General features: G+C 41.8%; 18 protein-coding genes, 3 long non-coding RNA genes and 5 other non-coding genes across 37 annotated transcripts in view; 14 read left to right on the top strand and 12 right to left on the bottom strand.

Annotated features, from left to right (window-relative positions):
• Positions 1 to 2,692, top strand: part of LOC125292580 — a 43,458-nt gene extending 40,766 nt beyond the window's left edge. Inside the window, exons 58-63 of the mRNA XM_048239988.1 lie at positions 1 to 45; positions 332 to 534; positions 725 to 887; positions 1,268 to 1,377; positions 1,877 to 2,005; positions 2,492 to 2,692. The exon at positions 1 to 45 is cut by the window's left edge and continues 140 nt beyond it. Of these exons, the coding sequence (XP_048095945.1) occupies positions 1 to 45; positions 332 to 534; positions 725 to 887; positions 1,268 to 1,377; positions 1,877 to 2,005; positions 2,492 to 2,644 (803 nt within the window). The 3' untranslated portion in view covers positions 2,645 to 2,692. The remainder of the gene's footprint in view (positions 46 to 331; positions 535 to 724; positions 888 to 1,267; positions 1,378 to 1,876; positions 2,006 to 2,491) is intronic.
• Positions 2,693 to 5,488: 2,796 nt separating this feature from the next.
• asip2b (agouti signaling protein, nonagouti homolog (mouse) 2b) lies at positions 5,489 to 8,512 on the bottom strand. Its single transcript, XM_048235339.1, has 3 exons — positions 7,389 to 8,512; positions 6,604 to 6,659; positions 5,489 to 6,283 (listed from the first exon to the last, which is right to left on the bottom strand). The coding sequence occupies exons 1-3, from the start codon at positions 7,519 to 7,521 to the stop codon at positions 6,032 to 6,034; spliced, it is 441 nt and encodes a 146-aa protein (XP_048091296.1). The 5' UTR covers positions 7,522 to 8,512; the 3' UTR covers positions 5,489 to 6,031.
• Positions 8,513 to 42,412: 33,900 nt separating this feature from the next.
• On the bottom strand, positions 42,413 to 58,277 carry LOC125297409 (NACHT, LRR and PYD domains-containing protein 12-like). Of its 7 annotated transcripts, none has more exons than XM_048247786.1 (13): positions 58,020 to 58,273; positions 54,495 to 54,746; positions 53,903 to 54,013; positions 53,443 to 53,556; positions 52,535 to 52,651; positions 52,274 to 52,378; positions 50,112 to 52,070; positions 49,347 to 49,520; positions 48,847 to 49,023; positions 48,568 to 48,741; positions 47,952 to 48,125; positions 45,021 to 45,067; positions 42,413 to 43,678 (listed from the first exon to the last, which is right to left on the bottom strand). In XM_048247786.1, the coding sequence occupies exons 2-13, from the start codon at positions 54,686 to 54,688 to the stop codon at positions 43,128 to 43,130; spliced, it is 3,897 nt and encodes a 1,298-aa protein (XP_048103743.1). In that variant the 5' UTR covers positions 54,689 to 54,746; positions 58,020 to 58,273; the 3' UTR covers positions 42,413 to 43,127. The 7 variants fall into 7 exon arrangements, with proteins under 7 accessions (XP_048103743.1, XP_048103751.1, XP_048103754.1 ...); XM_048247794.1 differs by lacking the exon at positions 58,020 to 58,273 and adding an exon at positions 55,912 to 56,283; XM_048247797.1 differs by lacking the exon at positions 58,020 to 58,273 and adding an exon at positions 55,194 to 55,204.
• Positions 58,278 to 58,531: 254 nt separating this feature from the next.
• LOC125297445 (sorting nexin-16-like) lies at positions 58,532 to 81,509 on the bottom strand. Of its 3 annotated transcripts, XR_007194038.1 has the most exons (10): positions 81,203 to 81,509; positions 80,530 to 80,587; positions 62,546 to 62,938; positions 62,044 to 62,130; positions 61,723 to 61,871; positions 60,706 to 60,775; positions 60,374 to 60,507; positions 59,975 to 60,115; positions 58,828 to 59,304; positions 58,532 to 58,736 (listed from the first exon to the last, which is right to left on the bottom strand). XR_007194038.1 is itself a non-coding variant. In XM_048247811.1 (9 exons), the coding sequence occupies exons 3-9, from the start codon at positions 62,855 to 62,857 to the stop codon at positions 59,205 to 59,207; spliced, it is 993 nt and encodes a 330-aa protein (XP_048103768.1). In that variant the 5' UTR covers positions 62,858 to 62,938; positions 80,530 to 80,581; positions 81,203 to 81,509; the 3' UTR covers positions 58,532 to 59,204. The 3 variants fall into 3 exon arrangements, 2 of the variants coding, with proteins under 2 accessions (XP_048103768.1, XP_048103769.1); XM_048247811.1 differs by having other exon boundaries at positions 58,532 to 59,304; positions 80,530 to 80,581; XM_048247812.1 differs by lacking the exon at positions 80,530 to 80,587 and having other exon boundaries at positions 58,532 to 59,304.
• A 6,459-nt stretch (positions 81,510 to 87,968) lies between these two features.
• On the top strand, positions 87,969 to 100,418 carry ripk2 (receptor-interacting serine-threonine kinase 2). Its single transcript, XM_048237224.1, has 11 exons — positions 87,969 to 88,857; positions 89,380 to 89,533; positions 89,649 to 89,804; positions 90,675 to 90,832; positions 93,383 to 93,432; positions 93,731 to 93,892; positions 94,527 to 94,612; positions 95,333 to 95,410; positions 95,933 to 96,038; positions 96,425 to 96,622; positions 97,412 to 100,418. The coding sequence occupies exons 1-11, from the start codon at positions 88,667 to 88,669 to the stop codon at positions 97,816 to 97,818; spliced, it is 1,746 nt and encodes a 581-aa protein (XP_048093181.1). The 5' UTR covers positions 87,969 to 88,666; the 3' UTR covers positions 97,819 to 100,418.
• Positions 100,419 to 100,994: 576 nt separating this feature from the next.
• On the top strand, positions 100,995 to 108,837 carry LOC125290660 (Y+L amino acid transporter 2). The gene is made up of 10 exons (XM_048237256.1): positions 100,995 to 101,265; positions 101,668 to 102,199; positions 104,003 to 104,128; positions 104,561 to 104,705; positions 104,979 to 105,102; positions 105,318 to 105,421; positions 105,590 to 105,686; positions 106,239 to 106,388; positions 106,837 to 107,020; positions 107,822 to 108,837. The coding sequence occupies exons 2-10, from the start codon at positions 101,686 to 101,688 to the stop codon at positions 107,914 to 107,916; spliced, it is 1,539 nt and encodes a 512-aa protein (XP_048093213.1). The 5' UTR covers positions 100,995 to 101,265; positions 101,668 to 101,685; the 3' UTR covers positions 107,917 to 108,837.
• A 72-nt stretch (positions 108,838 to 108,909) lies between these two features.
• On the top strand, positions 108,910 to 113,711 carry wu:fc46h12 (uncharacterized protein LOC568958 homolog). The gene is made up of 5 exons (XM_048237286.1): positions 108,910 to 110,623; positions 111,456 to 111,564; positions 112,424 to 112,543; positions 112,924 to 113,002; positions 113,140 to 113,711. The coding sequence occupies exons 1-5, from the start codon at positions 110,529 to 110,531 to the stop codon at positions 113,229 to 113,231; spliced, it is 495 nt and encodes a 164-aa protein (XP_048093243.1). The 5' UTR covers positions 108,910 to 110,528; the 3' UTR covers positions 113,232 to 113,711.
• Positions 113,712 to 114,699: 988 nt separating this feature from the next.
• LOC125305089 lies at positions 114,700 to 116,731 on the bottom strand. Its single transcript, XR_007195337.1, has 4 exons — positions 116,258 to 116,731; positions 116,112 to 116,174; positions 115,192 to 115,277; positions 114,700 to 115,071 (listed from the first exon to the last, which is right to left on the bottom strand). It is a non-coding gene; the product is annotated as an uncharacterized LOC125305089 (long non-coding RNA).
• A 594-nt stretch (positions 116,732 to 117,325) lies between these two features.
• Positions 117,326 to 128,240, bottom strand: ccdc39 (coiled-coil domain containing 39). Its single transcript, XM_048241232.1, has 20 exons — positions 127,944 to 128,240; positions 127,514 to 127,633; positions 127,277 to 127,423; positions 126,975 to 127,133; positions 126,757 to 126,849; positions 126,503 to 126,631; positions 125,987 to 126,178; positions 125,745 to 125,848; positions 125,413 to 125,545; positions 124,971 to 125,165; positions 124,552 to 124,716; positions 124,298 to 124,435; positions 123,448 to 123,656; positions 122,984 to 123,101; positions 122,580 to 122,739; positions 119,536 to 119,642; positions 119,122 to 119,262; positions 118,689 to 118,868; positions 118,231 to 118,319; positions 117,326 to 117,697 (listed from the first exon to the last, which is right to left on the bottom strand). Exons 1-20 carry the CDS (start codon positions 128,031 to 128,033, stop codon positions 117,523 to 117,525), a joined length of 2,844 nt encoding a protein of 947 aa, XP_048097189.1. The 5' UTR covers positions 128,034 to 128,240; the 3' UTR covers positions 117,326 to 117,522.
• Positions 128,241 to 128,368: 128 nt separating this feature from the next.
• On the bottom strand, positions 128,369 to 131,529 carry dcun1d1 (DCN1, defective in cullin neddylation 1, domain containing 1 (S. cerevisiae)). The gene is made up of 7 exons (XM_048241255.1): positions 131,444 to 131,529; positions 130,550 to 130,763; positions 130,193 to 130,361; positions 129,847 to 129,977; positions 129,680 to 129,762; positions 129,474 to 129,570; positions 128,369 to 129,317 (listed from the first exon to the last, which is right to left on the bottom strand). Exons 1-7 carry the CDS (start codon positions 131,444 to 131,446, stop codon positions 129,241 to 129,243), a joined length of 774 nt encoding a protein of 257 aa, XP_048097212.1. The 5' UTR covers positions 131,447 to 131,529; the 3' UTR covers positions 128,369 to 129,240.
• A 940-nt stretch (positions 131,530 to 132,469) lies between these two features.
• Positions 132,470 to 137,771, top strand: eif4a2 (eukaryotic translation initiation factor 4A). Its single transcript, XM_048241242.1, has 11 exons — positions 132,470 to 132,532; positions 133,614 to 133,671; positions 133,761 to 133,893; positions 134,007 to 134,146; positions 134,643 to 134,811; positions 134,893 to 135,002; positions 135,323 to 135,466; positions 135,999 to 136,136; positions 136,255 to 136,344; positions 136,882 to 136,961; positions 137,063 to 137,771. Exons 1-11 carry the CDS (start codon positions 132,504 to 132,506, stop codon positions 137,205 to 137,207), a joined length of 1,236 nt encoding a protein of 411 aa, XP_048097199.1. The 5' UTR covers positions 132,470 to 132,503; the 3' UTR covers positions 137,208 to 137,771.
• On the top strand, positions 133,290 to 133,363 carry LOC125308874. Its single transcript, XR_007196006.1, has one exon. It is a non-coding gene; the product is annotated as a small nucleolar RNA SNORD2 (small nucleolar RNA).
• LOC125308882 lies at positions 134,401 to 134,473 on the top strand. The gene has a single exon (XR_007196007.1). It is a non-coding gene; the product is annotated as a small nucleolar RNA SNORD2 (small nucleolar RNA).
• LOC125308861 lies at positions 135,043 to 135,223 on the top strand. The gene has a single exon (XR_007196000.1). It is a non-coding gene; the product is annotated as a small nucleolar RNA SNORA81 (small nucleolar RNA).
• On the top strand, positions 135,725 to 135,910 carry LOC125308857. Its single transcript, XR_007195999.1, has one exon. It is a non-coding gene; the product is annotated as a small nucleolar RNA SNORA81 (small nucleolar RNA).
• On the top strand, positions 136,479 to 136,551 carry LOC125308866. The gene has a single exon (XR_007196003.1). It is a non-coding gene; the product is annotated as a small nucleolar RNA SNORD2 (small nucleolar RNA).
• A 6,978-nt stretch (positions 137,772 to 144,749) lies between the features above and the next one.
• Positions 144,750 to 156,966, bottom strand: b3gnt5b (UDP-GlcNAc:betaGal beta-1,3-N-acetylglucosaminyltransferase 5b). Its single transcript, XM_048251715.1, has 2 exons — positions 156,881 to 156,966; positions 144,750 to 146,881 (listed from the first exon to the last, which is right to left on the bottom strand). Exon 2 carries the CDS (start codon positions 146,764 to 146,766, stop codon positions 145,624 to 145,626), a length of 1,143 nt encoding a protein of 380 aa, XP_048107672.1. The 5' UTR covers positions 146,767 to 146,881; positions 156,881 to 156,966; the 3' UTR covers positions 144,750 to 145,623.
• LOC125300132 lies at positions 151,280 to 153,772 on the top strand. The gene is made up of 4 exons (XR_007194518.1): positions 151,280 to 151,500; positions 152,425 to 152,516; positions 152,747 to 152,892; positions 153,503 to 153,772. It is a non-coding gene; the product is annotated as an uncharacterized LOC125300132 (long non-coding RNA).
• Positions 156,967 to 177,531: 20,565 nt separating the features above from the next.
• Positions 177,532 to 194,113, bottom strand: tbl1xr1b (TBL1X/Y related 1b). Of its 2 annotated transcripts, none has more exons than XM_048255612.1 (16): positions 193,837 to 194,113; positions 191,954 to 192,017; positions 188,665 to 188,765; positions 187,094 to 187,239; positions 186,436 to 186,664; positions 185,973 to 186,105; positions 185,601 to 185,742; positions 185,270 to 185,333; positions 185,072 to 185,169; positions 184,604 to 184,664; positions 183,740 to 183,861; positions 183,507 to 183,581; positions 183,267 to 183,394; positions 181,126 to 181,291; positions 180,658 to 180,759; positions 177,532 to 180,455 (listed from the first exon to the last, which is right to left on the bottom strand). In XM_048255612.1, exons 3-16 carry the CDS (start codon positions 188,720 to 188,722, stop codon positions 180,429 to 180,431), a joined length of 1,551 nt encoding a protein of 516 aa, XP_048111569.1. In that variant the 5' UTR covers positions 188,723 to 188,765; positions 191,954 to 192,017; positions 193,837 to 194,113; the 3' UTR covers positions 177,532 to 180,428. The 2 variants fall into 2 exon arrangements, with proteins under 2 accessions (XP_048111569.1, XP_048111576.1); XM_048255619.1 differs by lacking the exon at positions 193,837 to 194,113 and adding an exon at positions 193,331 to 193,514.
• A 3,347-nt stretch (positions 194,114 to 197,460) lies between these two features.
• On the bottom strand, positions 197,461 to 200,992 carry LOC125308417. Of its 2 annotated transcripts, XR_007195874.1 has the most exons (8): positions 199,999 to 200,992; positions 199,706 to 199,793; positions 199,447 to 199,599; positions 199,250 to 199,309; positions 198,595 to 198,804; positions 198,321 to 198,471; positions 198,131 to 198,210; positions 197,461 to 198,029 (listed from the first exon to the last, which is right to left on the bottom strand). It is a non-coding gene; the product is annotated as an uncharacterized LOC125308417 (long non-coding RNA). The 2 variants fall into 2 exon arrangements; XR_007195875.1 differs by lacking the exon at positions 199,706 to 199,793 and having other exon boundaries at positions 199,999 to 200,990.
• An 8,104-nt stretch (positions 200,993 to 209,096) lies between these two features.
• On the top strand, positions 209,097 to 212,869 carry kcnmb2 (potassium large conductance calcium-activated channel, subfamily M, beta member 2). Its single transcript, XM_048258592.1, has 4 exons — positions 209,097 to 209,265; positions 209,734 to 209,904; positions 211,210 to 211,405; positions 212,122 to 212,869. Exons 1-4 carry the CDS (start codon positions 209,132 to 209,134, stop codon positions 212,404 to 212,406), a joined length of 786 nt encoding a protein of 261 aa, XP_048114549.1. The 5' UTR covers positions 209,097 to 209,131; the 3' UTR covers positions 212,407 to 212,869.
• A 798-nt stretch (positions 212,870 to 213,667) lies between these two features.
• Positions 213,668 to 215,913, bottom strand: kcnmb3 (potassium calcium-activated channel subfamily M regulatory beta subunit 3). Its single transcript, XM_048255887.1, has 4 exons — positions 215,831 to 215,913; positions 215,033 to 215,227; positions 214,366 to 214,552; positions 213,668 to 214,096 (listed from the first exon to the last, which is right to left on the bottom strand). Exons 1-4 carry the CDS (start codon positions 215,911 to 215,913, stop codon positions 213,668 to 213,670), a joined length of 894 nt encoding a protein of 297 aa, XP_048111844.1.
• Positions 215,914 to 217,067: 1,154 nt separating this feature from the next.
• On the top strand, positions 217,068 to 224,877 carry mfsd8l2 (major facilitator superfamily domain containing 8-like 2). Of its 2 annotated transcripts, XM_048254036.1 has the most exons (13): positions 217,068 to 217,233; positions 217,371 to 217,726; positions 218,002 to 218,187; positions 218,406 to 218,468; positions 218,698 to 218,817; positions 219,256 to 219,335; positions 220,893 to 221,202; positions 221,425 to 221,498; positions 221,745 to 221,958; positions 222,874 to 222,996; positions 223,371 to 223,501; positions 224,129 to 224,245; positions 224,498 to 224,877. In XM_048254036.1, the coding sequence occupies exons 2-12, from the start codon at positions 217,612 to 217,614 to the stop codon at positions 224,210 to 224,212; spliced, it is 1,500 nt and encodes a 499-aa protein (XP_048109993.1). In that variant the 5' UTR covers positions 217,068 to 217,233; positions 217,371 to 217,611; the 3' UTR covers positions 224,213 to 224,245; positions 224,498 to 224,877. The 2 variants fall into 2 exon arrangements, with proteins under 2 accessions (XP_048109993.1, XP_048110002.1); XM_048254045.1 differs by lacking the exon at positions 218,406 to 218,468.
• An 11,177-nt stretch (positions 224,878 to 236,054) lies between these two features.
• Positions 236,055 to 259,300, bottom strand: ephb3a (eph receptor B3a). The gene is made up of 15 exons (XM_048249334.1): positions 258,693 to 259,300; positions 255,009 to 255,073; positions 252,642 to 253,314; positions 249,855 to 250,010; positions 248,043 to 248,372; positions 247,203 to 247,327; positions 246,055 to 246,211; positions 245,694 to 245,802; positions 244,437 to 244,489; positions 244,133 to 244,255; positions 242,962 to 243,209; positions 241,176 to 241,391; positions 240,733 to 240,882; positions 240,187 to 240,380; positions 236,055 to 238,384 (listed from the first exon to the last, which is right to left on the bottom strand). Exons 1-15 carry the CDS (start codon positions 258,754 to 258,756, stop codon positions 238,270 to 238,272), a joined length of 2,778 nt encoding a protein of 925 aa, XP_048105291.1. The 5' UTR covers positions 258,757 to 259,300; the 3' UTR covers positions 236,055 to 238,269.
• Positions 259,301 to 264,595: 5,295 nt separating this feature from the next.
• Positions 264,596 to 271,147, top strand: pcolce2a (procollagen C-endopeptidase enhancer 2a). Its single transcript, XM_048256293.1, has 9 exons — positions 264,596 to 264,666; positions 264,948 to 265,062; positions 265,205 to 265,460; positions 266,082 to 266,206; positions 266,473 to 266,609; positions 267,391 to 267,569; positions 268,148 to 268,231; positions 268,839 to 269,006; positions 270,352 to 271,147. The coding sequence occupies exons 1-9, from the start codon at positions 264,596 to 264,598 to the stop codon at positions 270,480 to 270,482; spliced, it is 1,266 nt and encodes a 421-aa protein (XP_048112250.1). The 3' UTR covers positions 270,483 to 271,147.
• Positions 271,148 to 272,987: 1,840 nt separating this feature from the next.
• pls1 (plastin 1 (I isoform)) overlaps positions 272,988 to 275,000 on the bottom strand; it is a 10,699-nt gene continuing 8,686 nt past the window's right edge. The window contains exons 14-17 of the mRNA XM_048239764.1: positions 274,814 to 274,947; positions 274,194 to 274,317; positions 273,770 to 273,894; positions 272,988 to 273,640 (exon numbers count right to left, since the gene is read on the bottom strand). Of these exons, the coding sequence (XP_048095721.1) occupies positions 273,469 to 273,640; positions 273,770 to 273,894; positions 274,194 to 274,317; positions 274,814 to 274,947 (555 nt within the window). The 3' untranslated portion in view covers positions 272,988 to 273,468. The remainder of the gene's footprint in view (positions 273,641 to 273,769; positions 273,895 to 274,193; positions 274,318 to 274,813; positions 274,948 to 275,000) is intronic.

The raw sequence follows: 275,000 nt of genomic DNA on the forward strand, positions 1-275,000 counted from the left end.
AGTTCTACCACCTGAAGAGGAGGCTAATGGACAGCCCCTTCAACTGTGAGTGTCGCCAACGGCACACCAGCTGCAAAGCTTGTTTGTGAGCCATACAAAATAGGAAAACTTTGCATTATGCTGTCTTTAGGTTAAGTTTAGTCTTTAGTCTTGTATAAGGTATATATATAAGGTTTTCTGTGTGACGGTCAGACACATGGTAGCAAGGAAACACTCATCAGTAATGCACTAATAATGCACTAATGAGATCTGACTGTGCATGCTCTATCAGTTTGCAGACTCAGGCCAGCAGGCCAGATTGCTTGCTAATATAAACTTTCCCCATTGCCAGACCAAGCTATTCTGGTAGGAGACGAGTTTATGGTGTCGTTTGATGGGCATCTCTATGAAGTGCCTGCTTCCTGTGGCCTCCTGCTGGCCATGGATGCCAGCGGAGACTCGTTCAGGGTGCTGCTCAGTCCTGGAGCGCAGTCACAGCGCACCCTACAGGTGAAGATGGGGAACACCAGTGTGGCCATTCATCCCAGTGGAGAGGTACACAGCACCCCACCTCCACTTCTTATGTAAACACATTGGAATTAAATGATAATGTTAGAGCTAGATTATGTTCTATAGGATTAGATTGATAACAATAGCATGACAGTAGCAAGATGTAGTTGTGGATTACGACAAAATGGTATTCATGTCAGACAAAGGAGAATATGGAACTGTCTATCTTTTGCAGGTGCAGTTGGACTGTCGTGTAACTCACCCACCCTATAAGCACAATGGGGTCATTATCCAGAGAGACATTAATCTTATCAAGGTGTCCGATGAGAAAGGACTGGAGGTGTCTTGTGAACCATTACAGAGGGTATGCACTGTGACCCTGGACGGGTGGTTGCATGGTAAGGTGGTTGGCTTTATCCCCATCTCTTTGCTTAACCGGCTGAATCAGGTTAGATTAGCCTAAGCAATTACTTAATCTTGACTAAGAAGTCATGTGCAATCCCATGTACCCTAGGTTTAGTGGTTGCCACAGTTGGTTACCAAAGTGGTTACCAAATTGGTTGCTGCTTGCGTGTTTTTGCTAAATGTAGAATTTCTAACCAGCCACAGACTGTCCTCTCACATTTACTCTCTATGGTAATATTTTGCAAAGCATTTAATCAGTATACCCTAGTGTGAGAATACAGGGATTTTTTCTATATCAGTGTTCCTACACATGAAACTCAAGAGTATGTCAATATCATGTTGGTGTGCTGCATGAATGTCTTCTGTCCCCCAGGTGTGTCTGCTGGACTACTGGGAACCAATGACAACGAAGCCGCTAATGACCTCACCCGTCCAGATGGCTCCCAGGCTGCAGACTTGGCCGAGTTCTCCCAAAGCTGGCAGGTGCAGAGGAACGCATATTTTATGACACCCTCATTTACCGCCTCTGCTGCATGCCAGTATCCAGAAGTGCAGCCGCAGAGAACATCCTGCTATCATAGGCCCCTCTGTGATTCTCAGTAGGGTTCTTTAAATTAATGTTTGGAACATCTGGAATATAGAACCTTTTCAAAAATCATACGTATCTAAATAAACTTGCCTGGTCTATAAGAAGAAGCCAGATAAGCCTTCTATTTATTATGCATCTGCTCTTGCCTATGTCCTCTGAGGTATAACAGGGCAGAGATCAGTGTTTCCTGTGGTTTCCTGTGAAATAATAGGCCTACAAAAGTGTTGCTGCGCTGGTTCAATGTCTATCTTCATTTATTGATAACGTGGAGCCAGAGTGTGCAAAGCTTTTTAGTTATTTCAGTTCTTCACCAGTTGTCGGCACCTCATGACAGTTTTTTGGCGTGCATTACTTTTTGATTCCTGTTTCAGCATCTCAGCGTCTGCTTTGCAGGTGGAGCCGCAGTGTCTCAACGAGGCGCCAGAGAGGGCGTGGCTCTGCCAAAACATGACCTCTGACCTCCTGGGCTGCTCAGCACTCTTCTGGAGCCCTGACTCTCCGCTCAGCTCCTGTTTTAGAGTCGTAAGTACTGCTGCTCACACACCATGCATCTCAGCAGAAACACACCATTCTCATTGTGTCTTCAGAGGACCTCCTGCACTGATGATGGTAGTTGTTCAGCTCGTAAACTAGGTCACTCCAGACAAGGCTACAGGGACAAATGCATCAAAATATGAATTACTCTAGTAATGGAGCATTTACCAAGATATTTGTTTGTGATCAACTTTCTATTGATTTTCAAAAAGGGAGGGAGGGGTAAAGGCATAACAGTTGCAGTTTTAAAGTTTTTACCGTTTTAAATATTTTTTTACAGTATATGACTGACATGGTAAGACAGAAATAAGCAGTCCATAGTTCTGGGTATAGAGGAGCAGTAAGATGTCATATACATATACATAAAAATGTATGTACAAATACAAAAATATTATATACCTATAAGCATACTTATACCAAGGTATTTTTCAAGTTCATTCAGTGTGTTAAATTCATTTTGTCTTCCTGCCATAGGTGGATCCACTGCAGTTCCTGACAGTTTGCGAGAGAAGAGTCTGTCACTCTGTGGAGCCCACCCACAGCACCTCCTGTAAGCTGGCCACGGCCTATGTCCTCCTGTGTCGGAGAAATTACGTCCCCCTTGAGCCCCCAGCACAGTGTGGATAGAGCTGTGACCTCCTCAAAAACTGGTATAATAAAACTGTTACGCATTTATTGTTGCTTTAGGTCTTGTTTATGGGTCTGCTTCCAGACTAAGTTTGACACAGGTTATGGTGCATGTTTGAGCTTGGGGAGGGACAAAAGGTACAAATAGCCCATAACTTTAATTTTCATGTTTTACACAGCAGACTGTTATTCATTATGCTTTCTACTTACCTTTTCATTGTTTAGCGGTGTCAACCTGAGGGCCGTTTCATGAAAGCAGAATTAAGAAAAAGCCAATCTTGATCTAACATTTTCCAAGAGAAAAAGCCAATCTTGATCTAACATTTTCCAAGAGAAAAAGCCAAGTTGTCTGGGTATCCTTGCTCAACACGTTTCATGAATGCCAAGGTAGAATAGATAGGACCAGGTCAAGCCAGATTGAGTAATTCAAGATACATGCCTTCATGCATGTTCACAGCTTTTCTCAAAAGAACTCATTGTTGAAAATAGCCTAAATACCAAGTGAGCAACAGTTTTAGATTGAGGCTAACGAAAAACAGAACAGCATTTTCTGTAAAACAGTGTGAGCAGGCGTGGGAAACCAACTGAATACACATGTACGTATGCACCCATGTTTGAGTGCTTCTTTACCTACCTCGTTTAGAAAAGAGTATGCCATTGTGAAGAAGCACATGTATGTCTGGGGGGCGGTATGGGGGGCAGTGGTAGTGTAGTGGTTAAGGAGCTGGGCTAGCGTGCAGTAGCCTGAAAGTTGTCGGTTCAATTCCCGGCTTCCACCGTTGTGACCTTGAGCAAGGCACTTAACCCCAAGTTGCTCCGGGGACAATGTGATCCCTTGTAATATAGCTGATATGTAAGTCACTTTGGTCAAGAAGTGTCTGCTAAATGTAATGTAATGTCAATATATGACTTTAAATTGCCTTCATCACTAATTTTGTTCATACATTTGCCCTCTATTTCCAATCAACCACTGCAGTAATTACATAAATATTGTAATTAAAACTGACAATATGTAGACTGTGGTAAAAATAAAAAATAAAGCAAATACATAGGTACATAAACCTAATCAATAATATGTGGTGGTGAGAGCATTCTGAACTATTAATTAACAGAATTAACATAGAATTAACTAAGTCTGGCTGTTATCTTGGTCAGGACTAGGCTATCTGCACAGAGTGCATCCCGATGGTAACTCATGCGCCATTGCTTTTGTGAAACCAAGGCTAAGTTTATCCAGGGTGAAAAAAATCCAAGTTTAATCCAAGGTTATCTAGTTTTTGTGAAGTAGCCCTCAGGTGGGACTGTTCTCCAAATGTAGATATAAAGACCTGAATGTAGAGGATTTCATTTATTTGTTCATTTTATCATCAGCATAACAATTTGTTTGACTTCACGTTTAATATGTGTATCATCAACATTGCAGCTGAGACCACCACTGAATATTGGTGTTTGAATCGCATAGAAGTATTGCATTGTGCTAAATGCAATAATATAATGTCATGCAGTACAGGGGTATACATTCATCTATACATTACAAACTTGTGGAGAGACCAGGATTTTGGGCTGTGAGGGAGAGGAGACGTTTTGCACCATCTCCATAAACATGGAGGAACAGCTTCCAGTCCTCTCCACACAAGCAATCTGTTTCTGATTACAACAACACACAAGAACAATTAGATTTTTCTTTGGTCTGTATTCATGTCATTAAGACTGTCAAGGACAAATGCTGTAGACATACACATACACATTGATCACATTTGAGAGTAAAATATGTCAGAACAGATGTGTTGTTTGTTTTTTTTTCCTTTTGTTGATTGGCTTGATTGATTGGTCATGTCATAGATGCCAAATTACACTAAAGTTAATAAAGTTTAACACAAATACACATTTCTCTCTCTCTCAATGCACTCTTTGCATTCAAGCCCTGCACTGTATATTTGGGAATTTCTAAGAATGTGGTAGGGCAGGGGTTCCCAAACTTTTCCACGACAAGGCCCCCCAAATACCACTAGGTTCTGGCCAAGGACCCCTTGATGTGTTATTAAACCCATCGACAATACTACGGCAAATGTAAAATTACATTAAGCTAATTCTAATAATTATTTTAGCCACAAGCACTTCGTGATTGAGCATACAGTGTGTAAAAATTGCATTTGAAGCTTTCTGCTATATGAGAGATATAACTCTGCTATTATTCCCAGTAATTATCATGGAAAATATAATGTTCAGATATGCAACAAATTATTCTAATGGCATTGTATAACAACCCTCATAGTAATAGGTATATTTAAATTTTTTCACGGCACCCCCTCGCGGCCCCCACTTTGAAAACCACTGTGGTAGGGTACTATACGAGAGCCGTTAACAAAGATTTATTGTGTCAGCCGGGGTGTTTAGCTGGTCTTGACGAGGCATATTGTTTCTCTCCACTTCAAACTCCTAAAAATGCTCTGAAGCAATCTGTCAGCCCATGTGAGATTTTGGAACAGGCTGTGCCCAAATACGCCCACCAGTCTGTCTCTATTCTGTCAGGCATACGCCTGCTCTTCATGGGCCCTATACTATGACTGATGCCTGCATATGAAGGTGAAAAAAGGGAATGCATAACTCCCATAAGCTGAACAAGGTGTTGCCAATGAAACATAATACTCCCCAGGATGACTGTAGCAAATGTACAACCTCCCTCTGTTCAGTTAGTGTCTGTGCACAGCCCTGCATGTCTCTCTTTATCACTTAGGTCAGATTAACACATGACAGCCTAAGCCTTTAGATCTGTGGAAAACAAATGGGCACTGGAACATGAGACTTGGTACAGTACATACCACACAGAGAGAGGCAGCCAAGTAGGTTATCTATCAAAATGTTTATTGTACAAAAATAACACGTGGTGCTAATTAATAACAGTGTATCCTTGGTTGAGTGGTCATAATGATCTGAGAGCAATCACCAGAAACAAATGTATCACAATTCATTAAACACATTGAGGAGGTCAGTCCAGTGAATATCATCTGAAGTAATGGAAGTAAACAGCTAAACCAAACCAAAGAAAACCCAGGTTTGGACTTGCTCAGTGATTAGCTGTACAAAGAAGGCTGACCTACATACATAGCCACTGAGCCGGACCCATGTACATCTGCCCACCCACCCAGCACCTCAGCTTGTAGGTGCAAATATGAAGCCCACTGGTAGATGCTGAATATGAAAAGTTCCAATCAAAATGTAAAATGTAACACAGTATGTGTGAACTGTGCTTCTCATTCTATATCTATAGCATAAATACATATACATTAGGATTACTAATATCTAGAACACATAATATATATGCAAACTACGAGTGCATCAGTTTTGTGTGTGTGTGTGCAGCGTGTCTGTGAGAGATGGAGAGGACTAGGTCTTTTTGGGGCAAAGGTGACTCATTCTCCAGCAGTGGCAGATAGTATTGAATAGGCGGCAGTGGCAGGTGGCACAGGGGTCGCAGCATGGCAGGTGGGGAGAGCAGGCCTCCATCAACCCTGGGCAGCGCCGCACCACAACTGGAGCAACAGGAGAGGTGACACGGGCAGGAAGAGCAGGAGGCGCTCGGGGGGGCGGGGCCGCACGGGATTCCACCGTCGCAGTCACGGTCCTGGGTCTAGGTCTCTAAAGTCCAACACACGGCCCAGCTGCCAGTTACTTGGAAGCATTACATGTTATTGATATGGCTGTTCACAAGCTTTGTATGTCTTTAGAGTGTACAGTGAAATGCTTTCAATTCAATTTGAAAGAATGAGAGGTTTACATTTACAATAGACAAATACATTATATAGTGGCATTTGGTATAGATATTTGTCATTTACAGTATGGTGTGAAATGGATGTTGCAGGAGTGTTGGAGCCTGTTTATATGCAAAGCTTAATTGTCATGATAACAACAATAAAATGGAAAGTGGCAGTAAAAAGAAACTTGCTCTGCACCAGCACCTGTAGTCTTTGCTGAAGCTCAAATCGGGTTCTGGCGAAAAGCCTTCTTGGTTTCCCTGTTGGTGTAATATTCAAAATGATGTGGGATTTATTAAAATGTATTATTATTTACTACCCATTGCTTCGGGGGTCAAAGAAAAGCATAGGTGGTTTAAAAAGTCCTTGGTATTTCTTGGTGAAATTCCATGGGTAAACCTAATGTGTGTTGTGTGGCAAACAAAGACTCCATATAGTAGGCTGTATGAAAATGATTTCCCCTATATGCTAAATTATGTGGGTTTTGCAGTCCTGAGTTTCCTCTCTGAATAAATTATCAATTGGCCAATTAAGACCACATACATAACAGATTTGATTCCTCTTTAATCATAATCATACGCGACATTGTCTTGGAAAGTGCACTGAATACATGTCAATACAACTTTTAAAATTAACTTTGATCAGGTGTATTCTCATCCTGACCAAATGCACGGAACATATCACTGATAAACTAAACGTGATATATGAAGCACACAGGCTATGACCTCTCCTGGCAATATTATATGTTATCTCAGTCACTGGTAGGCTAATTGAAAAACGTTTAATTCCGAACCCATTTCGCCGCTTCATTAAATCTTTGATCGTGCTGATGTTTTGGAGAGAGCGTTAAGATAAAGGATGCGACTATCATTTATCATAATGGTTCTTGTAATGATTTGTTCCAATGAAACGCAAAACTGGTAGCATATTGGTGGCAAATAATTTTCTGAGTGACTATCATTGCAATAGCTTGCATGTTTTTTACTTACCTAACTGAACTGATCCATCGTCGTGCAAGGCATCATTCTCATGCCTTTTACTTTTGTCTTCGCTCCCTTCCACGACCGACTCAATTGTCGAGAGAAGAAAAATGCAGATGATGAACTGGACCAATTGAGCCATGTTTGTTGGATAATAATTTCTGTTGTTTTTCTCGAGACGGTGTAATATAGACTACTGGCTCCTGCAATGACACACTGGAAGCGTTTAATCTCAAAGACGTCTCCTTCTGGATATTTTTCATTTTCTGCAGCTTTAATATCGGAAATAAACTCCACGCCCACTCCCTAAGCAGTTGGTGTAGCTAATCCATCAAATCAAAGAATACAGCAAGTAAGAAGTTGACAAGTAGATGTTCACATTGTAACTCACCGTCTCGAGAACTGGTAAGCGCGAACATGCTGACATTTTATAGGCAGAAACTATTTTCAGCAATACATTAAAACTTTAAAAATTTACGAGGACTAGTTAAAATGTAGCCTACACATGGCTTGATATTCATATGTAGATTTCATTTTCCCCATAATGTTTGGCCAATGATATTTTCTGATATTATCTTCTGATATTTTCTTATAATGGCATATCTTTACATTGCTGTGGTGGTACTTTTGGGTATTAACATTCTTGGTCAATAAATTGGATTCTGACATTCTCCTGGATCATTCCCTCATTAAAGGGATATTCTACCATTTGGGGAATTACACTCATTTTCCACTTCCCCTTGAGTTTTTGCCATTTTTACCTTTCTCCAGTTCATCCAGCCGTTCTCTAAGTCTGGCGATACCACTTTTAGCTCCAGCCTAATATAGATCATTGAATTAGATTAGACCATTAGCATCTCGCCTGCTAGCATCACGTTTAAAAATATCCGGTAATTTTCCTATTTAAAACTTGTCTGTTCTAATAAGACCAAAATTAAACGTGGTGATTTTCTAGGCTGATTTGACATGGAACTATACTCTCATTCAGGCGTAATAATCCAGTCACTTGCCAATTTGTCTGCTTGCAGCTATCATTGTGCTGCTGCGCTCATGGTGTTCCTTGATTATTACGCTGGAATGAGAGTAGGCTATAGTTCCAGCTTGCGGGGTTCCCTCCGCTGCGCGTCGGGGTCCGGTTCGCCCTGTCAGGACTTATTTTCCCAATAATGACCGGCGTTCTATACATTATCCCTTACATAATATAGGCTAATAATATTTTTTATTTATATAGCACTTTTCAATCATTGAGAACAAAAAGATTCTAGAATCTTTGGTGAAGAGTCATCTGTAATCATGGATACCTCTCAACCGTCCTGCTGGCTGCAGCACCAGGCAAGCTGTAGTCCACTTAGCATTTTGGCAGTGTTGTCAGATTTCCGCCCAATCACGCTCAAAAACCCGCCCTCTTCAGCAAAAAAACGCCCCAACAACGATTTTGTCATAGAGAATCATTCAACTCAAAATTTTATTTGCCTGCCTAAAGCTTATTTTCCCCCACCCAACAAAGTCAAAAGAAGCCCAAGGCAACACTGCATTTTGGTAGCAACATCTTCGTTTTTATGAAACAAGACTACAGTTTGTGACAAAATACCGAATAGTAAATACATTTTAACTCATCAAACTGAACACCAATGTTTTCGCTCAGACCTTATTTGAACCGTATTACCAAAAACTCATTCATTTTCCCATATAGAGATGTTTTTCTTACGAACCAGGAAGCGTTAAAATGTTGCATTAATACTCTGTGTTCTTTGTTTTTTTCTGGGGAAGTTTAGGCCACTGCTACTTGGGCACAGAGATTGTCTGTGCTGTGGCGAGTGAGACAAGGTAGCCTACTCATGTGTTGCGTGATGTCTCTGGACCCCAGTAGCAGTGCTTCGCCTGTGCTTTGCCCCAATATAGTCCCAAGTAGAGGTCTGCACTCCCGCGGGAATCAGCGCGGGATCATTGGTAAACTATGCTTGCGGTCGCGGGCGTGAATAGAGAGAGACTTATGCGGGAGCGGGAGAAGCAGATAAATATAATAAAATAAAATATAAATTGTACTAAATCAGCCGTTGATTATGATTCTGGTTAAGATGCAAGTATGAAGCAAGCAAGCAAGAAAGAAAAAACAAATCCGCCTAAATTTGGCGGATGTTAACATAACCTACCAACTGCACGCGCGTTTATTCAGGAAAACGAAAGCACCATGGAGGAGGTAGCGGGTAGCTCTGAGTCGGAGGCCAATCTGTCCATGTCTGATGTGTCACGCTCTGAAAAGTGGTAAATTTCAGACAAAGAAACTCTCAAACTTAAAATCACACATTTGGGAGTCTTTCTCCATTGTGTATGATGAGAAGGGAAACCAGTTGCCATATGCTGCATGCGACAAATGCCAACGGGTCCTGACCTACAGTGGCCACAAGTCTGGGACGTCGGGCCTGAAACGTCACGTATGTGCACTGGTGAAAGGGCAGACAAGCTTGAACTTTCGGGTTAATGCACTATCATCCAAAGTGACAACAGTTCTTAAAGCAAAAACCGTAGAAAAGTGTGTGGACTTAATCTCCATGGACCTCCGTCCATATGATAGCATCGCAGGACAAGGGTTTATTCAATTTGCCCATCACTTGATTGATACAGCAGCCAGTATTGGCAGGTTTGACGCTAAGGAAATCATGCCACATCCTACTACTGTTTCCAGAAATGTGGAAAAAAGAGCCCAGACGAGGAGAGCTGTTGTCGATGACTTATCCGAAGCAGCATTGAAGTATGGTTGTGCTGTGACAACGGACATCTGGACTGAGACTTGCCGTAAAACCTCTTTCCTGTCAGCCACTATTCTCTACGTTGATGCATCCTTCAAGCTAGTGTCAATGGTGTTATTTGCGGCTCCATTTGATGAAGACACCCCAAAGAAAGCAAAACATATCCAGGCTTTGCTGTTTCATAATTTAAGAGTATTCGGGATTGATTGCACCATCCAAGGGAAGAAAATATTCTTCGTTACAGATAGAGCAGGGGTCTCAAACTCCCGGCCCGCGGGCCAAATCCGGCCCAATTCCGGCCCGCGACCTATGTCAAAATAATAATGTAATCCGGCCTCTGAGGGTATTTTTAATTGCGACAAACAACGATACTGATTAAAATAGACGATAGATCCAAGTACGGTGACAAATCTCATTTGTACTCTCCTCCAATATTTTCTAGACATCCAGAGCTTGATTCAAACCAAAATCGCTGCACAGCGTTTTCAGGAAATACTTGTATTACACGCGAGAAACACGAAGACGTGCATTTGTAATGACGCGGAAGCGATGCAACAGTTTTGCACAAATTGAAGCAGGATAGCAGGCCTACACCAACTGTTGAAAAACGTTCACGTGTGATGAAGTCTTGGGTAGGCTATGTTATTCACCTATTCTGATTCTCAAGGAGAATATCCTGTTGGAGATTATGATCGATCGTCTATTGACAGTGATGGTCCGCGATGTGAAGGGAGGGCGTCTTTTTAGCGTATACCACGGTGTCCACTAAGCATACCATGCTTATTTCGACCCTCTGCCCAACATAGCTTGGAGGTTGCAGTGGTAATTGTGATGATAGTGTCCGTAATGGACGTGGTACAGACAGCAGGGGTTGTAGAAATAGGGCTCTGAAGAACTACAAAGTCACCCGCGATATAGGAACTGATTTGACCAGGATACTTTATTGTAGGCCTTGTGGTTATAGGCTAGTAATAGTTTACTATTGTTGGTATACATCTTAGGTGTTTTCCTGTTAATTTGTTATGTGGGTAATATGACAAAAAGTAAATCTGCTCAAATATGTTCATCCAGTATTTACTGAAAGGTGCATAATTTGCTTGCCATCCAGTGGCAAATTAGATGGGTAAATGTACAACTTTTGTTTATACTCAAAGATTTTTACATTTACAGTAGGACTTTATCTCTGACCACTTTCAAGCCATGGCCTTTTGAAATTTTGATATAAAAATCCAATGGTTGCTTTCTTAACCCTGACACCTAGTTTGCCAGGTTTAAAACAGTTGAGATGAAAATATTTTTAACACACACATAGGCCTACCTGTTTTTATGCTTTTTTGTTTGTTTTTATAATTTGTATTAATATTTATTTAATCATTATTTTATTGATAAGCTAAGGTTGCTAGCACAGGTGTCTAAAAGTAGATAAAAAGTCTTGCACTTTCTGTTTGTAGTTTTGTGTTTGAAAATACAGTATTTGAAAAAAAAACATTGCACTTTAGGAAATAGCCGTTCTTTTTTTGTATTATTCTTTAAAGGTCTCATTCACCGAGAAACCGTTTAATACTTGTTCCTTTCGAAATACTATAGCTCACTCCAAGTTGCATATGCATGCTGCACGTGAAAATGATCTTCTACCCCCATTGCCCGCATTAGCCAATGAAAGAAAATACACGGAAAAACAAGCGAATCAGAAAAAGCCCTTCCCTGTGACGCCGCAGGGAAAACAATTATTCATGGCCTCGCCCACCTTGACTTGTGACCGCCCAGAGGAAGACAGGAAGATTTTGGCCTGGAGATTGTCTCTCTGTAGCTAGTAGGAGCTAACAGCAAGTTGCTAACATGGAGCAAATTCGTGCCTGTGTTATTTGTGGCAATAACACATCAATGTTGCATGTCTTGCCTTAGAAAGAAGAGTTGAGGAAGAAATGGTTGGAATTTATTGTTGGAACACCACCACCGAAGTATAGTGCAACATTAGTTCCGTGTTCCAATCATTTCGACCAAACACTCCCTGTACCTGCCTACAGTTAGAAAGTGGTTTTGCATCGATGTTCTGAAAACCTGGACCTGTCCGTCACGACGATCGACCACCAGCTCACAGGCTGTAAGTACAAACAAACTTTTCCACCTAACGACTGTTACAAAATAGCATGTTCAGAATCAGAGAATGTCTAATAGGAAGGGCTCTGGTAAAATCCATTAGAGGAATGGTCTATTTTTTTTAACGTAGCCTACAGGCCACGCGCCAGGTGTAGCTACTTCCATTGATTAGACCTATTGGAAGCTAATTGTTGCAGAAGATGCTTGAAGCGGAATGCTTCAGTTACGTGCCTGGTGCAGCTACACTCATAAGAAACTGTATGACCACACTACCCAGAGATTTAGCTTGTTGAACCTATAATCTTCTAACCTAAGCGTTAAACCACAAATAATAATATTGGCAACAATATCCTATGCTCAACTAAGGACTGGTATTGTTCTAGTCTAAACAGGGAAAATCAAAAACACAATACCCGTGCACTATTAGGCTAAGTTGCTATCACTAGAGCCCAGGTATTTACACTTCAGTCTAATTTATGTCTTCTTGCCATTATTACATTGGCCTTTGCAGGCCTACAATGATGTTTTGTTTGATTACTTGCTGTTTACTTAGTGTTTTGTATGTCTTCTAGAGCACATCCTGTTGGGCTACAAAGCTTTCTAGCCTACATTAGGTCATCACGTTAGAAGCAAAGGTTTGTGATCTAACTTTTATTGTTGTGCTAGTTAGTTTCTAGAAATCTTTTTCTAGTAGGCTAATACAGGTTCTTATGTGCTTGTCAATGTTTGGGAAAGTCAATTAATGGGTTTCATCAGGTCACTTTCCACAGGTGTATAAAATCAAGTACCTCGATTATGAATGCAGACTGCATGGTGCTTGATTAATACACCTGTGTAAATGGACCTGATGAAACCCATGATTTGCATAACAGATATAATTGATATTACTGAATGTCTTCTTGTGGGTGTGCTACTTAGTACATCATACACCTTACCAGTCACTAAAATATTTTTGTTTCCATTGTGCCAGTACAGTTTTGTGTGAGATAGTGAATGTCCTGTGTACTATTAGTATCTTGTAACTTGACAGTAATACACATTTATTTACTTTAGGTACCCAAACAGAATACTTCATGAAAAGTATGAGTATTGATACAAGCACTTCGGATACACCATGGACATGGGGGCCTGCTACCTCTACTCCCATCAAGCCTGTTCATCCAAGGCCAGCTAGAAGACCTCGGGTTGATCAAGAGGAGGAGGAGGATGAAAGTGACATCTCCAAAATAACACCTGATGGCTCCACCTATGGCCCAGCGCAATCAATGAGCAATGTAATAGAATCATCACAGCCAACGAATGTGTTTTGTGTGTTATCCCTTCGGATACCCAGGACAACACAAGCCGAAACAACAACTCAGACCTTTTTCCCTAAATAATCCCAGCACCATCTTACAAAGGATCTGTAGGCCAGATGTCTGCATCGTCTGGCAAAAAGAGGACATTGTTAATTCTGTGCATAGTTTGGATGTTCTTGTTTTGTGTTTGCATTATTTTAATAGACTGCAATATTACTATTTGTCAGTGTTTCTCAAACTTTTTCAGACCAAGGACCACTTAAACAATAATAATTTAAACAAAAAAAAAGATCACTGACCACCTAGCAAAAACAAAAAACAAAAAAAACAGTAGACCTACTTCAACAGTATATTACACAATAGGCCTTCTCACTAAACCACCTTGCTTATTGTCTTTGCACCATGCTTATGCTGTCAGAGGATTCATATGATTTAAACTGGCATACTGTAGGTTACATGAGTGTTGCAGAACTGTTTGGATTTACTGTACATACAAGTTGGCTCAATATTGCAAACAACTCATCTATTATATTTTATCACATCTTTGTGGAACACTTGAGAGAGCTTGCGGACCACACTTTGAGTACCACTGCTGTATGTAAATATAATAAAGCTATTTATTGAAAATTGATCTGTTTTGTATATTAGTTTTAGGAGTTGCATCAGTTTTTGTCCCTTTTAGGCTAAAGGTTTATCTTACCTTTCATATCTTCTGTCCCACAGGGGGCCATAGTCGTCATAGTCGAATGTTTAGTGCATTTTGAAGGGAGTACATTATGTTATGTTGTCTGTATGACCCTGGGTACAGGGTCATACAGACAACAGGGGTACTGGTGTTGCCCATTTTGCTAACCACATGAGCAATCCCCTTATGAAAAAGTAGTATAGGAATCTTATAGTATTTTGGGACAAAATATTATAGTAATCTTATAGGAATACGTATTTTGGGACATACTGTAGAACAGGGGTCTCAAACTCAAATGAGCTGGGGGCCAATTCTGCCAACGTCATCTGATTGGAGGGCCGGCTATTTCTGAAAATGCAATGTTCTTTTTTTCAAATACCACACAAAACTGCAAACAGAAAGTGCAAGTGTTTTTATCTAGTTTTAGACACCTGTGCTAGCAACCTTAGCTTATAAATAAAATTATGATAAAATAAATATTAATACAAATTATAAAATAAATGAAAAACATAAAAACAGGTATGTGTGTGTGTTTCACACCAAATAAAAATATTTCCTCTCATAACTTTTTTAAACCTGGCAAACTAGGCATCAGGGTTAATAAAGCAACACCATTAGTTTTTTTATATCAAAATTTCAAAAGGCCATGGCTTGAAAGTGGCCAGACTGTAAATGTAAAAAATCCTACTGTAAATGTAAAAATCTTTGAGTAAAACAAAAGTTTATGAAGGGGGTAAATTTACCCATCTAATTTGTCACTGGATGGCAAGCACTTCAAATTATGCACCTTTCAGTAAATACTGGATGAACATATTTAAGCAGGTTTACTTTCCTTTTTTCATATTACCCACATAACAAATTAACAGGAAAACACCTAAGATGTTGTGGTTTAGCAATAGATTACTACAATATAGGCCTACAATAAAGTATTCTGGTCAAACAGTTCCTATCGCGGGTAATCTGCAGTACCCAGAAGTTCGCATCATATTGCGGGTGACTGTAGTTCTTTAGAGCCCTATTTCTACTAGCCCTGCTGTCTGTACCACATCCATTACGGACACTATCATCACGATTACCACTGCAACCTCCAAGCTATGTTGGGCAGAGGGTCGAAACAAGCATGGTATGCTTAGTGGACACCGTTGTATACACGCACCTCCATTCACAGACGCACCGTGACTATCACTGTCATAGACGATCGATCATAATCTCCAAAAGGATATTCTCCTTCAGAATTAGAATAGGTGAATAACATATCTTACCTAAGACTTCATCACACGTGAACGTTTTTCAACATTTGGCGTAGGCCTATTTCTGCTTAATTTCTGCTTCAATTTCTGCAACACTATGGCCTGCATCGCTTCCGCGTCATTACAAATGCACGTCTTTGTGTTTCTCGCGTGTAATACAAGTATTTCCTGAAAACTTTGCGCAGCGATTTTGGGTTTGAATCAAGCTCTGGATGTCTTGCACATAGTGGAGCAGAGTAGGCCTACAAATGAGATTTGTCACCGTACCTGGATCTATCGTCTATTTTAATCAGTATCGTTGTTTGTCGCAATTAATAGCCTCAAGGGCCGGATTACATTATTATTTTGTCATACGTCGCGGGCCGGAATTGGGCAGGACGCGGGCCGGATTTGGCCCGCGGGCCGGGTGTTTGAGACCCCTGCTGTAGAAGTACTACTAATAACTCTATAATATCCTATAACTGCTATAGTTTTTCTATAGTAGTCTCATACTATAAGATTCCTATAGTACTTTTTCCTAAGGGTCATACGTGACAGAAAACAACTTGAGTAGGCTAACCTCTGCCAATGTAGGCTATCAAAGCCATAGTTTATAATCATTACTGGAGAAGTCTGGCAGCACACGTTCTCTGCCGGTGCAATTCCAGCGAAATATAGCTAGGAGTAGGTAAGTGTGTTTGCATTTAGATCTATATATATATTGAGCTATAACCAAGTGGTCTTTCAATGATAGTATCATGGAATTCAAACCATAACTATCTATTCCGATAGCATACAATTAGCAGGCTAGGTCAGTGGCTGAACTGCATTTAGGGTGCTTATAACCTGTGTTGTGAAGTAAAATATCTACTAGGAAGATTGCAAAGACTTTTGACTGTGTAAAGAAATAGGTCTTTATTTTAAAACGTTTCCAACTGTTTATTACTTGAATGCAAGATGACGATTGCCACAAACGTTTACCTCTTTTAGGAGAAATTTTAAGCTGACATGCAATTGTTACCATTCTATTAAACCAACGTTCACCGACAAACGATCAGGAAGCGGTTCTTCTTCCTACTCGGATACTAGGATCAAACACATGAAGTTGTATCTCCGAAGACATTTTGTGCAACAGTTTTGACTCGAGTTTTAGCCAGGTTTTAGCACTGTAAAGTTGAATATGGAGCATAGCACAGGCAGAATCGGATGAGGACGCACTGGAGGGAGCGTCACAGTACTGTTAGCCAATCAGAGGCGAGATCATTAACATGTCATGAATATTCATGAGCAAGAGGCAAATCCTGTCGTTCCTCCCCTCCCACCTTCCCCACCAAACTAGAACAGCATGAAATAGACGCAGGAGAGCATTTTTTTCACCAAAACCGGCTCACAGGGCATTCATTAATACTAGAGACCATGGCAAAATTAATGAAAAAACGATGAGATGAGACCTTTAACACTGACGTGGCCCTCCAACGAGATGACATTGGCAGAAGTGGCCCCCAGCTCATTTGAGTTTAAGACCCCTGAGATAGAGGGCCTAATATTGTGGCTGCCCTCCGTGGATACAAGAGACTGAATTGTAGTGCGCATTTACTGAACTCAGTCATCTCGCATACTCTCTCGCCTGCTGTACTTGACCAAGTCCCCAAGGCATCCTAGCTCATTACTAACGTGAAGAAACTGGTCACATATTTCAAGCAGTCGGGCCTACAAATCAAACTGAGGATGTCTCTGAAACAGTCAGTAGAAACAAGGTGGAACTCGACTGTAGACATGCTGGATTCCGTCTCCAGCCAGTATGATGAAATCACAGCAATACTCTTAGATAAGAACCAGTACGATAAAATCTGGTGCATTAATCATTAACCCTACTGTGTTTTCTGAAACCATTTAAAGACGCCACGAATGATCTGGAGTCCGACGATACAGCATTGAGTTCGGCCCTCGTCCTGCCTTGGTCAGTGAAATTGAAAGAGCATTGCGAGGCATCCAAAGATGACCCTCTGCTCAAAGTAATGGCAACGGCCTGTGTGCAATCCATGAGTGAGCTGATGTCACCAAATAGCTTCGCACTCAAAGGGATTGATATGCTGTTCAAAATTGCTACTTTCCTCACTCCAAAATTGCGCCACTTGAAGATGATTAACGAATGTGAGCGGCACAAAGTGATAGTGGCTGTGAAAGAACTAATCGATGAATTGGGGCTTGATGTCCATGTGGATGACCATGAGGTGGAGCCACCTCCACAAAAAAGAGTGACTTTCCGCGATTTCGAGGAATGGGAAGATCAAGTTGCGCACGGCACCCGTATGGATATTTCGCCAGATGTCGAAATAACTGAGTATTTGAAAGTCAAGTTGGATGGATCTGAAATGAACGGACATAAATGCATCCTGGAGTGGTGGAAGACGCACTTCAATGAGTTCCCAGCCCTTGCCAAATTGGTGCGCTATGTGTCCCAGCTTCAAGCGCACCATCGGAGCGCGCCTTCAGCGTCTGTGGACGCATCCTGGAGGAAAGGCGTAGCGTGCTGAAACCGTCATCAGTCAGCAACATTCTTTTTCTTCACGGGTATTTAAAGAACCCTGCTGACTAATTGATCATCCTGTGCAGCCCACGTGTGCCTAACTTGTTGAGAACCTAGCATAAACCATGTTTTTGTGTGGATATTATATGTTCAGAGAGCTAAGGTCCTTTATCTCCCCAGTGTTCCTATAGTCCAACAAAAGCAGAATATCGAAATTCAGCCAATATTTCCATTTTATGTTATAATTATGCCTATTGTGTCTATTGTTTTGTGACTATGCCATGGGTCGTGACACACTTCTTTTATGTTTGAAGATAATATCCAAAATGTTTAAATATGCCCAGTTCTTATGGCATTGCTTAGTCTAGGGACTATTTTTGTTAATTGGAAATTGGGCCAATGTTGTTGTTTAATGTTGTCAGAAGGCTATTCTATTACAATAATTACAATATATTACAATAAATACATACATTATGTAATAGGTAAGCGATGAGTGTGTTTACTGTTTTGAATAGGCCTATAGGTCAATCTAACATAAAAAGGCACAATTGAAGATGATGCATCAGAATGGACATCACACAGCTGAGCCAGTAGCCTACCATTAGTCATTAGTAAAAAGAGTCCTGTCCTTCCGGGATTTTTGCGTGCGGGAGCGGGACGTGGTACTATAGGTGCGTGCGGGAGCGGGACGTGGTACTATAGGTGCGTGCGGGAGCGGGACGTGGTACTATAGGTGCGTGCGGGAGCAGGACGTGATACTATAGGTGCGTGCGGGAGCGGGACGGAAAAAATAATAATTTTGCGGTTGCGGGCGGGAGCGGGACGGAAAAAATAATAATTTTGCGGTTGCGGGCGGGAGCGGAAGAGAGTTTTGCGGGAGCGGGACAGAAAATGTAGTCCCGTGCAGACCTCTAGTCCCAAGTCAATAACCCAATTTCATAAAACAGTAATGATAACCTTCAATTTAACAAATGAGTATCGGGACGTGACTTTACTTGAGGGTACACAAAAATGGTAAGTAATGATGAACTCCAATTGAACAAATGCTTATTAGTGAAGTTATGTTAAGTGAACAAATGACTATCAGTAGCCTACGTGACTTTACTTCGGGGTACACAAAAGCGGTAAGTAAAGATGATTTGTTGATGAATTCATCATTAGTGGTGGATTTTATCGTTCGTTCTCATGAAACAGTTCGCATCGTTCAGTTCGCCAAGATGATTCGTTCTGAATCGTTCGTTCATTCGTTCGTTCAGTCGCATTTCCGGTACAACGTAGTTCAGCGGTGAATCATGGAATGAAGGTTCTCAGCTCCTCGTTCGTGCAAACGGTCAACACAACACTGTAATTGTAGAGGCAAATATATAGCTGCAACTTCATGATTATGTGTAGGCTACTTTTAGATAAAGCAGCAGTAGCTAATGTGTTCATTCACCTTGACATTAAATTGACATATTGAAGGTAAATAGAGTAGACTACGGCTAGATCAGCTAATTTCTTTTTTAAAAATGTGTTTATTCATAAAGGAACAAAGACCCAGTATGCCGACAAACATGTTTAAAGGCTTGGCAGAAAGATTATATTGATTAAAAGGTTTCAAGTCCCCATTTTGCCTAGGCTACAGAGCCATTATCACTCTGCTTCTAGCCAAGAACGAGTGACTGACTGAACGAGAACGACAGACCGAAGTGAAACAGGTGGGGGGTCTTAGCGTGAGAACGAACAAGACAGATTGATAAGACATTTATTAACCTGGCATGACAGAAAATACAAAGACAGCATGCATTTACCATTAGACAGATATTTAATTGTAAATGCCAATATTGAAATGTAAAACGGAATTGTTAATGTAAACCATTATCGTTATTTTTTTTTTGTATGCTCTCCCACAGACTCCCGGTGCCTGAGGAGATTTATTCACTGAGTTCAGTATGTACACATTAGGAATTCTTCATTTATAACAAAGGAAAACACACTGATAACACATACTAAATAAGAGAATTAAAGGGACACCAGGCAACGTTTTCGTGTTAATTACTCATCTTTGTAAGTCGGTATATGGTTAAATGACTCGTTACAGGGCGAATGTAGACTCTCTCGCCCGCCCCTACTGCCTGTAGGAAGAATATCCCGCTTGCAAGTTCAGTGTATCGTACCCGCCGACCGAAGCAGGATCAGTTTACAGCACAGAGGCAGGCTAACGAATGTATGTAGTACTACATGCACTGGACCATGAATATGCCACCCAAAAAACAAACACCTAAATAGCATAAATAAACTCCACGTGGGTATCGATCCACGAATAAATTGACCTGTTTGCTTGGTAATCAGACGTCTATCCACTTGCGCCACGAACCAGCTGACGGCACTCACAGAAATTGACTTCAGTTGTATGATTAAAAGAAGTCAGCTAACGTTATTATAATTGTAACAAGTTAACATAGCTGTTCATGTTATCTGGCTACCATGTTATCATGCTACCGTTGCCCAAGCCAGTAGGCCTTCAAAGTATCATGGTTAAGTTTTACAAACGTTTCACTGAGGTTAGGCTGTGGTCGCCCCTACCTGAAGTGTCTGTAGAGGCACATGAACATGAACGTCAGCAAATAAATCAAATAAAAATGTGTTGCCTAATTGTGTATCCTTTTGTCCAGCCTATTCTTTTAAGAATTCAGTTCATGAAACACAGGCATTGAAACGCACAGAGCAATGGGCAGGAGAAGTCTATAACGTGTCCATATTTTACACACAATTTGCGCACAGGGAGAGTCAAAACTCTTAGGCTTATAGGCTATTAACGTTAATGTTGCTGACACATAAACATGGGTTTGATGTTTTTTTGATACTTTACTTCCAAATTCTTAAGTTGGTGCTTCTCCTGTGGCGCAACAGGTTCATGCCAATAAATTGCTTTATCACGCAGTCGACATGGGTTCAATCCTCCCCATCACACGTTTTTTTATTATTATTTATTTATTTTAGGGCTGTCAAAATAACTGATTAATTTTGATTAATTAATTTGAGAAAGAATAACTGATTAAAAAAATTAGTGCAGATTAATCGATTCCGTATGACCTTTGACCCCGAACCGTTCTAGTCAGTAAAAACTACACTGTAAAATGAAGGAGAGAGGAGAAAACGTGCTGCCTGGATCATTGATTGGAACATTTACTTTTAAATTAACGGCCTGATGGTGTTGATAAAAAATAAAGTGTTGAAAATAAAATCCTCTGCAATGTCTGCAGCAAGGAATTTGCATATCACCGGAGTTCATCAACTCTATAGTCGCACATCAATGCAAAGAAATAAGTGTTGACATTGAGGGGAGTGCATTTATTTTCATTGTGTCCCCTAGGTTATATCTGTGGCCTGAAATGCTTCCCGAAGCACATTTGAATTTATTTCCTCAGCATATTAGGTCATATCATAAATTATTATGGCAATTATTTGAACAGTAAAAATAATAATAAAAGAGTCTTTGAACTTTAATGTCACTAATGCTGATTATTCAATGATTCATTTGAATTTAAATATTTAAAATACTTTCACAGCAAAAATGATATATGCGATTAATGTAGATTAATTAATCACAGAGTATGTAATTAATTAGATTATTTTTTTTAATTGACAGCCCTAATTTATTTATAGACCAGCAACGCTTCCTCAATTTAGGCTACAGATAGACTAGTAGGTGGCCATAGAGAGCCTGACCAGCAGTCAGTGAAATGTTTGAAAACTTGATAAATGTTTGAAAACCTGATACTTTGAAGACCTACTGGCTTGGGCAACTGCAACTGCTGGGAAACTGCAACACCATCAGTGTTAACTTGCTACAATCATCAGCTGACTTCTTCTAATTGCATAGACTAAGTCAAGTAAATTTCACTATGACTTATCAGCTGGTTCATGGCGCAAGTACGTAGATGAATGGGTATCATGAAAGAGGTTTCATTTAGGAAGCAGGTTCGATACCCACGTGGAGTTATTATAAGGCTATTTAGGTATTTATTGTTTTGGTGGCATATTCATGGTCCAGTGCATGTAGCGTATAGGCCTACTACAGACAATTTTGACATTTAAATATGTTATGCATATTTGTATTTGTTCGTCTCCAGTTTCCATCAGAAAGTGACAAACCTGCAAGCGGCCACATCTGTCAAAGAAACGTCATTACTCGTGAAACGTCACCAACGCAGCCAGTTAACATGGGTGCCAGTTGCCATGTAAAACCGGTGTTGTGTGCCTTCTGGTTTCTCCACCTACTGGTTTCCTTGCGCGTGCATCCGCTGCAGCAGTTGTCAGACATTCACAAACAAGTTGTTTTAGGCGGTTTGAAGTCGCTTTTCATACGCCATGAGCGCTCGGCTACATTACAGCCACTCGGACAAAAGACATGCTAAAAAAATATATGTGTTGAAAACTAGCATTAAACTGGATTCGATCCCGCAAAAGCAACACACGCGTGACTCTTTCCAGCCAGATTCCCTACTCTTTGAGCCAACTAATATGTTACGCGACACAATTATCTATTGTAGGCTACCATTAATTAATAACGTAGGCAACACCCAGGTGACATGTTGTCTAGGCTATCTGAAACAAGTGGTTGCCCTTCATCTACAACTGGTTACCTTGGGCTGCTACAGTCGTCAGTGCACTGTGCTTGATCAACCAAAAATAAAAGATGTATTTGGTGATGACGTTATTGTAGGCCTAGTAGACCTAAATTCTGAGAAATTAAATGGTACGAGAAACGATCTACATAGCGCACCAGACCGCGATGTCTTCAAGGGTTGAATGAAGGGAGTTTGCAAAAAATAGTGTATTTTTCAAGTCAATAAACATTCTTAATTTTCCAATGTCTTTGTCAGGGAACATCTGACTTTTCAAAACCATAGGCCTGGTAGTCGCTCAGACAAGGAGTTATAAGATAAAGGCAATACCATTTGTGTCACCTAATGCAGTTCAGTGAATTAGCGAGATACCATCAGAAGCCAACAATCATAAAGCACCTGTGTGCGCTCTCTCTCCCTGCACATGAAGCTGTCTGCGTGTTGTAGGCTAGATTTGCGCGAGTTCTTTCTATCTGCTTTACTTTTGTGAGTTGCGACCACCTAGGCTGTGTTATAGACGTTCTATGAGGTACCAGTGTCACAAAACAATAAGCTTAGCCAGACTACTTTTGAAATGATATTCAGGGCTATATACATTTTAAACATTCGGGGCTGAAGACCCGACAAAACCTTGCGTTAATTCTTCAGGTGGGAAGTGTCAGGAATTTTCATACGAGAGACGCTCTCATTGGTGGTTAGTATAGGGGATTGACAGCAACATAGCCAATCACATTATGAGAGATGCTGAATTTAACATAAACTGCGATGTTTGATTTTAAATTAATGTAAATTTAGCCGGGACTATAAGGTGGCACACGTGGGTGCTCGATGTTTTCCGTGGGTGCTTGAGCGACGGAGCACCCACGGTATCGGCGCCTATGACAAGCGTATCTCACGGTTGTATCCATTACAAACAAACATGCAATGTGAACGTCTGGGATTGGGGAGAGCACTAAATGTTCTACTGAATACGCACGAAGTCAAGCCTTTAAATGAAAAACACTCTTTAATAATCAAAAAAATAGACGCTATGTAAACTTGTGACCATAAAAAATCGTTTATCGCCTGTAACTCCGTGATAACAGGACGTAACAGGAAGGCATTTGGCTCAGCAACGGAGGTTAATATGCTCTATATTTTGTCCAAATTATGTCTGTCTATCATCGTTGCATTCGGAGAAAACCAGAATGTTTAATTTGTCCTGCGTTTCTTTTACGGCTGCAAACGGGATTCACTCGCAGTTAACCAAATATTTCTTTATTAGGGCAGGGCAGGCATATTTCTGGCTATTAAATTATTTCTAAACCAGTCTGCTAAAGTCTGTAGTGAAGTCTGTGTAGGGTTTTCCAGGCTCCATTTCTTTTTACGAGACACCCTGCTCACTTGAGACATCTACCGGTTGTTTGGGTTGTTGCAGCGTCGTTGCAGCGTCACTGAAAAAATACAAATTAAAGTCGCATGATACCGCGAGTGAAGCTGGCCAAGTAGAAGCACTGCCCGCTGTTAGTAGGCCCTATGCTATGGCCTAACAACATACTGGCATTGCATGACACACAGCACAGGCATACATCACTGTCAAGAACATTATGGCTACACTACAGAAAAAATGCGACAAAATGTCGCAAACCACAGATTGATACTAACGCAAACAAAGTAACCGTCTGCTATCTGACGCTACACTAGTAAGGTAACAAAGTTGCTGTAGCCTTGCACCGAAATAGACGGTGAACACGTGAAATATAAAACTGTTGAACACCAACATTAATAAAACGTAATAATTATTGACGCTTCTGACATGGGTGTCAAAACAGGCTAAAGACCCTATCACACAGCATATTAGACAGAACACATTGACTCAAAACATATGCATAACATAGGTCTACACAACGCAATATTCATAGGCTAGCCTACATTAAATTGATCCACATATCACAAATATAGCCTACAACAAATGCTGACATCATAAACGCACAGTGTAGCCTTTAACCTACACTTTCAAAAAGAAGAGAAAGAACGCTCTGAGGAGGCCACTGAAACAGGCACGCAAAGACACAGATGAATAAGTTCATCTACCTCGCTGAAGAGAGCTCTTGTTTGTGGATGGAGCTTACTCAATATCCATGCCACCTTTCACCGTGGTGCACCGAGACTCCCCGATAACACTATGCATCATTTTAAGCTGAAGATTGAGGCGGCCCATGTTCAGCTCCTTGGGAAACTAACGGTAATATTCAGCTACTTAATATGGCATATTGTCATACCATAAAGCTAGCGTCATAGGATATCTCCCTCAGGTTTGTTTTGTTAATTTGTTTAGTTTTTGTTTAGATCTCCCAGGTCTAATGTAACATTTTTTAGTGCATAATAGAATTTTTAAAATAGAGCTTTTTTTTCTGATCGTGAGTGGTATGACATATAAACACGCGTGCTTTCCTGCAGGGGGTGCTGCCGCACCCCCACTTCCCACGGCTATGCTACCAGCTTGCAGTGGTGAGATACATGTCAAAATATAAGAATTGTTATAATACGCTTTTTGTATTTTTATTATTTAACATAATAACCTAATGGTGATATAACATAATGATGATAACGCATGTCGGTAGGGCCCCCACAGACTCTAGAATCGCCTCTGCTAGTCCAGACTCTGACTAATAGCCTATGGTATACTATAGCCTAATGGAAATGCAGATGAAGAGTTCAGATGCAAAACCCTCTAAATCCGTCTGACCACTTTTCTTTTAAATGAGCATTTAGATTCAGGCTCCTATAGGTTTTTGCCTATAAATCGATATTTCAGACCAGGAAGAGAGTGGTATTTAGTGGGTTTAGAAGTTAAATTATTTGAGTAGCGTATACTATGTGTGGAGAGCATCCCCTCACCATCTTTATCTCATTTTTGACATAGGTGGCATTTAGAGGCTTTTGCATCTGAACCCTTCAGATATGCTTAGATTGTTAATACATAATGTTGTTGAACAGTTTACTTTATGAGCTTCTAATAAAAGTAGGCTGATATTGATGTGGAGGTTAAGTAAATACTTTGCACTGGAGATTGTATTTTGTTTTATATTGACATAGTAATTTTGTGCAATATTTTTTTGGAATGTTTATTTGGTAATTTTTAAAATAAAATTAGTCGCTTAGATTAGTCGACTAATTTTTCGATTAGTCGACTAATCTAAACGACTAATTTTTTTTTTAAAAATCAAGTGTTTGTTATTTCGTTGTGTCCATTTTGGTCCACACCAAAGATTAGTCGTTACAAAATAGTTGTTAGAGGCAGCACTAATTAATATGAATGACTGAAAGAACATGGAAGCTCCAAATGAGAGCTGCAGCTGCACGCTACCGAATGGAATATGGAGAACCAAAGATGACAGGATAAATAAATACTAATGGAATATGGAGAACCAAAGATGACAGGATAAATAAATACAGACTTCAATTATGAGATGTAGCCTTAGTCTACAAATGAATAGATTAATGTATCTATGAATGTACATTTCATTGGACATTAATTACTTCAATTATGTATTTCCTTATTATTTTTTCTGTATTTCTTCATTTATTTATTTCTGTCTTGCTATTTATTTACATAGGCTATGTATTTCCACATTGCTTGATTTACCTATTTTTCCATATCCACATTGCTTTGTTTATGTAGGCTATTTATGTAACCTAGGGTATTTCTACATTTTTCCATTAATTTACCTAGAGGTACCGCAGAGCAGTACAAAATATGACAGCCGCCCAGTGCAGCACATTTTTTCCACAAAAATAAGTCACGCTGAAAGGCATATATGATTCTAACTGTCTCACTGAATTGCATTATGCACACTCAATTCTCACTGGTATCTGCTAGACAACAAGTACCAAAACATGATTAGTTCATAGATTTCATATGTAAAATACATTTTCTACAACCCCACCCCCATCTTGCCTGTTCATAATTCTGAGAAATTCTTGAATTGTGTGCATGTATGCGTGTACATGTTTATGTTTATGTGTGTGTGGGTGTGTGCATGTGCTTGTGTGTGCGCCTGTGTATGTGCATGTGCATGCATGCGTACATATGTCTACTGTGTGAGTATGTCATTCGTATGATTACTGTGAATGTATGTGTGTGCGTGTGCGTGTGTACTGTATTTCTGCAGTAGGGTATTACATTTATAACAACTTCATAATCAGTATTGAGACGAAAGAACTAGTGCTATCAGTAAGCTATTCTTTTTAAGTTGACATTCTCTGGGGACATGCTTCTGACACGGGCTTTCTTTACCTAGCAACGGTTGCTATGCCTCGCTGAAACAGAAGTGAGAACGCGTTATAGGCACAACCAAAAAAAGGTAAACGTATAGGCTCACTATACCATCAATTATTAAATATCCCACTTAAATGAGGGCATAATTTAAGGCTACGGCAAATATGCAGTCCTGAAACGACTGTAATTGTTCAATTTCCATGTAGCCCAAAGTTATAAAAGTCAGCTGACCGAAATCTGTACTCAGTTGTTGAAACGGGGATGGAATGCAACACCTGACAGGATAACATTACATAGACATAAAAAAAACAATAAAAAACGAACTGAATGTATTAAAAGTGTGTTTCCCAATGAGATAACAACGTCCGTTGAGCGAAATCTGCACTCAGTTGTTGAAACGGGGATCCGTGAATATGAGTATCATATTGAGTGTCATTAACTTGCATTGGAGCGAAATCCACGGAAATTTCAGTGATTCCGTGGACCCACCACGGATTTTGAGTTAAGCGTCTGTGGCTATTTAACGGATTCCTGTGAGACCAGGTTGGCATATGGAATGGGTTGGTGTACTCTGTTGGTGTAGTCACTAAATGTACACATAAATTAATTTATTGTATGGCCCCCCATGAATGAAAGTCCACGAAACTTGGCATGCATTCGGAGGGTGTCATAATAGACAGGGCAAAACCCAAAACGATCTGATTAAGGTCACTACCAAACATTTCTCAATTGATTCTATAGTACTTTTTCGCGTAGAATCCATTTCTGCTTGGGACATTTTTATATCACGCATAGTTAATGAGATCATTTGCATATTTGAATACATTAGCAAATATAAATGCATAATAAATAAATGTATTGATAATATTGCTGTAAGTAGATAGGTTAATGGCTTTAGGCCCAAATCATATTCAAATTGTATCAAATATAACAAATGATCATACAAAAGTATGTTTTTAGATAGGATATTGCAGTTACATTATGCAAATTATTTTTTTTTTTACCGTTTTTGTTCATGTGCCACTTCACCTTTACAAGAACATCATGGCAAAGCAATTATGAATGTTTTTACTTAATTAGTGCAAATATACACTCTTTGCATTATTTTGTGAGAGCTAATTTGCATATGGGTATCATTTTGTTGACTAATTTGCATGCAAGAATGGGTCTGTGAAGAAATATTGGTATTGTTACAAATATGGTTTTCATGCTGTGTTGTAACTGATCTTCCCCTCCAGTTGTCCACTTAATTTAGTAATAGTAACACACTTATAGAAATAGTATACAGTAATAGTAAATATCCATTTTTTATATGCTATTTTGCATATTTTGACTAATTAGCAGAAATAATGGGTATGGATTGTCCCACTTATGTTTCGGTGACATTTTATGATTAGTTAAAGAATATTCTATCTCTTTCAGGTGTAAAGTTATCTGCAGTGTAAATTCTGGTCATGTTTATGTTGGTAAATTTACATAAATAATGCACATATAACAAAAATGCCAATGCAGACTCATAGTAAGCACATAGCAAGCTCGTGCAACCCATTTTTCAGTGATCAAATGTTCAAATGTCCTCCGGCAGATCTTTCATCAGATAAGCTTCCATATCCTTCACTTTCCTTTCGATCAATTTCAGAACGTCCTAAGTAACATTATGGGCTCTAATATGACGATCAAAAGCGCGGCGCAAAGCGTGTTGTTATCACGATGCAAAGCTTATTCCGATTGTACACTGGAGTTTTTCGCCATGTGCGTCTCTTTTATTGAACAATGCGCTCAGGGGTGTGGCAATTAATGACCTAAGGTGTGGCCTGGCAAAAGATCTAAAAATCGCTATCGTACACTATCTAAAAAGCATTGCCCCACTGACCAAGAAAAAACTGGTCTTTAGCGAGGCGCATATGGAGCACAGCTGAAGACGCACTGTCACGAGATGTAAGCAGCAACTCCTCTGCAGGATAAATGTCCTTTAAATGTCCTTTTGGTTTTTTGTTCAGTCATTCAAACATTATTGGGGTAAGTGTTGCTTTTTTCAGGCTATGTTTTCGATGGTAACCCATTGTCAGTCAATAGTGATAGTAATTAACTGTGTATAACTGTTTTGTCTTTGACTATGACACCACGGTGAAGTTAGTTTCACTTTGCCAATGAGTTCAAATAATAGACGAATGCAGATGCGTGTAGGCTATACTCTGCTAGGTTTTAGTAAAGCATGGTTTTAGTGGAATACCTGTTCCATACGGTCTCGCGTGCAAGCAGATTCCTTCAAATGCTCCGCTGACTATCAAAATACCGATGCGCTGTTTGAAGTTGCGCTGCTTGCTGTTAAAGGGAATGACAGATGTTCACAGTTTAATGGATGTTACGCTCAAACCACACCCATGACTGATTAAGAAACATAAGACCAACCTTTTTGCTCTAGGCGCCGACGTTTGATAACAAAACCACCCCCAATGTGGACTGGACATTTGTTTAAGCTATTTGCCAGTGACGCGTTTTAGATCGCCAAAATATAGCCCAATATTTCAATTTTTCTATTCCTTCTCTGTCCAGTATAGTCTCTGAGCGGCTGTAAGGGAAGGCAAATGACAGGCAATCAAAGGAATACTTAGGGCCCTATCTTAACGATCGGAAACACAAGTAGCCTATCAAATGCAAAACGCAAGTAGCTTTGTGGGCGAATCTCGGGCACTGTTGCTATTATACCACCGGGATAAATTACTCTTGTGCCCGACGCAAATCTAAAATGGGTTGGTCTGAAGTAGCTACAGTACATTACTCATAGGTGTGGTTTGGGCATCACATAAACCAATCAGAGCGTCATCTAAAAGCAGGCGCGCTTGTCCCATGGCGGATTGCTATTATAATGGCTGATTTGCCAGGTGCACGCCAGGAGTGGTTCACAACCGATGAGACCGACGTTCTCGTCAGGGCCATAAGAGAAGCGGCATTGAATGGGGATGGGAGAAACCCACCCAAATTAGCTTTGGTTAAATAGGCATGGGAGGAAATCGCCACAATTGTTTCCATGGCTGGCATTTTTCTTTTTGACAACATGTAAATAAAGAAATGTCATAAAGACATACTTTCCGATGTTTTAAGCTTACTCTCACTGAATCACAAGGTTATGAATGCATGGTGATATTTTTGCAATGTAGTCTAACATTAGACCGAGATTACTTTGCTCCATTATACCTTACTATAGACGATGCAGCTCTTCTGTCAGATAAGCTTGTGCTGCTGCTGGGGCATTTGGGTTAAATGGCATCGGCACATGCAGTTCAACATCACGTCTCCTTAAGTCCTCTAATATTTCCTCATTTATGTCATCAGCACATCCATGATTCATGGAAATGTTGTGTAAAACATAACATGCCACAAAGAATGCTGCGACTTTTTGTGGACTGTACTGTAAAGTGCTACCCTAGAAATCTCTGGAGTTCTCGCAAAAGCACAATCTGAATTGTCTCTGCGAGACACTCTGGCAACAAGCATGTTACTTTTACCCCATGCATTGTGAGGAACCAATCACATCGGTGTAGATGACGACAGTGCTGCAATGAATCAGTCAGTAAACATTGGTCGTAGTGTTATCCAATTGCATTGAAGTCCGGAATCAGTCAGTAAACGTTGGTCGTAGTGTTATCCAATTGCGTGCAGTGAGATTTTCAAATGCATGCTTGGTGACGCTCCTCGAGTTGGGCCATTTTCATTATTCGTGGCCAGACTTTTCCAGGCTAGTAAAGTGCCTCCTGACCTGTCCAAACACCTGAAGCGCATCTTCAGTATGTCGAATAATCGTTCAATTACACTGCGTGTTTGTGTGTGTTTTCGATTAAATAGCATTGCCAGGAGATGGCAGACATCTGTCACAGCCTGACAGGTCAGGCGTAGCTTAGGCCTACTACATTCCTCCTCACTGAGGGAGAGATAGGTCTGTCTGGGCCGGCAGACCCTCTCCCTCCCGCGTCTAATTCTTTGTCCCAAGACATACTCCATCTCACTGTGCAATAGAAAAATTATGAGCAAGCGCATCTTAACCAAATTGTGCACATGCTACATTATTGCTAAACATGCGCCCTAAAAATAGCATCTGAAAAACGTGCCACTGACTTGCGGAGTTGTTTTCTGAAACGGCAAAATAGCACCAGGGAACGTTTGCGCCGGAACATGTCTCCTCTTTTTTCTGAACCGCCCCCGGGAGCGCAAGTTCATTCCCAAATTTACCGATGTGCGTCTGTGGAGGGAAAATTCCGCTGTATTCCGCTCGAATGCAAAGTAGGTATGAAACAAGCGCCAGTGTACAAAGTCACTGTGCACTGAAAATATGACCAAAAACCTTTAAATTTGTCATAAGATTTCTTTGACATGTAAACCATTGCCTCCTACTATGCAAACGTTACGTTAGCTTTACATACCAGTCTTGATTTGATAGCTAGCAAATTATGCTGATGGCAATACTGGTTGAAAGGTACATTTCGTAGATATTAATGTTGATTACCAATTCACATTGAATAGTAAAATGTTTTCTTTTTTATTTTAATATTACTGTATACTATGTATTATTCCTAAAATCAGTGGACAACTGCAGGGGAAGATCATATACAGCCTCAAAACTAGAATCTATCTCTTCACAGACCCATCCTCGCATGCAAATTAGTTGATAAAATGAAACCCATATGCAAATTAGCTCTCACAAAATAATGCACAGTGTATATTTACACTAATTAAGTAAAAACAGCCACATGAACGGAAAAGGTAAAAAATACCTAATTTGCATAATTTAACTGCAATATCCTATCTAAAAACATACTTTTGTATGATCATTTGTTATATTTGATACAATTTGATTATTATTTGGACCTAAAACCATTAACCCATCTACATGCAGTCATATTATCAATACATTTCTTTATTATGCATTTATATTCGCTAATGTATTCAAATAGGCAAATTATCTCATTAACTATGCGTGATATAAAAATGTCCCAAGCAGAAATGGATTCTACGCGAAAAAGTACTATCAATTGAGAAATGTTTGGTAGTGACCTTAATCAGATCGTTCTGGGTTTTGCCCTGTCTTATGTCAGCCAGAGATATTGTGATTAAAACACCAAATTTTTTGCTTTTTAATTTTTAACTAGGTGGCGCTATACATGAAATAAGTGGTAATGGGATGGGTTGACATTGCCCCTTAAGACCAACATACAAAAAAAGGTGGTCGTCCTAGGCCCTACGGTTCTCGAGATATTCACAGAAAACTGTGTCCGGCCACCTACAGGCCAGTTGGTGTACAGTAACATAAATTAATTTATTGTATGGCCCCCCATGAACGGAATTCCAGGAAACTTGGCGCGCATTAAGAGGGTGTTATAATGATCCTACACTTCCAATTTCGTGCAGTTTTGACCATGTTAGGTCACAGATACCTGCGATTACAACACCTCTTTTTTACTTTTTTGTTTTTAACTAGGTGGCGCTATCCATGAAATGAGTGGTTATGAAATGGGTTGACATGGCCCCTTAAGATCAACATACAAAAAAAGGTGGTCCTCCTAAACCCTACGGTTCTCGAGATATTCAAAGAAAACTGTTTCCGGAGGTCCAGTCCAGCGGGGGGGGGGGGGGGGGGTCATCTTTGGTTCTCCATATTCCATTCAGTAGCGTGCAGCTGCAGCTCTCATTTGGAGCTTCTATGTTGGTATGGTCAATCATCTTAATCATCATTATCTGAATCATCATTATTTTGGACATAAACTTCATGTTTGGTCTCCGTGGAAATGGAAAAAAGCATGCGATCAACTTCGTTATGGACTTTACGCAACAGGAATTGGGTTGAGGATTGTTGGGTTGAACACGCACAGTGGTGTCATGTAGACTAAGGATCTGTTCATGTTGCACAGCACTTTTCATGACATTTTGAGTCTGTTAGAATGCACAAAGGTACAGTTTAGAACATACCCTCATAGCACAGCGTATAGGTACTTTGGCTGCTATAGGTACTTAACTTATAGGTACTGGCGTCAGACAGCACCGATTTTCTTCATGTTTTTTCTGACCGACTGAGCTCCGTGTTAAAATTGGCCGGATTTCTCCTTTAAGATGCTTAAAAACTGATCTTGGTACACCCTCTCTCCTGAATTCACAGTGAAAGCATCTGATGATCGATTCTCTTTATTAGCAATGCTCAGACAATAACCTTTTTCCACCCCAGGAATCCTTCCTTCTTGAGTACACAGTCCTAGTACAACCTGCCTGCAATCTGTTCTCCATCAATCTGCAGAGCAACCAGGGAGGGTGAGAGTGAATGTATGTCCAGCACATTGTGTTTCCTTTATGTTAGATCTGCCAAAGGGGGGTGGGGGTGGTGGGGTAAAATTCTTTCCACATGTAATTGAAAGGAACACTTACAGGACATTAACGTAAACATTGAGTAAGAACCATCTTGTTTTTTTTTTTGTAAACATCTTGGCAGATGGCTCCGTCAAGCCAAGTGAATATTGATGCCTCCTTTCCTTACAAGCACGCATCCAGTATAGCCTACAGCTTTCATTCAGTTTCCTGGGTCAAATCTGGCACTACTCTCATAGTCTCACTGAGAGATTAGATGTTTATTTAATGTACAGAACTGAAAAAAAAATTAGATTTTTCAGTTCTTTTTCTTTTTCCAACTTTTTCAGTGTGTTACACTTGGACTGAATCGTGATCCATGCACAGGCATGCATAAACCAAGCACACTTTCCCACAGATAAGAAACTGTTCAATCTTAGTTTTCCGAGCATACCATGAATGATCGTACATGCAGATAAATAGAATTTTGTGCAATGGAGATGATGTGATCATGTGTTTTTGTCATGCTCTCAAACAACTTTCCTGTCAAACACACACGCACAGATCACTGTGTTGTCACTAATGTTATGTTTGACTGTTGTTTTTGTTTGCTCATTCAGTGTCAAACTGACATATTATAATCTTCCCTTTAAATCCCCTTAAACTGCTGTATTTCCTGTCTGCTCAAATGGCTGTTGACAGACACATTATTACAGTTGTTAAACCAACACATGGTTTCATAGCTTCTGAAAGCATAAATCTGTATTTGTCTCAAACATAAAATGTTATACAAGACCCACTTATCATATCTCTCTGGTAATTTCAAATTCCATAGAATCGTATGTCATTTAAATGCATTCTATAAATTCCCTTACTGCATCCATACTGGATAGATTTAAATGTGAGCGTGAAGTCGAAGGTGTCTGAACGCACCATCTTAAAACTGTGGACAGACTTAACCCTCCTCTTCCAGAGATGATTTGTTGTATTTTTGTTAACCTTTAACTGCCTGCTCAACCGTTTGGTAGAGCACACTTTAAGACACCATATCTTACCAAAGAATCCAACTGTTTTGAGTTTAAACATATGGAGCCATATCTACCACTTGAGTACTACATGTTAAGCACAAAAGATTTGCTCAGTACCTCTGTAATGTCGAAGGCCACACCTTCTCATCATACGTGATTTAAGAAATTAATTTACGCAATTTCGGCCATATTTTGTGGAGTCACATCTACCAAGTTTTTAAAAGTAAGACTTTTTTTTCTTCATTATTATGTAAAAATGAAGTGGAATAACACATGTATTAACTTACATTAAGAAAAAAATATATTTTCATGGTTAAATAATTGTTTGAAAACATGCTCTACCAAACGGTTGATGTGCCTGTCAATGGTAAGTCAAGTTCGTATAGATAATACTAGAAAACATGACAAAGTTCATGAATTAATTATATTAACCATTATATATTGTTTTCAAATGTATACTACTACTGTAAAAACAGCATATATATGTTTAAAAAGCGTGCATATGCATGAAATATATCAAATAGGCTTATCAGCTATGCTAATTTAATGCAATTCAATATATTTTGGTCTGTACCATGAAGGGGAAACTGATTCAACTATATAAACCATATATTTTCTGAAAGCTTAGACCCTCAGGATGTAATCTAACATGACATGAGACATGTCCCACCCTCCTCATTAGTATGCTGCCCAAGCATAATACATTGGGTATTGGTAAATAGTGTATATGGCTAATACTGTTTTGGGCTATCATGTCATGAGGAGGGTGACGAATGTCAAAACCCATGTCAGCTCACATCTTGAGGGTATATGCTTTCAGACAATGTATGGTTTAGGTGGTTTAATTAGTTTGTCCTCCATGGTACAGCCCAAAATGTATCAGCCATACGCTTAATTTACCAATACCCAATGTGTAATGCATGGGCAGCATACTAATGACGAGGGTGGGACATGTCTCATATCATGTTAGATCACATCCTGAGAGTGTAAGCTTTCAGAAAATATATGGTATATATGGTTTATATGGTTGAACCAGTTTTTCCTAAATAGCACAGACCTAAAGGTATCAGCCATATACCCGATTTACCAATACCCAATGTGTAATGCATGGACAGCATACTAATGAGGAGGGTGGGACATGTCTCATATCATGTTAGATCACATCCTGAGGGTCTAAGCTTTCAGAAAATATATGGTTTATATAGTTGAACCAGTTTTTCCTAAATGGCACAGACCCAAAGGTATCAGCCATATACCCGATTTACCAATATCCAATGTGTTATGCATGGGCTGCATACTAATGAGGAGGGTGGGGCATGTCATGTTAGATCACATTCTGAGGGCCTAAGCTTCCAGAAAATATATGGTTTATATAGTTGAATCAGTTTTCTCTTCATGGTACTGACCAAAATGTATTATGTGTACACGTTCTTCACCTAAATCCATAGAATCCCATTCATTTCAATGGTAAATTTACTTAAGTGGTCTGCAGGTACAGGAATGAGTTTATTTCTTGTTAACATGATTTCTCTTAAACTCTGGGACCAGGTCTACAAGATGATTAGAGGCTGGCAGCATCTCTATGGGCTAAGTGCCACAACAGTGACACTAACGGTGCTTACACACAGTTGCGTGCAGTGCTGGATACGCATCTCGTTCACATGGGCTTACGGCATCATTTGCCGAACTGAATTGTGGGTCTGTTGCGCTGCGTTGCCAAAGATGGTTGATTACGAAGATACTTCATGAGAGGCCATTTCCTGTCCCTGGAAATTTATGCAAATAGGGTAGCAGTACACAGCGCATTACATTTATGCAGTGATCGGCTCTCTTTTTTAACATTGAGGTCTATGGCAGAATCTAGAGAATTTCCCAGAATTTGTCAAAGCCTTATTTTTCTGAGCAATGGATGCACATTTTGGACACGGTATCATGAACTCCAAACCCTCCTCCCTATTTCAGTAGAATGTCGTGATAGTATGACCCTCCAGTCGGGAGAAAATTAATTAATGAAGGTGTACACCAAGTTTATTTTGTACTCCGGCTTGTCTGGCGTGGAAACGAGGCGTTCAAACGTAAGTCATACGTCAGTGACACGCCCCTGTGCAGGCGGGAACTGAACCAGAGCCCGTCTCTGACTGAACTCCACTTTGCCCTCATAGAGGAGAGGCTGAAACTGACTGACAAACTTACAAACTCTGGAGATAACGTGGGTTGGATTGAAGCAACGATAAACGAATGACATGGATTCCTGTAACTGTCAATGAAAACAGAAGGCATAGCAGGTAAATATCGTAGCAAATAGCCTGGCAATGAAAGGGCTTTAAAAACATGTATTTCACTTGTCTGTGAATGCAGAACATGGGCTGTTGCGCAAAGAAATTAATTAGTGATCTGCATCTCTGTTCACCAAAAGCTAAGTTTGGGCTACCCATTCGCACAAATAATAGCCTATGTTTTCTCCATTGTTAACGTGAGATAATGTAGGGTAGACAGTGATAATTCATACGGTAGCCAATATGTTCATGTCACATGAGCCAGCTGCTTGTTCTGTAGGCTAAAAGTATTCCTGTCCCTCCCAAGCTGCATTAAAATGGTGTGTTAAGTGGACAGAATTTAAAAAAACCTCCTGGGGAACCCCCCGACACGACAAACACATGCACTTTTGAAAAGCTTGAAACGTCCATATGTGTAGCCTAACCCATCTCTTAAAGGTCTCATTCACCGAGAAATCGTTTAATACTTGTTCCTTTCGACATACTATAGCTCACTCTAAGTTGCATATGCATGCTGCACGTGAAAATGATCTTCTACCCCCATTGCCCGCATTAGCCAATGAAATAAAATACACAGAAAAACAAGTGAATCAGAAAAAGCCCTTCCCTGTGACGCCGCAGGGAAAACAATTATTCACTCGCCCACCTTGGCTTGTGACCGCCCACAGGAAGACAGGAAGATTTTGGCCAGGAGATCGTCTCTCTGCAGCTAGTAGAAGCTAACAGCAAGTTGCTAACATGGGAACAAATTGTACCTGTGTTATTTGTGGCAATAACACATCAATGTTGCACATGTCTTGCCTTAGAAAGAAGAGTTGAGGAAGAAATGGTTGAATTTATCGTTGGAACACCACTGAAGTATAGTGCAACATTAGTTCTGTGTTCCAATCATTTCGACCACACTCACTGTGCCTGCCTACAGTTAGAAAGTGGTTTTGCATGATGTTCTGAAAACCTGGACCTGTACCGTCACGACGATCGACCACCAGCTCACAGGCTGTAAGTACAAACAAACTTTTCCACCTAACGACTGTTACAAAATAGCATGTTCATATTCTTCACGTTAGCATGCATGAAAAGGGCACAAGCTAGGCTTAGGCTAGCCTATATTACAGGAAGCTACAACAGGCACATAACTGAGTGTTCTGTTCACGACGTGTAAAATCAGAGAATGTCTAATAGGAAGGGCTCTGGTAAAATCCATTAGAGGAATGGTCTATTTTTTTGAACGTAGCCTACAGGCCACGCGCCAGGTGTAGCTACTTCCATTGATTAGGCCTATTGGAAGCTAATTGTTGCAGAAGACGCAACGCGAACGGAATGCTTCAGTTACGTGCCTGGTGTAGCTACACTCTTAAGAAACTGTATGACCACACTACCCAGAGATTTAGCTTGTTGAACCTATAATCTTCTAACCTAAGCGTTAAACCACAAATAATAATATTGGCAACAATATCTTATGCTCAACTAAGGACTGGTATTGTTCTAGTCTAAACAGGGAAAATCAAAAACACAATACCCGTGCACTATTGGCTAAGTTGCTATCACTAGAGCCCAGGTATTTACACTTCAGTCTAATTTATGTGTTCTTGCCATTATTACATTGGCCTTTGTAGACCTACAATGATGTTTTGTTTGATTACTTGCTGTTTACTTAGTGTTTTGTATGTCTTCCAGAGCACATCCTCATGTCGGGCTACACAGCTTTCTAGCCTACATTAGGTCATCACGTTAGAAGCAAAGGTTTGTGAACTTTTATTGTTGTGCTAGTTAGTTTCTAGAAGTCTTTTTCTATTAGGCTAATACAGGTTCTTATGTGCTCGTCAATGTTTGGGAAAGTCAATTCATGGGTTTCATCTGGTCACTTTCCACAGGTGTATAAAATCAAGTACTTCGATTATGAATGCAGACTGCATGGTGCTTGATTAATACACCTGTGTAAATGGACCCATGAATTGCATAACAGATATAATTGATATTACTGAATGTCTTCTTGTGGGTGTGCTACTTAGTACATCATACACCTTACCACAGTCACTAAAATATTTTTGTTTCCATTGTGCCAGTACAGTTTTGTGTGAGATAGTGAATGTCTTGTGTACTATTAGTATCTTGTAACTTGACAGTAATACACATTTATTTACTTTAGGTACCCAAACAGAATACTTCATGAAAAGTATGAGATTTGATACAAGCACTTCGGATACACCATGGGCATGGGGGCCTGCTACCTCTACTCCCATCAAGCCTGTTCATCCAAGACCAGCTAGAAGACCTCGGGTTGATCAAGAGGAGGAGGAGGATGAAAGTGACATCTCCACAATAACACCTGATGGCTCCACCTATGGCCCAGCGCAATCAATGAGCAATGTATTAGAATCATCACAGCCAACGAATGTGTTTTGTGTGTTGTCCCTTCGGATACCCAGGACAACACAAGCCGAAACAACAACTCAGACCTTTTTCCCTAAATAATCCCAGCACCATCTTACAAAGGATCTGTAGGCCAGATGTCTGCATCGTCTGGCAAAAAGAGGACATCGTTAATTCTGTGCATAGTTTGGATGTTCTTGTTTTGTGTTTGCATTATTTTAATAGACTGCAATATTACTATTTGTCAGTGTTTCTCAAACTTTTTCAGACCAAGGACCACTTAAACAATAATAATTTAAACAAAATTATAGATCACGGACCACCTAAAAAAAAAAAAAAAACAGTAGACCTACTTCAACAGTATATTACACAATAGGCCTTCTCACTGAACCACCTTGCTTATTGTCTTTGCACCATGCTTATGGTGTCAGAGGATTCATATGATTTAAACTGGCTATTGTAGGTTACATCAGTGTTGCAGAACTGTTTTGATGTACATACAAGTTGGCTCAATATTGCAAACAACTCATCTATTATATTTTACCACATCTACTTGTGAAACACTTGAGAGAGCTTGTGGACCACACTTTGAGTACCACTGCTGTATGTAAATATAATAAAGCTATTTATTGAATTGATACCTGTTTGGTATATTCGTTTTAGGAGTTGCATCAGTTTTTGTCCCTTTTAGGCTAAAGGTTTATCTTACCTTTCGTATCTTCTGTCTCACAGGGGGCCATGGTTGAATGTTTAGTGCATTTTGAAGGGAGTACATTATGTTAAGGCAGACTGGTTCTAATCCTGGGTACAGGGTCATACAGACAACAGGGGTACTGGTGTTGCCCATTTTTCTAACCACATGAGCAATCCCCTTATGAAAAAGTAGTATAGGAATCTTATAGTATTTTGGGACAAAATATTATAGTAATCTTATAGGAATACGTATTTTGGGACATACTGTAGAAGTACTAATAACTCTATAATATCCTATAACTGCTATAGTTTTTCTATAGTAGTCCTATACTATAAGATTCCTATAGTACTTTTCCCTAAGGGTCATACGTGACAGAAAACAACTTGAGGAGGCTAACCTCTGCCAATGTAGGCTATCAAAGCCATAGTTCTCATTACTGGAGAAGTCTTGCAGCACACGTTCTCTGCTTCTGTAGGCATTCTGGTGCAATTCCAGCGAAATATAGTAGGTAAGTGTGTTTGCATTTAGATCTATATATATATTGGGCTATGACCAAGTGGTCTTTCAATGATAGTATCATGGAATTCAAACCATAACTATCTATTCCGAAAGAATACAATTAGCAGGCTAGGTCAGTGGCTGAACTGCATTTAGGGTGCTTATAACCTGTGTTGTGAAGTAAAATATCTACTAGGAAGATTGCAAAGACTTTTGACTGTGTAAAGAAATAGGTCTTTATTTTAAAACGTTTCCAACTGTTTATTACTTGAATGCAAGATGACGATTGCCACAAACGTTTACCTCTTGTAGGAGAAATTTTAAGCTGACATGCAATTGTTACCATTCTATTAAACCAACGTTCACCGACAAACAATCAGGAAGCGGTTCTTCTTCCTACTCGGATACTAGGATCAAACACATGAAGTTGTATCTCCGAAGACATTTTGTGCAACAGTTTTGACTCGAGTTTTAGCCAGGTTTTAGAACTGTAAAGTTGAAAATGGAGCATAGCACAGGCAGAATCGGATGAGGACGCACTGGAGGGAGTGTCACAGTACTGTTAGCCAATCAGAGGCGAGGTCATTAACATGTCATGAATATTCATGAGCAAGAGGCAAATCCTGTCATTCTCCCTCCCACCTTCCCCACCAAACTAGAACAGCATGAAATAGACGCAGGAGAGCATTTTTTCACCAAAACCGCTCACAGGGCATTCATTAATACTAGAGACCATGGCAAAATTAATGAAAAAACGATGAGATGAGACCTTTAACTTAGCCAGCCAGTGTTATAAAAGTTCAACGCTTGTTTTCGTGCAGTAGGCTAGCCTTTTTGATAAGCGATATCATGGGTAGGCTGACGTGATTAAGGAGGGCTTTCTGCTCCTGTTTATGTTAAGGTTTTACATAGGCTCAATAATGATAGGCTACACTGCATGTTAGGCTATATTAACCAAAAGCGCACGTTATGTAAATAGGCGGGTCAGATCGGGGGCCGGGTATCATTTAATCATAATTAATATTTGCGGGTGGGGGGCTTAAAAACATATAGCCCAGGGGCCTCAGGTGGTATTAAGGCGCCCCTGTGACGGAACGCAACTGTGTGTAAGCACTGTAAGGAACATAAAAACCGCCAAGTTCAAGTTGGGGCAGCCGTGGCCTACTGGTTAGCGCTTCGGACTTGTAACTGGAGGGTTGCCGGTACGAACCCCTACCAGTAGGAACGGCTGAAGTGCCCTTGAGCAAGGCACCTAACCCCACACTGCTCCCCGAGCGCCCCTGTTGGAGCAGGCAGCTCACTGCATCAGGATTAGTGTGTGCTTCACCTCACTGTGTGTTCACTGTGTGCTGAGTGTGTTTCACTAATTCACGGATTGGGATAAATGCAGAGTTTCCCTCACGGGAATCAAAAGATATACTTATACTTAAGTTCGAGTCCATTTGATGGTGTCGCTTAATACGCATTTGTCAGACAGTGGCAATAATAATGTGTGTGACTGTTTCTGTCATGGTCTGCTGGGAGCGTCAGACCCAAACGCAGGGCAAGGCAAACTTGGAGTAATCAAAAAGAGCTTTACTTCCATGAAACTTACAAACCATGTGTATTAACACGATACGAATAAAGACTGACCGAGACTGAGGGGAGACAGAGGGTTTAAATACACAGGGGTAACGACACAGGTGGACAAGGAACAAGGTAAAACAAGAGACAGGTGAACACAGGGCTGGAAACTAACAGACTAACAAGGATCAGGTGAGAGGTGTAGACACATAGCCTAGAAATCTAGACGCACCCTAGCGGCAGCAAATTACATTTGCTTCCAGGGCTAGTCTAGCAACTCTCCGTTGGCTTGTGAGCTCGAAAAATTAAACTTCTATCAGGCCAATCAAATCGTGTATAGAGTCGTTAAGCGGGCTTAACATAATGATTGATGGCAGAGTTGCAACGGTTTGGCTTGAATTCCCTGTTACTTGAGAACAAAGAGGATGGATGTTGCTGTTGGCCAACAGTGTGACACGAGTTAAGCTTGTTTTAAGTTGGCAAAAGTTTGAACTAGCCAACTATCTCCGCCGGTGGGAAAACGCATGGGACTCAGCGCTGTCCTATTGCGTGCAGAGGGAATTTGAAAGACAACCGATTATCCTGCCCCTCGGACTGAGCACTACGAACGGTGAGTGCCCAGACCCTACATTTTAATGTGGGTCTGGCTCGTCAGGCTAGTAGACACAGGCACAGGGAACAGAGACACATGGCAAAACAAACAAAGGAACACATGGCACAGGACACAGGAAGTAAATAACACACATGGAAAAAACACTAAACAGGTAAAACAAGACAGGACCCTTACAGTTTCACACTGCACAAGTTTGTGTTACAGCTGTTTTATCTGTCGATTTTCATTTCGGTGCTGATGTTAACAGATTTAACAGATAACAGCCACACTGCAACCATAAGTCAACTGAAATTTAGAGGACGTGCTTTCAATGCATGAGGTAAGGTAACAAAGAGGTAAACAGAACACAAGCACATGGTTAATAAAGGAACTGATGAATAGGAAGTGAAGACTCATGAGTACAAAAAGTGTGCACTGCCAGTGTGCCTGTGTATGCATGTGTGTGTGTGTGAGTGTATACAGTATGTGTGTATGTCTATACAAAGACATACATTGTGTACTGCTGCCGCTGCATTTGTGTGTGTGTGTCAGCGTGTGGCTCTGTGTTCCTGTGTTTGGGGGCGTGTGCGTAGATTTAAGAAGTCTGCACACTAGATGCTGCTCTCCAATTGATGTAATGCACGGATGCAATCTTGGGCAGATGGGTTGGCGGGTTATTCTGTAAAAACTGCTTTCGTTTTTGACAGAATAACCCGCTTTAGGGAGGCCAGCGTGGTCGGGTAGTGACCCCCTGGGACGAAAAGCTTCTATTTTGTATCAGTCCAGTGGGACTACATGCCCACCAAATGAAAGTGAAAAATTATGTAAAAAACCCTAGAAAAACCAGATCACACTGCGCAAGTGCTGGCGGTAGCCATAATAATACACTATAGTTTCACTGTGGCTATATCACTATTTCTTATTATCGTCAATTGAAAACATCTGTCCTAGGACACAGGCGTACCCAGGAGCTAGAAACACCAAACCCTGCATAGAGAGGCTCAGTGAATGGAGAGTAGAATGTATGTAAATGAGTAAGTGTGCGTGTGTCAGGGGAGATGCTGTAGAAAGACAGGGTGCCAGCCAACCAGTCTAGATACACTCCTACCCTTTTGGTCAAAGATATGGGGGCAGGTATATCTGTGTAATTATGATCATGCCAGGCACAGTAATTGTTCTTGAAGCAGTTTAGATTCCAGGACTTGTCACTGTATCCAAATACGCAGTTGTTTCCTTCTCCTTTTCTAATGATTCCTTTGTACGTCACTGCTATATCAGCACTGAAACCACTCAACTCAGCCTCCCAGTAGTAGCGTCCAGACAGACTCTCTCTACTTATCACCTGACGCCGTTGCTCAAACCTTTCCGGATGATCAGGATATGACTGCTTCTCTTTCACATGTGTCACCTGTCTGTCCCCTTCAGACAGAGAGAGTTCCATGTGCGCTGTGTTTGGGTCCAGTGTTAGTTCACAGTTATCTGTATAAAGGAACAGACATCAGGAGAAAATATAACACAACAAAACTATTGCCTACTAATACAGCAAAACTTTATTTTAGCAAACAAATGTTAGCTATTAATACATACAGTACAGTAACTAATATAATATAAGTAGATGTTTTGCCAGTGATCTTCACTGCAATTAATGATGTTGACCTCTTAGAGTGCTATCAGTGCTATAGATGAGTTCCTCATGCCCAGAAATATGGAAAAACATATTTAGTTTACATTTCTATCATATTTAGATCCTAAGATACACCCATTTGTAATTTCAGGCCTAGAAATTTCATATCACAGAGGTACAGGTGAATTACAGGATAATAGAAGTAGATGTCCATAAACCCCTCAGGGTACAGGCACAGGGAACAGAGACACATAGAAACTGAGAATTTTTTTGTCTATTATTTAATTTTTTTACCCCATTCACCTGTAGTGTCACGACATATTACAGAGGTCAGTGACCTCTATCTGACCTCAGAGGTCAAACTGAGAATGCCTCCAGATCTTAAATTAAAGCTTAGGTCATCAAGAACAAACCCTGAAAGTTTCATGCTTCTTTCTTTCATAAAAAGCAAGCTTGTCCCCATTTTAACCACTACACTACCACCGCTCCCAGTAACCTTAACCTCAAGATCAGCTGGTTGCTTATTTACCTGGTTGCTTATTTACCAAGAATTTACTAATAATTTATCAAGAATAAATTACCTATTGATTAAGAATAAGAAATTGTTTAATAAAGCCCATGTGCAATGGTGCTTAATACAGAACTTGTTGAGCACAAATACATTGTCCTGCTCATTTTCCTATTAAAAGTAGATAAATTGAGTTTGGTGCAATGGAGGTGATGTGATCAAGTGTTTCTGTCATAGTCTCAAACAGTCTCTACTCTCAAACAACTTCTCTGTCACACGCATACATACTGTACACACGCACACGCACACACACACACACACACACACACACACACACACACACACACACACACAGATCAAAATGTTACAAATTGAGGAGATGTAAACATAGATAACTACTTATAATTTCATGTGAATGGCACTCTGCTATGTAAACTATTGAAGTTCCCTTTGCAAGCTTGCGGGTTAGCTAGCATAGCAACTAGCTGATGATGTTAAATGGCTCCTCATTGTCCTTCTCAAACATGCTAATCGAATGTTTCAATGATCAGACCTAATCGTGTATGATACAACGTCACAAGAGGGTTGATTAATGTTAAACATTTCATGATAAATTTGTTCAGACCAGACATCTATTTACTAATTAACGCTTTTTAAGGTCTGTCTGAATGGTGTGTATGCAGACTCACATTTTCGTATTCCTGGTGTAATCCTGAACTCTTCATCATGGTCCACGCTGCATGAAAACATTCACAGATTCAGACAGACATGCATGAGTGTATACTGAACAAAAACTTTCTGATATGAAAATAAGCAGGGGCACAAACACCGTCTTACAGACTTCAGTGGGAGTGGGACTGATTTACTAGGGCCCCAAGTGGAAAGGGGGTCCTTGAAAAGTCTGGAATATTTTTTTTCCCTGAATATTTTAATTTCCAAATTAAATGCCATAATGAATGTAAGACGAAATGTAAAGTTAATTTGTAAGTGTAAAGTGTATTTGCTGCATAACTTGGTTGCTTGACTGACTGAATTTTGTATATAAAAAATAGTGAAGACTGTCTAAGGTCACTTAAAGCGCAAAATGGTTTAGTCCGTCTGCAGGAGGATACAGTAGGTAGGCTATGCACTTTTTGTTGTTGTCAAATTGATGGAGATATTTTCTTAAGTTGCTTGTGTTTTGTCTAGCGTGTCTATTTGCATTTGTTGTCATAAATGGCAGGTCGTTTGCACCAGTCAGCCACCACACTGATTTGCTCTGATAAGAATGGCCTTTGTAAGTCGCTTTGGATAAAAACATCTGCAAAATTAATAAATGTAAATGTGGTGAGGATTATATATAATGTACTCTGTACAGATTTTTTTAACAGTGTGGAAAGATTTCAATGGACTAGTCCAGCTTACAGTATTTCCACACAAATAGGAAGGCTGTGGTTCTATGTCTACTTTAATTTGAATTTGTGCATGTGGTCACAGTCTCCGTCACATAGTTGTTAGAGGAGTTAGAGGACTAGTGACAAGATCAACAGTTTCTTTCTTTCTCTCTCTCTCTCTCTCTCTCTCTCTCACTCACACACACACACACAAATAGGAAGGCTGTGGTTCTATAACTGCTTTCATTTTGTGCATACGGTCACATAGTCTGTGCATGTAGTCACGTAGCTCTTACAGCTAGTTTCATGTCCCATCCTGTAATGGGTTTTCAGCTTTGGGTGTACATTTTTTACCTTCAATAAATGTCATGCTGAGGTGAGTTTAACAGGTGTCACCTTTACATTATGCAAAGCTGCTAGACATAGTTGCTCCGGAGCTACTGTATTGATGTTGTCTATGTGAAGAGATCAAACTCCCAATAGACTTGCTTAAAATTGTGTTAGGAAAACAATTGTTGAATGTCAGTGTAGATTTTTATAGGCTGTGTAATATGCTATTATCAATTAAGGTAGTATATTTTAATTGCCCCTGGACCACCTAGCATTTTGGGGAGCCCAGAATTATTTCTGTCATAGGGCCCAAATTTTCTAGCAGCGCCCCTGTGTCTGTGTGTGTGTGTGTTGCAAGATATAGGCTATATAAAAAAAACCTTACTAAATAGTGCATCATTTTGCAAACGTGTGGGCCTGTTTACTAAACTGTGTCAAACGAACACACTAAAATGAGTGCATAATATACTACATTGTATTGAATTAATGTAGCCTACTAGCCTATTCATTTTATATCCGGTGCAAAACAAGAATCTTTTTGATGCAATAACACTTAATAAAGACATAACTGTATCATATATATTCTACTTAAACCAAACAACTCTGAAATGTATAAACTGAACTGGCAGATATTACAGAAAAATATCTTGTGAACATCACAAGCAGCTCTGAATTTGGTGAAGCCTTATATTATCTCTGGCTTTTTTCTGTCTCAGCAGCAAGTACTGTAGGGTAACCTAGTTGTTTATCCTGCACAGCAGGGGCGCTGCTAGGGTTGTATTCCATAGTATGCACCATGGCTCAGGACACTAATTACCCCCCCAATGAGCAACCAATGAGCTTATGTTGCGATTTGCAATAGGATAGGCCTAGAGAAAAGACAGCTATGGTCACCTAACAATAAGCATTTGCTGTTTGGTTGTCCCAAACTTGATCCATACTCTACGCATTGAGATGATCTATGCATTAACTGAATATTATCAATCTTGACGAACTGCGATGTTCCAAACAGAGTGACTGTAGGATCTCACTGCCTTCAGCATAACTGCTAAGAACAGTGCACCCTTTAAAGGTTAAACACATGAATGGAACATTGCGTTTCAAAGCGCCAGAACGGCTTATCATTTTGTGACAAAGTTTACACCAATCATCATCTTATAATGTATCCTTATGTTGAGATTTCCATTCTCTTTGCCCTAAACATAGGCCATCATTTGTGCGTGAAGCATGTTTCAATTAAGACAGTACACAAGATATTTTTATTGTTGTAATACTGAATGATTTCATGAATAAAGCGTTGAAAAATTGTACATACACTGCGTAGGATTACGGCTGGCGACGCCAATGCTGCACAGATGTAACTGTAAAACTCTGAGCAAGACATGTGCCGGGATTAGTGTGTGCTTCACCTGTGTGTACACTGTGTGCAGTGTGTGTTTCACCAATTCACGGATTGGGATAAATGCAGAGACCAAATTTCCCTCACGGGATCAAAAGTGTATATATACTTATACTTATGTCATCTCACACTACTATCAGCGTGATAGGGTTGCAATATAGGCTTACGTGACTCACAGTGGCTCAAACTAAAAGTGCATTCTCTGTTGGGATAGTGATGACAGACAAACCGAGAGGGATAAATGACAGCAGCAAGGTTTCCCTTTATCTCATACGAATCGTGCATTCTTTGTTCAGTCTAACTTATTATACTGATCTGTCATGGATTTGCACAGAGTTGATTCTCAATAATACGGAACAAATTGCGCTCCGTATCAGTTCAATACGGAACACATCTTTTTCCTTTCAAATACTGGACGATTCTGTATTTTACGGAACGGTTGGCAACCCTAATTACAGGTACTGGAACTGGTTTAATTCACCCTATTAGATTTCCAAGACTACTTGTGCACCACATACTTCAGTCTCTTCAGTTTGCAATGTGGATCCTGCAGTCTAGCAGAGAGTAGCTTCACTCCTGTGTCTCCTGGGTGATTGTAGCTCAAATCAAGCTCTATTAGGTGTGAAGGGTTTGAAATCAGAGCTGAAGCCAGGTATGAACAGCCATCCACTGTGACTAGACAGCCAGACAATCTAAAAGGATAGGTACCATTTGTGATGTTAAATTCTTATTACACCTGCAGTATATCAAAGCACTGCTCAGACATTTCTGTACGACATCAATGTAGGAAGATGTACTGATATTTTAGTGTCTGATTCAGGCATTATTACTTGGCTATGTCCACCTTAAAATATGGTATATACCAACAGACTGCACATGAATGAATGTGCATTCTGTCTCCCACAGGAGTGAGCTGCACTTTTCTTATTCATGCATATGCATTTAATGGAAGGGCAATGGAAAATTGGGAATCCAGATTGCTGTTGATGTGTCAATAGGAGAAACTTTCAGAAATAACAACATTGCATTCTATCATTGAGAGACAAACTGTGAGCTACAGCTCTCAATCAGTCCGTCTCATTATCTCATATATTTCACCTCACAAATATAAATGTGCCTTTATGTCTTATATACCTCAGTAGTTCCAGTTTACAATGTGGGTTCTTCAGCCCAGCAGAGATCAGATTCACTCCTGAATCCTGCAGGTCGTTGTTACTCAGGTCCAGCTCTCTCAAGGGCAGGGATTCTGATTGGAGACCTGAGGCAAAAACCTCACAGGACTCATGAGTGAGATTACACATGGCCAGCCTGCATATAACAATGACACAAACAGAATAATCAGCAAGAACACAACACACACATCATGTCAGGAAACATTTCACCACATCAAAGGAGATTCTCTGATACACTGACCTCAGTATCTCCAGTTTACAGTTAGGGTTATTCACCAGCCCAGCAGAGATCAGATTCACCCCTGAATCCTGCAGATTGTTATTACTTAGATCCAGCTCTCTCAAGGGAAGGGTCTCTGATTGTAGAGCTGAGGCCATAGCTTCACAGGACTGATCAGAGAGTTTACAGCATGCCAATCTAGATATAACAAAGTAATATGATAGATGATTGTTCATTAAATCATAATCAAACACCTTTACTTTGTTTTCTACATCAAATTGATTTCCGTTGTATTGATGAAACTATATAAATATATTATGAAGTTTACGATCTACTCAGTCGCTTCAGTTCATGTTCTCATGAGCTTTCTACAGTCCATACTTGGCTTCTTTTGGCTCTACCAATCCTGCAAGCTTATTTAGCCTTTTATTCATTGTCAGTACCATAGTTACCGTTCCATAGCACAGTCACAGCTGACAGTCTCTGAGTGGCAAAATAAAAACAGAATATATTGCACACACCCAAAGATCTCCAGGTTACACTCTGGGCTCATCAAGCCAGTCAAGAGCAGCTTCATTCCTGAATCCTGCACCTCATTGTTATGGAGGTCCAGCTCTCTTAGGGGTGAGTTTGCAGCTTGTAGAGCTGTGGCCAGAATTTTGCAGGACTGCTCAGTGAGATAACCATTCACAAATCTGTGAAAGGGCACAATATAAACAGAATACTGAATAAGATGAGGTGATTCTGGTCTACCATATCATGCTTAAGGATTAACCCTCTAAGCGCCCATGTCGCAATATTGCGACAAGCGTCATTACTGAATAAAACAGACGATAGACGCGAGTACAGTGTAAAATCTCATTTGTACTCTTGACCACTAGTTGGCAGACTACTTTATTGTAGGCTATAGTAGCATAGGGTTCGTGATTATAGTAATAGTTTACTATTGTTGGTTTACATGTGACTGTTTTCCTGTTCATTTGTTATGTCGGTGAAATGACAAAAAAAGAAAGTAAAACTGCTCAAATATGTTCAACATCTACTGTAGTATTTACTGAAATGTGCATAATTCACGGTGGTTACCATCCAGTGACGTCATAATATAATGATTTTCACATTTACAGTAGGACTTTATCTCTGACCACTTGCAAGCCATGGCCTTTTGAAATTTTGATGTAAAAATCCAATTTATTTTTTTAAAACTGGGCGGCTAAAGGGTTAAAACATACTATTGGATGGTATTCTTCCCCCTACTCCCCAAATTCTCCATAAAACTCAATACTGACAATGCTTTTCTGCAGTTCATTACAACTGGTACCAGTCTTCGAGCACCCTCTTCTGATGTATTGAATTTCTTAAGGTCAAACTCATGCAGCACCTCCCCTGACATCTGAAGAATGTATGCCATTGCTGAACAGTGTGCAGCAGAGAGTATACTGTCTGAGCGTTCATCTGATTTTAGAAGTTCCTGAATTTCTCTGTGAAGAGACTGGTCTCTCATTTCCAGCAGGCAGAGGAAAAGGTTGATGTATCTCTCAGATGAGACATGATGTGTAGCATATAAAGGGTAGACACATTCATTTCTTACATCTTTGACACTGTCTGTAATGTACTTAATAGTTTTCTCAATGCTCCCAGAGCTCTTCTGTGTATGAGTCAGTAGACCTTCAAGGAGACTCTGATTGAAGTCCAGTGAGATTCCAAGAAAGAACCTCAGAAAAAGATCCAGATGTCCATTTTCGTTCTGTAAGGCTTTGTCAACCATTGCTTTTTGTAGTTTATACAATGAATCTTTCTCAGATCCATCTTCCTCACTTGTCTTGTTCAACTCTTCATCATCTGCCAGGAAGGAATGAACTGCCTGCATGTTATTGCTTGCAAAACAAAGAAACACATAGAGAGCAGCAAAAAACTCCTGAAAGCTCAGATGTATGAAGCTGTAGACCTTCCTCTGATTAAGCACAGACTCCTCCTTAAAGATCTCGGTACATAACCCACAGTACACTGAAGCCTCAGTGATATCTATGCCACACTCTCTCAGGTCCTCATCATAGAACATGATATTGCCCTTCATCAGTTGTTTGAAGGCCAGCTCTGTAAGTTTCAGAATCACTTCTCTGTTTGACTGTAGGAGCTTCTTTAGATCACTCTCATCTCCCTTATCAAACTTCTCGTGCTTTACATTTGTCTGAATGAGCAGGAAATGTATGTACATTTCAGTCAGAGATTTAGGGATTTCTGCCCTGTCATCTTCCTCCAGGATCTTCTGAAGCACAGTAGCTGAGATCCAGCAAAAAACTGGTATGTGGCACATGATGTGTAGGCTCCTTGTTGTTTTAATGTGTGAGATGATTTTCTCGGCTTGATGTTCATCAGGGACTCTTTTCCTGAAGTATTCCTCCTTCTGAGGGTCATTAAAGCCCTCAACTTCTGTCACACGGTTGATGTATTGAGGGGGGATCTGATTGGTTGCTGCTGGTCTGGAGGTTATCCAGATGAGAGCAGATGGAAGCAGCTCTCCTTTGATGAGGTTCGTCATCAACACATCCACTGACGATGCCACAGTAACCACAGATACCTTCTCACAGTCTAAAAATTTGAGTGGAATTCTGCTTTCATCCAGGCCATCAAATATGAACACAACTTTACACTTGTCATATATCTTTGAGTCTACACCTTGAAGTTCCGGATAGAAGTAAACTAGAAGACTATGGAGGCTGTACTGGTCATTTCTAATCAAATTCAGCTCACGGAAAGGAAACAAGAACATGAAATCTACATCCTTATTGGCTTTTCCCTCCGTCCAGTCTAGAATGAACTTATGCACAGAGACGGTTTTCCCAATTCCAGCAATTCCTTTAGTAAGCGCTGCCTTTATTTTTTCACTTTGTTCAGGTATATTTACAAAAATGTCATTGCAGTCGATTGGCTTGTCTTTTAAGTGTTTCCAGGATATTTTCTCTATCTGTAAAACTTCATGTTCTTTATTCACCCCTTCACTCTGTCCTTCTATGATGTAGAGTTGAGTGTAAAACTCTTTCAGAAGAGTTTTATTCTCTTGTATTTTGAGTCCTTCAGATAGGCTCTTGTACTTGGTCTTCATGCTGGATTTGTGTCTCGCTTTAATAAGCTGCAGTACATTATCCACTGGCTGGTAAGAATTCTGCTGCTGGATTGGATCGTTAGGGACCAGCTCACATACACCACTCTTGGACTGATCAAGGACCAGACCTTCCCTCTCCTCACTGCATAGACACATCAGGAGATACAGAGAACAGTCACAAATGTCAGAGATTGGAGAAAGTAGGGGGTAGAAGTTATACAGTCTCCATGAATTTAAATTCATTATTTTATTTTCATTATCAATATTCATAATTGATGACTATGTTTCTATGTTTGAAAAATGTTTCATGTGTACAAATGATGGCATTTACACCCTGTTTCTTACCTTGGAGGCTTCTCAACACTGAAGTCAAGGGGTATCTTCATGGATATATCACTCTTCATGGAGACACAGCTGGGCACTTCAGATGCTGCTATTTGGGTTGTCTCTCTACAAACATTACATTAAAAAAGTTATAGATTCCTGTTTGTTGTCTCATAAGCAATGGATTTAATTTATATCTCTGTGTGTAGCTCTATGTTTCAGAGAAACTCTTCATTCAAAATATACATCTTTGATTAATAGCATTTAAACCCAATTTCTTGCCTTATTGGATTAAAAGAAGGTTTCTCATCACTTAAGTCAGGGGGTATCTTCATGGAGATATCACTCTTCATGGACACACAACTGGGCACTGGAGATGATGTTCTCTGGGTGTTCTCTCTGGAAACATTACATTAAAAAATAATGTGTTATTGTTTGTCATCTCATAGCAACTGATTTAAGTTAGCTGTGTGCTATATACAGGTATGGACTCTTTCAACTGCAGAACCAAACATGTGCATTCCTAAGGCATTTCAGGTGGCACAGAAAAAAAACGTTCAGCTAATGGTAATTTAGGTACAAACAAAAATGTAAAAAAATTAAAGTTGCCATTTTGTAGAGCATTACGCTAAAGACTATTCATTAACATTTCATCCAAGTATCTACATTGGCTTTAAGCGTTTCAACCGGAAATTATCTAGGAACAGATTAAAAGGGTCTATAGCTATATAAGCTACTTTACTGAACTAAGTGACTATTTGCTACAGAACACCTTGGAAATAAGATAGCCAGCTACTAACCCTACACTAGATATTGTTATGGATCCATAGCTGTAGTCATTGCCTTTGCCAACTTATTTGCCATAATTTTTCGCCTATTAACCAAGGTTTATACATTGATTTTGCTAAGTTTCTTCAGCCATGAGGTTAATACACAGGGACAGGCTATATATGGAAATGCACTTCTTTTCTTCATTCTTCTTTATGATTAAAACACGATCTGATTCTGATTCATTGAGCTATTGAGCATTGTGGTTAATACATGGGCGTGGTTAATGTATGGTTCTGTTTTTTTAATTTGCATAAAGAACTGTCCTGCGGTTAGTAAACAATGTGGCTAATACACTGGAAATTACTCTGATGAACAACACAATTACATGTGATTGGTTACATTTAAACCCAATTTCTTACCTTGGATTAAAAGAAGGTTTCTCATCACTTAAGTCAGGGGATATCTTCATGGAGATATCACTCTTCATGGACACACAACTGGGTACTGGAGATGCTGCTCTCTGGGTCTTCTCTCTGAAAACGATTAAAAGAAAGAATCAATTACTGTATGTTATCTCAATGGATTTAAGTTCATACCTGTGTGTAGCTCTATGTTTAAAGCAGAGTGCAGGGTACGCACAAACTTTTACAGGTGCTAGATCAAAACTCAAACTGAAGGTAAAAATCAAAAGATTCTAAGACACTGTATTAGAAGCTCCCAGAAACGTTCGTAACATTGCACATAAAATTAAAGTTTCTGGAGGCTTCTAATAGTGTGCTGATCCTTCTTTTGATTTTTACCTGTAGATCTATGTTTCACAGAAATGTTTTATTAAATAATTACATCTTTGATTAATAGCATTTAAACCCAATTTTTTACCTTGGATTAAAAGGTTTCTCATCACTGAAGTCAGGGGGTATCTTCATGGAGATATCACTCTTCATGGACACACAACTGGGCACTGGAGATGCTGCTCTCTGGGTGTTCTCTCTGCAAACATTACAATCAGGTGTGGGTGTGATGGAGTAATGGAAATGTTGCTACTGTACCTGACAATATGTTTGGCCAGGTTTGATTCCTGAACTCACTGTTGCAGGTCTGTGTTGTTTTGGATCGACAGTGTCAGCTAAATACCTTTATCTTTATTTATTTGGCTGATGCTTTTATCCAAAGCAACTTACAGGTGTCAATTATCTGCAGGGCCAGACTCCCTGGAACAACTCAGGGTTAAGTGCCTCGGCTCAAGGGCACAATGGTGGCAGCTGGGAATCGAACACACAACTTTTCGGGCAACTTTTCAGGCTACTGCATGCTAACACAACTCCTTAGCCACTACACTACCACTCGCCATCAGATACCTGTCTCTTCATCACATTTTAGATGACAACATGCAACAGTGAGGAGCCCATCGGGGTAACCATGGCAACTCTATGGTATTGGTCTACAGTTACATGTAAATGCTGTGGCTCACTCTGGGTTGGAGGGAGATTCTCCACTGGAACATGATGGATCCACCATGGAGTGGTCACTCTTCATGGATACACAACTGGCTACCTGAGATGCTGCTCTCTCAGTCTGGTGGTGAGCAACAGACTCCTCTCTCTCAGCAGCAAGGCTTAATTTAGAGGCAGTGCCTTCCTCCTCTGTGTCCGTAGAAAGACTCATTTTAAAAGCAGAGTCCCGCTTCTCTCTCTCTCTCCAGAGAGATTGACTGGTTTCAGGCCTTTATGTGGTCACACACAGCACATTATTGACACATGTTATTAAAGGATAATTCCGGTATTTAGCACTTTGAGTCCCTTTTCTGGTTTGTGTTGGATGAACAAGAGTGGTGGACACCGAAATTTTGACGATTGGTCCTGTCTCGTTGTCGTTTTGAATCGCCTTTACTGCTTCAGAGTGGCTGCCTATGGGCATGCACAAACATGTCCTTAAAACAACCCTTAACGTTCGTTTTCAAAACTGTGCAACTCACCGAGTGGTTAGTGGTGTTAGTGGTACTCAAAATTTCGGTGTCCACCACTCTAGTTCCTCCAAAACAAACCAGAAAAGGGACTCAAAGTGCTAAATACTGGAATTATCCTTTAACACTACTATGATATATACACATACAGTACAGAGTGATAATGGACATGAGATAAATTATTGATCAGCAGAGAGGTATGTTTACCGGTATATATGTATTTTCTGTCAGGAGAAACATTCTATTTTGCTATCTTGCCCCTGCAGAGGGGTATTTCACAAAGGCAGAATTAAAACATCCAAGATAAATGATAAAGTGAGGTTTGACATAGCGTTGTCTGGTCATCCTAGCTCAACTCGTTTCACTAATGCCAATCCAGGATGAGTAGGAGCAACTATGTCAAGCCAGGTGAAAGTAAATCAGGATGTGTGCGCGTTCTCGTTTCTTTGTTCACACAAAGTGAACAACCGCTTTTGATACAGACTAACAATGAAGTAAAGTTGTCCTTTTTGGAATGGGGAATCATGGCTATTTCTGTAAAACAGCAGGAGTAGGCGTGGTAGACCAACTGAATGCAAATTTACGTGATGAAACCACGCGGTGAGGCTTTCCTTGTCTCGGCACGCAACGTCATTAAGAAAGCGCTTGCCACTGCAAAGATGCACATAGTATGATATACCTTAATATTATAGTTGAAAATACCTTCCAAAACTTGCTCCTCCACTTCCAATCAACTACAGTAGGCTATTCCTCAAACGTCTATCAACAAAAGAAGCAAACAACGAGTACCTAGGCCTAAAAAATCCCAGCTTAATCGCTTATCTAGGTTTTGTGAAATACCCCTCAGGTCATGTTTGATATTGGCTGTCATTTGCTTTGTTTATTTTGCCATGTGCCACTGTTGTTGTTTTGAACCCGCCCTCACCTGTCTTATGTCACTTCCTGTAATTGTAGTTCCCTCCATTTTGTCTGTGCTGGGCAGGGGGTCAAGAGCGTGCAGATTAGCTTCGGCATGTTAGCATACGCCATTTTCAAGTATGGCGCCGCATGGAGCATTTGGAACCATGCATGTTGGTGGGTGGGTACCTATCCAGCGGCTACAGCCAAACCTTACTCAGTGCGTATTTCTTGAGGAGCCTATGAAATTAAGTTGCGCTTCAGGACGACTCCACTCGCGTTCCCGTGCAACTTTTTCTTCTTCTTGTTACGTGGCAAGCAAGGTATGTGCATTATCACCACCCTCTGAACAGGAGGACGACTCTCAGAATGTCCAATAAAAATCGACGTTGGTCCATGCGTCATTTCCAGCTTTGGAACTTGGCGCATGGTCAGAGTCGACTGGCACTGGATGCGAGCCCCAGTGTTCAATATGGCATTGACTATGAATTTGCCGGATTTACTAGCCTAGCCTCCGCCATTCATTTGTATGGAGGGCGGGACTTAATCACACTCTCCAGTTATATATACTGTAATACCTCCATGGTGCTGGGTTTGTCTGTGACTTTTGCTGCCTAGTAGTAAACTGTTCACTACAATAAAACCTGTCAATTGCAACTGCTGTTGGTCTGCGTCTGGGTCCGACTAGAAAACCTGACATTCTCAAGGAAAAGTTCAATTTAAATGCTGTGCATGTGAACAATGCAACTGACATAAAAACACATCAGTCCTCGTGTTCCTGGACCTTATTGATGACTTTGACACTTCTGATTACACCATAATAGACTAGAATATTGGGTTGGATTATCAGGCAGTTAACAAGTGGCTCAAATCATACCTACAAAAAGGAACTTCTTTCACCAATTTGCACTTCTTTTTCTTGCACATGCAGTTGTCTAGATGCTAAATATATGCATTGCCTCAATACAAGTATCAAACATAATCATACAGTACATGGGCATATATGTGGATACTGTAATTTAAAGCAGCTATCCCTGACTGTGAAATTACCCATGATTATCTTTTGTCCTTCCTTTCACTCTAAAATGGCATCTTGTTGAGTAACAAAAGACATTCTGAAGTGTTTTTGCCTAAGAGAAAAGAGGAGAAGCTATATTTTATCAACATACCATCTGGCATGAAAACTAGCTAAACCTGTTCCGACCTCCTTTCCCAACACAACATCAATTTCCCCCTACCACACATGTCTGATTTAACTACGCAAATGGACTTAAGTAGCTCTTTCAGGTGCTTTAATTCAGGATTCAGTTGAACTTTAACAATCTACAACTTAGAAGTAGAGGGAAAATGTAATTCTCTAAAATTTCCCTTCCCCCCCCCAAAAAGGTTCTCGTTCCTCAAACTGTGTTGGATTAACACACTAATTAGGGGTGCCTATTGTTTTTGTAAGGATTATGAGTTCAAGCAGGGACCCCAGACCTCACGCTCACTCACTTTGCCTGCAACAATGGAGCATAAGCATGTTCACAAAGGCTGCCTTCTTTGTGGTGATTTTCCCCCCTACTTTGTTGGTTGGTTCATGTTGTAGCCTAGGCTCCAATTGTGAATTACTTTTTATCCTGCATCATGTTGTAAGCTTGGCAGAAACAGTGGGGAAATGCTACCTATAGTATAAGGACTTTAACACCTTTCCTGTGTAACCTAGGCTATATCAAAAAATTGAGCATGGACGGCCTATCAGCATCCAAGTTATTTGCAGGTAGCCTATGCTATCTGGAAAAGAGAGCGCATTGTTTTCCAGGTAAATTTGGAGAGAGCGGAAAAGAGGAAGAAATATGATACAAGTGTCAGAGTAAGAAATAGGCTATGATACAAGTCAGACATGACATAGCCTCACGTCTACGCAACAGAGCAAATAACATGAAGCACTCCCTAAATAATGTTTTCAAAACTACTTTGCAGATACTAATTTGAAGATTATTTTGAGTCGACTGAACAGCGGAACATAATACAAAAGTCCGTGTAGCCTTAAATCGTAAAATGAATGCACCCAGCCCGTTGGGCTACTTAAGATACTGCTTATATGGTAGTCTAGCCTATTAAATTGTATATGTCAACTTAGTCTAGCCTACTTACCGTCTTGGACACCCGAAGTTGGACACGTTGGTAAAGTTAGACAGAAATTGGCAGATTCGCGTTTTGCAGTTCAATAAATCATAGGCTAAACGTTTTCATTAGTACACAGCTATATCTAACCGGTAGACAACAGCCCGGTTTTTATCCGAAAGCATCGTGTACACACATTATGTGGATAAATAAAATGCATCCCTTTAAGCATTCTGCTTTCAGCCGAGCGTCTAGGGATCTTCTACAAAGTGCAAAACCGAAAGTGGATACAAAGAAGTGTCTTGGACGGCATGTTCTCTGAAATGGCGCGGTGTCAGGTGAACAATAGTAATTCAACACTTTTATCCTCCTAGAGGAAAGATAAGTTATATTTTATCAACATCATCTGGCATGAAAACTAAGCCACAGAATGTCCCATCACACTCAAGGTAAACTCAATGAGAGTTTCCTCTAACCGCTGTTAAAATAAAAAGTTATTTCTACAGAAGTCACTATTTGTTAGGCTATAGAAATGCACCAGCTTCAAGAAACACAAATGTTTATTAATTTCTCTATAAAAAGGGTCATGTCAGATATTTTTTTATTTATATGTCAAATGATGACATATCCTAATAGTCCAGACTCCAGGATGTCCAGGATTTGTCCCGTCTACTTGTTGTAGTCTGAATCAGTCATGTGATTTGAATACAAAGGATGTGATGTTATGAACACCCAGTAGAAGGTCCTCTGCAATCAGTTAATAAAATGTGTAAAGTTAGGAACTGAGTCAGTCTGACATTGGGATTTCCAAGGCACATCATTATGTTGATTAGCCCACCTCCAGTGGAGTTTATTTCATCAGTAAACAGGTGTGTCGGCCTTTTAAACACAATACACTCTCTGCTGAGGCAGGCCCATCGCAGGATGATCAGTCTGAGTGTCCTGATGCTCTTAGGGGTGAGCCAGGGCCTTTCCTCTTCATTCAGATATCTCTGTGAGTTGTCTTGAGTGCAGTGAATTTGTGACAGTACTCTTCAATCAACTCACATGTTTCGATACAGCGCCTCTTGATGTGCAAAGACTTAGACACTAAAACTAAAACATTATTTACATGAAGAACGTATATTGAGCTTCATAAGAGTATTTGAAGGGAAACATAACATATGTAATTCAGGATGAACCTGTTGTGCTTGAAAGTGCAGAAGACACTACAGGTTAAGGTGAACTAGTGAACTGGTAAGGTCCAATGGGGCTGCCACTGGCTGGGCCATACCAGTAGGCTCTGTGGGCCTTTCCGGGCGTCTGGATCTCACAACTAAAGATGCCAAGAGACAGACAGGAGAAGGGAGAAAGAGAGAGAGTGAGGGAGAGGGAGAGCCAACCCGTAAATTGGTTTAGTATGGTAATGAAATGTATTCTTCTTACAGTTAAGTGACATTAAAGGTGCTCTAAGCGATGCTGGGTAACGTCACTTCTGTGGACTTTCAAACAAAACAGAGAGCTAGCTCGCTACTTCCTCTCCCTCCCTCACATGCTGCTCCTGTGCAATTTAATCTCTCCTAAACGCGCATCTCATCTGTGATTTGCTGGAACAGTTTGTTATGTTTTTATGGGCTAGGTTTGCCCAGGTTGTTTTTGTTGCCGTTTTTGGAGCCTGGGCTATCCACAGAGATTTTTATGGTGTATTCAGGACACAGACAGCTAGCGGTTGGTTAGGTGATGTTTGCAGTAAGTGACATAAAATGTTTTAGCCTAAAAAATGTGTGGCATCGCTTAGAGCACCTTTTAACAAGAAAAAAAATAGCGTACTGGCCAACATATTATCTGCTATTATTATTACACCTGCTCTATACTCTCAGTCTACTCAAACCCAACAGATCCTCCCTGGTACATAGCTTCACACACAAATGTGTGCATGTTGCAGAATACAATCCCAGAGACAGGCCTAGCAGTCTAAAAGCGTTCCAAACATGTGCGGTACAAACCTCTGCGTGTGCCTTCGTTGGCCAGGAGAGGGCGATGTCTTCTCTGTGTCCTCTTTCTCCTCCGTGTTGCAGTCTGTGCTGCTCTCACTATAGATTAGAGGCTGGCAATGTCTCAATGGGCTTACTGCCACTCCAGTGTCACTAAAGGAACACAAAAGCTGCCAGGGTCCAAGTCCATTTGACCAGGGTACAATGCCACTCTTTAAATCCACTAAATCCTCTAAGGGTTCTTTAGATGAACACAGTAGCCACATGCACCTACAAGGGATCTCCTTTTTGTGCACCAAACAAGTTGCAATCAAGTAAAAATGCATATAAGACTATCGATAAATCATAATTAGTGGGTGTTAAAACAAAAACTTTCAAGATAAGACAAGAAGAACCGTCTGTATGCCTTACATTGCTTTTTCCAGTAAGCTGATTTTAAGGTCTTTTTCTTCTAGGAGTTTTTTTAGAGACTCGGTCTGTCTGTGTTTGTCAACCAGCTCCCTCTGCAAGCGGTGGTTGGTCTCCTCCAGTGTCTCACAGAAGGCCTTCCATTACAACAACAACATGCAGAGAATGTCTCTGTTAATGTCCAACTCAATCTGAATGAAAGCCCATCACTCACTTCCCACCATACACTTTTCTGCTTCATTTTGCAAACAATCTGATGACAACATCTCAGTTTACATTTAGATGATGGAAACAAAAACTCAAAGTGAAATACTGAAATAAGCCAAGTAACTTACCCGGCTCTCCTCTAGACTGTCAAATGGACCTGGTGGATCATCTAGGCACAGGAATGCTCTAACTGCCTCACTGAGAGACAGTATCAATAGTCAGTCAGGTTAAGAGTTTTTTTTTTTATCTCTCTTTGCCTTTACCCAAACAACTTAGTGAGCTACATTATTCAGCCTACAGTAAGTTAGCTTGATGGATTTACCTTTATTTGGTTTGGTTTGTAAGTTTATTGTGATCCATCAAGCAGTATAACAAACATTCATGGCATTTAGCACACAATCATGTTTGAATAAATAAACAAATTGGTGCTATACTGTATTTACCAGGCTAAATTCTGCACTGTATTTTGTTTTTCAGCTGTTGTAAATGTTTTATCTTCAGCGCTAAAACCATTAGCTTGCAATACTTCTGAGCAAAGAATTATAATACACCTGTAACACTTTTGTAATCAGCTGTAACACAAGTGGTTCTGTAATCTCTTTACTAACACTTGGGTGCCATGTCTGGTGTCGGCATTATTCAAAATAAGACTTTGGGTGTAACTTGTATTTCCCACAAGCAGAGGCATTCAGGTGACTCCTGTCATTACTATAGTGAGAAAGAGTATCAGTGAGTGCCTGGTCTACTCAGAGGTGCACAACACAGCTGAACATGGGGGACACAAAGCTGCAATATAGCAATGCTGCTACTAAGCCTGTGGCCATCCATATAGAGTATACTGTGTTTGTGAGCATCTTGGAGTGCTTATATGTTGATGTTAGTTATTTGTGGGAAAATCATATATATTATATATATAACAATAACATTTGTGTAGCTTACATTTTGGTCCTTATCCAAGATACGAATATACAGTAAATTCAAGTAGGCTGTAGGGCAATCCCTGATCCTAAATATCAACCAAAGATCCTTGATTACTAACTCGCTAACTAACTCTGCTTCAACCCTCTCTGTATCAACAATACTTCATCCTACTTTTATCTGAGTGTGAAATCACATGAGTGACACATAGCGAGTAGAGACATTACCTGTTAGTGATGTCTTTGAAAGCAACCAGGTTCTGTAGAAAGGTCTGTAAGCCCAGCTGTCGCTCCTCCAAGAAGGACATATCATAGTTATCTCTGAACCAGCGCTTGGGTGGCAGGGAGAGCTTGAATCTTGGAAGCATTTCTTTCAGCTGTGTCAGGGGATATAACACATAAAATGAAGGATTTGAACAGCGGAGGAAGAAGGAAAAACAGGAAGAAAAGAAAAATAGAACAACACAAGAAGCAGAGGGAACAAATGGCAACAGACAAAATAGGACAAATTCTGTCGTCACAATGTATGACCACTCATCTTTTCCCAACCTTGTCATTGAGTCTGGAGAAGTCGGTATATCGTCTAAAAACAACCCAACTTTCATCTGGAGTCCTCCTTACCAATATCTTATAGACCTGAGAGAAGGAAACACAGATATTAACAGCCAGGCCATCATTAACATGACAAGATACTGTATCACAAAGCTTCATGTAGTACACAAGAAAAAGCACTGGTGCAGCTCTTCAGTTACAGTTTTTACACAGTGCATGGTTGGCTAACAAATGACTGATACTCATATGAAGAACTATGCATCATCTTTTCCTGTAATATGTCTGTAACATCAGTTCCAAACACCATACAGTTTACTGACTCTACATCTCATGCCTTTAGTGATCACTGTTCTTTTCCAGGAAGTTACTTCCTCCCCCATCAGCAGATGGTTAAGCCTTATATCAGCATTCTGGGAAACTGTTCACAAAGATGCCTTGATTGCTTATGTAAGCTTCACTACTGCGCAAATACCATAATACAGTTCCTCTGGTCTCCTACCGTGAACTTTGACCTCTCTTCCATGACCTCATAACCCAACAAGGTGGGGGTGGGTGGTCTGTCCTCCCAGTCCTCCTGTAAAGAGCTACTCTCCACATTGGAAAAGACCCCACTGGAGCGTTCAAATCCCCTCTGCGTCCCCAGTGGTGGGAAGGGAACACTAGGACAGCTGATGGCACCTCCGCTTGTCCATGGGCTGTGGCATCTGGGAGACCCCGGACTGCTGGATAGACTTTCGACAGATCTGCTACTCCCAGGTCTAGACAGAGCCCACTTCACCGGTACTGCAACTGGTACAAAGGAGCTCGCCATATCACTTGTATAAATCAAATCACTGAGTCCCGCAATGGAGGCTTCACTCACTGTGTCGAGTTTTGTGTGGTTGTCGCGTCCCTGCACAAAGGAAGGCAAGAAATAAACAGCTGGAGTAGGTTCAAATCTTTCATCAAACAAATTCCGTACATTGTGGACACTCCCACACCCATTGTATAAGCCAACTCCCAGAAAAAGAATCATGGACTGTGCAATCCTGACCACAACTGATTTGGGGAAAAAGTGCTTCTTGTTCACTGGAATAAGAACTTAGGCCTATGACAGCAATTCAATTCACAGCCATGTGACAATGAGTAGAGATAAAAGGGGACGCCTATCCCGACACAAAGCAAGCAAATATGGAGATAGATAGCCTACAGTAGATAGATAGATAGATAGATAGACACTTTATTCATCCCAAGGGAAAAATTAGGCATCCAGTAGCTTACAACCATAATATAACAAACACTATATCTCACATACATAAAAAATCACTCAGAGAAATGTGAAGAGTTAAACATTTTGTGAAGTGATTATGTCTGTAGACTGACCATGTGATTCACTGGCCATGATAAGGTGCTAATGTAAACATAGAATAGCTTGACAAACAAGAAATAAAATACTTTAAGAACAATATATAACAAGGAATACGATGTTATGACCACAGATTGAAGGCTAATATGGCCCTCCTACACAAAAATCGACCATTGTAAAAACATGTTTGGCAATTCTGTTTATCTTCTGTCAATTATGTTTAAACAAAAAAAACAATTACTTGTTGCTGATAATTGACAGCAATAAAAGAGAAGACAGGAATAAAAACATACGACGACTGAAAGATTACAAAATCACCCTACTGTCCATCTGTTTAGTCATGTCAAGGAGTAAACAAGATCATGTGATTGTCTCACCGGCTTAATTCGACATTGACTCATGTTCTACTGAACACAAACTAGAGATGTTAGTCTCTAGTAACTTAGGCTACCAATTATCATTGATCATCTAATCTCAATTTTTTCCCTCGATGAACCGTTTCGTTCGAGAGGCTTCGTTTTATCAAGGCTGCTATTAAAGTCTCCTTTTTCACAGCAAACTTCTCGATTTACTGAAAGGTGCGTATCAGCATCCTTTCATACGTAGCCTAAAGCTCATGCAGTTTTTCAGAAACGTAAATCAGCGACATCTGATGGTGAGATCACAAAATAAAGCTCAGTAGGCTATCCAACAGATGAAATAAATAAAAAACGAAGATTTTATAATGTTAGCCTATTGCTTAGCTGTCATGGTTGTTCTGGTATGGGACGTGGGCAGGAGGAGTTAACCCATGCTGCTCTGCCTACAATAATAGTAGGCCTAAAATGACACAGAAGTGATACTAGGCTATGTTGTTTTTGTCCTCAACAAGCAATAGGTGATGTACATCATCTCCACCAGAATTTTGTCTGGCGTTGATTGGACAAAAATGATGCACACGTTATTTACACTAGAGCTGTATTTCCTAATTTTCATCATATTTTGGTTGTAGATGGATGTTCTGAAGAAATGTGTCCACATTGTCTAGTGAAATCTGTCCTTTGAAACTTACATTAAAATATGTTTGTTTCAGTGGATGACAGAGAAGATCCTGAAGGATAAAAAACAAAAATCAAAAGGGGGTTTCTGCTATTAAAAAAAATCTAACCTTAACAGATAGATGATGATGTATAAATCAGAGATGCTTAATTGTCAAGGTTTTTAATTATACATGGTATTTTGACAGGGAGCTCAGATGGACCTCAGTCACAACATATGCTTTTCATATTGATTAGGGGAAATTGTTTATGGAAGTGCAGTGAGGAAATCCAGTTCATTTTGGCAGCATATAGGACATTGGACTGCTCGCACCGAAGCTGAATATGCACCGCACATCTTTTGCTCCATCACTGTCCAGAATACCATCTGGCCACCTTGATCCAATTATTAAGCTGCTGAGAGAAAGGAAGGAAGGTGTTTTGCATTATCCCAGCTTTCAGCTTCAAAGGGTCACACGGATGTTCTTGTGTCATCTGTACTGTCCCCAACACAACATTGCTGAACAGATTAAAAAAAGTGTATTAAAGGATAATATTTATTGAGGTCTTAATAAACATAATTTGGTCAAAATCAAAATACCACACCACTGTTTTCGACCCTGTCTGAAGAGCCCTGAATTCAGAGTGCCACGTTTGTGTGCCTTTTCCTTTACAGACACAATCATTTTGCTCGCACTTCCGTTCTTCAGTAGTGAGAGGAGAGGGTCCATATAGATAGTGGTTTCATTCATTTTGTAGGCTAAATTTGTTTTATTAGGACATCACTTCATGTTAAGTAGTGTGCACAAAGCAAATACAGACATGTCAGGTTTATATTTGTTTAATCAGACATACAAAACTAACAGAAATAAAGTAAATGAAAATGACACATAATTAAATCCCACCAACCGAAAGTTTGTCCACTTTTATGAATTAATGGTCACAGCATGCAAAACATACAAAAGCATATACGCAAATCAGTGATTTTCGGTCGTGGGCAGAGCAGTTGCCATACCAAACTGTGACACAGTTGGTGAGGATGCTCTCGATGGTGCAGCGGTAGAAGTTAAGATGTGTTAAACCGTTTATAAATATTAAAATCAGATGATTCTGATCATATTCTATGTAATATGTCATGTTTCATGTTTTTGTCATGTTTCATAGTGATGCAGGTCTACTGCTGTGAATAGGCTAAATACAACTTTGATCATTTTTATGTAGAATGCTGTATTAAGTTTGCTTTGGTGCCCTGACGTGTGGCCTTTGTGTATTTCTGCTTGCCAGAAATACACAATCAACCAGCCAGATGATGCACATAAACCAGCCAAATGATAAGAGTGAGGGAGTGCAGGGGAGTAGAGGGATGAGGTTTGTTAAATTTTAAACTGATTAAGAAAGTTTTGTTTTGTAATTGTTCAATAAAACCACTTGTTATGGATTTGATTTTTTTTATGGACATTTTTACTCAAAACTAATGACTGGGATAGATTTAGCACCCCTAAAACCCCTAGATAGACATCTCAAAAGCTAATATTGGTAAAAAAAAAATGTTATGTTCATTATTTTCGTCCAGTCCCTCTGGGCACCCCAAACTTGATGGGCTTTCCAGGTGTTTCCCCGAGTATTTGGCCGTGGTGGATAAATTGCGAGGTGTTACTAGACACCTATAGGAACACATATAAAAAAGCTATGTAAGAATTTTTTTTTGCAGATTGGTAAAAAAAAAATGCTTAACTTTCCCTAACTACTGTGTGAGTAGGCCTACGCCCTTAGTCTTCAGCCCCATACCATTAGGGCTCCATCCATATAGACCAATGTCACTAAGCCTAAAAAGGAAGTGGCCAACAATGCCACTGAGTTTGAGAGTTTAAAACAGTCTCTATAGCTGTAAGCCATAACATATGTCCGGTTTGGAGTTCACTGTGTTGTTTACATGTTATATAGCATAAGCCTATGGCTAACATATTCATAACCCAATTATTATGACCGCCGCTAGCGGTCATATAGGGATTGTCAAAGTCCCCCCCAACCCCCATCATCTACTTCCTGAATTTTTGGTCAACGATACCCGGGACACCGAAACACAGGGGCACATGAAATTTGATGGGTATGTAGCCCCCCTAGACTTTTACGGAAACCCCCCCCCCCGCACTGGGCCCCCCGAAACCCCAAAAATGCAGTTTTTCCTAAATAACTATCTGAACCGTGGCACCGAGAATGAAGACATTTTTATGGTATGTTGGTCTCAAGGGCCCACATCAACCTAGCCCATAATCATTCTGCTTTAATCGCCCCTCTCTTCAGTTAAGATGATCAACTGCACCAAATTTTATGTGTATGATTAACCTGTCCTGACATTCTCTGGGGGTATGCCAAGTTTCGTAGAATTTCATTCATGGGGGGGGGGCTCATTGGACTGTACACTCATTGGCCTGTAGATGGTGGTGCACACATAGGCTACACACAGGCACGCACATGCTATCGGTATCGGCAATTAGAACGGCCAATACATAATTACAAATTCAGTAGGATTAAAGGAAAACCAAATATTCATCATCATCATTTGGCTGCATTTCCAGGATTGGCGTTACGTAGTCGTTTGTCCACCAGATGGCGCATCATTGCAGTGAGACGTAATTTTGTTGGATGTTAATCTAAAGTGGGTGGGAAAGACGCTTCCTACAAGTAAGGACAACACTGTAGTTTACCGCAGAGAACGTCTAATAAGGGTAGGATTTCCCATGAAATGTAATTCCCATTTCTTCTTGAAGCCGAAATAAATCTGAGAATGTTTATCGAACATGCTTGGTTTTAACTGCAGGTACTTTAATCTTATACAAGTTGTAGCTATCAATGAGGCATGGATGAGGCCGTGTTCCAGGGCGAGAACATGTTAACTCTACCTCATTAGTATGCGCAAGGTTGCAATGCGATTCGTTCAATTACTACAGGCTCGTATTTCCGTTTCCTCTAACAATCGCGGCATATTTGAAAATGGTGGAGAAAAGAAAACGAGGTAGGATTATATTTTGGCGTGATGGATGTGGTGAATCTCCAAGTAAACCTCCCATATCTTCATTTTTGATATTTACAATGAGTCATGGCTTTGTTTTGAGATGTTTTAAAAACGATCGATATCATCTAATAACAATGAAATCATCTAAACGACTAGTGTATTGACACTAGGCCTACTTTACATTGCAATTTGCTAAGCCAATTTAATGAACTATGGGTGATAGGCGTTATATTGAATTAATAAGGCGATTTTTTTAACTTGACGCTTTCACGTTATTAATAAGTTAAATGTATATTGTAGCCGGTGTGATAATGATAATAGTTTCTGTGTCTGTAGTCTGAGACGTCCTGTGTGTACTTGGTACAGTCAGCCACCTATCTATGAGAATACGTGGGGTTATTGGTAACGCAAAATGTGACTATATTCAGACTCATTCACCAAAAGATAATGATAAAATAATTCAAAACATTCATTGATACATCAGCATAACAGTAACTATACATTATCAGTTAGGCATTGAGACATCTCCTACAATGCTAGATTATTTTCAATTGGTAAGATTTAAACTCAGACATAGATTTCTCACAGGTTTTTAGACTTAGATTCTTAAAGAAATATATTGGGATGCCTGTGTTTAAGGTTGCCTGTAATTACTGAACCCTTTTCTCTTTCAGATATTCCAACCTTGGCGAAAGTGGCCTCTTCATGCTTTACAAAGAGAGACCTACATGGTCTCGATTTGGACCGCATTCCCTCTCTGAAGAGGCATAGACGTCCAGTGAGTAAACCTTATTAAGCATTAGTTGACCCCATAAGTCGTTCTACAATAACTTAGAGATGTTGACAGGATGTCAGTCTGACAGATACTTCGTAAGGCTTGAAGGAGACAGTACAAATCATTTTAAAGTACCTTTGTACTGTGTTTCATTTCAGGCTGCTTCTGGTCCGATCCCAATTCCCACCCCTTCTACACCCACCCCAATTCCCACCCCTTCTACACCCAACCCAATTCCCATCTCTTCTACACCCACCCCTTGCCCTTCTGCCTTCATCTCCTCCATGACTACCCCACCCTCTGATCCCTCAGTGGTCCTAGGTAAGTACATCTTCCGTTGTTTTTCAAATTGTGTCTCAAATTTGTTCACTTTAGCAGTGCAAAATATCAGAAAATTTACTTCATGACCACTTTGTATTCCAGAACAAGATCCTGTGGATGGAGGACCAATAGGCCTTTATCATGGCAGCCGAAGTAGGAAGTGAACAGCCCTGTTCCTGTGTGAGCACAGGTGTTTCTAATTAAGTGTCAGATTCGGCCACAGTTACTTCAACCAGAGGCCTCGTTAATGTTTTTAGGAACACCTGTGGTTTGCCTGCCAACAGGAAAGTGAACAGCCCTGCTTCAGCTGCCCGTGGGCTGCCGTGATAAAGGCCTATAACCTCCCTTTCGAGTGTAATGTTAATTGACTATGCTTACAAGACATTATTTTGGCTACGCTCTTTACATGAGTTTCATATAATATTCCATTTAGATTTCGATATGTATACTACACAACATAGTCAGTTTATTATTATGTCGCTTAAACATTCTTCCACACATACAGGTATTTGTGGGCGTTTTAAGGGCGTTTTTGGGAGGTAACCAGGTACGCCATGCTTTTGGAGGTGCAAACAAACGCTGCATTGCCATTGAGATCACGTAGTAAGGAGCTGGCTCAAGGGTTATAAAAGTAGTTTCTCGTGTTTAGTTGTAAAATGAAGGCACAGTTTTTATAGCCATACAGTGTGTTCACTTCTGGCTCCTTGGCTATCAATTTGCTAACGATAATGCTTTTTGCAATTTGACGTCTTTACAACACTTAACATATCGGAGATGTCAAATGTTGAGTTACTCCAGTCTAGATTTTTTGACGTTAATCACTCCTTGTGCTGAAGTGCCTTGGTCAAGGGCGAATGGTGACTGCAGGAATCAAACCCAAACCCCTTTTTTTAATAGTCTATTCTGTGACTTGTAACTGAGTGTGATTGTGATTGCTCAAGTGTGTGTCATGTTGAAGCTTAACAGTTTACACTGTTGTTCTGTTTCCTATTCTATTCTTTTTTTAATAGTCTATTCTGTGACTTGTAACTGAGTGGGATTGTGATTGCTCAAGTGTGTGTCATGCCCACACACACATACACACACATAAACCTTTTCATCCCATCCACACACACGTGTACAGCCCCCCTTCCCTCACACCCCATTACATTTCATCACCCCCCACACACACACACACACCTAACCCGCGTACACACACACACACCATTTCATCACCCCCCTCCCACGCACACACACATGTACACCCTACTCCTTCACACACCCCATTAATCCCCCATGCACACTCAACATTTCATCATCCCTCACATCCAAACACCCCATTACCCCACACACACAGAGACATCAACACCCCACACACACACACACACAAACCTTTTCATCCCATCCACACACACAGGTACAGCCCCCTTCCCTCACACCCCATTAGACCCCCACACACACACACACACACACACCTAACCCCCGTACACACACACCATTTCATCACCCCCTCCCACACACACACACACACAGCTACACCCTACTCCCTCACATACCCCATTAATCCCCTTTACAGTATACCTTTTCAGTTACCTTCCAACACCAAACCATACCCACACACCACCCTCTACCCCATGCACACTCCCCATTTCATCATCTCCCTCCCCCACACCCCACACACACAGACATCAACACCCCCCACCCCCACACACACACACACAAACCTTTTCATCCCATCCACACACACAGGTACAGCCCCCCTTCCCTCACACCCCATTACACACACACCCCCCACACACACACACACGCGTAACCCGCGTACACACACACACCATTTCATCACCCCCCTCCCACGCACACACACATGTACATCCTACTCCTTCACACACCCCATTAATCCCCCCCATGCACACTCAACATTTCATCATCCCTCACATCCAAACACACAGCATACCCCCTCCCTCCACACACACCCCATTACCCCCCCATACACACACACACACACACACAATATACCTTTTACAATATACCAATTACTACTTTTACTGAGCTGTTTTAAGTTGAGCTGTCTCTTGAACAAACAGCATTAATTATCATTTATTTTGAGTACATGACAATAAACTACTTGAACTTGAACTTGTTTCCTATTCTATTCTTTTTAGTGGTCTATTCTGTGACCTGTAACTAAGTGTGATTTTGATTGCTCAAGTGTGCAGCATTGTGAAGCTGTATGTACCTCGTACTAAATTAAAAAAAAAAGTTTATAAGTATAAAAATTATGAAGTCACTTAAATGGAAGTGCTTGCCACAAGATTGCCTGGAATCAGAGTGGGAAGACTTGGCACAAGGCCAATCAGAGGTGCATCCAGTGTTGGTCGTATGACGGACCCCCCAGGAAACGTTGGCCCCTGAGAGCCACTCTAGAGATGGTTAAAGCGGGGTTGCCTGAAAGGTGCCTGAAATCATTGGTGTGTGGGTCACCTTGGCATGAGTGAAGTACGACGGGGGTGCCTGAAACGCACCAGTGCCCTTTCCGAAGGGGAGGGAAGTGCACTCCACCATACCATGGGGCCTGGCTGACATGGAGGACAAGCTGTTGGTCCAGTGGCCAGGCCAGGCACTGTGACTGCCCTCCCTTTGCTACAGAAACATTTACAAGTAGGAATTTATAGAAACAGAACATGGATTAGTTCCACATCTTGGCACTATCACATTAGCTTCCAGAAATACATAGGCCAGGTGAGGTTATTGCGCTCTCCCTTTCTCACATACAATGCAAGAACTGTGATGATTTGTTGGATCTGAGGCATGCTACAAACATGTTAATGTTCAGCAAAAAGTTATTGTGTGCACATCCCACCTTCTGGAAGGTGCAGGACAAAAAAAACTTACTCAAATGAAAAAATATAATGTCCACAACACTGCTTTTGACTCCCATATATTTAATGCACAGCAGGAAACGTTTCGACCCTGCTGGGTCTTCTTCAGGCTTAGTTTTTTTTTTTTTTTTTTTTGGGAGTCAATATATGGGAGTCAAAAGCAGTGTTGCGGACATTATATTTTTTCACAAACATGTTAATGCCCAGGCTTGCTTTTAAGTCTCTTACAGTTAAATCTCCCTCCCTTTTGGGGTGCAACAACTGACTAATCATTACCTTAATCTAGTATAGGTCTATAATGGTATTCTGATGTATGTGTATGCTGATGTAATGATGTAGCTTTTTTTACATCAATTTATTATCAGCAGTTTGTGGACATACCAGATTTAGAGGTTTACAAGGGGAGGTTGCTGTCAGAGGACATGGTGATGCCATGTAATACATCTGGGTCCATCTACCTGGTCCCATCAAACTCTACAGTGGTAAATAATACTCACAATAACAAAGACAATCAATTCAAAACGAAATGGACCTGAAATCCTCCCAGCTAAGGTTGATCTACTGTCGATAGATATAAAATTCACACTTAAGCCAGTACACACAAGAGTTAGTACAACCCTGAGACAGTGGCCAAAGTAGAAGGTAAAAGCAACACTTGACCAAGTGAAAGAGAAGTGAATATACCCAAAAGATTACAGCACAGTTATAAAAAAGCGATCTGAAACATGTGAAATTATATTTTAGTAGTACAGTATTACATTTGCTTGAATGTGAATTTACTCTATCTGTATGCAATATCTGTTTCCAATATCCCTAAAGCAATAATACAAGCAGTTCCCTTCATAACCACTACAATAGTGCCTTGTAATTTTTTTCTGTCTTTACATAAACAGACAACAAAGTATGTGTTTGTCAAAACGAGACACATTCTGTTTCGTGATGGGAGGCATTGTCTCATATGGAATATGGAATGTCTTGTCATATGTTCCTCAGGATGGCACACACTTTCATCACAGCTGGGGGTGATCCATTTGATGCCCCAAACTTGTTTAGATAAATATAGATATATAAACATGTGCATTGCTCATTGTCTCATATGGTGATGACTGCATACATATTTGCCATTTGACCCAAAAGATGGGCGGCCCTATTGCCATATGTGTGCAGATCATCACTCCTGTAGACATATAAAGGGTCTAACAGACGGAACCCAGGTGGAACAAGGAGTGTGGGATGAGTGGGGGGATAGGCTCCAGAGATCAAGGGCAAGGGGCCAAGAAAATATTCCGACAGCCTTGACAATTGACCCAATTTCATTTCACATCCCCCTTCACCTTAAGGTATCCACCAAATGGGTCTAATATAATGCAATACTTATCTGGGGGTCCACATGTCATTTTTCACATACAATTATTTTTGTTTTCAAAGGATCTTTTCTGTAAGGCTCTTTGCAACCATATGACTCTTTATCCCACAATGGGTGGAGTGTGCAGCTGTGGACCCCCATACTCAAATCAGAGAATCCTCTCTGGCACCCCAAAGCCACTGTATAGTACAACAGCAACAGTGGCCTGCCAATGTGAGTAGAAGAAAAAGAAAGGAGAGTTCATTTTATATCACTCTTTCGATTTAACTCATATACACTTTCACTTAAATTCCAGCTTTCCATTATACCTGCACAAAAGGTGCTTGCGAGGGAAAGCTGCACCCTCAGCACCCATTCATCTTGCAGATGGGCAGTTATTTTGTGCACCACAACCTCCTGCGGGACTACATGTCCCATTTTTTATGTTCTGGGTAAGCAGCAGCAGAGGCAAGCCTTACAGTGCAGAGCAAATATGAAAATGAATACTAGCCAACAATCTTCTCTTTGCTCACTTTGTCACATTGCCCTTGTAGAACCTCCATGTACAATTATCATCAAAGCCTGACTATAAATCTTCAGGACTATGGGGTGGTGGAGATAATCACGTACAAGAGGTTTCGGTGGGCATGGCTGTCATTCCTTAAATTGGTGGACATCCAAGAGGTTGAGGGCTTTTGTTGTCCTCAATGCGGGCCTAATCCAAGGTTGGATTATCATCACCATGATAATCATCATCACTATTGCTATTATTATTATTATTATTATTAGTAGTAGTAGTAGTAGTAGTAGTAGTAGTAGTAGTAGTTATACTACTAGTAGCAGCATTACAATTGAACACAACTGAACATATAACAACAGGTATGTGCTCCTTGCAGGGCTGTGGTGATGGATGGCACCACACTTGGTTATCATCGCCGGTTTGCCAAGCAACCCCAGGCTACACCACCCACTCAGGACCAAGGGAAAGAAGGAAGATAAGTATTTTTTAACATTGTATATGTATGCAATCCTTCAACTTGTCTGATATGTATTTACAAATGAACATCAGTCATAGTATGACATATGTCAAGATTATATTATACAAATATAATTATACAAAATAAATGACAGTCATCTCTCTTCTGGCGCGGTAACGCTAGGGGCTAGAGGGATGGGACCAAGAGGCACGGCACCGCCTTGAGGCCCCTGACAACTGTTCCAAAGGTGGGATCTCTGAGACACTCACAAAAAAAACTGTGAAGGAAAAACATAAAACAAGTTGACCTCTCCCATTTCAGAGGTGGAGTTGTGGGTGGTAGCATGGAGCTACGAGGCTGAAATTCAAGTCAGACCTTCTGCACATGACCCTCATGGAGCGTGCAAAGTTTCATCTCTCTAGCTGTAACGCAAAGCATTGTGTCTGCAAAAAAGACTTTTTTGACTATTTAAAATTTAGCCATTTTCCATTTTTAGCCAAAAAACACACATTTGTTGGTCAGGTCAGTAAATATATAGCGTTGCTAGGGTACATATGGCGTTTACTATGCTAAATACCGTGGTTGCTATGGTGGTTACTATGGTCATATTGTGGTGGTTGCTAGGTTGTTGCTAGGGTAATTTGAATGGTTGCTATGGTGTTGCTAGGGTAGATTTGGTGGTTGCTATCAAAATAACACGGTTGCTATGGTGCTTGTTAGGGTAAGCATGTTGGTTGCTAGCTTGACATTATACAAGTGGTTGCTAGGGTAATTAAGATGGTTCCTATGGTAATTAAGATGGTTGCTAAGGTGTTGCTATGGTAATTAAGGTGGTTGCTTGGGTGTTGCTAGGGTACATATAGTGGTTGCTATGCAAAATAACAAAGGAGTGGAATTGCTAATGTTTAGCCATTTTTACATTTTTAGCCAAAAACTCACTTATGTTGGGCCGATCAGTATGAAATTAGAATATGTTGAACAACGGGAGATCACAAACAAGTCGGTTGGAGTCACAAACAAGTTGGAGTCGGTGGATTATTCCCGGAAGGAGATAAATGGTTCAAAGCGTACAAGGTTTCCCATTTCTGGCGCGGTAACGCTAGGAGCTAGAGGGATGGGACCAAGACGCACGCCACTGGCTTGAGACCACTGACAACTGTTCCAAAGGTGGGATCACTGAAACACCCACAAAAAAAACTGTGAAGGAAAAACTTTTAAAAAGTTGACCACTCCCACTGCAGAGGTGGAGTTTTGGGTGGTAGCATGGAGCTACGAGGCTGAAATTCAAGTCAGACCTTCTGCACATGACCCTCATGGAGCATGCAAAGTTTCATCAACAAACTAGCAACCACAACCCTATTCTCAACCAAAATGATTACCCTAGGAACCAGCATAGCAAAAGACCTTAAACTTCTCTCTGACCATTCCTCGGAGAACACTTAATTGGTCAATTGCTCCAAAAATGTTGTCTTTGAACAAACACCTTTTACATGTTAACTCATCTCAGACTCCCCTAATATAAACCTAATGTCTGATTTTGTCCAGACCCATGTACCTTTCAAAATCTTAACCCTAGGTTAGGTTACAAGGAATCCCTATTTATTGCGTAATTAAAGCAAATTAGCACAGTGCAAGCAATTATCACAAAATCCATCACATATCCAAATAGCTCATGTTGCATTGCAGAGAACTGAGTAGAATCTGTTAAAAATACATTAAACTATATCATGCATATATGCAATATTTCATGAAGTTACAGGAAATCCCTATTTTTTATTTTAAGATATTCCACGGCAGAAAAACATTAAAATATTTGTGAAGAGGTTGTTTTTCAACACCTGCTGATATGGTTAACAAATCATATAAGTATCATCTAGTTCCCTCCTCTGTAGATCACTTTATTTAGTAAAAAAAGTGAAAAATTAAAAAGTAGCCAAATAGGGATTTCATGTAACCTCTAACACACAAATCAAATAGCTATATCTATTGAACCATACAGTATAATTTGTTGAAACTTCTTGTGGCACGTGTTTGGATGGCAAGGCATGAAATTGCCCAAAGATAAAATGATAGCCCTCCAAAACTGTAAAAACATTCTTATTCTCTCTTAAAATGGGAGTTTTAGTCAAATAGGGATATTTTGTGACCTGCTAAAAACGATTGCCCATAAATCCTGGGTTCTTTCTTTGTTATGTATAATTATACTTTTTTATGTTCATTGCCATGAATTCTACCATTATCAGTTGTAAAACAAATTTAGTTTAATCATTTTAGTGGTTTAAAATAGAAAAGAGAATAGGTTACAATATATCTTACAGCTATAGAGAGAGAGAGAGAGAGAGAGAGATAAAGTGATACAGAAATGGGGAAGTTTTCGGAGTGTGGTAAAATAGCCTAAATAAAACAGTAAAACAAATTCAATGGAATCTGTAGAACTTTAAGTTTTGAATCTGTGCCCTCCCTTCAAAACAGGAAAAAAATCTCTGGATTTGCCACTTACATAAGAGAAAAATGACAAATACCTAATGATTTTTCAAAAGTTAAAGTGGTTACGAATATGGGAGTGCCCCCACATATAGCCTAGCCTATATGGTGTGTCTTCAGGCATTTAAATCTTTTATAAACTTAAAAAAGAAAAATGCTCTTGGATAGAAAATATAGACGTCACGTCATTGACCCTAATATAGACTATCGTCGTCGTAGCCTACTAACGTTTGTTATTATATTAGACTTTTGGATTAAGCTATAACTAAGTTGTTGTTTTGTTTTGTTTGGCAATGCCAGCAATAGTGTTGGTGCATACGATTCGACATAAATTAATACATGGACATAGAATCATAGCAAATGCTCGTAATGTTACCTGTATTCTCTGCCATCTTAACGTTATCCTGTGTAAACCATAGACAGTAAAAGAAATGGACGAACAGACTCCGTCGTTTTCAATGGGAGGGCACTGGAGTCAAATAGAAGCGATTTTTCAGTTGGTCCCCAGTACTGCGCAGACTCACACTTAACCATTGGCGTTAGCCATCGAACTGAATCTTGTAACTCATATGATAGATACACAGAAATTCTTCTCACACTTCCTTCGCCTTCAAAGTCATCAAAGTTAAACATTTATTTATGTATTATTATTAATATCATCCTCACCTAGTCGTGTTAATGTTGAAGCTACCATACATGATCATCTTCAAAACAGTCAACAAAACAAAAAGTTATAGCCTTGAAGCTAATCTTCTTTCCACTTTTCCGACCTACGGTCAATCCATGAAAACCTCTGTAATGATTAGTGCGTTTTTTTAAATTAGGTTTACTTTTTAAAATTATTATTAGGTTGCCTCTGTGCTTTACCTTAACATACGATTAGTGTATGCTAGGTTTTGCTTATGAGTTACCGTCATAGACAGGTGGACTGAGCTTCTTATCCAAACAATACGGTTATCTCCCTACGGCTTAAAAGAGAGATTGCGTCAAAGCTAGCTTCCCTCCAACCCGAACAAGCTAACCATTCTTCTTACGGGTAACCAACATTACGGACGAGGGTAGTGGAGTCTGTTTTGCCTTTGTAGTGTTTATGTGGATTACACAGAAGCTACAATATCGGCACAGGATATATGTTATATGAAGTTATGGTATTTCAAAAATCCTAGAATGAATGGACTTCTATGGGAGTTAGCAGAGAGGTGGTCCCTCCAGCCTACGTCGATTCTTCTACTTCGAATTCGCCTGCCCCTTGGTGTAAACCATAGACTGTAAAAGAAATGGGGCGAACAGACTCCGTCGTTTTTTCAATGGGAGGGCACTGAGTCAAATAGAGCGATTTTCAGTTGGTCCCCAGTACTGCGCCAGACTCACACTTAACCCGTGGCGTTAGCCATCGAACTGAATCTTGTAACTCATATGATAGATACACAGAAATTCTTCTCACACTTCCTTAGCCTTCAAAGTCATCAAAGTTAAACATTTATTTATGTATTATTATTAATATCATCCTCACCTAGTCGTGTTAATGTTGAAGCTACCATACATGATCATCTTCAAAACAGTCAACAAAACAAAAAGTTATAGCCTTGAAGCTAATCTTCTTTCCACTTTTCCGACCCTCACGGTCAATCCATCGAAAACCTCTGTAATGATTAGTGTTTTTTTTTTTAAATTAGGTTTACTTTTTTTAAATTATTATTAGGTTGCCTCTGTGTAATGCTTTACCTTAACATACGATTAGGTGTATGCTAGGTTTTGCTTATGAGTTACCGTCATAGACAGGTGGACTGAGCTTCTTATCCAAACAATACGGTTATCTCCCTCACGGCGAAAAGAGAGATTACGTCAAAGCTAGCTTCCCTCAACCCGAACAAGCTAACCATTCTTCTTCACGGGTAACCAACGTTTACGGACGAGGTAGTGGAGTCTGTTTTGCCTTTGTAGTGTTTATGTGGATTACACAGAAGCTACAATATCGGCACAGGATATATGTTATATGAAGTTATGGTATTTCAAAAAATCCTAGAATGAATGGACTTCTATGGGAGTTAGCAGAGAGGTGGTCCCTCCAGCCTACGTCGATTCTTCTACTTCCGGGAATTCGCCTGCCCCCTTGGTGTAAACCATAGACTGTAAACACGCGTAAGGGGACAGCAATACGCAGGCGCAAACTGTGAACCAATGAACGAGCTCTATTCTTAACATGTTCTCGGAGCCGTGTTCTTCGGTACCAGACATACCTCCTATCAATAGAGCTGCACAGTCCCGCCCACAGCCAAAATGCGGTTAGGTGCCGGATGTAAGATTCCCATTCATTTGTCCCATTGACGTTTTGGAAAAATCCGTATCTAAAGAGTTTTACAGCATGTCTTAGGCTAACCAGCTACGGCATTACTCATAAGCATACAACATATCATTTCGAGTGAAAAAACTAAGAGAAAATCCAAAAAAAGTCAAAGGTACAAGACTGTGTACATATTTTCCTTTCCGAGCGAAGGAACTACTCATCCCATAAACCACTGTGCCTCACTGAAAAATATAGGCAAAATCGGCGCGATTTATTTTGCCATTTCCAACCTGCGATAGCACGCGAACCCTTTCCTCCAAACATTGATTTTTATATAGTGAATGTGCAGTTGTTAGCAGTTATTTCAGGAGTAATCGTGTAAATAATAGTGTTTTGATCTTGAATTTTACATTTATCATTTTATATCGTGTGTGTTAAAGGGATTTAATAAAATAAAAAAAAATCAGTAACAGTTGCTTGTTTTAGACCAACCAGAGGGAAAAAAATATGGAATCACTCAATTCCAAGGCAAAAACTATGGAATCATGAAAAACAAACTGGCAAAAGAACACTTCAACGCACCACTAGTACTTTGTTGCACCACCTCTGGCTTTTATAACAGCTTGCAGTCTCTGAGGCATGGACTTAATGAGTGACAAACAGTACTCTTCATCAATCTGGCTCCAACTTTCTCTGATTGCAGTTGCCAGATCAGTTTTGCAGGTTGGAGCCTTGGGATGCACCATTTGAGGTTGGAGATTTGGGATGCACCAACTTCCACCACAGATTGAGATCCAGACTATTTGCAGGCCATGACATTGACCTTATGTGTCTTTCTTTAAGGATTTTTTTCAGTTTTTGCTCTATGACAAGATGCATTATCATCTTGAAAATGATGTCATCATCCCCAAACATCCTTTCAATTGATGGGTTAAGAAAAGTGTCCAAAATGTCAATATAAACTTGTGCATTTATTGAAGATGTAACAATCGCCATCTCCCCAATGCCTTTACCTGACATGCAGCCCCGGAAATTTGCATGTTTTCTTCAGGCAGTTGTCATAAATCTCATTGGAACGGCACCAAACAAAAGTTCCAGCATATGACTTTCATCCAGTTATCCACAGTCCAAGGTTGCTTTTCCTTAGCCCACTGTAACCTTGTTTTTTTATGTTTAGGTGTTAATGATGGTCTTCGTTTAGCTTTTCTGTATGTAAATCCCATTTCCTTTACGCAATTTCTCACAGTTCGGTCACCAACATCTTTTGCAACATTGCGTGATGATTTGCCCTCTTTAAGGAGTTTGATGATCCTCTCCTTTGTTTCAATTGACATCTCTCGTGTTGGAGCCATGATGCATGTCAGTCCACTTGGTGCAACAGCTCTCCAAGGTGTGATTGCTCCTTTTTAACTGCTGATTAACTGGTGATCTAATCTGGTGCTGGTGGGAAAGGAAATTGACAGGGTGATTCCATAATTTCTTCCTTGGAATTGAGTGATTCCATATTTTTTTCCCTCTGCTTGGTCTAAAAAAAAAGCAACCGTTATGGACTAACTCATTTTTTTCTTGATTTCCTTTAATGTTTCCTAAAGCCAGAAAGTTGCCATTTGAAATTAACTTAGTTTTGTGTCATGTCTGTGATCTGGCTTTTTTCTAAAAAATTAAACAACTTAATGAACATCCTCCAAGACTGGTGATTCCATAATTTATGCCAGGGGTTGTAACATTTACAGTGGTCTATTTGATAGTGTATTGGCCCTGAAGTTCGTGTGATGTATAAACCCCAATCCTTGTTGATACAAGTACCAATATTCTTCAAGAAAGTTTTTAATCACATTAAGCATTACTCTGCTAAAATCTGTTCAATGTCAAAAAAATGGTTCTGTTAAATTGAAGAGTGACTGAAAGAATGTACAAACAACCAGTATTAAAATGCTAAGAGGAAATCTTAACGATACCGTAAATTACATTTCATCCAACATTTATATTAATTTAACCTAAAATATTTCATCCAACATTTGTATAATTTACCCCAAATTATATTTCATCCAACATTTACCTTTCTGCTGCCAACCCTGCGCTCTTCAACTCTGCTTCTTGTGTTCTCAACTCTCCCTCTACAAAATCATAGCAGAGCATAATTTTCTTCAACTGGGGAAATTCGAGACTCATAGATTCGAGAAACATAGGTCTCTTTTGAAGATCAGACTCATTACCAGTCACTGCCTAAAGTAAAAGTATTACAAGGAAGAGTGTCATGTAGGCTAGGCCTACTGATCAAATGTCAATGGAAGAAATAGGAAAAGCAAAACAATTGTAGGCTACAGCTGATGGATAATTGATATGTGTAGGCTACCAGATTGGTTTCATCACCGCGAGTTTAGTTTAGTGAACTGAGTAGCGCGAGGCTACAGCGCGCTATCCAGTTCACCGTCAAAAAAAGCTCACGTCTGTGCCATCCGATCCGAGCAACAGAAAAACGATCATAGTCTTTTTAGTTATTAGACAACAGGGGCATAGACTATCTACCACAACCTAACAGATTTTAAGTCAAACAGCAAGAGTCTCTTAAAGAACTACTCAATGGTAGGCTGAGGCTCATTCACAAATGGTAGTAGACTAGACTAGGCTAGGATATTACGAGGTAACGGTAGTCTCCTGGGTCAGTCCCTCAATGATCATGTTAACTATGTCTGTTATTTTCCACCACGTCTGTTTTTGAATCAACTTACCTGTTAAATTGTAGATCAGGCTACGGCCGACGGCGGGTCTCCTTTTTTCCAAGCAATTTACCTCACGTAGCATTTGTTTTCGTCGACTGACACTGACATTTCACGTCATTCAAACTACGGCGGTGTAGAGTGGACGCAGCATGGATAGCCAATAAGAGACACGTACATGACTCATGAGACTTCCCATAGGCCTACCCGTATGAATATTAATGAGATGTCCCGTAGCAAACTCATTCATTCAAGCCATTTGCTCTCAATTCTCAATCGCTCTGCCCTGGTTAAATGACATGGAAGGGGTTGTTTACTAGTAGTGCCATCGAAGAATGTTTCGCCTTTTGCCACCTGGAAGAACGTATTTGTTGTTGTGACGTCATGGTAAATTCTCTTGAATTTCCCCTTGAGGATCAATAAAGTATCTATCTATCTATCTATCTATTTACTCCCGTGTTGGACTTTCCCCTGTGTTCCCCTGTGTCTCTGTTTCCCGGCGTGTGCGCGCGAGAGTGTCTGTGTCTCCTTCTCCCTTCTGTGTCATAGAATGTGTCAATAAGTTGTGATGTGTTTTGGGGGGAGGTCTCGAGGAGGGAATATTTAGGGGTTCGGATAGGTTAGCGATTGATAACGGGGCGAATAGGGGGTTCTAAGACGTTTAGTAAGTTTTAGTCAGAGTAGAGGTGAATTACGTGCGAGTGGGTTGTGTTGTGTTGTTGGCCGATGCGAGTGAATGAGAGTGATTGAGACGTGATTTGTCGGTTTGTTGCTTTGTAGTGGACACCCCCTGCTACCCGTACCTTAGCCTGTACATCATTTGAAAAATAAATAACCGGAGTTTGGAACGATACCTCAGCCTCCCCGTCTCCTAACTACTCCTCGGCATTACAGTATTAACACCTTTTCGCCAAGAGGTAGCAAGTCCGCTTGATACTGTAAGCCAGGTGTTTTCAACCAGTGGTCCGCGGCCCACTTGTGGTCCGTGAGGACATTGCTGGTGGACCATGGATTCAGTAGTTGCAATGTGGAAATCAGTATTTTTCCCACGAACAATAACGGACCCAGCTCTCAACTTGGCCCGTTAAAATGTGAACATGAATGAAGGCCCTTTTGGACATGTCAGTTATTTGTACCACTGGTTAGATGTAAAACTGCATTTCGTTTTAGACTATTGGTATTTAATTTGTGCATTGGCAATAAAGTTTAATATAATATGAACTAAAGATGACTAAAATAGTGCATATGTATCAGAAGAAACATTCACAAAAATCCATAGCATGACCTCTCTTCTTGATAGCTGTTGAAAACTGCATGGAAATGACAGGGATTGTTTTGTTTGTTAATAAATAAATAAATGTAAAACTGATACCTTCTGCTTTCCCAAAATACCATATAGCCTACAGGTGTACATGACCTTTCATCAGTCCAGTTGCAAGGGATGAACTGTGATGAACTGCCCTACTTGTGATTGATTAGAGATTTTAAAGGGTTTTTAACAATGCTACCATTTTTTTTTGGCTAGTGCTACAAATCTATTCACCTTCGCAGCGCCAGTAGGCTACTTGCTGTGCGCACACATACACATGCATGCCAAACAAGCATACACAAAAGTTTCAAGAGTGGGGGATGGAGTAGAAGATGGATACAAATTGATTAGTGTGATTTATGTTAGCAGAACAGATGTACAGGACTGAGCGGCGATCATATTTTGTACCGCTATGCGGTATATCTAGTTTAGGCTACTTTAAAGGTGTCTGTCCACACTGGTGCCTGGTGGTATGTCCTTGTCTGTCCTGTGGAGTTAAATGGAAAGTCTGTCTGAACCTTTTGGGAATTATGAAGAGGCACTCAAAGGCACTGAGTTCTGTAGGCTAGGCTACAAAACTATTTGGAGACTCCCATCATGGATTCGGAATTTCCTTCTGGGGAATTCCCATCATTGCATAAGGGTTTGTAAAGACTGCTGCTATAGCTCAATAAACTGTTCCTCCATACAATTTAGGCTAGTGACAAGGCCCCACATTTTTGAGATACCCCTACCGGAGGTAGAACTAAACCCAACAATGTTTTTCCTCATCTCTAAGGTCTCCCATATGTGAAATGGATTCTTGGCTAAAAATATTTTACTGCTAAGATTGTTAAATTAACAGATGTTGTTATACACCCCAAAACCAAAAAAGGACTAAAATATAGCATGTCCGTATGGGAGTTAAGGCATATACTAGAAAAGGCATATACTAGAAAAGACTGGATGTGAATATCTTGATGTATGGAATGAATAGAGACATGTAAACATACACCTAAAATAAGCGGACATGCAAAAAATGAATATCTATGCAGAATGTTTTCATTTACTTTATAGCTTTACCAGGGATTATCAGAAACACATATGATGGCTTGTTGTAAAGGTGTGGTTGCACAGAATCCAACAATACCAAATATGTACATATAGTATGACAAGGGTGTTCTGTCACTTAATGTATGAGGTGTCCAAAATGAAACACTGGCAAAATACAGTCTCAAGTCCAAATCACATTATCAGTGGTGAGAAGAATGTTGACAAATTCATTGTTACTGCAAGGTAAGTGCTGCTCTATATTTACATTTAATAATGATACATTTCATATGAAACACAGATCCAATTGAATCAGGTTAAAATTGGAATGGAAAATATTTACATTCACTTGAATTTTGTTTTGGTCAAGTCATTACTGAATAATGGAAAATAATATTGTTAGCTTTTGTCTATCCAGACCAGCAGTGGACATTAGAGCGTACACTGCTTACTTCACCCCTAAGTAGCTAAACAGTTAGTTGTAGAAACTACTTTCTCTAGCTAAGAAAGTACTTAGCCCTCTGACTAATGTTGCATGTATAATTCAACTTGATTTGCATTTCAATGAAAATTCAGAAATTTTTCCTTTTCACTAGTCTCTTTAATTGTAGAGAATGTCTTACAGACATTGGATCCAAAGCTTGTGGGAAACTTTTTGAAAAGGGCAAGAAAAAAGATCCCTATGTATGTCCAAAACCCCACAGTAGAAGGCCTCCAACGCATACTTACCCTTGCTCAGCAGAGAGAGAGATGGTGATGTCCATAAAACTCTGGCTCTATATACAGATGATATTTCCTCCAAAATCAAAGTTTCATATCATGTATCATGTATAGTGAACTACTGCAGTAAGACAAAAATCAGTGAGCAGCAGCAAGTTGTAAACCAGAACCTCTGACAGCAATTTCAACTGGAACAGTTGCAAGTACCAGAGACTAGGTCCTTTGGGCAGCTTCTGAAAGGCTTGATGAAGATGTACATCTTCAAATTCTTTCATGCCCAGATCTCTTTGCATGATACCAAATACCATAAAATGCTTTGCACACTACATCTCTAAATGAAATATAGCAGAAGCCATAGAAAAGAATAAAAAAGCAGACCAATGTCTATGACAAAGCCTTTATTAAGCTCACTGAAGACATTGATAAAACAGTATTGTCCAAAGGTAGGAAAGTGAGGACTCTCAACTCTCAATTCTTTGACTGATAGCTATGAGAACATACTAAAGACCATTGCTGAGCATGAAGGTGTGTCAACACAAAAAATATAGATCAAGGACAGTGGTGTCTACATCCCAACTGTTCTCACTTGAGTTGCTGAACATGGAATTGTTGATGCAGCCATCGACAACTTTTACCAAAATGAAGACACCCTGGATGGGAAGTGTACAATTCATGCTATAATGTCTGTTGTGTTCCGAAGAGGCCAAGTCTCCACAGCAGATAAATGCCTAGCACAGGTTCCCTCAGGTTCAGAGGTCCCTCACCACCTTAAACATGATTGATATGAATGGCTGGCATCACAAATTCCATGTTCAGCAACTACAGTGGGGCAATTCGGTATGTAGACACCACTCTCTGTCCTTGATATCTGGTCTGCTGCAAAAGATGTGAGAAGTGCCTAACATCTGTATAGGAAACACAGTGTCCCATTGCACTGAGCTCATTGATGACTGTCTTACTACCAAACTTATGATGTATCAAAATGGGAAGCCCCAGTGTGATTGGCGTATGGATGTGACAGCTCTGTTCAATGAGATCATGACAAATTGCGATAACACACAGATTCTCCTTCATCATCACATGTTTGGTAATTTCTGTGGGCATGTTAATCAACACAACAGTTCACAAAAGTCATACAGGATGTTGGGTACATACTTGCTGCATTGGAAACAAAATAGACAGTCACTGCTGACATATTACTCACTGTCATGCTCTACCTGATCCATGCTTTTCCTCAATATGTCTGCAGCCCTGTGTAATATTTGGATTTCAGAAAGACTCTGACTTGTCTGTGGAAGTGTAGTCTCAGTCTACTGTTATTTCTGTGAGTTTAGCAGCTTCCCTCAGTGCACAATATGGTTATACTATCTGAGCAGATCAGATCTGACTGTCTTGGACGTGGAACAAATGCAAGCCTGTCTTTGTAATGTTGTATCAGCTTTTCCTTTAGTTTCCAGGATCTATATTTCTTGTGTTGAACTATAGACACACCTTCTTGCTCAGCAATGGTCTTTAGTATGTTGTCATAGCTATCAGTCAAAGAATTGAGTCCTCACTGTTATATCTTTGGACAATACTGTTTTATCAATGTCTTCAGTGAGCTTAATAAAGGCTTTGTTATAGACATTGGTCTGCTTTTTTTTATTCTTTTCTATGGCTGCTGTTATATTTTGTTTAGAGATTTAGTGTGCAAGGCACATTTTATGGTATTTGCAAAGCAAAGAGATCTGGGCATGAAAGAATTTGAATGTACATTCAGAAGCTGCCCGAAGGACCTCGTCTCTGGTACTGGGGACAGCCGTGGCCTACTGGTTAGGGGTTCGGACTAACCAAAGAGTTACCGGTTCGATCCCGACCCAGAAAGGAAAAAAGTCGGGGGAAGTGGTTGAGCACTGCTCTTCAATGCCCACATCCACGGTGCCCTTGAGCAAGGCACCTAACCCCTCACTGCTCCCCGAACGCCGCTGTAATAAGGCAGCTCACTGCTCCAGGTTAGTGTGTGCTTTACCTCATTGTGTTCACTGTGTGCTCTGTGTGTTCACTAATTCACGGATGGGATAAATGCAGAGACCAAATTCCTTGTATACGCAAGTATACTTGGCCTATAACTTACATTGCCCCTGTACCAGTCGAATTGGCTGTCAGAGGTTCTGATCTAGAGCTGGCCTTCCCACAAATGAAACACAACCCTACTCAGCCTTCTTGGTGCAGATGTGCTCTCACTCTCAACATTTGCAACTTGCTGCTGCTCACTGATTTTTGTCTTACTGCAGTAGTTCACTATACATGATATGAAACTTTGATTTTGGAGGAAATATCATCTGTATATGGAGCCAGAGTTTTATGGACATCACCATCTCTCTCTCTGCTAAGCAAGGGTAAGTATCCGTTGGAGGCCTTCTACTGGACATAGGGATCTTTTTTTTTGCCCTTTTCAAAATGTTTCCCACAAATGATACAAAGCTTTGGATCCAATGCCTGTAAGACATTCTCCATAATTCAAAAGACTAGTGAAAAGGAAAAATGATATACATTTCAGAATTTTCATTGAAATGCAAATCAAGTTGAATTACACGTGCAACATTGGTCAGTGGGCTAAGTACTTTCTTAGCTAGGGAAAGTAGTTTCTACAACTAACTGTTTAGCTACTTAGGGGTAAAGTAAGCAGTGTAGGCTGTACTGTCCACTGCTGGTCTGGACAGACAAAAGCTAACAATATTATTTTCCATTATTCAGTAATGACTTGACCAAAACAAAATTCAAGTGAATATAAATATTTTAATAAAGGTGTTCCATTCCAATGTTAACCTGATTCAATTGGGTCTGTGTTTCATATGAATTGTTTAATACTGGGACATATGAAATGTATCATTATTAAATGGCAATATAGAGCAGCACTTACCTTGCAGTAACAATGAGTGAATTCTTCTCACCACTGATAATGTGATTTGGACTTGAGACTGTATTTTGCCAGTGTTCCGTTTTCTTTCATTTTGGACACCTCATGCATTGAGTGACAGAACACCCTGATTCGTCATACTATATTTACATATTTGGTATTGTTGGATTCAGAACAACCCAACCTTTCCAACAAGCATATGTGTTTCTAATCCCTGGTAAAGCAGCTACAAAGTAAATAAAAACATTCTGCATAGATATTCATTTTTTGCATGTCTGCCTATTTTATGTGTATTTACATGTCTCTATTTACATGTCTCTATTCATTCCATACATCAATATATTCACATCCAGTCTTTTCTAGTAGGTAAAGCAACTTCCTCACTATAAACATGCCAAGTTTCAAAGCTCTCAGAGCTTGTGTGATTGATCTGCACTAATTTATATGCCTTAACTCCAATACGGACAGGCTATATTTTAGTCCTTTTTTGGTTTTGGGGTGTATAACAATATCTGTTAATTTATCAATCTTAGCAGTAAAATATTTTTAGCCAAGAATCCATTTCATATATGGGAGACCTTAGAGATGAGGAAAAACATTGTTGGGTTTAGTTCTACCTCCGGTAGTGGTATCTCAAAAACTAAAGCCCTTTCTGACCATTTGTCACTAGCCTAAATAACATCGCATTCAGTTTTCTCTAGTGGCTCAAACATATCAATAATAACAATGTAACCTCCTATCTTGTGTTTCCAAGAATAAATAATTACACGTCATGGTTCCTGCTGCTCTTGAACGTGCCATGAACAACAACCCCGGAAATGACAGCTACAAATATTATGATTTTCACTCGTGAAATTATTTGGTATTCTTTTCGTTCTGTGGAATTACAACATTGTCTCTGTTTCCAGGGTCAGGGTCATGTGGGTTTTCAAGGGGGTGACAGTGAGCTCGGGGCGAGACTACCATTCACAAATCGATATTCGTAGGGTAAGATTAACGTGGTTGTTACCGCGTGGGTCACGGGAATTTTGTTGTTAGTGACGTCCGTTGGGCAGAGCCGAGCCGAACTAGTCTTTGCTTAAATCATTCAGGCCCCACTTTGTTGACATTTCACACATGTGTTGGCTACCTACAGACCTTTGGCTAGGTAGCTGGTAACTTGCATTTATTTCTGACGCACTTAACTCTCTGTGGTGATACAGCTAACGTTAGCATAGCCTACCTGCAAGCGGTGCGCTTTATATTTATTGATGGGCAGCAGGACTCACATGTGAAATGTTGAGGACCGTACACACGAGAAAAGGGAAATGTAAGGTTAGCTGTTCAGCTAACTCGACCTGAGGAGAACGTCTACGTCTGGGACGGGGGATTTCTCGATCTTTGCTGGCAAAGCTGGCAACGTTAGAATCTAGTTTCGATTCCTGTTTTTAGTAATTGACAGTAAACGTGCGTTCCGGAGCTACCTAGCTAGCTCGTTAGCTACACCAGTTGGGCCCTTTCTATCCTTGTATTCGTGGCTATGGAGCATGCAGGCTGTGTTAACATTTGTAGTCTGACCAGTACACTACCCGTGATACCTTATCAGAAATTGACGGACTTGCACTACCTCAGTAAAGGTGGTTTTGGGACCGTATTTAGGGCTCAACACTGTGATTGGCGCACCACCGTTGCTATAAAGTGTCTGAAATTGGATTCTCCTGTTGGCGAAAGGTATGTTCAAGTATGACGGTGTGAACTCAAACAAATGTATAAAACTGTTACCAAAGTAAAATATCTCAATTATAGTGATGTCAAGATCTAACTGGCATTTTATGGTTTCTTATCGACTCACAGTGCAGCTTGGCTAGTCTAGGTATCCCTTGGCATCGTTTATGTCGTGTGTGGCTTGAGTTAAACCGATATCACAGATTTACATCCAACCTATTCCCACGTGTTTTGTCAGTAAGCCTACTGGCTTAATCGCTTAACAACAGGCTAACTTAGATTGTTGTAACACCCCCTGTAAAACCTTCTTGACAGATGTGAGTTGTTGAGTTTTCTACTTTTTAGGAAGCTTCACCTAGCCTACATTTCCATTAAGATGGATTCACAGTCTAGATATTGGTCTTTGGGAATTGAGAGATGAAAACACTGACTGACTTGTTTTTCTGTTCACAGTTTTCTATTAGCAGCAATGATGTAGCTTGCCTGTTATACATATTGCCTGTTTGTAAAGATTTGCATTTCTTACAGGGAGAGAAACTGTCTGTTAAAAGAAGCTGAGGTTCTTCACAAGGCCAGGTTTAACTACATAATCCAGATTTTTGGTGTATGCAATGAGCCAGAGTTCTTCTGCATAGTCACAGAGTACATGAGCAACGGCTCCCTTGATGAACTGCTTCACGAGGTACGTGAGAAACAAGTTCTGCATTTCTGTAATGAGGCTTTAAATGTGTATCTTATGTGAAAAGCCATGGTCCATCTTACATTTTGATTATGCCACTCTGTCTCACCCATAACAGAAAGACATGTACCCAGTGTTGGCGTGGTCACTGAGACTGCGTGTTCTGTATGAGATAGCTCTTGGTGTGAATTTCCTCCATAACATGACCCCACCATTACTGCATCATGACCTGAAAACTCAGAATATCCTTCTGGATGGAGAATTTCATGTCAAGGTATACACTACTATGTCTGGGTTATAATTCTTTTCAGGCATGCTGTTGCATGTTGTCAAATGGTTTCAATTTAGGATTTAATTGTTTGTTTGTGTGTATGGGCTTAAGATGTTGTCTAAAACTGTTGATCAACCCTTTGGGAATGGAGTTTAGAACCTCTTAGTGGACTAGCCTCTCTTAAACCAGGAGTAGATGGACTAGTGTTATATTGATAGCAGCAGAGACACTTACCTTGAGTTGTTTGATTATCGTAGCCTTTCGGATCTCAAATTATGAACCCTCGTGTGGGCACTTAACAGTGGACAGGAACCTTCACTGTATTCAGAATCATGATTTTATTTTAAAAGGTAAATAAAATCATACAGTTTATCCATGGCTGAGTAATACTATAAATAGGTTTTAAAGATAAAAAATAACTGACCCACTAAGGTTTTATCTCCTGACTTTATATTACAAACATATCTATTTGTAGATGTTTACTTTACACACATCTATTGTGGGGACTTTAATTATTAATCCCACAATAAAGTTGAATGAAAGTCACAAAAGGACACAAAGCTGTTTTTGTGTTCCCATACCACTCTTCAGTCCTTTATCCATGAGAAACAGCATGGGATGTGTATATATAGCTGCTTAACATAACAGGTCAGTTTGGTGTAAACTGCTCGTCACAACTCCATTCAGGATACGGCTATGCAAAGAGTACTGTCAACAGCAATATGCATTTATCTGGCCAAGTCATGAGTCATTATACTGTTTGTATTTTAATAATGTGAGCTACAGTCATATCATACATTCATTTGGGTACTCTTTAATCAAATGTTTATGCATAGTTCATGTAGGTACTTTTCCCCCCCTGTACATTCATAGATTGCTGACTTTGGCCTGTCAAAATGGCGCCAGTTATCCATTAGTAAAGGCTCCAGCTCTAAGCCTACAGAGATGGGGGGCACGGTCATCTACATGCCCCCTGAGGAGTATGAGCCCTCAAAGACACGCCGTGCAGACGTCAAGCACGACATGTACAGGTGAGATATGCAGGCCGTGACCATGCGGTGGTCATAGCAGGGCTTTACCAAGTGCAGTGTACAAGAGTTCTATTCAAAATGTAAACAAGAAAGAAATAGTCCTTAAAGAGGCAGTCTGTTGTTGATGTTCGAATTCAGTTGCCAATCACATTGGGTACTAAAGCAACATGTTGATTGGCTGGAATTCTTTATTACTCGGTCTAAGCCACTGTGTTTCCTATTTATAGCGCCAAAACTGTGTACAAGCTCCAGAGTTTTTTTAATGGACAAACCAGCCAGTGGACGATGAGGAGCAATTTACTCAATTTGACAAGAAGTATATCACAATAGAATCACAGACTTAGCCTTTTACGATAGGTTGATTCTTGGGTCATCCCAAAAAATAGGTGGCAATGCTCTACTTTTATCGTTTTGCTTGTGTGGTTGTTTGCTGAAATGGAATTAGTTTAAACTTGATTCATTTAAGCGATTTAATGTAGTTTCCGTAGCCTTAGACAAAGGTTAAATGTTTAGTTTTAATTTAATAGTGCCACACAGCACAACGCCGACACAAGAACACAGAGTTGTCCCTTTTGAGGGTAGTGAACGTTTATCTAATTTAAAGGCCCCTTAAATTCACTCTTTGTAAAAACTAACCATTTGTCTTATCTCAAAACAGAAAAGTTATCAGCCCAATTAGAAATGCACAGAAAATGACTAGAACATTGCTCCTTTTTGTTGAAAATGAAAACATCAGAACAATTTTTTGTTGATTTTCTATCGGTTGCTTTGTTCGGATACTGCTAAGACGGCATATTCCATAAACGTGAGACTCCACAGAGATTGCTCTGACATTTTCATCTCTATTAAAACTTGGTGCTATTTTCACTTGCTGAGTCTGACAGTGCATACTGCAAACATACACCTTTTATTGCAGTGTTGGTAATGGATTGGCCAATGTGGCACTCCAAGTGGCATGTACAGTACTGTAGGTGTCAAGGCACTGTAATCAGTTTATTGCCAAAATGTTTGGAATGTATATTCAGATATGACGTAAAGTAACCTAGAAATCTAGACCCTACATTTGCTGCCCGGGCTAGTCTAGCAACTCTCCGTTGGCTTACGAGCTGGAAAAATTAAACTTCGATAGAACCAATCACATCGTGTATAGAGACGTTAGGCGGGCTTTACAGTACATAATGATTGATGGCAGAGTTGTAACGGTTTGGCTTCAATTCCCTGCTACTTGAAAATAAAGAAGATGGATGTTGCGGTTGGCGAACAGCGTGACACGAGTTAAGCTTTTTTTAAGTTGGCAAAAGTTTGAACTAGCCAACTAGCTCCGCTGGTGGGAAAACGCATGGGACTCCTAGCACTGTCCTATTGCTTGCAGAGGGAATTTGAAAGACAACCGATTATCCCGCCCCTCGGACTGAGCACTGCCAACGGTGAGTGCCCAGACCCTACATTTTAATGTGGGTCTGGCTCGTCAGGCTAGACATAAAGTGCAGTTATATAAATCATTCTGATGACAACCCCAAATTTGGTTCAGACACAGCAACAGTTTTTGCCCAACATCTATTGCTGGTGCTAAAAGTAATAAATATCTGCCAGTGACTGATTTTGGTTTCTTGTTAGACAGAGGCTCAAGTACTTTAGAAAACAGACATCACAATGTGGATAAATGAGACAGCATCTTTTTAATTTTTTTGTCAGTCATCTTTGATTAAGTCTCCTGAATACATGAAATGGAAAGACAGTCATTTTAGATATTACTGTGTTGCTGAACAAAATGGAACAACACCCAGTAGATCGGGAGTTATGTTTGGGTAGAGATGACGTTCTCTGGTCATTGGGGCCAGTAGGATTACCTGGGCTTGAGCACAAATGGATGAAATCCTCCAGGCCAGTGTGATGCCCGCAAATTCAAATCTCCCCCTGACCTCTGAGATTTACACTTGCTTCTTGGGATTACACTAGCTTGATCACGCAAAACCTGGAATCTCTTTATGAAAAGCTTTGGAAATCATACTGAAAACATTCCACAGGCCCAGTGTCTTTCCCAAAATCAGTCCTGAGATGGGGGTTGGGTTGGCATGGCCATTCAGAGTGTGGTGCTTCTCCCTGTGTGTGTCTGGTGTGGTGTTCATATGATGATGTCATCTGGACAGACTCTTTCCCGGCCCAGCCAAGAGATTGTGGTCTTCCTTGACCGTGCTCATTGTGTCAGAACCTGATTGGCTAGTCGAAAATGAGTCACATCTATGTATAACTGGTGTCTGTCCAAAAGCAAGTTTTTATTGAAAGTCTAACCCTGAAATAGAGGAATGTGCATAAACACATTGGTTTCAGTACATTTAAGCACAACACTTATTTTTAAGCACATGCATGACCATACCTTGATGGTTGCTTCAATCAGCACTTTGTGAGCTGGACTTGTGGCAGAATCACCTTCTAACAGACATCGGTCAGAGCTCTGACTCCTGCTGGGGGGGTTGCCAGGGGGATTTCCGGTGTCTGATGTAACAGTGTAACCATTCACGTCTCCACCATTCTCTCTTCCTCTTTCAGTTATGCCATCATCATGTGGGAAGTGCTGGCTCGAAGGATACCTTATGAAGGTAATTCAGTGCTTTGGGCTTTTGTGTGGACTTTTTCAAACAGTTCTACAAATTGTGTTCCTTACTGTAAATAAAGTCATATTATGCATATTGTGCTATTATAACAAGGGCCTGTTACACTCTTTATTGATGTGAGCACCATTGCAGTTTTGCTCGCATCAGTAAATCATGAGTTGTGTTTGATTCTTAGTCTAGTTAGAACACTTCTTTAACATTTTTCATTGGGGTGTTCGTAATGATGTCCTGGCAGTGTGGCCACTTTCTGACTTGTTTTCGTGCTCTGTGGCGTTTGGGTTAGAGGCGACCAACCCCATGCAGATTATGTTCAGCGTGCTGAGGGGCACTCGACCGGACACCAGCCTGGACATCCTTCCAGTGGACATCCCCAGCAGAGAGACCCTGCTCCACCTCATGACCAGCGGCTGGACCGCAAACCCAGACGAGCGGCCCTCCTTCATAAGTGAGTGCACGACACACACACGCACAGACACACACTCACACAGACACACACACAAACAAACAAACACACACACACACACACACACACACACAGACACACTTGTTTAGTTGACTGTCACTGGCCTACGGTGGAATGACTTCCTCACACATGAATTTAGGGTTAATGTACTGAATGAGTGTGCTGTAGTGATTTCTGCTGGTTTGTTGTTCTCATATGGTACTCTAATGACACAAATCTTTCTCTTTTCAAAGACCTTGTTTTTGGATTTAATACTTTTACAGTACAGTTTTCACAATACAATTTTTAGTAAATGTCATAATAACAGACTTGACATCATCAAGCATCGCAGACGGTACCTTTTAAGTCTTTGTTGTCATTTTAAATGTGTCTATTCTGAGATACTTACAGTAGTATTTGACTTGAGAAAAAGATTTTTGAATTGCACAAAGGAATAATCCCATGGGAGATTTGACCCAAAAGTAGTCTTCTGCATGAAGAAAGTGTGTGTGTGTGTTCCAAAAAGAGTTCCATTCTATGTTGGATCATATCTATCCAAAACCCTCAACATGTTCCCGCTAATGTTTGACTCTGATATTTCCCTGTGTAATGATAAAGTGTGTGTGTGTTTCTGCAGGCTGTCTAATTGAGCTGGAGCCAATGCTCAGAGTGTTTGACGAGATTGATGTTCTGGAAGCGGTTCTAGAGGTGAAAAGGTCAAAGGTGAGTTTGGGTCAGAGTTTGGCTGTTCTGAACATGAGAACATAGCCACTCTACTGAAAGGCTTTGATTGCATTCCAATTGTGGTTTTGTGTCTGCTTAAATGAAAGCTACAAAATGGAAGACCTTATTGACAAAACTGAAAAAAGATAGGCAGACTTTTCCCAAGAGCACAGGAGAGAAAAGACAGCTAGTACACATGTAAGCATAAAGCATACTGCACAGTAGTTGGTTGTTTTCCTCTGATCTGAACCTTTCCTTCATTCTTATGTATTGTATCAGTACTCCCTGTCCTTTCCTCCTGTGTCTTTTTAGTTAATAATCAGACAACCGGCTGTCATTACTGATTGGTCAAAAGGCTGCTTAGGAGACATGCCATTGAAATGTAGCACATTTGACAAATGTTATCAGGGGCTTCTGAAGCCATTGTGAAACTGGGCACTTTTAGTCTCAACCACATGCAGACTGATGGCAAGAATGTGTCAACCGCAACATTTCAGCTTTTAGAAAAGCAACCATGGTATGAGGAAGAACTGAAAATGTGTTCTTTTTCATCTTTCATTACTCATACTGAAAGTCTATTAGTTACTAAAAAGTGTAATACCTTTTGCCCAACTCACCCAGTGGAAATATTTCTGCTTCCTTCTCCCACTCCTTGTCGTCTACACACACACACACACACACACACACACACACACACACACACACACTGACATGCTGTAGCTCATGAGGAGAACAGGGTGCTGCCCCCCATCTGTGGCAGCATGTGAGAAGAGGACGGAGATGAACATTGCCTGGCCCGTAAGCTTACAACCTCCTTGTGCACATCTCATAATGACTTGGCATTGATGCTGGTCCAGTCACTGAAGTGTAGTGGTCATTTTCAGTAGACTAAACATTGGCTGCTTGGCGTCCTTCCTGGAATTCTGCCCTTTTGTAATGTCAGATAATGTAATAACAAGACTGGTCTAAACCACACAAAACAAAACATCAAAGGAACACTGCCATTACTTCTGAAATCCTAAATTTCAACCATTGAACTGAGAGCACAAACATGCAAACATATAATCAAATTAACATACATACATACATACATACATACAAATACACACACACACACACACACACACACACCACACAGACATATTACCAAACAAACAGACAGATAGATATATAACCAAACAAACAGACAGACATAGAGCCTCAGTCCATAATTATATCTGATAAATTTTAATTTCCCTCCCTAAACTGTGTCTGATTTGTGTGTGTGTGTGTGTGCGTGTGTGCCTGCATGCGTGCGTGTGTGTGTGCATGTGTGAGCAGGACAGCTCCACATCAGGATCTGGCTCCTACTCCTCCCAGGAGGCGGACATCTCCCAGCCAAACTTCCTCACCATCAGCAGTAGGCCCCCCTCCGGCGGCCCCAAAGGCAAGTCCCCAGCCCTACCCTGGCAGCACTGGCCCTGGGGCCACAGTGGCTCACTCTCGTGGCTCTGAGTCATCGTGCTAGTTGAATGGGAGCCAGCAGAGCTTAGTGTGGACAGATGCTGGGCTTCCATGCTTAGCCTGCATGTGTGTGGCTGTAAGAAGAAGTTGAAAATATCGAAATCTGGAGATGTGTTTCAACAAGGCCTGTCTCCTGCCATTTCCCATGGTATCCCTACATTAAGGGTCTAGTTGTGTGAAGCTGCATGGTTTTTCTATTTAATTTATTTCTCCATCATGTGTCTCTCTTGGCCATTGTCTTTATTCAGACATGTAGTATATTTGATTGAAGTGTTTAATCCACCAAATGACTGTTCTGAAATCTTCCAGGTCCTGGTTCCTCTGCATTCATTCCTCCCACCCTAGACCCTCCCAAGCCCCTCAAAGACCAGAACGACCTGAATGAAGCTCCCACGATTCCCCAGCTGCAGACGGTCAACTACAATAACATCCCCCTGAAGCCTGGACAGGCAGGGAGCGACTGCGACATCACCATCAGCGGACTCACCCTCCAGCCATACCCGCAAGGTAGGTCACATGACTCCTCGGAGACATGGCCGGCAAGAACCTGCAGGGCATCAGGGACCACGTGCTTGGGAAGGTCATAGTGTTGCTTATCTTATACATAGTTAGTATAGTGTAGTTAGTAATGTTTTTTGTATGTTTAAATTTTAGTACAGGCTTTCTTACCCAGAGTTGCCTTTAGTAGGAAGAGTGTCGTCTTTACGACCCTTCTGTGGATCCTGAGGACATTTGTTGTCATTTGGGAGAAACCAATTGGGAGGTCAAAGGTAGCCGTCTCTGAGTCAGTGTACAAATGGGGGCTGTGTGACTCATTAAATTCACTTCAGCTAGATCGCTAACTTGCTCTTTGGTGGTGTTTACATCAAGGACAATCTATGGTCACTTGGATATTTATGGCCTAAGTGTGGCTTGTATTCAATAAAGCTTTCAGGCGAGCCAGTTCTGATTCCTTTCAGTCAGGCCAGGTTACATGGTGGTGCCAATGTCAGGTTCAATTCAAAACTACATCAGGTGCGATGGCTCAGCTCAGCTTCAGAAGTGGAGGTAATTCTCTGAGAACATACAGTGGAGCTGGATGAAAGGCTGCCATTACAATGGAATGTTTACACCAAATCATTTTGAATTCAACTGTTCAGCGAAAACATGTTCACCACAAACGTTTGCCGAATTTGAACACACCTCAGTTCTACAACTCCAGTTCATGCCTGCATGCAGGGTATAGGATATGGTGTGGTAAAAAAAACAGTTTCAGATTGGTCCCTAAGCCCTGACCTTTCACCCTGACCCCTGCAGCACTCTGCCCCTCACCGGACTCACTGGGCCCAGCGGCGCGCTGGATTGCGGCGAAGCGCGAGGAGGTGGTGCGTCAGATGACAGAGGCGTGCCTGAACCAGAGCCTGGACGCGTTGCTGGCCCGCGAGCTGCTGATGCGCGAGGACTACGAGCTAGTGGTCAACAAGCCCACGCGAACCGCCAAGGTGCGGCAGCTGCTGGACACCTGCGACCGCCACAGCGAGGACTTCTGCCGTGTGGTGGTACAAAAGCTCCAGGGCAACAAGCAGCTGGGCCTGCAGCCCTACCCCCCCGAGCTCAGCCCTCCATCGTCACTGCCGTACCCCCATCCCCCCCTCCCCAGCGCCCCCCTGCTCTCCAGCTCCTCATCTTCCTCCTCGTCCTCCTGCAACGCCCGCAACTTCTGAGCTTCATTCAACGTGGAAGAGGCTGAGAAAGAGGGGGAGAGAGAACGTGAACAGGGCTGCTGTTGGATAAATGATCCAGCCATGGGTGTGGAGTCCGTTGTTTTTGGTATGTGTCTGTTCTGGTTGTATGTGTCAGCACTGTTGACTGAACTGAACTCTCTCTGTGGTTTACGTGTCCATTTCTCTGGCTTCTAAGATGGAGAGTTATTCCAGTTGCTTATTTTCACCTGATGGAAAAGCCATGTTATTTGTTTGAGGAATTATGTGATTAATTTGAAGTTCTAGAGGTGCCAACTGCAACCCTCTATAGATATATACACAAAATCCACAGATTCATTATTGGGTTGTTTGCCTTCCTATTTCTCAACGTATTTGTGCACAGGGAGTCTTGTTCAATCTCTATTATAAGTCTTTCTATTGACCCATCCACTTACCTGCAAACCAGCTAAAAAACATTGTTGTGGATGTTTTGTAGCCACTGGACCAGGAAGTGTTTGGACGTGCACAAAAAAAAAAATCTGCAATTCTTCCTGGTGTTCAGTGTTGCTGATGACGCGAGACCTCAGTGGTGAAGTCATCCTTTGTCATTGTTGGTCTCTCATTGTTTCCCATCAAACCCCTCCCCTTCTTGAGTCTTTCTCTTGTGTGTTACTATTTGAGAAATTGCACGTCTGAAAAATGGACCAAACAGCATTCTGGACATTCTTTGTGCCATTCACTTTGAGTGAATAAGGGACATTTTAGCACTCATCAGTGTGTGTGATGCCAAGTCAAACAAAGACTAGTTATTTAGAAATGTGTCTGGAACCCAATAGTAGTTACATTCTGTGTGGGCTTAACAAGTCCTCTCTGGGCAGAATAGATTGTCTCAGTGGAGCCACTTGGGCAGGTATGGTGACACCGCTCACAGCCATAACTTTAGCCCTTGACGCAAACAATTGTGTCTTACATTGGAGCGTGGCGCAACCAGGTGTAAGAACCTCGTCCTGTCTGCAGCTGCTTTCACAAAGCAAAGCTTCATCTGAGCTGCTTTGCAATACATGCACCGTGGCAATAAATAAAACCTCAAAACCTATGGACCCGTGACGCATGTGAGACTGTCTGCTGGAAGGCGGCTGTGGCTCTAAGGCATTCTGTAGTAATATTCAATGTCAACATGCACATCACTGGAAACCAATTCTGTGGCTTCACTAAGACAGCCCCTCACACCTTTTCCCTGTAGTCTGTCTGTTTTTGGTCTGATAATATTCTCTGTTGTCCAGCTATTGCATTGCTTTTTAAATCAGCTTATGTTCTCTTGACCTTTTCCCCAAAGGCCAGCGCAGCAGTTGAAAATCAACAACACAGCAGAATGTGTACAGCCCACGTAGTCAGACTACAAGTGCATGAGCCAATCGCGCTTTGTTTATAGTTTCCTCATAGGAGGCTCCTCGTCTGTTGCCTTGTTTTTGCTTCCTTTCCCAGATCTGGTTTCACTTCCTCTGCCAATGACTGTGCTGCATGCCTAGGCGTAGAACTTGCTCCTCCTGGTTGTTTAAAGGCCTTAAATGTCATGATCTGTCCAATCGCTGGTCAGGGTTTCTCAAAACCCATGAGTGAGGTTCATATTTGGTGCAGAGCTCCTATCAGCGCAGAGGTCATGGGCAGTTTGACTGTAAAGATGTAGTAACTCTAAGTAACTCTATTTCAACTAAGTAACTCTATTTCAACATGTCACAGATGTCATCTTTTGTAATGGTTGAAACTGCTCCTCGCCACTAGCTAATAATTATTAGGATTATTCATGACTGGATGAATTCATAGAAAAGCAAGTGGAGACAAAATAGAGGATCATGATCTCAAACTTTCTGGACCTCCTAGGGAAGAATTGAGGACCAGTAGTCTACAGGCATTAGCTACTGCGTGTTTTCTTGTGTGTGTTTTTATGGACAGAATACTTTTTTGAGAGCAGAATGTTACTCTAACTTACCATGAGGATGAGTTTTTATGTTTTTTAATGTTATTATTTATTCACTTAAATGTCAATATATTATGTGCCACTGATGTGATGCCATGTAGCTTAGTTGCCAGAGCACACATCTGTTGCTGTCTTACTGCCTTTGTATGATCTGATGGGTTCAGCATTTGCACTGAAAAGGTACATACTCCATATTTTCACAGCATCTGTATCTAGAATATAATCTTATTAAAAGCACATTGGGGAAGATCAGTACAGTGTCAGGTTACAGACCTTTTTTTTTTTTTTTTTTTTGGTATAAAAAAAATCTTAACAAATGTCATCCATGTAAGTAGATCAGTAGGTTAAGCAGAAGCATTTCTTTTTTTCTCATCAGGTTTATCTTTCAAAACAACTTTTTTTTTGAAGCCAGTAAGATGGATTATTATTCGGCTGTTGAAATCTGTTGCCTTATTTGTGAGACATTCTGTATTTTCACAGATGAAAAAATGCACATGACATGACTATACAATCTACATGAGAATAATGCTTAAGTAGCAACAGTAGCAGAAATAGAGGCTGTCTGTACTGTTCATGCAGGTGATGAAGACATACTTTCTATCAAGATGAGCTTTGCCACGTCATTAAAATGGGTATTGTTTCAGCTGGTGGTGTGCATCTGGTTTTTTCTGCTCACTATTCTTGCCAAGTCTATTCTGTCACAGGCTTTGCACTCAAGAAGTTAGTTCTAAGGATTTCAGGATTTCCCTCACATTTTACAGTTATTCATTCATTTAGTTGACAGGTTTTCTCCTTGTACAGCTCAATATAGAAGTGAAACTGGATGCTGAGTAGCTGAGCATTAATCCTCTGAGAACAACAGTTCAGTCACAGATTTATGGTTGCACTGTACATGAGATGTATGAAGTCATCTTATCAACCACATTTTAGTTTGTAATCATGCCGAAACTTGCGGTTGTATGACAATGTAGAAATTACCCTCATTCTTTTACACACTTCTTCCCAAAAGTGAAGGGTTTGGACATATATTGTTTGATATTGATGTTGTTATTTGTAAATGACCTCCAGGATGGTTAAACGATCATGTCACACATCATATTCCTGAGAAATGCCTGTGTACTTACTAGAAGCAGGGCACTGAGTACACAGAGTCCTTCCTCATGGCTGTTTTGGTTTTGTGCTGCCCTGGCTTCACTATGAAGGACCAACGGGTGGGGGAAGGTTTGGCGAGTCACCCTCGAGTGGCACCCTCTAGAAATAGACAAGGGGGCAACACGAGAGGCCGACGGCAAAGCACAAACATCCCAGAGAGAGGCAGGAGCCAGGATTGCGAAACCCAGCCAGTCTGGGGTTAACCTCTGTCTCTCTCAGCAGAGGAACAGTCTGAACGGATATTGCTGATAAATCCATCCACGTTTGGTCTGCTTGGATGTTACTCTCATACAGGGATATTGCATCACTCGCTTTCTCAACTCTTCTGTGACACAAAGGTATGTCATTTTGCCATCAATTTGGACAATGGCCTGTTTCTGTGCTTTGTTGCCCTTCTGTTTATGCCTCAAGTGTACTTGAAGAGTGTTAATCTGTAAATGGTTATACAACTGTATAAATTAATTGTAATTAAATACACTGATAATTTCAAAGCAGGGTGTTCACTCTAAAAAATAACAACACATTGGCCGGACATTCAATTGTCTTTTTCATCAGAAACATATCTGTAGTTTTTGCCTGTGCTAGTCACCCTGGAATGACGTCAGTGTGGCCGTAACAATAGTGTGCCACAGAGAGTGCATGCCAAAGAGGATGGCATGCGGTGCCAAAATAGCCCCTTTGAAAAGGCAGCCTTGTCCAGCAGTCACACGCATGCACTCAGCCACCTCACCACTTCTCAGATCCAGGAGACCTCCAACATGAAGCAGAAGCTGCTGGCTATGACCGAAACGTTGTGCCCACGCTCTCGGGCCGACTCCCAACCGGATCTGAAGGCCCAGGCTGGTGCCGGCGAGGATGAGAAGATGCGAATGAGGCGTGAGATCTCGTTGGGTAACGGTATCTGCCTGATTGTGGGGAACATGATTGGCTCCGGGATCTTTGTGTCACCAAAGGGCGTCCTGATGCACAGCGGCTCCTATGGGCTGTCGCTGGTCATCTGGGCACTGGGCGGCATGTTTTCGGTGTTCGGCGCGCTGTGCTACGCCGAGCTGGGTACCACCATCACCAAGTCCGGCGCTAGCTACGCCTACATTCTGGAGGCCTTTGGTGGCTTCCCGGCCTTCATCCGCCTCTGGACCTCCATCCTGCTGGTGGAGCCGGCCAGCCAAGCCATCATCTCACTGACGTTCGCCAACTACCTGGTGGAGGCGCTATATCCCACCTGCCACCCACCGTACGACGCAGTCCGGCTCATCGCTGCAGCATGTCTGTGTGAGTACCTCAGAGTGCCAGCTGACTGATTACATACAAATCACTCGTTATCTTTTTAAATAATATGTCATATGCAACCAATGCTTTCAGAATTGAGTTGTACTTCTTAAAGAACCGATAGAAACAATGTACATCAAAAACAAGTGAGAACAATTTTTGTGCACTGGATTGCCAATTGCACTGGAAATGGCAAATGTTTTAAGATTAGACAAGCTGCGGTTCTCTTCTTCTCTCATCTCTTCATCTCACTGTGGGCCAAGTACAAAGTCCATCATCAAGTAAAGTTCTCATGCTTGATCTATAGCTATTGCGTTGCATGTAGGAGCATTGAATGTTTGTGATTAAGGTCTAGGTTTGTGATTAAGGTCCCCATGGTGTTAAAGTAGCAAACTGATTTTGCCTAGTTATTTAATTAGCTTTACTTCAACTTAAGACTACACTTTGCCCATCATTCAAGTTAAGGGCCCCTGAGAGTGTATGACCCGCCTCCACCCTTGCATAACCAGTGTCATGACATGCTGTGATTCATCTGGGATGTCAGTAGTGCAGCTTAAGAAATGTTTTCTGCAAACTCATTCCCTTACTGCTGATTCAGCATTACACTGATACAGTATAATTCAGCATTTCTTCTGTGAGAGGAAGTATGTGGGTGAAGTTGCTGAGAGGTCAACTCTCAATTCAATTAGGGCAATTCTAAGGGCCCAGCACACTGACAGTGGGCCTTAATAGTCGGGGGGTGGAGGGGTTGGGGTGCTAGTGCCAGTGCACTGGTTGGTCACTGGAATGGTATTTAGGTGAAAGTGTAAGAATATATTAGGTCACTCCTGCTCTCCAATCTGGATTTGACTCCCGTTTTGATTAGTTGTGTAGTTGTTCACTTTGTGAAATAAGAATAAATGATAGCTGAGATGATATTGTAAAGATACTCTTGCTTCTACACTCGACCCCCCTCTTTCTCTCTCTCTCTGTCTCTCGGTCTGTCTGTCTCCCTCCCACCACTTTCTCTCTGTCTGCCTGCCTCTCTGTATCCCTCTTGAGCATGTACACATGCACGTAGCTAGTAAGCCAGAGAGTGAGAAGGGAGGGCTAGTGCTAAGAAACATGACTACTTCCTCAATCGTTCTGTGGGCTTTACTAACCCTCCATAAAGAGGGTACACCTGAAGGCACATTCTGCTGTTTATCCAGATAGCTGCCATTGGCAACCCTCCTTTTCCAGCCAGTTTGTACAGTCAATCAGAATCAGCTGTTGTACCAGTGGTAGGCCTACAGTGCAGATGCCAAATCCCAGTCTATAATAGTCCCAATTCTTGCTCATGAAAGCATGGCTGTGATTCAACATTAAAGTAACAGTAGACGGCTGCTGCTTTAAGAGAGCGAATTTAAAGATCAGTTAAGTTTTTAATGTGACATAACTGACTGCATCACCACATACATCACCTCTTTAGATTAATTGAACAACTTGTGAAAGTGTAAAGTGTGCGCAGATACTCCACCCAGAGCACTCATAGCAACTTGCTAATGCTGCTTTCTGACATAATTTGTCCCTAAGAAGTGGTCTATTTTTCGTTCCTCCCCCCTCATTCCTGCATGTCAGATATTAACTGTACAGTCAGGCCACATTACTTATGGATTTAAAAGGTGAGACATAAAAGACTATTCCTAGGGTGACTTGACATTGATTTCTTTTCAGTAGCATGCTACATTTCCTGTCCTAGCGTTTAGAACTTCAAAATGTGCACTAACAACCTAGTGTTTGTGATTTATGAAGTTTCATGACTTTTGTCGGCATGCTTTCCCTCAGGTATGCTGATCTTCGTCAACTGTGCGTATGTGAAGTGGGGAACGCTGGTCCAGGATCTCTTCACCTACGCAAAGTTAGCCTCGCTAATGCTCATCATCACTATTGGCATCATTAAGATCGTGACCGGTGAGGCAGGTCGGGGGTGGGTGTGGGTGGGGAGTGTCCCGAGATGTCCTTGGTGATGTTTAAACGTGTGACTACAGTACAGTCATTGACTCTGACATTTGAACAGGAAGTAACTTTCACAGAGGAAGTCTGAAATTAGGACAAAAGCTTTTATTTCTGCTTATTATATAGGATTTTTAAGTAATGTTTTCGGTGACCCTCATGATGAGCACTACAGGGGCTTTCCCTCACTCTGTGTCCCTCCCCAGTCTTGCAACAGGTCTTTGTCACTTCTTTCGGTTCATCTTTGAATTGAATCTTTGAATTTGAATCTCAGCTTCTGTACCCTGTTAATGATTTAATCACATAGAGATTCCTCTTTCCTCTTCATTTCCTCTTTTTGCTTTCGCCATGAAATACTGCACGTAACACAGAGTACTGGTTTCTTAACAGGAGAAACCCGGAACTTTGACAATCCATTTGAAGGTTCCTCTGTGAATCCTGGCAGCATCTCTCTTGCCCTTTATTCTGCGCTGTTCTCCTACTCTGGGTGGGACACCCTGAATTTTGTCACGGAGGAGATCAAGAACCCAGAGAGGTAGTCCACACAAACTATACATCCCCCACCCTAACAGCAGAGTCACATGCATCAGGAACAGTGTTCCTGGTTAGGTGTTGTCTTGGTTAGAAGCACTGGTGTTTTTAATGTCAAGCACAATTTGAAAAGTTATGTTGGCTTGGTCTATGGCCAAAGTTAATCCGAATAATGTCAAAATACTGTAGAAACACATTGCTTAATGACACAAAGCATGACGTAGCAAAGATGCTCATCGAGTTGGTCCCCTGCAATTGATACATGTTGTGCTCACAGGAATCTGCCCCTGGCCATAGCCATCTCTATGCCCATTGTGACAATAATCTACCTGCTGACCAATGTGGCCTACTATGTGGTGCTAGACATCCCCTCTCTGCTGGCCAGTGATGCGGTTGCTGTGGTGAGTCTCCAGAAACACGCGTATATCTCTTACACAGTAACAAAGAACACATTCTGATTTGAATGCCATAGCAAATGACCAGTGATGACATAGACTTGCAATATATCTGGCTTGTATCATCATCATACAGGGAGTGATTAACAAAATGGCTGAAAATAGATCACCAAGCCCTTCATCAATATAAGCTAAATGCAAATGGATGTTGCTGTTTACAGACTTTTGGGAATCAAGTCCTGGGCCCTTTCAGCTGGATCATTCCCATCTCTGTAGCAATGTCCTGCTACGGCGGCCTCAATGCCTCTATCATAGCGGCCTCCAGGTAACATGCTTCTCACCACTGACTCACTCTCTGTTCCAGTCATTAGTCATTAGATGCTGCACATTTCCAGGCACATGGTTTTCCCACATGACTATTCAGGCTTCCTATTCTGATGAGCGTGTTTCCTGGGTGACTGTTTCCTCATACTGCACATGTCCCATCTGGCAGGTTGTTTTTCGTGGGGGCGAGAGAGGGACACCTTCCCAACAGTCTGAGTCTAATCCATGCAAACCGTTACACACCTGTCCCTGCTCTGCTGTTCAATGTAAGATGGCTATTCTGGCAGTTTTCTATGCCTTTTACTTTTTTTTCAGGTTTCTAGGCCAAGTATACTTGCGTACACAAGGAATTTGGTCTCTGCATTTAGTGAGCACACAGTGAGGTGAAGCACACACTAACCCGGAGCAGTGAGCTGCCTTACTACAGCGGCGCTCGGGGAGCAGTGAGGGGTTAGGTGCCTTGCTCAAGGGCACTTCAGCCGTTCCTACTGGTCGGGGTTACAAGCCAGTAGGCCACGACTGCGCCTACTTGTGGATAGTCAGTCAGAAACATCTATATAACAGGCAGAAATAAACATGCTGTATGAGCTAGATTATTTAATGCATGATCACATTTGGTTAGACACATTTGAAGCTGATACACAGGACACAATTGCGATTCTACTGTAAATAATAACTACTGCATCATGGCAAAAACAACAAGACGCCATCTGGGGTCCATTAGCTTCCTGTGTAGGGAAGCAGTGATGTGGACACTGTTGGCCCACAGCTACACTTGTTCTGTGGCGTTAACATCTGTGCGTTGTATGGTGTTGCAGGGGGTGATGGGACTGATCTTCCTGTGCGTGGAGGACGTGTTCCAGCTGATCAACTACTTCAGCTTCAGCTACTGGCTCTTTGTGGGTCTGTCTGTAGTGGGGCTCATATACCTGCGCATCACACAACCCGACAGACACCGGCCAGTGAAGGTGAGAGAGATGTGAGAGAGGATCGTGTCATGGGGAGTTGATTCTCACTCCCACAGTGATGGTGACAGTTATGAGAGATTTTCTCCTCTGAAATTTAGATCGCTGGTGATGCATGTGTTTGTGTCTGTATATGTGTGTTATTCATGTATGTTATGTTTATCATGTTGAGATTTAACCAAATAAAATGTTTTGGAGGCTTTATTGATTCAGACAGAGGAAAAGACATTTAAGCACACAGGTTTCATCAGCCAACACTGAAATAACGTGCATGACTCATGCTACAACACCACCTAGTGTTTACAATGTCAGTGACAAACACAGAAGCTGTTGTGAATGTTAACCCCTGTGGTCAGGGCTGACAGGTGATGGATGGCCTGCCTGCTATGGCATGAGTCCTATGTCCTTACCAGCTCCTGTGCTCTGTCTGTCTGTCTGTCTGCCCTCACAGCTCACTCTGCTGTTCCCCTACATCTACTGTGTATGCAGTCTTTTTCTGGTCATCGTCCCTCTCTACGGGGACACCATCAACTCCCTCATAGGCATAGGCATTGCCTTGTCTGGCGTGCCTGTTTACTACCTGTGCATTTACCTGCCTGAAGAGAGGCGACCCAAATTCCTTGGCCGCTTGAATGGTAAGGAGCTAATGTTAGGCTACTGATCGGATCATTTCAGTGCAGGAGTAGCTCAGTGTAGGGTTGCTAGTAGTGTTACATTTAGTTTAATGAACATACGGTATACTGGCACTGAAACAGACCCATGAGCAAAAACATGTAATATGAGAGGAGAGGAGAGGAGAGGAGGAGGAAGAGAGAGATATGGAGGCAGAAGAAGAAGAAAGTGGGGGTTTTGATAATGTTGTTTGTCATGTTAGAATGACTGGTGGCTGGGGCCACAATATTAGTATTGTTCCCATGGAGATGCACACGGAGTCACCATGGTGATGTGTTGGAATCCAGCACTAAAAAGCTGAATAATTGGAGTCAGAGTAGGGGCATGTCTGACGTATAGTGCAAGGGTCTCATCAGAAGGCTCACTCCATTCATTCTGAATCTCACGTCGGTAATTTGACTTATATATGACAGCCTCAAGTCAGGGTAGCCTTCAATGGTTGATTTAAGTTAGTAGAAAAGGGCTACATGATAGATAGGACCATATGCAGGCCCTTGCATCACACAGTATTATTACACTCTGTTCCAGGGCGTCTAGTCAGGAACGTGGAGTGTAGGATCTCTGATGTATTACGTTTAACCACTGGCTTATTTACTTTCATGCTGACTACATTGGCTTTCATTCTGACCCATGGTCTAACCACCCAACCTTGTCCTTCTTCTCACTCCCTCTCTCTTCCACCCATCCCCTCATTCCCTCCATCTGTCTTTCTCTTGCACTCTGGTGCTTGTGGTCTTTTTTCTTCTGGTTTTCCGTGCGGCCAGCGGCCGTCACCAAATACGCTCAGATCCTGTGCTACTGCTGTCTTGCGGAGTTGGACATGGAGCCTGAGAGAGAGCCAAGTGGGAAGAGTCAGTGAGTCCCACTGAAGAACCCCACCGCCCACCCCCTCACCCCCCGTCTACTGAGAGCCCATGCCTGGAGCATGCCCTGCATGTCCTGACCTTCCCCAAATGGAAAGCACCGGTCAGGCAGGCCAGAGAACGCTGTGGATGTGTACAGAAGTGTTACAGATGGTGACTGACATACAGATGATAATAGCGTTACAGGCAGTGACTGACACACGGATTATAACGTGTTGATCATATCGCTAGTTGCTTCATTTGACCTCATTGATGTGATGAAAATGGATGCACCAAGAACTAGTACCAACATGTAAATGAATTATTTACATAAATCTCCACCTGCAAAGTTTAAATTTGTTATTGTTTTAAGTAACTATATGTCAAAACTTTTCAGCAGAACATGCTGATTTAAAGTCTCTGAATGGTTATAATTCGATGTATGCAGTTTTATTTTATTTTAAACAGTAGCTGAAGATAGTTTTGTAGTGTAAATAGATAGGTTTGTTGTCACTGTGTCAATGATTCAGATTAGACTTAATTCAATATACCCAAACGAATGTTTCTCACAAGAAATGAGTAGCATATACATACCACCTCTTCAGAGTATATGACAGCATCTAAAAGTATGCACAAATGCCAAACGCTTCCTCTGTACATGAAAAAACTGTCCCAGAGTAAACTTCAAGGAGTGAACTTGTCTCCCATTCAGACCCAGTTTCACAACGCCACCATTACCTTACAGGGAATGTTGCCAGTTGCACCTTTGAATGGTTTTACTTTTGTACAAGGTGTTTTTTTACTGTTGCACTTGATTAAGTGATCAGGTAATGAATGTTTTTTATCTTTATGGATGGATCATTTGTGGTAATTCATGTGATAAATAAAGAATGTACACATTGTACGGCAGTCCTCTCCCCAAATGAGGATTTGCATGATCTTATTGTTAAATATTTATTTTAAATATGTAGAAAATATTGATAATAATATATTTATATTGTATTATATTAACATTTCATAATGACATTTCAATAATATATACATATGTTACTTTGATAACCAAATAATATCCCACCTTCAGCGTGGCTGAATGAAGTTTGAAGCTCATGTCCGGGTAAATGCATCCAGGGAAGGCTTTGGATACTTTGCCAGATGCTCCACACTCAAAATAGCTGTCTGGAGAACTGTGTCAGGTATCGGAAGTCTGGAAGGCAATTGTTTCTGCTGGGTCCGGACATGCATTAGACATGTGCTTCAACACATGCACTCCACCATGTGTGGAAATGTACCAGGCCCCTCCTCACCCTGTCGCTCCAGATTGACCTCTCAAAATGGATTCATCCTTTTTTCACACTCCTTTAATGGAACATTTAAAAAAAAAAAGCACAGACAGATCACCACATAATCTCTTTCTAAAGTCTCTTTATTATATCGTTACATATTTTCAACTTTCTCAACATTTAACATACATTCAACATTAGTCAATTGTCTAGCTAAACAACTACATCTATTCAATAGAGATATACTTGTGACCTTGACCCATTTTATCTCATGATTTGCTTCACACAATTCCTGTGCAGGGTCAGATGAGTGGTCTTAACAGTCTGTGCATTAGAATCACGTGACACTTTAGGTTTACATTTCATCTTCAAGTTTTTATTAATTTGTCTTCTGTTCTTGTTCAGAATAATTTATGCTGGTAGTTTTGTTTGAATTAATGTATGCGTCCCCTCTCTTTGTTGAATTGACAAAGCCCATAAGTGAAGAATAAAAATTGCAATGTCGTAATGATTATGAAATCCCCAACTACCAGTATTTTAGAGCAGATACTCTACATATACATATGTATTTTATTTTACACATACATATTAGACTGGTGTTTAAATATAACACAGCTCTGTACTATGTACCATCCAGCTTTAAATAGGACTAGTATCAAGAAGGAGGCGCGCTTGATTTAAAAGTGTATGGACTGGCTGACTCAGTGACCCAATTCCTTTCTCAACAGGAGACTGCTTCCCAGAGTGATTTAGCACAGGTCTGGTTTTGGGAGCCCTGAGTGTGTCCTATAAGTAATACCCTTATACACATTGAATCAAAATAACAGTGGCGGCCAATATAATAGGCTATACAATAATACTCTGAATAAAAGCAACAATCAGCAGCTCTTCCTTGAAAAAGTCACAAACACTTTTTCTCACAAATAAGTACTGTAGGCCTATTAACTATTTCTTTAGAATGGACATCAACTTGAAAGTGTGCTTAACTTATAATACTTCCCTGGTACTTTACATTGGGAATTGTCCATGTTTCTAGAATCCAGTAATTTATATTAATTCCCATTCATAAAATCAGACTTATGTAATATTTAATTGAACAGTTACAAAAAATTCACTGTTTTCTATGTGATGTAATCCACTAACCCATTCCCCTTATAAACCTCTGGCTTCCTTAATCAATGCTATGCCATCTTGATCCTAACCCACATGACAGTGCTGTGACAGACACGCGTGTTAGCGGCCTGACCCTAACCCTTTAAAACCTCTGTTTTTGAGATGGAGCAGATTCAGATTTCAAAGCGGACTGGCAGTAGCCTAGAGCTGTCCTGAGATACAAGACACTTATCAAAATGCAGATGAAGACCTGGTTGGTGGCATCTGTTGTGTTCCTGGGAATCATGATGGTGGTGATGGACCCGATGCAGGCTCAGTGTAAAGTCATATGGTAGGAACACATGATTTCTTTCTGGGACATTCTGACTCGATGTGTGACCTGAGATTTGTCTTCAAAGGTGTATAAAGATCAGAGAATTTGGTAAAACCGATGTATGTTCATTTTAATATGTGTATACCAGGCTTGTGCAAAATTCCAGAATTGAATTGAAACTGGCTCTTAAATTCCAATTCAATTCTTGAATTTCACTTGCAGGAAGCAGAATTGCAATTTGAATTGTGCACAACCCTGGTGTATGTTTCCTATGTTTTAACAGACCTTTTCCATGCAGGTTGTGAAAGTTTAGTGTGAAATATGAAATATAACAAATTTTTGTCTAATATAATTTGATCAGAATCAGATAATGTATCCTCTAAAATCTAAGTAAGACGTTGAGTTCAGTTCATCCAGTTATTTTAGAAATAATCATGTTGTTGTCTGTTATAAATGTTTTAACCCACAACTTGGTTATCCTACTCTGCCTGGCAGCAAAACAGGTCCAAAGGTCACAGCTAGTCTCACTTTATCAGTCTGGATTTTTCATACACATAACACACATATTTGAAACAATTATTTATGGCCTCATGTGACTTTCCAGTGAAGTGAACACAATTATTGACCGATCATCACAAAACTCCCATGGGCCCTCTGGATACCTCTTCTGTGTGGTAGGCTCCAGGAGAGCTGAGAAAAGCTATGTAGTCAACATGGTGGACAGGCAGCAGAATAATTAAATTAAACTGGCAACTATTTTACCTTTTGCAAACCAATTGTCATGACTGATGTTTTGCTTTTGGATGGACAGCATTTGGTGTGAAACAGACACTTATTTGACTTCCTCCAGGCTCTTCGGGACACCCTGCCGAGAGGTGTCTGTGACCCTAGTGAACCAGATTAAAGCCTGGAAGTCAAAGGACAACTGTGAAACTGGTGGAGAGAGGTGCCTGTATGAGGTAAGAATGATGATTTAGCTTTCATACCTATTTGTCTTGACACATGTTTGAAGACACAAGGACATGTCTTATTCTGAGGTAAAAACACTATTTTCAACACTAAATAAGCAGCTAATAACTGTATCTATTGTTCCAATGAACTTTTCTTGAAATATTAGGAACATATTTCTGTGTAGTGTCATGCAATTGGCAGCAATGTAGGCCTATTGGTTTTACAGTGCTATGTGGAGTCTTTTTTGTTTTAAACTTCCAAAAATTAGCCTTACCAAAATGTTAATAAACAACTCATGACATGATGTAAAGCGCCTATGCTCTGTGTTGTCCAGAAATCCACTTAAAATCCAGCAATCAGCATGCAAACCAGTTAGAGCCTGTCTGGCTCTTTTCTAATACCATGTGGTACCATATGTGGCCACTGTATTACATACAATAGAAGTCAATGGAAGAGTGTTGTGTGTGGCTGCGTTCAAGAAACTTGAAGCCTAGTTCAGGAAAATGTCTGTGCCTGAAGGCCTCAGACACAAATAGGCTAATTGCCTTTTCAAACTTTAAACGGCCTGGCGCATGCTTTATTACAGGCACAGTGCCTGAACACGGTAAACCCTGCTTTTAACAGTTGATGTGCTTTGATTTAACTTTTAAGGCTGTTACATTTTTAAAGACAGTGTTATTTTCAAAACAGTGTTATTAACTGTTCTTCTATAATGTTCTAACTTAACCATTTAGAGAGGAGGCCTTGTAACACTGGAACGGGATATAACGTTCCTGCTCAGAATGAAGTGAAATTCATTTTTAATCCCTGTCCGATTTTTAATCCCTGTCCACATGTGTCTTCCCTCGACTTCTATGCTATTTCTAGCTGCAGTTCGCCTCTACATTCTTCATCAAAGCTTTGCACACCTCCCGTCTGACCCAGAACGTGGAGGAGCTGAGTTTCACCCTTTACCCTTCAGAGACCTCCAGCGCATGCAGAGTTGTGGTAAGAGAAAACAGACAAAGACAACAGAGGCTCAGATTCATATCAACTATGTTATATACTCTAGGTTTTGAAGTGGTATTTTAGTGATGAAACAATTTACATAAAATATTAGGCTGTAAATGTTTACCGAAGTCTCGCTTTTGGAGTCATTTATTGTCATTTTAAGAGGTGCAAAAAGAACTTTCCATTGAGTAAATCAACAGTAGTTTTGAGAAGTGTTAATATTAATCTTTAAATGTTTATAAACTTATAAAGTAAACTCATTCAGATTTTATTTATTTGGTGTGTGTGTTTTACTGTATCTACCGTTGTACCTAGTATGCTCATGATCTCGTGCTATTCTCCTGTAATCATCTTTTGGACATCTCATTTTACAACAGGGTGTATCAGTCTCTGAGAACTGGTCCATGCTTGATGATAATGGAACCAACTACTGCACCCTTTCCAACCTAATAGATGGTGAGACACATCTGGTAACATGTTGTCATAGTACTACCTTTACGATAGTGTTTACACACTGTGGTCCATGATTTGTTTTATTTCTATGTCTATGGATAACATCTAAAAATAATTGGGTCTGTTTCTTCTCTTTGCAGGAAGTGGACTGACCAAGGTTGAAGGTTTTAAAGAGTACACTAATGAGTGGATCTGTCTAGAACATTCCACTGCAAACTGCAGCATCTACTAATCAAACAGATGGTCTTCAATCTATCTAAACAGATTATTTCATAACTCACATATTCAATAAACATATTGCACATAGACTAATAAGTCATATAGCTGTATAAACCCTTGTGCACTACTTCAATGATCTCATTGTGTTGTTTTATTAATTACCTTAGTGAGTTTATGTTTTAGGTTTCTTTACATAATAGAGTATATTCCAATAAATTAAGGTTGCCATAAATAAACACATAATTTTAAATGATTATATTTCTTTGACATATAGTGATTGTATCTTTCTAAGTGAACTATGTGAATACAAATTAAACATCCTCCTTCAAGATTTAGATAGCACAATACCTCATAGTTTCTTATACCTGTCTGAGGAAACAGTCGGGTAGGTTTGTTGTTCTATTTTGTTATATTTCATGCCTTACACTTTGTAATTATTTTATATAAATTCCTGAGATTATTTGTAAAGTCGGCACATTTTTATTGAAAAATGCCTTGGCTTGGTTGTTTTTTTCCTGATGTTCTATCGTGCAATTGTTGACTAGATTGCTGATTTAGTGTCTCTTATTGATTCAGATTGCTATGGGCAATTCAATGTTAACAGAGGAGGGAGTATATAAATGAGATCAGGGTCGGGTTTAACCTGGACAAACAAACCTGGTCGCAAAGCGCTTGATCTAACATAAATAGAGGTGAACACACTGTTCATGCAAGCACAGCTGATGATGTCATTGTTTGCTTTCCTTCTGATTTATTTATTTATTTTGAGGCTGATGAAATCAATGTGAATATGTTTCAACCTTTTATTCTTATGTTTCATTCTCATCTGTAAATGACTTTAGCTGAATACACCATATGGCAGTTTTTTTTTGTATACGTCATTGCTGATAGCGCTTCTGACACATCCACCAGACAATAGAAGACATATATCAAAAGCCTGTTGCACACACGGTTTCTACCAAGCATGGGCTTTTCTATATGGCACACATCTATGACCATTTCTTTTCTATAGCCATTTACAGGCAGGGAAGGGAACGAACCAATTTGAAAAGCCTGGCTGGTAAGTCACACCAACATTTCTTATTTCAAAGTTAACAAGACAAAATTATTTTTGTCTCCTTTAATGAAAAAATCTGGTTACCCAGCATTTTGACTAAATTGAATTTGAACAGAAATCTTATGAAGTCTAACACTGCATGTGTATCTCACGTATCCATAGGGGCCTACTTAAAAAATATCATAGAACTGATTTTAAGCACATATCATAAAACAATGTACAGGAGTGATAAAAGCATTTTCCCCCAGTGCTATAGGCCATTGGGAGAACACTGATATATCATATTTTACTCATTAAAGATACAAATGTTTATTGGATAACAATAGCAACATATGCTCCAGAGAAACAAATGCTGTGAAAGGCTGAAACAAAGGAATGGACATGAACTAGGTAAATCTTCTGAATTACAGTAGCTTAATGCCTAACCCCATTATAGATAAGTCTAAATTTAATAAATGTCATACTTCTCCTTTAAACAACACCAGAATAACTTGTTTTGCCAATAGGCAAAGCTTTATTATTTTCAATATTCCAACAACAATATAGACAGTATAGGCACTATAATCAGCAACACTGTACTATTTTCTCAAATAGGAAAAAAGGGTTCTCTCTACACAATGATGACAGAGCTACCTATTTGTGAAGGGTATGAAAACAATGTCCCCCTTGGATGACATAATCATGTCTTGTGTTAAGCAACAGCACATGTAGTGTAGTAGGATGTGGAAAACTAGACAAGCTGAATGCTCCTCACTGATATTTGGACATCTGAGCCCAGTGAGAGTAGGGATGCAATCTGAAAATGACAAATTTTTGAGCCATTGAATAGTGCCTTTTTTTACTGCTTTATCTTAGGACTGTGAGTCTAACATAATTGCCTACTGCAGCCTAGTTGCAAAGCTTAACATAACCTTACCTTGCCCAAAGAGGTTTGTACAGTTGTTGCATTCAGAGCCTCATGTGACTGGATAACGACTCTCAGTGCCACAACTATTGGGAGACCTGATGTGGATAGTAGAGCTGATCATAAGGCTACTCCATACTCACACTGCATTCACATTTATTATTTTTGATTTCTCCTCCATCTACTCATGTCCTTGATTGCCTAGCCTTTCTGCCCCCACCCCCCCCCCCGCCCCCCCCCCCCACCCCCAACCCCCACCCCCAACACACACACTTACATCATCACTGTCATCACTTCACATACATACAGCACACTGCTTGCTACAGTAAGCCTCCTCTACATACTTGCTGCACACTGCCCTCTCCCCACATACACAGCACACTATCCCATCTCCCCTGTCATCCCCCCAACACACACACCAAGACCCCTGGCAGTTGGGTTAGCCCCTTGAGCCATGGATCTGCCCAAGGTTTCTTCCTTGGTAAGGGAGTTTTTCCTTGCCCCTGTTGCTCTTGGGTGCTCCTTGTTGGTGCCCCCCTGCCCAATCCCAATCCTCCCCCACCTTTTTTATGCAGTCCTTGCCACTTAATCTACTAAACCCCTCTTCTACTGCACTTTTTACCCCCCCCCATCCCCCATCCCCCCATTAATGCACAAATAGGCTGACACCAGACATAATTTCACTGCATTTCTTACTTCCAGTAACTATATGCATGTGACAATAAACTTCCTTGTATCCTTGTATTAGATTTAAAGAGCTCTATTTGCTTTAAACAAGTACTATCACCCAGTCAGTGAATAAAAGATTGGTAACAACTCCACACTGGACTAGGCTACCTTGAGACATCTAACCATAAGCCATTATAGAGTCTAGCCTATGGTAGGCCTACTATCAACGTGATGGAATTTAATGCAATTAATCAGTCTTTTACCTGTCTCAGGTGTAGGAGACACATTCGTCGAAGCAGTAGCGGTGGTAGGCCAAGTTGTTGAAGCTGTGACAATTTACGCTAATGTTCAGTTCATACATCAATACAATATTTCCATAAGCTTATCGTCACATTATTTTGTTCCTCACCTGGAGTGCTCTGACCAGCAGAGTAACAAAAGAGTCCCACCAAAAGCAGTACATGGATCATTTTCCCTTGAGTCATAACTTCGACGACCCTGACACAAGATGTATAGAATGCTCCTCTCTGTGATGTATGAGGAAGTAGGCTACACCTTTTTATGTAGCCTAGGCCTACAAAAAAACCCAGCGTAACCCTACACGGGTCATTTAAGCCCATGCTAATAAAACACAAAATCTGGTCTCTCCGGTCTTGCAGACATCAGGGACCATGATGGAAATGTGTTTTACTTAAACAAATTGGACCCGATCTTGGCTATCTGAAACGTCTGGTCAGAGATGCAAAGTTTAAAAACATTTAAGACGTGTCCAGGCGGGATTTTGTGATTAAACACTGGGCGCACTGTTCAAAATGTTTATGCTTATATTTCCTAAACATTCATGTGGGTGTTTTGGGCGTAACATCTTTTATGACATCTGAGCAGCGCAGCATCAAACAGCCCATTGGTATTTTAACAGTCAATACATCTGAAGGAATCTGCGTGCAGAATTCCTAGTAGCCTATGCCTACTTGTTTTAGCCTATTAAAACCTATGTGACTAGCAGAAAATAGATCAAAGTTATTTACTTTCATTAACGGACAAGGGGTCACAATCGAAATCGAAAAAAAACACAAAAACTGGGGGTGGGGGTAGTGATAGCTTATTCATCCTGAAAATGAGTCGTTGCCTGCCTCATTATTAGTAGGGGGGCTGCTCATGACAGTGTGTCTTCGCCGCTGTGCTTTAGCTTTTCGCTATAGACTATTTTTTTTTCTTGGTCAGTGGCGTAATGATTTTTAGTGGTTGTAAGATTTTTAGATCAAGCGCCAGACCACACCTATGTTCGTTCATTGACACATCAGTGGGCGCAATGTTTGAAGTGGGCCGCGTAGCGAAAAATTCATCACTGATTGGGTAGCCTACGATATGAATAAAACTTGCGTCGCACTTTGCGCCACGTGCACGATAGGGCTCTCAATTCCTTTTATTTTCACTGATTACCTTAATGGATATAGAAGACACAATCAAATCAACCTAACTTTTAAATAAATAAAAACAATGTATTTATTCAAATCATTTCATTCAAATAATCTTAAACTATAGGCTTTATTTGGTACAAAACATACACTCCTTGTATAGGCTGCATTCATTTTGTGAATTTTATGAATAATGAATCATGTTTGTAAAAGGCAGTACACAACCATGTGTTACATGGGCTGAAGGTGTGCCTATCTAAGGGCTCTTGCGCTGTGCAATCCTGCTGCTGGATGGTCGGGAACTCTGTGGGGACGTTGTAGCCAGAGGAGGGGAGGTCACAGACAGACCCAGGCCCAGCTCCAGGGTCTTGACTGGGGGAGACTGCAGAGCTAAGCCCCGGGGGCTACTGCTGGCTGAGGAGCCTGAGGACCTGATGAGCAGGAAGAGGAGCAGAGGGGTGGAGAAAATCAACCCAAAACAAACTCCTTAAAATAGTTATGGATTCTGCTGCTGCTGCATTTGCCAGGGGGAAGCATACCAGTCTATGGCACATCCAATTAGCATAGAAGCTGACAGACACATAGGAGACCATGCACTCTGTAGTAATACTGTAACATATGCTATGACTTCTGCCTCTACCTCTGCCCTGCTGATTAGACAACACACCCCATGGCCACAACAGGGGATATAAAATCATGTGTAATCAATAATTTTGATTGATTGTACGGATCATTTGCAAGCATTACTCCTATTGCATGCTGTTTCACACATGTATTATGTCAGTTTTGGGTACAAAAGTGCTAGGTTCGCTTTAATTGGTCTTAGATGTGCTGCTTATGCTGTTCTACTTCTAACAGAGAGAGACAAGGCTGGTGAGTGCTTGGCATGAGAAGGGCTTCATAGGGCCTTGAAAGCCTTTGATTCTGAGGAAGGGAGAGAGGGAGAGGAGGCCAGGGATGTTACCTGACGGAGGCAGAGCTGCGAGCGGAGGTGGCCTTGGAGCCCTGTCGGCTGCCTGGAGCAGATCCAGGGGACGGCAGGAGCAGATTGGCCTGCAAATGAAGACATGCCAAGATCAGCCTTAGACGGTCTGCACTCAAACTGTATAAATAAGGTCTGCACTAAACACTAGCACTGCAGCTGGCACATGTATGATCAGACAACTAGCGCTACAACAAGGGGATGGACCCCAAACCCCTCACTGAGGCCTATCTGGGTTTTGAGTTATGGCAGATCTTGTTGAGGTGAGCACCTTACATTTTCATATATACACTGAAACTCATATATACACTGAATTTCATATATACACTGAAGTCTTACGGAGCTGAGCTTGATGAAACTTACTTTAATAAAAACTCTGTCTGTTTGTTATTCGTATTTTGTATCCTGATATGACAGAGCCAAATGCCATCGCAAGTTACCTGAGTGAAGTACATCACTAGAGCCGATTCCAGATCAGGACTGCGGTCCATGGCCTCCAGGAGCATGTGGTTGACCTTCTTGTTCAAGTCCTTAAGCTCTCGGAGCTGGACGTCCCGTTCTTCAAACGTCTTCTCCGTGGTCTGCTTGGTTGAGCGGATCTCTTTTGTGAGCTTTGTACACTAATGCAGGTAAAAAGGTTTTGATATTTATCATGACTCTGTAAAGAACCTTCAAACAACGCTAACTGAGCTCTAAATAAAAATACATTTTTTTACTGAAATTATGTGACCAGAAGGAGGATGAAAGCTTATACTTAGGAACAAGAGCCTGTACTGGGGATTACATTTACTACCCTACTTTTGGATTTAGCACATTGCATCTACTTAGACCCTCCATTCTGAACGTTACTTAACGCCCTGTGATGTGTCCAACCTGTTTGTTGACCCTATCGAGTTTCTCTTTCTGAGAGGCCAGTTCCATGTTCAGAGAAAGGATGCGTGACTGAGTCTCGTCTGTCCTCCCATTCTGCTCCGTCTCCTCTTGTAGAAGAATTTCAAGGGTATTGTTCATGCTCTGTTGAGTACATGGATAACATCACAGTTTTAATGCTGCCATGAATTGACTATTGTTCCAGGATGAATCTTTTCAGGTTTGGTTCCTACAGTAAGAAATGACAGAAATGAGGCAAGGCAGATTTATTTATATTCATACATACTATTAATTCAAAGTGCTTTACAAACAAGTAGATACAAGAACATTACAAATTAAAAATGTATTATAAAACAACAGAAACATTTGATTTGATTCTAACATTAAAAAGGAAGCTAAAAGACATAAACAAAATACCTGTATGTCCTCCTGGAGTTCTTTGATCTGGCATCTCTTTAATCTGTACTTGTCCTCAGCTGCTCTTTTTTCTCCTTCTAGCTTCAGTTTCTCTTGGTACTCCTCACCTGCTCTCGTGCACGCGCACACACATGCGTGCACACACACACACACAGAGTTCAAATTAACGATCAATTACCCACATAACCATTCAATTTATCCCAGATTTGTTATGCCTCTTGCTTTTCTTTATTTAGCCTCGTTATGCTACACTGTAGGACTAGGGAGTTGTGTTCATTTCTTCAAAGGTACTTCTCTTGTGTTTCTAAGCCGGCATTAAAAAGTGATCCCAACTAGGGTTGGGCAATGTCCCCTTAATTGCCATTTGACGATGTGTACAGTAAAACATGGACAATGGACGATGATATCGCCGCACATCATATTATAGGCTACAGTACATACAGGGGTTCCCAAACTTTTCCACGACAAGGCCCCCCAAATACCACTAGGTTCTGGCCAAGGACCCCCTTGATGTGTTATTAAACCCATCGACAATACTACGGCAAATGTAAAAATACATTAAGCTAATCCTAATAATTATTTTAGACACAAGCACTTCACGATGGAGCAGTGTGTAAAAATTGCATTTGGGGCTTTCTGCTAGAGAGCTATCACTTTACTATTACTCCCAGTCATCATCATGGAAAGTATAATGTTCAGATATGCGACAAATTCTTATAATGGCATTGTATAACAACCCTCATAGTAATTATAGTAAATATTGGTAACACTCCAAAATAAGGTGCCATAATAAATAGCAAACTAGTAATTACCTAACCCTTTGTTAATATTTGTTAATTGTTACTAAAATATCTATTTGGCACAAGTTAATAGTTTTTTCATCATTAATTAAATATTAGTTGTTTGCATAAAATCTGTATGTTAATATTTTAACAAATCTATTAACTAATATTGTATTAATATATGTTGATAGTTAACTAATTAACAATTAACTAATGTTGGCACTAATTAACAGTTATTAACAGCAAAAACCGAGAAAACAGTAAGGAATATGCCAATACTGCATAGTTTACCTTTAATGTTTTCATTATGACCACGAGTTCATACACACGGAGTCTAACGTGACTAGCTGTAAACTCCGCTAGCAACTTTCCATGCATTCAGTGTAGTTTAGCTTAGTGTGCATGGAAAGTGCAATTCAGTCTAGCAGGAAATGAATGTACATTTAGTTTAGCATTATGTTTATGCATTACCTCCGTATGGTCTACGTCTGTGAGTGTTGGTATAGGAATGATGCATGTAATATAGCCCATTCAACTACTTGTTGTTTTGTTTTAACTTTTCCTAAAGGAATAAATGTGATAAGCCAGTTTTGGTCTCAGTCCCTTTACCGTCTGACTAGTTATATATTACTAATATATTAATAAAGCTTAACCAACTTTATTATAAGGGTCCCCCATACTGATAGTTATATATTACTAATATATTAATTAAGCTTAACCAACTTTATTATAAGGGGCTCCACACTTATAGCTATATACTACTAATATATTAATTAAGCTTAACCAACTTTATTATAAGGGTCCCCCATACTGATAGTTATGTATTACTAATATATTAATTAAGCTTAACCAACTTTATTATAAGGGGCCCCACGCTTATAGCTATATACTAGCCTACTAATATATTAATTAAGCTTAACCAACTTTATTGCAAGCGGTTCCGGCACCGACAACAGTGGCAGCATGTCAAGGTAGCTCTGTGTTTTTTTCTTGAATTTCCCCTTGGGGATCAATAAAGTATCTATCTATCTATCTATCTATCTATCTATCTATCTATCTATCTATCTATCTATTGTAAGGGTCCTATGGAGAGCGGTTCATATTGGGATAGGCAGAAGCACAGTTTAATAACAATTAGTTAAATAATAATAAGTCATTAACTTTTCTATTAACATATAGTTTGCAAATAAACGTTTAGCATTTAAATGACGCAAGAAATAACTGTTAATTGGTGCCAAAAAGACATTTAGTTGACTATTAACACATGTTAATACATTTTACGTATTTATTTGTTTCTTTTTTTTCCCCTTCCAACTTGCTGAGGCCCCCCTGGCACCCCCTCGCGGCCCCGGCCCCCACTGGGCTACATGTATGGCCTGTTGTAAGTGGACAGCTAAGAGACATAGGCCACCGAAGTTGTGTGCAAGATCTGCTCTAGTGAAATCCGCATGAATGAACAGACAATCAGTCCGAACACTTGTGTGTGCACTAACCAGCCGCATATTCAACATTAACAGCTTTCGCTGGGCCTAGCAAAAAAGCTACTACTACTTGGCCACTATCGCGGCCGGTCACTTATCTAAAATCTTCAGTGGTCTGTACCTCATACGCAATGCAACTCATACCACGTTATTACCGGCCATACCGACTATGAGCAGGAGTAGCGGAAAGTGAAGATAAGGGGCTGCGATCGCACAGTCCAGGTTACTGGAGACATGGCGTATCGGCACAGCAAACAACTTTTACAAATAACGAATCCCGATTTCCACTCCGCTGCTGTCTGGGGCTATTGCCAAAAGCATGAAATACAAGCTATACTGAAAGACGGAGGTCTTTTAATCTTACAATTCTAACAAAAGAAATGTTTTTTTAACATGGTGGAGAATAGTTAATTTGCACTTCAATGCTGTAGCCTCTGAAAAAAATCATATTATCAGCAAGAATTTCCTCTAGTAGTAATAATAACAATGATTCATTAGGACTAATTTAGCTAAACCATTAAATATGTTAAGTTTAATGTACAGTGCGAGAAAAAAACACATTAACAATGTCATAATTTGAATAAGACGGTAGTTTCAGTTTTGCACTATCTGGCTGACAGTCTTTAAAGTAAGCAGGGTCTGTGCGTGTCTGGCTTGTGGGGGCCTGGCATCACCATGGATGATGGCATCGTTCATCGGCCCATCCCCAATCCAAACCCAAACAAACAGCTGCCCCTATACAGCTAAGGCCTGCAGCCCTCCCCACACTGGGTATACGTACTGGACTCAGTGACCCTGTTGAAGGACTTGCGGTATGTGTGATTGCGGCTGTTCACCACATGGAGGGTGTTCTCAAGAGCAAGGACCTCTTTCTCAGCCTTGCGAATTTTGGCATCGAGGGTGTCACCTTGGCGCTGAAGCTCCTCTTTTTCTTGGGCTGCCTATATGTATGTAAACACAGCTGCACAATGTACTACAGGAATTTTCATTCCAAAATAAAATAATACCAGTTTCTCCATTTAATCAGCCCTTTTTTTGTACCTGTGACACATTTCAATGGCATGTCAATTTTTTGTTTTTTCTTTACATTTTTGCTTTTTCTTTTCATGCTTTGCCAGTAAACTGAATAGTTGCCAGTTCACCAGAAGGAAATGGAAAAACATTTAAGTTGAAAGTCCCTTGTACCTTAATGACGTAGAAAGCCTGAGACTTCTCCTCCTCCCCCTCCGGGCCCTGCATAGTTAAGATCTCATATTTTTTCCTCATCTTGTCAATTTTGGACATCCTCTCGTGCACTTCAGCACTAACACAGGAACAAAAACACACACACACACACACACACACACACACACACACACACACACACACAGCATATTGAGACCCACTTAAAGGCTTGTCTTAACTTTACTAAAAAGTTAGAAAAAATACCAAAGGAACCATCTCATTAAATTTAAAATGACCACGCACTGTCTCACAACATCAAAAAAGTTTCCAAACACACATCACACATTTGCATTTGTATATGAACTTATCCTTCATACTTGTACCTTCTGTTATGAATCTGATCCAAACACACAATGAAGGAAATAATCTTCAGAAATAATCCTCCACAGCTTCAAAATGAGCTGTGCTTTTCCACCCCTGTGTACCTGAGAGCCTGGCGCTCCTGGTCAGTGATCCTAAACTGCTTGGTGAGCATCTCGCCGTGGACCCTGATCTCCTCCTCGCGCTCGCCCATGGCCGTCTGCAGCTGGAGCCGGCGCTTCTCCAGGGACAACACCCTATCAGCCTTGTCATACAGCAGGTCCCTCAGCCGCTTGATCTCCAGCTTCAGGATGTTGTCCTCCACCATAGTGTCCTGGAAGAATGGTGGTGCGGACAGATGACAGCGTGGAGAGTCTCCAGTTTTAGGGTGCTTGGGTTCCCACATATCATACAATCTTACATGGGGAAATGACTCAAACTCAGGTCCCCGTGGGCACCTGGACCCGAATTTGGTACGGGCACTGTAGCCAGATGTGCCACAATGCCCCTCACAACTGTGCAATATTATATTCATTATTTATTATATAAACTTACTCTTGTTTTATTTATACATGTTGATAATTATTTATGTGTGTGAATGATAGATGCATGGGTCTGAAAAGTATATTTTGAGCTCCATTTTATTTATGCTTTCATTCTATGTGTAATGCAATGACAATTCAGCGATCTACCTATCTTTCTAAAAAGAAGAATAAAAATGTTTTGCTTTGTTCAGTCCAGTCCTGCACAATGTCTCTGTTACAGTCTAGTAAGTTCCTCTGTTTTTTCAGAAGATGCTAATATGAACATCTTTTTTCACTAATGTGCTGCTAACAATGTTATACATCTGCTGTAGTGATGACCAATTATATAATAGTAAACTGCTGAAGTGTTGACAACTGTATGATCCTCTCCCTTTCTGACACTCATTCAGACTTGCTGCTAAAACTGTTGTAAAAAAAAGTTCAGGCATACCTGCTTCTTGAGTCGGAGTTTCTTGAGCTCTTTATCTGAAGTGTCGTTGAACAGATTGAGCTCCTCGATCTTTGTGGTCAGGTTTCTCTTCTCCGCACCTGTCTTCTCCATTTCCTTCCTCACACAGCGGATGTCGTCCTGTACAAATGCACAGACACATTGACATGCCACAACAAATATGCACATGCACGCATGCAGACACACACACACACATACACATACACAAACTCTTTCTTCCCCTCTCTCTGTCAGACCTGGAGCTTCTTGAGCTGTGTGGTGAGCATGGTGGTGGTCTTCCTCCTCTCCTCCAGCGTGGCACTCAGTTCCTCCACCCTCTTCTCCAGGGCCTGTTTCTCCTCCGTGTTCACCTCCCCCTGCAGCCGGGACATCTTCCTCTCCAGCAGCTGGATCTGGAAGTCCTGTGGACGAGGCAGGGCAGGGACAGAGACAGAGACAGCGGTCAGCACTGCCCACTCAAAGCCACATACTGGTTGCGCAGAATCATTTTAAATCACCACTTAACACCATTGTCATGGTCAGATGTTCAGGACTTGTTGACAAATCAAACATTTGCTGATTTTCATCAACGCTGAGATTACATCAAAAGCCTCAACATAGTACCCTTCTGCATTCCCAAAGGTGTGTGTTGCCCCAGGGCTTGGTGAGGGCTTGCCTGGCTGTATATGATCTCCTGCTGCTTGAGAGTGTTCTGGTCCACCTTGCGAATCCTGCTGTCCAAGTTAGTGATGGCGGCTTTGCTGCCGGATACCTCGCTGACCGAGTCCTTCTCCTTCAGGCGCAGGGCCTGAAGCTCCTGGTTTTTGCGGAACACCGCCTCCCTATGGCGATGCAACAGCAAGTCCACCTCCTGCACAAGAGTAGAACACTGGGAATTCACCACCAGAACTATGCAAGGGCACACATATTGATAACAGTAGAGACAGATTGAGATAGACTCAAACAAACACCAAACCCAATGACACACTGCTACGTTCGCACTGTGCTTTCCACTAAGTGACAATTACATTAGTCAACAAAGCTGTCTCCAGCAGCTCTAAGTTTGTCTCCCCCTGTTGGTAAGGTGGCTTAGTGCACTTATGATCCTCAGCACCAACCTTGATGTTCTGCTCCTCCTCCTTTAGCAGCTGCTCCATCTGGGCAGCACGTTCCTCCACACTCATGGTGGCCTCAGTTACAGACGCCAGCTTCTCCTCCAGGGCTGCATTATGAAGCTTGGCATCCTTCACTCTAGAGCAAAGGCACTTTCAAGTGTTAAACTAGATCATTTCAACCATCATTACATTTCGGAGATGGGTTTTCCTTGGATCAATACATCATAAAAAAACAATTACATAAAATTATAGCAGTACAACTGAACAATTACTCAGAATTATATGATTGAGTAGTACTGTTGTGATATTAAAGAGATGTGAGACTCTGCGCTTACTTGGTGGATTTGTCCTCGATGTCCTTTTTCATGCTGGCTATTTGAGCTCGAACATTCTCCACATCTGACGCTGCTCGGTCAACAATACTCTTCAGACTCTCCAACTGTTGATAAGCCAAACATAACTATCACACTACAAATATACAGTGATTTGTGGAATGTCACGTTGGAATACTTATGGCTTTAGCTGATGATCTACTTATAAGGAGCATATCTGTATCTGAGTGTGTACGTGGCCATACCTCATCATGCAACCGTGTGCGGTTCTCCTCCTGCTCTTGAAACTGTTGCCTAAGTTTGGCCGCCTGCCGCTCAGCCGCACCGATCTTCTTCTCATACTCCTTATTGTTCTCCACCTCGCTCTCCAGAAAGGCCGTCTTCTCTTTGATCACCGAGTGCCTTTCTCGGATATCCTGATTAACTTTGGTGATCATCTGTCAAGACGGCAGGCATTGCTCAACTCCAAAACTCAACACAGGACTCATGTACTCACTGCTGGCCAAGGCAATGGCAGAGACCAGTCAGGTTCAAGTACTAAAGTCATCACTTAAACTGCTTTGATCCTTTAGGCTTCAAAATGTTAACCTACTTGGTTAGATATCAAAATATTTCAATGGGCTTTATCTGTAGCTGTAGCCTTTTTTGCTAAAGGCCTTCAATGTTCCAGAAAAGACTGGAAATTGTGGCTTACTACTCCTATGAAATGGCATGTTGCTACTGTTGCTGTGTTTGAGTCTAGAGTGCCATCTGCTGGTTACCGCTGTGCAGTCCTGCATCTCCTGGTCCCTTTTCTTCATCTGTTCGATGGTGCTCTCCCACTGGCAGATCAGCTCTTGCCTCTCAGCATGGACCTGGCGGAAGTTCTCAGCAGTTTTGTCCAATCCAATCTGTTTCACAACCGCAGATCATCAGTTCTCTCACAAACACAACGTCTAGTCACCCTTGTAATGTACTGACATAGATTGTATGTGAAAAGAAATAAAAAGACAGGAAAAAAAGATTATCTCCTAACTTGTGCTGTTATTGTTTCAGTAAGTTCATTGTCAAGGGCCTTCCTTTTCTGGTTGGCCTGAAGGTTCAACTTTTCAATGTTTAGTGTCAGCTCCTGTTGAAAAGGAAAAACAAACATGTATACACATTTATTTTATGTATTATATTATATACAAACAGCTTCAGTGCAAATCTCTCATTTCATGCTTGGTGGAGCAGTAGCACTCCTGTTCAACTCACTTTAATTTGACTCTCGTCCTGCTGGGCATATTTAAGAATGGCCATCGTGTCCTCATCCCTCCGAGCCGACTCATCCAGCCAGGCATCCAGAGTCTTCTGGTCCCAGTTCAGGCGGTTGCTCAGCTCCTCCAGTGTTTGAGTGGTTTTGAATATGCTGTTCTAGTGTGTGAAGGTAGATACATGAGAAAGCTGTTCACATTGTGCACTTAAAGGTTACGCAAGAACTATGAAGACTTAACGCTGTAGGATGGTTAAGAACACAATGGAAAACAAATATTGAAGCTGATGAAGTTTGGAGTAACCTCTTGAGCAGTGTGCCTCTCCCTTAATGAGCCAAGCTCTTTCTCTAGCTGCGCAATCTCCTGTTGCAGACGGCCCATCTCTCTCTCAGCCAGGGCTTTAAAATGCTTCTCTGTGTCAGTCTCTTTTTCCCTAGCTTTGCACAGTGCCTGTAAACACAAGTCATCATCACTGGTGAGAAGGCAATCTGGGGCGAGAGGGGAAGGCAGGGTGAGTTAATGGTGGTGACATAGCGTTACCTGAGTGTGTGACAACTCTTGTTTGACATTTTTCAGATGTTCAGTCATGGCGTTAATCCTGTCCTTATATTCGGCCAGTTTATTCTCCAGGATTGTCTTGTCCCTTTGTTTCCTCTGAAGCTGTATGAGCAGAAGTAGACATTCAATTCGTTAGTTTTTAGGTTGCTGATAAAGGAGCCACAGTACATTCTAAATTGACGTTAACAAAACACGTTAAAATTAGTCTCTCCAGTTTTGGCAGCTAGGTTAAGTAACGTTAACGTTAAGCCCCTATCGATAGCGATGTAACGTTAACGTCTCCGATATCGATAGGACAGTAGTAATGCCACCAGGTAACAGTTAACAGTTATTCATCTAGCTGCCTTTCATCGAAGTAACGTGTTATGTTAAGTAGACCTAAACTAAATGTTAGTTACGTGGCGATACTCACCTCATCCTCCAAGGCTTTGTTTTCTGCATTTGCAACGGGAATGGCAAAGCCTTCATCCCAGCCAACCTCGGATAAAAGCGCGTCAGACATTTTTCTATCGAGATTACCTTTTCAGATTTTAAGATATTAGTACAAACACTTGTTGATAGATAAGACTAGTTAAGTGAACTACGATAGAAATTCAAGTTGAAAACCTGAGTGTATTCGGCTAATGTTAACTAGCGTGTGGTCCCCGCCGATTTGTTGTCAGCTCCATAGCAACCGTTGTCAGCTGCGCTGTCAAAGATATTCCACTATCCCTTTGCAGGGGTTTCCAACTGATAATGACCCAATGAAGACACCCGAGCCACCTATATTCAACCTCCTATCCAGAACAACACCTTTGTTGAAAATATACTGATAACATCACACTGTCAGTCTGGAAGTTTTCTTAAGGGTTACAAATTTAATCAAACACTTTTTCTCACACAGTTATGGGCACAACAACTTTGACTGGCCAGTGTAGGCAACAGTTTGCACTGGTCATACCTGATCAAAAGACCACGTAAGCCCACCTCATGCAGATCAATTGGAATTTTAAGGGAATGTCTATATACCAAATTGTAGACTTTCAACACCGTCAAATGTCAGAGGTTTCTCAGCAGAAAATTTGCTGAAAGAGAGAATTTATATTTCTTTTCTTCTTCTCTTTTTTCCACAAATCAAAATCTACATGAACAATTATGGCATTTCCCAAGTAACAACAGAAATGGTACAATTACTCACAATAAACCTAACCAAAAACAACTGGATGCACTGCATTTGCCAATATAGTAGTCTGTCTCACCTTAATTTAAAAAAGAAAATAATTTTTCACTGCCATCTGACAAGTGTTCTATGGTCCAACGAGCAGGAATGCATGTGTAATAATACAATTAGATGTATTATTTACAACTAAATTTAACATTCCCAAAATGGAGCCCCTGGGGTTTCAATTAAGATGTGTTTGCCCTTGTCTGTCAGTGAGCCTCAATTGAGAGCCAAGATGACCATTCAGCTCCAGTAACTCCACACAAGAGTGGCTTATATCATATCATACTTAATTTAAAAAAGGAGATGCCCTAACCACCATGCAATGACTGTTGAGGAGACGTGTTTTCCTTTTCCATATATAGTCTTTGTTGTGTACGTCTCATTCCTGAGGTTGGAAAGGCAATACAGATCTTAGATAAGTCCTCTGTGCTCTACTGGGCCGTCGTAACGGAGTTGGTTTTGTGCAATGCACAGATGCTCTTGACAAAAAAGGCTTTGGAGATCCTCACACAGCTGTGCTCTTGGTCCCAATGTATGGTCGAGCAAATTCCACAAAGTCATCAATAAGAACTGGCCACGCTCCTATCGGAGAGGAAGAAATTATGTTAACGAAGAGAAGCTAAGGGAGAAACTGATACAGTTACAGAGATACAGTTCCAACAAAACACATATTGCACCAATACAATATAATTCAAATGTATGCACAATAATAATTCAGCCCATAAGGTTGGTACAGACCCTCCTCGTCGTAATTGGACATGTCATCGGTAATCATTGTGCTGAAGTCTAACAAAAGATTCCATGTGTCTTTGGGAATAGATCTTTTATGATGCTCCTGTTGTTAAAATGAGAAAAGTACTTGAGTAGTGAAACTGGATTTCACATCATTTTACAAAAGTTAACTTAAACATTACTTACAACATCAAAACCCACAGAGAACTCACCAATAAAAATTTGTTCCAGAGATCTAGGAATTTGAATCTTCCAGCCAGAATTAAATTCCAATACGCAATTGCCATTTCTAAATCTGAAAATATATGGATTGAATATATCAGATATTTGTAATGTCTAATAATACCTGGAGCATAATTAAATACATACTAATACATACCCAAACCTTTCTGCCCAGGATTCTTTGCAAAGTTGAAGGTAAACTGATAAAAGTCCTTGAACCTCCCCTGGTCTTTCAGTTCTTGTTCCATTTTTGGAAGTTGGGCTTTTAGTTTTTCTATACTGTCACATCTGGTGCAAAGAAAAAGACATTTAGACATTTATTTCCTTGTGTGTAAAACAATTCAAAGACAATCTGAGACAAAGTCCTCTGAGAGCACTTAAAACAGATTTGTTTTCACTGGACTGTTCCACACATTTCCATAAAGACATAATGCATTCAAAAATACAATTGTTGAATATCCAACGAACAATCAATGTTATATAGTTCCCGAAATATGCCTTACCCTTGTTCTGCCATCCCCTCCATGAACTCCTGCTTTGAGAACTCGCACTGTGTCGCTGCATGAAACTTCCAGGCAATAAGTAGCACACTGATACTGGCAGGGTCAAGTCCCAGATCATCACAGAACTGTTGAATCCCATCTATCCCAATCTTATTGTCATCATGAGGATCTACAAACACAACAGAAAAAAAAGACATTGACAACTTTCAGTGAAGGCAACTTACTGTGACAGTTGCAAAGACTTTTATTTTTTATTGGGTTATAATAGTCCTTCTTCTACAAGCGAGCTAACTCATGTTAATAATCTGTTAGAGACCCGAAATGTGATGCGAGTACTCAGTGTTGTAGTGTTCTTACCTCTGTACCTGTTGTAGAGTTGCTCTAACCTTTTCCTGTCCAATGTTCCCTTAAGATTCTGCACATAGATTTCTGGATTTTGGAAAAAGTTGTCTGTAGCGACGTCTAATTTCCAGTCATTCTGCTGCAAACAATTTAATGCCGTCTTCTCGTTAGACTGGGTGAAGATCATGAACTGACGAACTTTATCCTTCTGAGAGGACTTCAGCTTGTTCTACAGAAAAATAAACCAGTTAGGCTTTGCGTGTGAAAATACAGCAATAGAGCTAACGTTAGCCATCAGTTCAGATGCACAAGACTAGTGACATAACGCACAAGCAGAGGTTTGCTGTGTGTTGTTCATTAATGACCATGTTATTAGAAACACAATACACATAGTTGACAGTTATGGACAGTTTCTATATTCTTCGAAGACGAAATAGCCTCAACAGGCCCATCAATTTGTATTAGATGTAACGTTAACGTTAACTTCGCATGATAAGAAATGATCATCTCTGCGTAATTACAGGTCGATTTTTAGGTGTTGTCTATGCTCGTCTGATTATTACAGAGGTTAGGAGATATTATTGCCACTGTCGTTTAGAATTAGCAAGATAACGTAGGTGCTTGTTGACCACCGTTTTCCTTTCCATCGTTAGCACGCTAGCAATTAGCCAGCTAACTAGCTCGCTGGCTTGTCAGCTAACGATAGCCAATGGAGTAAATATCGCTACAGTAGCTAGCTAACTGACAATGAAAGGTAATCACACAAAAATATTTCGGGATTTACAGTTAATATTATTAATACCATGGTGTTAAATGATAATAACTGTACTCGAACTGTTTCGTTAAATGCATGATTATGACATGTGAAGGGTGCATACATATTTACAGGTATAAACAGATTTTCCCTACCATGTTTGTGACTTCCAGACACCCCTCTTCCGCTCTGTCTTGCTGTTTACCTGCTTCCGTTCATGCGTAGTTTGACGGTACTGTCACGTAAGTGTCAAGATAGAAAGAGATAAACTGGTAGTGCAGACCACACCAAATATATGATTACTTTTAGTCCACCATTTAACTGGTAAATTATCTATGAAAAACACATCCCGAAACTAAATAAATCTAGAGTTCTGAATTTCAAGTTTATTATGTTGTCACACATCACAAGACTCCTGACCAAATACATTAATAGCAATACCAAAATATCTATGAGAACTATTTCAAACTGATATCAGTTCTTTCCATTTTTAGAACTAAACTTAAGATGAGATATGAAGGGGAAAAACAATAACAAGAAAATGTACGACTTCTCCATTTGATGGGTTTTCCCTGTTTTTATTAGCCTTCTGTTTTTTAGTAGCCTGGCGAGCCAGACCCACATTAAAATGTAATTTGCTGCCGCTAGGGGCGCGTCTAGATTTCTAGGCTAGTTTTTTAGAGCTAAGGACTGAAAACCAGACCACTGTGTGCAGCAGCACCCACTTGTATGAAGTTATATGGCAATTCGGAATGAGACATAATTGCTGTCATTTTTGGCTGTGAATGACCAGATTAATAACCAGATTAATCATATACAAAATTAAGGGTTTCTGGAAAAAGTTCGACCCACAAAAGGGTCGTTATGGCCTACTAGGACTATCCTGGCCCCAAAACCGAAGCACCTACGCCAAATTCACAAGTACCATAGTTATGTTTTAGCATTCCACCATTGCTGCAATATCCTTCCGCCTGTATATGTAGTACACACATATGGTATGTTGGTATTTAAAATAATAACTTTATTGACTAGAAGTACATTTTCAAAATATAATCTACACAATCTGAATACAATATTTTTACCTTGAACGTTATTGAATGGTGAAGAATTAAATGAATGGATTATCTATATCAGTAATATAGTTCCGGTCACATAAAACCGTCTGCGTTCCCATACTGCTCCTTTCCACTTGGATGCCAAAGTCGGGATCAGACCATGTCTAGCAGTTCTGCTGATTACAACAGGTAAATCTGGTCAAAATGTTTGTTATATGAGATTGTTATAATGCCAAATCGTTTCAGCAAAGCAAGGGATTTATGTCCCAGATACTTGCAACTTGCTCTGTAGTCTATTTAGCTATGCTTTTTGCATGGGCCCAATGTAGGTTTGCGCCATCGCATGATAACTCAATTGCATTGGTGTAGCTAGGTTCTAGCTAGCCTCTTCAATTCATCTGTACCCTGTGCCAGTTGGTTGGTTTAAATCAAATACATTCTTACGACAAATTACACAATCACCATTTAACTGTAGTTGGAAATGCACGTTGATCCTGTTTTTTTTTTGTTCAAACATTTCAGTAACGTTAAGCATCCGACCTCATTATGGTTGGTTAACGTTAGCTACACATGACCTATAGTTCTAGCTGCTACCAGCGTGTTCGCTTGCTTGCTAGGCACATTAGCTGGATAATGTTACACCCACCGTGGCCTATGCACATTTTGAGTGTCCGAGAGGATAAAATGTACCTTGTGTTCTGTACCACAGAACACTGTACCTCAGTGTACATTTCTGCATTTGTTCCTCGTTAGGTGGAGTTGTGGTATCAAAATACATGCCTAGCCATAACATTTATTACGCCGTTGATAATGCTAGCTTTGTGCCTAGCGTGCTAACGCAACGGCTAACTTGGCAGAAACATCGGCGTTGTCGACATGTGGTTTTGGTGGTGTTTTCCATTATCAATTGGTGTCGAAGTTAGTCCATGTGTGATCGTGGGACGAGATGTGAAATGATGCCATACCATCTTTCGGGACTGACATTTATCATGGAGATGTCTTTAAATATACTGATCACACGCGTCCCGCCATCCACGTGGCGTTTAATGGCTAACGTTAAAAGTATTACCGACTTATTAGATTAAATTCTAGCCCACAAGTTTGGTCGACAAGAATGTTAAAACATTAGGCATGACTGAAGTTTAATCATGGCATAATAAACATTTTTTTAATTATTTTATTATTATTGATTTTGAGCATTCAGACATTCTGTTTGTTTGAACGTGATTTCTGAACATTCTATTTTTTTTAAATGTGATTTTCATTGTAGTTCAAGAGACCAAGACCATGGAGGGCCGGAGGGGATGGAGCCTGATGGTGTCATCGAGGTATGAATTCCTTAGTTAAGACTGTGTTGGTGGGTTTGCACTTAATGTTAATATAATTTGATAACATTATCTGTACAATTGCCCCACAGAGCAACTGGAATGAGATTACAGACAACTTTGATGACATGAACTTAAAAGAGACCCTCTTAAGAGGAATATATGCTTATGGTTTTGAGAAGCCCTCAGCAATTCAACAAAGAGCCATCATTCCTTGCATCAAAGGTATGTTTTCTTGCACTTGTTCCAGTCTCAACTATAGGCATTTGGTCATGGTGAGATGGCATGCACTTAACATGTAGTGGTAAATGTAGCATTTACACTTCTTTGCCTTTTAGGTTATGATGTTATTGCGCAAGCTCAGTCAGGCACAGGCAAGACTGCCACATTTGCCATCTCCATCTTGCAGCAGTTGGATATAGACCAGAAGGAGACCCAGGCTTTAGTTCTGGCACCCACCAGAGAGCTGGCTCAGCAGGTATGCTGTACCTGAGGTCACTTACACTGAAGTGTTTCAGACCAAGGCGGCATATTTGAAAAATATCCAAAGATCAAGGTACTACTCGTAATCACTTCCTGCTTAAATCAGTTACTGACTGTCAACAATATGGCACAGTCCAATGTTTCTTTTTTTGTGTGGATAATTGCAGGAAGTAATAGAATAAAACAAAATTTCAGTGCTCAAAACTTCTTTGTTCACTGTATGAAGGCAAGGTGACGTGTTCTCATTGAGTGTGAAATGATGGCATACCATCTTTCGGGACTGACTCAATCTTGATGTCAAACTTACTGTGGCTGATCACACTCATGAGCATCGGACATGACTGATAACCTTTTACTCACCTGCATGCTTTAAATAGTATATGTTAAGCTAATTGGAACCATAATTATGAGGCTTCTAAATTAAGTACTGCGGGGTGTGCTCTTTTTAAGTGGATTATTTGCATAAAATGGTTGTCTCTGTTCCTCTTCAGATCCAAAAAGTAATCCTGGCTCTTGGCGACTACATGGGAGCCTCATGTCATGCCTGCATTGGTGGCACGAATGTCCGCAATGAAATGCAAAAGCTCCAGGCTGAAGCTCCTCACATTGTGGTGGGCACCCCTGGTCGTGTGTTCGACATGTTGAACAGACGGTATCTGTGTAAGTATTTGTTGTTGATTTGCTTGAACGGCTTCTTGTGTGTCATGTAGGATTTTAAGCAAGTTAACTTCTTGTTTATAGCTCCTAAGTGGATCAAGATGTTTGTCTTGGATGAAGCTGATGAAATGCTGAGTCGTGGATTTAAGGACCAGATCTATGAGATCTTCCAAAAATTAAGCACAAATATTCAGGTAAACTAGAACGGGTGAAATTGAGATTCATTACAAGGGGTTCTTCCACTAAAAAGAATGGTGCTAAAACTGTAATTCAGGTCTTGTCCTGTTTTATGCAGTAATGCCAGTACTGTTTGTCAGTGGAAGGAGAACACTTTGCTCTGCACCTGAAATGGAACTTGGCCGGACCTCTTTCTTAATGTCCAGTGGCCATTGTTTCAAGGTCCAGCGCCACATCGTTTGCTTGTTTCAAAAGTGTTTTTTTATTTTTTATTTATTTATTTATTTATTTTTTTTTTTTTCTTAATCGTGGGGTCTGCTTGTGACCGTTTTTGTAGGTGGTGCTCCTCTCTGCTACCATGCCTGCTGATGTGTTGGAGGTGACTACAAAGTTTATGCGGGAACCAGTTCGGATTCTGGTGAAGAAGGAAGAACTTACCCTTGAGGGTATCAAGCAGTTCTACATCAATGTAGAGAGAGAGGTGAGGACCTGAAGGTTAAACATTGCGAAATTTGACTGATTCTTGTCAATATGGCTGGGGCAAGTAAAAAACAAAACAAATGTAAACTAGTCTTGCCCAAATAAACTGGTCTCAACAAGCAGGTCGGCTTCTTGGATGCTACTTACACTGGTCAGGGTTTATGAACCACATACTAAATGCACGTGATAACTTACCTAGGTGAGGGATGCCTTTAAAGTCTACTTCAATGTTACTATTTCTTTGCTATGTTTGCCCTGCTCCTTCTTTCCAAAAGCATCCTGCTAAAATCATGGGCGCAGAGCTTTGTGGCTCAGCGTCTCGTGTTAATGCTAGCAGTGGTATTTTAAAGAAGGGAGAGAAAAAGCACAGTGTCGGATATGAGGTGGGGAGGGACCTCTTTCTTAATGTCCTATGTCCTCGTCCTCAAGATCCTGTGCCACAAAATATTGGCAAGCAATTTCTCATGTACATCAAGATGCATTTGGTGTCCCATGTGGTTTGTTGTATAAACTGTGAACCTCTTCTCACACAGGAATGGAAACTGGACACGCTCTGCGACTTGTACGAGACCCTTACCATTACTCAAGCAGTCATTTTCTTGAATACACGAAGGAAAGTAGACTGGCTGACAGAGAAGATGCATGCACGAGACTTCACGGTGTCTGCCTTGGTAAGATATCCTAAAAGGAGTAACATCTCTAATAGTTGACCTAAGTGTATTATGGTGTCCCTGAAACGCAGTGATGTGCAAGTGCATGAATAAATGACGTGAATGGTTTTGTTTGTAGCACGGGGATATGGACCAGAAGGAAAGAGACGTCATCATGAGAGAGTTCCGGTCTGGTTCCAGCCGGGTGCTCATCACCACAGACTTGCTGGTGAGTGTACAGGAGTAGCATTATGCAAGTTTGGATTATATAAATTGTCATTTGAAAAGATCAAGGTACTACCATTATCTCTTCTGCTCACTGTATGTAGGCAAGGTGACAGTCAGGTGACGTGTTCTCATTGAGTGTGAAATGATGGCATACCATCTTTCGGGACTGACTCAAACTTGATGTCAAGCTTATTGTAGCTGATCACACTCTTCTTGAGATCGGATATGACTAACCTTTTACTCACCTGCTGGCTCTAAGTAGTAAATGTAAAACTAATAGGCAACCTAATTATGAGGCTTCTAAAATGAGTACTGTGGAGTATGCTATTTTAATACTATTTTTACAGCATGACTCACAATATGAAACTTGCAACTAAAGGGCTGCAGCATCTTTTATTCTCATAAGTCAGCTCCTTTACCACCATAAGAGCTTATCTGCGCTCCACAATAGATTGCTTTACAAGTCTATTACTCTGTGACGGGCTGTACTTTAGCAGAGGTTGAACAACACGTTTACTCATTGGTATTTTCCATGCAGGCTCGTGGAATTGATGTGCAGCAGGTTTCACTTGTGATTAACTATGACCTTCCAACCAATCGAGAGAATTACATTCACAGGTGAGTGGGCAAGAATTGTGTAGCTCTCCACCCAAAATAAATTGCCTTAAATACACATGGATTCATATTGGATGTTTTTGCTTTTTACGTGTTTGCTTCAGGATTGGGCGTGGTGGTCGTTTTGGCAGGAAAGGGGTTGCCATCAACTTTGTGACTGAAGAGGACAAAAGAATTCTCCGGGACATAGAGACTTTTTACAATACTACAGTTGAGGAGATGCCAATGAACGTTGCAGATCTGATTTAAACTCTGGTGGCTCTTAAATGCAGGTATAGCTATTGAATAATCACTTGCATTGCGCTTCTTTTATTGAAGGAATATCCCTATTCTTCTCGATGCTGGCTGTGGACAAGACTTCACAAAATTAAAAGTGACGTGACTTATTGTGCGGACGGTTGTAGACTCAAACATAACAGTTTGACTGCTGGTGCGGAATGCAAAACATGAGGTCTTTAAATGTATTCTTTATCAGGTATTTTTTTCCTAGTTCATTAAATATGTATGTATTAGATGTTCTTCACCATTTGGTAATTTACTTGTGGACTAAAAGATATAAGTGTTGCATTAAGTCTGCTAATTATGTTATGCTAACATATGTGCAGTTCAATATGGATCACTGCACGCTTCCATAATATACATGCACTTTTTAGTTTTAGTTTTGTGGAATGTATTAATTTAATTGTATATCTGGTTAAGTATTTCTTTGGCCCACCTCTCAAGAGGATTTGACATTCATACTACATTTGAGTACATGCTTGTGTTTCTTTTGAAGTATCTGACCCATTTTAAAATAAAGAGGATTATGTTGGCTTTGGTCTCCCTCATAACTTTAGGTTGTCTACACAATTTGGTAAAGAAATGAACACTTCACACGTGTGCCTGTTCATGTATTTGCATCTGAGATGGACTGGCACAACTCAACGTTGCTGCTGTCCACACATCTTGTTACGTTAAATATGATGCGCATAACCCTTTGAGTGGTTTACATGGGACATACTGTACCATTTTCAATCTTAAACATCCCAGGAATATCATCTGAGGGCAAGTTGCCATGTCCTGGCTAGCAGGCTTGGGTTTGTCTTAAAAATACACTAGGGTAGAAGCACAACTGACAGATTGAATGTTGTGAACTTATATTTAGTAGGGAGCTTTTCAGCCTCACTTGGTGGGTAACTACTGATGTCAGTCACATGATATGACCGAGGGGCCTTCTCTACTCTTCATTTTAAATATGCTTATAATGAAGCCAACTGTTTAGGAATTGGTGATGGTAGCAGTGTTGGGCAAGTTACTACTTTAAATGATAACTCAAACACCTAAAGTAAAATAAAAGGCCTATTATTTACAGACCATTAGTGTGTTGCTGTTTTCTTATAAATGGTGCACTATCACTTTAAGAGCATTGATCTTTACGTTCTCATAATGCCCTTTTGACAGCTCTTGTTTACAAGCCTTGTTGAGTTACATTGATAGCGCAATATTAACAACTAGATGTACCGCATAGCGTTACAAAATATGACCGCCGCTCAGTCCTGTACATCCGTTCCGCGAAAATAAATCACACTTCAATTTGTCTCCATATTTTACTCCATCCCCCACTCTTGAAACTTTTGTGTATGCTTGTTTGGCATGCCTGTGTGTTTGTGCGGCTGCACAGAAAGTAGCCTACTGGTGTTGAACAGTTGAATAGATTGTAGAATAGCCAAATAGCATTGTTATGAAACCTTTAAAATCTTTAAACAATCACAAGTAGGGCAGATCATCACAGTTCATCCATTGCAACTGGATTGATGAAAGGTCACTTACACCTGTAGGCTACATTGTATTTGGGAAAAGCAAAAGGTATCAGCATAATGTTATTTATTTATTTATTTATTTATTTATAAACAAAAACATCTCTGTCAGTTCCATGCCTATCAATTTTCTTATCATCCATCCAAAAGTCATTTTTGGATGGATGGATTTTTTGTGAATGTTTCTTCTTCTACATAAGATTTTAGTCATCTTTAGTTCATGTAATACTTTATTGTCAATGCACAAATTAAGTAACAGTAGACTGAAACGTTATTGTTAATGCACAAATTAAGTAACAGTAGTCTGAAACGAAATGCTGTTTTACATCTAACCAGTGGTGCAAATAACTGACATGTCCAAATGGGCCTTGATGAAATGCGTCGCTAGACTGTTCATACACATTTTAACGGGCCAAAGTTGAAGAGCTGTTGTCCGTTATTGTTCGTGCAAATATAGGCTGATTCATGTTCCCTTGCATTGTGTAACTGAGGTCCATGGCTAGTCTGGCTTTCACCAGACCAAGCTCAATCTTTTAAGAAATCAAAAATAAATAGCGGGCAGATCAGGCTGGGTTCACCCAGCCTAGTCCATAGGCACCCGATATTGTTTAATTTTCCGATTGAGATATCCACGCTCTGGCTATTCTAAATGCAAAAATGCATCAGGGAGTTATGACAAAACTGTAACTAACAAACTAGATCCTAATAGAAAGCTGTTAGCTTCCCTAAGCTACAGGTAGGCTTATAAGGTAGGCCTATTTACAACATAAATTGTCAATAGGCTATGCTGCGACACAAATAAAATCTCCTTTGGAAACCAATGGCTTACGCCTTACAGTATCAAGCGGACTTAAACTGCCATATCGTGGCGAAAAGTTGTAATAAAAATTCACACAGCTCCATGAGTCAAGGAAAGCGCGAATGAAGTAGCCACTTCTAAATGGGACCCACTTACACAGTAGCTTAGGTGTGTTGCTAAAGCAACCATAATGAAATGAAGGCGTCATTGGATACTTCACACACACGTGCTTTTTAATTTCACAGACTACAACTACCAAGCTGGAATCAAAGCACATCGATTCCCCTCTCACACCCTGCACACACTTAAAACAAAATAAACAGGCGTCTCGAGTCTCACGCATGTATAGGCAAAACTGTATCAGACCGGTGTAATGTTGGTAAATCTTCCATTGCACAGAATGATTTAGCACGTGCAACAAATGACAGTCGAAAGATACAATTACAGTGCTGCTATCAATTTGCTTGGTATAACCGCATTTATAGTTTTCTACAAATGCAATCAATCAAATTGGCCTCCATCACTCAACCATACCCTAACGGTAACATTAGGTCCTTATTGATATTATAAGATTAAGTACCTGCAGTAAAAACCAAGCATGTCCGATAAACATCCTCCGATTTATTTCGGCTTCAAGAAGAAATGGAAATTACATTTCATGTGAACATCATCCTATCCTTATTAGACGTTCTCTGCGGTAAACTACACTCCTTGTATGAAGCGTCCATTGTTTTTCCAACCCACTTTTAACTTCCAACAAAATTACGTCTCACTGCAACGACGCGCCATCTAGTGGACAAACGACTACTGATCGCCAATACTGGAAATGCAGCCATGATGATGATGATGAATATTTATTTAGGCTTTCTTTTAATCCTACTGAATTTGTAATTATGTATCGGCTGTTCTAATACCGATAGTATGTGGGCGCCTGTGTGTGTGTTCATGTGTGTGCACCGCCATCTACAGGCCAATGAGTGTACAGTCACTAAATGTACACATAACCTAATTTTTTTAAGACCCCCCCCCATGAATGAAATTCTACGAAACTTGGCACACCCCCAGAGAATGCCAGGTCAATCATACACATAAAATTTGGTGCAGTTCTGAACATCTTAACTGAAGATAGGGGCGATTAAAGCAGAATAAATTGCATTTTCATTTTTTAGGGGGTGCAAATCACAAATGAGTGATTATGGGCCAGATTGATGTTGGCCCTTGAGACCAACATACCATAAAAGATTCTTCATCCTTAGTGCCACGGTTCAGGTAGTTATTTAGGAAAAACTGCTTTTTTGCGGTTCGGGGCCCAGCACGGGGGGTGGCCCCATGACTTAAAAAAAAATTTTCGTAAAAGTCTAGCAGTCTACATACCCACCAAATTTCATGTGCCCCCAAAAATCCAGGAAGTTGACCAAAAGATCCAGGAAAAAAAAAAAAAAAAAAAAAAAAAAAAAAAAAAAAACTTTGACAATCTCTATATGACCGCTTAGCGGCAGTCATAATAATATGCACAATGTTAAGTTGTTTTAAGCAGCCTTCATTGCTTTGGAAAGTATGCAATGAAATGTTGCTTCACATTTCGTTTTGCAAATAAAAGTGAATTATGAGCCTGGTAGCCTATCCACCTAGCTATCTGAATGGATTGTTTTGTCGACTTAGCATATCATGTGCTTCATGTAAATGCTTGGAAAACGAATTATTGAAGACCCACCAATTCCATTCTACTAGTAGGCTACTACGTGGTGGAGATTGAGAGAACCCAAAAAGTATCAAACTTGCATGTACCATGGTGTTAGTGCATTCTGACATTGTAAACGTTATTGATGAAGAATGAAACGCAGTTTGCAGTAAAGCTACTACCCAGATAGCAGACTTTCTGGCAGCACTTTGACATACATCTGGCGATTTTGGGCTTTGTTTTGGCAGACCAAAACTTTTGGCTTCAATTTGGCATGATTATGGGCAGCCATAACAGATAAGAAGGCGCCAGTAGTGTATGGCTGAATTATGGCATATTTCTGGCCAACCGTAGCGTTAGATTAAGAGCGGGGACAGCATCTGATGACGATACAGGGCTGTTTGGCATGTTTATGGACAGCCAGAAGATGGGCGAAGAGCGGGACAGAGTTTTGGCATGTTTCTGGCTAACCAAAAGACTCAGCAAAGACCGGAAATTTTCAAACTTTCTACTCGGACAAGACCCAGCCTAGCCCCCAGTTCGACCAGCGATCGCAGTTGAGGTATGTATTATGTCCCCATTCATCTTTTAACTTTTAAATTCAGGAAAATGTATTCAATAACCTTGGTCAAGCAACTGTACAGCCTACTTTTTAAACATGTTAAACACATTTACATGTTATTAATTTACTCGTAGTAACATTGGATTTGCTGTTATTGTTGTGAGACAGTTAGAAGCTAACGTTAGCCGTTCCCATGATACTGTTAACGTTAGATGTTCCCACAACGATATTCCTGCAGCTCTTGTAGCCTGTTATGGTTAATAAGGATTAGATAATTAGAACAAGAAATAGCAAATACCTGCCTATTACGAAACAAGATTGTGGTTTAGAGAGGTAATTGAGCCGATAGCCAGGGTTAGCGGGGAGCTCCCAGTTAGCTATATTGCCAGTTTTGTGGGCCTCTTACAGACACAAAATGCAATTGAAATTTCGGTGCAACATGAACAACAAGATACATTTAACGTTGAGCCCCTAGGGATCAATAAAGTATCTATCTATCTATCTATCTATACTGTATATCTATCTATCTATTTTTATCTCATACATTGCGAAGAAATCGTTTAAATTCAAAGTTTGTACTGTCACCGACCTATGTTCCTATGGTTTCTTCACAAAGTATTCATTGAGTTAAATGTTTCTTCGCAATGTATTCATGAGTTAAAAACGCATCTTGTTGTCACGTAAGGCCCTGTTCATGTTGCACCTCTGTTAAGATGCACAAAGACACTCCAAATCATGCCCCTAAAACGTCGTTTTTGTACCCCCCTTTCACTGCAGTTAAACTAATCATGGTTTCCGGTTGTTTTCTGTTTTGTTCTTAGTGCAGTCAGCACCCAGCCCCCCAGCTACCCAGCCATCCAGCACCCAGCTACCCAGCCATCCAGCCGCCCAGCACCCAGTTTCACAGCTACCCAGCCATCCAGCACCCCAGCCGCCCAACTGTCCAGCCACAGGCACCAGCCATCCAGCACCCAGATACCCAGCCAGCCACCCAGCTACCCAGCTGTCCAGCCACAGGCACCCAGCCATCCAGCACCCCAGCTACCCAGCCATCCAGCACCCTACCAAAACATATAATAAAGCATAATGAAATGTATTTAATTTTCCTGTGTTTTTTAACAGATACATACGCATATATAATGTACAACATAATTTAAGTATATAGTGAACCTAGACTAACCATTACATTATCAGCAATTAAGTCACAATTACCAGCAATAAAGTCATACAGACAGCTGAATAAATTAAAATAAATAATACAAATAAATAATAATAAAAAAATAATAATAAATACATAATTTCTATGTAAAAGCAAACATGTGGCACAATTATGGTATCATTTAGGGTCAGTTATGGCTACATTTTGGCTGGATTATGGGATTTAGGATTCTTTTTGGGACATTTAAGGCTATAGTTTGGAAATCCAAAATTGGTTTTGGGTGAGCTTTGGCCTACTTTTGGTTGATTTTGGCATGCCAAATTTGGGCCATTTAGGGCCCATACATCCACCCAGAGCTTTACCAAAATGGCAAGCCAGTTTTGGGCCAAATCTGAGCCATAATAATTTTGCTATCTGGGTATTCATTGGTTACATTTGGGTGACTCCTCTGTCCTTTGCCCTACAGAAATGCGCGTGGGAGCGGTGGCACTGCCAGGCTACACGAGCTTTTTCTGCATTTCTATCCCTTTATTCTCTTTCATTCAAGTTCACAGGTCATAGCTGACATGCACTAGAAGAGCATAGTTTGTGTTTTATCAAGAATCAAAAAGATTAGCGTGGCGCCACTTTAGATGTTTCATTAAATGACTTGTGCTATTTCGCGAGGCATAGTGAGATCTTTCGGTTTCGCACACAAAGTGCACTAACTATTATGTTCTTCATATCCTTGTCGCTGACAAGCTGAAAATAATGAGCGTAGGCTTATGTCCATCCCGCAAATAGAGTCCGACTTCGAGTCTGCTGCAGCCACAGTCTTCTTCAACCAGTATCAGGAGATAACATTCAACTATTTTGCTCAGATTTTTTCTCCTGTTGTTCTCGCGGTGGTGTTTGCGAATATGTATCAAAACAAAACACCGCTTAATTTTGGGTTAAAATGCATTGTAACGCGCGTTACTGAAGTTTGTACCGAGTAAAATATTACCCAATTTTTTTGTAATGCCTTACATTACCGCGTTACCGCAAACAGCAATATATTATAGTAATTACATTACTTTTGTAACGCATTACTCCCAACACTGGTTGGTAGGAATCTTGTGACCATTGCCCTTTTGGTTAAATCTGTTTCTTTAAGCTTTTAGAAAACTACCTTCTCTGCCTTCAGTCCTCTTTCAAGTAACAAAGCTTTAGAGCAGGGTCTCAAACTCCCGGCCCAATTCCGGCCCACGACCTATGTCAAAATAATAATGTAATCCGGCCTTTGAGGGTATTTTTTAATTGCGACAAACAACGATACTGATTAAAATAGACGATAGATCCAAGTACGGTGACAAAATTCTCATTTGTACTCTCCTCCATTATTTGCTAGAAATCCAGAGCTTGATTCAAACCAAAATCGCTGCACAACGTTTTCAGGTACTTGTTTTACACGCGAGAAACACGAAGACGTGCATAATGACGCGGAAGCGATGTAATAGTTTTGCACAAATTGAAGCAGGATAGCAGGCCTACACCAACTGTTGAAAGACGTTCACGTGTGATGAAGTCTTGGGTAGGCTATGTTATTCACCTATTCTGATTCTCAAGGAGAATATCCTGTTGGAGATTATGATCGATCGTCTATTGACAGTGATGGTCACGATGTGAATGGAGGTGCGTCTTTTCGCGTATACCACGGTGTCCACTAAGCATACCATGCTTATTTCGACCCTCTGCCCAACATAGCTTGGAGGTTGCAGTGGTAATTGTGGTGATGGTGTCCGTAATGGACACCTTTTGAGTTTTGAGTCTTTTGAGTTTCATTCACACATGTGAAATATCAGTAGCCTGGTATTTCAAAGAATCCACAACATACATCACAGGACTATGTCAAGGCTGATAGTTCCCAACAGCAAAATACCCCAAGAACAGACCAACAGGTAACATTTTTCAACTGTAATTGTTCTGTCTTCATTATGGAAGACTACTGATCTATGGGACAAAAACATCTCCATTGTCTATTCTCTGAAGCTTCAATGAAGCTGTTGCCAAGAACAGCACAGCCAACACCTTTTCAATTTTACAGATGTGATTTTTCTCTCAGTTACATGTGTTTAAACTTTTACATGTATAACCAGCCAGATACTTAAAAAAACTGCTTAATTTGATCACCTCATAGCGACAGTGTTCTCATTCACAGGGAAGGTCTTAAATACGTCAATACAGTCAGTCAAGCTTGTTGATCCATGTTAATTTCAAACTAATACATGTTGAGATGAGAAATCATGATATAAGTTCATCATGTGCAAAGCATTCATTCACAAACCAAAGGATTCACAATGATGCATCAGCAGTGTAAAAAAATACACACACAACTGGTAAACAGCATGATGTGAGGAAAGACTGCCCAGGAACGTTTTTAAAAAAATGTTTTATACTCAACGTCAATCATAAGTTTACATACATTACATACATTTACTCCAGTCAATGGATTCCTCTTCAAAAGAGGATAATGTCTTCATTGCACTTTCAGTTCTTAGCTGTACCTAGCTCAGACAGTGTTTTCAGTAATTGGACTTCCAATGTTGCAGACATTTCCCAAAAATGACAATATTAGCACCACACATTTTAACATGTACTTATTTCACAGCATCAAGTCTTCTATGTGACAAAGGTTCAAACATCAACCTTAGAAAATGGTTGATGGGTTGCAAGGATAAGTGTTTCGGATGAATGGATTGCAAAGCAGTGCACATTTTATTACTGAGCAGTACAGTTTGCCTGTAAAGCCAGAGTCCACCTTTTGAACCTCAGGGTTAGTTGCCTGTCCCCAGAGTTCCTGAAGGTCTGACTCGTGTCCATGAGATGTCATCATTTGTTTGTAGATGCAAGGATGATGAGGAGACTTTTTTTCACCCGAGAAAAAATTGTGTGCTTTTGGAGCCACCCCTATAACACTGGCACAGATCCCCATAAAAACGTCATCAATGTGGAGCGTAGCATTAAGCGTAAGTGAAGCTTGGTGTATTCGTGAGGCCACATCTCTGGAGACCACATATCCTGCTCCTCCAGTGTAGGCCGGATAAGAGTCCCATGGATACAGATGAGGTGACACATAATATTTGCTGCTCTTAATGCGAACTGGTCCCGTATTATTGAACACCCTGCCCACCCAGAAGTCCCGAGTACCTGCCTGGTGCACTTGCTTAAGGTAAGTGACCAAGTTAGGCATATGAATTAACATGTCGTCATCAGCAGACATTAGGAAGTGAGCATGACTACAGTAGGTGTGTGCCCAGTTGATCTGAAGAAGTAGTTTAGTGGTGAGGTTGTAGAAGGAATCGATGAAGCTCTGCTGGATTAAGTCGTGGTACATTTGGTCCTCTCGAAATAACTGACCCTGGATCAGCGCCCTGTCTTTCAGATGTGGATGGACACCTAAAGCAAACAGCACCTTCACAGACACACCCAGTTCACCATCAATATAGCGCTCATTACCCCAGGTCAATCGTATACTTTGACGACGGGCAAAGTTCTGAGGGAAACTCTTGACAAAAAGGAGGAGCAACACATTACTGGACTCACACGTGTTCTTGTGGTTGATCAAATAGTGGTAATTACTGAATTTACGAGCCTCCGCCCTGCTGACAGTGAAGCTACTGTTTCTGAAACTTGGGCCCATGCCGAGGAAGTGGTAAGGATTTGCACTTAAATTATCAAATGAGAAGCTGTTCAATTTGTCCCAATAAAGCATGATCCCTGACAACATAAGACCAATGAAGATCACCTGCACAAAGTGGCATCTCTGAGGCCGTCGGAATTTCACAAACATCCTAAGATTTTCCAGCCTATCTGGTCCGGAGGTTTTTCACACTAATTATGTGATGTTTGTGAAGTTCTGAAGTTCTAATTCAGTGGGTTGACTTCATGCTCTCCCCTCCTTGACCCTGAAAGAAAGAAATAATACATAATAATGTAATGTAATAAAGTGAAGTGAAATGTATTATCAAAGGGTTAAATTGGACAGCAGCCAGGTGTAAAAACAAACAAACACTTGGACCATTATAAATGAAACATTAAAGACAAATACCCGACAGATCACGGGGACAATAATTACAGTATACAATACATTATCATTACCTGAGGAGACAAAGATGAGCCATTTTTCAAAAAAATAACTTGTGGCTTCATATGTGCAAATGTGTAAATACTGTGCATACTAATTGCTGAAAGAATTTGGAATTTTTAGTCCTATGTGCAGTGGGTGGTCAATGCAGATGAGAATGGCCTGGGCCTTCTGGTCATATACTATATTGCCAAAAGTATTGACTCACCTGCCTTGATTTGCATATGAACTTAAGTGACATCCCATTCTTAATCCATAGGGTTTAATATGATGTTGGTGTGCTCTCAATCATAATTACAGTTGTGATAACAGTTTTATTCACCACGAGAATATGTTTCACCCCTCAGTTTCTGTACATTGCATGTACATTTGCGATAATATCAAAATATGATCTAATACGATTTTCTAACCGCAAAGACTGCGATGGATTACACTCACTGTAGCCTGTCGTAAGTAAGTAAGTATAAGTATACTCTTTTGATCCCTTTGAGGGAAATTTGGTCTCTGCATTTATCCCAATCCGTGAATTAGTGAAACACACTCAGCACACAGTGAACACACAGCGAGGTGAAGCACACACTAATCCCGGCGCAGTGAGCTGCCTGCTACACTGTAAAAAATAATAAGTAATGGTTACTTGAAAAAAGGGTGGAAACTCGTTGCCTTAAATAAGTAAACAAAACTTTTCTCTTCCAAGTTATGTTTACTTGATGTCTACAAGTAATGCTTACTTAGAAGAAGTTATCCTTACTTAAGACTTTAAAGTTCTGGTTACTTACTTCCAACTAGTAAAGTTTACTTCATGCCCTCGAGTAAAGCTTACTTGAAACGAAGTTGTATTTACTACTGTTAAATGAGTTACCCTTACTTTGAGTTGTAAAGGGTACTTTATGTTGGACAGTAAAGTTTACTTGCAGAATATACACAAATAGTTGGCACTATTAGATTAGATAACTTTAATGTCATTTTGCAGAGTACAAGTACAAAGACAACAAAATGCAGTTTGCATCTAACTAGAAGTGAAAAAAAAGCAGAAAAATGCAATGTGATATACAAAGACAGGTGGTGCATAGACAGGATAAGAAATATGCGGTGTAAACAGTAGTATACAGTTGGTTTACAGAAGGTGGTTTAGAGTAATATAAATTATATATAAATATGTGCAATGTATTAGCAGAATAAATATGGATATTCGGTATGAACCATATAGACATATATGTACAGTATACAGCTATGTGCAGTGTGGTAACAGTACTGTAGTGCAGAAACAGTAACATTATAACAGTAGTAAGAATACGTGTATGTGCAGGATGAATAGTATGAAGAGCAGTAGAAAATGCCATATATAAGTGTAATTACAGTATGTACATTTGTAAATTAATGGGTGGGATAGGGCAATTGTCCGCGGGGGGTGGGTGTCCCCCGTCAAGGTTTCCATGGTCATGGTGGACACCTCAACAGGCACAGGCAAGGAGGCATCGGACGGGGGCTTAGTTGGTTGGTTGTCACCGGGATGCAGAGCTAGAGTTCAGTAGGGTGACAGCCGCAGGGAAGAAGCTTCCTCTGAACCTGCTGGTTTGGGTGCAGGGAGACCTGTAACGCCTCCCAGAGGGGAGTGGGGTGAACAGTCTGTGGTTGAGGTGAGAAAAGTCTTTGATGATGCTGCGCGCCTTACGCAAGCATCACTTGCCCTGGATGGCCTTGATGGAGGGGAGTGAGGAACCGGTGATGCGTTGGCCAGTTTTCACCACCCTCTGCAGTTTTTTTCGGTCGTATTCTGGTGTAACCTCCATGTTTCAATCAGTAGTGTTTGAGCAACTGACCTCTGACTTCACATCCAAACAAGCACAACTTACATGTCCAGTTCATTGCTCTGCATTTTAGTTTTCCAACTGCAAAAAGAAAAAGAGGGCAAAATTATTATCAATATGCATCTATTGGCCATGTTTAACTAAAACAGCTGATTAAGTTTCACATTAAATGTTAAATTAAATTATTTCTCCAGAGACCTAATTAATACTGTTAAGCTAAAAATATTATGATTTGGCAACTTAATTTTCTCTATTGCTTCAGGCCTAGTACATTTATCACAATAGAATTTAAAATGTCAATCATACGTTGGAATTATATGACGCCATTTTGCACCTCAATAACGGCACATTCGTTCAAATTCCACACACTGCAACCTAAGTCCTCTTGCTAAATCACAACGAAAGATTTTAGATAAAAGACCATGGCTTTCTCAGTCAGTAAGGTTATGAGTCCAATTATCCTAATTGTTTTATCAATACAGTAGGAATATCGACGTAAACCATACACAGTTTAATCTGTACACGTTTTGAATCAACTTAGCATGCTAGCAAGCGTTTCTCATGAGAAATGGCTAACGTTAGAACTAAACTTCATTAAGAGAGCTCATGAAGACAACTGCTATTGGCAAATTTATACAGCCTAGTTCTAGACCCCAGGCGCCACCACTTCCTCATAACTTCGATAACAAAAAATATCAAAGGGCTTGAATACCTAGAATATTTGTTTTCTGCTCTGCATGGTCTGAGGCAGTGTTAACTTCAAGATAGCTGCTATCAGTTAGCTGCAAACTGTTAGCAGCTAGCGCATATATCGGCCACTTAGCAAGTTGAACTTAACATTACCCCAGCTGTTAATGAAACCGAATGTACAGTTTTGCACAAATGCTGTTAGTTCAACCTATACTGTAAACATTTGACACATTAATACATACTGTAAACTTACCAGACAGAGCAAAGTCACTGGTGAAGCTGCGTTACACTCCCATCCCAAAAGTCAGCCACACCGTAACACTGCCGACCGTTGGCTGTGGAATCCAGAATGCTCCCTCTGCTAACTGTGCGCGTGTGCACTGCGTGAGTCCAATTTACTCAGGTCTGAGTTGTGAAGCTTACTCGTGTATCTCAAGTTTTAGACCCCATTGTTGCAAGTTCGGCACATTACTAATGTTACTCTAGTAAGAACACTAGGTCAGCCTATAGTAAGTAAAGTATACTTGTGTTACTGCAGTAAGATGTAGTGTTATTTTTTACAGTGTACAACAGCGGCGCTCGGGGAACAGTGAGGGGTTAGGTGCCTTGCTCAAGGGCACTTCAGCCGTTCCTACTGGTTGGGGTTCGAACCGGCAACCCTCCGGTTACAAGTCCGAAGCACTAACCAGTAGGCCACGGCTGTCATCTCTTTACTCACTGGAATCAACATGGATACCGAGGCTGTCAGAACCAATATGGCCGTCCACATTGGCCCGTTGTTTTACCTTGAAAGTTGAATTTACTTAATGGAAACAGTAGGAAGTTAGTCATCTTATGGTTAACATTAAAATGGAAGCATTTTAAACTATCATTAGGCTGCAAATGCAAAATGTGTACGTTTAAAAAGGCTAATTGGGATAGTAGTTTTTTTCACTCGGAATGTGAAACATGTACACAGTCATGTACCTTTGCCATTTTTTGGATTTTCTGTTTGTTTTTTTTACTCAAAATGTTGTATGCAGTGTTGGGTCAGATCCATTACTGAGTACAGACTACATGCCCATTTTTGTAATCAGTAACGTAATCCATTGGATTACAACAATTATATGAATAATCTGAATACTTTTGGATTACTTCAAAATAAAAAAACTAAAAATTAAATACATTAAATAAAAAAAAGAAAGACAATTTTAATGCTACACTGAATAGCATGTCTGCACGCCCAGAATGCCTTCTGTTGCATTATGTAATGTTATTCTCACAGGTAGGAGCATGACCCTTTTTGTCTGTTTCAGACAAAGTGATAGAGAAAAAAAGTGTATTAAAAAGGCCCTTGGCTCTGTGTGTGTTTGCAAGTGTGTTTTGGGGTGCAAGATGGCCTACTTGATGGCCTTGTATGTTAGGTAACATACTGACATTGTGTCTTCTACATTCCATGTCCATTTACTCCAATGGGTCTATCTTAATTTTCCGACTATTAACTACACTGCATATTGACTGCATGATGTAAAGCTGCTATACGATTTTGTAATTTGTATTTTATAATTTGTATTTTATTGAGTTGAACAAAATGACTCTGTATTTCCTATCAAAATACTTTATTGTATTTTTATCTCTTAAAAATACACTGTAAAAAATGAATCCTGGTGCCACGGAAATTACACAAAACAAATCAAGTATGACTTAATTTCTTAAAGCAGTCGCCTTAAAAAAATAACTATTATGTTTTCCCCCAAATAAATCAACTACATTTGCAAGAAAAAATTTCAGAGAAAATGTTCCCTGAAAGAATTGTGGGAAGTTGCACAATTTCTCGCTGATAAATGTTCAGCCTTTTCCTCAAATATTTTGAACATCTGAAAAACGTCCTTCAGTTGAGATTTTGAAAAGAATGCCTCAAAGACGGACGCCATTGAAGTTCAGCATGGAATAGTAAAAGGTAAAGTAATTTGTTCCTGCTACTTGTGAAAGCTAGCATGAAAACTACTACAAATATACAATTAAGTAATGTCACATCTCAGGTATATATTTTCATACCAACGTGTTTGACCTACTAGGAAATATTGGTGAAGTTAGCTTAACAGTAGCAAGGTCGCTAGCTGTACTCAGATGGTTGGTAAACTAACCAGCAAGCTTCGGTAGGTTATATTATAACCTTATCAATTTGAAATGGCCAAGTTTATAATCATTTGTAATACTTGGGACACTCTAAACTGACATTAATATAATATTGGAGTCGACGACGTCTTAATCTTTCTGTAACGAATTTGAAAAGACGGTTGGCATTTTAATAGCCACTGAGGGAATAGCTAACATGCTAACGTAGCTGGTTAACATTAGTTAGCCAGGACTCCACTGTTCTAAGCGATCTAGTGTGGTGCCAAATGCTTGTCTGGCACGAAGGGATCTGTTGACTGACTAATTAAAGCAGTCTGTCAACTAATTGACGTTTGATTGAACTGAACACTATTTGCTTTTAATTCGGGTTATATATATTTTGCTCGTAGCTAACGTTAGCTGAGACCACCAGGGCATTCCTTAAGGCATTTGTAGCATACACGTGGTGTAAGGTAACTGTTAGTGTTGTTGGTTAAGGTTAGGTGCATTGTCCATTCTCAGTAATAGTATGGCACTGATATTAGTTAAGTGTTTGTTGGTTTTATTTGGGTTATTTAGCGGTTATGTTAACATATTTAAACACATAAACACTTATGTTTGTCTGCGGTTAAAACATTTGGTAGCCTACATGGTAAATGATGTCAGAATGAATTTTGGAAGTCCTTTGCTAGTTAGTTGATATACTGCTGATAGTCATTTGTGGTTCTTGTGTTTATATAATTATGGATTTTGTTTGTTTTAACAGGGTTGGCAAAATGCTCATCAAGGTCCAGTACCGTGGACTAAAAAAGTACCTCAAACTGCAGCCTGGTTTTTCTTATGAAAGTTTCATTGAAGGTGAGGTTTTATGTGAGCTTAGCTAGTGTTCATGCACATACAGTATTTGAATGAAATAAATTTGAAATCAATGTTTGCATGCATCTGATATCAGATCACTTGGCCAGTGGGTAAGGTAAAAAAAAAAGATTTTGTTACCCTTTAGTTGAATTAAATTAACTAAATTTGGAAACTGAATTTCTTAAATTCTTAAAGCAACCCTTTAAGATTCCAATTTTGTGTTTTTGCAGAATTTGTGCCAGCAGGTTCTTCTACTCTAAATTTTTCACTTTTCTGAAGTGATATGGAGAGGTCCTCTTCAAACGAGGGACATCAATCTCCTGGTGCAGGAGAGAACACCTCTGCCATAGGGAATGCAGCAGAAAAGGCCAAATGGGTGAGCATTTAAAATTAAAATCTCACTAGGAGAAATCATTGTCTGTCCTCCAAATGCGGAAACCTGGCTTTGAGTTCCGGTAGTGTCAAATCAACGGGCACGTTCAATCTTGCAGCACTATACAGATCTGGCTGAACGTAAGGTTTTTTAGATTCAGCCAGATATCTAGTGCTGCAAGATCGAACGCGCCCGCTCATTTGGCGTTAACGGAACAGGAATCTAGGCAATTTTCTTCCTTCAGATACAGGTCTTGTTATAATCTCCCTGTACACTTTCAAAAGTTTATAATACTTTAGTTCGTCTGTAGAGACCCTCACCACACTACCAAGTGTAATTATATTTTGAGCACTGCCAGTGGTTTAAAATAGCGTTTGTTTTTTCGACATGCTTGCTGCCCCCTTAGCTTTCACTGTAAGCCCATTCAGTGTTAACGCAAAAAACGGTCTTTCTCAAAACTCCACCAATTAACACAATTATGCTACCATAAATAGACCCTAGGTTGTTTGTACTCTTGAGTTACACTTCAATACATCTCCTGTGTTTTTAGAGGGTGCAGGTAAGTTTTCTCTTTACAAGTTTATCACCGTTATTGTTTCTCTTTTACCCATAGATGGTCCAGGAGGTTCTGGAGAAGAGTTCAGGGGGAGAGGAAACAATGGAGGAGTATAGGAGATTGAGCACCTTGACACACTGCACAAGACGGCATCATATCCTGGTTGAAATGCATGGGTATGTTTTGTTTTGTAATGTGAAAAACTTGCCTGCAGCGTGACAAGAAAAAAATAAATTTGGTAGTAGAATTGTTGTGTAAAAACAATTTTGAACTGATGTTTGTCCTTCTTTACACTTCTCATCTTCTCAAAGGAACTCTAGATCTCATTCATAGTCACCATTAGGTCCTTGGTTACCTGTCTGACCAAGGTCCCTTTGTCCCGGATTACTCAGTTTGGCTGAGCGGCCAGACACCATACTGCTTTTTTGCGGAGAGTTGGAGGATTTTGTGTAGATGTTGATGAAGATGATATGTTTGTTATATCTCTGTCAGTCATCTGAATATTTTTAAATGGCCAAGCTATTGTTATTTTTTTTTTTCCTCAACGTCAGGTTTAATTTACACTGAATAAATGCTGTTAAATTAAATACTGATTCTCTAATTGTGTATATACACCACATCCTTTAAAATGTATGGTAATAGACTTATTTAAAACATGCATAACTGCTCAAAATAAGTGAGGCAACTATATTACACGTGATTTTATCATGCGAAATTAACCAGAAAAAATTAGGGAAATTTCCTTGATTTATTTTGAATATGCTTAATTGCATTGAGATATTTTACACAATTTTTTTTGTATACATTAATATTTAAGTAAATTTCCATGATTTGTTAAAGTCTATATTCTTAAAAATAATAGGGTTATATTTTTCCCTAATATTTTCACGTGTAATAAGTTGCCTCATTTTTTTCATGCATTCCTACTGTGTCATTTTTTACAGTGTACTGCAAAATAATCTCAGTGAGACATCTCGCTAATTATTTCAACCACATACACGGCTCATTCAGCATCATTACAGTACAACAAAAAAATGTATACCATTTATCGTACATCAGTCTCAGGTAAGGATCCCAGAATTAAATTACCATTGGGGTACCAAAGGGATCTACTAAATTATTTTGCTCTTCAGAATTTTAACCATGCACAGTTGCACACACAGGTTGAATAGTTATGATGATACTGCAATAGGTTCACAACCACAAAGCCTATGTGCCGAGTTTCACATTTCAGAAAATAGTGTACATTTCAGCACTCCATGAAATTATGCAGAAGTGGTCACCTGTGTTGTTCAGCTAGTTAACAGGCTTGTGCAAAATTCCGAATTTTAGAATGGGTCTCCATTCAATTCATGAATTGGAATTTGAATTGAATTGGCTCCGCCCCACAGGAAGTTAAATTTGAATTGGAATTGGAATGACAGGAAGTGGAATTAAATTCATGGCAATTCAAAACAATTCCACAGTCACACAACAAAAAGAATGTGTTGAATCTCACATACTTAAACGACTACAATTCATGTTGTAAGTAAAATTCAACAATTCTAATAAGTTCAAGATAAAATAGACTTCATGTGAAACCATAATTGATCATTGATTGATCATTTCATAGTGAAAATGTACATATTAGATCAGTGGTTCTCAAATGGGGGTACGTGAGATTTTAAAATATACATATATTTAAAAATATTTTTGGGGGCAGCCGTGGCCTACTGGTTAGCCCTCTGGACTTTCAAAGCCCCGACCAGTGGGCCACGGCTGAAGTGCCCTTGAGCAAGGCACCTACCCCTCACTGCTCCCCGAGCGCCGCTGTTGTAGCAGGCAGCTCACTGCGCCGGGATTAGTGTGTGCTTCACCTCACTGTGTGTTCACTGTGTGCTGTGTGTGTTTCACTAATTCACGGATTGGGTAAGAGACCAAATTTCCCTCACGGGATCAAAAGAGTATATATACTAAATACTTTAAAAACAATTATTTAATACATATTTCAGGATGAATTTTATATTTTAGTAGGCTATTCAATTTCATTATCCTAAAAACCCAGAGTCCCCCCATACCAGGATGGTTTGACCCAACCTGTCACATGCCACCCGCCATCACCTGTCAATCACTGTCAAAACTCAAACGATGGAGTTGTGGTTGAAGCGTAGCGGTAATTCTTGTGAAAACACGGAGGGACATGTGGCAAAGAAGGCCAAACCAGAGCCGGCAAAATTACTGCTGTATCTTGTTTTATTGCTCTGTTTTAAGTCTTTCTTTCTCAACTAAAAATGCTTTGCGCTGGTCAGGGGGTACTTGGCTGAAAAAATATTTTATAGGGGGTACATCACTGAAAAAAGGTTGAGAACCACTGTATTTGATGATGTGATGGTAATGACATTTACCTGAAAAATTACAAAAAAATCATAAATTCCCTTATATTGTGGTCTCAACCAAGCTAACAAGGTTACTCCTATCAAAATGTCTGATAATTTGATGCATACCAATTGGTCAAATTTGGAATTTTATTTTTCAAAATTTCAGTAAACCAAATAGCCCGAAATCTGAGAAATACCCTACCACGGACATGTTTTGGGGGGGCCACCCAAAATAAGGTGGTGGGCCGTATCCAGCCCACGAACCGTAGTTCGGGGACCACTGGTTTAAGGTATTAACTGTTTGTTTTATCAGAGGCTTTGTCATATTTTTAGTCTGGATTTGAATAACAGTGTTCATTTTCCTTAAGGATGAAAACTATTTTTTTGCATGATGTTAGAGCGCCATGATTGAGATAGGTGGCCTTTTATTTCCCCTTGAATTTCCCTTTGGGGATCAATAAAGTATCTATCTATCTATCTATCTATCTATCTATCTAGGTTTTTCACCCTTGCTCTTCAAACAGTCTGAGACCGCCATAGGCCCGGCCATAGCTAAGGACACAATTATCTGAAGGGGGAGGGGGCATCTTAGCCCATGTGAGCTGTTTTGGCAGGAAAATAGGTTTCATTTTTGATTCAAAATGATTCAATTTACAGCTGCTTTATCGGACTGCAGCATTTTGACAGGTGGCCTGACCGCCAAAGACAAATCGTCTTGACACACTGCATGCCGCTTCGTTATTTCCTATGATCCTAGGCTAGGACTAGTTTGTTGCAAAGTTGCATAATGTGATAATGTGATTGCAATAGCCTATTGTTCTAGTTCGCCTACAGTTTGTGAAAAGGCTCTACTGCAGTTATGTTGAGTCGTCCAATTGAGTGAATATAGTCTTCAGGCAAAGCTTTGAACAAACTGGTTTTCAGTTTCCGCACAGGAAATGGTAGTCTACAAACATAATTTTGCCTACGGTCAAACACTGGAAAATCCACCCCCAAATATAATAAAATGATATTTGTGTCATTGGAGAGTTGCATAGCCTAGCCCATATGTAAAAAAAAAAATAGCTTATTAACTTACCACGTCTGAATTGTCGTTCAAGAGTCTGAAATCCAGCGCGTAGCATTAGGTGCGTGCGACTGGAGGAAGTGCCTCCCCCCTCCCCCCTTCGTGTTGCTTCAGCAGATTTCCCTGAAATTTGTATGCTGTTGAGTTAATGGGCTATTGTTTGTCAATGACTCACGCGAAATTAGTACGGAAGTGCACTGCATTCACATAATTAAAAAAAAAATATCACGTTAGGTCTATTAGATTAGATTACATTAGATTAGATTAAACTGTATTGTCATTTAGCAGGTACAATGAAATGCAGTTGACATCCAACCAGAACTGCAAAGAAGCATTAAATACCAAGTGCAGGTAGAGTAGGGTAGACTGAGTACAGTTGAGACACCTTAAATATCTTGCTTGCACAGCAAGCCCAAGTTGTGATTTTTATGCACATGCGTATTAGTGCCCTCTTTGATCATGGAAAATTTGAACGACACAAGTATCTCCCATCCAAGGATATCGGGAAATGTTTTTTTTCCAAAATAAGAAATTTACTTTACCATGCACCTTCGACAATGAATAACTCATTACACTTATGTTACTGTTAAACATAACTGGTATCATTACAAACATTATTCTGTGTCCTAAAAACTGGCATATTCTATGGCATTGTGTCATGTAAGGTCGTTGCAAAATCTAGAGAAATGTGTGAGGTGGTCAGCGGGGTACAATTGAGACACATTGGATTGTGTTATTACTTGAACATTCCATTTGTAGGCTACTGTTCGCCATATCTGTTGTCCCATTTTGTTCATGATGTATTCCTTTTAACCAACGCTAATTTAAATTAAATGAATGATTTTTAACTACAAACACTTTGCAATTGCTATGTTTTTATTTATTCAACTTTCCAACTATCGGTTAGTTAATTATACATCATTAAAGATGGGTGTCTCAACTGTACCAGGTAGGTGTCTCAACTGTACATAGGGTACAGTTGAGACACAGTCAAGACAAAAAATGCCCCTTATGTTTATGAGCTAATTGTGGAAAATATAAACTACTTATGGGTATTATTGATTGATAATATTGTAGTTTACAAGCTAAGGAAATGGCATGTGGAATGTTATGTGGAAAATCACTTCTTTTCAGTATCTACTTTGTGTTTGATTTTGTGTGGGCAAAAAGTGTCTCAACTGTACTCAGTCTACCCTAGCATTCGGTTGTGTAGGCTATACAATAGGGATTAATAATGTAGGCTACAGTGTATAGTTGGATAAATACAGGTTTTCCAGATGACATACAGAGATAGAGGATATATGTTGAGTATAGGCATTCTATATAACTAATTATGGGTCATTCTATAATTCAGGTATTTCCCGTCTCCATGATAAAGATTTAGTTATTATCAAAAAATAAATCTTTATGGAATATTTTTCACCAATAACTATGGTTTGTATTTTAGACCCAATTTATCCACAAAATATTAACTAAATTACTTCTACACCCCTTATTGACTGTCTCTGACTACAGAGTCATGCATTCAACTTGATTAAACATGATGTTATCAAGTCTAACGATCAATTTTTTTTAGATTAATTTACTAACTGCTTTAAGTTTATTTATTTTTTTATTTTGGCCCGTCTCAAAGTTCTTGTCAACTCTGTTATAAAACTGCTTAAAATCCACACAGACTTTGAATATGAAGCATGACGCCTACACAGAGAGATGTCAATTCCTCTGACAGGAAACTTTGGGAAGGCAGTGAGATATGTTTTAAGCTTCTTCACTCATTAATTTGAACAAAATGTTGAGGATACACCAACAGTAGATTAATTATTCGTCAACTCTGTTATTGCGTTATTGGAGTGAAACTCTCACTCGATTTTTTAAAAAACAATAATATGATCAAAAGCCATGAAATTCTGGTTTCATACATATATCATGCAGTAACTAGTTTGAGATTAGGATATGGAGCTAAGGCACAAAATGATGGGAAATGTCAACTCTGTTAATTCTGTGTTAATTCTGCATAGATTAGCCTAATGATAATAGAGTTGACAATGATGTGCTGTCAACTCTGTTTTCAATAGCATTTAATGAGAGTGTCAACTCTGTTAATTTAAGATTTTGCTCTTAAAATGATTTATTTATTTTAAGGTTTATTATGACCGCCGCTAGCGAAGCGGTCATATAGGGATTGTCAAAGTTTTTTTTTTTTTTCCGTCATCTACTTCCTGAATTTTTGGTCAACGATACCCGGGACACCGAACCACCGGGGCACATGGCCCACATTTACCTGGCCCATAATCACTCATTTGTGATTTGCACCCCCCCCGGTAAAAAATGAAAATGCAATATTATTCTTCTTTAATCGCCCCTATCTTCAGTTAAGATGTTCAGAACTGCACCAAATTTTATGTGTATGATTGACCTGGCATTCTCTGGGGGTATGCCAAGTTTCGTAGAATTTCCTCCATGGGGGGGTCTTAAAAAAATTAGGTTATGTGTACATTTAGTGACTGTACACTCATTGGCCTGTAGATGGCGGTGCACACATACACATGCACACACACACAGGCACCCACAAACTATCGGTATTAGAACGGCTGATACATAATTACAAATTCAGTAGGATTAAAAGAAAGCCAAAATAAATATTCATCATCATCATCATGGCTGCATTTCCAGTATTGGCGATAAGTAGTCGTTTGTCCACTAGATGGCGATCGTTGCAGTGAGGCGTAATTTTGTTGGAAGTTAAAAGTGGGTTGGAAAAACAATGGACGCTTCCTACAAGGACTGTAGTTTACCGCAGAGAACGTCTAATAAGGATAGGACGATGTTCACATGAAATGTAATTCCCATTTCTTCTTGAAGCCGAAATAAATCTGAGGATGTTTATCGGACATGCTTGTTTTTTACTGCAGGTCCGTTAATCTTATAATATCAATAGGTAATGTTACCGTTAGCGTTGGTTGAGTGATGGAGGCCAATTTGATTGATTGCATTTGTAGAAAACTAAATGCGGTTATACCAAGCAAATTGATAGCAGCACTGTAATTGTATCTTTCAATTGTCATTTGTTGGACGTGCTACAAAATCATTCTGTGCAATGGAAGATTTACCAACGTTACACCGGTCTGATACAGTTTTGCCTATACATGGGTGAGACTGAGACGCCTGTTTATTTTGTTTTAAGTGCGTGCAGGGTGTGAGAGGGGAATCGATGTGCTTTGATTCCAGCTTGGTAGTCTGTGAAATTAAAAAGCACGTGTGTGTGAAGTATCCAAACAATGACACCTTCATTTCATTATGGCTGCTTTAGCAACACACCTTAAGCTACTGTGTAGTGGGTCCCATTTAGAAGTGGCTAGCCTACTTCATTCGCGCTTTCCTTGACTCATGGAGCTGCGTGAATTTTTTTACAACTTTTCGCCACGATATGGCAGTTTAAGTCCGCTTGATACTGTAAGGTGTAAGCCATTGGTTTCCAAAGGAGATTTTATTTGTGTCGCAGCATAGCCTATTGACAATTTATGTTGTAAATAGGCCTACCTTATAAGCCTACCTGTAGCTTAGGGAAGCTAACAGCTTTCTATTAGGATCTAGTTTGTTAGTTACAGTTTTGTCATAACTCCCTGATGCATTTTTGCATTTAGAATAGCCAGAGCGTGGATATCTCAATCGGAAAATTAAACAATATCGGGTGCCTATGGACTAGGCTGGGTGAACCCAGCCTGATCTGCCCGCTATTTATTTTTTGATTTCTTAAAAGATTGAGCTTGGTCTGGTGAAAGCCAGACTAGCCATGGACCACAATGCAAAGGAACATGAATCAGCCTATATTTGCACGAACAATAACGGACAACAGCTCTTCAACTTTGGCCCGTTAAAATGTGTATGAACAGTCTAGCGACGTATTTCAAGGCCCATTTGGACATGTCAGTTATTTGCACCACTGGTTAGATGTAAAACTAGCCTGGCTAGCACCACCACTTCTCAATGAGACGTGGTCTGGGAACCAAACGTTCATTTTCTCGTATTTGAAAAAAATGCCCAGATCCGTTTATTGGGTGCCACGGATGTCTATCAAATGCGTCTGTGCATAGCTCATCATCGTCTTGCTTTCCCCCCTGTTCTGTGATTGGTTCCCTATCTCAGGCAAAAATTTGCTCCATGGTCTCCAGGCTGCCTTAGCAGCGTGAATCAAATCGCGTGCAAGGCAGCATGGGAACACCCAGGCTAATGTAAAACAGCATTTCGTTTCAGACTACTGTTACTTAATTTGTGCATTGACAATAAAGTATTACATGAACTAAAGATGACTAAAATCTTATGTTGAAGAAGAAACATTCACAAAAAATCCATCCATCCAAAAATGACCTTTGTTTTTGATAGCTGTTGAAAACGGCATGGAACTGACAGAGATGTTTTTGTTTATAAATAAATAAATAAATAAATAAATAACATTATGCTGATACCTTCTGCTTTTCCCAAATACAATGTAGCCTACAGGTATAAGTGACCTTTCATCAATCCAGTTGCAATGGATGAACTGTGATGAACTGCCCTACTTGTGATTGTTTAGAGATTTTAAAGGTTTTATAACAATGCTACATCTTCTTTGGCTATTCTACAATCTATTCACCCTTTCAGCACCAGTAGGCTACTTTCTGTGCAGCCGCACACACACACTCGGGCATGCCAAACAAGCATATGTAGCAGGGTTAATTATGCTTCCCTGAATTCCCCCATTGTTTCTACAAGTTCTATTGTAGTTTCCTACGCCTCTGAGGTACAGTAGGTTGTAGGGGGGTGTGGCTTGGGTGTGGCAGGGGTCGGTTCCCACGCTGAAGACCCCTTAAGTGTTCATGTAGCCCCCTCCTCTGCCTCTTTTGCTACTGTCCTGAGGCAGAGGTATGTGGAGTCTTGCATACAATACATCATATCTTTTATTTATGCTTTCATGGTTACTTGTATGGTGCATTTTTCACATAGAACTGTTTTCTGGTGTTGCACACCTTATATACGAGTTATGTTTATTTAATCACTGTTTTTATGTTAGCTCGTTACACAATGCACATTACCTCAGTTCTACATGCTAGTCTGCTAACGTGGCTTACAGACTTTCATACTGGTGAATTGACTGAATGCATTTAAACGTGGTTTACCTGTTTGATTGGCAGGAGCTGTGATGCGACTGGCTCGCTCCCTGTCTGATGTGTTTGTTTTGTCTTATATTTCAGGTATGCCATGTTTGTTTAATGTACTTTTGTTATTGTCTATTCACATGTACTTTTGTGGCGACGCTGTTAACTGCGTGTCTCGTCTTGCCGCGCGCGCTCTTTTGCTACTGTCCTGAGGCAGTGATGCGACTGGCTCGCTCTGTCTGATGTGTTTGTTTTGTCTTATATTTCAGTAAAAGAGTCAAAGACCAGAGGGGTATTCCAGAAAGCAGGTTTACTGGCTTAACTGGGTATGTTAACCCAGAGTTAGCGGTAAACCTGGGATTTCAGTTCCAGAGGGGTATTCCAGAAAGCAGGTTTACTGGCTTAACTGGGTATGTTAACACAGAGTTAGCGGTAAACCTGGGATTTCAGTTCCAGAACACTCAAATATGATCAGGCTATGTAAGTAACTATGGTAACATAGGCTGAACTGAACTGGGTATGTAAACCCAGAGTAAACGGTAAACCTGGGATTTCAGTTCCAGAAAACTAAAAAATGATCAGGCTATGTAAGTAACTATGGTAACATAGGCTCTGAACTTAACCTGGTAGGGGGTAGGTTTTGTTCAGGTTATGTTCAATTATGTTCGGTTATTTCAGTGCATGTTCAATCAGGCCGCTATTTTTACACTTGTCACACAATGGCGTTTCATTTTGACGAAGGTCCTATTGACAAAGAAGCACAAAATCATGTACTATTCATCCGTGCAATTCACCGTGAGAGGGCGATAAGACCACGACATCACATGATAGCCTATCCATTCTTTTCCAAACGAGTTTTTCAAGAGCGCAAGAGTTTTTCAGCTGAATCCTAAATATAGGCTACTTGAAAAGCAGCATGGTGGATTAGAATAGAATAAAATAAATCTTTAATGTAGCCTACACCATAGTGGACATTTGTGTTTGGCTCACCAGACAGATGGACAAACAACATCTCAGACACATTGAAGTCAAGTCGGCTTTTGAAGATTATATTGAAGATATAATTAAGATATAATTATATAATATAATTATTAAAATTAAAAATTACATTTGGGATTCTCAAAGAATTATATGGCCCACTTAATCTATGAGAATCCCAAATGTAATTTCCTATTTTAACACGGGTTCTGCAGCTGTGGGCCAAGTTAAACTTTTGCGCTCCATCATCGGAAGGGTGAATGTCGGAAGGCATGGGTAGCCTATTGGACACATTTCAGTGCACATTTAGAAAATTTAATAAGTGATGCTGACCTGCCAGTTGGTGAAACTACACATTAGTGATCCTCGTGGGTTTGTGTCCAGGAAAACGAATGAAGTTGCGCAGGGACTGCTTTAGCGCAAAGCAAACTTTACGCACCGACCGACAGCTTGCCGATATGCTCTGCGTCTCCAACACTACAAAAACTCCCAGTCGGAGAGCGTGTGTAGGCTATTAAAAATATCTTTATCCCAAATGCCATCAGCATTCTTAACCAAACTTAGTGACAACATGCATACTATAAGAAAGCATCATTCAAAGCAGTCAATACAATACGTGATGTCCAGTGAATTATTTAATTGTGCTTTTGACATTAAATAGGCTATCCTAAACGTATGCATTTACACGATCAGTTAGGCTATTCTCTGCCAAGCAAGGTCTCGGACGCAGGCGCTTAAGTATTGCTCTTTTTTTTGTTATTACAGTTCTCTCCTCGTTAGCCTCGACTACTCCGCCTCTGAAAAATACGATGCTCTTCGTTTCTCATTGTTTCGACTCTCAATAGATGATGCCTTTATAAGTTCGCCGTGAACGCGCACAACTCTAGGTTATCTAACACAGGGTTGATTGAACTAACTGGTAACCGGTGTTTTGGAACCGACAGCTCGGGTTTAGTCGCCACAGGTTCAGACAACCCAGAGGTCAAGTTTTATCTCAGTGTTTGTTTCTCTCATTATACACAACACAACGCAGAGAACGTGGTAGAGGGAAAACTACCTCTGTTACACATACACAAATGTTTCAATAGTGGGGGATGGAGTAAAATATGGAGACAAATTGAAGTGTGATTTATTTCCGCGGAACGGATGTACAGGACTGAGCGGCGGTCATATTTTGTACCGCTATGTGGTACATCTAGTTTAGACATGGACAGTGCACATTAATGAACATAAAAATGTAAATGCGCCAGAATTAGCCAAAATGGCTATTTTAAATCTGTTGTCCATCTGTTGTGTAGTAAAAGAAACTACACACATCATTGCAGACCTAAAAGATAAAACAACACTTTACACATAAGATGTACTATAAAAAATACAAACAAGTGAAAATAACCTCAACCTACCATAATAAAATGAGGAAAAGAAAAGAAAAGAAGAGAGAGCATGGGGCATGGATGGTAAGTGTGCAGTCGCCTGGTAAAAACTGGCAAGCAGAGTCAATAGCAGTGTGTTATTGTGTTTTTTTTGCTCAATGTTGACAGGTCTGGTTGCTGATTGGTTGGATTTGAATATGTCATATGTTTTCGTGTCTCTAATATAGGATGGAATTGGGGTCCAGTCATGTGCAGCTATAATAGAAAAAGCAGATTGGCCAAAACTACTTTTTCTCAGTTGAATTACACAGTCTCCTCTAACTGTGCTACGTGTAGATCTGTAAGTGGGTGGATTTGTTTTTACAAACTGATTTAGAACTGGAGGAGTCAGTCCATTGATAATCTTATACACTAAACAGGAGTTAGTCTATAAAAATTGGACAGTGGTGATATCTGGGCTTTTTATCAATGACTTTAAGAGTCTGTTTGTACAGTGACTGGATAGAGGTGTAGAAAGTGGTACCTGATTGAGATCAGGTTGTTAAACAATATGTAATGTGGGAGAAGATCACTAAGTGCATGTACATGATTGCAGCCTTTGTTGACATACCCATGCTCTTAAAATGATGACTAAAAATGTTTTTTTTTTTGCTTCAAATATATCAGAAGATGTGTTACAGACGGGAGTAGACTGAAAAGACCATGGTTTGGGTGGGTGGCATCCTTGACAATGGGTTTGGCTTTGTTTTTACAGCATTTATGATATGTGTCATGGATGGAGGGGAGTTGGGAGCCAATAGTCCTTTGGGCAGATTTCACTACTCTTTGTAGTGCCTTGCGATCAGCAGTGTTGCAGTTGCCATACCATACAGAGATGCAGTTAGTGAGTATGCTCTCAATGGTGCAATGGTAGAAGTCTGTTAGAATCCTAGGACATAGGTGTGCTTTCTTCAGGATTCGTAGAAAGTAAAGGCCCTGATGCGCCTTCTTCACCAGACAGGAGGAGTTGAGAGACCAAGAAAGATTTTCAGTGATGTGTACCCCAGGAACTTAAAGCTAGACACACGGTCCACCTCAGCACCACTGGAAAGGAATGTGTGCACTGCTCTTGGCTCTCCTGAAATCCACAATGATCTCCTTGGTTTTCTTCTGGGTATTGAGTGCCAGATTATTGTTTTTGCACCACATAGCTAGGTGCTGAACCTCATGTCTATATGCTGTTTCATCCGCCTCTCTGATCAGGCCCACCACTGTGGTGTCATCTGCAAACTTAATTATGGCATTGGAGGAGAGACTTCCTAATTTAACAGTCTGGGGTCTGTAAGTAAGGAAGTCCATAATCCAATTGCAGAGTGAGTTGCTGATGCCAAGCTGGCCTAGCTTGGAGGGGATCACAGTGTTGAATGCTGAACTGAAGTCAATGAACAGCATTCTAACATATGTATTGAGACTGTCCAGGTGGGTGAGTGCCACATGGAGCGCTGTGGAGATGGTATCCTCTGTTGATCTGTTGCGACGGTAGGCAAATTGATATGGGTCCAGTGTAGCAGGCAGACATGATTTCAGCTGTGAGAGGATCAGCCTCTCAAAGCATTTCGCAATAATGGGTGTCAGTTGTTCAGTTCTTTGGCTGTGGACTGTTTAGGCACCAGAACAATAGTGGCAAATTTAAAACTGTGGGGGACTGTTGAGTGGGCCAGAGACATGTTAAAGATGTTGGTGAAGACACCAGCCAACTAAAAATTGGAGTATGTCCTCGTCCTGTGAAACAGCTGACTTAAAGGCTGCCTCCTTGTTTTCCCGGTCAAATCGAGCATAGAAGTGGTTCAGCTCGTCTGGGAGAGAAATAGAGGGGGGTAGGGAAGAGTTGCAAGGGGATTTGTTGGTGATTGTATGTAGGCCTTGCCACATATGTCAGGGGTCGGAGGTGTTGAAGTGCTCTTCAATCCTTTTCTTGTAGGTGTGTTTGGCCCTGGATATTCCTTTCCTCAGGTTGGATCTGGCTGAGCTGTAGGCCTCCTGGTCTCATAATTATGAAATCCTGATTTGGGTGTTTCTGCAATACGGACACTTTTATGTCCCTGTAGGCCACTGAATTTTTTGATTTCTTTCCATGCAAATTTGGCATACACATATTGTATTTTGTAGGACTTTAGGGTCTAAATAGGCTACCACGTTTGTAGACCTATGTGTCCCCTCACCTGAGGTTATGGTGACCATTTCCATAACACCAAAAAGGAGGACACTTTGCGGCATTTAGTGAGGCAAGAATAATTACATAGGACTCTGGTGTAGGCCTACTCCAAGCTACAATACAATTTTGCCTATGATAACGATGGTATCATGATACAGGGATTCTGAAATACTCTTTATTGCAACTATTCATTAGTTAGTGTCTTTATATTGTCTTTATTGCAAGACAATTTGATCTATGATATATCATGATTTATGTGTAATAATAAAAAAGACTACTGAAAAGGCTAAAAGTGTTTGTTCACAGTATTTGTATTTATTCAATACATTGGGGTGTCCGTTTCAAAAACTGACCAGATGAATTTGCTACAAAGCATACGCCTAACATTTCTGGACTGAAAATGCGCAAATTAAGTTCACATAAAAATAAACGAATGCCAAAAATACACATTTCAGTTCTTAACAAAAAAACTTGTTTTATGTAAACAACAAAAGAGTGTGAAAAAAACACCATGCATTAACATTCAACTGCTCAAATAGTCAAGTATTTACAGTGATTCGGTCTATTGGGGACTTGTCTTTGTGTCTCTGTGTGTGCCGCAGTCCACCTGTACTTTTAATCGATTTAAGTACCTGTCCTCAGTATCCTGTTCTTCAATTTAGCCTCAGCAAACTCCATCTTCACCCTCTGCAGCAGTTCAGGAGACAACACCTCTAGGGTGAGCTCTTCCAGACCTCCATGGGGCCCTAAGCAAAATCCTGCTAAGGGGCCCTCCTACCTGAATTCTGTGGGCCAAAATGTAACCTTTTTTACAGTCCCACCTGACACCCTAGTGCGCTAAACAGGGCTGGACTGGCCATCTGGCATCCCGGACATTTTCCCGGGGGGCCGGCATTCCTTTTGGGCCAGATGTTAAGACGGTAAGACGGGATAATTGTGCAGAAATGTGCTGTACCCGATTAGCCTATGTCAGCAACAGTTTGAACTTAAAGGAGAATTCCAGTGTGATATTGACCTAAAGTGTGTTGAAACATGATACCGAGTGTGAATGTATGTCTCAGCTTGTCCCCTGCACTCCGAAATCTGGCGCTAGTTAGTTTACTTACAAGACGATTTATACAGACAGTATCTTCACGAAGTTTGCGTTTGCAGCCATCTTGAATTTAGTCACGATAAGTCGAACAACGAGTACGAATGAACAGGTATGATTAGGGATCAGATTCCAAAAATAATGAAAATTTGCATGGATCCATCCAGTTTAATATTCACAAAGGCAGCTATGTAGGGCCTACACACCATTGTGGTTTTGTATTGTCTGATGACATAAGTGAGACAAAAATGCACTGATTTATATTTTTTAAATATTTAATTGTAATATAGTGTTATGAGGGTTTATCACTAGACTAAATTTCTGACTGGTTGGGAATTGTGACCACTGCAGGGCATTGGCAAGAATGCACAGATTGTATTCAAAGAATGTATTCCAGAATCTTAATACTAATAGGAGGGGGTTGTGTGGGTGTGTGGTTCTACAGAGAGAAACAGAAATAACCACTTCTTGAAATAAATGCACAATGACATCACAGATAGAAAGTCTAAGTGCTAGTGCTACCAATACTAGCCTATTAGTAACAGGCTTCAGCTAATACTGCTAAACAGCCAATTAAGGCACATGTAGCATTTACTAACTGCCATGCATCTAGCATCAGGAAAACTCAAATTTTTACATATCAATATACTCTGAAAACTAAAAATATACATCATACAAGTTTACTTACTTATTTATGAACACACACAGAGTACTATTCAGGATGGATGCCAACTTATAACAAACATATTGTAACAAACAATATAGAGTGGATGCAAGCCTCATCCATCCTCCACCACAAACTACATCAAAGATGGCTACCATAACAAGGATACAAGGAAGTTTATTGTCACATGCATATAGTTACTGGATGTAAGAAATGCAGTGAAATTATGTCTGGTGTCAGCCTATTTGTGCATTTATGGGGGGGGGGGGTGCAGTAGAGGAGGGGTTTAGTAGATTAACTAAGGGGGTGCAGTAGAGGAGGGGTTTAGTAGATTAAGGGCCTGTCCACACGGAGACGCTTTTTAGGTTAAGCATAGAGGTTTTGCTTAGGTCTTGGCGGCGGCCCAAGCGAATCCTGTAAAGCGTACTGCCCGAAACCGCACTTTTCTAAAACCTGGTCCAAGAGTGGAGAAATCTGAAACCGTAGCCCGTTTGAGTTCGTTTTTTAGACAGCTTAAACCGCACATCCTGCTAGCGTGATCGATGATGTCATCGCCACACCTCAGCTGCCCTGGACTTGCACTTATAGTATTGCCTAACAATACTAGTTTTCATACATGACATTACCTACGATTACACTCCTGATGTATATGACAACTGATGAGCTACCCGATAGCTTATGACTTGGTGGACTAAACACTGTTTTTCCCGGTGTTTTTTATGCATTCTAGCTACTGTCAGTGACGCGAAGAACTTAAGTTATTAGGAAAGTGCGGTGTAAGTTTAGGCTACATTAATTTTGTGCGTAGTGCCAGTGTCATTCATTTATTTTACATGTCTTACAACATATATACATGCATTCACAGTCGAAAGTGAAATAAGATATAAGCATACAAAGGCGCTTAGAACTCACGTTAAGCCGATGGTAGCACACTGAATCTTAATGCACGATTTGATGCAGGCAAAAGTATTGACTGTTACTAACTAAGATTTTATAGCAATATTATAAATGTGGTGACAGAATAGCCTAGAACTTGGGTAAGCCTTGCGTTTAGTAGCCTAATTGCGGTGATAGCCAAAACTAATGTGAATCACGGACTATCCTACAACCAAAGAAAGTAAAGGTGATTAGTAGGCCTACCTCGTTAGCCAAATAAAGGGCGGGACTGCACCCTTCACAAACCGTAAAATAAAGTTTATTAGTTTTACAGTTGACTACAGTTGACAGTTCACCATCAGTCCACACAAACAATTCTGGTTTCCTTGCACTAGCCATTTCACCGTAGCCTATTCTGTCTGTTTTTAAAGCGCAAGTTTTGCAAGTTTTGGTGAATTTCTGTAAAGACACAGTGCCACCTACAGGCCTGGGGTTTGAAGTAACGTGTTGAGATGGATCCGTTTGGACGCAAATATTCTTGATACAGTTCCAGGGAAGACGGAGGAAAAAAAGATCGGTTTGGTACGTGTGGACTAGGCCTAAGTGGCAAGGGCTGCATAAGAAAGGTGGGGGAGGATTGGGGGGGGGGGCACCAACAAGGAGCACCCAAGAGCAACAGGGGCAAGGAAAAACTCCCTTACTAAGGAAGAAACCTTGGGCAGATCCACGGCTCAAGGGGCTAACCCAACTGCCAGGGGTCTTGGTGTGTGTGTTAGGGGGATGACAAGGGAGATGGGATAGTGTGCTATGTATGTGGGGAGAGGGCAGTGTGCAATATGTCATGAGACAATGTGCTGTGTATTGGGGGGGGGCAGTGTGCTGTAAGTGTGTTGGGGATGTTTGTTGGAGAAGCTTCCTGATGAAATAATGTGCTGTGTATGTAGGGGGGGGGGGCAGTGTACTGCAAGTATGGTGAAGGGACTTACTATTGCAAGCAGAGTACTGTATGTGTAGCAGACAAATATGTTGCTATGGTTGAGGTGTCATGTCCCTTTATTGCACAGGGGGTCACTGTATATCTGTCAGGTATATAGGTAGGAAGCCTACTGTTGTGGTTAGGTGTTGACCCCGGAAGGGCAAAAGGTTTTTGACCGTTCTACCGTGAAGGTGCGTTTGCCATGCTGTTTTTAGCCTACGTAGTGGAATAAATGGATACTCTTTCAAGCAAGGACAACACTTGGGCTCTTCTTAAACGGTAACAACTTAACTCGTCAACCAGCTCATTCCAGGGCCTAATATCTTCTACAACAGTGTGTATGATGTATGTGAGAGATGACAGTGAAGATGTGTGTGTGGGCGTCATGATCATCATGTGTCACACTAACGTCTAACACAAGGGGCGCTAATAGGCCACATTTCACCACCTAATAAATTGCTCACATTAATCTACTATAACCCCAACCTCAAGTCCTTCATCACAGCCAAAGTTGCACAGTCAAATGTAGTGCCGTTTCCGGTAGTGCAGGCAGTAGAATCAGACGGGCAACCGGCCGTGTGTAGCTCCTGTCATTCACCTTGATCTCCGCTGTCTTGATTTGTCCATCTGTGCCGGGAATGACCTTGGTGATGTGGCCAACAGGCCAAAGGGCTCTTGGGAGCTGTGGGTCTACAACCATGGCAACAGTGCCTGGTTGCATCGAGCCCGTGTCCCTCTGCCATTTGGAGCGTGTCTGCAGCGATGGAAGGTAATGTCTGATGAACTTCCTCCAGAATTGATCAGCCAGGATCTGTGTATGCCTCCAGTGACGCCGACTTAGCAGCTCAGACTCTGTGTACACCACCTGAGGCAAAGATGGGTCAGGCCGCCCCATCGGGAGCATGTTTGGTGTCACTGGATACATAACCCAGAGGCATCGAGTTCAGGATGCCCTCTACTTCGATCAGGACAGTGTGTAGAACTTCCTCTGTTACAGTCTGTGTCTGGATCGTGGCATACAGGGCATCTTTGATAGAACGTATTTCTCTCTCCCAAACACCACCAAAGTGTGGTGTACCGGGAGGGTTGAATACAAACTTGACCTGATGTTTGGCCAGTTCAGACTGTAAAGTGGGGTGCAAGGCCTTGAATGAGTCATGGAGCTCCCTCTCTCCTCCTCTGAAATTGGTGCCCTGGTCTGATCTCAGCCCTGCCGGTTTTCCTCTGCGTGAGATGAATTGACAGAGGGCCATCAGAAAGGAATCCTGGTCCAGACTACTCAGGATATCTATATGGACTGCCCGGGTGCCGGCACTTGAATAATATACCCCAACACTTCTCATGATGCCTTCCAACCCGGACTGTGAATCCCACTCTCTTTCTTTGTCCCACAAGTGCTGCACAATTAACTGGCTCGCGTGGTGAAGGGTACAAGGAAGCCTAATGGATCGTAAAGCCTCGCCAGTGTGCTGTAAATATTCCTCATGGTAGGAGGAGGGTGGTCTGTGAGGCTGCACTTATAGCCCAAGGTGTCTGATGCACAAAACCAACGAAGGCCGAGGGTGAGCTCCTGTGGGTCTGCCAATGACTCCATGAGCCACAACTCGCTATTCTCTCACCTCGCTTCCTTTGGCAGATGACTGATGACATTAGGGACGTTACTAGCCCACTGGCGCAGTTCGAACCTGCCTGCGGCTAGAAGCATCTTCAATTTGTCAACCAGCTGCTTGGCTACTTCAGGGGAGGAGAGGCTCTGCAAGTGGTTGTCCACATAGAAGCACCGCTCAACAGCCAAACATCCTCTTCTGGCTGGCTGTGATCTACCACATGCTTCTGGAGTGCATATGTTGCGCAGCAGGGGCTGCAGGTGGTACCAAAGGGGAGTACCTGCCACTCATAGATGTTAGGTAGCACCTCTATGTTAAGATCCCTCCACAAGAAAGTAGCAGTGGCCTGTCCTCTGGCAGCAACCTGACCTGGTGGAACATGCCTTTGATGTCACTGCTGATGGCGATGGCATGCTCTCTGAATCTCAGCAGGACACCGAGCAGGCTGGAGGTCAAGGTAGGGCCTGGCAGAAGTAACTTGTTCAGGTTCTGACCTTTGTAGGTGAAAGAGCAGTTATATACGATCCTGTTTTTCCCATTGTGTGTCACCATGTGGTGCGGGATAAACCAGGACTCTGTTGATTGGTTTAGCTTCTCCTCCTTTATCTACTACATATCCAGCCTGTTCAAGTTTCAAAATCTCTGCCCCATAAGCTGATGCTGGGTCTTTCATTAGGCGCTGCTCAGTGCTCCTCAGATTAGCCAACACTGCCTCTTTCGGAGTATGGAGATAGGGCATATTCCTCACGCGCAGCAGAGGGGTGGCGTAGCGTTGCACTCCATCAACTTCCACCCTATCTATTCGAGTCTCCAGCATGCGCACAGCCTCCTAGTCCTGCTTCGAATGTGTCACCAGCTTTTCACTCCGGTATGGTAGTATGTGCAGTTGCCAGTGCAAACACTGTTGTGGCTGAAGACACTAGCGAACAACCCTGGTGGGTCCCTGGATGGTCCAGCCCAGCCTGGTCTTCATAGCTGCTGGTCCTCCAGGAGGTCCCAAGCGGACTGGCTCTACCGGGGTTATCAGCTGAGGATAGTCTGACCCAATGAGGACCATGGGACGGATGCAATCCAGTGTCTGTAGAGGTAGGCCTTTCAGGTGCTTGTACCGCTGCCTGAGCATCTTAACAGGTTGGGAGTGCTCGGCCAGCTCCAACTGCTCAGCAGTGAAGGCTCTCTTAATCTGAAATGTCTTCTGGGGCTGGCTAGCGGAGGAAATAGAGAAGGAAACAGACATACCGTGCAGGACTCTTAGATCTTGACGCACAGTCCTTAACTCTTTTCCCCTGAACGCCTACTAGGAGCAACCCATATGTACGTTGCTAGGGCTACCCATGGAACAAACTTATATTTGCATAAAAGAAAACAAACCTCCACGAGTGATTATAAATTACTTTTACCGTCATAAACTTTCTTGAAATATAGACATATTGTATATCTATCTAAGATGAGACTCGGAACTTTCAAAATTCATCAGGGATTCAATGTGATTCAACTAATTTTGAGACACGGCAGGTGAAAACAAACATTGTTTTTTCATGCACTGGCCAATTTCGAAATGTGGGCTAGTTTGCTATCTTAGCATGTATTCTTTCACACTACTACAACAACAAAGTCCGATTTACACATTTAGGTGTTTATTCATTACATTGTCTACTCGCTGAGTCCATAATCCAGAGTGAGGTCCGCGATAGTTTGGCCAGATACTAGCACTTGCTACACGGCTCCATGAAGATGCATTGCCGGTAACGTTAACCTACATTGTTTGGTAGCTTCACCCTGTTCGTCACGGTCACTGTTTTCCACATCACTTTCAACTGCACAAAAGTCAGAGTTAGAGTCAAATCCATAAAAGTCTGGTTCAGACTCACTTTCTACAAAGCTATTATAAGAAATCACGTTCTTTACTTCAAACGTCACCACTTCGCTGAAACCCCGCGAAAATGTATTATTTAATCCTATTGGTTGGACTAAAATGGGTTGTGGTCGGCTCCACCTATCACAGCCTCTGTTACATTTGAAAAACCGGGACCTGTTCTAATGGTCGTCAAATCACGTCTTTATGGAAATGCCGGAGGTGTCAAAACTCGTCATTATGGGTACAGGGGGTGTTGTCAAAAGTCGTCTTTATGGGGAAAAAAGTTGCTCTGGCTCCCCCTGCAGGTTTAACTCCTTAGCTGCAGCTTGGAGAAGCATAGTCCGCTCTGATCCATCATCTAATATTGCATTGGCCTCCATGGCCTGTTCCCCATTATGCAGCACAACCTTGGTCATTTTCAGGAGCACCTGACTGCAGCCAGACTTTCTGTCTAAATAAAGCACTTCATTGGAGGTACTAACTAAGCAAGTAGAATTCTCTGGGGCTGGCTTTGAGTTGAGGTCATGAAGGGCGTCCAGGTCACTGCCGTCACACTTCTTACACCTGGCTTTCAGTCTGCACTGTGCAGCCTAGTGAGAACGAGCACAACGCCAACACCGCCTGTTGCTCTTGATCCAGGCACTCCGCAGCTCAGTTGTAAGCTGGCTGAAGTTAGTACACTGATTCAGGTAGTGCTGGGGGTTGGCACAGTATGGGCAAGATATGACCGCTTTACTTTGCGAACTGGCCACGGTGGGTGGAGATTCTGTGCTGGCAGGGCCGCTTGAGGGCTGTTCAGAACCATGGAGGACTGAAGTTGGCCTCGCAGACCTTAACTCTTTCCGTCTCTCCCTCTTTGCCTCTGTGATCCCTTTGTCCTCTCTGTACAGGGACCCATAACCATCCTCTTGGATCCTCAGCTCAAATTCCAGCCAGTCAGAGAAGACTAGCAGAGTCAAGGATGCGGAGTGGGTGTATGAACCTCATAAATTCAGCCCGCATGTCTTGTGGGAGCTTGGGCATCAGCCTTGTGACGTGGGACCCACATTGGAGCTCTGTATGGCCTCTCTCCCCCAGCTGGTCAAGCATGCCCACCAAGACTCTGAGGGCAAATCTCTTAAAGGCAGCTGTGTTGTGGCTTTTGATTGAAGGCGCCTCCATTATATCCGCAATGCGCCTTAATGCCAGCTGATGGGGTTGCCCATAATGCTCTGTGAGGCCAGAGTGTCGGTATTAGGATTGGGCGGAGTTTGTGTATGAGTCCGCTATAAGGAGTGCCTCTTCAAATTTGAGGTGTTCTAGGAGGATCTGATATTTAAACCTCTCTGTAACATCAGCAGGGAGGAGGTTATCTAGGGAGATCTTCAGCCTCGCAAACTCACGTGGATCCCTTTTACTGAAGTCTGGGATGGTGGGTTTAGGGCCCCGATACACAGTCTCTGTCTGTGGACGGGAACGAAAGCAGTCATGCCTTTGGTTATGGCGGGGAACTTGCAGAGAGGAAAGGAGATGTGATGATCTAGGAGGGGCACTGGCGGTTCCTGCAGGAAGTCGGACTGCTCTGTGAAGCCTGATGCAACTGACACAGCATAAGGTTCATAGTATTCAGGTGTTGGGGCTCTAGGTGGCTGTGCAGGAGTCATCCCCATCCTCTTCAGGTGTGCCGTCAGCTCTTCCACAAGAGTAGTCGATAGGGTGGTTGTGGATGGCTGACGTGCTGTGTCCTCCTCTGCCACAGGAGGGGGAGGAAGAGGCTAGTGTCCCTCTTCCACTTCTTCTTTAAAAGCTGGAGGTATGAGTCCCGATGGCGTCGATGGCTGCATGAAGGAGTCGTATGGCATAGCGGGTGGTGGTGGAGGGAGTGATGGATCTGGACCTCTACTTTCATGGAGTTGCCTTTGCAAATCAATCATGGTGAGTTGTAGCCTTGAGATTCCAGACCCTGGTAATCTAGAAAGATTAAGGGTCTGGCCACGAATAATGTAATGGCCCAACTCAAGTTGCCTCTTGCGTTGGCCTTGATGCCCCTTTGAAAATCAGAGGTTTACAGGCCACGGTGGCCTTGGTGCCCCCTTCTTTCAATTCTGCTTTGCCTCTGACTATTTAGCTTATGGCCTGTCAAAATAATCTTAGCATTCACAGCACAAATTAATTTAGTCCTTTACGCAGTGGAGAAAGTGACAGCGCACGGCAAGAAAGAAAGTGCGTCCAAATTCACCCATTCTTCTCAGTTGAAATACTCGCGAAGTAGCCTATTCATCACACAGACATCACAAGTATCACATCACATGAAAGAGCTTTTTCTCAGCTTTTAAACGATGTTAGCCGCTAATTACTGTGGTGAACCATTCGTGAGAAAAGTAAATAATTCAATTTAATCATAAATTCTACTTAAGGTTCTGCGCCCATCTCCCTACCCATTCATCTCGGTGGAATACTTAACGAACCCTTCGTTCAACACACGACAAACCATATATCAGAATAAACAGCAGACCTTTTCGAACACAAAGGTGTAAATCAGTCCCCTGTACAGTTAGCCGTTCCAGAGTAATCCAGTTTTGAATTTGCAGCAAATTTCGACATGCATGAATGTCTCCAAGTTTGGGCTTTAAGTTTTACAATGTGTTTAAATTGTTCTACATGGTTTTATAACCATCTAGAACCTTCAGAAGACATATTTCAGACATATTTCATTGTTCTACATGGTTTTATAACCATCTAGAACCTTCAGAAGACATATTTCAGACAAACAAAACCGATGTGGGTTCCTCTCATCTCAGTTTGAGTGTTGCTGTACCATGTACTCCTGGCACAACTACAGCATGAATCACACTACTCAGTCAGAAGCCTATGTCTAACACTTCCTGTGACAACTACACATTATTTAGAAGGCACTTTTTGTTACACAAGCTTATTAGTGTGGTAAATGTTGTAGGCTTAAAGCAAAATAGAGCACACTGTATGCATTCTGTAGGTTTGTAGGCTACCTTGCTTCACCTGACCCCGCAGGAGCACATTTTCGGTAGTGTGAGCCATAGTAAAGTTAGATACCAGATCACATCGTTTTTATACTGGAAAAAGAATCAATTTGTTTCAGATCAGTTCTGGAAGAAATACTTGGTGTCTTTGCTAAGTTGTTGTTGTTTTGGCTGAAGCCATGTAACGGAAGCCAGTTTAGCTGTGCGTGTGGAATGTTTGTAAACCTCACTCCCCGCCCGACGCCCAGGAGTGCTGCTGGCATGCGAGGTAGCCTGGGCTTTTAGCTCAACTGTCAGCACTCGCCTCCTGATCCGAGGTGCTGCTGTTTGCTTGGTGCGCAGGCCTGAATCGCGCAGGTTCCATATGAAATCGATATTTGTTTCTAGAGACGTTTGTTCACATCCTCATGCAGCCAGAGAACAATGTAATTTAAATGGTGCTATGGTACACAGCATAGGCTATCCTTTGTGTGACAAAATATAACCGTCAAGAGGCTTATCTCACAATGGATCACACTGGGCAAGGTGTGTTTTGTCTGGAGGTGGAGGTCCAGTGAAATCAAGTTAAAATTGCTGTTAACAAGTATGAGATGGTTAATTTATGCAGTCAAACGAATGCATGACATGACATTAAGGTCAAGTATCCTTCTGACCACAAGATGCCACCAAATATCCACGATATGACATACAAAATGAAGGTTGATACAAGAATCTCACTTGCAACCAACAGCTGAATTCACTTTAGGTGAATTTGGTCACAAGTTACAATGAGTCCTCCCAGCTAAGGTAGGCCTACCATTTTGAATTTTTGCATTTTCTTTACCTATTTAATAGGCATTTATATTGCCAAGTGCTTGCTCTGATTTCTGTACAGGAAAACATTAAAACTTCATCAGCATCTGCTTTTTTAAATGGAAGACAACAAACAATGATATTATCAAAATATATTTTATTCCGGGCAACTAATAGCTGAATTCATGAATTTGGTCACAGGTTACAATGAGTCTCACCAGCTAAGGTACCATTTTGAATTTTTGCCTTTTCTTTATCTATAGAACAGGCATTTATATTGCCAAGTGCTTGCTCTGATTTCAGGAAAACATTACAACTTCATCAACATCTGCTTTTTTAAATGGAAGACAACAAACAATGATATTATCAAAATATATTTTATTCTGGACTTTTTTCATTTGATCTGACTCAAATCACAAAAGCCAGATCAACATAGTAAAGATAGCATCAGCAACAGGACGTGAGCAAGAAGGGGGAAATGGTACATCAGGACTATGACACAAACCGATCAAGGGGAGGAAAAAAAAAAAAGATATTAAACAAGTATTTGTATGGTCCAGGAGGATGGTACGAGACAACCAGGTGTGTTCCTTCTGTAGACAGAATTATAAAAAGAGTACAAAACCTTCAAGGGCCATAGACATAGTAAAGATAAAACTAGGCAATTTAGGTCGGACCAAAAGGAAGCAAAAACACTCAAATACACTGTAAAAAGCTCTCTTTTAAAATCAAAACATTATAAAATACCATTCCACTGTCGTAGACAATATAATAAATAGTGTCTTATGGTACAATCTAATTACTGTTGATTATATTAAAGCAAACTTCAAAATACTCTCAACTCTTTACAAAAAAAAATCATTAGGTGAATTGTGACATTCTGAACAAAAAACAAAATCAGAAATCACAACGGAGACTGTTAATGAGAAAGGTCTGGCTTTGCGAGCCCTGCTATGCTATGCTATGCTACAGACAGAATGGTACAACATGGAATGCCATGAAGTTGGCCCCGAGCCACTGCACTCTCCCAACACTGTTGTAACACCCACCTCACCATGCTTCTGCACAGGTGAACACACACCTGAACAGGTGTGAGTAAGGCAAAGATAGAAAGGAACATTCCCGATGAAACAAAAAAACTCTTCCTTTCAACCATATTTTAAGTGCCTGCTAAAATCAAGTTAATTTAAAGTGCAGGAAAATAACTTCCTTGTGGTTGACTGGGGATGTAGCAGCTCCTCTGGGACTGTCTAATTGTATTGTATTTTTTAAACAACCAAACAAAATACACTATACATTACAGCTAATGGTGATGACATTTATTCAGAAGATGCACATCAAGTGTGCAATAATCATGAACGTCAAAAAAAAAAAAAAGCTTCTCATAGGAGTAGCAAATATTTTATAAACCCCTGTGACAGCACAGATATAGAGTATATATATATATATATATATATATATATATATATATGCTTTACTGTTACAATTTCAGTTTCTTGTTTTATTTTTCTTAAAGTGTGTTTTCATGACCCTGCAGCCGAGCACTTATCAGTTCTGTGTAAAAAAGCTGTTATCAACAAAAACCTGTCTATTTCTTCCTCCCTGGCAAACCAATTAAACAAAGATGGTACTCAAGGCCCTGACACACACCCATACATACATATACATACATGCACAAGGAGCTAACTGGCTTTCCAATGCAGTGGGGCCACCTGAATCACAAGTTAGCTGCATTGCTCTTGCTCACAAGTTGGCTGCATTGCTCTCGTCTTGTCTGCTGCATATGAACACACACGCTTTCATTGAGGGACCCATGGCCTCATCAGGAACATACAACCAACATTTGGATGTGCTGCACATCCAAGGTCCTGTATAAAAGACAAAAGTGATGGCTTCTAAATGACTGACTTACTATGGAGACCACCCAAATTTGTTGAGGCCAGTTAAACTAGTGGAGAGCATTCCTCACACACATTAGTGGTGAATGTCCACAGTACCTCATCTGAACATCAATAAACAGCATAAAGCCAGATCACTGCACGTTTCCTCACTGCTGCTTTGCAGATTGTCTTTAGTTTCCTGCTGAGCCCTTTCACATTTAACCATGTACTTTTGAATAGCAGGCACATCATGTAGCTTAAAACCAAATTCCTCAGACACCTGAATGAGCCTCACTCCAAAGACAACAACCGATAGCAGACGAGAATGGCAGAATTTGAGCAAGATAAAGATGTGTGCACAACCACAGCACTTAAGATTAAAAAGTGATATATTACAGTCAGCCATGTGCAGTGGTGCTCAGACCAGTCAGTTGCTGCAGTGGGATTTCCATGTCAGTAATGCATTTCTATGGGGCAGTCAAACTGAAACTTCTGCGGTTTCAATGGGCCATTACAGAAGCCATTTAAGATGCTTAGGTCTGCTCCTGATCTCTTGTATACCGTTCTAAAATGTTGGCAAGTAAATCATAGATGCAAAAAAAAAAAAAAAAAATTTTGAAATAAGGGTTTGTGCCACACCGGTCAAATATTCTTTGCAAACTTTCCCCAATTCCTTTATCAATTTTACACATATCTGCGTTAAAAGAAATCATAGTCCAGGGGTTAGAAATCTCACTATCAGTGTCTGTGGGGGTGGGGTGGGGGTGCGGGGTAAACTCCTGAAAACCAACTTGACAAACACACCCCACGATGGCAAACTGAAATACTGATATGTACAATATGCACACACCAGCAGTGATTTATAGGTCTGAATGTATAATCTACTGACTCAACGTATAAGAGAGAAAGAACCGACACAAACAGTGATATGTGGCCTAGGCTTGTGTGTGTGTGTGTGTTCGTTCCAACAGTCCTGTGGATAACATCAAAGAGAGTACGATCCACATTTTCCTGGCACCCAAGACATGCCTTTGTATGCATGGACTCAGCAGTGGGAGGCTTCAGCACAGGGCTTACAGCAGTGGATGGGGCCAGGGACAGACAGTCAATTTGGCTATGTACACATTCAGAGTCGGTCCATGGCTTCCTATTGGCAGCGTCATTTCCGCAGATCTAACACGCAGACCTGAGTAAGGAGAAATGAGAGTGAATTTTTGCCTCAGCAGCTGTCAGAAGAGCAAAAGCCTTAATGCTAAATATGGCGAGCATTCTCCCTGTATTCTCAGTGGAGGAGCTATCCACATTTGCATCTACAGATTGTTTAAAGCCAGTCATGCAGGCTTCAAGCAGGATGTTTAAATGTTCCATGAAGGCTCGAGGGCACTTACTGATCCGTCCGATGCACTAGCTCCCACTTTGTCCCCTGTTGCGTTCCAGCAGACCTCAAATATGCCCCCTGTTCCCCTGTAGCTGTTCACCAACGCTCCACTCTGAGGATCAAGACACACAAACGCCCACATCCACACACATCATTAGTCAGAAACCAATGCAGAAGGATACTTGCCAGGACTCAGCAGTCAAAAGCGCATATCTGAAACACTAACAAATGAATGCGACGCTGGTACAAAGCTCACATCTCTTTCCCATCCCTCTCCCAAACAATACGAACGAAAATACAAATAAAACAAACTGTGGAACTAGTAAAAAGCCATTCACTACTCAAGGCCTAAAAGAGCTCAGATCTGAGCACAGGTCTGTCCTACCACCACCTCAAGCCTGGCTGAGCAGGCAGCTGGTATGCATGAAAACTCTTGCGTGTCCAGCACTGCCTCTGCAGTGGAGTGGAGCCGGCGTACCTGCGTGTTCCAGATGTGCACACACTTGTCGAAGGAGCCGCTGGCCAGGTGCCGTCCGTCAGGGCTGAAGGCCACGCTGTAGACAGGCTCCTGGTGGCGCGTGAGAGTGTGGATGCAGGAGCCGCGCTCTGCGTCCCACAGCCGTACCGTCGAGTCAAAGGACGCGCTGCGGAGGACAGAGGGTGGTTTAGGGGAGACGTCAACGTCAATGAGAGATCATTCCATCTTGTGTGTACACATGTATTTTAGCAGGGGTTGATATAAAGTTAACTTCTATCAATAAAAACATCTCAATCCCCCTCTTATACCCACTGCCACACATCTTACAGGGAGGCTACCAGATGCTTAGGTCTGCTACTGATTGTATACCGTTCTAAAATGTTGGCAAGTAAACCATTTTGAAATAAGCGTTTATGCCACACCTGTCAAATATTCTTCGCAAATATACTTTTTCCAATTGTGGGGGGTGGTGGTGGTGGGGGTTGATTCCTGAAAACCAACTTGACAAACAAACCCCACGATGGCAAACTGTTCAGAGTGTCTACTGCAACAATTTCACATTAATCAATACTTTCACATTAATCAATGGAACTGACTACACCAGGGGCCGTATTCACTAAGCCTTTTATCTTACCACTAGGAGTACTCCTAAATCGCACTAAAAGATTTTAGCTAGGAGTTTTCTCTTAAAAGTTATTCACAAAGCCTTTCAGACCTACTCTTAGTAAGGAAAAATGACAACTCCTAAACTAAGAGTGAGTCTTCATTGCTATGGATGACGTCATTACTCATGCACGAGCTTGACTGAAGTGACCACCTTGATTGGCTGATGATTGTAACACGGGAATGATTCCAAACACCTCCCTGACGATGATGAGTGACAGGTGACAGGTCTGAGAATGCGTGCGCTACACAAGTAGTGCGAAGGACGGAAGATGATGAATAACTGAATAAAAAGGCCTAGCCTAAATTAATAAAGAGTAAGGGAAAACAAATAGCCTAGTAGCCTAATGAAACATAGGCCCAAGGACTAATGCAGTATCTTTGCAACATTATTAAATTAATCCGTCACCATACTACGTTTGCAAAGAGGAGACCATTTTAATTTGATTCACAATGAAACGTTACATTTAATTTACATGTTAACAATGAGTAGTTTTGGTTGTTGTTGGTGGCGTTATTGCATCCCTTTTATGGGGCAGCCGTGGCCCACTGGTTAGCACTCTGGACTTGTAATCGGAGGGTTGCCGGTTCGAGCCCCGACCAGTGGGCCGCGGCTGAAGTGCCCTTGAGCAAGGCACCGAACTCCTCACTGCTCCCGAAAGCGCCCGTTGAAGCAGGCAGCTCACTCTTGCCGGGATTAGTGTGTGCTTCACTATGTGTGTTCACTGTGTGCTGTGTGTGTTTCACTAATTCACCGATTGGGTTAAATGCAGAGACCAAATTTCCCTCACGGGATCAAAAAACTATATATATATATATATATATATATATATATATATATATATATATATGAATGAATGCAAAAGTGTTCCCTCGCGATTGGAAGCTCCTTCACAACGCAACGTGAAATGCCACAAAAAGCTGTTTGTGAATAGGTCTTAGTGAGTTAGGAGTCCTCTCGACTTCTTTTAAGCTGTCCCAGACTTAGGTGCTACTTTTAGGTCTAAAATGCTTCGTGAATTACTTTTAGTGAAATAAATTAGGAGTCCTAAAGTTAGGAATGACACGCCCATTATTTTTAGGAGTTGCTCCTAAATTCGCCACTTAGGAGCTACTTTTAGCCTTAAAATTCTTTGTGAATACAGCCCCAGATGTGATAGTGGTACACTAAATATTAGGATATTTTGAGGAAATCTGAAAAGAGAAACTACATTTCTGCAGGGTTGGTGGCTAATTAAATGGCATCTCATGCAACATTCATCAAAATTAAACTACATTTGTGCTGGCGCCCCATGAGTCGCATCCACACCAAAATGTAATGCACTTTTCCTTGGCCAATGCTACAAATAAATCAACCAACCAACAGAAGTGAAAACTTCACCTCCTTAACAATCATGACACGTCACCTTGCATACAGTATTACAGACTACTGAATGCTGCATCATGACTCACATCATTACACTAGCACTCTGCATTACCTGGCTAGCATCAGGTTGGCGTTGGGGTTGTTGGTTCCTGGCCCTGTGGGGCTCCATTTAATGGTATAGATCTCCTTACTGTGGGCCTGCAGGTCGTGCAGACAACCTTCCTGCTTCATGCTCCAGATCTGCACAACACACACACACACACACACACACACTCACTGAGCAGCCGTAGACTGTTCCATGTAAGCTGTGAACACAGGGGGATTCATAGCACAGTTAATGGCCCTGCCTTACCTTCAGAGTCATGTCATCGGAGCAGGAGGCCAGCAGGTTGCCTTGGGGATCCCACTTGATGGCATTCACCTCATTCTGGGGGAGGCACAAAGAGTAACGCAAGTGAGAAAGTGAGGGGAGATGCCACAACTCCACACCTCCGTGAGGAAGAGAGAGGAAAGAGCAACTGACTCATCAGGGAGGAAACAAAGCATAGAGAAAAGGTAGGGGCGTGTGTTTGAGCTCTACAGTACCGTGTGCCCCTGGAATGTCTTGACTGGTCGGTCCTGGCCCAACTTGCACACGTGGATGCACATGTCTGTGCTGCAGGAGGCAAACGTGTTGTTGCTCTGCCAATCTACGTCTAGGGCAGGCGCTGGACGAAAAAGGGTACAGGCACATCGGACAACAGATGAACATCCGGCACAGACAAACAGATCAACATCAGTCACACACACAGACAAACAGATCAACATCAGTTACACACATAGACAAACAGATTAACACCATACTCTTCACTGAATGAGATAAACATGGTGATAAAATTGGCACTATTCCTAAGGATCCGTCTCTGTAGTTCAGTAATAGGAGATGCCTCGCATGCGGCCAAAACAGTTAGCTGATGGAGCAAGTCCCATCTTTTTTGTTTCATGTATGCTGGTGAGTAACCTGTATGGCATACACTGATTAAAACAGACTTGACCAGACTATATGGAGACCGTTATACTGTATGCACAAAACACACACCAAGATTTACATAGTAGGCAATCTGAATAAGGGGCTAAAACACAATTAAAAGGACAGTATGGTGAGTTCCTAGGTATTTTTTTAATCCATTTCCAAGTGATTCCCATGACTGGAAAACTAGTCCCTAAAATTCCAGTTTTCCCAAGATGCTTTGGAAGCCTGCACTGTACATACAAGACAAATCAAGAGAGCCATATGGCTGCATAAGTTGGAAAGAGAGCCATATGGCTGCATTCAAGACAACTCATAGCCTACGCTTCACCATCACCTCTTCACCATCATACTCTTCACAGAGTGATTTGTGGTATGTAGCTGTAGTCCGTGGGTGAAGTCACTTTATATTGTACACTATACAGATCAGCTGTGCTCACCGGAATGGAATGGGAACTGCTGTTTGGCTTCTCCTGTGTGTGCATCCCAAATGATTGTAGTCTGATTGTAGGACAGAACACAGACATGGTCAACAACATGAATCTCCAGCAGTAAAAAGGAGTTTGACCTTATCAAATGATCATGAACTTTTCAAGGACTTTCCTGGACAATTCCCTCAAATTCAAGAACCCAACAAGGCACCAATGAAAGATAATTACTGTGAACTTTTATAATGACAACTAGCAATGTTTGATTATGTGAACACTCAACAACACTTCTCAATTGTGTGTTACAATGATGACAAACTACAAGGTGTCTTGACTTATCCACTACAAAACATAAATTCAAGTACTTTCAATGACCCATGTCTGTTTTCAAAAACTTAATTTCAAGGATTTCAAAGACCTCATGGCAGCCTAGAGGAGCAAATAAAAACAAGACAAGAGAAGTGTGGGGAGAAACCTTACCTTATCAACCCCAGCGCTCAGTATGAAGTTGCCTTTCTTATTCCATTTCAGGGCAAATATAGGCCCTTTGTGTTGGCCCAATGTACTGGCAAGGTTACCTGTAAATGATACGTAGTTAAAAAGCAACCAACCCGTCTTGACATGACGCAGATTAAACAATGTAAGAGTTATGACAACGTCAAGGGAGAGGAATCTCACCATCTTTAGTCCATATTCTGGCAAAGCCGTCGTAGGAGCCTGTTGCCAGCAGCGTACCCTCACTCTGCAAGAAGAAAGAGGGAAACCACACGATAAGGCCATTAACCAGCCTGCTACACCACTAATGCAACGGTTTACATGCAAACCCAATTTAGTGTTCTGATCAGGCTGAAAAAACAGCATCTCTAATGCATCAACTCAACAGTCAAATACTGGGTCAGAAATCAACATCTGAGAGTGTGTGCGCATGTGACGACTACAGCAGGTCCACGGGAAACACATTTCCTGCTCTGGCTGGTTGCCAAGGGATACCTCTGGCAGAACAACTTACATTCCAGTCGAGTGAGGTGACGTCTTTGTTGCTAGGCACGTCCTGGCCTCCCTCTCGGATGCAGTGTCTCAGGACCAGCTGTGTGGAGCCGCCCGAGCTGTTCTCACTCAGGTTCCAGATCCGAGCCGTCGAGTCCCCGGACCTGCACACACACACACACACACACACAGAAGAAATACAACTCAGAAACAAGTATATATAAAGAACACAAAAAATTAAAAGTGGAAAAAAAAAAAGAATGAGGTCCAAGAAGAATGCAGACTTATTTCATGACATGTCTGTGTCCAACATGCAATATTCAAACAAGCCTGACCTAAACAACTGACAGCAAGTGAAATGATTGAATTATGAACTAGCTAAGGAGAGACGGACCCAGAGGCGAGCAGGTCGCTGACGGGGTTCCAGGCACAGATGAACACCTCGGACTCGTGACCACGCAGCACCATGGCTTTACTGGCAGGGATCTCCACCGCCCTGTCCACCTCCATCATCTCCGCATGGTGGTCTGTCAGAGCAAGCAAAAGCACATGTGAAAAGGGGCACCACTTGAACGGGGCACAACTAAAACGCCAGGGGCACCACTAGAACGCCAGGTAAACTTCAGTTTTATATATCTATAATCTATCTTCACTTGACATTCAAAACACAATGGTTATTTCCATCACTTGAGGAAATATTACACCAGTAGCATAGCAAAACATGTTGTTTTTCAGTGGCTTTGTCAAGCCACCACGGCCCTAATAGCCATTTCCTAATTGCCAAGGTTAATGTTGATCCATGGAGTTGTTCTTGTTGTTGCTGCTGTTGTTCTGTAGGTGGAAAGTGGATTGCTCACTGGCTAAGGTGTGTGGTCCATTCTCCTCTCCGTTGGCGGTGTTGTCGCCGTTCTTGGCGCCTCCTGATGCAGCAGTATTGCCAGAGGCTGCAGCTGAGGAGGCGGCGGCAGCCTGCTGCTGGGCGAGCTTGTCCCGGTACACCTGCTGCCGCGTCTGGACAACGTCCGGCATCACCGCGTCGATCAGCGACAGGGATTCGATCGGCCGCCCGTCGAACAACGTGCCATCCTGACCACAAAACCCACAGTTAAGATGATATAACAACAGCTGGAATCTGGAATCCACAGGTATTCAGTGCAATCGAGGGGCAATAAAAAAAAAATCACTTTATATTAATTTTGACTAAATGCTTGGAAAGAATTCTCACTTCTTAGATTTATCAACTACAGTATCTTTTATTACGTGACCTTAGATTGCTAAGTTAATGACCATATTTAACTTGATAAATTGATAACTGATACATTTAAATAGATCATTATCTACTTTGGACAATTTATCCACCTTACACACTTATTTAAAATTGTGTCTAGGGGAACAGAGTTGTGAACTTTCTGGAAGTTTCTGCATTGTGCTCGGTTTCCTTACTAAGGGCTTGTGTGCAGGCTTGCTGGCGGTACATTAGGAGCTGGCCCAGAGACCTGGCGTCAGGACACTCACCTCATTGATGCTGACCTCCGCCTCCACGTACTGCAGGCCCTTCTGGATGATGGAGATGAGGGCGGCCGGGGGCACTAGCGCCCCGTTGATATTGGACTGGCTGATGTGGCTCTCTATGCCAAACGTGAAGGCAGAGTGGGAAAAGCCTGGAGGAGACACAAGGAAACAACACACACGCGCAACTTCTGTCAAGTCCACACAGACACCTCAATAGGTGACACCATTGTCCGACCAAGACTGCATCCATGCAGCCATGCTGGGAAGGGTAGGTGCACCTCCCAATCATAAAAGGGAAAGGATTGTTACCCACAGTCAACATTTGCCTACAGATTGAGGCACCCTGCACATGGATGTCTAACTTAACCATTTTTCTGATGGCCTTGTTCTATTTACCATTACACCACATGCAGCAGGGCTGCTGAATTATGGCAAAAGACATAATCATGATTGCTTTGGTCGATGCTTTGGTCGATTATGATTATTTAATACAATTTCTCAATGATTTTGGAAGCATCATCTATTTTCTAGACTTTCTAAACTAAACTTTAAAAAGAATGTAAAAATAAACGTAAAATAATATAATTCATACTACAGTGCTGTGTGCGCACTGGATTTATAACTCAAGGCAAAGTAAAATACAGCTAAATAATTGTTATATCTTGATTATGTTGATTTCATAATGGTTGGAAGTCATAATTCACCCTTCGCTAAGTCCCGCCCTCCTTAGTTACTGTTGCTATGCCTTACAAGCTTTAGCACCCTGCACGTCTATTACATAGGGGGAGAACCGGGACTTTTCAATGAAATGTAATTTACAAAGACATCGTACCACACTGGAAGCTAATATTTTGTCACTAGCAACCTACATCTGTCCTCTGCCAAATACAGTTGGAATTTCATCTCTGAACAAAACCGTTCATGAGTTATTTAAGCAGAAGTCGAATGTGCGTTTTGTTTCATTCGACTCTCCTGGACAGAATGAATGGAACAGGCATGGGGGACGAAAGAAACATACCATTTAAGCTATGTACTTCCCACAACTTCAATATTTGACAACATATCATGAATGGTACTTCAAATAGGTGTTATTTTTAGTAGATTGCTGATGGGCTATACATCTTGGCGAACGTCTGTTAACAAGTTCTTGCCGTTATCGTGAAGCGTGTATCTCGCGGTTATGGAAATATCATGCAATATGCCATTTTTATAGTTAGAACAATATGTGTTCCCAATTATATCATGTTTCTATAGTATAACATGCTATTTTACTGTGTCTTTACATGGGTTAGGGCACCACACATCCAAATAAGTGCCCTTCATGACCCACAGGCCTTCAGTCTCCACAGGTTAACATGGCTAAACTCGAAAAGCTTGTCAGACCTCCCGTGCCTAGTGACGGGTTGCTAAGCCACGATTGGCCTGTGGCGGTTTTTGGGTGTGGCTTAGCAAAGGGTGAATTGAAACGGAAATTCTATTTTGATTAACTGCACAGCCCTAACATGCACTCCAACTCCAAACCACTTATTTATTGTCAGCCAGTAAACAGACAGCTGTCAATTGTTTTGGCTTACCTGACTCCTGCAGGTATCTGTACACGAGGAAGTTCACCTCATCGCTGCTTACGCTCATTTTTAATCCTGGATATACCAAGGGGTCAGAGCAGGAGACGAGCCTGGGCAGGGGGGACACAGAGAGGCCACATCAACAACACCCACAAGAACAGCAGCACTGAAACTGATACCTTCCCATTTTTCCATGCCAGAGGCAGCAGACAGACTGTCTCAATATGAATAACTAAGAGTTGGCCGACATCTTATTTTCTGCTATGAAGGAATAGTGGATAATGTGAAATGTAGCCCAAAATCGGTAACGACACACGATCACCACACACTTTGGGAAACAGAAAATCACACTAGACTGCAGGGATCAAGTATGTAGGACAAATTTGGCTATTCAACATAGGAGGAAAAACACAAACACCCCTCCCCACACACACAGACCCACCCCCTACCCCCTTGAGAAGCAACTGCCCTCCCATGCCACTACCAAAGCCAACACGCACCAGCCCTGCTGTGACTGAAGTTTGCTTCCTTTTTTTACTTTTGCAGGCCCTGTCTGGCCTGAGGGTAATTTCCACTCGCTGCACAGTGACTGAGAGTCAGCCGAGCGCCCTCAAATAGCACGCCTAATGATGGCAGACCTGCCACAGAGAGCAGATAGGCAAATATTTATACGTGTATGTGTGTGTACACGTGTTACTGAGTTCATGCATGTTGGGGGATGGGGTGCATGTGATTTTACACTCACATCAATACTTCATTATAACTCTTGTTTACTAAATGCCACAATGCCACAAATGGGATTGCCACCTATTACTGCAGCTCAAAATAAGACAAGCTTAGCGTGATGCTTTGGCTATGATCCTAATGAACTCTGGAGTTCCTCAGAAGCAGCTTAGCCTCTGTCAGGCTTGGGGAGGAAAGGAGGGGAATTTAATAATGCCTTTCAGCCTTTATATGTGCTACCATTGAGTATGGAATTCAACAGCGTCAAGCTAAGCGGTTTGATTGCATTCAGCCTATACAGAGAGCTGGAATGAAGCCCATTTAGAGTTAGGGGTGATGGAGCACAATTGGATGTCACAACTTCACAATAACGAGAGAATGTGGTCAATTGGCTGATCATGTTTAAGGTGAGGACAATTGATGGGTCTGCCATCAGAATAGTGGGTTTACAGCATCATGTTAAGTGCCCGTATTCAGCTTAAATGTCAGTCAAATGTGTCAAAAAAGCAAAATCAACACACCAACATAAGTATAAGTAACATCAACATGCAAGGTTCAAAGTCACATTTGCATCAGATCACCACAATAAAACACAACAGGGGTTCAATTTCTCATCTCACAAATTCTGTCTATGTTGATGTTTGTATCTTTTTGGCTATTGTGGGGCTGTTGAGACCTCATATCAACATAGCATGGGTGTATCGGAAGGGCATGTCTCAGCACTTAAGTCCAACTGCATAGGCCAGACAACTGATGATCAAAGAACTGAGGAACAAGCGTACCACACCTTTTTTTCCACCGATAGCCACAGGACAACAAGAACATCAGCAGAAAGCATGTGGGCAACTGCACTCATTTTCACACCCAGAATGCACTGCAGGAAACTGTCCAAAACACTGAACATGGGCTGCTAATGAACTTGGGCTGCTGAGGTGCAGTATCAGAAACGTGGCTGAACTGTTTATAAGAATCATGACCATAAGCAGTCAAACACTTACCATAAAGCCGTCCACGATTCTAGTGAAAACGTAGTGAATATTAGCTCAACAGCCAATCAAATTATACCTCTCTCTTCCATGTTCCAAGTGTATTGGCTGGAATTTTGTGGACTGTGTCTTTAACTCATCACGTCTTATCAAAGCGCTTCTCATAGTTGTTCAACAGTACTTTGTTACTCAAGCTCGACTGAATACTACACAATTTGTCCAGGATAAATGTAAGTATGTATAGACTGTATGAAGATGGAGAGAATGCACTCAAGTGTAGGCTGAGGTGTCATGTCAACATAACTATACTTCCCTCCTTATTCATTGACACTAGGGCTGGGATAAACGATTATTTTTTAAACGATTAATCTAGCGATTATTTTTTCGATGCATCGATTAATCTAATGATTCATTTTTTCAGTCCGATTCGACTTCGATTCGATTATCTCCCCATTAATTCACTAATAGCAACTTATACATGTTTTTTTTATCTGAATGAAAAAACATGAATTCTTTAACATTGCAATATATGTTTATTGCTCTTAGGATTCCAAAATAAAAGACTATACAAGTGCAAAGTAATGCATTCTTAGTCAGAGGTAGCACTCAATAAAGTTCAGTAGTGTATGTCTAATGTCATTTTAAGACGTTTGTGTGGGAATCCTTGCAATTAACATGTGTGGATGCAATTCATAACGTAGTTAGTTCAAATAACGGTTCGTACTTCTCCTTTGGACACGCACTTTTGAGTCTTGGAAAACACTTTTCCATTTACATCGGGATTTTGCAAACATTCAGAGTCAATAAAATGAGCCCTGCATGAGTAACGAATACAAGCAGCTGCAAGTAAGCATGCTAAACTTGACATCCAAACAGTATTCTAACGTTAGCTTTGAGATACTGCTTGATTGCATACTGTAACTTAACTTAGTTTAGTCTCCTCAATGTACTATGTTGTGATAAGACCTTAGCAGAGTTTACTTTAACTTTAATGCAGCAGTTTTGAACAAATATGCGCAGCATGGTCACGACGCTAAGCAGATTTAATAGCAATTTAGCCCACTATCTTTCAACAATCGTGAATATTTTGTTAAATGCACATGCAGAGGAGGAGCATGCAGGCTCGTTACAAGAGAGAGCGGGCGGGGCGAGGAAAGGCTGTGTGAGTAATGTGCAGCTCGATGAAATTATTTTCTTATCTTTGATTTAAATAGTAGGCCTACAACATAGAACATCAATGTGTGGTGGCCGGTTTTGATTTCGTGGTGCCCAGCCACAGATTAGTCAACGTATGGCAAACACTGAAGGTGTAAAATTAAAAATATTTAGCAGCACACGTTATGCTTGACGAATCGACGCTCATATTTTGCGTTGACGCGTTGTCCCAGCCCTAATTGACAGATCTCTCTCTCTCTCTCTCTCTCACACACAAGCTGTTGTTGGAATTATATTATGTGTATGTTTCGTGAATGTGTTTGGAACTAGTCCATCAGCCTACACCCAAAGTCTGACTATTCATTAATTCATAAAAAATCCTGAAAATACTACTTAACAGATAGTTAAACAAATGATGGAAATTGTATGCTTACCATGAGCACACAATGATTAGATGCCCATCTTCTTGCAGGCGAACAGGGGGAACCTATTACAAGGCTGTGAATGACAATATAAAGGATTACTCATACAATTAGTCACGATTGTATACTGAAAACAAACTATATTATACCATTCAATGTTTACGCTTAGATAACAGACAAGTGATAGATATAATGGAACAAAAAGTACATAAAGGCACTTTGAAGGAAGCCATGTTAAAAGAAACAGGTATGCTCATGTATGTTTTCTTGCCGTCAAGCTTACATGCATTATAGAGAGAGATACTGGGCTTGAGGACCTCAATGTGTGTACCAGTGGTGGACAGATGCCCACAACCACCCAATCAACAATCCTCGACAATCCTTTACATCTTACTACACTATCCACTTTATCAAGTGTGGGCAAATGGAATGAATACTGTGAGTGGTGAAGGTTTATACGAAAGAGTGCCACGATGCCACTGAAACAAAATTGTAATTGCATTTTAATTGTAATGTTACATTACGTTTAAGTGTGCCAATCTGGGCATAGTACAAAATCTTCAGATACCCACACGTTAAGTTAATAAAAATGTAAATCACATGTTGCAGTAGGAACAAAAATGTTGTGCACTGTACTGAACACTTCGGTCATGGCATTCCCAGGTATTACACCAACAGTTACAGTTCTTACACTCAACACATTCTTGCAGCCAACGTGAGTTTGAGCAGACTAGAGCTAGTTATCCTGCAGCCTTCACCGGCCTTGTTCAGGCCTTGCTTTTTGGGCCTGGAAGGAATGCATTAGGATATACTTAGTTACTGTTTATGGTTAACTATGTAAAGCTAAACTCAAGGGCAATCACTTAATAATATTCTTGTAGGTCGTAAAATGTTACAATCTCTGCACATCTAACGTTCGTTTAGCAATCTCTGCAAGCGTAGTCTCTTGTCTAGAAACTTAACGATTAAGTTAGCTACTAACGTTGCAATATTATTTCTTCATGTTTAATCAAACTTGCAAGTTATGTAAACTGAAGGAAAATCCCCCGGCTGGATGCCTCGCATAAAGTTAACTTTTACACATCACTAATTACTTATAACCGTGACCTTCGCCAGCCAAGTTAACGTTAACTAAAGCCTGTGCATTAGTTCAATGCTTTATGGCAATCCTCGTGGCACGCTCCACATCAATCTATGTTGGTTTTACCATCGATTCAATGTGCTAATGAGCTTCGGGGTACTTTATACAGATTCATAAAGAGACAACAACTACCCACTGACTTGATAAAAAGACCAGCTGAACAGTAAACAAACACAGCATTTAACTTGGATGCTCGTGGTAGCTAACTCGCGGTAGCTAGCTAAGCTAAATCAGCTAAGTTTAAGTACCTCGCAAATTAAATCGTTGGCCGGGCTAACGCTATCGTAGCATAATGGCAGCGTTAGCGTTTTCAGGGCCTCTTCCTGATGTTCCATTACCATTTGGTGTACGCCACAAAATATAATTAGATTAAATAGATTTTGGTTTCCTAATAATGTTTTGCACGCAAATGTTGCAAGTGTAATGTCTAGCCAGACAATAACTAGCTAGAAAACAAAGCCCATCCCCCACACGAGAGGCATCGAGCTAGCTCACTAGCCTGGTAGCTGCTAGCTAACTTCTGAGATTCTGTGGTGAGTAAAGGCTAGCCATCGAGCTAGTTAACGTTAGCTGCCTTACACCATGCTAGATAGCTAGCTATGTCCGAAACTTGTCAGATTGTAGCGCTACCTAACTAGCATTACCAACTTCATACTTTGTCAATGTCAAGATTAGTAGCTAACCAGCTACCTAAGTAAATGGGCCACTACTGTTGCGTGTCCCAGAAACGAGCCAAATGAAGAGTCGTTCTTACTTTTAAAATGCAGATCACACTTGGGTTGCCTTCAGAGCCTTCTGCCTGTGCCCCTTCAGCTCGTGCGGCGTTTCGAACTCGTGCAGCTAGGTTTATTACTGTAAAAACGAAATATACCCAGCTAAGTGGGCTTGTCCGACGGTTTAATCACAGAATGTTTATGTCGTTATTGTTCAATAATGTTCGACTCAGCATAGAAGTTATTACAATGATATGAAGAAACATTGAAAAGCTAATAGTCAGCAAAGCTGCTCACAGGAAGCCAATGGCCTCAAACACCCAGCAATGGGCGGAGACCATTCAGGCGAAAATGAGGCACTTAGACTTTGGCAGCAAGATTATCGCTCAACATGTTAAAAAAAACACATATCCACATTTTATGCAATATAATGGGTTTTGATACAAGCAGTTATGTATTATTCAATAAATGTGCATATAGACGCACAGTGAAGTTTATCCCATTTGATATAGGCTGATACAATTCAATTACAGCCGTTCTTTAGTCTTTTAGCAGGACATCTTCATGTAAACCACCTCAGGTAAAACAAACAAACAAACAAAAAACAACAACAACCAAGAATAATAATAATTAAAAAAAACTAATCAAGTTTTTGAGCATGCCCATCCCCCACACTGCTAGTTAGTAGGCCTAGACTTATTTTTGCCTGCGTGGTCATAGCCTGCAATAGATTAATTCCACCCCACCCCACCCCCTTTACTCGGTCATTCAGACATCATCATTGGTTTATGATCCATTCACGTGTTGAACATAGTTTCTTTTTATCATTATTAGTCTGAGCGAATTAGGGTTGAAGGTGGAAGTAAATACAGCAAAAGGATATTTGGTATCAATCGAACCGTAATTTCATGTAGCCTACAGCGCAGATTTGTACCAGAAAAAAGATATACAGCTTTGAATGGACCATGGTATAATGATTATTGGGCCAAAATCGTATATTATCACATATAGATATTAGCTGATATCTCCCATACTGGTAAAAGGATCTTTACCAAACTTAGTGTACTTACTCACCATAAGTTCTTGATTAAAATTAGTAGGTGTTTAATATCTTGGGGTCAAAGGTCAAGGTCACGTGAGGTCATACTTGACATGCAATGTTTGTTTTATACCTCTCAAGCAGATTGAAGGATCCTCATTAAACCCAACACATAGCCTAGAAATCTAGACGCACCCTAGCGGCGGCAAATTCATTTGCTCAGCCTGTATGTCTAGTATCAAACCATAGGGATTTCTATTGGCTGACGCCGTGGACGTCATCCAATCACAGCGCTCTATTTTGTTAGAGTCTTAAGGCGGGCTTAACAGAAAGACGACAGTCCTGCGATGGTAGCAACAAGGTGGCTATGGCGAACGAAGAGCGGTTGTTTGAATCGGCATTGGCGTCAACTTTGGAGGAGTTGGACTTTTCTTTGAAAGTTGAGCAACACAATGCACTTAAGTCATTCCTTTCGAAGAAGGATGTATTTGCCGTTTTGCCGACCGGATACGGTAAAAGTTTACTTCCCGCTCACTGTTTTCATCGCTCTGGCCACGTCATCCTGCTCTTTGTTCTGATTGGTCGTAGCGCTGGCCTATTGCATGCCTAGGCAGTTTGAAAGACAATTCTCTGCCCGCCCCTTGGATTAAGCGAGGTGAATGGTTCAATTCCAGACTATATATTTCAATGATATAGGATGGCCTGCCAGGCTACCCAACACAGTTAATTAAGCCTAAATTAACTGATAAGGCATTAAAGATCATGGGGTCACAGGTAGAGGTTAAAGTTCATAAGGCTATAGCTGGCTGAGGCATAGAATCAACTATCTGAATTGACATTAAAAAAGATTAAGACATTTATTAAAGCAAAACAAACTTTATTTTCTGTATAAAAACAGTTGTTTCAACCTCCACATCTTATTTTAGTATTGTAGTAATAGCCTCTCTGAAATCAGGGGAAATCTAAATAATTTGCTGTTTTAAAAATGCAAACATCTGTGTGAATACCTGTTTTATGAATGATATTGGAGTAAAATACAAAGTTTATTACATAACATTCAGTACATCAATAACAACATTGTAGTTCATTTAGACAAGCTGAATAGCAGAAGTTTTAGATTAAATCCAAACCATTTCTGTCAAACATCTGATAAACATTGTCATCTTGAGCTATTTCCTTCAACTTAAATTATAACGCCAGACAATCGATGTAAATGTCTATGTTGATAGAATAGTGTTAGAAATAAAAACTACCTTTGCATCGCATTGCAATAGTTATACCAGAGACTTTCTAATGAGGAGACACAGCACTCAAAAAATCCTCCATAGAAATGCATAGGGTTAGTTTGTAACGTTGTCTACACATATCCCACCCCTTCCTCGGCAAAACGTCGACATGTGAATACATTGAGCCAATCATGTGGTGTGATGTGAATACATTGAGCCAATCATATGTTGTGTTGTGAATACATCTTCCCAATCAATTGCCGCTTTGGTTGCAAGATTGGTGTCGTTCCATTGTGCTCTCGCGAGAACTCTAGATTTCCAGGGTAGACATTTTCCACGACAGTATCCTGATTGGAGTGCGCTTCTCTGTTTACTTTTCGACGCAGTACTACTAACCGCTGCTAAGAAACTAGTCCCTTAAAATGTTATGCGATCATTGAAATGCAAGGATAGAATAATGTTAGAAATAAAATTATCAACACATTTACATAGACAGTCTGCCGTTATAATTTATTTGTCTGCCGTTATAATGTATTTGCCTGGGTGTACTGTGGAGTGGGTAAGACTGTTTTTAGTGGCAGGCTGACACATACTGATGACTTGCTTAGCACCTGCAAACTCTGCAACTAGAAGGACTGGATGAAACGTGTTGAAAACGGTCTCCACTGATAAATATCACATGCTAACTTGGAAATGAGGTCCTATGTCCAAAATCCTGAACCACCCCTTTAAAAATGTGTTGTTGCCTATAGCAATGCTATAGTAAATCAGCTTTTGCAAGCCAGTGCTACAAGATGACAGCTCACCTCCATTATCTATCTATCTATAACAACATGATTTATTTCTACCAAGCCCCCAGATGGATAATTGCACAAGACTCCAAGATATCAGAATGTCCATATGCCTTAATGATCTATCTGTTTTGGCAACAGAGGTAGCATGGTTATAGCAATAGACCACCACTGAGGTAGTGAACTGGGCATTGTAATACAGCACAAGTAAATTTGTCAAACTACACTCTCAGAAAAAAAGGTTCCACATGGAACCTAAAAAGGTTCCATCCTTTGATACAAATAAGGCACCCTAAATGGTTCCAAATGGAACCTTTTAAAAAGGTTCTATATGATGAACCATCAGGGGTGCCATTATTTTACATTCTAATGGTTCTAAATGGAACCATAACTACCAGGTGTGTTTTATTACTACTAGGCCTACTACTACTTATTATTATTATTATTATTATTAGTAGTAGTAGTAGTTGTATTAGTAGTAGTATTACTTTTATTAATTCATTATTATTCATATTCATTCATTGTGCTAATTAATGAGAAGTAGCGTATGTGTACGAAATGTTAAATACAAATAGACAACATCAATCAAAAATTGACACATCAGTCAAATATCATTCAAATACTGTATTCAGTATTTCTACATTAATTCACATATTCATTGCTTTAGCATATCTTTTATATTACTCGCAAAAAAATGTGTCATAAGACACTCAAAACAACAATAGATACCTATTTACACATTAATTTACATATTCATTGCTTAAACATATCTTCTATATTACTTGCATAAAAAACAGCAATAGTTACATTTTTACAAATGAATACATTTCAAATGATTATAAAACACACTTTATGATAACATTTTTTCCACACGCAACACTGGAGTGGAGGGCTTAGACATAGACAGGTTAAGGCGTCTTTCAAAGAATAGTAATGTGGTGGGCCTCTTTTTGGTACTGAACATCAAAAAGAAAATATAAACAAAATATACAGACAAGGCCTAAGAAGGCATCAATGTCAGGGGAGGGGCCAATGACAAATTTGCATTGGAGGGCATGTGGCACATCCATCTCTCCACTTGCTATTGTGATGCCATCCATCTTTATGGATGCTCTCCTGGCAAGGAGGGGAGTTTCGCCACCCTGGAAGATGATGGTTGGAAACACGCTCAGTGGTTCCTATGCAAATGAGAAATGTACAAGGGATCTCCTGTAAGAGTCTATGATGTGAATTGACAACATAAAGCAATGTTAATTGTAATGTTAAAAACATCAAATACCTCGTCTAAACAATACAGAAACTTGGCATCCTCCTTAAAAAGGGCAGGCAAAATTAGGACAGCAGCACTTTTTTGAAGGTCTGAAATGTCAAAAAAAACAAAGAATGATTTCATTAAAACATAGTTTAATGATCTTATTATTATTAAATAATTGAAGGGTGCAAGGGAAAAGAAGAAGCTGGTGACTTACCATCTGTGTTAGTATCTCGTAGGCTTGACAGCCTCTCCCTCTGACTCCCACTGTCAGCCCCTCTGATGACGTTAGGGGTCAATATACTGAGGGTGTTATGCAGGCTTAGCTCTAAGTCCAGTCCAAACCGCAACTTCATTTCATGATGCATCTACAAATGAACAAACAAAACAACAGAGAAAATTGTAGTTACCAATAAATGGTTATAGAACTTACTCCTGAACAGCACTGAACTCACATTATAGTAATACTACTATAAGACTGTGCTACTCACCAGCTCTGACACCCAAAGAAATTGGAACATCTACATCACCTCCTCAGTTGGCTTTCCCATTTGCTCTACCCTCTTATAGACAGTTTGCCTCGTCCTGTTCATTATATGACTAATATCTGGCTGACGACGGCACAACTAATTGTTTATGGCGTTTATATGCTCTTGAAAGCTGTGGTAGTCCTCCCCAACTGCTTCAAGGTCCAACATAATCTGAAAAAAAAAAAGACATGCAGAGAATGCAAAACGTATGTGAGCAATGATAATATACATTTTCTCAAGTCAGATAGTCTTTCATTCAATCAGAAATAAATAAATAATGTAGCCGGACCTAACTGCTGTATGATTCAACATTTCATTCACAAACATATTACAAACCTGGACGGACAAATAGATAAATAAATATGATAAATAAGTGAATGCTTTATTAAATAGGCACACTTCCTAAAAGCAGAGGGAGGATGATATTACTGTTTTTGTTGATTATTATTTGTTGATTATTTTCTGATTTTTCATGAGTGATGTATTTTTGTATTGTCTCTTTATGATCATTATTAAATTGAACAAAAAAGAGACAAAGAAAAGAAAAAGAAAAATAGTCCTCCATTGTGGGGGGGTGGTGGTGGGATAAAAAAAAAAAAAAAAACATATTACAAACCTCTTGTGTTGGCTCATAATCAGAAGACATCTGGACCCCCACTCTGTACTTTTTTGCTCTCTGAAATTAGCAAAGAGAAATGTGTAATATTAAGATATCTGTACTGACAAACAGTGGCTACTGTGACTAGCTAGCATATAGACATACAGACAAGAAAACAAACGGGCTAAAGACAAGCAAGAATGTAAAAATGGCACCTGATGTCCAGGTGGGTCCTCCAGAGGCATATGGTCCACAATTCTTTGTCTTCTGACACCAAACTTTCTCTTAATCTCCTGCACCGTTGTCAGGTTTATCAAAGGAGACCTTTCCTTTTTGAACTTATTCCTAAGACACTCCAGCAGGGTCTCCTTTGAGTAAAGACATGAATTATGAGACTCAGACAGAGTCAGAGTAGTATAGGAATTCAATTGAGGAATAATGTTTTCCATAACAAAACGTTAAAAAATAACATACATAACCAGATTAGCTGTAGTCATTAAGAAATGGATATCTAGTGATCAGACACCACAGGACATCAGTGTATTTTTTATGGTTTGGGTACCTGAATGAACAATCATTGGAATTAGAATTTTCCTACTCGTGGTTTTAGTAGCAGAGGAGATGCTAAGCGTTATTAAACAATAGGCAGGACAAAAATAACAAAAGTCTATAGGCAGAAAAAAATAACATGTGGTCCTAAAAACCTTCATGAAAAAAATCTCTTTACCAAATCTCTTTACCAGGAGAAATTAATGAAGTATACTCACTGAACCAACGATGATTTGCATAACTTTTCCACCTCTCAAAAACAAGACTGTGTTTCATCAGAGGAAACAGTTGTTCAACCATCATCTCTGTCAACCCCAGCAGTCTTCCCATCAATTTGCTGTTCTGTTAATGCAAGTATGACAATAGACTTTCATTACATTAAATATAATGCAAACAATGCAGAAATCAGGAAGATGCTGATGAAGTAGCTGTAGATGTTGCAAATATTTGGGAAGGTAAAACTTTACATCACAAATTGGACACTTAAAGATAATCGGAGGTAATGGAATTAATGCAATTAAATTGATGGACTGAAGCCATTGACAGACATCTTCATCTAAAATAAAAAAATAAGACATAGAGACATTAAGTACATATTGTAGTGAGTTAGTGAGTTCCATCCTCTTTTAGATGCCTGTATTGTCTTACAGACACCAGAGCCGTAGCGTTAGCTATACAGATGTACTAAATATATTGTAATTTGCAATGAGCCCAGCATGATACATGAACGAGGTTCAACTGGTAGCTAGCTATCTGTATGTGTTTCAGAAGTCTGTTATAGCACTATTGGCTACTGTTAGCTATCCTAACTTGTTGGCTGGGTTTCCTGTAATTTAACTAAACAGTCTGCTAATCAAGTATTAGTTATTGCCAAATCATTTGCATCGTATGTTAGCTGACGTTTGTAGCTGATTACTCTGCGTTGCTTCTATGTTCACTAGCTAGCGACAGCTAGCGCTAGCAGGCTAGCTGTAGATAGCTTTAGCTCAATCGGGGAGAGGGAGGATATTGAACAGTAGTGTCGTTCTACACAAGCTCGAAATCATATAATCGATAGTTGATTTTATTGCCAGGCTGACAAGAAAGTACAAAACTTATCTTAATGATGGATCCAGTAACGTTAGGGTGAATCAATGTCTATGATAGCTAGAAGCTAGCTGCTGCTAACATTATTCAACGAACCTCTAACGTTAACGTTACTACTTCTGATAGCTGACCGTCATGTGTTAACGCCCACCGACGTTTACGGGGAACGTCCCTTGCTTTTGGTTAAAGAAGTATCACTTAATGTTTCGATTGGCAGGCCACACGGGCAATGATTATGAATGGGGAAAAAGCAGAAAAAACTTTGTGTCACTTACCGTTAAATCCACTGCAGCAGAGTGAGCTTCTCCGGGAAAGGGTTCCATAAACGGTCGTTTAAGTTCAAATAATCCTCGCGAGTAAGAAATAGCACCCTTTTCAGGCAAAAGGTTCTATTTATTTGGCAAAGAACCCCCATGGTTCTATTTAGCACCCACAAGAACCCTTTTTTCTAAGAGTGTGTGGACAGAAATAGGCCCCAATTCTGGGAAATACCCAGCCCTGCCCTGGATACATCTCTCAACGTGCGCTCTAAAACATTTGGTTTAAATGGAGATGTAGATCATCACGGGTGCGTTAATAAATCTAAATTGCAGCGAGTTGACACAAATTATTCACTTTGACGAATTTATGTAGTTTCAGTACTAGTTACTTTACTTTGAGCCATACTCTTCCTTACTTGAATCACCTTTGAAAATAGAGGATTGAAGTAGCCTATATGGGTGTTTGGGAATGACTGACTCATGCTTTTTGAGACTGTGAGCAGAAATGTCCCAGCCCGGTGTTTAGGATGCATCATAGACAGGTTATCTTTCAGGTAGCCTATATATTTTCCATTAGAAAACCATCACGTAGCGAACGTGTTGTGGCTAACTCATTTAGCTCCTGTTAGTAGGTTATAGTCATAAGCAAATGAGATGACAATGGAAAGATACAATTAGTGCTGTTATGAATTTACTTGGTAGCCTATAACCGCATTTATGGTTTTCTACAAATACATCAATAATCAAATTGGCCTCCATCACTCAACCAATGCTAACGGTAACATTATTTTACCTACGTCCTAGGCTATTGATATAATTTAAGATTAACGTAGCCTACCCGCAGTAAAAACCAAGCATGTCTGATAAACATTCTCAGATTTATTTCGGCTTCAAGAAGAAATGGGAATTACATGTCATGCAGAAATCATCCTACCCTTATTAGACGTTCTCTGCGGTAAATACAGTCCTTGTAGGAAGCTTATTGTCTTTCCAGCCCACTTTAGATTAACTTCCAACACAATTACGTCTCACTTCCCCGGGGAAGGTGGGCAGGTTGTGTCATTTTACGTCTGATATAAACTTTTAAAATGAGTTTTGGAAAATCAATTTGTGTTAAAGTCCAATGAAATTAATTTTCTTATAGAAAATATTAAGTTCCGAAAATCACAGTTTTTACTTATTGGTAACTCAAAAAAATAAATAAAGAAAAATAAATTAATTTATTGCAGTAAATATAGGTTTAAAAATTAAACGACTTTTTACAGTGCAGATTTGCAGCAAACTTGTGGGTGATTTGTAAGAAACAAATGAGTTCACTAGAATATATTGCCAGAAGTGTGCCAAGGTTGGCCGCTAGTGGCAAACTTCCAGCAAAGTTCTGGCAACAATGAGAAGTTTAGTGGCAAATGTGTTCGCCAGTGATTTACCACCACATTTAACCAATAATGGCAAACTTCCAGTGAACTTCTGGTGACAATGCTATGACATTGCTGCCAATTTGCTGCAACATTCCCAACACTTTACCACAACTGGCAGAAACCTAATTTGCATGTAAAAATATGACTTTGCTGCAAATGCCCGCTAACTGTTCGCCAGGGACCTGAAATTTCTGTAAGGGTGGTATAAGTATTGCATGGCATCAGAAGTAAAGGTCAGCAGGAGCATCACCAAAACCAAACTCTTGGGGGACAGAGACACCTAGTGGTATACATTTTTGAATAAGTCTGTGGAGCTTCCATCTACAGGGAAAGTGAGATGGATCAGATAGAGGTTTCAGACTGCCATTTTAAAATGTTCCAATGTTATTTGAAGACAGTATACTGCTGTGCTGGTTCCCATTAACACTTATAGAATAGCCTATATGAATTTCAGGGGTTCCTGTGTACAGAGGTAATTATTATATAAAACACTGCATAAGTTTTAATAATGTACATAAAATAAAAAATAAACCCAAACACACAGGAAGTGCCACCTGACCCTGTCTGTCAATATTAACTGGTCTTATTGATCTGGTCTTATTGACCGGCTTTGTGATGTAGGCCTATGTTGATGTTGACCTCTCACTGTGACCTGTGAATGGAATATGACAGTTACAATTACAACAGACTCTTCTCTGACTTTTAATAAGCAAGTCAACAGCGTTGTCAAGGGAAGTTTTTACCAACTTAGGACAATAGCAAAGCTCAAGTCTTCTCTCTCCTACAGTGATTTAGAAATCCTTATACATGCCTTTATTTCCTCTAGGCTTGATTATTGCAACTCACTGTATGTAGGTGTAACTAAATCTACTCTAAACAGACTCCAGCTGGTCCAAAATGCCACAGCCAGATTACTGACTGGATCTAAGAAACGTGACCACATTTCACCTGTGTTGGCTAAACTGCACTGGCTTCCTGTGGAACAAAGAATTAATTTCAAAATTCTTCTGTTTGTTTTCAAAGCTTTACATGGTTTAGCACCTCAGTATTTATGTGATCTTTTAATTCCTTACTGTCCTCCTAGACCTCTTCGATCATCTTCCCAGTGTCTTCTTTGTGTTCCTTCTGCCTCTCTTAAATCCAAAGGTGACAGAGCTTTCTCTGTCTATGCTCCCCAGCTTTGGAGTAGCCTTCCTGTTGTTGTGAAATCCTCCCCCACTATTAGTAGTTTTAAATCCAACCTAAAGACCTACCTCTTCTCCCTAGCTTTTAACACTGCCTGACTCCCTCACCTCTCCCTTTTTTATATATATATGTTTATATGTATGTATATGTATTATTGTTATCAGGGTAGGAATTTTACGGCGGCCACGACGGCCCCTTGCGTTGGCCGTGACGCCCCTTTGAAAATCAGAGGTTTACAGGCCACGGTGACCTTGGTGCCCCCTTCTTTAAATATTCGGCTTTGCGTCCTACTAATAGCGATATATATTTAGCCTATGGCCTGTCAAAACAATCTTAGCATTCACAGCGCAAATTACGCAGTGGAGAAAGTGACAGCGCAAGAAAGAGTGCGTCCAAATTCACCCATTCTTCTCAGTTGAACTACTCGCAAAGTTGCCTACTCATCACACAGATATGACAAGTATCACACAAAAGAGCTTTTTCTCAGTTTTTAAACGATGTTAGCCGCTAATTGCTGTGGTGAACGGTTCGCGAGAAAAGTGAATAATATCATTCAATTTAATCATAAATTCTACTGAAGGTTTTGCGTCCATCTCCCTACCCATTCATCTCGGTGGAATACTTCACGAACCCTTTGTTTAACATATGACAAACCATATATCAGAATAAACAGCAGACCTTACCGAACAGAAAGGTGTAAAGCAATCCCCTGTACAGTTAGCCGTTCAAGAGTAATCCCGCTTTGAATTTGCAGTAAATTTCAACATACATGCATGTCTCCAAATTTGGGATTTAAGTTTTACACTGTGGTTAAATTGTTCCACATTATTTCATAACGGGCCAAATACAAAATAAATATTACAAATGTCGCCTAGATATCGGTAAATCAGAGGACAGCTGACTAAGAGTTTGTGAAAGTAGCCTTAATGATCACAATATGCTAACCATGCATCTAGGCTATTTAAGTTTCTTAAAGCTGAGCTGTGCTTAAATTGTTCAATACATGATTTCATAACAGGCCAAATATAAAATAAATGTTAAATATAGCCTAGATATCTGTAGATATTAGATGATCAGATGATTTACAGTTATATGTAATATGTCATGTTTCTGTAATGTTTCATACAGTGATGCAGGTCTACTGCAGTGAATACAACTTTGATCATTTTTATAGCCTACTACTGTATTAACTTTGGCCTTGGTGCCCTGACATGTGGCCTTTGTGCCCCCCACCAAATATGCCCAACTGAAAGCCAAGTGGCCTTGCCCCCAGAATGGTGAAATTCCAAGCCTGATTGTTATTATTATTTTTCTTCTTATTATTATTATTATTATTTTTATTTTTATTATTATTATTATTATTTTATGTAAAGCACTTTGGTGCAATGCTGCTTTGAAATGTGCTATATAAATAAATTTGACTTGACTTGACTTGACAATTGACATAACAGTAATGTAAAACTATAGCCTGACGAGCCAGACCCACATTAAAATGTAGGTTCTGGGCAGGATAATCGGTTGTCTTTCAAATTCCCTCTGCACGCAATAGGACAGCGCTATGAGTCCCATGCGTTTTCCCACCAGCAGAGCTAGTTGGCTAGTTCAAACTCGTCTCACACTGTTGGCCAACAGCAACATCCATCTTCTTTGTTTTCAAATAGCAGGGAATTCAAGCCAAACCGTTGCAACTCTGCCATCAATCATTATGTTAAGTCTGCCTAACAACTCTATACACGATTTGATTGGCCTGATAGAAGTTTTTCGAGCTCACAAGCCAACGGAGAGTTGCTAGACTAGCCTCTAGATTTCTAGGCTAGTAAAACTAGGGTTCATATGTGAACAGGTGAAACAGATATTGTGCAAACAAATGCTGACACAGAAAAAAAATGGTGATGGTTACTGTTATTGCACCATCTGCAATGTCAGACATGTTGGGTAATAAAACACTATGAGGAAGCTCCTGTCTATGGCATGATAAGTGGTGTACAGCTTTAGGAAGTGAAGCAGCTGTAGATTTGTGGTAGGGTTGATGGCTCTGCTAGCAATATGTCAAATAGGCCTACTGCAGTCTGGGGAACTTCAATTTATATCCTCAATGAAGTTGCTGTCATTACAGTAACAGTAGCCTAAGGTCTTTCCTAAGTTAGAATAAAATGTCAGAATGTGAGATATGTATACATTTTCAGATATTTATAAACAGGCCATGTGATATCGTGCCAGTTCCACACAACTCCATTCCGTCATGGCACGTTGTATGGGGGTTAACATGTCCAAACATGGCACCAAGTGCCACTGCTTTTATTGTGCTCGGGCAAGGGTGTTCAGGCAGTGAGATGTGAGTCTTTTTAAAGAAGGAAACCTTTGAACACAGGGTTGCACAGCAATAATCACCCAACAGACAAGGCAGGACAGACGCCCTGGAACATTCTCCAGAAGTTGGTCAGAAATTTCAGTAGGCTGCTGGCAGTGTATCAATATAGGGGGAAGCTTTGAAAAGCGGTGTTGCAGCAACAGGTGTAAATGTTTGTTGTTGTGAAATGGCTTGGCACACACTAAAACCTGGAGCATAAAAGTGTGAGGAGACCCACAGCTGTCAGTCAAACAAACCTTTGACATCTGAAACATGGAGGCAGCCATGGGTCTGGAAGAGAGCTTTCAGGGGGGAAACAAGTGGATGAGGAGTGTCAAATGAGTGCCACCTACTGCACAGTTTTAACACTGCAGCTGCAGTAAATCTTGAATGCCCTTTAAATTCCTGACACTGATGAATTATGCATTCATTACGGCAGATTGAGGGGTGATTCAGGACAGACTTCTAAAAGTTTGAGATGAGCACTATCAACTCTCCAGATCTGTAGGTCACCAACAGTATTTTATATCCTGTCTCAGATGAAAGTTCACTTTAAACAATGATGACAGGGGAGCGTGAGGCGGGATTCTTGCACAGAGCAGCATTTTCAACTTCACAGGGCTTTGAAGTGTGTCCTCATCAGTTTCGCTTCACATATTTCCTCACTGTGAGAATGTGAAGTCAGCAACCTCCATGGCTGCTAAATACCCTAGCATGCATTTGTTCAAATGTACAGCTTTGAAGTAAAAACAGAGACAACTCACAAGCCCATTATTCAGAAGCTCAGACCTGGATGTCAGATGCATGTACAGTAAACCACACCACCCACGTCATAAAACTGACACAACAGACAGCACAATTAATGTCTTTACATGACAACAAATCACTCTCGCTGTCAGTCAACGCAATATATTGTCAAACCGCCCCACAACTGGCATCAGCATTAAATAACGACACACAGCCCTGAATAATATCGTATTAACTTGCATTACATGTCAGGTAAGTCCTGCCCGTTTCCCCACAAGCGTGACAGCTGTGGGTGAAGCGGCAGCAGCAGCAATAGTAGCAGCAGCAGCAGCTGCAGCAGGGTGGTGTAGTGGAGTGTGACTTTGGTTATTTATGAAGTACTTCTTTTCTTGCTTTGATGGAGTCACCTTAGTGGGGGCTGGACTGGCACTGCAAGGTCAGGCCTGGACAGAGCAGCTCAGAAAGAGCAGCTCCATTCCTTATCCCATCAGATGGGAAATCACTGGATGCCGCAGGTTCACCGCCTAGGCAGGCGTTAAGCAAAGTCACAAATCTTGTTGTGGCAGTGACAGGCCTTTAAAAGCGGTTGCGGCTGCTATTCTCAGTAGAGAGAAGAAGGAGGAGGTCTGTAGGTCCTCAGTGGTCTTTTTACTGAACTTGGGCTCAACTTTTGACTTGTCCACTAACAGAGGCAAGATGGATCTTGGGCAGGCGAATTAGGAGTTATAGCCCAGGGCTAATCAAAGGGATTGGTTACTCATAGTGGTAAGTGTCTGCGTTCCTAATTCCGCTGTGCCTTCATTCATCATGCCACATGTTAATTAGTATCCCCTTTTTCTCAGGTCTGACATATGGTTCAAAGTCCACACAGATAAGAGAGTGTACAACTACAATAAATATTCTGTTGTAAAGGTAGGTCACTTGGATATTAAATGTGATTTACCAAATGTTTAGATTACTGTATAATATTTAACTCAATTTATGAAATCATGGTAACCTGATGGCTGTTTCAATACACCAGCAATCATTCACGTTATGACAAATTCCAAAGGGGTAATTGATTAGAATCTGTCCAACTGTATAAACCATGACTGCAGTAATATAATAAATATTTGCAGTAATATTATAATCGGATAAGAGATTAATCATATCATTTCATTCATGCTCCTAAAAAAGGCATGTGTCCGAGTTTCTCAAAGATTTGAATTAGTGCGCAGCCCCATAGACTCTTCTGGATTGACATTGATAGATTCACTCATCAGTGAATCCAAAATTGTGATTATGGCTGTCTCTGTGAACTGAAACAATCACTTGAAAACAATCCAATGCTCTGCCTGTGAGTAAAGCAGCAGTATTGACAAACGTTCAGGCTCCAAATGCATGAGAGGGGTGCATTGTAAATCCTTGCTCCCCAATACCCCACTCAATAAAGGGGTAATCTCTAAAATGGAGCTGCATCGACCTTCTTCCAACCGACTGACCTCATAATGACCCGCTTCTCATAACTCATAATGCCAGGTGGCTATCTGAATATGCGCGGAGCTGTACACTTTTAATGAATGAAGGCCACAGACCATTGGTCAGTATCGCAGTGTCCTTTGGGTGGGCCACTGTGGTTGCTATGAGTTTGTGTTGACAGCGGTCTTTCTGCGCACCAGCAGGTATGTTTTTCATGAAGGTTATATTATGTGGCAGCACACGGCATAATTGTGTCAATCCATCAAACTGCCGAATTAGACAAAGCCGTTTTGTGTGAAGTTGAATGGGAGGGATGTCTGCATGGAGGAGTTGATTTTCATGCAACTGTGTTGTGGGAATACTGTTTTAATTGCTATGTTCATTTGGACTAAAGATGAGAGGCAGAGATTCTTCTTAGAAGCAGAAAAGGGCTAGTATTCAGAAAACAGCTAAATGCATCTCTGTTGTCACACTACGTCTGACTGTATAAAATCTTTGTGCTAAGGATATGCATCAGAGGTATGCCTTTTCTATTTTTATCTTCTTTCATGAGCAGCCCAGTGTAGCTGAAATATACAGTCGTATTTCTTGATTTTTCAGAAGACTACAAATGACAAAGTAATAGTTATTGTGTTAAGTAGAATATCTCATGAATTCATTGATTCATGAATGAGATAGTCAAAATGTATACATCTAAATATTTGAACTATTTGTATCTTTAAAAGCAATTCAAAACAGAGCCTTGTGTAATTTACAAAGCCACTCAAAGCCATTTGGTGACATGAGATTCATTGTATGGGTCGGTGAAGGTGTCAAAGATGACCTCTTAAAGTGTCCAAAATTCTGTATGTGCTGTAGATCCTTTCGGCAGACTCATCGGAGTCCCTCTTCCAGCCAGTGCCAACACCACCGAGGAGGTTCAGGGAAGATGTTCTTTGTTGCGGGAAACAAGGCTGGACAAGGCTCAGGAAGTGATAAAAAGTAAATCCCTGTGTGTTTGGCTACGATTCTTTTATTGAAATTATAGGTATACATCCTCTTATAAACGAATGCTGGCACAGCACTATCAACATCTGAATTAATCTGTGTATTAAATATGTTTAGCTATCTGTTAAATGAGGTGGCATCAGAAGGATGTAAATATAGTGAGAACAAAGTACAAGCTCATTGCTAAAGCAGCAGATATGTCACCCTCTCAAACCTGAGCTTTTTAAGTGATCCATTTATGGATCTAAACTACACTGTATCAATATTTCATTGTTTTATATTTTCCTTGTTGGAGACTTAAATAGTATGCAAATAGTATGTAAATAGAAATAGTATGTGTCATCATAGAGGAGTAGAAGCGAAATAATATTAGTCAGAATTTGAATAAACACGTAAATAACTGCCGTATGACTGGAATGAGACGTCATTAATCCGTCATCTGGACTCTTAAACCTGTCTCAGGAGCATCTATCAGAAGTTTCGCGGCTATGAGCTGATGGACAAGCGGCGGACGGAGACGGCTCTGAAGGCGGGCGAGGACAGGGCCATCTTCCTGGGCCTCAGCATGATGCTGTGCTCCGTCATGATGTACTTCCTGCTTGGCATCACAATGGTGCGCTCGTACGCAGAGAGGTGAGGGACCACTGTACTTACAGTGGTGGCAGTTTTCTACCACACACATCTCATGGCTAGATGAAAACTGGCAGGATGCCACACATTGGGGTGGCCATCCATTGTAGAGTGATCTTGCTTTAGAGCTTAGATCGGGCCCAAAAAATCAAGCCCGACCCTACCCGAGCCCGTGCACATTGTGCCCGAGCCCGACCCGGCCCGACACATTAACTGTAATGATGAGCCCGAGTCCGATTTAAACCCGACATTTTTTAAATACGTGGGCCATTATAACTGACGTTCTCAACTACAATTCCGAGCTGTTTGAGCTACAGAAATCCGTTTAGAATTATATTAATGAATAATGTAACGGAGGATGAAGAATGTAGGCTAAACTATGTTTATTCAGGATGGAATGGATTGCAAATGAATCCGAATGAAGAAACGTCACTTACAACGTAAAATTCTGTCCCTGCAGCAAAACTCGCATTTCTCTGTGAGGGCTTGCCTCGCTCTCAGGTGTATGCTTGGAGAAGTGACATAAGAGGACATTGAAGGCTGGCTATCATTATTTCTGTCATGGCAAGCCTGCTTCATGTTCATCTTAAAGTCTTTTTGCTGTGTGGTGAACATCGTGCGCACTTAATGCACGCAACAAAGCATACCTTACAAATGCATACCTCCGACTTTTCTCCAAACTTGATCGAAGTTATTTCTCCTGTTTTATTTTTTTTTCTTTACATCTTCAAGTTTCACGTTGCACTTAAGCTACACAATAGGCCTACAGCACAGCATGTGATGCGTGCGAGTGGAGAAGCTGCGCATGACACGTGTTGCGCAGATGACATTACAAATTACATTTTGTAACTCTGAGCCTAACTTGTATAACGTTGTATACACTTATTACTTAGGCCTACTTTGATAAATATATAATATTTCTGAGTCTGACTATGGCATAGCTTTAGCTCCCCACCCAAGTAGGCTAATGATTTAAAAAAAAAAAAAATGCTTAATCAAGGACCCGGCCAGGCCCGGCCCGAGGATAGTGGCTGGAAATATCGGGTCGGGCCGGGTCAAATTCGGGCTCGGGCAGAGAATCTAAACTCTATCTTGCTTGCATGCCTAATCAGTAAATTAATCATCATTGTGGTTCATCATGGAATAGAATAAATCAAGACTGTAATGGTATGTAGCATTATCTGACATTGAAATTCTTTCCAATGCTGTCTGTGCGTTGACCATGGTATTGATAGGGTATTTACAGTATGTGTATCACATAATTAGATTAAAAAATGAAGTTGCTAAATAGCCTCTCCCCTTGGGCAGCGTGTGGACAGAGGAGACGGTATGTACCGTGCTGAACTCCACCATCATGGCTGACATCAACTGCTCCTACAACTGCGGTGTGGACTGCTGGCGCAGCTCAAAGTTCCCCTGCCTGCAGGTGTACGTCAGCGTCAACGCCTCAGACCGAGTGGCCCTGCTGTCCCACAACGAGGACGTGCTTGAGAAGAACTCTGAGGTGAGGCTGCGTGGACGGACAGGGCCGGAGGAGAGACATGCCTCACTGCAGCATCCCTCCCTCCCGCTGCACGTCCAGTGTCCTTGGTAGTAATGCAGATCAAGCTTTGAATGCTAAGATGCTGCTTTTGCGAATTTGGTTCTAGTTTATTCCACTTCAGTGTAGAGGGGTGGGTAGGGGGTACACTTGGTGTTGCATTTTTAAATGAATGTGTGATTTATTCAACTTTTCAAAATAGATTGAAATGTACAATGTCCCTGTTTTGTCCCTAATTTACATTTGGCCACATACACTGTGAAGACTCAATGAGATATGTGTCCTTGACGCGCACGCGCGTGCGCGCACACACACACACACACACACACACACACACACACACACACACACACACACACACACACACACACACACACACACACACACACACACACACACACACACACACAATAACACAATTCAATTCTATACTTCTGTTTAATAGCAATCAAAGCCACAGTATAAAGTTGTAAATGGCCTGCCAGCTTTACTAGTCAGATGTACATGCCAGAAATGGTACACTGAAATGAGCACATGGTAACTACAATCTATTCCAGTCCACAAACACACCAGCCACTCATCTATTTCTGTTTTCAACCACAACAAAAGGACTCCAGCCTCGCCTTTAGTTGTTGTCATGATGATGAGATGGATGCTCTTTATTGCTGTTGTTCTCTCAGTGCTTCTACGTGCCAAAGTGCCAGAAGGAGCAGACGGTGATGCACACGCTCATCGTGGACATCGGCGAGCGGCTGCGGGCACAGCAGCAGGTGCCGTGCTTCCACGACCCATTGGAACGCCAGGAGGCGGTTCTGCTGACCCAGCTGTACGGCCGCGCCGCCGTCTTCCAGTCGCTCTTCTGGCCCTCCTGCATGCTGGCGGGGGGCCTGCTCATCATCCTCATGGTGAAGCTCACACAGTACCTCTCCATCCTGTGCGAGCAAATTGGCAAGATCAGCAAGTAAAGACAGGCAGGGCAGGCACAATGGACAGGAGCAGTGGCACTGGCAGAGGTGCAGAAGGCCACTAGGCAGTGCTGTACAAAGGGGAAAGACAGTCTTTTAAGGCTATTTTCATTTCCCTTTGTGATACAGAGGGCTGGTGTATCCCCTGTTGGCATAGGAATTGTATATGTCTGGTTTAACAGGGACTCAACAACATACTACCTCCAGGTTTTGTTAAGAATTTTTAAATTTGCTGAATTTGAACATAATATGTGGGGAAATTAAATGAACCACATTTGGCACATAGTATACACAAGAATTAAAGATAATTTAGAGACAAATATGCTGAATTTTAACATTTATGGGAAATTAAATAAACCACATTTGGCACCAGGCAGCACTAACCAGTTAAAGGAACCGTATGTAAGAAATTCAATTCAATTAATCATAAAATGGCCCTGATTTGTCACTAGACATTAGGAAATCATGCTAATTTCAAATACTTATATCACTGACAACAGTAGTCCGGCCAGGATATCCTCATTTAAAAAAGTGAAGTTGCAGCCCTCAACTGATGTTGATGTTTAAATATTTGTGTTTTAGCCTGAGTGTTTCGGCATCTGGGTTGCCAGCTCTGCTCTAGTTACCACATCTGCAGTGTACACCGCTCTACAGTATTTTGAAAGTGATTGTAGTACAGGTTTTGGCCAAAATCCTACATACGGTTCCTTTAAACTACCCCGGTATATTTTTCCCTAGTACATGTTCAGGTCTCAGTTCTAGTGTCTTTTAAAAGATCACCTCATCATGACATAACAAGGCAGAATAAGGCTTTCAGAGTGATTTTGCATTGTCCAAAAATTCAAGAAAAATGTCTCTAATGTAAATAGGACTTTGACATCAAATTGATGTGCACAATGTCTTGTTTCTCGCTTGTAAGAAATATTTATACATATTTATATTTTCAGTGTATGCATTTCTGTAACCAAACCGTTATTTTCACAATAAATTACAAATTATTTATGTCATGTGGTCTTATTTATGCTGTAAATGTGGCCTGTTATAGTAAAGTATCCAAAGTTGAATATAGATAGTATTGTTTTCCACAGGAGAAACTGTCCCGATTCGGTTATGGTAATGTGCATTATTTTGGATAGGACTGTGAGCGTGTGACCTTGTGTACCAGTTAATGCATTATCCCTATGGCAGTGTATTATAAGGGTTATTTTAAAGTTGACCTCTTAACGGCAGAAAATGTCTGACACAGTGGGTATGGCTGATTTCAATGGCCCTGTGTTTGGGGCAGTGAGTAGCTCAGGCCTCGGCCCGTGGACTCCTCCTGTGGAGAGAAGCCACTGCCCGCACGCTTCCAGCTCAGCAGCTGGTACAGTCTCCCTTTCACGAGCGCCGTCTGTGTCCCCCAGGCCTCCTCGCCATCCAGCTCGGTGCACAGGTGAGCCAGCCTCTGGTTGAGCTTGAGCAGGCTCACCAGAAGCATCCCCCCACCCAGCATGAGGCTGGGCCACAGCAGGTACCACAGCGTCAGCCACCTGTTGCACTTCCTGTACAATATGGCGTCCTCCGAGTAACGCCAGGCGCTGAAGCGACACCGCAGGACCTCACCACACCGCGCGTCCAGATACTGTTTGATCTTCCTGGCCTCCTGCAGCAGGTCTGACTCATTACGCTGGCACTTGGGCGTGTAGAAACACTAGAGAGCAGCATAAGAAGGCTTTGTTGGAGTCACTGAAGCATGGAGACAAGGAGAGAAAATGCCCTCCTATGTGAAGCCACCTGCAGCCATGACTATACTGCATTCATTTGCTGATTAAATTAATACAGGTGTGCAACAGTAATATGCATGTGAAGGTGCAAAACCCTAATGTGCTGTTTACTTAATGTTCAGTTTCCATTGTTATTCACATAGGCCTACTGTACATAAATGACTGTGAAAACAGAGAAGCCTGTAGATTGTTCTACCTCTGAGTTCAGGTTAATGGATTTTTCATCGTAGTGCAGGCGAGCCTTTATTTGGGAAGAAGAGACGTTGACAGAGATGTTGACCAAGACTTGCAGGCAAGGGAATGTAGTCAGGCCTCTGCAGTCAGACCACTCCTCCAGAATGTATGCCTGGGTCAGGGTACAGTTGACCTCCTCACCCCAGTCACTAAGACATTAATTAGGGAGAATTACTGATGGCCAGCAAACACATCACTAAAGGACTTATGGAAATTGCACACCAGTAAGCTACAATGTAACATAGCATCACTCTGTTATTTGGACAGTTAAGTAAACTAGAAAGAGAAGAGTAGAACATTGGGACAGTTAAGGGACAGCTAAGTAAACTAGATAGAATTACAGTAGAATATTGCACTTCACAAATGTTCAGTAGCCTTAAACCCTACTGGATTAGTTAATAAAAAACATGTAACCACTTGTTCTACATAACACCATAACAATAATAAAACATATGTAAAACCTTGTCCACTGTACTCTCTCTCTCTCTCTCTCTCTCTCTCTCTCTCTCTCTCTCACACACACACACATACACACACACACACACACACACACACACACACACACACACACACACACACACACACACACACACACACACACACACACACACAAATTCACAAAGACCAACCTCTGGAGATGAGGTTTGACCACTACAATCCCCACAACAAAGTACATGAGGATGGAGAAAGCCATCATGGTGAATCCCAGGAGAAGGGCCCTATCATCCCCCAGAGTGGACAGCAGGGTCTGGGGCTTGGCCTTCTCATTGCAGTTGCCACACTTCCTCCGGGGCTCCTGGGTCTGACCTTGATACAACGTTGCACTATGAAGCAGAGACAGTGAAGAGGTAAAGAGAAATGTTGCATGAGGTTGTGTAATAATGGTGAAGTTTCTCTTTCTCTCTCTCTCTCTCTCTCTCTCTCTCTCTCTCTCTCTTAAGGTCTTCTGTTAATAACATGGAGTATTCTATTACAAAAATGTAATGAAATGCACACATAGGCTACTTCCCTCCAAAAAAGTATGGTGCACATTTGAATGCTCAGGGCACTGGCAATGACTAAAATGTGAGAAAATAGAGGGCGATCCAATATGACACACATTCATATCTGTCACTGCAGGTAGGCAGGTAAAACCCATGAGACACCCTCCCAAAAGGCTCATTATCACAGCCGAGAAACTTCAAAAGCCCAATTTCCGGAGACAACACCTCAAAATCACACTGGAGTCTATTTTCTTTTCATGTTGATGAGTCACCAAGATGAAGTGTTTTCTACCACACACATCCCAATTCTTAGCTCTTTAGCCTTTCAGAGAGAGGATGTCTGTTTTTTAATCTACCAACTCATACACTACTGATGGATACCTAAATGAGAGCAGACTGTCAGCAAACATAAAACAATTTACTTGCGGTGCATTCCAGTCTTACCGCGTCTGGCGTCTCCGAGCCTGCAAGTTGATGTTAACAGGGACGCTGAAGGAACCCCTAGGGGAGTGTGCGGTCACAATCATCCCTACTCTGACCCCTAAAAGAAGTAGGATGGGGACTGCTGTACCACCCCAAATCTCTGGACCCTCCAGCAAATGGAGCACTTATGCATACCTGCTCAGCATTAGACTCTGGTCTGAAATGGCTGATGTGTTTGTACCATAGCTGAAAATACCCATGGGGATTGCCTGCACCCTCACACCCTGGCTGGAAACTTGTAGAGGTATAAACATTCAGCCACTGCTCACCTGAGCACAGCTACCTCAGCTCTGAGTTTCTATAGAAACCCCGAACATAGCAGGTAAGTTCATAATTGCATCCCACTGGACTGTGTGCGTAGCCTGCCATTAAAGTCGTTGTGCATTGGTGCATAGTGTTCTGTGAGATGCAGCTGTAAAAGCCAACAGCAGTCAAAATGTTTCTGAGCGTACTAATGACGGTGTCTTCTAGATGCATGGTTGAAAAATAACTGTTGGCAAAAATGTCATAGATGTTCTAGGTTCATTGCATAAACAAGTTAACACCCACAGGATTTGCTTGGTGGAGAAAAATATTATTAATTTCTAACTGAACATAGGCTACTGTAGGTACCTTACCTTAATTGTGTTCTCCAGCGTCTCCTATCCATTATGTATGTCAGAAAAACATCAAACCTCTGGGTTTTTAACTACTCAGTACTTTCATAATTGATAGGATGCACATCAAATAACATCTATTATTAATGTCATGTTTCTGGTTAAGAATAACAACATTTTAAAAATATGTGCTTCGCACCTGCTGCGCTTTGTCAACTGCAATCACCTGCGGCAACATTGGATAGCAGTGTGCATGAACTTATTAAGAGTATATCAAACAGTCTGAAAAGAGCAAGATTAGGTTATAATATTTTTCAACTTTTATTTACTAATTGTGCAAAATCCTTATTCTTCAAGGAGAGATAGGAAACTGGAAAGGACTATCTTGTTAAAATAGGCTGGACAATCATTGGTTCACATTTAGCCGGCTTCAGACCATCGAGCCAGGCCAGGGTAATTTGAGGGGCCACCTGGTGATAGTCGCCCAGGCTACAAGCCTCATGGTCATAATGTGGCAAAAGGACTATAGACATGGATCTTGTCCTGCATGTTTATGGAACATAGGACATGTTTATAGGACATGGATGATCTTGGGTTTACTTCTATAAGTAGACTAAGGTGGCTGATGCTCAGCAAAATTTTCCAACATGGAACAGTAGGTCTAGTAGGCAGGCCAAATCACACATGGGTCTTTAGGCAAGCGCCTATTTGCAACTGGGAGTGACTCACTCAAGGCTATTTGATCGTCATTCTCCTGAAACCTAGCGAGTGAGTTGAAATCCAGTCTGATCATGAATAATGCACATACGTAATTCGAGAATTTAGGCTCATATTTAAAATAGCATTCGCTAGTAAAAAAAATGTAGGTTATCTAGCCTAACCTACTGGCTTCTCTAATTTTTCAGAGGAAAAAAAATATGGAATTCACAGTAGGCCTAGGCTACATCTTACATGATCAACGTTGAGTTGTTTTCTTCCAAATATAACCGCCTGCGCGAGCGCAGGGAAATCGAATACAGTGGCCTGTGTTAAACAGCTGGACAAAAAACCGAGCTTGTAGGTAAATTAGGAACGTTGTGTCTTCCATTCAACCAATTGGTCCCGAAAGAAGAGGATGTGGAGAGACCACAATGTAGTGAGTGGCAAATGTTAATGCGTCAACAGGGAAAACGTTCAAACAAACAGATGGATATCCAACAAAAGAAAAAACTCTCATTTATTACCATTGGATTAATATTCCTTTTGAGTGGGATTGAGTATGGTGAGTTATGTTATGTAATCGTGTTTTTTTTGTAACCTAGGTAATTCGGTCTAATGTAGGCTATTGTTTGGATTGTAGGCCTGTTATTATACAATTTATCTGGTAATGTTAGTCATTTGGCTGTGTTATTGGAGAACATTAGCCTACAGCATTTCGTTAGTTTTCTGTCCTAATAATTAACAAACAAATAAACAAAAAACTATAGTCTAATAAATAATAGAGTCAATGTCACGTATCCTGGTCATTTACTTATGCCACATCTCTTTTTTTTTTAGCTGTCATCCTCCCCACAATATGGATGTATCTTCAGATACTTGATGCCCCACCATACTTCTTAGGTTTGGGTCTATCAGCATTCAGTTTAAGTGGATTGTTGTCAGGACCCCTATTTGGCCACTGGTCCGACCGGACTCGTAAAACAAAGACCATCCTCCTCCTCTCCAATGTCTTTGAGATAATAGGTTGGTATAATTGCACTTCACGGAAGTTAGACATGTGTTCCATCACATGAGCATTAACACAAGGTACCTTTCTTCTACACTTGTTGGCCTCATAGATTGATTGCTTGTGGCCCTCTGTAAGGATGTAGATGTGGGGTTGCATTAATGTACTGTCAACAGATGATAGGCTACTGTGAAACATGGTAGCCTAATGTTAACATCTGCTCTCTTTCCCTTAGGTAATTTCATGTATTTTATTGGTTATTCGAAGTGGCTGTTGTTGTCAAGCCGACTTGTTGCAGGTGATGTTTATTTATCAGATTATTCATGGTAGACCTAGCCAAGTAGTAATTATTCATCATATAATTTCCATGTGGCCATCATCCTATCACTGCTGTATTTGCTATTAAAATACACATATACCACATACCACATACTCTGAACCACTACGCCTAGTTGTGCTGAATGTTCAAATCTTGCTCAGCAGAGTGTGTGTTTATGTCTGCCATTTGCCTACATGTCTCCTGATAGGTATTGGTGCAGGAGCGGGCTCCTCCATCTTTGGGTACCTGACACGCAACACTGTCTCAGGGGACCGCGCTCAGGTCTTCGCTGCTGTCATGGCATGCCGCCAGGCCGGGCTCCTGATTGGTCAGTTCCTCTTATCCCATGGTCACTTTCATGAAGTATGATAGGATGAAGTATATGTGAAGTATATGTGAGGATCATGAAGTTGAAATGTGCGCTTTCAACCCGTGCCCTTTTGTTCTGTTCTGAGGTTGCACAGCTTCTGAGGTTGCACTGACTTATTTGATTAGTTAATAAATTAATCAGTTTATTGTCTATTGGGGAAGTGATTGATAGTGCACCTGACCAGTTACTCTAAACAGGCTTTCATTTTTTTGTATTTTTTACTACTGAAAAGCACACAGGACATTGAATGTGCTTTGTTTATGAACATTTGGTCTATCTAAGAATGCTAGAGTTGAATGTATAAAATGTATGCCTTACACAGGACAGTACAAAGATATTATTTTGTGGACAGACCATTAATCTAATGCTTTGTCTCTTGCACTTTCTACCACTTAGGTCCAGCTTTCAACATCTTTCTGAGGCTATGTGATTTTAAACTTGGGCCCTTTGTGGTGAACAAGTACACTTCACCTGGGGTAAGATATGATAAACTCTCATTTTCTAACTAATCCTTTTTCATCCTTTATCTTCCACCAAAAATGCTGATATGCAGCTTTTTGGTATAGTGTGAAGGGCAATACCATTCAAACTTTTACCAAATCAATGTTCACTTACTGTGCTGTGTCTACTGTACCATGCCAAGTCATTTGTGGTAGTATACAGTATACTTAAGAGCACAGATCATTTGTCTGACAATGATTTATATATTATGTAAAATGTAATTTGGTACTTAGCATCTTTTACACCCATAGGACAGTATCGCAAATCCCATTTCTGAAAAATTACAGTTTTGGATACATTTCTCATTGACGTCATCATACTCAGACTTCCAGTCAGACTTCCCGACCTCAAATTTTGTGGGCGGGGCTAAGTTTGGGCTGGCTTTTCAGGCTACAAGTTATCAGTTTGAAAGACTGTAGGCATCTATATTTCTATGTTATTAATATTTCCGAGTGTGTACCAATACGGTTGCTTGCACCATTCGCTATTCAGTATGGTGTGAGTGTAATGACCCTCCAGTTAACTTACCTCGGGGTCAGCTTTCACACATCCCTAAAGATGCCTAATGTCTTGGAAATGGGCTAAGGGCCCTCTCCTACAACAGCAATTAAAGGGTGAAAAAAATCAATGTGGGAAATGAGTACAGTTACAAACCCCCATTATACACCCTTCTGCATGGGGCTACTCATGTGTGAACAATTTCATTTCACTGCCATTGCTTATATCGATGTTACAATAGAATGTTATGATGACACTCTAATGTGTGTGTGTGTGTGTTTGTCAAGTCAAAGTCTGCTTTATTGTCAATTTCTTCACATGTCAAGACATACAAAGAGATCGAAATTGCGTTTCCTACTATCCCACGGTGGAGACAAGACATATTTTACCAATTAGGTCCACAGACAAACATAACATTCAAGTAAACAATATAAAAAGTAAAAATAAGAAGGCACATACAATGAAGAAATAAGAGCAGCAAAATTTGGTAGAAATTGTGCAATTGTGCATACAGTAGACAGTCAATATAATAGTGCAAAAGTCAGGCCAATAATTCTGTCATTGTGTGTGTGTGTGTGTGTGTGTGTGTGTGTGTGTGTATGTGTGTGTTAATGCTGTCAAAATGCTGTCATTGTGCGTGTGTGTGTGTGTGTGTGTGTGTGTGTGTGTGTGTGTGTGTCAATGCGTGTGTGCGTGTGTGTGTGTGTTAATGCGTGTGTGTGTGTGTGTGTGTTAATGCACATGTGTGTGTGTGTGTGTGTGTGTGTGTGTGTGTGTTAATGCGTGTGTGTGTGTGTGTGTGTGTGTGTGTGTTAATGCGTGTGTGTGTGTGTGTGTTAATGCGTGTGTGGCTGTGTGTGTGGCTGTGTGTGTGTGTGTGTGTGTGTGTGTGTGTGTGTGTGTGTGTGTGTTAATGCGTGTGTGTGTGTGTGTGTGTGTGTGTGTGTGTGTGTGTGTTAATGCGTGTGTGGGTGTGTGTGTGTGTATGTGTGTGTGTGTGTGTAACATTGCTCTTGAACCTCTGTCCCCCTCAGCTCTTCATGTGTGGGATGTGGCTGCTGCTGCAGCTGGCGGTGGCCCTGCTGTACTGGGACCTGCCCCCCGCGGAGAGCAGCGAGCTCCAGACGGTGGTCCGACCAAAGCAGCGGGGCGATGAGGAGGAGGAAGAGGAGCCGCTAATGGGTGCCGAGGAGGAGCCGTCGGACACCTACGGTGCTGTCATCATCGATCCCGAGCAGTCGGAGACGCGGTGTTCCCCCAGACGCCTCTCCCCTCCTCCACCCTCGCCCGCTTCCCCGAAGGCTGAAGAGCCCGATCCCTTTGAAGACTTCAGCGCCAGGAAAGGTAGGCTTGGGGGATGTTCCTCACTTTGTTTTCGGGGAAACGAAAGAGTGGTCTTTTATCTCCTCCGTTGTTGGTTTTGAGAGAAATGGGTTGTCAGGAGTGTGAAGTGTGCGTTCGATCGTTTTGCTCTTGTGCTGCTCCCTCTTCAACAATGTGTTACTCTTTCTCTCTCTTGCTTTTTTCTTCATTCTTGTTTCTCTCTCTTTCTCTCTCTCCTTCCAGAGTTCCTGAGAGAAGAGGTAATAGTGCTCCTCACAGCCCAATTTATAACACTCTTCAACCAGACTGCATTGGAGGTGAGAGCTATCAGTTGTAAAATTGCTGGGGAATCCCCACTCAATCAGTGAAAGCTTCATCTTTGTCATCTTGAAGAATCTCTGTTCTCTGCTCCGATATCTCTTCCCCTCTCGATTTATTTCCCCCTGTCTCTCTTTTCTACTCTCTCCTTTATCCTGGGCCCTTGAAATATTCTTACACTGTGAACAATACAAAATGGACGGACCGTATTATCCATGGGCTGTAATTTCTGCGTCTTTCTCCAGACGATGGTGACCCCGTTGACCCAGCGCTACTTTGGCTTCGGGGAGCTTGGCAACAGCGTGATGTACAGCCTCTGTGGGGTGGAGGTGATACTGGGCTTCTTCTTTGTGCGTTGGCTGAGCTGTCGGGTGGCCGATCGCATGGTGTTGGCCGTTGGGCTGGTCATCTGTGCCGTGGCCTGCGTCTGGTGCCTCCTGTTCCTGGCCAAACCACGAGGTGGGTCCTCCATGGCTACCTCCTCCCTTGGCGAGCTGTAATTGAGCGCCAGCCTCCCAGCGCCAAGACTGTGGGCTTGAGTCTGCAGGAACATGAACCACCCACATCACTGTGATTATGTAGTCCCAGTTTGGTGTAGGGGGGTAGGGAGGGGTGGTGGTGGTGGTGGTGGTGTTCAGTGAAAAAGAGGCTACTGAGCTACTGTGTTTGACAAAGGATTTCTTGGTCTGTAATGAATTACATCTAATAGGACTCAAAACACACAGCCACACACATAGTCTAAAATAAATAGAAAAAGTAGTAAACATGCTCTTGTTGCACTTCTATTTTCGCAAATAAATATTACACTGCCCTTACCCAGGATCGGACGGAAAAAAATCTACCCGCAACCACATAGACTGGGAAGACTTTAGACTTGGCAGCATTTCTTTGCCATGCCCTCCTCCTTCCTCTGCTTGGCGCACACCATGGGCTGGTTGGCAAACACCTGCCCGCTGGCACAGACACAGCCCTCATGCCCAGCATGGGGAGTGGCAGACGGGTAGACAGACCCCTCCTCTCATCTAATGAAGATATAACAGCTTTAATGAGTACGAAGGGAAAAAACAGCAGTGGTTATAGTTTAAGCAGTTATTATTAGCGTCTAAAATGTCTTAGTGTGGGGTGATAAAGAGATGCCAGCCATTTCTCTCCACTCTCAGGTAGTTTGGTTTCACTGTACAGTGATGGCACCATGCTATTGCTGTGACCTTTTGAGCCGTTTCCCAGAGGTGTTTTGGAGTAGCACCACAGAATGAGGGTGGGAAAGGATGGGTTGTCTCTGCTAGTAATGACCTGTTAAATGGTCCATGGGGTATTACTGCCAGCAAAAAAACATTTACTTGAGAGGTTATAAATGGATGGTTTTGAATGCAGGGGGTTACTCAGTGGAGCTGTCCGAGTTCGGCATTGGAGTGTTCCTGCAGCTGCTTGGGCTCCCGTTTGTGGCCGTTGCCCAGGTGACCCTCTTCTCCAAAGTCACGGCAGAGAAGACACAAGGTAGGAGACATTAAGTCACGCAGGAGTAAGCATACCAAAGACACTTTAAGATCTTTGCACCGTTTACTTCATGTGCTCAATGTGGTTGAATGGCAAAAGTGCACTGTACAGTACACACACACATACAGACACACACACAGACACACACACACAACACACACACACACACACACACACACACACACACACACACACACACACACACAGACAGACAGACAGACAGACAGACAGACAGACAGACAGACAGACAGACAGACAGACAGACAGACACACACACACACACACACGCACACACACACACACACACACAGTATATTCATTACCAAACAGATCCAGGACCTTGTCTGAATCTGTCTCTATGTCTTTGTCTGAAGGCTTTAGTCAGGGTGTGAGGCGCTCCATAGGAGGAGTGGCCACCATCCTGGGCCCTCTGTGGGCAGGAGGGCTCACCGGGAACCTCTATCTGATGCTGGGCATGATGATGGCCCTCCTCCTGCTCGTCATGGTCAGTGTGTCACAGCTGAACTCTCAGTGCAATCCGTGTCTAATTTAGTAAGCATAGGCTCATACCAGAGATAGAAATTGTGCATGTCAGTGTGCTTGTCAACATGTGATAGAAATTCTAAAGGAACTGTTTCTGTCACATACATTAAGGCCTATGGCCGGCGATGCGACGGTGATTTATGGCAGGTGACCGGCAAAATTGAATAGACTCTATTGAGGGGAAACACACAGGCAAGTGGAACGGCAGGGCAACTGTCGCCGTCGCATCGCTTTAATCGGCCCCTTTCTATTTTTCAGGGTGATTTTGATACGTCATAATAGAAAACAGCTGTCTGGTCAGTGTATCTCCACTGAATCGATGGGTGACCGGCTCGCGTCGCCAGTAGTGTGTATAGTAAAGCAATTAACAGAATTCCACTGTCACTGTTGACTGTCCCATTACCGGCCGTGTGTAACAGCCTTTAAATCACTCTAGAGTTTAAATCTTTCATCCTTCTAACAATATCAGCACATACCAATCATGAGTAAATGTCAGATATCAGACAAATGTTGCTGTGTGCTCTGTAAGAAACTGAATGAACTCTACTTCTCCCTGGTTGTGATGGTAACATGATTCCTCCCTGTTCAGGTGATGGTGGTGCTCTCCTATGAGCGCTTGGTGGAGCCCCCTGTGGTCCATCACGCCTCCGACAGCACGGAGAGTGAAGGCTAGAGCAGCGCGCTCACAGAAAGTCAGAGGGGAAAGGTAAAAGAAAAGACAACAGCGCTCCACTCCACTCATAACCAGTAGACTGCTCCTCCTGTCAGTTACAGCCCACTGCCAGTAGTAGCCATCATGTTTTGACCTGCCTTATTGAGAGACTGAAAACGTCATTGAAGGATTTTCAGATAGTGTAATATACATTAGCAACAGCTCACTTAGCCTGGCTTAGACCTTAGCCATCATCAGACATGAAGGCCAGTCATGGCTGACCAATGTCCTCTTGTCTCTTCCCAGTGTTCTCTGTGTGCGTGGCGTCCCTCTGCCCTGCAGACTGCCGCGGGGCTCCGTGTGTCTGGGGTGGGCGGGACGGTCTGGAGGTGAGCAGATGCCGGAGCCATGGGAGGCGAGAGCTTCCCAGTACGCCAGAGGTACCCCGACTCTCAGGGTTGCCCCAGTGCCCAGCACAGTCCAGAGCTGTGGTGAATGCCCCCGCAGCCAAACATTCACAGCACTTTACTGATACCGGCATTTTAAGGATTTATTTATTCCTGTCTTTTCACAAGTCTTCCCAGAGCAATTTGTAATGGTCATTTTATTATTTTATATTTCATAGCATCTAGTCTGTGATTAAATAGCCTTATATATATATATATATATATATAGATCTGTTAAACTTTTGCGTTTCATTGAACATGTCTACATTTTATTTGTGTGAATGTATAAGCATGTCTTATGGATATATTGTTGGCAAGTAGCATTTTTCATTAAAAAAAAAAAGAGCACAGTACGTCTTCCTTGCTTGGCTTGTACTGGATTATGCACAATGGACAACCACATGAGGGCGCACTTGCTTCAGGTTTTTCTAGATTATACTCTTCTCTGCATGTGTATGTGTGAATGGGTATTTGTGGGTGTGGGTTTGTCTCTCTGTATGTCTGTCTGTGTGTGTGTGTGTGTGTGTGTGTGTGTGTGTGTGAGAGGTGTGTGTGTGTGAGAGAGAGAGAGAGAGAGAGAAAGAAAGAGTCTTTCTACACAGGAACCATCAATGTATCAAACTGATATTGTGTGGTTCTGCAGCACATACAATGTACTGATCAAAATTGATGATGTCATCCTTATTTTATATGTTTTGAAGTGTGGATAGGATTTGAGACCACTCACTTACACTTGGATTTGTATTTCAGAAAAAGAAAATAATTTTCTGTATACCACTTCTACTGGAAACTGGGACAAATCCTTGCCATTTGTCTTAACACATATTATTCTCATTTGATATATTTGTAAGTGGATACTATTATTTGTGACCACATGCCCACTTTGTATTCCAATGCTGAAGAGAAAGATTTTGGATCACCTCCAGTGTGAATTGGAATAAATCTTCCCCTCATCAGAGTCTGTTGCATTTAATCATGGTTTACTCCTCTCACATTAGTGCCAGTAGCTGCTAAGCCAACACAATTCAACTCCCTGCAGCCACCATCATCAAACTGGGATGACAAAGTTTGTGATGAGGAACTATTGCTGGGCCAGTTAACCTCCTAACCTCACAATCCAGATTATCTGTCATTCCTGACCTGTGTGCAACCCCAACTAAAATGGAGTGAGATTATCTGTTTTATCCGATAGAGATATTTGTGGAGATTAATATACTGTGTGTTGTAGGTCAATCTGTGAGTTGAACATAAGGTATGTTTTCATATACTGTTGAGTGTTAATATTACCATTATATTATTTAGTCAATCATTGTTTCATACATAATTTTAAAAATATTTATAAACATGGCAGGCATTATTTTAGTTGAAAAATGAAAGACATTCACCAATGAATTTGCTCTACATCATAGGCTTTATATTATTCAACTTCAGTAATGGCTTGCTTGTAGGGGGCATTTTATAGTTGCTTTTTCACTAGGTGGGCATGAAGCTCCTCGGCAATGTGTTGGAATTCAATTGAGGATGTAATATGAAATCAGCAGGACCTGACTCTGCCCGCAATGGTGGGAGTAAACAACACAAATCTCCTTTTAGAGGGAAAAACACTCCCAGACATCACAAGCTGTCAGGGAGGATTAAAGGCGTTGGCCAAGCAAATATAATGTCAAAAGTGCTGGCGACTAGAGGGCAAATCAATTGACTCGAGTCCAGTGACATCAGAGAAAATAGGCCTGGAGGCTTGCCCAGAAGGTTTACAGAGGCTAGTCTCCCATATTTGTGTTAGCCTTGAAACGCACTGATAAATATGTCATGGGCGTAGGACATTGCAGTAGAGGGCTGGCTTTAACCAGGTACTTTGCATGCGTTGCATCAGACATGTGGCTCCTTGAAGAACCTGGCACCTCAAGGTTTGCTCTCCACCTTTGAAGTGAAAGGGGTATCCCTACTGGCCAAAGATCCCTCTCCAGGGGGCTGCAAGGGCCCTTCTTTTGTTGTGAGAGGCTAACCTGACGAAAACCGAGTAGAGCGCTAGAAATACAATGGAGCCCTTTAAAGGAGCATACTTTCAAAATCGAATTAAGGCACACAGAGTTATCATCCCAGCAGACATCGCCTACTCCCTTGACTCTATAAGAGACTTGCTGAACTGCTTAAAAAAAAAAAGAAAAGCAAACTCAAAAAAATTCAAACTCTCTAGGCAGATTAAAATCCCAGCCAGGCCTACATGTTCAAATCAATTTAACTTTTGTTTCACATTTGATTTCATTGCTCTACAAGGAAGCCTGCACAGGAAAAATGGCCTAAATTATTATAAATCAATCAGAAGATTGTCATGAGACTCATTGGCAAAAATATGGCATATTATTACATTGGCTACACACATAATTTACACCATCATAAAAACACCCTTCTCCATTCCAGCTGGTGGGCATGAGCAGTGAAAAAAGCCTTGAGGTGATTTGGCTCATCCGTCTATCTTCATTCAGTTTGACAGATAATCTATCTCTTTTTTGGGGTGTAACAAACTCTAGCCTTGGAAGTCAATTGCACAGGTTTTCAACCTCAACAACCGAGATCACACCGAGACAGCTTAGCTTTGACTTCACCCAAGGTCCACTTCTCAGCACACAGAGCTGAGGAATATCCACGACCGGTCCATATACTGTCCGATGAGATTCAGAGCATCATGCAAATCTGGCTCGCCATCAAGCATTCCATCTGATGCCTCAGATACAGTAGCTTCTCATCAGACTTGCAAAGAGATCACTTCATTTGAAACTCAGATTTATAGTGTATTTATGAAGGAATGAATCAAAGATGGTCATCCCCAACCCCAACTTCAGCCTGCCCCTTAATTGAAAGTTAAATTACTCACCCAAGACACGATATGAAAAGGGAGTATTACATTTTTATTCCTTTAATTATGAGTTGGACTGTGGCCTGGATTTTTCCCCATTCTGTGTTAGTATTGCTGTTTCGGAGAAGTAGTATGATTAATTCTCATTTTAAAGGCAGCATGACTGCTGCTTCCAGTCATGTCCTTACCTTATGTGTGCAGCAGCTCGTTAATAGATAAAACATCAACAGCATGTTCCTTTGTTCTGTATGTGGTTAAATAAGTATATTTTCTCCTCCCCTGCGCTTATATGCTACTTGTATGTTCTTGCAATGCGTATGAAAGTGAAAGATCTTACATAAGACCATGCAGTGGCGGCTGTAGCCGTAGCTGTAGCCAGTTGCATATAGACTCTTTTGTCTGGAGCAGAGAGGCACAGATATGTTTGTCCAGGTTCTTTCACATGGCCCAGTTCGCCGCCTCGCTTTGCTTCGCCTCGCCTCGGCTGCGTTTCAGGGGGAGCGTATCATCCTCCGGCTGGGGAATAGAGATGGTTGATATACATATCACTTTGTGGGATTAGAGGATTAAGCTCCCTCCTGCTGATACGGAGAGGGTCCTCGGCTCCGGCCCCCAGTGTCCCCCCTCCTACCACCCCCCCACGACCCCCACCCCCGTGCCCACCGAGCTTTAGACCAAGAGCTTTGTTGACACGCAATGCGGAGGGCAGACAAAACACACTCAGAAGCCCATGCATGGTGATGAAAAGCACACATATTCCATACGTCTTTCCAGTGTGTGTGTGTTTTTGTGTATGTGTTTGTGTGTGTGTGTGTTTGTGTGTGTGTGTGTGTGTGTGTGTGTGTGTGTGTGTGTGTGTGGTGGGGTGGGTCATCTCCGCACATGGCTGCTCTGTACTGTGTGTCTGTCCTTGTGCTCACTGTTCACGTTGACGCGGCCGGGTCTCTCTGGATGTCTAACGCAGACCCTGGTAGACTCATGGGCTCCGGCTTCCCAAAGTAAGATTCCGGCGTGTGTAATCCTGTCTAACATGCATGCAAATCCCATCGGCAGCCCCGCACAATGCAAAGTCTGTATGAAGCCCCCCCACCAACTGACCCATCTCCACCATCGCAAGACAGTAGCCAGCCAGCTACTGGCAGACAGCACTTTTGTCATGGAAGGCTCCCCATAAAATTAATTTAGTGCTCTCTGTACCCCTACTGAAATCACAATAATCCACTGTGAGATTGCCTTTGTTCTGTCTCGAGTCATGCTGCGCCAATGCATATCGGTAAAGGTAATCTAATGTCTCTTCATCTGCAAGGCTAGAGCGAATAGCTGTGACTATGCATTGATGTATTGCATTAAAGTCAAAATTGGCCCATCTGTGGTTTAATAAAATGCCCTCCATTTTCCTTTCAGACTTTTAGGAGAGACGAAGAGACACTTATCTGAGCTACAGTATCAAATATGGAGAACTGTCTGCTATTTTTTGCAGTTATATCTCTGGACCTCTTTCATGTTTGTTGGTGTTTGTTGGTGTGTGTTTGTGTGTTTGTGTGTGTGTGTGTGTGTGTGTGTGTGTGTGTGTGTGTGTGTGTGTGTGTGTGTGTTTGTGTGTGTGTGTGTGTGTTGAGGGGGTGTATGTGCCCTTTTCTCAGGCACCTCTCGCATTTTGATCGCTGTCGGGGACACAAAAGCTCAGCTGGGGGTCTTCAGTCCAATTTGCCATTGTGTATCAACGTTTCTCTCCCTTCCACAAACATGGCCGCCCTCCAGCTGTCCTTTTGGCGGTACAGTCAAGCGTGAGCATCAGGGTTAGCATCAGGGTTAGCATCAGGGTTAGCTACACGGAGAGAACAAACTAGCACAACAATCCTTTTCTTTCTGTCTGTCCCGCCTGAGGTTTAGAAGACGCACGCTCTCTCACCTCACTATCCACAAGTGATCCTCCAACACCCCACCCCCCTGATCACCATTTTCGAATGTGTATGAATTACCGAATTAACATGTTTTAGGTCTTAGCATTTGCAAATATATGAGCTCAGTTTCACAATGGATTCTCATACACACACAGTGAGGTCACACTGTCATTTGCATAGCACTGCAAAATGTACACAGGCAGAAATAGTAAACGTTTGACACGGGCCTTATCCGGTGAATGGTGCAATACCAAGATACGACACCGCTCTCTCTGATTAGTCATGCCAATTTGCCACCAAATGATCCACAATTGCACTGAGCTGGCAAAAAAGCAAGCATTGCTCCAGATCCCCTTCGACAATAACATTTCCATCAGTTTCCACACTACCAGTCCCACGGCTGTCTTGTTCAGAGGGGTGGTTAGTGTACAGATGAATAACAGTGGCACTAACCATATTGTCCCATGAAACCCACCAGATCCATGCTCAGGAGCCCCGCACAGGCCAAACGCAGGTCAGCTCTGCTCAGATCCTGGGTGTAATTCAATCTGCCGTTCCCTTAATACTAACTTCATTTCCAAGGCCTCGTGTGATCCTCCACATGAATGCCCCACTTTGTGTGTGTGCGCCGCTGCACACAGGATCGTGACATACAGAGTAGCTGAAAAATAAGCATTGAATTGAGACTTCCTGAATTGGATTATAGGCCTACTTGACCATTGCAGTATTCATCAGCTGATCAACGTCTTAATGGAGAACATACTGTTCCTGTTTCCAGTACCGGCCAACAGAGTCTATTGGATTGAGGAAGACAGAGAGTTTAGAGTTCAGGATCAGCAACAGCCTGTTACTTCCACTCATAAGCTGCTTTCTTTGGATGACAATTTGCAGGTTGGGGAAAAAATCTCTTGAAACCCCTTGTCTGTAGACTGTATTAAAGCTGCTGTCATCTCATCTCACATATAGTCTTTCACTAGATATTCAGTATTTCACCACATATCCTTGCAGGGACCCCTGGAGGGGGAAGCACCAACTCAATCGTTTTAGTGAAATTTAGTTCCATATATCAGTGCATTATAAGTGCATTTGCTCCTGGGAGGGATTGAGTAATGAGTATATGCCGTTGAATATACTGGTTCACTAGTGAATTATACTGATGGCCAAGACACAAACACAAACACAGACAGATGCAGACACATACAGACACACACACACACAAACACACACACACACACACACACACACACACACACACACACACACACACACACACACACATACACACACACTGGGACATTATGATTATGCATGTGATTATGTGATTGTGATTATGCATTATGATAACTGTATCAGATCAAATAAGGCTTGATTTTACAGAGTGTTATTGGCTACTACAAACCACAACTAACTGCCTTTCCTCCTTTCCTCTTATGTTCACTCTCACCCACTCCCTGTCTACTGCTAAATCCCTCTTCCCCTTTCAAGATTTTCTTTTGTTGACACCAACTGTGTATCAATAGACTCTTTGTGTGTGAGAGGGTTTTCTCTCCACAAAATCTGATTAAAGGCAGACTTAAGTCCTGTATGGAGGCCAAACCTTTGATGACAACCTTGCAGGAGAGGTTAAGGGAATTCTGTCCTCCTCAGTGTTTGAACAAATCATATAATCAATCCAATTATAATTTGTTGAAATGTCACATTACAGATGCGAGGAGAACCAATATAATATTTCTCTCTTTCATGGGCGTTTGGTGTATGCGGTCCATATGTTGAGCCACTGTGTGCTTCTTGGTCACACTGGCATTTATAATCTTATTTTTTGACTGAACATGTTATGGGTGTACTTGATTTTGTAAGTCCATTACAGCAAATTCATTAGTTTGATGCAGAGGGAGTTCTCTGAAACACCATCTGTTTCCACGAATTCTCTAACTTCGTATTGTCATTTGTCTTTGTGGAGAGGGATTTTTATAGCACAATTGTACATGCTCGCAGCTAAATTCAGGGTCACTGATGTTTCACAATGCAATATGCCCATGTTGTTTTATTTTGTTGGCATTTCAAACAGACATACAGAGTAGTTCCCTTCAGGCTCCCCACGGCCTGTAGCAGCAACAGCCTGACCAGGTCTGACAGATTTGTCCAAAGCTTGAGTGAAAACATACATGACCTTGATGTGACCATTAAGTGCTTTTGTTTATAAATTGGTGCAGATGCTAAACCGTGCTGAACCAACACAATATGGGCCACCAGTGTATTTATCTAAGCCATTTGCTTCTGAAAGTCCAGATTAACACAGCTGTTCAGTTATCTTCACATGTAAGCAGCAGCTAATATTGATATATTGAATAGCTGACAAGCTAATATTAATGCACATCTGATCAGTCCAAAAATAATTTTGCCATGAGAAACTGACAATACTATTTTGAGCCAAAAAAGAGAGCAAAATTAGATATGGACCAGAAATTAAAGGAACATGAAGCATTTGGTTGAAATAATTTAATTGCATGCATTTTTGTCTGTAATTGATATAGGTGGAGCATTTAATGAAAAAAAAAATTCTTAGGAAGAAAATACCAAGATGGCATAGCCAAATAGCAAAATATCTAGGATGCACATAGTCAGTAGGGAATGGAATGTGACAGTCCCAGTTTATATTCTAGCTGCAGAGTCCAACATGTCCTGCATTCAAATGTCATTGGCTCAGCGTTTTGCAAGTCTTTTATAAACACGCATTCTGGGGGCTGGTGGGTCTGCTGCACCTGGTGATGCTATCGAAAATCCACAAGGCACAAAAATCTGACGCTGTCAAGGTGTCTGCTGTTTGGACCTACTCCCCCCGGAGGTTGCGACGAGACGTCTTTAATCCTGGCCGTGCCTCTGGAACGCGTTGGGTCATTTGCGCACTGACTGCAGTGACGTCCCTAAAGGGATATGTAAGGCATGGAGTCACGTCCGTTATGGAATCATAAGCAGTAATTAAGATGCTAATTAGCCAAGAATGTCTCCGTGTTTAGACTCATGATCGACATCTTAATGAGACTAATTTCCTTCTCAGTTTTCATATCGAGATGAAATGTCACTTTGCATCAATACCTAGGCTACATACAGACTCTGAATAGACTGGAGAGAAGTTATATTGAGAGCCTCTGAACCAAACAAAGAAATTTGATTCAATTTCTAATCCAATTGTTGCTTCAGTTAGGCTAAGACTTACCACCATTAGTCTTGTCGACAAACCAAAAATAAGATTAAAATGTTTATGTTAAAACAGTAGGCCTATTAACGGTATTACTGTACTTGCATACCAGATTTAATTATTGTCATCCTTGCCTGAACCACAAAACAAAACACAGGCCTATCACAAGAAAAACCGAGACTTTTTCAAGAATTTCTATGATTCAACAAGCCCTTTTCCCTGTCTCTGCCTGCTGTCATAAGGCAGCCATCAAATTACTCCCTCGGAGAGTTTTTCGGGTCTGAAAATCGACTGTGCCTCTGCCAACCGCGAACGGCCTTGGACAAGGCTGGTTGGAGAGAGACAGTCCACTCCAAAACTGATCTGTCATCCTTTTGCTCTCCTGCAGCCCACCTCCTTCTGCCGTTGCCTTGGCAACTGCTCAGGCAAGGACAGTGGTATTGTAAAAATTGTAGCTCGGTGTAAAGGAAACATTACCCGTCTCCCCTTATCTCTCAAAAGCCATCAAAACAAAACACCCGTGCGCGTGTTCATCTTCCTGGGTGCCCGGGCCAGTGCTGACATTAATTGGTTATAATTCAGGATGGCAACAGGGATCGATCGGCCGAGAATCTCCCGGCCTTTATTAAGTCGTGTTTAACCTCTTCATTTCACCTCCATTTTAACGCTCAATCTATTAACTCCTTTGATGGTGTATTCATTTTACAATCTGATTGAATTTCAGTCTATTCTCCTACACAGGCTTCAACAAATACAGTTACATTCAATAACAAAATAATAATAAATAAAAAAATCTAAATTTAGGGCTTTTGCATCTTTCTGCATCTACAAACAGGAAGATTTGTCAGCTACTTATAAATCGCTCTGATGATATGAGCAAGTGCGATGGGATTTCAGAATTGTTGGGCAAGATCATTTGCATGACCTCACCATAAGGTAAATCAAGCCCTTCTTGGCTTGCATGACTAAACAAGCATTAAGTGGCAGATGTCACTTGTGGAGCTCAGATCAAAGTGACAAGAGTCAGGTACTCGGGGAGCGGAGCCGTGGGGGAGGGGATCAGGGATAAGACCCTGCTGGAAGAGGCACTAGGTATTCTGCGCACATATTTCCATCCCTCTCCTCCAGACCACCTCGGAGAGGCTCCGGTGGCGGACCCATGCGATGTGAATTAGCCCAACATTAGCATGATTCACCCCTGCCCCTCCACCCCCGAAAGTCCTGCCCCCAACACAACAAACACACACACACACACACACACACACACACACACACACACACACACACACACACACACACACACACACACACACACCTCTGGAATGGAATGAAATGGGGCAGGGGGTAGGAAGATAGAAGAGGGAATTAGGCAGCTGTGTGGGATTGTATGTGGTTAAAGCCTCATCCGCACCTACTGTACGTTGGTTCAAAGGCTAATGCATCCAGCTCCTGCTGGGCCCTTTTCTACCCCGGCCTCCTCCGCTCCCTCCTCGCTCTGCCTTCCTGACTTGTAATGCAGGCAGGAAGGCTAGTGGGGGCCCCCCGCCAGACCTTTCAGGCCCGTAAGCAAACAAGAGTGGGCTCATAGGAGCCTAATCTGTTCTTTGTTTCCTTCCTTATTCTAATTGGCTTTGGGGTTGACTGCAGCGAGCCGAGTGCACTTAAATTTGCCTCCAGACCCCACAGTTTGACGGGCAGGAAAAAGACCTCCAACAATTCAAAGATGCCACCTCTCAAGAGTGCACTTTTTTTTTTATCTATGTAGAGTGCAAGACTGGCTTTAGATAGAAACATGTGTGCCCACACGAGAAAAGAGAAAAGGTCAAAAACGATCCTAACAGAGTACTGCCTCACATGTATTTTTTCATTTTTTTAAGTGTTTAAATTGAAGATCCACACAGACATAAAATCATGAGTGTTAAATGTGCTTTTAAATCTGGCCCGGAGGTCATCTCATTTGAATCATGGAGTAGTTGAGTAGCAGAGCTATGGTAGAGTGGTTAAAGTAATAGGCTGAAAACGAATGAGAAGCTGGCTGAGGCCAAAGGTAGGGCAGGCTTCCTTGTGGCTCCTCTGAGACACTTTAATATTTCAGGGTAACATTTAAAAAGGCATTCACAATCCCTGGTAAGCATTGAACAGTGGCTTATTGTTTTCCCCTCCTTCCTTCAGCAGCCTACCCACAACGAGAAGTCTCAACGCAAAAGCTCTGTAGCTGCCATTTTCTTTCAGATCACAATGTCCTTTTCTTTGGGAAAAAGGCCATTCATGTGGTAATTGATCCATACGCCCCATCCTAAAAAGGATCCTAAGCTTTTAGTCATAGGAGGGAGGACATCTCCTCACACCATCACAGACTGGTTAACAATGTAACCTTCTGAGCACCAAAGGCCGGATGGTTAAAGAACAGACTTGTGATGCAGCACAGAAGAGGATTCTCTGCCATCACTAGCTGCAGACTGCAGATGGGGAGAAAACCCTTATTATTACGGTGATTTGCAAGGCCCTAGCCTCTCATACATTTATAAAGATCGAAGCATCATTTAGGGAGAGCAGCACCAGCATGCTCACACATGACTGTATTGAGTGACTTCATGGGTATCACTGAGGATGAAATGCTACAATATTTCAAGCATAAAACCCTGTGCATGACACCAAGAAAGCATACTTGACTGTGCCCTTCTCCTTAGTTAATTATTAAAACAGCATAGACATTAATCAGTCAATTCCCCCCATTAGTAAGAGTGTGTGTTTGATCCCCGTCTACTTCACTATCCAAGGCATCAAGAAAACGAGGGCATTTTTAACTTACAAAACTCTTCATAAATAATGCCCTATGCATGTTTAATGAATTTCAAAGAATTCGCCTGGCAAAAAATGAGAGGGAAGGAAGAAGACGTGCCTGTATTTACACAAGCGCATGATGAGGTTTGTTCATCCTTCTTCTTCTAACCCCCCCCACCACCACCTCCTGCGCCTCTCCCATGGGCCTGTGCGCGGCTGCTCAAAAGGCAGCTTCTCTGGGGAATTATCGACAGGGCCGGGCGAAGCTGGGACATGAATGCTACAAACGGCATTATGATGGTGCTGCGCGAGACTTCTGCCGGCGCGGGTGGGTGGAAATCAATAGAATAGAACAGCCTTTCAGTGGGGGCCAAAGGATGACGCAGCAGCGTGGACGCTGAGGCGAGCAACACACAGGTCCTTTAATGCATATTTATGAGATTTAAAGGGGAGGGGGGGGTCATTTGTATTTACCTGCTGCTTTCTGAAACAAGGTGAAACCAGATGGATGGGTTTGAGGGTGCTGCTTGGAGCTTGGCGGAAATGCCTCACCTTCTAGTATACAGTTGCAATGACTAACCCAGCACATACACAGACAGAGAGAGAGAGAGGCAGAGAGAGAGAGAAAGAAAATCACACAGTGAAAGTTTCTTTTTTTAATGTACATCCTAAGTGTCCTCATGGTAACATATTGTTTGTCTGGTTTTGCCATGTTGGTGGCAGATGGAGAGAAGTGGTTCAACAACCAAGAGGGCGAATCTCAGCATCTCATGCGGCAGTCCAGACAGACCCCGATGTGAGACTGATTCCACCGGCAGGCTGTTCTCCCTGATCTGCAGGCTTGCGCAGGACCAATGTAATTGGGGGGGGGCTCAAAACCTGCTTTTGTACAGCATCATGAACGAAGGCTTTGAGCTTTGGGGCCAGGCGACTGGGGAAATCAGAGAGGAGAGGGGCGGAACACAGCGCACAGCAGAGCCGATCCGACCGCCTTGCGCACACTGTGGCAGCAAATCTCCAGCGATTCCACGTGTTGAGAAAATGAATTACCGCCATGATTTTGGAGGGATTATGTTCCATACCATCACTTCATCTTACATGACATGTGTCATACATGACATGTGTCATTCAGATCAGCCGAGGAATTCCTGGTCACAGTGGCATGACTTTGTAGCTGCCACGGCTTTGCCATTCACTCTTTTTCATGTAGTTACACAGAATGTTTTTTTGTATATTTTCCAGAGTTTTTATTGTTTTAATTATTTACCTTTACGAATGATGCATATTTTAATAGAATAAAATAAAATACTGAAAGGTAATTTCCATTAAACAACAGCTATCAAAGCATTAACACGCTTCACAGATGGGATTCGGTCACAAAACCTCCAGCCTGGCATGCATATGAACCTGTATCGCATACCCACATAATTATTCACTCGATCACACACATACCCACACAAACATGTACCCCCCTAACACACACACATACACAGACAAACAAACAAGCCCCCTTCCCAACATACGTGTACACAAACACAGCCCTTCAACACCCACCCATGCACACACACACACACACACACACACACACACACACACACACACACACACACACACACACACACACACACACACACACATCCACACACAATTCTAATTACACTTATTATCAGGCCTTAGGATCATTTAGTCATAGGTCACAGTCCAATGCCATCCATGAAGAATAATCTCCAAGTAACATGGAAGACAAAGCAGAACACTAGTAGACAAAACAAAAAAGATTATCAGCAATTATGGCAGTCACTTCAAATCATCTCTCCCTATTAAAGGGTCCACCAGTTTCATTTACATGTTGCTTGAGCTGAAATACAGCTCAGCCTCCTCTTTGTAGCTTCATTGATTCCAACTCTCAATTGCTTTTATCTGTCTCTTCTTCAATATGAAGACCAGATTGAGAGAGAGAAAAAAATTGTGTAAGATGTCCCAGGTTCTGGCTGCAATTCTCCAAACGATCTCTACGCGATTGATCTTGTAACATTTTTCCATTAAGTTCTTATTCGGGTTTAATTTCATTTTTTTTTTCTTTTTCACAAAGTCTATGGTCATCCCTCACCTCAGAGTTCCAGTCTGAGAGGAAAGCTGAGTCTGGGAAGAAGAGTGAATGTGAGGAAGGTAGTGGATGCCAAGAGTGAAAAGTAAAAAAAAACAACTTCATGCAGGCATGCAAACAGAACCTGAGAACAAATTTGAAATGAAGTTTTTTTTGTTCTTTTTTTTTTACATCCGCATCATGGCAATTCAGTGCAAAAGGTAGTAACCTTGGAGAAGGAAGAGGAGTGAAAAATAATGGCCTGTGGGCACTGTGAGACAGACTTAGCTAAGGATCCGCCTGCCTTTCACAGGCTTTCCTCACTGTGCTGCCAATCCACTGCAAAGTGTCCAGTTCTCCACTGACCACAAATCCACTGTACATGTCTCTATGGAGAATCAAATGATGGCTCTCTGTACACTGAAGTAGCTTCGTCTCTTTATGTTCTGTTTTTTCCCCATTCTTTTAAAAAAGGAAAGTCTCACTGCAGGTGGTCTGGAAGATGGTCCTTCTTGTGTAGTCCACTCATGGCCCAGAGCGGGCTGTAAAAGACAGGGCCTCCATGTCTGGTGTACTGCTGCTGCTGGGATACAGCACTCCAAGGAGTCTGAGGGTGGGTTGGGATGAGGGGGGTTGATTTGGTGCTCCTTTGTTGACAGGGAAGTGGTTCTCTCCTTAGTCTTGGTGTCGGTGATATACATTTGTTTTCTGGGACTCCTCTCGTCTTTGCCTCCTCATCATCTCTGTCTGTCTGTCTGTCTGTCTGTCTCTCTCTCTCTCTCACTCTCTCTTTCTCTCTCCTTCAGACACGGATAGGAAGTGTTTGGCTCATCTGCTGCCGCATGTCTTGCGTGCCACCTAATGTTAGGCTCTTCCTCTGATGGCCCGGCAGCGTCCCGCCGACCTGCAGGAGATCCCTGGGGACAGACACAGACACACACAGACACACACACACACACACACACACACACACACACACACACACACACACACACAGACCGGAGATACAGATTCAGCATGGGGCATGATGGATGCTTTTACCATTTAAAGAACTGTAAAAACAGCGAGCTGGCTAGCAGGAAATGAGCAGGAGTGGTGAAAGGTTTTCTAATCATGCAGCACTTGCACTTGCTCACATGGACAATTACATGCACACACACACACACACACACACACACACACACACACACACACACACACACAAAAACACACACACACTCTGAAAGAGGCAGCTGCCTCTCTGTGAAGATTATCACGGCACGTCAACATTGGGCACGGCTGCAGCCGTCGCTGGTGCATGCAGATGAAAACATAAATGAATCATATGCATACTGAGTGCGTGTGGCCCCACACACGGAGCGTGACATGAATATCCTACCCCTCTGCCCTGTACGCCAGGGGCTGTGGTGACGAGTGCACACACACAAGCACGCGCGCGCGCTCACATGCACGCATGCCGAATCCCCACTTCCAGCACGTTGCTGCCGCCACATTAAAAAGCTCATTAGCCAGCTCATTAAAGCCATTCCTCTCTTTTAGCTTCTCCTCCGTCTCCCTCATTACGTGCTCCCCCGTCACCTGAGCCACTGCGGCGGCGAGAGCCGAACTTGCTCACGCCCTATCACCTTCGTCCAGTGGGCAGCCAGGAGGAAAAGGCCATTCTGCTAGTCGACTTTGTGCTAGTCAGCCATTAAAAAGCTCCCGCGGCAGTGTGATTCAGAGAGCAACCCCACAACGCACACACACACCTCACAGACACACACACACACACACACACACACACACACACACACACACACACACACACACACACACAGGCACACACACACGCACGCACACACACACACACACACACACACACACACACACACACACACACACACCTGACTCAAGCTCAAACAGGACGGTCTTTTAGAGCAGACTCAGTGAAAACAGTGACAGTGTGGGCAACTCTTCCCTCCACATGCTGTGAAACTGAGCAATGTAATGAACAGCAGTAGCAGTGCGTTCCTCCAGCATGAAAGATTAATACTGTTAAAAGTATAGCTGAGAGGAAAAAAATAGAACGCTTTCATGTGTTTCACGGGACTGACAATGCACCGAAGATGAGAGCTGCGCACTTGTCACATGCTAGCACACACTGGGAGGTACAGGGATGTGGAGAACATTATACTGGGGATTATGAAAACCTTAAAAGGATCCCTCAAACACTGATGAAATGTAACATTATGCCTCCTGTGCATTGCAAGAGGCTTTAGATGAAAAGAGCCCGTTAAGGAGGAAGTGAACAACTAAATGGACACAAGAAAAATGCTGCAGGTCTTTCATTCTACACTACCGTGCCACAAAAATAATGCAATGCTCGGGCTGTAATAGACATACCTCTCACAGAGAGTTATAAAGACATGCATTATGCAGATTTAGGTCTCAATGTTGACAGGCCTTCTACTTATCCTCCAAGTGAAGTTAGGATTTGTTCTCCTTGTGGTTTACTGGCTGTCTAAATGTGTATCGCTGCATGTTTGTATGTTGTTTTTGCTCTCCCTACCGTTTGCATGTTATAGTTTTATATATATTTATATATATATAAAACTCTTCACACTGTCTATTCCCACACAGTCCTTTCCATGCCATCCCTCTGTCTAACAGCTTTAACAGCTATAAGGTCCTTTCCACTGACTGCTCACGCTAGACTGTCTCTCGGAGTCTCTCTGCTTACCCTGAGTGTGAGCTGGTCACCACCTTAAGGCTGGCGGCATTGCGGAGCAGCTTGTCGAGCGTGCTGACGATCTGGGCAAACTTGGGCCTCTGGTTCCGCTCCTTGAGCCAGCACTCCAGCATGAGCTGGTGCAGCACTGTGGGGCAGTCCATGGGCGGGGGCAGCCGGTAGTCCTGCTCCACCGCATTCATCACCTGCGTGCAGCAAGCCAAGGGGGAGCAGAGAGGGAAATATGTCAAATGTGTACTAGATGTATTATACATGAGTAGTTAAGAGTGCAGTAGCTGGGTGAGTAGGAGGATGGTTCATTCATAAAATTAGCAAATGATACGGTTATAATACAGCAAGAAATTGTTGCATTGTGTGGTATACAATTAAATAACATGACTTATTATTAATGTTTTTAAAAATGGAGATATAGTGTTTTGGAACCCAACTCTTCATATATATGTGAGTGTGTGAGTGTGTGTGTGTGTGTGTGTGTGTGTGTGTGTTGATTGTTGATGTTAATTCATGATGTCATGAAAGGCTGAGACTGTGACTCACATCTTGGTTGCTCATGTCCCAGTAAGGCCTCTCTCCAAATGACATCACCTCCCACATCACTATGCCGTAGCTCCACACATCGCTGGCCGTGGTGAACTTGCGAAAGGCGATGGCCTCGGGGGCAGTCCAGCGGATCGGGATCTTTCCCCCCTAAAGAACAGAGCAGAGAAGAGTTAGCCCGTTCAGATCAGTTACTGACACAGAGCTACTGCCAGGATCCACCAAACCAGGAGCTTCACCCTGCCAGGTCTAGATGAGCTGTGCCAATTATGTAGTATATGCTAGACTGTGCATTGGAAGCTATAGTGTAGGAAATAGGGGAAAAGTAGGCCAGCTCCTTACAGTAAGTGGCAGATATGTTTAGTCATGAATAATGCAAACAAAGTGTTCTAACCACAGAACAGGTCACAGAGCGTTACCTTGGCACAGCACATGACACGTACCAGGGAGCTGGTGTAGGTGGGGTCGGCGGAGTTGTCATCCAGGAAACGGGACAGGCCGAAGTCGGACACCTTGCAGACCAGGTTGCTGTTGACCAGGACATTGCGGGCGGCCAGGTCGCGGTGGACGTAGTTCATCTCGGAGAGGTACTTCATCCCCGAGGCGATGCCACGCAGCATCCCCACCAGCTGAGTCACGGTGAACCGCCCATCATTCATCTGGAGCCGAGTGGGAGGGAAGCAGAAAGTCAATTTTCGCAGGCACTGCCATGACATAACGGTGGCCGTAAATAACTGTTTACTGTAAGATGAGCCCTGCCACGATGACTATGCACGGCTTCCGGTAAAGCCATCTCAGCAAACAGCTCACATCGCACTGAATTTTTCCTTTTAATCTAAAAATGTTTGTGTCTTTTAGGGACAACAAAGGGATCGCCACTTCGGCGCAAACGCAAAAATAACAACACCAGTTGCCAAAATCTGTTTATTGGTTTCCATGGCTGTACCAGATGAGACTGCAGGGTTTGTCACGGATTAAAAATAAAAACTCAATCAATTTTGAAAAAGAGCGCTTTTGTCACAGAGTATCCCCATAGCTCTAACTATGCATGTAGATGAGAGGCTGTATATGCAGAAAAACATCTGTGGCAAAAGGCATCCATGGCAGATGGATGCCTGCAGCTCTGAGCCAGCTTACGTTACGAAAGCAAGCCGGAGTCAAGGATGAGATTCAAAATACTTCTGGATTCTGCTTTTTTCCCCTTCCCTCTGTCACCCTACGGCATGATTCATACTAAGCCTCTCAGCAGCATCACAGGTAATCTGAGTCCATCTTTAGATCTCTCTGGGTTCCCGTGGCTCTCTCTTGTGCCACGTCCCTGGGTAGCCCCGTGAGCGCGGGCTCTGAGAACACAGTGCCGCTGCCCTTGCCTGCCCGCCCGCCCGCCCGCACGCCTGCCTTGGAGAGGGAGCGCGAGCTTTATGTCCTGAGTCACGGAGCTCCTGATGGCCTCTGAGGCCACGTCTGTGTGTCTTCCAGTCTCGACACTTTTCAGACGCTGGCCCGAGCGAGTGCCAGGAGAGCCGAGCGGTATTGTTTATGGGGACGAAGCGGTGACAGCACATGAGCTGTGTCCTCTGCATGAGTCAGTGCAATTTGAATTGAAAAATTTTGCCATTTTTAAACCTGGGCAGATTTTATGCTCAATAAATCCGCAAAAAATCTCGGCGGATGAGAAATTCATGTGATGTGTTGTTGGCCAACAGAAAATTAGGTCACAGTAGGCTATACACTGCGAAGTGTTACTCCAACACTTATCATAAACCACTTTGACTAATATCAGCATGTGCGCTGCTGCAAAAGCTCCCCAAGAAGAACCTCACAAGATCTGCTGATTAGCCTTAAGCATGTTTACACTGAAATATCCTTCAGGCATTTACATTTACATGCACACATATGTACATTCATATCAGTGTACACATACCCTAGGGAATGAACCACTTTGTTGGCGGTGCTTGTATCCAGTGCATAGGGCAATGGTTTATGATAGTATTCAGTGAAAGAGTGGCCTATGTGAATGTATAGGCACCGTTGTGCAGTTGTATGCATAGTTTGCAGAGTACTATTACAAGAGTGAAATTTGAAGTGTTCAATTCCATAAGAGACTATTTTTCTTTTCTATCTTATTTGCGACCCAGTGTGAAAGCTGGTCATTACAGAGTAATCTCCTCTGATCTGAGCGTTAGTGGTTGAAGGCACGGCATATTTGCAAAGCCACCTAATGCCTACCCTGAGGAAGGAGTCCAGCGCTCCATTCTCCATGAACTCCGTGACAATGAGCACGGGGCAGCTGCGGGTCAGCACGCCCTCCAGGTGGATGACGTTGGGGTGGTCGAACTGTCCCATGATGCTCGCCTCCGCCAGGAAGTCCCTGCGCTGGCGCTCGGTGTAGCCGGCCTTCAGCGTCTTGATGGCCACGGCCGCCTCCTTGCGGCCCGGCTGCTTCAGGCGACCCCGGCACACCTCGCCGAACTCCCCTGCGGCATAGCGGGGGGAAGACGGGAGCAGTGAAGGGGGGGAGCGTGAGGGAGGTCGGGGGGGAGGAGGAGGACTGGTCTGAGTCCACTCAGGAGAGGAGGGGGTTGAGTGGGTCAAAACTAGAGCTTATCGCCCCAAGAACAGATATGTGTGTGCGGTGGTGGGAGTGGGAGTACAAAAGGAGAGAAAATGATAACAGTTATGATGGAGGGATTGGAAAAAAGGAGGGGGGGCAGGAAATGAGGAGAGGAGAGAAGAGGAGAGGAGACACAGGCAGGGAGGGTGGAGAGACGAGTAGGGAGGGTGGAGAGAAGAGTAGGGAGGGTGGAGGAGAGGAGACGAGTAGGGAGGGTGGAGGAGAGGAGTGGCAGTGAATGTTAGTGGTCCAGGAGGCAAGGGACAGATGGAGAGAGGGGGTGGGCGAGGAGTTTAGGGGTGGTGGCGCTGGAGAGAGGGGGGCGACACAGAAGCTTGGGGGCAGTAAGGGACTGACACCTTGGACCTGAGGAAGAGGGATGGAAGGAGCGGATAGGCAGGAGGAGGAGGGGGAAAGGGGTTGGCGGAGTGGAGGAGGAGGTGGAGGTGGAGGAGGAGGAGAAGTGAGTGAGTGAGTGAGTGAGGGAGGATGGAAGCCTTGTTAAAGGTGGAAAAGGAAACCAGCATGCCCATGGATACAGCGACATTAATGTTTTATGACTGGGAATCTTTTATTACGGCGTTAATACTGAGTTGTGGCTGCGGGGAGGTTTCTATTTACTGCCGCACAAGGAAAGCGTCCCCCTCTTAAATGTCACACCGAACACAGCTTTGTAGAGCACTAGATGTGTTGTTGCACACACATTAGTAGAGTGAGAGTGGTTTGATTAGCTCACACAGCTGCTGTTTGTGGCTAGTTGATGTTGTGTTAGCGGTGCTTGTTTACCTGCTCCAATCACTTCCTCGATCTTCACGCAGGAGATGTCGATCTCTCTGGCAAACTCGTGGACGGCCTCATTAGGGTCCTCGTATGTGAAGGGGTCGATGTAGACTTTCACACCGGGGGTGACTGCAATGGAAGAAAACAAGTAGGCTCTAATTTGCGATTCATTCCTTTTTGGTTAAAGAAAAAGTCTTATCATAAGCAGCCGCGTGTGGATTGAGGCAGTGTCCCTGCAGTTCTTTCTGAGCTCTTGCAACACTGATTTGTGATTCTGAGTTGGTGCGGTTGTGTCTGCAGGTGGCCGTACCATACTGCTGCAGCTTCTCTGTGTACTCCAGTTCCGAGCCTGTGCGCTGCTTCCTAAAAAACAAACCACAAAACAGACACCCATCTCTCAAAGTCAATCACAAGACAGAAACTAAATATAAATCTTCCCTGACAAGATTTTTTTAAAAATTAAAATAATATTCAAAAGCACTTAACATGTTAGTAGACTAGGAAAGGGTACTATGAGACGTGCTAACTGAAGGGTCAGACAGGAGCCACATTCCCAGGGGCATGGGTCAAGTCCTCGAAATCGAGGGGTCACATTCCACAGACTGCTACCCATTCCTAACCACTGATGACACAGCAGGTGTCCGTCTCCAGACAAGGACCCGAGCGCTGGCCCTGTGGACGTTCCAACTCTCCACATCCTCAGATGCTAATGGCAGATGCTCAACAGCCACACGATTTTGTCAAGCCGATTAGCGGCGTGAAAAAGTCCCTCTCCTCTCATTAAAGTGCCATTGTTTTGCCACCTCCGCCTAAGCGGTGGCACAGTGTTCTGGAGCCCAGTAGAAGGCCCTATTGGAATTCAGCGTTCGTGGGATTCCTTTTGTTTCCCCACAACCTGTGATAACAATGATGCCAGCAGCTAATTAGCATCTCATCTCCAATTGAAATGCTGGGCTTATGCGAGAGACGCCTTACTAAGACACACACGCACACACACACACACAAACATACACGCACACACACACGGGGAGGGGGGCACTGGGACAGAATGCATGAGTGAGAAAGAAGAAAGGCACAGGGGCAAGGGAGGGGTTAGTCTGGCATGACAAGGCTAAGCCTGTCAAGGGGGAATGGGGAACATGGACACTGTGTCAGTCTGGGGACTCCTCAACAGCCAACCGCTGTCCTGCCCGCTGTCCTGTGTGTCCGTGTGTGTGTGTGTATGCATGTGTGTGTGTGTGTGTATGTGTGTGTGTGTGTGTGTATGTGTGTGTGTGTGTGTGTGTGTGTGTGTATGTGTGTGTGTTAGTGTGTGTGTGTTAGTGTGTGTGTGTGTATGTGTATGTGTGTGTGTTTATAGGGAGTGATTCATCTGTGACAAAGCAATGACAAAAATGTGAGCATCTCTACCGCCATTTGAAGGCATTTGAAGAACACTGATTCTTTCTGGAGCTTAAGAGTCTCAGTGCAGTGAAATGTGTGCATGTCGAGCGGAAAATAGAGAGCTTTTGTAAAATCCAAAAGACAGATCAGTAATGGAAGGAGACTGCGTGTGGGATTATTTTACCTGAGGCAGACGACGGCGATGACAACCAGGGCGATAATGACAACAAACCCTGCTGTGGCAGAGCCCACGATGAGTGGCAGCTGATCTTGCACAGACCTTTCTGGGTCACCTAGCGAGACCAGCGACAAGCAATTAGTATGACACCCCCATTGGCATGACAAAAAAACGAAATGACAGCCGTTAAAATTCCACCACAATCGTCAGCATTCTCTCAGTACCAAGCGCATAGACAATTTCAGAAAACATGACACTGAGCATTAACATAACAAGGTAAAGCAATGCTACCAAGATAGCTGAAAGAGAGAGAGAGAGAGAGAGAGAGAGAGAGAGAGAGAGAGTGAGAGAGAGAGAATGTTCCTACTGTGTTCGTTGGTACTGAACTCCACCGCGAAGCTGTAGCGTCCGTATCCAGCTACGGTGCGAGCGCGGACCTGCACCATGTAGGCGGTGCCCGCCTTCAGGCCCTCCACCCGGGCAGAGCTGTGTTGGGCAGTCACTGTGTGGGAAAATGCCTCACCCTGTGGCAAACAGTTGGCCCTCGTCAGAAATACATACTCATTATGCAGAGATAAACAGTTGGCAAATATACATATACACACACACACACACACACACACACACACACACACACATAGACCATTGCACATTTTTCTGATGTCATCCTACAGTTGCTGAGGGAGAGACCACTTGAATTTGAATATGATCGTCAACTCGACTGCAGTGGTCTGCATATGATCGGCAACTCACTGCAGTGGTCTCTTAATTAATACAGAGCTGTATTAATTCCGATTAATATTCATATTCCTAATGATACTTATGTTGAATGTGATACAAATTCATACATATACCAGCAAAAATATTGACATACAGCTTTTCTAATTTCTGATCAGCTCAAATAGACCTCAAAAAGACAGTGATTTGCTTTAAATGTAAACCAATCTGTCAACTCCAAATGTGTACTAATTACCGTAAGTTTTGGGGTGGATTCAGGCTCCAGGCATCTACAAATTGTTTGAGCCTGAAATGTCGCCTTGTGCCATGTATCACAAAATATCAAATCTGAGTCAAGTAAACAGAGCTAGGCAGTGGTGGGTCCCCTCTACCGGCCCAAAGGAGCATGACTGTACAATTGAGTGGCCATGTAGGCCCTATCGTCTATTTTCATGTGGGTTTGAGCAGTGGGGGAAGCATGCCACCACAGAGTGAGTAATTCTACCCGTTGGCACAGCAAGGAAAACTGAAGCTATCTGTCCTCAAATCCTCATGCAATAGTCATATACTCTGAAGGATTGTGGATGCACACACATTGTGGATGTGGATGCGCACCCATTTAACAGGCTCAGTAGAACTCATTTCAGTTAATGTGAGCATGGACTGTCCCTCACATGCAGCACTGCGACACTGTGTGTAAGAGTAAAAACAGTTGGCTCTCATTTGGGGCTGCTGGCCAACCCATACCCCCCCCCCTTCCCCCCTCCCCCCCTGCTTGTGATGTGAAGCGATTCGCACCTTCTCGTGGTATTTAATCTCATAATCCAGGATGACTCCGTTGGGCTGTTCAGGCGGCAGCCAGGAGAGACTCATGGTTCCAGCCGTGGCCCTCATCAGTAGCACAGTGGGGACGGCCGACGGAGCTGTGTGTGGACAGAGAGTGGGGGTGGGGGTGGGTCAGTCACGTCCATGTGGCTAGCCTCATCTGGAAATATTAGTGGTCGTTCCACCGCGCTTCTGAGAACAATTTGGTGCTTCTCAGGTGTCGGATTAGTGGTGCACAGGGAGAGAAGTCAGTGAAGCGCACTGACGTTCAAGAATGCTTGTTTAATAAAAGAGGTGCAAAAAAAACGTCTTTGTCCGTGTGCTCCAGTGACTTCTTTCCTTGCTCATCTGGCACCATGTCAGAGGGACTGAACCCATCAAACTGGACTGACATCAGGGCGTGCTGAGATGATTTCAGCAGCGCACCGGCCGACTAGCGCTTCTGCAGACCGCTTGGCAGAGCGGCGGCGTGAGCAGTGCCAAGGGCAAAGGTCAAACTCCCACAAGAAGCACACTTTCAGAGAAAATGGAAGAAAAAATGCTGAATTTCGAGATCAATTGAGGCCACAGATATAGAACTGCGGCGCATCCGATAGGTATTTGGAACCTTCTTCCAGAGTGTTGTCTGGTTTCTTTGAGAAAATGGAAATGTTAAATATCAGGATGTACAACAACAGTGTAAATCTACTGTTCTACTGTAGTCCTTACTTGCTTGTGTGGTAGAGTGAGTGCAGTGTAATTGTAGTGTAAAGTGGCCTATACTCTCCAGTGCTATCATGTGCCATCATGCAGCCACGGTGATAAGGCCCTCACCTGCTTGGTTGGTGGTGATGTTGACGGTGGCGTAGTTGGGGGTGGCAGGGCTCTTGGCTGAGACACCATTAACGGCCTGGATCTCAAAACTGTAGCGCGTGTGCGCCTGCAGGTTCCTCAAAGGCCAGCCGCCGGCCAGGCCCAGGCCGTGGCGACATCGCCCCGTTGCTGTCGCGAGTGAGTGAGCGCCCGCCCTGTGCAGGCACTTCTTGCAGACCACGTTGTAGACCACGTCGCGCCGGCCGCCCAGGTCCCGCGGCTCTGCCCACTCCAACGACACGGACGTCTCGTTGACACTGGAGATGACGTTCCGTGGGGCGGAGGGCACGGCTGCACACACACACACACACACACACACACACACACACACACACACACACACACACACACACACAGAGATCAATGGGAGAGGGGAAGAGTGCAGGCTCTGACACAAGTCTCTGAGGCATTACTACACTCTACTCTAGTTGGGTCTTCTTTCTACACATGATGATAAAACTGTGTTATTTTGCATACAGGCCACATCCACATCCTTTAGTGTCAATCCTGATTCTACTCTGACAGTCTCACTGGTATACGCAGCGGTTATTCTACATTAAACAATGTCCAATTCATTGCTCTTCAGATGTAGGGCATATTTTGCTGAATGTGTGCCTGAGGGTATGGACACACATGGATGAGGTCAAAGCACTTCTGTCCAAGTCCATGTTTCTTTCATGAAGCAGACCCAATTTGACTCTTGTAGGCGCATAAACCAAAGTCTCCGGTGGAACGTTTATGAATTGAAAGTGTGTGTCGAGTGGAGTGTAACTACTTTAATTTCAAATGGATTCACATTGACTCCTAAAAGCTGTCTGGCACCCTGCCGCTGCAGTGATGAGCTCCGGCAGAAAGGTGAGTGCCCCAGAGCCATTTCTGCACCATTCAAGAAGCCTCCCCGGTGCCCCCACTGAGCATCTGAGCTTCCTCTTTCAAACAGCAGAGACATCATGCCATTAATTGACAGTCTGCGGTATAAAATCATCGGAGTGCGCCACATTCAGATGTCTAATTAAGGGCCGATTACAGCTGTACAAATGGAGTAAACAAGTGCAGAAATGGCCCTAAAAGGATTACTGGACCTCATACTGCGGGTATATTCCACCTTTTATTATGCTTGCAATGTGAGGGACGATGCAGCAAAACAAACAGTAGATGCAATGCAGTCAATTTAGCTGAAATAGGCTGCTAATGTTGCCAGCTGTAGATCGGTGTGGTAACCAATCAGATCCTTGCGAAATCCTCCCGGAGCTTGGCATTGCTCCCGCTTGTTTCCACAGACTTTACAGATTCAATTAGTCAGTCACACACACAAACACATTGACACACACACTAAATTCACAGAGGAGCACACACACACACACACACACACACACACACACACACACACACACACACTTAATTCACACAAATTCATGCATCCACACATTCTTTCTCTCATACACACATACTCTCATTCTGTCTCTCTCAACCACACACAATCAATTCCTCAGCCCACCCCCTTCAAACACACACACACACACACACACACACACACACACACACACACACACACACACCCTACACACACACACACAAATTTGTTCTCAAGCAGAGCTCTAAATGAGTAACAGATCGCAGCATACCAGACATCCTCACGTCAGTTTGGATTTGAATCCGCTGAATCCACATAAGAATATATTACGATACTAACAAATTGGAACCAGAGACATGGGCCAACGTGCGCCTAAATGGATGCCTTTGAACCCTGTCCATCATCTCTCGCTCACTTACTGGTGCACGGAGTGTCCGGCGAATCAGAGTCAGCCCGGTAGTAGCCATTTTGACACGGGCAGAGGTTGGAGGCCCTGGCACTGGTCCTGCTGTTGGGTGGACAGGGCGAGCAGAAACCCTGGCCCTGCTCCGACTTGAAGGTGCCAGGAGGGCACGCTATGGAAATAAAGAGGAGGAGGTGGGGGAGGAGGAGGTGGAAGAGGAGGAGGAGGAGGAGAAGGAGGAAGAGCAGGAGAAAGTTACATCTACTGCTGTGCGAAACATACAGATAGTTTACAGTAAGCATTATTATATCGCTTTCCGTAGCGGAAAGAGAGGTTCAGGTTTTTTTTTAGCTGGAATTTAAAGTAGCCATCACTGCATTTTGGGGAGAGCCACAGAGGAGGCATCGGTCAGAGTGATGCTTTATTTGCTAATGTAACATATGGTAAATAATCAAGGGAACTAATTATTTGTGTTAATGTAATATGCATTTCAGCGATATTTAAAGATGACTACTCATCATTATGCTATGCACCGACTGAGGTTTTGGTTGATGTTCCATACAGTGATCAGAATAAAAGATCAGCAAAAGAATGTTCCCTCTACTACAAATTGCAAGCACAATGATGAGCAAAGTTTCTGTCCTTGGAAAATATACCAGAGGAACGTTATCAAAAGTGGTTACTGGTGTTGCTGTGATAGCTGAAAAGTACAACATCTTCCCATATTCATTTTTCAAACCCTTCTGCAGCCTGAAGTCTATCACAGCTGAAAGTTTATTTTATGACTGAGGGGGGAAGCGGGAGAGCATGAAGAGGTGGAAAATTCCAACTCCATCTCTCTCCCTCCCTTTCTCTCTCTCTCCCACTCTGTCCCACTTCATGGTGTTCTGCATTCTCAAAGTGAAAACAATTAAGACTTAGTTGGTGATAAAATGCCAGCCCTGTCTCCCTTATAAAGGCTAACAGAACCCCAGGTACGTGAATGTATGCGTGTGTGTGTGTGTGTGTATGTGTATGTGTGTGTATTCGATTGGACTCAAGAATGTGCTTTTGTGTGCACTCTTGAGTCTTGTGTCCTTGTCTAAGTACCTTTGTTAGTAGGTGCGCATTGTGTACGTTTGCTTATGTTTGTGTATCTGAGTGTATATGCAGGTGTGTGATTGTGTGTATCTGTGCATGTGTGTGTCTCTCCCTGTGTGTGTGTGTCTGTGTGTGTGTCGTGTGTGCCAGTATGGCAGCGAACAAATTGCAGGCAAGGAGGTGATAAAGGAAAATTATACTTTCTCCCGTCCCATTGCTGCGCCGCTTTCTGGCGCCTTGGCGGTGCGGCAGCCCCAGAGAATCGTTTATCAGGCCTTAAAGGCAGGCTCTTAACCTTGAACAGACCAGATGGAAACAAATGAGCTCCTCAGCGTACTCGCAGAGGAACTTATTTACCCCTTCCCTGCACCTCTGCACAAGCAAAGGGACACTTCAGCTCCTGGCTTAGCAGAGGGAGTCGTTTCCATCTCTTACAGGCCATTTGCCCCCCCCCTTTCACTCTCTCTCTCTCTCTCACTCTCTCTCTCACTCCTCCTCTCTCTAACCCCCCCATCTGCCCATCAGTCCTCCTCTCCTCCTTCTGTCTGTCGTCCTCTGCTCTGTCTCCCATTCGTTGCCCAAACCCTGTCTTCCTCCTCCCTCTCCTCCTCCTCTACTCCTCCGTTCCTTCCCTCTCTTCTTGGTGCTGTCGATTCTGCTGCCCCTTGTTTCCTACATCTGCCCTGTCCCCCCTCCCTCCCTCCATCCTTCCCTCTCTCTCTCTCTCTCTCTGTGTGCTGGCTTCCTATCTGTTCTATCTGTCTTCTCCCGCACGTACTGTATCCCCCTCTCTCTCTCCTCTCTCTCTCTCTCTTTTCTCTCTCTCTCTCTCTCTCTTCCTCTATGTATAGACTCCCTATCTATCTTTCTCTGTCTGCTCTTCCTACTCTCTCACCATCTCTCTCCCCCTCTCTGTCTCTCTCACACACTCTCCGCAGCGTCATCCATCTTGGGCATATCGCTCTGTTATGGCCCCTATCAGATCTGTCAGGGAAGTGGCTCGGGCTGGTGCGCCCGGCCAGCTTTGTTCTCCGACACCACTGCAGTCCTGCTCCCCATTATCAACACCCCGTCGTCAGCCAGCCAAGAGGCGGCGGGGAGTGGTCAGGGGGTGGGGGAATCACCTCTGGGTCATCACTGGCGACATGCCGCACTTGAAGAAGAGGAGCATTAAAAATACTCTCTCCATCCGAAACACACACACACATACACACCCATACCCACATACGTATGTATGTGTATGTATGAATGTATGTGTGTGTATATATATATATATATATATATATGCAGTTTACAAAAAAATGTATGGTTCACGTGGTGTATAACAAGCTGTATGGTTCCCGTGGTGTATAACAAGCCCTGAGCTGAAACCGTGAGGCTCACGATGCATTTTACGGCGGCTTTAGTGACATGACTTTTGAACACGCTGACATGCTCTTTGGCCCTTGTGCAGTGTTGTGGTGTTTCTAACTGGTTCTGGGGCTGAGCATATGGTGCTCTCTCTGCTCTTTAGTTTGCTGAGCACTGGAGCGTGTGCCAGCAGATCCGCGCTCTCGTGTGTGTAACAGTGCCTTTGTGACCCGCACATAACCCACAGCGATGTTCAACAACCAAAGCCCTCATAATTCACATGAGCGGGGAGAGAAGGGAGGGAGAAGAACGTTTTTTTTTTGCAGTAGAAGAGGATTTGGGTGGATTAGTATGCGTCCAAACCATCACTTACCTTGGCATTGCGTGTCTTTCATGGCTGGCTCAAAGCCCGCCATGCAGGTGCAGGAGCCCACGGGAACCATCCACTCTCCGTCCCCGTTGCAGTAGAGTTTGAGGGGGACGGACACCTCGGCGGCGTTGGGCACACAGGCGCCAGAGGCGATGACCAGCGAGGTGGCCTCGGCGCCCGTGGCCGTCTCGGGGAAGACGGCGAAGCTGGCGATGGTGGTGGAGCACTTCTTGAAGAAGACGCGGGCGGAGATGAGTGACATGCAAGCGCCCAGGTCCTGGAAGGCCAGGTAAAAGCCCTCCTTGGAGAGCGGCCCGAAGCTGCGCACCTTGGTGTTGACGCGGCCCGACACCAGCAGGGAGAAGCTCTCATCCGGCGCGATGGTGTCCACCTTCACGTAGGGGTTCTCCCGCCAGGCTGGGCTGGACTCGGTGGCGCTGTCCCGGTCCGACTCGTAGTAGAACAGGTTGAACGTCTCCTTGCACGACCCGGGGATGTTGGGGATGCTGGCGCAGTCGCGCACCGAGAACTTCAGCTCCACGTAGACGCGGAGCACGCCCTTGCGCGGGATGAAGTCGGAGCGCAGCCAGTTGTTCTGGTTGGGCTCCTTCACGTTGCACACCTGGTACGTCCGGATGGGGTTCATGTTGTCGTCGTAGCCGCTCACCTCTTCCCACTGTTTCACGGAACAAAGCCAGAGAGGGTTTCAGCCTTTTTAGTCTGTTTAGCCACTTACAGCGGCGCATGTCACCCAGAACTCGCTGCCATACTTAACACCCTGCCAATTGTGAGCTGACCCAGGCGTTTGTGAAAAAAAGATAACATTAAGGACGAATGCAGCACAGAGGAGCTCTTTAAAAACACCCTAAATGACCTGGCTCCTGTGGGGAAGCAATCGAACGTTGCAAGCCTAGGAACGCCGAGATTTTCACAATGTCAAAGAATAAAGACCCAGCTGTGGGACAGCTGGGACAAGAGACACTCCCCACAATTCAGCAATGGGACTAAACAAACAGCAAATAACAAAAAGTCCTTTAATTAAAAACACTCACACGCAACATATTATGGAAATCACACACACTCACTCACACACACACACACACACATTCAAATACACACACACACACATTGAGGTGCAAACAAAAAAAAAACACACACCCATACACACACACAGCCCTACACTAAAATCTCTCTAAAACCTTTTACTTTATGAATAGTAAATAGTAAATATATCTCCTACAATTAAAGGATTAAAGTTACAGGTAAAAACACGTTTAAAATCATATTTTAAATATCCTCAAAGCATCAAATGACTGATTCAACTCCTAATCCCACGGCTTTTGTTTACATACCTAGCCTTAACCACAACAAATCTGGCAACCACCTTCCCTGGATTGTGGCTTTTCAGAAGGTGTGGAGGCACAACATTAATATTTCACGCCGTTGTCGAGTGTAAGCACATTTCAAGTCACTGCCAACCTTTCTGACTTCTCACAACACAATTAGAAATCATCACAGAGAGGGGAAGCATGTGTTTATCTTGCAGCGTGCGGGACCACATTACTTATGATGATGTACGGCTTTTGAAATGCAAGACATCGAGCGCGAGCCCAGAGAAGCAGGCTCGAACTGCTTAAGATTGTTTCCATGGCAACCCATCGTTTTCCATTGACTGACTTCGCATGCACATTCCCACAAAGACAAATTGCTCCAGCCCCGGTATAGTGGGGGAGGTCTGTCAAGCTTAAGGTCAAAAACACGGTGGTTAATTTTTTACTCTTCTTATGAGGGAAATCAACTGCCAGTCGGCGTTTGGAAAAGTCACTGTGCAAATGGAGCAGCCTCCTGGTAATTTTTATCCATTTGTCATGGGGGGCATGTGTTCTGTCTCATTTGTTTCTTCCCTACGCCTGCACAAAAAAATAGCAGTGTGCACACAAACACAGTGGCATAGACACGGCACTGTGAACAGCACACTGGCAAATAGAAGAGGATACAAGCTGGCAAGCACATACAAACATATACAAACACAAAAATTACATGGCAAGCACACACACGCAATCCCCCCCCCCCCCCCCCCCCCCCCACACACACATACTCTCATATACATATGCATGCATGCATACACAAGGTCATATCACAACAAATCATATCATACATATATTAGCACATACATGACCTCTTGCAAACAAACAAACAAACACACACACACACAGACACAGACACACACACACACACACACACACACAGACAGACACACACACACACACACACACACACACACACACACACACACACACACACACACACACCACACACACACAGACACACACACACACTCACTCAAAAGCATTATAAACACTTGCTTACCCCACTTTCTGGATAGGTGGTCCAGGCGAGCTCTGTGGTAGCCCACTTGCTGTCCATGAGAGTTTCTGTGTGGCCAAAGATAATGAGACAGAAATCAGCCAGGGGCCTTCTCCCACACATACCAACTAACTTCCTCCTCCTTGATTATCACCGGAACCCAGATCTGTTTAATGACTAGTAAAGCACCCTCCCTCCGCGCGTGTGGCTTATTTGGACAGCTAAAACTAAATGAAACAATATCTTGTGCTCTGAGCTCAGTCTTTCGCCTAATTAAAAGGAGGATCTCTTCTTAATACCACAATGTCAAACCCCAAGCTTTTGCACTTGCTGTGTAACTGTCTGCATCTCGCCAAGGGCCTGCAGCTGATGCAAGCTTAGCTTGGTTAAAGCAGCACAGCGATGGCCAAATCCTAACAAGGCAGCAGTGCTCAAAGGATCCACTGCCATCCTTGGGGATGTTGTCCACATCATATTTGCACCCAAGGCATTTATTGTTCTGGATCGCCTTTGATCAATGAGGCAAAAAAATGTATGAAGTTCCACAGCAGCTGGAGAAACTGCACGTATGCTAATGTTTTATTCACTTTGTAAGTTGGTATTCTGCAAGGGGAAGCACTCTCTTCAAATTAATGTGACACACACATCTGCAAGCTAACACATGAAATATTTAGAGCATAACATCAACTCAGCTGATTAGAGCAAAAGCAAATACGCCTATGCAGTTTGCATTCTCCCTCTCTCTCTCTCCAAGCAGAGAGTTTCTCTCACACATGTGATCATTTGCACATGCACAAAGACACACACACACAACACTGATACACTTGCTTGCTTGAAGGAGTCAAGCATGCACGCGCACACACACACACACACACACACACACACACACACACACACACACACACACAAACACACACACACACACACACACACACACCACAGAAACTTTGTCTCTTTTCACTTGCATTCTCTCTCTCTCAAACACGCAAAAACACTGACTAAAATGCACATACAAACTCTCTCTACCATACCAAACAATATCTGACAGGCATAGGCTACATATATGCTGATTTTCTAACACACACAAACCAGCCATGTCCATTTGGCCACATCCTTTAAAAGTCACAGGCTGACACCGGGTCTGGGGTTTATCATGAGTCGGAGAAGCAGAGCATCCAGCTCCATAAAACCATGCATGCAATTAGGCTGAGCACTGTGATGTGCGGCAGAATGTAAGGCACACAGCTTTGATCAACTTGTAATGACCTCATTTGGTCTTTCCTTCAGGCTGTAGGCATCTGAACACTCGGCTGAGCTGAAATCTAGACCTTGTGTCACAACTTCTCATTTTCCAGGGGCGAGCAATTCAGAAATTGACTATTTTCTTATTCACAGACGGAGAAGTTTCTCGAGCCACAGTATGCAAAAACAATTAGACGTTTTTCAGTCAAGGGCAGTCATTAGGCGGTTTTCGTCAGGGGCTGACACTTTCTCTGAATATTGTGACCTTACCAAACCGATTTTACTCTTATGAGGAAATGGCGCTCTAAATTTAATGTAGAAGGATTGCAGGCACTAAATAAACACTTCAAATGATGACAAAGTAGACAGGAAAATGGAGAACAGATAGACCAGTACAAGATGCCTGTCTGTGTATAGACAATGCCTTGTAAATCGTCTGGGGAGACTACATCTTTGAGCAAAGTCCAAAAAAATTATCTCATACAATGAACAATGCCTGACCACTAACCACATAACCTATATGGCAAAAGTGGAGGAATATAAAAATTATCCAACAACATACCAACAGACACTGACCACAACATTACCTCTGCCATCAGAGTAAGGAGATGGGGCTGCTGTTTGTGGTTTGAAATGTGTGAGATTTGTAATTTTATCCAGTTACACAGACCACTTGTCTGCTGTCTGGGCTAGGTTTGACAGTCTCCCTTGATAATTGAGTTTGCCAATTTAAGATATGATGTGCAGCCCACTATGTAGCTGTACTTATGCTAATTTTTAAACTTAATTCTGCTTCATGTTATCTGTTTTATTGTGTCCTGTGTAGTCCTGCTTGTGGTATAATCTTAATGGAAAATAGATTCAATGAAACATATCATGTATAGCCTGACACTATAATATAATTAAGACAGCTAGCATAACTAGTAGTGCCTGTTCCTGCTCAGAAGCGCTCTTGATATGCTCAAATCATGGTACGCTATAGCTAGTTGTCCTCAGGAACACTGAGGCAGACCTGTTAGGTGGGAAACAGTTAACTGTTCTGTGCTAGGTGAGAGCTCAGCGTGGCCTTGCTGGTGAAGCAGGAGTTGCATTGATTTACCTCTTGACACTGAAATTGATGAGAAATTGAGCCGCCTGTTTCACAGTAAGGTTGCATATGGCCTTGGTCTAGCTGCGGATTATATGAATGCAATCATGTATGCTGTTACTGTGTGCTATGGAAGTACTTACAGGACACATTAGCCTTATAAACTTTAAATCACTGTTGTGTGCTTGGGGTGCACCAACCCTGCTATTTTCCCATTTCAATTTCATTTTAAGTAAACCACAAATTATCAACCACAAATGACCATGCTAGGGGTACACTTCATCAATACCAAGCAGGTGTGGCTAATTTATGTTCTAAAATCAGCATGCAATTGTCTAACTCCTGCAAAAGACCTCAGGTGCAGCTGACGGATTCATGGATTCAAGTGCATTTGTCCGATTTTTCAAATATTAATCCTTTCATACTCCGCCTCATCATATTGTTTTCCACCAGCTTCTTCGTTTAACGCCCTGTCTACCATGCGCAGGACAGGGACGTTGCTGCCTCTCTCACATGCACTCATGTGTGGTGCTTAACATGCTTAATTTGCCAGAATGCCAAACAAAAAGACAGCGACTGAGCCAGCCTATGGAGTGCAACATTGGGGATCTGTTGCAAAGCCATTTGTATAGATTGAAAAGCTCTATGGTGAGAACAGACCCACCCTCAATGTCATTTGAATAAGGAGAAAGCATCAGTCTGCTCTCTCTTAATTTGCACTGTGGCCAGTGTGAGGGATGCGTTTGCTATCATCCCTTACTGCATTAGTGTCAGGCTCTCATAACACCAACATAAATCAATAGCAGAGCTGCACAAAACTGTTACACAAAGATTAACATGTATTACAATTACAGTGCAACAGATACATACTTCCATACAAACAAACAAATCCACCCAACAAGTTAATTGGATGCCATTAATTGCATTCCATTTTCTGACAAAATTTCACATTTTCAAACCTAAGCAAGAACTTCACAATTCCACCCGATACATGAATACAGCTGAAATGTCTTCACACACACCAAACATCCAGACACGACTGACACATGAACCACAGTCACTTCAACAGACCCTCAGCCTTAGCGGATTCGGGTGATCGCGTTCAAGAGAGCTTTGGGTACGGTGACAGAAAATACAAATGCCAAGTTAAAACTGTGCACTCTGTAAGTGTGATGATGTGATCAGTTTAAAGGCTGTGTCTCCTTCTAGTAGCCTAAGCCTGTTTTTATCTTTTTGATGCAATAATTTGAGAATTCTGGACAACAAAGGGGCTCGAGAAATGTAGTTCACACACAGGTAACAAAGACTTGGAAGACATTCTTTGCATTAAATCAAGTAACCTAGTGTAGCCTACTCACCTTCAACACCGAACACCACCGGGAGCAATACGCTGCATATAAACAGCAAGTAATCCATTGTCATAAACCGAGGTTTTGCAACATGAATGGGCTATAGGCTACTTGACCGTCGGAATAAAACCTCGAAACAATGTGGTCTGGCGGAGAAGCAATGCCCAAACCTCAGTCGAACACAACGATTAAAAACACGTCTATTTCCAATCTGTGTCGGATAGAGCGACCCGTTCAATTCTTTTCAGATCCCGACCGGCAGCCCAATTCTGTTAGATTTTTCATCCGAGAAAACGGCAAATGCATCGGTAGTCTGTTTTGCCATATTTGTCGCAACTGAAGCCCAATAGCACGTTTAAAAGGTTACTGGAGAACTAAGAACTGAGTTAGCTCACTCCGATTCATTCCACATTCCGGATAGCTGTTGCTTCTCTGCGACTATGCGTAGGAGTGACAAATGAGGAAGAATGAGCGAGAAACGCGAGAGGGATGGAAGCGGGTAGTGGAGGGAGGGGGTAGATACCCCCCACCACCACCTCTCCGGTGCTAGTAGTCAGTGGCACACCCCGGCGGGGGAAAAGCGTGAGGTGCTGCCCTCAAATTGCCGTGAAAAGTGGTCTATGTTATTCTGCATCAATGCCCGAGGACAGGAGCTTCTGAGTGAAAGGGCTGGGTTTGGTTTCATTTAACTTGATTAACTGTTTGATATTTAGCACACCCTGTATTAACTTTTAAAAATATAGGTTTCCGTTACTTACCTCTGTGGTAACATTTCAGTGTGATGGAGGCACAGCGCCCCTTGGTGTTTATTTATTGTGGAATTGAGCGTCTGTCGGGGAGGCAAATCGCCTCAGGCATTAACAACCTCTTTGAGTGATAGCTGGCCTTTTAATTAAGTTATCTTCATGCAAGTTCAAGAAAAGTGCTGTTTTGTAAAAATGGACAGCTCCCTTCCTCCCCTGACTGGTAGGCAGGGTTATGGTAATTGTGCCATTCTTCTCCTCATCATCACTTGCACCAATTATCATCATGAGATCATCTTCGTGATCTTTGTTTTCAGTGTCAGCACTTTTTGCGAACACCAATTAAAAGATGGATATGTAGATCTATGCATTTATTGCCATGCATAATAAATCCGTTATAATACATTTATAGGCAAACCATTACAGAAGATGTCTACAATACATCCTGCAGAACAAATGAAACTAAATAAATCTCAACAAAATGGAAACAATTACATTAATCATAACCATTCCTTCTTTCATTATTGCCATTGCAATATTATTGAACTGCTCTTTGTGTCCGTGCCAAACCTTTTAAAAGGCTTTGGCTTAAGACTTGGCTGCATTGTCTCTTCCAGGGCCACTCTGTCTTCATAGGTGGATGATGATAGCAATGCTTAAACTGCCAGAATGCAATGTAGCCTACATGTTAGTCAAAGAGGTTCTCCCATCTCCCCCCCCTCTCTCACTTTCTCTGCAGCCTGGGTTGTGTTCAGATTTCAGAGCCGACAGAAACACTCCTGCCGGGGGCTGGCCAGGGAATAGAGAGCAGGAGGAGAGGGGTTGTGGGAAAGCAGAGCACTGGTGCCCGAGGGGTAGGTGCTGTGTCAATACTCTGCGCTGACAGAGCCGCATGAAGTATTCTCTATCTCAGCACTGCATGCTTTCAAGACACCTTTGAATTATGAACTGATTCAGACTGTCAGTGCAGTATATATATAGAAGAGGCAGCATTAGTTCAATACTGAGGCCACATACTAGAAAAAAGGGTGGTGGTGGGGTTACTGTACTTCATGCTCTGATCTCACAGGAGGATTAACTTTAAATTGGGCGCCCGAGTCATACAGAGGGCATCGCCTGTAGGTTTTTTGTTCACATTGGCAGCTGATGCAAACCTGAAGGAAAGCCCACGGTTGGCTTGGTTTGCTGTCCATTTGTTAACTTAAATTGCTCTTTTGAGAGTTAAAAAGAAACAAGAGTCAGTAGACCATGCAGCTTGCTATCCTCTCGTTGCCAAACTCCCTTCAGTGTGGGCTCCCTGTGATCCACATCCTTTCTCACACAAACATATAGCAGTTGAGATCTAGGTCAAGCACAACCAACAAATCTCCTCTTCTAGAGCCACAGGCATGCCCATAGAGGTCCCTAACACAGGAAGTGAGGCTCTAGCAATGACAATGGACTAAACTGATTGATTACCAGTGTTCAACATTTCCCAGAAATGCTTGTATGGGCAAAGCGTGGGAATGTTAGGTCACTTTGAGGATCCCTTGGAACGCTGGAAAATTCCTCATGCACTATGCTGAGCGCATTGATTTTGTCTTCACATAAATTGAAATGATTACTGCACCCACGATCCACCCAGACATGAATTCAGATCTTGACAGCTGTGGTAAATTCTGGCTTCTATTATCCAAAGACTAATTTACTGCATTATTATGATGTTACCTTACTTGATGGAGGACTAAAAACATATAGCGCATTACCATTTTGAACAGAGGGCTCTGCCACAAAATCCAAACACCCAATTTTCTGCCTTGCAAATAAACTTTCTCCTAGCTAATAAAAAGAAACTAGAGTATAATTAGGAAACATTTCCAATACCATTTCATCTACAGTTTTTCATGCAGGCTTTCCCCAAAAAATTTGATTATTGATGATTCTCCACGTTTTTTGTGCTGTTGTTCTGCCATGCTGTTCAGCCATTATTCATCTACTCACTTTTTAATCTCTAGTGGGCTGACTCAGAATTCATTTTCCATTTGGAAAGCGTTCCCCTTCTTTGCACATGTCTATAGCATTGATTAAGTGTGCCCTGGTGGGAAGGAAATTATGTTTGGATTGTGTTTTAATGGTATTATAAAGTATTTTTTCACCAAAGCACCTAGTACTGAATTCAGATAAGCATCTGTGTGGCTTTGACCAGACTGTTCCTCCTGTATCATAAAGCAACGTCCTTGCAACTTGGCACAGTGCTGGCTAGCTCCCCTTTGTTTCCTGTGCAATCAAAAAATCACATCAATGGAAACGGGGATAAACATGTTTTCTTTTTTTTTTAAAGCAAACAAACAAAAGTCAACAGTAAGTTATCGTACAGTACTGGCTTGTTGGTAATCTACCATGAGAGCAGGATATGCATACTGTGTCTTTGCCACTCAAAATCATCTAAAGCTTGAGTCCTCTGCTGCATTAAGCAGCCATCTGTGTAGCATCAGCACGTTTGCACTTTTTCCCTCTTTTTCCCTTTTTTCCCAGATGATCCCACTTTGGTTCTCCAGCTCGATCTACACAAACAGCGTCATGGTATTTCAACACATACCTCTCTACCATAGGTTTTCAACAACTTTGGTCTCTTACCACACTGCGCTGGCCTTTTGTGTGTGTGTTCGTGCGCCTGGAGCAACTAAGGTGGGTGGAACTATAAATCTAAACACTATGGAGCATCTGGCATTACTTGGGTGTGTGTGTGCAGTTGAGTGTATGTATGAAAAAAGTGGTTTCATATGTGTGTGTGTGTGTGTGTGTGTGTGTGTGTGTGTGTGTGTGTGTGTAAACCTGCAAGTATACATGTTTGTGAGAAAGCCTGTACATGTGACTATAACCAGTAGAAAACCAAAAAAGCTCAGAGGTAGAGGAACCATAACGTGACTGGCAACGCTGAGCTCTGGTGCTTGCGCACTTTAGACGAGGCCTTCGAAAATGTCATGGGAAATAAAACGGGTCTCACCATAACACAGACTCACGGAGACAAAAACTGACATGTGATATTTGGACATTCCCGCACAAAAACAAACCATGTAATTGCCTTCATGACTTCCATGTGCACACGTGAAATACTAAACTTTATAAAGAGGGGCATCTATTACTATAATTTGCCCCATGATTGTTTATGTGGACCGTGTTTGGGATATTTCAGGGTCGCTCTCTTTGTTCTTTTACTGTAGCAGACGCCTGTCTCCGTTTGGCCCCACTGCCAAAAGTAAAACATGAAAAAAGGAAAGAGGATGGCTCTGCAGTTAATTTCCAGATCAGATGCTGTCTGTGTGATTCTTTCTACATCCCAAGTCCAACAACAGGCTCTTGAAAGGTTTTATCCTGCATTTTCTGTGACTTATATGTACCTCTGAGTAGCAGGGACACCTCCCTTGGGATTTCAGTAAAATATGTGCATAGGACTTGGCTGTGTTAAACCATTCTAACACTAATACTAATGGCGGTCGTAGCAGCCACCCAAAAGGCAGCCCTCAGTGTCTCTGTCAAGGGTGGGAGAAGGTGCCCTCCATTCAGAAGTGCCCGTCACTTTACAATTTTTATTTTTATTTTTTAACACCCATCCATGACTTTTTAATACTCTGATAAAGCAGCCTATGCAAATTGAAGGAACATGTTGACTTTGTCATTAATCTGTAAATTGAGAGTGGCTTTCACAACCAGTGTAAGGGAGATTAAACAAAGCTGCATTGCTTCTGAAGCTGCATGGAATGAGAAAAAGTCTCTTGATTAAATGTTGAGATCTCACTTGTCTGTGTTGTCTGGCAGATGTCCATATAGTGGGGATTGTGTTTACTTCGCTTTTGTTTAATAGTCCATTAAATCCCATCTATTGGGAATACGGTAAACAATAAACATACAAGCTGGATTTTGAGAGGATCAGGCTACTCCCAGTAAACCTGCAAACGTTTGGGGCCAATTAATTTGTTTTTGCCTCGTTTATAATAAAAAGAGAGAAAAAGGGTAAAAATGTAAAAAAAAAAATGATATACGGCACTCTTGGTGTGTGTGAGTGTATGTGTATGTGTGCATGTCTGAGAGTGTGTTTGTATCTACCCACCACTATAACAGCCTGGTCCTGCTGCCTCTACCCACCATTGCCATCTGCTCTCTGAGGCTTTCCTTGCACTCCATGCATTCATGTCATAAAGTCTAACTCTAATATGCTGCTTTTACTGATCCCACCAGCTGAGCAGGGAGAGTTTGGTCTAACAGCACACATATTTTAGCTTATATTTTTAAACGAATTTATCCCTGGTTAAACGCTTGCGTCATGGGCCGCAAGTGAGTCAGAAAGGCTTCAAGCAATAGGGCAATGCACAGTGAACTAAAATAACCAGGACATATATATAGTCAGACAGAAAAGAACTGGCATGACAAAGAAAGCCTGGAGTGTCTCTTGCAGCATATTGATAGGCAACTGAGAACTGATTGGGTTCTCTGTTGTATTTGCTCATTGACTGTCAATGTCAAAATGTCAAGTGTGTCAATTGTCAAAGGGCATTTGCAGAGAATGAATGAACTATTGTGAAAGATAGACATCTAGTGGACATAAAGTGAACAGGAACGTCACTTTGCACGTACCGGGAAGAAAATTTGGTCTGTCCTGTTAACTGACACATTATATTGTAGGCTATAACGCCCTTGTAAACTTGAATTCAAAGCTGTTTATAGCAAAGAGTAGAATTAAAATCATGTCCATTGTAGTAGGCCTACTTGTAGTGTGACACACGGGGTCTGACTGCAGACTGCAATATGCTGTGAACAAACATTCCACATACATAGGAAAAGCTATGGGGGATGCATTTCTCCTCAAAGAGCAGATGATGAGAGAACAATTTCCACAAAGTGCGTTTCCTTTGGCTTAATTATTTCATTTGAACTGTAATTTATCATGGATGTAATAAGAGCCAGAGTGAATGGGATTTACAGCCTGAGTATAGGCTACTGACTCCACATGTTTAGGGTACTGTCTAAGAAAACTCTACATATTGCGGGCCTTTCCGGTCTGTGGAACAAACCCCACATTCATGTGAGTGAGCTGCCAGAGAAAATCCCTAGAGAAACCCACACTCAAGGAGGCGGCGCAACTAACTACACACTACCAAATGTGACATTTGTTTAAAACGGCAGACTACAATGAGGACTATCGTTCTGAACTTCTTGGTATCGCTTTTCTTCAACGGGATCCTGACACAATCTCATCGGAGGTAGGCTAAACATCTGATGAGCTCTAAGAAACATAGTTGCTTCACTATAAGAGTAAAATTTTGAGTAGGTATAGTGTAGGATATAGATTTAGTGTCAAGATTACGAAATACGAGTGATACGTGTGACACTGGATAAGATTCAGTTATTATAAGAAGCTGTTCGAACTGTGCAGTGGTCTTCAGGAGATTGCGTTCAGACGCGTATGTTGTAACGCCATCACCCTGTAATTAAGTCCGCCTAATGAATGGACTGTTTTATAATAGTTTGCCAATCTCCGTAGGCCTAAACCAGTTTATACCTGTGGTGGAAACATTACTGGGGAGTCTGGCATCTTTGGCAGTCAGGGATACCCAGGTGTCTACCCAGCATATACCAAATGTGTGTGGAAGATTACGGTGAGAGAATACACCCCGCTTTTCTTTATTAGTTTAAGTATAGAATATGAAGAAATGACTTGGACGTGGACTGATTGTCTTCGACACAATGTGAAGTCCATTTGTCCACGAAATCATATCGTTCTACTGTATGTTAAAATAGGTGCCTCGCGACAAGGTGGTGTCGCTTTCTTTCCGCGTGCTTGATCTGGAGAGTGACACCTTGTGCAGGTATGACTTTGTGGATGTGTATGACGGGCACATCAATGGCCAGCGACTGGGGCGCTTTTGCGGGACTTCCAGGCCAGGTGCTCTCGTCACCAATGGGAACAAGATGCAGGTGACAATGGTGTCCGACGCCAACACAGCTGGTAGTGGATTTCTTGCTGTTTTCGCCGGTGTGCGGCCCAACGAGAAAGGTGAAAACACGCAACACACTGCCATTTTACACCCCGTGACTACCTGGACATAATTCGAATTTGCCCATTTTCGGGCAAGGTCATAGCATGTCATCCAGGAATACAAGACTGGAGTCTGAAAACAACAAGTCTGTCATTTGGGCAGTGACCTTAAAATAACTAACTCTTTGTTTTTTTTCTTGTTCTTCCTAAATGTTGCCATCTGCCATCTGTTTCTTACACTTTCAGTCAGTAATTGTTTATATCAAAACATTTTACAGCATTTTTGGATGATGCATTAGGCTAATCATAGATTGATAGCCTAGACCTACTTCACCAGCAATGACTTGCCATTGCCTTTCAGGATGACAGAAAATAATTCTAGAACGGGGTCATTTAACAGTTTGTCAGGATCTGGTATAGAATCTAACAATACTTCTCACCTATCAGGGAATTATGGAGTTTGTTTTACTACTACTTTACTACTTCACTACTAGTGATTCTTGTTTTATAGCAAGGGCTTTAATTGAAATGTCAAACTACCAGTCAGTGTTGGCCAGTTGAACCATCTAGACCTGAGAGGGCTACAAAATGACCTTACCAAGCTGAGCCATCCATCTCTTGTCAAAATCCTTCTGGTAGGGAATCGATACTGCGGAGGCCTTCTGGACAGATCGCCAGGCTCCCTGACGACTCCGAACTGGCCCGAGAAGGACTACCCTGCTGGCGTCACCTGCACCTGGCACATTGTAGCCCCCCAAAACCAGGTGAGGTGATGTTATCAGTGAGATACTTAAAGGAAGGTGCAGTCTGTGATTCTTATCCATGTGATTCAGTGATAAAAAAAAAACACTTTATGGGCTCTTTAAAGCAAGAAGGGATGTTATGTAGGGGGTTATGTAGTATTGATGGGCCATTGAAGTAAAAAAAAAATCAACAGCCTTTCACCCGAATCACAGACTGTACCTTTGAATGCCTTGTGATTTCCTCCAAAAACTCTTTAGACCTCATCACGGGGCCCTTCTCTCATCAGATCATCCAGCTGAAGTTCGAGAAGTTTGATGTCGAGAGGGACAACTACTGCCGCTACGACCACGTGGCCATCTTTAATGGGGAGGAGGCAAGCGACGCCACGCGGATTGGGAGGTTCTGCGGCGACAGCCCCCCTGCGTAAGACACACATCTGTGCTGTAATGCAGCTGTGGTCAGTTCCCCACTCCACCCCGACCTGGCCTCTTCATGCACCCAATCGACGGTCTGGCACACCTTTAAATATTTCCGGCTTTCACTGCTACTTCATCTGTTCTTATCATTCTAACTTGATGTAGTGTCAACACAAACCAACCACAATAGCTTATCCTAACAAGCCCCACATTAAAAGCTTACTTTGGGCACTCCTTACTCTACCAATTACAAGTTGCATAGTTGAGCGTTTGTTTTCCACTCTTAACTGGGTGAAGACACCCATCAGGTCCTCAATGCACACATGGCAGTTGAATAGCTTCCCGACAAACAGGGGACTTTAACAGGACATTCATGATGTCCCCGATTGGTCCCCAACATTGTGTTCTCCATCGGAAGTCACCAGGACATTATGCCTCATATCATATGACAGGCGTGTGTCACTGAGACCCACTACACTGCACTTATGTGCTCCGGTCTCTGATCAAAACGCAGAAAGGCCACATGTAGGTCTGTAGCTGCCCGATGTCTGAAGCCTTGATGAGTTCCATAAGTGTGCTAGGACAGCGAGAGACCTTGTCATGCCATAGCTCGTGTAGCAGGTGTATGATTGAGGCACCCTGCCAGATGCTATGCCGCTTCAGATAAAAGTTTCATACTGTAAATAAGCATTTTGCACCCCATCTTTGCTGTCATTTCATATATTTATTTCTTGTGTGCCCTTAAATGAAATATTAAGGCACTTTACTCTTATCTTATGCCCTTGTAGCCCAATTTACTCTGACGGCAACCATCTCCTCATTCAGTTTCTGTCTGACCTGAGTTTAACTGCGGATGGCTTCATTGGTCATTACCAGTTCAGGCCCAAGAACTCCATCATCAGCAGCAGGGGACCACCCACCTCCACCACTACCCCCACTACACCTGCTGTGACCACAGGGCCAGTGGGTATGTTCGTTGTGTTCATCTTTATCCCTTCTGCATCTCATTCACATTGAAGCACTGCTCAATTTGGCCACGCTCAGAGCAGCTGCGAGATTTACTGTGGTGCTGATGATGATGAAATGTTTCTTGAAGACGTGTGTATGTGTGTATTTATGAGTGGTGTGTGTGTGTGTGTGTGTGTGTGTGTGTGTGTGTGTGTGTGTGTGTGTGTGTGTGTGTGTGTTTGTGTGTGTATGTATGTGGCTCCTGGGAATGGAATGTCTAAAACCACCATAATATACTTTTTCATATGTTCAGTAAATTTATGTGGCCAGTCCAATGTGGCAGCCCTCCTGAATTACTATACCATGGAGCAAGTGATGCTAAGTGCTGTGAAAATGTGGTTAGTCAGCATGCAGCAAAATAAATATTTGATTGCTTCCATCTACTCTTGCCTGTTGTCAGGGGCCTGAAACAAATAGGTGGTACATTTAAATGTATGACGTTTACTCAATTCAATCTTATTTAAATAAATCTTGTAGTAATGGTGCACCTTTGAATTCTCTCTCTCCTTCCTTCCATCCCTTCATCTCTCCATCCAGCATTAACATATTCAGAGGCTCTGTGCAGGCAGAAATGCAGGCGGACTGGGGTGATTGACAGCCACTACTGCTCGAGCAACTTCGGTGAGATTTCTGCGTGCGAATGAGTTTATTCTCAGGCTTCCCCCTGTCATCATTAATCTCCACAGTGCCCACAGAATCTCAAATGACGCTCAGTGACAAATAGTGTGCGCTGTTGATATGGAGTCCGTCTCCGTAGAAACCAGTGAGCATGCCACGTGTGAGCAGGTCTACAGTAGGTTGCCTCTCCTGTTTGTCACTTAAGATTCTGCTGCTCCTATGGTTTAGCATTAAGATGGTGCAGCGTGTCCCCTGGGGCCAAAATATACATGGTGTGTTACAGAAGAGAAGCTAATCAGTGAGTGAAGCCTTCATAGAAATCAAACTGGAGTCAGGAGCAGACTGCCATAATCCAAGGGAAATTTCTGGACCAGTGCAAGTGTATTTGGGCTGCCTGTCCGGGCGAGAACTGTGTATCTCATAAGCTGTTGCATCACCACAGTTATGTATTCAAATCCAAGAAAGCACAAGTGCAAGTTAGAAACACAGTCATACAAAACTGACATTTTGTATTTTGTACCATACTAGGAATAATGAGAGCTGATCAGCTGTGTGTAGAATGCTGTGATGAAGTGATGATGTGTGATGTAGGTGTGCCCTCCCTTCCTAGTGATCACTGGTACGCTGGTGTCGGCCGTCATGCGAGAGAAGAGCCTGCACGCTGTCCTCTCCATCATCGGCGTGTACAAGCAGGGCAGCCTGGCCATCCAGCAAGCGGGGAAGAGGCTCAGTGCCCGCGTGGTGATCCTCTGCCGCAAGTGCCCCTTGGTCAGGAGAGGTGAGTTCCAGAGACGCAGTCAAAGTCACGCATTACTGCAGGACGGATGGAAACAGGGATGTTTCCAGGGATGCTTAAAATGCACATAAATTAGAAAGGTAGATACGTGTAGTGTTGGCTGTTGGCAGACCACACTATGAGTAGAGAGATAGTAAGCTGAGATAAGAAGAGATGATATGGATGTCATATCATCGGTTCTGGTGAAAGATTGTTGATATTTGAGCTCAGCAGTCAATCAAACACATCTTAGCCTTCCACGGTCCTGAAGCAGCGGTCTTGAATAGTGTAAGGTTTGGTATGAGCTACTTTATGATTTCAAGTGGCAGGCGTTTCATTTCCATCAATTTAGTCAGAACCCCCATCAGTTTACCACTTAATTACCTTCTTTCAAGTTCATTATGAAGCAGTCTATTATTTCCATGTACCCATTATATGCCGTAGAGTGAATAAACTTCTCTGTGGGTTGGTCCCATTAAAAAGAGAGCAACAACAAACAGTATACATTATCAGGCAAACAAGAAACTATTTTCTTCTGCATGCAGAAACTTTCTATACAATGTAGCTTTTAGATTTTAGGTTGCATATGGACTGTATGGACTGTTGAAATTCATACTGAGTTATCTGATGACTGCAATAATCTGAAAGCCAAGTCCATGATACTGTATGAACCATATGAGATTGGCTTGTTATTTTCTCCTCCTAGTGCTTTCTCATATCTGTATGTTTTAGTCAGTACTGCAGCCTCAGGCAGCCACATTAAACCCGGACTGAAACCACAGGCTTTGGTGTGTGTTGTACTGGCAGTGTCATACCTCACATGCAATCATGGTTCAGTTAGCACCGAAAAGTAGCCCTGCTCTTCCAGCGGAAATTTTGACTGTCGAGCAAAACTATTTTGTTTTGTGCCGACCGGCGGCTGTGCTGAAGGCCTCCTTGGAGGACAGTCCAGGCCCATGGGTGCAGACCACCAGGACTCACTCACAGCTGCGCTGGAGCCAGACGCCTCGTCTGTCTCATTTGGCAGAGGAGAATAGGAGAGCTGAAGAATGCGCTTCACCACTAGCAATCAGAAGAGTGTCAGAAATGACTGCCTGACAGTTGGTGCTTCTGATATGATCTAACTTTTCATTATACCATTCTGATCTGTGTTTTTCTCTCTTTCACTCACTCACTCACACACACACACTCACTCTCACACACACACACACACACACACACACACACACACACACACACACACACACACACACAGAGACACACACACAGACACATCTCTTTATGTTTCTCTTCCTTTCCCTGGTTTTACTGATGAAAGTGTTGTGTCTTCACTGTGTTTGCTCCCCAGGCCTGAACTACATTGTTATGGGCCAGACGGATGAAGAGGGAAAGGGGGTGATCGCGCCCCACCACTTAGTGATGGCCTTCAAAGGCAAGAGGCACAGAGAGCTGAGCGTGCTGAAGAATATTCACTGTTAAAACTCCAGCTGGGGGAGAGAGAAAGACAGAAGGAGAGCGAGAAAAACAGAGAGAGAGGAAGAGAGGGAAAAAGGGAGAGTGAGAAAGAAAGCCCGTCATGCTTCATCAGAACTTGAGTCGCCTAATTTCTTTGCAGCTCTTAACAGAGGAGCAGTGCAAGGGTTGACAAGCTAATTTGCAGTGAGCTATGATTATATCTCCCAGACGTTATGATATGGCTTATTGATGGTTGCAGCAAACCAGGCAAATGTGAATTCATAAATGTGGGAGTGTTTATTGGGTATTTATGCATGCAGGATGCCCCAGTTGTTGTCACAGCAGGCCCCACATTTCATTATAGGTTAGCCACTAGCTGTGAAATTCAACAACTACTGCATGTGAGTATTATGCTGAAGACTTTACTTTTAGAGTTGCCGAATGAATAGCAGTAATATGTCTCAAAATTAATTGTTTAGATAAACAGATAAAGTCTTATTTATGACTTTAAGTTTTCTGTATTGCATAAACAACACCTTGACATGAACTAAAATGGTACAGTGGTTTGACGCTGCTTTTTATAGCATTCCCACTCATTTCCCCCCACGCTAATGTTACACGCCAACATGCTTTCAGATATTGCGTATGCCATTGTTACACACACAGTGGCAGTGCAGTGATTCATCAGATGCATTAAACTATTTATTTATCTCTGGATTATCTGGCTTTGTGTTTTTTTTTGTGTGTGTTTAAAGCTACATTTTCAGATGGTCCACTCTTCTTCATAGATCATAGATTTCTGTTTGTTGATTTTCAGTGGAGTTCTCTGTGGTTGAAGTTCGGTATCTTGCATTAAAACACGATTAAGGAATTAACATAAGTATATTTGAAAGTATTTCTGCAAGCAATGTCTTTGCATAAAAGAAAAAGATCATCTAAAACAAAGGAAAATGTCATTCTTGACTGTAAGCCATGCACTCTAATTAAAGTAAAGTCACGGAGGAGAGGCTGGAAACTGGCATGCTGTCTGGAAAGTCATGGCCATGTGACTCTTGGATGTTTGGAAAAAAAAATCCCATCTTAATTTGATGAGTCAGAACTATTAATGGAAAGAAAGAATAACTATAGCAGAGGTGGTACCATAAATAAGAGGTGCAAGTCCAAGGTGCAAGAGGTGCAGGTCCAAGGTGCAAGTTTTTGTTGAAGGACCTTTAGCATGTCCTCTAGGTGGGGCTAGAGACATCAAACGATGGACATTTGAGTAGGCTTTACTGTAGGCCCAAACTGGTAGTTTGTAGAATGTTTTCTGAGTAGAAAGCACAATGTAATTGTAGTGGTTTTTGCATTCATGAGGGCTTCCAGCCTGTGTGCCTGAATGTCCTATATCTCTAAATTCCTGAATAAAGAGTAATGTAGTGTTAAATCATGTGGTGTGATTCTTGGACGGAAGCATATGGAGTGTAGAGAGATGCCCTCCCCCCACCCCTGCTACCCCCCTCCCTTGTGCTTCCCCGAGGACCTCCACACTCCTGGAATTTCAAGATCACTTCCAGATTCCAAAGCAGCACAGGATCCCCCTTGTGGGGGATGGCTTATGGTAAAGCTGGACTCACAATACCCTGCAAATACTCAGAGCTTAAGTCAATGTCAAGCCTTTTCTTATATACTTTCAGGATTTTGTGCTTCTTAATCCATCAGGTCTATTAGGAAAGGGATTTTCACTTTCATCCACAGCTATTTTCCAGCAGGAGCTTCCGCAGGGGAGTCGTGTTGTGGCTTTGTGAGCCATTAGAGGAGGATTGAAACCTGGAGGCTGTTCATTTCATTACCTGCACCTGTGCTAACCGTTCTGCCGAGTATGCAGAGGATCTCATTCATCCTGGCAAACCTCGACATGTTTAAAATACCACAGCAGACCCCCGAACCCCTGGGGGTCCTTCTCCCTAAGGCTTTGGTTCCACGTGGCCTCATGCACCGTCACAGTCAGGGCAGGCCACAATGTTACAGTGCACTCTGCTGCAGGAAAGACTGATGAATAGTCCATTTGGAATCAGATGGTTGCCTGAATCAGATCACGACCCCCCAGCCCCCACCTTCTGTTCTAAACCATTCATTGTTATGTGATCGTATCCTCCCTGGCCCCAACACAATAAAAACAAACTGCAGCTTGTGGACGATGGCCCACACTTGATAAGCTCTGCGTCTCCCTCCAGCAGGACTAAATGCAAACCAGACGGCGGGCCGGCTGCACTGGCCACTACTACACACATAGAGCTACACAGGGATGCCATCTAATGTTTTCCACTAAGTTTCACAGACGTCCTGCCATACAGGCTTTTCATATTTGTTTTGGACCCCTTCATATTTCAAGAGTATGTGAAGATAGTTGAGGTAAATAAGTAACTAAGGGAGGGTGATCCTTGGGTATCAGCTGCAGAGCTACTGCTGCTGTACAACATCCAATATAAAAGTGCATGCTGTTAAACTTACTTGTTTCCCTTGGGAAAAGTAGTACATATTTTCAAGCGGTTCTAATTTGGTAAATTTATTAAAATTAGTCATTAGAAATAAATTAGACAACATTTACACACATCTTAAGCCTAAGCACAATTTTCAAACAGCCAGTAAAAATGACATGCATTATTTGTCTGTGCAATATTCTAGATACTTCTGGATCATCTTATTACCATTATCTCTAACAAATCACAGACAATACGAAACATAATGGAGCAATTGTTGTACTGCCTGGATGGACAGTTGGTGAGTAGGAGTACAGTATGATGAGAGAAAGAGAGATTTGCTGTAAGGTGCTTTGAATAAACGCGTCTGGCAAATGTAGGGAGGGAAAGAGAGGAGTAGGAGGAGACGTGCACTTTGGAGGGAGTGAATAAAACAGTACAGTACAGTACAGTACAGTTGTGTGTGTGTGTGTGTGTGTGTGTGTGTGTGTGTGTGTGTGTGTGTGTGTGTGTGTGTGTGTGTGTGTGTGTGTGTGTGTGTGTGCGGGGGGTCAGCGTCTGAAACTTCCTTTCTTGTCATTTTTGTCCTTTTTGTCCTTCACCATCCCTCTCCCCATCAGGCAGGCGAACACTGTCATCACCATTTTGGGCTTCACCTCCACCAGGTCGTCAGGCAATGCGTACACCTTGGCACCGATCTTCCTGGCAACGGAGATGGCATACCTGTTGTGGGGGAAATGGGTGGAGTGAGTGGCATCGAGACAGGAGGAAGTGGAAACGCGAGTGTCCGATCTTTATCCCCGTGATTTATGAGGAGAGAGAGAGAGTTGGATTGTTTTTTTTTCTTCTTACTTTGCATTGTTCAGCTTGTCCTCAGGGCTCAGTTCGCCTCTCTTAACCATTTCGTCTTTGACAGCCTTGGGAGTGATGGTAGAGATCAGATCGAGCACTGGAAGACTGGTGCTGATCGATTTGTCCTGGAAAACACGGGCTGCCTCATTAGTAAGAGTCACCAACTTTGGACACACGAAAATCCTTAACATAAATGGCTTCTCAAAGAAAGAATCTTCATAACACATGCACTGAACAAAGTAACCTAATCTAAGAACAGCAAACATGTCCCACATGTTTAAACATGCTATAAAGTCGGCTTAAAGGGTATCATCAAAGATCAGAATCAGGGTATGGACTTGATAATAGCCATTTTTCAAGCTGTTTCCAATCAAAGACATGTTGTCAAATGTGAATAAAAGAAACAGAAGCCCCTCTGCCTCACCTTGAAGCTGCTGATAAATGTGTCCTTGTCACCTTCCTTTAAAGCAGCATTCACCCAGTTGATGATAAATTTGTCATCCACTTTTTCACCATCTCCAAGGTCTGACAAAACCTTCACTGTGTATCTACAATGAAGAGACATAAGATTAGATTCAACTTTACTCTCATTGTGCAGAGTACAGGTACAGAGACAACGAAATGCAGTTTGTGTCTAACCAGAAGTGCAAAAAAGCAGAAAAAGTGCAATGTGATATACAAAGTAGGTGGTGCATAGACAAGACAAAAGATATAGTGCAGTTTAGACAGTAGTATACAGTTGTTTTCAGAAGGTGGTTTAGAGTAGTATAAATGAAATATAAGTATGTGCAGTGTATTAGCAGTAACCTTATAACAGCAGAATAAAATACAGCTGTCAGAGAGTAAGGGAAAATGACTTGAGAGCAGAGTTTAAAAATATCTTATAATGCTAGCTTCTTTCAGGCCAGTCCTGAACTAAAATAAGCTTTGAGTCATGAGACAGTAAGAGACTTCAAACAGGTTTGAAACAGGCCTGCATTTGTCTTAGACAGCCATTGGCAGATTAAGAAACACAGACCTGTGAAAGTAGTACAAGTAGCCTACCTCCTCATTATTTGCCATATTAAAGCCAAGGTATGTATTCGACTGCCCTCATTGATGTTTACCCCACCAACACCCACCAGAGAGAACTTGGCAACCGTTTTGCCTAGATCCACAGCATAGCTACAGTTCTCCAGCTTCCAAACAAAAAAGAAATAAACAATAGATATTATTTAGCATAATATGCATA

The sequence above is a fragment of the Alosa alosa genome, chromosome 1, assembly GCF_017589495.1.
Source record: "Alosa alosa isolate M-15738 ecotype Scorff River chromosome 1, AALO_Geno_1.1, whole genome shotgun sequence".
Lineage (NCBI taxonomy): Eukaryota > Metazoa > Chordata > Actinopteri > Clupeiformes > Clupeidae > Alosa > Alosa alosa.

Coding starts and splice junctions, on each gene's coding strand:
- wu:fc46h12 (XM_048237286.1), top strand. CDS start 110,529: ATGCAGATGAAGACCTGGTTGGTGGCATCTGTTGTGTTCCTGGGAATC. Junction 112,544..112,923: donor CCAGCGCATGCAGAGTTGTG/GTAAGAGAAAAC, acceptor ATTTTACAACAG/GGTGTATCAGTCTCTGAGAA. Junction 113,003..113,139: donor CCTTTCCAACCTAATAGATG/GTGAGACACATC, acceptor TTCTCTTTGCAG/GAAGTGGACTGACCAAGGTT.
- LOC125297445 (XM_048247812.1), bottom strand. CDS start 62,857: ATGGCGAGCTCCTTTGTACCAGTTGCAGTACCGGTGAAGTGGGCTCTG. Junction 62,131..62,545: donor AAGAGAGGTCAAAGTTCACG/GTAGGAGACCAG, acceptor TCCTTCTCTCAG/GTCTATAAGATATTGGTAAG. Junction 60,776..61,722: donor TTCAAAGACATCACTAACAG/GTAATGTCTCTA, acceptor ACTGTCTCTCAG/TGAGGCAGTTAGAGCATTCC.
- ccdc39 (XM_048241232.1), bottom strand. CDS start 128,033: ATGTCTGACGCGCTTTTATCCGAGGTTGGCTGGGATGAAGGCTTTGCC. Junction 124,717..124,970: donor AGGAGATCATATACAGCCAG/GCAAGCCCTCAC, acceptor CCTCGTCCACAG/GACTTCCAGATCCAGCTGCT. Junction 123,102..123,447: donor CAGGAGCGCCAGGCTCTCAG/GTACACAGGGGT, acceptor TTCCTGTGTTAG/TGCTGAAGTGCACGAGAGGA.
- kcnmb3 (XM_048255887.1), bottom strand. CDS start 215,913: ATGATTGTGACCGCACACTCCCCTAGGGGTTCCTTCAGCGTCCCTGTT. Junction 215,228..215,830: donor GCTCGGAGACGCCAGACGCG/GTAAGACTGGAA, acceptor TCTGCTTCATAG/TGCAACGTTGTATCAAGGTC. Junction 214,553..215,032: donor GTCAAACCTCATCTCCAGAG/GTTGGTCTTTGT, acceptor TTAATGTCTTAG/TGACTGGGGTGAGGAGGTCA.
- dcun1d1 (XM_048241255.1), bottom strand. Junction 129,978..130,192: donor GAGGGGATGGCAGAACAAGG/GTAAGGCATATT, acceptor TCTTTGCACCAG/ATGTGACAGTATAGAAAAAC. Junction 129,571..129,679: donor TCTGGAACAAATTTTTATTG/GTGAGTTCTCTG, acceptor TTTTAACAACAG/GAGCATCATAAAAGATCTAT.
- LOC125290660 (XM_048237256.1), top strand. CDS start 101,686: ATGAAGCAGAAGCTGCTGGCTATGACCGAAACGTTGTGCCCACGCTCT. Junction 104,706..104,978: donor GAGATCAAGAACCCAGAGAG/GTAGTCCACACA, acceptor TTGTGCTCACAG/GAATCTGCCCCTGGCCATAG. Junction 107,021..107,821: donor ATTCCTTGGCCGCTTGAATG/GTAAGGAGCTAA, acceptor CCGTGCGGCCAG/CGGCCGTCACCAAATACGCT.
- mfsd8l2 (XM_048254036.1), top strand. CDS start 217,612: ATGTTAATGCGTCAACAGGGAAAACGTTCAAACAAACAGATGGATATC. Junction 221,499..221,744: donor TCAACCAGACTGCATTGGAG/GTGAGAGCTATC, acceptor GTCTTTCTCCAG/ACGATGGTGACCCCGTTGAC. Junction 223,502..224,128: donor CCCTCCTCCTGCTCGTCATG/GTCAGTGTGTCA, acceptor CTCCCTGTTCAG/GTGATGGTGGTGCTCTCCTA.
- tbl1xr1b (XM_048255612.1), bottom strand. CDS start 188,722: ATGAGCGTAAGCAGCGATGAGGTGAACTTCCTCGTGTACAGATACCTG. Junction 187,240..188,664: donor CAGATACCTGCAGGAGTCAG/GTAAGCCAAAAC, acceptor TGTCTCCTCCAG/GCTTTTCCCACTCTGCCTTC. Junction 183,862..184,603: donor GCAGTTCCCATTCCATTCCG/GTGAGCACAGCT, acceptor TTTTTCGTCCAG/CGCCTGCCCTAGACGTAGAT.
- LOC125297409 (XM_048247786.1), bottom strand. CDS start 54,688: ATGAGTCTTTCTACGGACACAGAGGAGGAAGGCACTGCCTCTAAATTA. Junction 52,652..53,442: donor AAACCTTCTTTTAATCCAAG/GTAAGAAATTGG, acceptor TAATGTTTCCAG/AGAGAACACCCAGAGAACAT. Junction 52,379..52,534: donor CCTTCTTTTAATCCAATAAG/GCAAGAAATTGG, acceptor TAATGTTTGTAG/AGAGACAACCCAAATAGCAG.
- eif4a2 (XM_048241242.1), top strand. CDS start 132,504: ATGTCTAGCAGTTCTGCTGATTACAACAG. Junction 134,812..134,892: donor GTTGAACAGACGGTATCTGT/GTAAGTATTTGT, acceptor TCTTGTTTATAG/CTCCTAAGTGGATCAAGATG. Junction 136,962..137,062: donor CGAGAGAATTACATTCACAG/GTGAGTGGGCAA, acceptor TGTTTGCTTCAG/GATTGGGCGTGGTGGTCGTT.
- b3gnt5b (XM_048251715.1), bottom strand. CDS start 146,766: ATGTTTGTGAAATTCCGACGGCCTCAGAGATGCCACTTTGTGCAGGTG.
- ephb3a (XM_048249334.1), bottom strand. CDS start 258,756: ATGACAATGGATTACTTGCTGTTTATATGCAGCGTATTGCTCCCGGTG. Junction 245,803..246,054: donor GTTCAGTACCAACGAACACA/GTAGGAACATTC, acceptor TGGTCTCGCTAG/GTGACCCAGAAAGGTCTGTG. Junction 243,210..244,132: donor CGAGGAAGTGATTGGAGCAG/GTAAACAAGCAC, acceptor GCTATGCCGCAG/GGGAGTTCGGCGAGGTGTGC.
- kcnmb2 (XM_048258592.1), top strand. CDS start 209,132: ATGTGCTGTAGATCCTTTCGGCAGACTCATCGGAGTCCCTCTTCCAGC. Junction 209,266..209,733: donor GGCTCAGGAAGTGATAAAAA/GTAAATCCCTGT, acceptor AACCTGTCTCAG/GAGCATCTATCAGAAGTTTC. Junction 211,406..212,121: donor TGCTTGAGAAGAACTCTGAG/GTGAGGCTGCGT, acceptor TTGTTCTCTCAG/TGCTTCTACGTGCCAAAGTG.
- pcolce2a (XM_048256293.1), top strand. CDS start 264,596: ATGAGGACTATCGTTCTGAACTTCTTGGTATCGCTTTTCTTCAACGGG. Junction 268,232..268,838: donor CTACTGCTCGAGCAACTTCG/GTGAGATTTCTG, acceptor CTCCCTTCCTAG/TGATCACTGGTACGCTGGTG. Junction 269,007..270,351: donor GTGCCCCTTGGTCAGGAGAG/GTGAGTTCCAGA, acceptor TTTGCTCCCCAG/GCCTGAACTACATTGTTATG.
- ripk2 (XM_048237224.1), top strand. CDS start 88,667: ATGGAGCATGCAGGCTGTGTTAACATTTGTAGTCTGACCAGTACACTA. Junction 88,858..89,379: donor GATTCTCCTGTTGGCGAAAG/GTATGTTCAAGT, acceptor CATTTCTTACAG/GGAGAGAAACTGTCTGTTAA. Junction 96,623..97,411: donor CCTCCAGCCATACCCGCAAG/GTAGGTCACATG, acceptor TGACCCCTGCAG/CACTCTGCCCCTCACCGGAC.
- asip2b (XM_048235339.1), bottom strand. CDS start 7,521: ATGGCTCAATTGGTCCAGTTCATCATCTGCATTTTTCTTCTCTCGACA. Junction 6,660..7,388: donor CGATGGATCAGTTCAGTTAG/GTAAGTAAAAAA, acceptor TTACACCAACAG/GGAAACCAAGAAGGCTTTTC. Junction 6,284..6,603: donor AGCTTCAGCAAAGACTACAG/GTGCTGGTGCAG, acceptor GTTGGACTTTAG/AGACCTAGACCCAGGACCGT.